This window comes from Macaca nemestrina, chromosome 12 (assembly GCF_043159975.1).
Source record: "Macaca nemestrina isolate mMacNem1 chromosome 12, mMacNem.hap1, whole genome shotgun sequence".
Lineage (NCBI taxonomy): Eukaryota > Metazoa > Chordata > Mammalia > Primates > Cercopithecidae > Macaca > Macaca nemestrina.
The window spans coordinates 32,431,966-32,706,794 of NC_092136.1; the positions used below are offsets into that span (position 1 = coordinate 32,431,966).

General features: G+C 39.8%; 4 protein-coding genes and 1 long non-coding RNA gene across 14 annotated transcripts in view; 2 read left to right on the forward strand and 3 right to left on the reverse strand.

Moving 5' to 3' along the window:
- Nucleotides 1-734: 734 nt before the first annotated feature.
- On the reverse strand, nt 735-18,178 carry LOC105471520 (DEP domain containing 7). 5 transcript variants are annotated; one of them, XM_071074897.1, is made up of 10 exons: nt 18,030-18,163; nt 11,262-11,424; nt 8,112-8,502; nt 6,501-6,628; nt 5,526-5,715; nt 2,735-2,946; nt 1,856-1,998; nt 1,540-1,665; nt 1,366-1,444; nt 735-1,055 (listed from the first exon to the last, which is right to left on the reverse strand). In XM_071074897.1, exons 2-10 carry the CDS (start codon nt 11,338-11,340, stop codon nt 862-864), a joined length of 1,542 nt encoding a protein of 513 aa, XP_070930998.1. In that variant the 5' UTR covers nt 11,341-11,424; nt 18,030-18,163; the 3' UTR covers nt 735-861. The 5 variants fall into 5 exon arrangements, with proteins under 5 accessions (XP_070930998.1, XP_011722312.2, XP_011722314.2 ...); XM_011724010.3 differs by lacking the exon at nt 18,030-18,163 and adding an exon at nt 17,473-17,600; XM_011724012.2 differs by lacking the exon at nt 11,262-11,424 and having other exon boundaries at nt 18,030-18,178.
- LOC105471519 (uncharacterized) lies at nt 18,176-63,643 on the forward strand. 2 transcript variants are annotated; one of them, XR_011610702.1, is made up of 4 exons: nt 18,176-18,438; nt 24,606-24,756; nt 27,271-27,362; nt 63,091-63,643. It is a non-coding gene; the product is annotated as an uncharacterized lncRNA (long non-coding RNA). The 2 variants fall into 2 exon arrangements; XR_981190.3 differs by lacking the exon at nt 18,176-18,438 and adding an exon at nt 18,463-18,771.
- A 6,536-nt stretch (nt 63,644-70,179) lies between these two features.
- On the reverse strand, nt 70,180-152,287 carry LOC105471518 (glutamine and serine rich 1). The gene is made up of 13 exons (XM_071074896.1): nt 151,928-152,287; nt 114,903-115,015; nt 114,054-114,215; nt 106,448-110,137; nt 93,214-93,536; nt 91,677-91,793; nt 90,955-91,088; nt 89,025-89,242; nt 80,728-80,865; nt 78,006-78,103; nt 73,616-73,768; nt 71,844-71,939; nt 70,180-70,844 (listed from the first exon to the last, which is right to left on the reverse strand). Exons 1-13 carry the CDS (start codon nt 152,128-152,130, stop codon nt 70,704-70,706), a joined length of 5,586 nt encoding a protein of 1,861 aa, XP_070930997.1. The 5' UTR covers nt 152,131-152,287; the 3' UTR covers nt 70,180-70,703.
- Nucleotides 152,288-170,137: 17,850 nt separating this feature from the next.
- Nucleotides 170,138-274,829, forward strand: part of LOC105471513 (coiled-coil domain containing 73) — a 265,590-nt gene continuing 160,898 nt past the window's right edge. For 2 of the 5 annotated variants that reach the window (XM_071074899.1, XM_071074901.1), the window contains exons 1-3: nt 170,138-170,241; nt 184,987-185,061; nt 185,264-185,398. The gene's annotated coding sequence lies outside the window, so the exon portion shown is untranslated. Of the gene's footprint in view, nt 170,242-184,986; nt 185,062-185,263; nt 185,399-267,767; nt 268,016-274,829 lie in introns of those variants that run through there. The other 3 variants (XM_011724001.2, XM_011724005.2, XM_071074900.1) reach the window with 2 other exon arrangements.
- Nucleotides 189,000-215,799, reverse strand: LOC105471517 (proline rich and Gla domain 4). Its single transcript, XM_011724007.2, has 6 exons — nt 215,623-215,799; nt 215,170-215,294; nt 207,935-208,098; nt 205,595-205,643; nt 204,319-204,451; nt 189,000-193,741 (listed from the first exon to the last, which is right to left on the reverse strand). Exons 2-6 carry the CDS (start codon nt 215,270-215,272, stop codon nt 193,510-193,512), a joined length of 681 nt encoding a protein of 226 aa, XP_011722309.1. The 5' UTR covers nt 215,273-215,294; nt 215,623-215,799; the 3' UTR covers nt 189,000-193,509.

A 274,829-nucleotide genomic window follows, 5' to 3' on the forward strand; every position in this document is an offset into this window, starting at 1 on the left:
GCCCGGCCCAGAACTTACAGATTTTTAAAGAGAAACTTACACACATCAACCAGGTGCAATTTATGGACATTTGAATCTCCATTTGAATAAACTGTCAAAATCATTTGAGATTATCATAAGATTTCAACACTAACTGCAAACCTGATATTAAGGAGTTGTAGGTTTATGTGAATGACAATGGTATCATGGTTGTTTTTTTAATGTCCTTTTTGTCATGCACACCAACATTTTATAGCTGAAATATGATATCTGAAATTTGCTGGGGTGAGTGAGGAATGAGTCAGGGTATAGATTAAACAAGACTGTCCATGAGTTGGCAGTTGTCACTGTTAGTTAATGGGTACAAGCAAGAGTTCGTTACTCTATTTTCTCCACTTTTATATGTTTGAAATTTTCCATAATAAGCTTTAAAAATTGTGTTTTTGGAAGCATTAGGACAGTCTGATTTCTGATTTGTCTACAACTTAAGGTAATTAGCAAATTCTTTTTATCATAGCCTAAGTTTCTATCTTGCATCTTTAGGGAGTACCTTTCAAAACACAAACCCCATTCCTATTAACATGTAATTATCGTTTTCTTTACTGTTTAATGCTTTCTTATACAAACACTGCAATGTCATAACATCTAAATATTATGTTCTATAAAGCATTGAGCACAGTAATTATAAATCAACTCACTTAAGTACTTAACAGCGATACACCATATGATTAATACTCAGCTTCTGACACACAAAGTTATACAAAAAAATTTTTATTAAGTACAGTTTCATATTTAGAGCTTCCAAGCTTACAAATGTGATTGGATATTTAGGATACATAATTTATTCTTAAAATACACAACTTATATACAGACATTAAAAACTCAGTCTCCAAAATGCTCAATAAAGATGTCTGGGTGACACTTATAGAATTGACCTAGCAATTTTTTCTTCTCTTTGGCAGAAAGTTTTGAATCCTCATCAATAGTTTTTAGTAAATTCAACAGCTCATCTTTGGTTGTCTTCTGCGTATTGTTGGAATAGTCACGTTGATCAATTCTCTGGCAATAAATATATCCTTAAAGTTTAAAAGTAAAAAGTTCAGTTAATTCCTGATATTTAACCAAAAAAATTCCTCATATTTAACCAAAAAAAATCAAGCAATATTCTTGTCTTTATGTTTTTCTTCCCCATTTTGTAATATGCACTGAAGATGGTAAGCACCGCTGACTTTCTAACCCTTGTCAAGTTGCTTAGTCTGAATTACTCTGAGAAGAATGTTTTAAATTTGGTTGAAATTAAAGTCCAACTACTTATAGCAAAATATTTTCAAAAAACACCTGAAATTTGTCTTTGCAAGATCATGAAAACAATATTTCTCAGATTACCTGCATCTCTATTTGGATCTCTTCCGTTCTGTAGGGCCATAAGCTTAACACTTACAATTTTATGTAGAGTTCCAGGAATCTTAAGAAAAAGAAGGGACATGGGACATTATCCAAATGCATTTTAATCTAGTGATCTATTACATAAGCTCAATTTAACTACTTTCACAATTTTACCTTAAAAACATCTTTCTGATGATCCATTAAAAAGAGTACCAGAAGATCTGTTTTGCCTTTGGATAAATTTTTATTGTCAACAATAGCTTTCGAGAATATCCTTTTCACAACCATTCGGTTGTCACTCTATAAAAATAAAACAAATATATCCAATAGTATATATTGAAGACACAAGTTTAATATAAAAGAGAATATTAAATATTAATAGCTATTATCCATTTCAGCATACTTGATGCTGAAGATGGAATAATCTAATACTTAATCTATAATTTATTAAGGATATTAAATACAACTAACAGTTAAACAAAAGACTTACTTCTTTCTGTAATTTAAACTCAGAAGGATTTGCTGCAACAGCCATGAAATACAGCAGTCTTCTAAATTCTTCTCTATTTTGGAAATCTAAAAGCTTTAGAAGGAGCTGGATAGCTTCTAAAGCTATTTCCGTCTTCCCATTCACTTTAGCCAAAAGAAAAAACTGCTTTTAATTGACCAAATATGACTATATTAAAGGGAACAAAACTCAAGTTATAGTTTGAGTTAAAATGTGCACTTATTCAAAATTATTTCCAAAAGCAAAAGCAAGACTAGGAATTAACAATGATGGTGGATACCATAAAGGCAGCTTGTTCTCAAATTGGCAACTAACACCCTAAGTCCCTGTCATATAATATCTTCGGGCATTAAATCTAACTCTCAGCTTTGTGGATAAAATCCCATTCTGTTTTTGATTAATTCAGTACATTTGGGAGTATACCATGTGTACAAAACTCACATATCCAATTTTACTTGAGAAAAATAGGGGGAATTTTCTGAAACCTCCAATTTGTTTCCAACAAATTATGCAGCTCATTGGTAGAGAGACAAAGCAGAGAGTCTGCCATTTTGAAGAGACTGAACGGGCAATAATGGTGGTGCTGGTAACTCTTCTAAAAGAAGAGAATTGCTGCTTTATGCTCAAGCTTCCGGTGAATGAGAGCAGCATTATGCTCCTGGGTAACCAGAAGTTTCTGCATAACTTTAGAGCTTGTTAAAGCCTCTTTCCAAATGACCTCTAGAAGTTTTTGAACAAACATACTTTCCATCCAGATCCACTCCCAGCTTGTAGTAGTACTATTTTGGTTCAGTTTGAGAACTAACTTTTTCTTGTTTCCTCCAAAAGATAAATGCTAGTATCCAATTAGATCTTACTTACCTAAGAGTTCTGCAATTCCATTATGAACGTCAGATAAGTGATTTAACAGAGGTTCCCTACTACTGTAATATCTGCTAATGGCATCAAACAGAAGTTCTTTCACTAAGTCTGTTCGGTCTGGTTGCTCAGGAAAGCTTCTGCTTATTTCCACCACCATCTGGTCTGGAAGGTATTCCAAACAGTCAATTGCTGCAGAGAGCCACTCATCTTCCCTATACGGGAGAGGGAAAGATTATTTAAAAGGCAAAGAATAACAAATATACACATGGTACCTAATTCACTAGCTATTTCATGCCATCAGGATAAATTTCTACATGAGCTTAAAAGATATGTATAGCTCTTTTTAATATGTAGCTAGATCATGTATCACATTTACAAGTTCAGTTTAATGTTTTCCCTTTATTTTTTCCTTTTTCACGAAAACAAACTCTCCACCACAATACAGAGGTGAAAAGAGCATACAAATTCAAACTCTGCTCTTGCTCTTCACATTTACAATGGAGACCCAGAAACTCCAAGTTACTTGCTCAGGCCTCAGGCAGGACTAGATCCCAGATCTGAGTTCTGGGCCAATATTTCTCCAACACAGTGTTGCTTACTTCAGAGCTCTGTATGATCTATTAGCTCTCCCTTTAGCTAGGACAGAAAAGTTTCAAACGTTTCAAAATAATTACACATCAGGCCTGGCGCGGTGGCTCACGCCTGTAATCCCAGCACTTTGGGAGGCCGAGCCAGGTGGATCACATGAGGTCAGGAGTTCGAGACGAGCCGGGCCAACATGGTGAAATCCCGTCTCTACTAAAAACGCAGAAATTAGCTGGGCATGGTGGTGTGCCCCTGTCATCCAAGACACTCGGAAGGCTGAGGTAGGAGAATTGTTTGAACCCAGAATGCAGAGGCTGCAGTGAGCCGAGATTGTGCCACTGCACTCCAGCCTGGGCAACAGAGCGAGACCTCATCTCAAAAAACAAACCAACAAAATAATCAAATATCAATTATCATCTACAGTAAAATCCTGCTGAGTAACTTCAGAAAAATGTTAATTTCAAGAAATAAAGTAGCAAACTTTTAATATTCCATTTTTTATATCTATCTATCTATCTATCTATCTATCTATCTATCTATCTATCTATTGTTAAAAAGCATTCAATCATGTCCTCTACTGCCATACTGCCATGGACTCCGGACAACTAATTCAGCCAGGTGAGGTATCTCAGGCAGGTCATTTCACCTCTCTCGACATCAGCTTCAACTTTATATGATAAGATGATCTTTAAGGTCACTTCTAACACAAATTCTGATTTTGTATATAAAAATTAATAATTATAAGGCCAGACACAGTGGCTCACGCCTGTAATCCCAGCACTTTGGGAGGCCAACGTGGGCAGATCACAAGGTCAGGAGTTCAAGACCAGCCTGGCCAGTATGGTGAAACCCCATCTCTACTAAAAATACAAAAATCAGCCAGGCGTGGTGGCGCGCACCTGTAGTTCCAGCTATTTGGAAGGCTGAGGCAGAAGAATCGCTTGAACCCAGGAGGCGGAGGTTGCAGTGAGCTGAGATCATGCCACTGCACTCCAGCCTGGGTGACAGAGGAAGACTCTATCTCAAAAAAAAAAAAAAAAAAAAAAGAATTTAGTAATTACAAAATGTTTCACGTTCCTTTAGGTTATAGAAATGTGTTTTATCTGCAGAATTCAGTAACACATATGTTGGGATTAACTTTTTCATATAAGGCTTTAAGCTGCCTTTTGGCATTCAACTGTTTATAGTATTAATAGTTCTTTGGAATGTAGAATTAGTGAAGTACTAAAAATGTAATTGTATTCCTTTCAAACATTTTCATCCCCTTAACTAGACTGGAACACTATCTGCTAAGGCAAAATAATAAAAAATTAAGCTAGAAAAATCCAATAACTTATTTTAACCTTCAATAATTTTTATAGAAGAGCCTCAAAGTTATGAGTAATGCAGAACTCTTCCTTAAGGAAAAAAAGTCTTAATTCCCTCAGCATCTAAAGTTAAGCCTTCAAACCTTAGGATTCATATTCAAGAGAGTAGTAACTGGAATGAGAGAGTTACTTTCATTGTTTTGTTTTTTCTAAGACAGAGTCTCACTCTGTCACCCAGGCTGGAATGCAGCAGCATGATCTCGGCTCACTGCAACCTCCACCTCCCAAGTTCAAGTGATTTTCCTGCCACAGCCTCCCAAGTAGCTGGGATTATGTGCCACCATCCCTGGCTAATTTTTGTATTTTTAGTAGAGTCGGGGTTTTATCATGTTGGCCAGGCTGGTCTCGAACTCCTGACCTTAAGTGATCCAACCACCTCGGCCTCCCAAAGTGCTGGGATTACAGGCGTGGGCCACCGCACCCCGCCTTATTGTATTTCTTTAATACAACTAGTTAACTAAATACATATGTAACAGACATTCTAGATACGTGATCAAAGGATCTCAAGAATCTGTCAAATCTGTTTCTACCAGGTCCCTTTGAGAAATCTTAAAGAGTTCAGACAGCTCTACATTTTAACAAAGATAAGAAGCTAAAGCATAATCCTTTTTTTCACTTAATGTACGAGTTACATGTGAAACAAAAATGAATATGAAAAATGAAACAAATCTTTTTCTAATTTTGACTAATGTCATTTTGTTCTTCACATTCTCAAATACTGGTAATATTAACAATGCATATCTGATCCTATAGAAAAAAGAATAGAACAGATTATCTTAAAACCATTCTCTCAATCTACCTACAAACACACTCAAATTATTATATGTATTTCCACATACTGAGAGTCACTATAAGCCTTGAGAATCCCTCGATCCAGATAGTTACTGCTGTTGACCATGTCGGACTGCCTCTTAGATTGAGGAACTTTAGGTACAGCCTCTTGCTGTTTCAATAAGGAGTCAAGAAGTGGAAGATCTACAAGTTGTAGTAGACGCCCAATTGTTTCTTCTTGCCACACTTCATTAATAACTACACAGGAAAAATGACAAGGTGAAAAGTAACAATAGTTACTATATGCTCACCATAATATTTTTCTAAGCAGGTCTAAGCTAGTAAAATTTGTGGCCAAAAAGAAAGAAAAAGTCAACCTTATGAAGTGCTTTCTTATAACAAAGTAAAACAATCCAAGATTTGTTTAGAGTGTAGGAGAATAGGCTTTGGACAACAGGAATTCTTTTCATTCTTTGTACTGTAAAAAGCAATCTGTCAGAGATAAGAGATCAAGTCATGTAACATGTTAATAAGGACTTTGGAAGAAAGAATGATTCATTCAAGCTAAAAACTTGTTTGAAACTATTGGCTGCAGATTATTCCACTCAGGGTTTCCACAACTGGAATGGGGGAAAGGTGGAAATTAAAGTCATTAAACTATATTCCATTGCCGCAGACAAGGAAGAACTGAAGAATTCTGTTAACGTTTTAATGTAATTTTCAACTTTTATTTGACCTAATAAAATCTTAGGAAAAGAAATATCTGAAAGCATATTTTCAATACAAATCTGCATGCAAAACATCTCAGATCTGAACCTTTGCCAGCTGATCGGACAAAAGTCAGTGTTCAAGAGTTCTAACACTGATCTATTTGTTAAAGATAATAGACTTCTGTTAAAATTTAACATAAACAGCTTTAATACATAGTGCACTCTTTCTCTGTACTTTGAATATGTAAAATCTAATAAAGGTTAACATTTAAAAATTTTAAATAACTTTGAAGTTAGTCTTCTACTTCTTACTTTGCTTCATCTTTAGCTTACCTTGTGGAGACAAGGTTGCAGAGATATTTACATGAGGGGAGTTGGCAGGCTTTAAACTCAGATTTTCCCACAGGTCCTCTAAACTGGCTGATTTGATATCAGATGACTTAAATAATGCATCTGCATACCTAAAATGAATTTATTTCAGAAATGAACATTTACTAAGCCCACAGAAATATTTTAGTATTTGAGAGCTAAGAGTTTTCTACAGAGTTATGCATTTCAGAGCAAAACCACAACAAATCCAAATTCTAAGAGTAGAATAAATTATAAAAACACCCACCTTCTTTCTCAAGCATATTCTGTTCTCCTTTGAACATTTTCTTAGATTTAAGTGATTCGATGACTAAAATCTCAGTCGCCAGTTTAAAAATGCAATCAAACATAACTGAACTTCATTATGTGTACTGGTTTTATCAGTTATCTCTTTGTGGGGCATTCTTTGGTGGAGAATTTCTCCACCAAAGAATTTCTAAATACAGATCCACAGCCCTTTACCTGCAATTCTAAAACCCAAAAAGCTTTGAAAATCAAAGGTCTATTTAGAGCTCATATAGTGACAAAACCTGTCCCGAGACTATAATAGCTTTAATTTATCCCGGTAGTATATTCTTTTGTTTACCACAGAAATATCATAATGCTTGATTACCAGATGTTGTCCCAGATGCCTCTAGGGATGTTGAACCATATATATGTACAACATAACTTTTCTAAATGCTCCAAAGTTCCAAATTCCTAAATGCATCCAGACCCAAAGATTTCAGATAAAGTGTGTGAACCTGCATCTGAAAGTGTTGACCGTGCCTTACTTTATCCTCATATTTCCTTTCTACACAAAGAGGTACATTTTATCATGTTTTAGATTGGGTTAAAACATGTAAAAATGGGCCAGGCGCAGTGGCTTATGCTTCTAATTATTCCAACACTTTAGGAGGCCAAGATGGGAAGATCACTTGAGCCCAGGAGTTTTAGACTAGCCTGGTCTCGAACCATAATGGGATTCTGTCTCCACAGAAAAAGAAAAGAAAAAGAATTAGCCAGGCATGGTGGTGTATGCCCGTAGTCCCAGCTACTGGGAGGCCAGGGTGGGAGGGTTGCTTGAGCCCAAGAGGCAGACGATGCAGTGAGCTGAGAGTTTAGCTGAGGGTAACAAAGGGGAAAAGGTAAAGTTGGCTTACTTCATGACAAATAGCTATAAGTTCATTATGCATTATCACCCACATCCATTTCAATCACTGGATTCCACAATTCTGTCTCCCCAGTTTCCCTTTAAATGATTCCTTCTTCTCTCCCACCTCAGTCTGGGTTTCTCTCTGCCTGCCTTCGCTATGTTCTCATACCAAGTGGTATGAAAACATTTTTACACTGTAACTATAACCTGAAGCAGGAAAATCAAAGTGTTGTTGACTGCTTCTGCTAAATATAAAGTATGACTAGGAGATACCCAATAAAGTTAACCAAATTTCGTCGCACTTTATCAAATTTACCCACAGACCCATATTTTAGCCACATTTACTGCTAAAAAGCTAATATAAAGCCAGTTGGCATCTCATAAAAAGGTAGACAAAATCCTGTCAATATCCCCGTGATAATCGAACATTATAGACCAACCTGGAAGGTGAACATAGTTTGTTCTCTTTGCCTAACTGACTGTCTTGGTTAGGTATTGTGGTGAATCTATAAAGGCTGCAACTACTATCTTCAAATGTAGGTTTTTTGTCTTTTCCAAAGACTTTGGTTGGAATTGCTTCAAATACTTTGTAGTCCATAAGTGCTTGACACACTCTCACCACTTTGGCCCGAGGAATATCTACATCACCAAAATACTTATTCTGAATTAGGTGAGAAAAAATGACATCCACAGCTTCTGAACCAACAAAGCAGTCATTGTGCCGTTTTAAACGGTGCCTTCGTTTTTTCACTTCCACTTGTGTTTGAAGAGTGTTTATGATGCTGCTCCATACATATGTGGCTCCAAATGGCTTCTGAGCTACACTGAAACCTAGGAGAAAAATCATAGAGAAACTGGGATTTGGTACCTTGTTCATTTGTAATAAGGTCTAAGCAATCCTTAGACAAAAATGTAGTAATTTCCAAAGTTATTGATAAGGAGCAACTATGAGGGTAGCTTATTGAAATACTGCTTTAATAGCAATTCATTAAAAAATATGGTACTTATTATATGCCAAATACTGTTCTATATGCTAAGATACAACAGTAAGCAAAATAAGATCCCTGTTCCCAGAAACTTAAGACTTTGTAGGAAGACAATCCATACGTATTAGATCAGTGCTGAGGAGAACAATAAAGCTAGATAAGATAAGGAATGCTACTTTAAATGGGATGTCAGGAAAGACCTGTGTGATAAGGTTATACCTGAGCGGAAACTCAAGTAAAACCAAGAAGCAAGCTGTGCAGACATCTGGGGAAAGAGCACATACCCTGAGGTGGGAGTGTGCTCTGGTAGGACAGGAGGGAGGTCAGCACAGCCAGAGTGGTGTGGGGAGGGAAAGAAGAACAGGAAGTTAGATCAAGGAGGGAGAGGGGCTGGCGTTTGAGACTGGGAGTTAGGAGGACACATCAAGTAGGACCTTGTGGCAGTTACCAGTTATGTACAAGAATTCTATTACATGCCTTATGTAAATTATCTAATCTTCAATAGCAACCTGTGAGGTAGGTATCGTTTCCATTTGAGAGATGGAAAACAGAGTCACAGAGGTTACATAGCACTTCCAGATATTATATTGAAAGAGGTAGTACTGGGACTTGGCTCATGTTTTATATGACTTTGAAGCACTTATGAGTCATACACACACACACACACACAGTCACGCACCACAAAACAACATTTCTGTCAACAATGTACCACATATAACAGTGGTCTTACATAATTACAATGGAGCTTAAAAATCCCTGTTTCTAGCTCTTGCTGTACCTTTTCTATGTTTAGATACACAAGTACTTATCATTGTGTTACAACTGCTTACAGCATTCAGTACAGCTCTGCATGTTTGTGGCCTAGAAGCAACAGGCTATCCCACATAGCCTAGGTGTGTAGCAGGCTATACCATCAAGGTTTGTGGAACTACACTCTATGATGTTTGCACAACAATGAAATCACCAGACAATACATTTCTCAGTACATATCCCTGTCACTACACTATGCATGACTGTGTACACACACACACACACACACACACACACACACACAAAATCACTGCAGGAATAAACTAATATTTTTAAAGCCTCCTATGATGCAGGCTTATGAGTTAAACACTTTGTATGCAGGGTAAAGTAACAATTTGGTTCCTACCCTATAGGAGCTTATGACCTATTGCAAAGACAGTACGCACAGAAGTAAAGCAAGATTTTTGCCAAACACAAAAGGAGAAAAACAAACTTTCAAAAACATCCTATATTTTTCCTCATTGTAATTGGCAGATATTTGGAAATCAATAGGAAAGAAATCAGGTCTTGGGCTTTTGAAAACCGATGGAATGGATTACAGCGAATCACCCACTTGGTGGCTGCCTGGCTCTCTCCCTTTTTTCCTTTCATAAAGAGTTCTTCTCTCCCTCCCCTTTAACGTGTTACACTTTTTAGTGATCCTCTGAAAACTCAGCAATCCTAATTTAAGCCCCATTTATGTTTAGTTTGTTACTTCCTTTATTTTTACGATATTTTGGCAGAGAGGTTGAAGTTATTACTTCCTTTAAGATACTCTAAAAAGGAAAACCATATGCATGAGTACAATGGTAAGGAAAAAAGGAAATTATAATTAAAGAAATTGCTACTTGAAATTATCTTCCTACTTTTTTAGGCAAAATAGAATGTGTAAGATGATGAAAGCATAAGATAAGCTCCTGAAGGACATTATTAAAACTCCTTTACAGCCTGCTGAAGATAGTGAAACGTCCTCTCTACTAAAAATACAAAAATTGGCCAGGCATGGTGTCAGGCACCTGTAATTCCAGCTACTCAGGAGGCTGAGACAGAATTGCTTGAAGGTGGGAGACAGAGGTTGCAGTGAGCTGAGACAGGGCCACTGCACTTCAACCTGGACAACAAAGGAAGACTCCCTCTAATAAACAAACAAACAAACAACTCCTCTTAGTGCACTAGAGCCATAAATTATAAGTGGGTCATTTGAAATTCATCTCTTATGTTGCAATAAATACAAGGAGTACACTGAACCACTACACTGATTTCACTTGTAGCATAATTCTGTAGCTACTAGCAATTTAAACATCTTTATAGTGAAAATTAATAGCATATACAAACACACAGCCCTTTATTGTTTGTTTGTATATTTCTAATACTAAAAGTAGATGGGTAATTTACTACCTACTTGCTCGTCGCCCAGGCTGGAGTGCAGTGGCGTGACCTTGGCTCACTGCAAGCTCCGCCTCCTGGATTCACGCCATTCTCCTGCCTTAGCCTCCCGAGTAGCTGGGACTACAGGTGCCCACCACCATGCCTGGCTAATTTTTTGTATTGTTTTTCAGTAGAGACGGGATTTCACCGTATTAGCCAGGATAGTCTCGATCTCCTGACCTCGTGAACCTCCCGCCTCGGCCTCACAAAGTGAGCGAGATTGTTTTTAATTGTCAAAATTGTATTTTAAATTTGAAGATATTTCACGAGCCAGTACTAAACAAAGATGGAAGGAATTGTTGCCAGTCTTCCAAATATAATGTGAGCTGTTTCAGGAACTGAATTATGGAGAACTGACTAAATAAATCAAGCTGTAATTAGACTTACTCTTGGTACAGTATTTAGTCTCTGTTGAACAGGACAAGAATAAGGAATCTGATGGAATCTCAAAGTAAGTCCACGTCATTCCTGGTATGCAGAACTCAGGAGTAGTTGTACTGTTTCCAGTCACAATGCCTAAACATTGTGAGCGACTAATATTCTTAACTTCCTAAAATACCAGAGATTATAAATAAGATTTAAATAAACAATTTCTGCTTAACTTGTCAAATCTTTATTATTAATAGCTAACATTTGAGTATTTACACTATGACAGGCTCTGTCTTCTCGCATTTAATTCTGATAAGCTTCTCTGCGAAATGATTATTAATAATCCTATTTTGAGGAAACTGAGGCTCCGTGAGTTAAACCTCCCCTCAGTTACGCAGCTAATAAATACATACTAGTTTTTCCTAGTACTTAAATATAAATATATGAAAAGTCAGCCGCCAGATAAGTCGTTTAAGCATTAACCTTTCGCTGGAAACTTGGATTAAGTGAAACAGCTTTAAGAGAGCCAAGAGATAAAACAAACTAAGAACCCTTAATCAAGCTATTTAAAAACAGTAGTCACTACTCTTAAAATAAGGCAGGATATCATAAATTCTGTAATAAATAATACCATAGTACACAGGGTAAGACAGGAAAAGGAAGACATGCAAGATTCATACTTCGATCAGACTGCCTTTTAAGAACCAATGAGACAGACTTTTGGACTAGTTATAATAAAAAGATGAAACACATAAGTCATTAACACTTAAGCTACAAGTAGGTTAGTATACAAATCGTAAATGATAAGGCTGAGTCACTTATTAATTACAGATCAATAAGACAGCTGAAGAGGGCGGTGTAGTTGGCCTCAATGAGTAGAAACGGCTAATCTTCACAGAATAATTAGAGGTAAAGAATAAATTTCCCCATATTAACTTGTGGGAAATCAGGAGGTTGTGCAGGTTGAATAACACTGTATAAAAGATTAAAGAACTGATTAGAGCAGGATAGTAGGCACCTGTGAACCACAGGCTTCCAGAGTCCTCCAGGCATGATACAATACAGCCCTCACAGGTCCCCTCTGTTCTCACTGACCATCAATTCCCAACCATTGCATCCTGGGGAATTTCCCTTCAAGCACCACCACCTACAGACCCAAACTAGCTCATGTTCATACAGATGCTTTCATACACAACGTACCCTGGACTTGACAAGTAAATGTGCCAAAACTCATACCAGGATAACCTGCTTTTTTAAATGCTGACTTCACCAGTTGAACACATATCCCCCACATACTGGTTTGAAACTTATTTATCATCATCTAAAAGCTGAAATGAATATTGGTATAGCAGATCATGGCCCAGTAAGATGACTTACTGTGATTTCTAAACAGGATTTAAGAGACCAGAAATAGACAATGAATGTTTTTTAAGTCTTGCAATCAGAATTAAGGGTTCAGCTTGTCCTCAAACCTCACTTTCATATGAGCTAAACAACCTTTTGAAATCCATCACTATCTACATCTTGATGCTTCCTTACATTTTGTCAAGCATTTTCTTTTTTTTTCTTTTTCTTTTGAGATGGTGTCTCACTCTGTCACCAGGCTGGAGTGCAGTGGCACGATCTCGGCTCACTGCAACCTCCAACTCCCTGGTTCAAGTGATTTTCCTGCCTCAGCCTCCTGAGTAGGTAAGATTACAGGCACCCACTACCACGTCCAGCTAATTTTTTTTTTTTTTTTTGTATTTTTAGTAGCGACAGGGTTTCACCATGTTGGCCAGGATGGTCTCGAACTCCTGACCTCGTGATCCACCCACCTCAGCCTCCCAAAGTGCTGGGATTACAGGTGTGAGCCACCACGCCCAGCCTGGTCAAACATTTTCTAAAAGCATCATGGGACAAATGGAATCAAAGAGTTTAGAGATCAGCTATAAAAACTCTGGATAAGAGACAATCTCTGTAAGTAGGTTTCTTCATCTACTGATAAAATAGTTGAACACAATATTTTAGGTTAGTTTCAGGTCTAAGCTGCCAGGCCAGGCACAGTGGCTCATACCTCTGATCCCAGGACTTTGGAAGGCCACCGCGGGAAGATTGCTTGAGGCCAGGAGTTCAAGATTACAGTGGGCTATGATTGCATCATTGTACTCCAGCCTGGGTGACAAAGTGAGATCCTGTCTTTAAATAAACTGATTATAGGAATGTAAAGACTGAAACTATGTTTCCTCCATTTAGATAAGGACACTGAACACCAAATATGGCAGATCCATAGGCAAGAAAGGAAGCATTTGGACAAATTTTACTGTACCAGATACAAAACCTTTTGGAAGGTTGCCTAATGAGGTTCAGAAATAATTTAATTATCTAGCCTACAACACATAGTCTTAAGCACTATATAAAACTAGGCTAGTTAACCTTCATTTTTCAAGCAGACTCATCCTTATTTGCTTGAAAACAATAGCTATTTTTCAAAAGCTGCCCTTCACATGTATTTGAACTCTACCATAAAAAATTTGCCAACAGTAAAAGTTAAACTTCAGTAATAATCATCCTCGCTTCTAAGAATTCACACTAAATAATCAAGTTACAACAATTCCTTAAAAATGTCAACAAATTACATTTACCCAAAAATTAGGGATAATCAGCATCAACCATAATCCACCTTGTCAGCAACCCCAGCCTACTGTGAAAACCTATTTAAAGGGAAAACAATTGTATAATCACTTCTAATAGTAAGATTATACTAAATCTTTAGAAGTAGATCAATATACACATTATAAAATTGGATCCCAATGTAAGGTAAACATACACACAAAATTACTAAAACACACTACCTCTTAATGAACATATAACAATTTTTTTTTCATTCTCGGTCTTTAGACTGGACTTAAAAAAAAAAAAAAAAAAAAAGGAACTGAATCCAGACAGCTGATGTTTCTCCATAAAACTTTTAAGAGATGGTGAGCTAGTGCCCGATTTCTTTCAGATTTCCTAATAGTTCACAGAGATTTAAATTATTTAATTGCCTTACAGATTGCCTCAATATAATACAATTGGTTATCAATATCTGTCAGTTGCTAATTATTGCTAACTACTAAAAAACTTATTTTTTTTCGTTTTTCTTTTCTTTTTTTTTTTTTTTTTTTGAGACAGAGGATTACTTTGTCATCCAGGCTAGAGTGCAGTGGTGTGATCTTGGCTCACCACAACCTCTGCCTCCCAGGTTCAAGCGATTCTCCTGCCTCAACCTCCCAAGTAGCTGGGATTACAGGTGTGCACCACTACACCCAGATAATTTTTGGATTTTTTTTTTTTTTTTAGCAGAAATAGGGTTTCATCGCATTGGCCAGGCTGGTCTCAAACTCCTGGCCTTGAATAATCCACCTGCCTCAACCTCCCAAAGTGCTGGCATTACAGATGTGAGCCACTACACCCCATTCATAAAAAAAAAATTTTAAAGAAAGGTTAACCCAGTGGTTCTCAATGGGTGATTATACCCCCCACAGGCCATGTCTGGAGACATTTTTGATTATCACAATGAGTGTGGGTATTGCTGGCATCTAGTGGGCAGAGGGATGCTACTAAACATCCTACAATGCACAGACAGCCCCCACAACAAAGAAAGCGTCACTAGTGCCAAGGTTAAGAAACCTTGGGTTGACTGAATACTGTTCAGACATGGAAACTTGTGCTAACACAGCAGACACAGTGCTAGGTGCTGTGACTACAAAGAATTAGACCAGTGTGGACTCTGCAGTCGCAGGGACCTGAGTTCCATTGTTGGGTCCCTCATTTACTAATAACACAATCTTGAGCAAACTGCCTAACTTTTCTGTTGCAAAACAGAGCTAACTCCACTTCTCTACTCATTGCGAGGATCATGAGATAATATTTTAATGTCTCACAAAATGCCCAGAAATTGTATCACTAAAAACAAGAGGAGGAAACTGTCATAGTCTAGAAGACTCAGTACATGACAATTCAATGTAATACAATATCTTGGATGGGATCCTGGAAGAGAACATTAAGCAAACACCAAGGGAATCTAAGTGTGGAATCTTCAGTTAATAATTATATGTATCAATATTGGTTCATTAATTATGACAAATGGACCATACTATTTAGTGAATCTATTCTAAAATTTTAAGTTTATTTTAAAAGTAGAAAGAAAAGGGAGGTATCTTTCTTCCTCTTCCTTCCCCTGAACTCAGAGGACACAGTCCCCAACCTTAGGAGTTTACCTTTTATTTACTCCTACTACCTGGATGATGTCAAGCTCTGAATAGTATTCAATCACATAAAGGCCACCAGGAGATGAGAAGACAAAATGTGACACATACCAGAGGATTTAACTTTTCATCAGAAAATAACACATCTATAAATCCTAAACCATTTAGGATTTAAGAGAATTTTAAGACAGATTTTTTCAAACGAGGTTTTAAAATATTACTCAAAGAATTGTCAAGACAACAAAGAAAAAGGACGTTTGTTGGATAGTAACCAAAATCTCATGAAAATATTAATAAATGTAAAGAGAATTGTGTTTATGGTGTTAAAACTGGACAGTTGTGACTGAGTGGAAAAATTTTCTATACTATGATCCCAACATTACAACACTTTTACTGGATATTGGTTCCAGTAGTCCAAAGTTTATTTTCCTGCTAGTTGGCATTAGAGGTGTCATGCTGAAGACTGTGATTGCCTCTGAAAAAAAGGGTGCAGGTAGGTAAGAGAAGTGTCTACCAACACAAAAAATTTAAAATATCTATGAGAATTATCAGCGAAAGCAGACATTGGTCCCTGCTTTAATTCACACAGATTAATGAGACAGCATATGGGAAGTACTTTGAGCGCCCTGGAAAAGTGATACCAGGCAAACTCAAAGAATTAGGTTACAGTATAAAGGGATAACAGGATAACAGACTACTTTCTTGTTTGTTACATTAAAAGACAAGTGTTTTTGACGTACTCGCTTAAGACTGGCATACAGATCTCATTTCTTGTACATAAATCAGGTCCCTGGTCATTACAGCCCCTTTAAGGTAAGGGAGAGTTACTAATCGGTGGAGAAACAAAAGTACGAAGCTGCCTGCCAGAGCACACAGAAAGAGAATGGCAAAGAACCAAGAACCGTGTGCTCCCACTACCTTGCTCACTGGGACTATGACAAGGCAACTAAAGGGTGAAAGAAAGGCTAACAAATGTTACCAGGTCGGGATTCCAGCGGTAGCAAGCAAAACGAATGAGAACAGCAGCCGGTCCCTTTCTGTCCACTGCAGCTGGTGTGCCGAGGGCAGCGGTTTCTTTCCTTTGACTCCTGATAACCAGCACTTCAACTCTTCCCTTTGATAGTTATCTACTTAATTTCTGAATACATACTTCCTTACACCATCTAAGAACCTGTTCACAAATGCCCAAAGCTCCAGAATTGGTATTTCAGCTATTAGAGAAAACAGGGTACCATGTTTTTATTTTAAGCAGGTGACATCTGGGAATTTCCTTCACTGAGTAAGTGGGCCCAAAAGATTTCTCAAGACTGTTCTCAATATCATTTGGTTTTAAACTCCCAAATGTCTTAGCATTTGTCTTCTCTTCACAACGTAAATCAAGGAGACATTCTCAATGTGGCCACTATGTGCTTATCTGGATCCTTTACATGAGAGCAGACTAAGGTCAATATTATGAAGTTTCTTAGAAAAGGACAAGTGAAAAATGGTCCTCTATCATAATCTGTCGTTAGCATTTTGAAGATTAAAAGGAGCATTAGTAAGTCAACCACAAGAGTGGGGCCACTGAGAAGCACCCATTTGACCCACAGGAAGGAATCACAGTTTCACTGTGATTGTTTTTACAAATGAAAGGCTTTTGTCAGAAAGGGAACCAATTCCTACAACATCCCAGACTGGAGCTCCAGAAAGGGGGTAAGTTATAACTTAACCAAAAGAAAAAAAAGCCAAGTGTTATCTGAATATCTTAACAGTTATCTGACTCACCCCTATTAACTGAGTTGTAGATCTGCTATAACCAGCATTTTAGAAGTGATATCCGATTCTGCTCATGTGTTTGAACATTTAAAGAAACCAGGATCCTAAATCAACTGCCCCCAAAAGACACGATTAAGCCAGTGGCAGAATTTGCCAACTTCTCTCCTAATTTCATGTAACTATTTTTTTAGCCAAAAACTTCTATTCACTAAAATACGGCTTATACATAGAGTGTTAATAAATACCTTTTATGCCAAATTCCTGCCAGTGGAACTCACATAAACCTCTCATCCCTCCCAGGAAGAGTCTGAGGAGACAAGCTGACTCTTGACTCCTAGCAGTCTGGAGAACAAAGTGGGCAAGGGAGGCGCTCGGCCCCTGGCCATACTGTGCAGTCAAGGTTTGCGGTTGAGACAGGGGGCAAAGAACTACACAAATTCCAGATATCACACTTGTCACCGGTAGCACCGCGGAGCATATCCCGGGGCTCCACGGCGCGTGCTTGGCACGTTAGCGGGCGCACAGACGAACGCGCGGTGAAGGTGAGAGTTTGGGTAGACAGAAAGAAGCTGGGTTGTGCGGGCGGGGTCGGCAGCCTGCAGCCCACCAGCCAGAGAGGAACCCGATCCGCCCGCTCGCCGGGGGCGTTGGCCAAGTGGTCGCAGCTGTGCGGGGCTCGCCCAGCCGGCCGTTGCCAGGCTTAGGCGGCCGAACGCCCTACGCCGCCCGCCCCGCGCCGGGACCCAGCCCGCGCACCCCAGCCGGCCCCACGCCATCCCGGGTGGCGGTCCTCGGCACCTACCGGGAGGCCTGTGCGCGGGGCTGTGAAGAGCCGAGAGATTCAGCGCAGCAGCCTTCTCCCGCACGGTGGCCATAGCCCTCGCTCCCCGGACGCCAACTCCTCCAACAGCTTCACAGCTCACTGAGCGCCCGTCTGTTAACTGGGCGGGGCGGGGCTCACTGCAGGCCCCGCCCCCGCTGCCGGTCACGTGTCACTCTGGCACCCACTGAACGTAGCCCGCGGCGCCAGAAATCCAAGTTTCCTCGGGCGCGAAGCCACGCGAGCGGTGTCCGGGGAGAGAGCGGTTCTCTGGGCCGGCACCACGCGACCCCGGCTCACACTAGCGGCGTTCGAACCGCGGCCTGCCGTAGATTAACTCGGGGACCAGGCCGGGCGCGGTGGCTCCCAGCACTTTGGGAGGTCAAGGCAGGTAGATCACCTGAGGTCAGGAATTCGAGAGCAGCTTGGCCTACATGGCGAAACCCCGTCTCTACTAAAAATATAAAAATTAGCCGGGCTTGGTGGCGGGTGCCTGTAATCCCAGCTACTCGGGAGGCCGAGGCACAAGAATCGCTTGAACCCAGGAGGCGGAGGTTGCAGTGAGTGGAGATCCACCACTGCACTCCAGCCTGGGTGACAGAGCCAGACTACGTCTCAAAAAAAAAAAAAAAAGAAAGAAAGAAAGAAAAGAAAAAGAAAAAGTCGGGGACCTGGCAAGCTGCCTAACTGCTCTGTGCTTCGGTGTCCTCACCTTGATGTGGGGGTAGGTTTAGTACCTGCTTCACTGAGATGTTTGTTTGTTTTTTAAGGAGGTTTATAGGAACCAATTCAGGTTCAGTATTTAGTTACTGCGTCTGGAACGTAAGTGCTTATAATTATGTTATAGTAGTAGTAGTAGTAATAATAGTAACAATAATAACCGAGTTTTTCATACATCCCTACCTGTACAGAACAAACAAATCCTATGTGGCCCAGGAGAGCAATGTCTAGAGGTCACAGGAGAGCAGCAGCGAATGACCCTGGGACTGGCTGCCAGGAAATCTGTGCTGCCCCCAAAGGAACTGTGGGTCGGGCGGGTAGGGACGGTTTGCTGCCTTTGGAGTGAAGGTGGGGAGAGAAAAGGAGGAAGGGCTGTTAATGGGACACGTCTTAATTACTCGGAAGTTGAAGCCAGGCCAAAGATCCAATGCTGGATACCTCTGAAAGGATGAGTGGTCTTAGAGACAATAATCCAATTGCCAGATACTTGCCCGTTTTTGGTTTTTTTTTTTCGAGTTTGGGAATTTTGCAATCATTTTCAAAACGAGTATGATGTCTTCTTAGAAGGAGGATGCTTGTGTGATTTAGGTGTAAATTAGAATGGTGTTTAAGTAGGAGTTCGTTATTTAGCTTATTGGAAAGAGCTTCTACATGGGGTTGTTTCAGAGAATACATACTAAGAAGCTGTGCCCCTAGGGACCTGGGTTTGTGGGTGGGAGGTGGGGGCCAGTTGCTGCTGCTAAGTGTTAGAAAAAGCTGGCCGGGCACACGCCTGTAGTCCCAGCACTTTGTGGGAGCTGAAGCAGGGGGATCCTTGAGGTCAGGAGTTCGAGACCAGCCTGGCCAAGATGGCGAAACCCCTAGTAAAAATACAAAAACTGGCTGGGCATGGTGGCAGGCATCTGTAATCCCAGCTACTCAGGAGGCTGAGGCAGGAGAATCGCTTGAATCCAGGAGGCGGAGGTTGCATGAGCCAAGATTGTGCCACTGCACTTCAGCCTGGGCGACAGAGTGAGACTCCATCTCAAAAAAGAAAAGAAAAAGTTGCCAACCGGTTGGCAACCTTTTTTTAATGTGACCTGTTCCCCTGATGGTGGTAAAAGCCTGCTTTACTTCTGTTTAAGGATTTTCTTTGTAGTCTCTCAATTGGCTACTACTCACAGAAAGAGGATGCATTCAGGGCTGGTTTCAGGCACCCAATATACCAATTAACTGTATCCCCTGCTGTATAACTGAATGAACACACAAGTCCACCTTCATGGCATAGGAGGGGGGAAAAGCTCATCTGTCTCAGAAGACAAATCTTGAGAAACACTAATATTTGAAAAAGCCTGGTGACCTCAGTGACCATTTTGATACTTTATATAACATTTCAAAGAGCTTTTCACCAACTTATGTGATAATTTTTTACCTCTCCTGGAATGCTGGGATGTTCTTCTCTACTCAGGTACTTTCTAGAAACCATGGGATAGGAAATGTCTACCCCGTTTCCTACTTTCTTCCCTGGACAGATTTTTCCAGGTTACTCTGATGTATTTTTTTTTCCTCTGAGCACCTGTAGCACTTATCAAATGCATTACTATTCAGCCCCTGCTTATATTGATACTCTCTAATTATTACAGCACACACATAATTGCCTAATAAAATTGGAAAATTGCCAGGCACGGTGGCTCACACCTGTAATCCCAGCACTTTGGGAGGCAGAGGTGGGCAGATCACCTGAGGTCGGGAGTTCAAGACCAGCCTGACCAACATGGATAAACCTCATCTCTACTAAAAATACAAAATTAGCCAGGCAGGGTGGCGCATGCCTGCAATCCCAGCTACTCGGGAGGCTGAGGCAGGAGAATCGCTTGAACCCGGGCAGTGGAGGTTGCAGTGAGCTGAGATCGCGCCATTGCACTCCAGCCTGGGCAACAGGAGCGAAACCCCATCTCAAAAAAATAAATAAATAAATTGAAAAATTGTCCAGGGTAGGGAGCATATTTTAACCTCTCGGACTTCTTTTAGCATCTGTGCATTGTTGGGCAAATAATAGATGCTCTGATTGTCCCCATCAAAATACAGAGCTTTAAAAAATATCAGTTTCCTACCTTTTAAAGTTTAAAGTTTAGGAACTTCTAATAGAAAAAGTTCTTTTAAAAATCCCAACTGGACGCGGTGGCTCATGCCTATAATCCCAGCACTTTGCGAAGCTGAAGCAGGTGGATCGCTTGAATCCAGGAGTTTGAGACCAGCCTGGGTAACATGGCGAAACCCCATCTCTACAAAAAAAAAATACAAAAAATTAGCCGGGCATGGTGGTGTGCGCCTGTAGTTCCAACTACTTGGGAGGCTGAGGTGGGAGGATCGCTTGAGCCCAGGGAGGTGGAGGTTGCAGTAAGCGAAGATCGTGCCACTGCACTCCAGCCTGCGTGAGAGAATGAGACCCTGTCTCAAAACAAACAAACAAACAAAACAAAAAAACCCTTTCATAACTAACAAGTATCACAATCACCCAGTTTATGACATGAAAGGAAATTTCTTTCATCCCTTTCTCATTAATCAGTGCACAGCTGCAAAGACTTTGGCCTTTTTTGTTTTCAGTGCCATAAAACTACCAGCAGCATACACCCGAGCTGTAATCTTTGCATAGTATTTTTTATTTTCACTTACACAGAATGCTTTAAAACCACTTTTATTGATTATTTCGCCAACAAGTATGTCACGTCAGTATATGTTTAGCATATGGGAAAAACTTCACTTGATCTAAGCTTGTTTATGATCAAACTTGTCTAAACCTATCAAGAGGTAGGAAGCAGAGCAGAAAGTTTATGATTCACTAGTCCTGATGCAATCCAAAATTCACCGAAAAAAAAAAAAAAAACCACCAACCCACTTCCTGTTTCTGTGGCACTGTAAAACAATGATGAGTAAAAACTCTTCCATAGTTTTATAACTTTGTTCTTAAGATGGCAATATAATATCATCCTTTCACTATTAAAACATTGGAAGTGTAATCTTTAAATTTCCATCTCAAATTTTTGCTAACTCAAATTTTAGGCTCAGGCCAGGCGCAGTGACTCATGCCTGTAATTCCAGCACTTTGGGAGGCCGAGGTGGGGTCACCTGAGGTCAGGAGTTCAAGACCAGCCTGGCCAACATGGCAAAACCCCATCTCTACTAAAAAAAACACAAAAATTAGCTGAGCGTGGTGGTGGGCGCCTGTAATCTCAGCTGTTCGGGAGGCCAAGGTAGGGAGAATTGCTTGAACCCAGGAGGCAGAGGTTGCAGTGAGTCGAGATTGTGCCACTGCACTCCAGACTGGGCGACAGAGCAAGACTGCGTCTCAAAACAAACAAACAAAATTTAGGCTCATACCCTAATCAAGGCTCACCCTACCAAAAATTGCCATAGTAGTAGACTATTTGTGTTTCGGAAACATACCCCTCATATATACACTCCCAATTTTGGTTCCAAGTGGTGGAGCAAGTGGGCACTGAAAACAGAAGGGATAAAGCCTGTTTTCTAGAAAGGATGATACATAGTGAGATTTTCCACCATCAAATAAATTTTGAGCAATAGTACATTATATGGTGGATGTATTTGGAAGGGCGAAGGAAGCCTTGATACTAGCCTTGAGGCTGACTTTTTAATTTTTATATATTTATTTATTTTTATTGAGACAGGATCTTGCTCTGTCACTCAGGTTGCAGTGCAGTGGTATGAACATGGCTCACTGCAGCCTCAACCTCCCCGGCTCTGGCTCAAGTGATCCTCCCACCTCAGCCACCTGAGTAGCTGTAGTCGCGCCTGTAGTAGTGCGCCACCATGCCCCGCTAAATTTTTAAAATTTTTTTGCAGAAAAGAGATCTCACTTTGTTGTCCAGGCTTTCAATATTAAATATACACCACACTGAAAATATTCTCTTCTGTCCCTTAAGAAAGAAGATTTTTCTTAGAGATAGTTTTCATTATTCGGTACACATTTGTTCAAATGACTGCATTTCAACAGATTTAAATCCATCTGCTCATAATTTGGAAGATATAATTTAGATTTGGATGTCCTTATAATGGCCTTTTAGAGGCGCTCAAAGACCCTGGGTCTACGAAGACTTCAGAAAAACTCTAAAAAACACATTCAAAAAGAAAGTTTTCTAATGATCGTGTGTATAGAAGCTATTAAAAACGTAGATTTCTGTCCCCCACACTGTGTTCTGATTTATTACTTCTGGGGTGGAAACCCTGAGAATCACTTGTTGTTTTCTCTTCCATTGTGATAAAATACACAAATTTACATCTTTTTGTTTCTTTTTTTGAGACAGGGTCTCATTCTATTTTCCAGGCTGGAGTGCAGTGGCGTGATCACAGTTCACTGCAGCCTCAGCCTCCCAGACTCAAGTGATCTTCCCACTTTTGCCTCCCAAATAGGTGAGACTACAGTCACGTACCACCATGCCTGGCAATTTTTTTTTACCTTCCTTTGTAGAGATGGGTTCTTGCTCCGTTGCCTAGGCTGGTCTTGAACTCCTAGGCTCAAGAGATCTTTCCCCTTGGCCTCCCAAAGTGCATGAGCCATTGTGCCTGGTCTGCATCTTTTTTTTTTTTTTTAATTAGACAGGGTCTGGTTCTGTTGCCCAGGCTAGAGTGCAGTGGTGTGATCTCAGCTCACTGCCACACCTCTGCCTCCCAGGCTCAAGTCATCCTCCCACCTCAGCCTCCCGAGTAAAATTAGCCTGACTAATTTTTGTATTTTTTATAGAGACAGGGTCTCACTTTGTTGCCCCTGCTGGTCTTGAACTCCTGAACTCAAGCAATTGTATGAGGGGTAATCACCTTGGCCTCCCAAAGTGCTGGGATTATAGGCATGAGCCATGGCGCCTGGCCCCTGCATCATTTTTTTTTTTCCCTGAGATGGAGTCTTGTTCTGTTGCCCAGGCTGGAGTGCAGTGGCACAATCTCAGCTCCCTGTAACCTCCACCTCCTGAGTTTAAGCAATTCTCCTGCTTCCGCCTCCCAAGTAGCTGGAATTACAGGCGTGCGCCACCACGGCCCAGCTAATTTTTGTATTTTTAGTGGAGACGTAGTTTCACCATATTGGCCAGTCTGGTCTTGAACCCGCCCACCTTGGCTTCCCAAAGTGCTGGGATTACAGGTGTGAGCCACCACGCCCGGCCCTGCCCCCCCTGCATCATTTTTAACTTACACTGCAGACGATTAAAATAGAGAATTTCAAAGAAGCACATTTTGAAGGATATTCCTCTTACACCTCATCAAGTTTCCTTTTACCTAATAAGGGATTTTTTTCACAGAATGTAAATTCCAAGACAGGAGGGATTTTTATCTTTTCTCTTCACTGCTATATCCTTAGTAGTTATTAGTTCAGAATCTGGTTCATAATTGGCTTGCAATAATTGTTGTGAATGCCACAACCTGTAATCCTACCACCCTGGCCTGAGTAACAGTCACCTCTTACCTGGATTACTGCAGTACCTTTTTTTTTTTTTTTTTTTTTGAGACGGAGTCTTGCTTTGTCACCCAGGCTAGAGTGCAGTGGCCGGATCTCAGCTCACTGCAAGCTCCGCCTCCCAGGTTCACGCCATTCTCCTGGCTCAGCCTCCCGCGTAGCTGGGACTACAGGCGCCCGCCACCTCGCCCGGCTAGTTTTTTGTATGTTTTAGTAGAGACGGCGTTTCACCATGTTAGCCAGGATGGTCTCGATCTCCTGACCTCGTGATCCGCCCATCTCGGCCTCCCAAAGTGCTGGGATTACAGGCTTGAGCCACCGCGCCCGGCCTACTGCAGTACCTTTCTAATTGGTCTTCTTGCTTTTTTTCCTCTTTGTGCCACCCTTTTTAGTTTCCTAACAAAGCAGCAAGAGTAGTCCTTAAAACGTAAGTCACAGAGACCATCCTGGGCCACATGGCGAAGCCCCATCTCTACAAGAAAGACAAAAATTAGCTGGGCATGTTGGTGTACGCCTGTAGTTCCGGCTGCTCAGGAGACCGAGGTGAGAGGGTCACTTGAGCCCTGGAGGTGGAGGCTGGAGTCAGCCATAATTGCCAGCCTGGGCAACAGAGTGAGAACTTGTCTCAAAAAAGCAAAACAAAACAAAAAAACAACATAAGTCAGATTATCATCTTTTTGGCTCAAAACCCAGCAAAGACTGCCTAACTCTACCCTTCCCTCATTCCTTTCCAACCACATTAGCTTCCTTGCTATCTGTTAACACATCAGGCATACATTCCTACCTTTAAGGCCTCCAGACATCTGTTCATTCTGCCTTAAATGCTGTTTCCCCCAATAACCATGGCTAACTCATATTCTTCAAATCCTGGCTCAAATGTCACCTTACCAATGACGACTTCCTTAAGAATCCTATGTAAATATTGCAACCGTGATCCCACCTCCCACAGCTATCCCTCAGCACTCCAGATACTCTATATCCTGGTCTTTTTCTTATCTTTTCCACATTTTCCACATTTCTTATCCCTTTCAATACATATACTGACTTAAAAAAAGTATCATACCTATTTTTTATTGTCTGTCCTCTCCCTCTCCCAGTATAATCTCCATGTGGTCAAGACTCATTGACATATCCCAAGCACCTAGAATAGTGCCTGGCATACAGTAGGCATGCAATGAATCTTTGATGCAATAAGGAATGCAGACGATTTTCCCTTTGCTACCAGGATTTCTTACATTGCAGAATTGTCCCACAAGTTCCATTTTGAGTTTTTTCTTTCTTTCTTGAAAGAGGAGAGGTCTGTGCAATTTTGCTTAAAAACAGGGGAAAGAGATCCTCCTTGGGTCCCCACATTATATATTATTGTGTTGTTGAGTACCTTCTCTCAGATCTTTGGCCAGAGAGCACATTGGCATAAGTTAACATGACCAGGTCTACAGTCTAATGTCCTCAGAGTTTCTTTCTTATGTTTAGTAAAATCTCTATATCAGGATCAGCTTTCCAGCTTTTCATGTGGTCCAGTTTTCACTCATACATATGGTGTTTTCAATGTCTTTCCTGTTGTAATTTCCTCCTGGGTGGGGAAACACCCTCTCACCTGTTGGCTAGTGTTTAATGTGAACATGCTTAGACTCAGGCCCTCCGCCTCCCGTGACTTTCAAAGGCCTTTTGAGTTTGGAGAGGGTGTTTCAGTTGGACTGCTCCCTAAAGTCGTGTGACCTATCCTTTCTGCCTCTCATTATTCCTCTAAGTTAGGGGTTGATAGTTAGATTCTGTCAAATCTCCTCTATTTACTTACCATACAAATATCCTGCTTTCTTTGGAAGAGAAGTTAAACATCAGATCTGGTGTCTTTCTTCACTCTGGTGTGATTCAATACTCTGCTTAGCAGACATTTTAAAATTTGGAGCATTTGGTTCACATCCTCTTTATTGATGCAGATTTTCCCCCTTTGTTTATAAATTCCTTTGGTCTTTTCAGTTGTAGTTTGACAGGGGCCAGTTATAAATTGGTGCTTGGAAATCCTGAGGTATATACTTCAATAATTCCTGGTAGGATGTGTTTGAAAGTTTTCCATCTCTTCTGCACTTAGGAATGAGCTCTCTAAGTGATTTCAGTATGCAGGTAGATTGGGGGCTGCTGGAATAGATGATCAGTGAGACTTACATGAGGGTTTAGAGGAAAGGTGACGTCTTACAGTGGTAATAACTACACCTGAGAACCCTTAAGCAGCATCCTCAATGCGTCACTGTTTAGCCGTTTTTTTTTTTTTTTTCTGGAAATTCTTTTTGATTTTTTTTTTCCCCAAAGCCTAAAGGCATTACCCAAAATATCAAGATACTGAAGACACCTGGTTATCTTCACTGCTTGTGAGATGTTTCAAATTAGACTTTTGTTCCTTGTAATTTTTTAATGTTTCAAGGGAACCATTTTTTTCTAGGATTCACTGTTTATTACTGTAATTTCATGAGATCTTTATATGGGGTCTAATCATTTATGCATTCAAAAAATATTCATTGAGGTCTTATAATGTGCCAGATACCAGAGGTGGATTCAGGTTCTGTGGAGCCTGAAACTTACTACAGATTTGTGGGCCATATTTGAGAAAAGAAGAAAGGTTGGTCTGATGGGAGTGGGTTATCAGAACTTATTAACATTAGTGTTACTAAAGTTGGTTTACAGCCCCCCACTGCTAAATTTGACTGGCTTTTAAATAATTAAAAAATTAAGCAAAAATAAGGAAGGGAAGGGAGAAAAAAAGAGGGGAAGAGGGGGAGGGGCAAGAGGGGACTATGACAACAATGACAATGACAGTGGTAGCAGTGGTGATAAAAGTACAAATTGAAAATTAGGTACAGACTTCTGTTTCTAGGAAGATGTAATAGAAATACATTTCCCCATTCCTTCTGCTAAGTACAACTAAAAACCCTAGCTACTATCTATAAAACAAACATACCTGGACTCTGAAGGATGGAGAAGAGAAGACAGACCGACTAGGGGCCTTGGGACCTGAGAATGACATGGTGATGAGTTTTCTTTTTACCTTATATCGCCCAGACAAAGCTGAAGAAGCCAGCAACCTGAAAACACCAATGGGTACAGACGGAAGAACCTGCTCGCTCTAGCCAGAGAAGTATGAGGACCTGAAGGTAAGAGGATTGTTTCTAGTCCTGGCTCTGCCATTAACAAATGGTAACTTGGTAAATAACTCTTTCTCCAGATCTCCATTGTCAGCCAGCATTATGATTGAAAGTTGGGAAAGGAAAGGAGTTGTGTTTTAAGCAAAGTTTAAGAGTTTGCTTTTTATTGCTTAACATAGAAATAATTGCATATTGTAGAACATTGAAAGAAATGTATAATGAAAAATTTCAGGGCTGGGCACGGTGGCTCACACCTGTAATGCCAGCACTTTGGGAGGCCGAGGCGGGCGAATCATGAGATCAAGAGATCAAGACCAGACTGGCCAATATGGTGAAATCCTGTCTCTACTAAAAATACAAAAATTAGCTGGGTGTGGTGGTGGTGTGCACCTGTAACCCCAGATACTCGGGAGGCTGAGGCAGGGGAATCGCTTAAACCCGGGAGGCGGAGGTTGCAGTGAGCCGAGGTTGTGCCACTGCATTCCAGCCTGGTGACAAAGCGATACTCCATCGCAAAAAAAAAAAAAAAAAAAAAAAAGAAAAGAAAAGAAAAGAAAAATTTCACTATTTAGAATATTTAGAAACAAGCATTATTAACATTTAAGGCATTGAAAAAAATTTTTAATGATGTGTTATGCAATTGAGGTCATACTGTATATAAAATTTTGCATTTGCTTTTTTTGCTTAATGCTAGAACATATTACAGGCTTTTTAATAAAACATTTTTTATAGGCTAGGCATTCTTTTATCACATAAATATACTGAAATTCACTTAACCATTTAAATAAATATATATATATATATAGATTTTTTTTTCAAAGTAACTCATATTAGCATTTTTGTGGTGTTTAAATGCCTGTTACTTTTAGTTTACATTTCTTTGGGTCATTGACCAAAATATTTGACAAGGCCTTTGAAAATTAAAAGGGTCATTTGGATGTGTGAAATCAGGCATTCTTTCTATGTTTTTAACTAAGGTCTGTAACTAACTGTCTGTAGTGGTGGGATTTTAATAAATGGCATAAATAAGACAGCCTACTAGAAGTAAGTTAAGTAAATATTAAAAGGAAACTTATAAATTGGGACTTGGACAATTTTGGATTGGAACTGCAATTTTGCTTCCTTTGTAAATCTTGTTTTCTGGCGTGTGTGTGTGTGTATGTGTGTGTGTGTGTGTTACGAGACTGTAAGTGAAGCCTTTATGTAATGTGATTCCTCATAATTAAATAAACATTTATTGGGAAGCACTTCCAGAATGACAGAGTAAGGACTTCCAAAAACTTATTTCTCCATAAAAGCAATGAGGTCACTGGCAAACATTCTCTAGTTTTTCAGAACTCTAGAAAAAACCAAAGACATTTAACAATCTGAGGAGTGCTTATTGAAGAAAAATGGCGAAATCTCAGACAGTGAGCTCTGTAGTGTTTAACTTGCCCTATTTCAATCCACTCCCCACTCCCAGCTCCATGGTAGTCTTGAAGACCAGCAGTCTTGAAACCATAATGTCTGTGAAAAGCAGCAGCCTAGCAGCCGTGGCCTGAAATGGTTATATTAGTTGGGGCAAACAAGAAGCTGGCTAAAAAAAAAAAAACTTAAAAGGAAAATCTAGGGAATGAGATGTCCATAGGAGCTTTGAAAACCTCTGTAGGGCTGGTGGCCAAGATGGAAGTAGCTGCGGTCCACAGCACTCATGGAGATGAATGAAAGGGGCAAGTGAATACAGCACCTTTCAACTGAAATATTCAGGTACTGTCACTGGGACTGATCAGGGAAACAACTCAAGCAGGGTGGGGTGACAGCCCACGTGGGAGTGACACAAAGCCAAGGGAACCCTCACCCTCAGCTGAGGGAAGTGGGAGTGATTGTGTGGCCCTGGGAAACCACGCTTCTCCCACGGATCTTTGCAACCTGTGGATCAGGAGATCCCCTCGTGAGCCCACACCACCAGGGCCTTGGGTCTGATACACAGAACTGTGTGGCATCTCAGCAGAGCAGCCACTCAGGCACACACAGAGACCCAGGAGTTTTACATACTCTGGCCCCGGGATCCCTGGCAAGGTGGCCTGTACATATCCCTAGGAAGGGAACTGAATCCATGGAACCAAGCAATGTAGTTCTGCGAGCCTCACTTTCATAACACCTCACAAGATAAGACCCACTGGCTTGAATTCCATCCAGCCAGCCACTGGCAATAGGGTAGAGCCTGCCTGAGATGGAATAGCGCCCCCCAGGGGGAGGGGCAGCTGCCATCTCTGCTGTTTGGTTGACTCAACCATTCCAGCCTGTGGGCTTTGGAGAGTCCAAACAGTCTGGATAAGCTCAGCTCAGCACAGCTGCTTTGTCAGATTGTGACCAGACTGTTTCTTTAAGCCGGACTCCAGTCCATTTCTCTTTACTGGGTGAGACCTCCCAGTAGGGCCCTCCAACCAGCCCCACACATTTTCTATGGACAGAGATCTGATCTTTCCCTGGGACAGAGTGCCTGGGGGAGGAGAGGGCCACCACCTGGGTTGTCTGGACGACTCAGCCATTCCAGCCAGGGGTTTGAAGAGTCCAAGATGATGGAGCAGAGGTGGTTCCCAGCACAACAAGGCTATCCTGTTGAAGTATGGCCAGAATGCTTCTTTAAGTGGGACCCTGATCCACTCCTTATGGGCAGGTCCTCCCAGCCAGGGCCTCCAGCCACCTCTGCCCATGTTCTACTGCCAACCAAGCTCTAATTTCTCCCTGGGACAGAGTCCCTGGAGAGCAGGGCAGGCTGCCACCTTGGCTGTTTAGGCTTATCAGCTAGTCCAGCCTATGGGCCTTGGAGAGCCCAAATCAATTGGGGACCGAAGGGATCTGCAACACAGCACAGTTGCTCTACCAAAAAGCAGCCAGTCTGCTGCTTTAAGAGGGTCCCTTATCCCATTTATCCTGACTGGGTAAGACCTCCCAACTGGGGTCTCCAGCCACCTCCTATAGGCACCTTCAGGCTGGCAACAGGTCAGCACCCCCAGGACGAAGCTTCCAGAGGAAGGGGTAGGCTGCCATCTTTGCTGTTTTGCAGTCTTCACTGGTAATACCTCCGGGTACGGGAAAAACCGAGGCAACTAGGGTCTGGGGCAGACCCCCAGCAAACCACAGCAGCCCTATGGAAGAGTGGCCAGACTGTTAAAAGAAAAACAAACAAACAGAAAACAATAACAACAACAGTACCCAAAAAAACCCCATGCAAAGGTCAGCAACCTCAAAGATTGAAGATAGATAAGTCCACAAAGATTAGAAAGAATCAATGCAAATACTCTGAAAATTAAAAAAGACAGAGTGTCCCTTTTCCTCCAAATGACCACAACACCTCTCCAGCAAGGGCTAAGAACTAGGCTGAGGCTGAGATGACTGAAATGACAAAAGAGGCTTCAGAATATGGATAAAAATGAACTTCACTGAGCTAAAGGAGCATGTTGTAACCCAACGCCAGGAAGCTAAGACTCATGATAAAACAATGGGAAGCTGACAGCCAAAATAGCCAGTTTAAAGAGGAACATAACTGACCTGACAGAGCTGAAAAAAGCACTACAAGAACTTTACAATGCAATCACAAGTATTAATAGCAGAATAGACCAAGCAGAGGAAAGAATCTGAGAGCTTGAAGACTATCTTTCTGAAATAAGACAGGCAGACAAGAATAGAGAAAAAAGAATGAAAAGGAATGAACAAAACCTCCAAGAAATATGGCATTATGTAAAGAGATCGATGGGTCTATGATGGATTGGGGTACTTGAAAGAGACAGGAAGAATGGAACAAATTTGGAAAACATACTTCAGGATATCATCCAGGAGAACTTCCCCAACCTAGCAAGACAAACCAACATTCAAATCCAGGAAATGCAGAGAACCCCAGTAAGATAAGATACTCCATAAGAAGATCATCCTCAAGACATATAATCATCAGATTCTCCAAGATCTTTTTTTTTTTTTTTTTTTTTTTTTTTTTTTTTTTTTGAGACGGAGTCTTGCTCTGTAGCCCGGGCTGGAGTACAGTGGCCGGATCTCAGCTCACTGCAAGCTCCGCCTCCCGGGTTTATGCCATTCTCCTGCCTCAGCCTCCGGAGTAGCTGGGACTACAGGCGCCGGCCACCTCGCCCGGCTAGTTTTTTGTATTTTTAGTAGAGACGGGGTTTCACGGTGTTAGCCAGGATGGTCTCGATCTCCTGACCTCGTGATCCACCCGTCTCGGCCTCCCAAAGTGCTGGGATTACAGGCTTGAGCCACCGCGCCCGGCAGATTCTCCAAGATCTAAATGAAAGAAAAACTCTTAAGGGCAGCCAGAGAGAAAGGCCAGGTCACCTACAAAGGGAAGCCTATCAGATGAACAGCAGACCTCTCAGTGAAAAGAGATTGGGGGCCAATATTCAATATTCTTAAAGAAAAGAATTTCCAACCCAGAATTTCATATCTGGCCAAACTAAGCTTCACAGGCAAAGGAGAAAATGTGCTAAATGTCCCAATCAAAAGACACAGAGTGGTTAGCTGGGCATGGTGGTGTGCGCCTGTAGTCCCAGCTACTCGGGAGGCTGCAGCAGGGGAATCACTTGAACCCAGGAGGCAGAGGTTGCAGTGAGTTGAGATCACACCACTGCACTCCAGCCTGGGTGACAGAGCGAGACTCCATATCAAAAAAAAAAAAAAAAGACACAGAGTGGCAAGCTAGATAAAGAACCAAGACCTGGCCGGGCATGGTGGCTCATGCCTATAATCCCAGCACTTTGGGACACTGAGATGGGCAGTTCATGAGGTCAGGAGATCGAGACCATCCTGGCTAACATGGTGAAACCCTGTCTCTACTAAAAATCCAAACAAAAAAAATTAGCTGGTCGTGGTAGCAGGCACCTGTAGTCCCAGCTACCTGGGAGGCTGAGGCAGGAGAATGGCATGAACCCGGGAGGCAGAGCTTGCAGTGAGCTGAGATAGCACCATTGCACTCCAGCTCTGGCAACAGAGAAAAAAAAAAAAAAAAGAACCAAGACCCGTCAGTATGCTGTCTTCAAGACACCCACCTCACATGCAAAGACATACATAGGCTCAAAATGAAGGGATGGAGGAAAATTTACCAAGCAAATGGAAAACAGAAAAAGTGGAAGTACAATCCTAGTTTCTGACAAAACAGACTCTGAATCAACAAAGGTAAAAAAAAGACAAAGAAGGGCATTACATAATGGAAAAGGGTTCAATTCAATGAAAGAGTAACTATCCTAAATATATGTGCACTTGATATAGGAGCACCCAGATTCATAAAGCAAGTTCTTAGAAACCTTCAAAGATTAGACTCATACTCAATAATAGAAGGAGACTTTAACAAAGCTGCGTGACAATATTAAACAGATGATCAAGACAGAAAATTAACAGAGATATTCAGGACCTGAACTCAGCTCTGGATCAAGTGGACCTGATAGATATCCACAGAACTCTCCACCCAAAAACAGCAGAATATACGTTCTTCTTATCGGTACATGGCACTTACTCTAAAATTGATCACATAATTGGAAGCAAAACAACCCTCAGCAAATGCAAAATAACTGAAATCATAATAGTCTCTCAGACCACCGCTCAATCAAATTGGAACTCAGGTTTAAGAAATTCACTCAAAACTACATAAGTACATGGAAATTGAACAACCTGCTCATGAATACCTTTGGGGTAAATAATGAAATTAAGGCAGAAATCAAGAAGTTCTTTGAAACTAATAAGAACAAAGAAACAATGAACCAGAATCTCTGGAACACAGCTAAAGCAGTGTTAAGAGGAAAATATATAGCACTAAATGCCCACATCAAAAAGCTAGAAAGATCTCAAGTGAACAACACAACATCACAACTAAAAGAACTAGAGGACCAAGAGCAAACAAACCCCAGAGCTAGCAGAAGACAAGAAATAACCAAGATGAGAACTGAACTGAAGGAGATAGAGACATGAAACACTCTTTGAATAATAAAAAAATCCAGGAGCTGTTTTTCTGAAGAAAGTAATAAAATAGACGCTAGCTAGACTAATAAAGAAGAAAAGAGAGGGCCAGGTGCAGTGACTCACAGGGCACGGTGACTCCCAGCACTTTGGGAGGCTGAGGTGGGCAGATCACAAGGTCGAGATCGAGACCATTCTGGCCAACATGGTGAAACCCCATCTCTAATACTTAAAGTACAAAAATTAGCTGGGCATGGTTGTGCTGGCCTCTAGTCCCAGCTACTTGGGAGGCTGAGGCAGGAGAATTGCTTGAACCCAGGAGGCGGAGGTTGCAGTGAGCCAAGATCGTGCCACTGCACTCCAGCCTGGCGACAGAGTGAGACTCCATTTCAGAAAAAAAAAGAAAAGAAAAAGAAAAGAGAGAAGATTCAAATAAACACAATCAGAAATGATGAGGGGAATATCATCACCGACCCCACAGAAATATGAACAACCATCAGAGAACATTATAAACACCTCCGTGCACATAAACTAGGAAATCTAGAAGAAATGGATAAATTCCTAGACACACCCTCCCAAGGCTGAACCACAAAGAAATTCAATCATTGAATAGACCAATAACGCGTTCTGAAGTTGAGGCAGTGAATAAGTAATCTACCAACCAAAAGAGCCCAGGACCAGATGGATTCACAGCTGAATTCTACCAGAGGCACAAAGAAGAGCTGGTACTATTTCTACTGAAACTATTCCAAAAAATTGAAAAGGAGGGACTCCTCCCTAACTCATTCTATGGGACCAGCATCATCCTGATCCCAAAACCTAGCAGAGTTGCAACAAAAAAGGAAAACTCCAGGCCAATATCCTTGATGAACATCGAAACAGAAATTCTCAACAAAATACTGGCAAACTGAATCCAGCAGCATATCAAAAAACTTATCCACCATGATCAAGTAGGCTTCATCCCCGGGATGCAAGGTTGGTTTAACATATGCAAATCAATAAATGTGATTGATCACATAGGCAGAACTAAAGACAAAAACCACAAGATTATCTTAATAGATGCAGAAAAGGCCTTCGATAAAATTCAACATCCCTTCTTGTTAAAAACTCTCAATAAACTAGGTATTGAAGAAACAGGCCTCAAAATAATAAAAGCCATATATGACAAACCCACAGTCAATATTGTACTGATTAAAACTGGTACAAGATAAGGATGCCCTCTCTCACCACTCCCTTCAATGTAGTGTTGGAAGTTCTGGTCAGAGCAATCAAGCAAGAGAAAGAAGTAAAGGATATTCAAATAGGAAGAGAGGAAGTCAAACTAATTTGTTTGCAGATGATGTGATCCTATGTCTAGAAAACCCCATCATCTCATCCCAAAAGCTTTTTAAGCTGATAAGCAACTAAAGCAGAGTCTCGGGATGCAAAATCGATACGCAAAAATTGCTAGCATTCCTATACAGTAACAATAGGCAAGCCGAGAGCCAAATCACAAATGAACTCCCATTCACAATTGTCACAAAAAGAAAAAAAATACCTAGGAATACAGCTAACAAGAGAAGTAAAGGACCTCTTCAAGGAGAGCTACAAACCACTGCTCAAATAAATCAGAGATGACACAAACAAATGGAAAAACGTTCCACACTCATAGATAGGAAGAATTAATAACATGAATATGGCCATACTGCTGAAAGCAATTTATAGATTCAATGCTATTCCCATTAAACTACCATTAACGTTGTTCACAGAATAAGGAAAAAAATATTTTAAAATTTATATGGAACCAAAAAAGAGCCCAAATAGCCAAGGAAATCCTGAGCAAAAAGAACAAAGCTGGAGGCATCACATTACCCAACTTCAAACTATACTACAGGGCTACAGTAGCCAAAACAACATGGTACTGGTACAAGAACAGATACATAGACCAATGGAACAGAATAGAGAACCCAGAAATAAGACCATGCCCCTACAACTACCTGATCTTCGACAAACCTGACAAAAACAAGCAATGAGGGGAAGATTCCCTACTTAATAAATGGTGCTGGGAGAACTAGCTAGCCATATGCAGAAAACTGAAACTTGACCCCTTCCTTACACCACATTACAAAAATCAGCTCCAGATGGATTAAGGACTTAAATGTAAAATCAAAAACTATAAAAACCTTAGAAGAAAACCTAGGCAATGCGCCATTCAGGAGATGGCATGGGCAAAGATTTCATGATGAAGATGCCAAAAGCAATTGCAACAAAAGCAAAAATTGACAAATGAAATCTAATTAAACTAAAGAGCTTCTGCACAGCAAAAGAAACCACCAACAGAGTAAACAGCCTGCAGAATGGGAGAAAGTTTTTGCAATCTATCCATCTGACAAAGGTCTAATATCCAGCATCTATAAGGAACTTAAACGAATTTACAAGGAAAAACAAACAACCCCATTAAAAAGTTGGCAAAAGACATGAACAGACACTTCTCAAAAGAGGACATACATGTATCCAACAAACATATGAAAAAAAGCTGAATATCACTACTTATTAGGGAAATGTTCATCAAAGCCATAATGAGATACCATCTCACACCAGTCAGAATGGCTACTATTAGAAAGTAAAAAGAAAAAACAACAGATGCTGGTGAGGTTGTGGAGAAAAGGAACACTTTTACACTGTTGGTGGGAGCATAAATCGGTTCAACCATTATGGAAGACAGTGTGGCGATTCCTCAAAGACCTGCAGGTAAAGATGCCATTTCACCCAGCAATTCATTACTGGGTATATACCCAAAGGACTATGAATCATTCTAATATAAAGATACGTGGATGTGTCCGTTCATTGCAGTACTATTCACAATGGCAAAGACATGAAATCAACCTAAATGCCCATCAATGAGACTGAATAAAGAAAACGTGGTACATATACACCATGGAATACTTTGCAACCAAATAAAGGAACAAGATCACGTCCTTTGAAGTGACATGGGTGGAGCTGGAAGCCTTGATCCTCAGCAAATGAACACAGGAACACAAAACCAAATACCACATTTTCATTTATAAGTGGGAGCTGAATGATGAGGACACACGGACACATGGGGGGCAAACAACACTCACTGGGGCTTGTTGGAGGGTGGGTGGTGAAAGGAGGGAGAGCATCAGGAAGAACAGCTACTGGTTGCTGGGCTTAATACCCAGGTGACGGGATGATCTTCGCACAAACCAGCACAGCACACGTTTACCTAACAAATCTGTACATCCTGTACATGTATCCCTGAACTTAAAATAAAAGTAGGACATTTAAAAAAAAAAAACCTCTGTGGCTCACGCCTGTAATCACAGCACTTTGGGGGATCAAGTGGGAGGATCGCTTGAACCCAGGAATTTGAGACAGCCTGAGTAACATGGCGGAACTCCATCTGTACTAAAAATACAAAAAATTAGCTGTAGTGGTACACACCTGTAGTCCCAGCTACCCGGGAAGCTGAGATGGGAGAATCACTTGAACCCTGGAGATCGAGGCTGCAGTGAGCCAAAGTTGCACCTACTGCACTCTAGCCTGGGCAATAGGAGTGAGACCCTGTCTCAACAACAAGAATAGCAACAACAGGAAAAACTGGAATATTCTAGAGATATAGAAGGCCATGTGCATTTGCACACTGTACACATGTCCAGAAAAAAACCTGAGAAGGTTCTAATCTCTCACCTCTGGCTGACTTGTAGGTGCTGCACAAGCAGGAAGTGAAGATGAAGGCAGAGTTATAAATTGCAAAGCATTGATAGCGTGCCCAAACACACATAGAGATCCTTGGTAAAGGGCAGAAGACTCATTGGTTCAAAGCATTTAAGGAAATGTCTGTGCAATCATTAGCTGGTCACTGAGCTAAATGAGCAGAGCCTTCAGTGGCCACACCTGGTAAATACTACAAACTTTATAGAATTATACCAGGAAAGTTACTAAACAAATAGCAGCAGCAACCAGAAAAAACACAAACTACAGCAAAACCTGGCTTGGGGTGAGTATATATCCAGATTTACCACATTATAGTGCTTAAAATATTTAATTATCAACAAAAAATTAAGACATGCAAAGAAATAAGAAAGGAAAACAAATGTACAGGATAAAAATTGTTGGTAGAAACTGACCCTGAGGAAGCCCAAAGACTTCAATTCACCCATTATAAATATATTCATGGAATTAGACAAAAAGATGTTTAAAGAATTAAAGGAATGTATGAGAATAATATCTTACATAATACGGGATATCAAGAAACAGAAATTATAAAATAGAGTTGGGGCTGGGCGCCGTGGCTCACGCCTGTAGTCCCAGCACTTTGGGAGGCCAAGGCGGGCGGATCACTTGAGGTCAGGAGTTTGAGACCAGCCTGGCCAACATGGCAAAACCCTGTCTCTACTGAAAATACAAAAAGTAGCCAGGCGTGGTGACGCGTGCCTATAATCCCAGCCACTCAGGAGGCTGCAGCATGAGAATCAGTTGAACCCAGGGGGCAGAGGCTGCAGTGAGCCGAGATCACACCACTGTACTCCAGCCTGGGCAACAGAGCAAGACTCTGTCTCAAAAAAAAAAAAAAAAAAAAAAAAAAAAGAGAGAGAGAGAGTTTAAAAGCATAATAACTCAAGTGAAAAATTCACAAGAGGGACTCAACAGCATATTTGAGCTGGAAGAAGTAAAAATCAGCATACTTGAAGATAGATTGATTGAAATTATCCAGTATGAGGAATAGAAAGAAAAAGAAAAGAAAATGAGCAGAGGCTGAGAGACTTGTGGGACATCATCAGGTATATGAAGATGCTCTCTCTCTGGGGTGGCCAGAGAGAGAGTAGAGAGCGAAAGGAGTTAAAAGAATATTTGAAGAAATAATGACTAGAATGCCATGGTCTGAATATTTTCCCCAAAATGTATGTGTTGGAAACTTAATTCCCAATGCAACAATGTTGGGAGTGGGGGCTTAATGGGAGGTATTTAGATCATGAGGTCTCTGGCCTCATGAATGGATTAATGCCGCTCTAAAAAGAGTTTGTGGGAATAGGTTTACTTTCTTTCATTCTTTTGCCATGTAAAGACACATTGTTCATATCAGCTTGCCCTCCACCTTCTTTCATGCTGAGGCATAGCAAGAAGGCTCTCAACAGCCACCAAATACAGGTACCTTGATCTTGGACTTCCCAGCCTCCAGAACTATGAGAAATAAATTTCTGTTGTTTATAAGCTACCCAGTCTGTGGTATTTTATTATAGCAGCACAAAACAAAGACAAAATTCACCACAATTTGATGAAAAATATGAATCAACACATTTTTAAAAACTCAATACTAAGCTGGTTTTGGTGATGTGTGTCTACAGTCCTAAATCCTCAGGATGCTGAGGTGGGAGAATTGCTTGAGCCCCAGAGTTTAAGACCAGCCTGGGGAACATAGCAAGATCCTGTCTCTAAAAACAAGAACAGTTGCATAAAGCAATAGTCAGTAATTATAAAACTGTGTTGATCTTGTTGCATAAAGCAATAGTCAGTAGTTTTAAAACTGTGCTGATCTGAGTTGATGGGCTTTCAACATATAAAAATAGATTTTCTGTAACAATAGCACAAAGGAAGGGGAAGGGAACAAAGTGGAACTATGTTGGATAAATGTTTTTATATATTACTTAAATGAAATTGGCATTAATCTGAACTAGGCTGTTTTAAGTTAAGATGTTAATTATCATTTACAGAGAAACCACTAAGAAAATAATTCAATAAATATATAGTTAAAAGCCCCAGGGAGTCAGGCATAGTGACTCACACCTGTTATTTCAATGCTTCTTTGGGAGGCTAAGGCAGGAGGATTGCTTGAGACCAGGTGTTTGTGACCAGTCTAAGCAACAGTTGAGACCTTATCTCTACAAAATAAAAATAAAAATAAAAAATGGCTGGACATGTTAACATGTGCCTGTAGTCCTAGCTACTTGGGAGGCTGCTAAGGGAGCAGAATCATCTGAGCCCAAGAGTTTGAGGCTGCAGTCAGCTATGATTGGGCCACTGCACTCCAGCCTGGGTGACAGATTGAGACCCTGTCTCAAAAACAAACAAAAACAAACATAAAACTCAGGGAATTAAGATGGTTCACTAGAAAATCTATTTAGCACAAAAAAGGCAATAATGGAAAATGGAAAAAGAAAAAAAGACATAAACCTTTAGAAAACAAATAGCAAAATGTCAGAAAGAAACCCCACTTTATTATAATGACATTAAACATGAATGGATTAAAAACTCTACTCAAAAGACAGAGAGTGGCAGAATGACTTTTAAAAAAGCGTGATCCAACAATATACTGTCTGCAAAAGATACAAGTTAGATTCAAAGACATGGGTAGGTTAAAAATAAATAAGCATTATCAGGCAACTAACATGTACTTAACAGTGTGCTAGGATTGAGGTGTAAAAAGAGAAATAGGACACTATTACCTGTTTTCAATTTCCATCTGGTGGGAACAGCTTAGATGTCTAAAAACAATTCCATGGTCATGCGAGAAGTGATATAATACAGGACACTCAGAATTCTTTGGGATCACAGGAGGAGTTTCTCAGACTGTCTAAGGGAAAATAGTAGTCTTCTCTATGGAGCTATGTTAAACTCGAGTGTTAAAGGATGTTTACTGGATAGAAGAGGAAGGGGAGGAGGAAGACTTCTTGGTAGGCAGAAGAAATACGGTCAATAAAAGCATCAAAGCATGCTTAAAATGGTGTGCTCAGCAAAAACAAAGAAAAAAACTTGTGTAGCTTCAGAGTTGTGTCTATAATTATAGAGATGGGAGATCTAATGGGAAACTAGGTGAGAAATATAAGATGGGCCACATCATGACTGGTCTGGTAATCAAGGAGACAAGTTTTGGTGACAGTGTGCAGATTAGTTTGGAGGATTAAGAATCTGGGGGCAAGCCAGGTGCAGTGGCTCACGCCTGTAATCCCAGCATTCTGGGAGGCCGAGGCAGGCAGATCACAAGGTCAGGAGTTCGAGACCAGCCTGGCCAATATGGTGAAACCCCGTCTCTTCTAAAAATACAAAAATTAGCTGGGCGTGGTGGCACACACCTGTAGTCTCAGCTGCTCGGGAGGCTGAGGCAGGAGAATTGCTTGAACCCAGGAGGTGGAGGTTGCAGCGAGCTGAGATCGTGCCATTGCACTCCAGCCTGGGTGACAGAGTGAGACCCTGTCTTAAACAAAAAAAAAAAAAAAAGAAGAAGAATAATCTGGGAGCAAGGAGATCAGCCAAGCATGAAAGAGACAGGTGATGAGGACTTGGTCTAAAAAGTACTATTAGTTTGTACTGAAGGGAAATCAGATGGGGGTGGGGAAGGGAAAGTTGAACAGATTTCTTCCTTCCTTTCTTCTATGCATATTTCTTCTGCACCTATTAATTGATGTGTATGGTACTCAGTAAATGTATAGGACTAGGTAGATGATTAGATGTGGTCAGAGAAGGAAAGTATCAAAAATGATTTCTATTATTTCCAGCTCAGTCAACTGTGGATAGGGAGGGTATCCTCACTTTTAAAATCAAGGTCAAAGAATTAGAGGAAATTTCCAAAGAATTTAATTTATCAATATATCAAACTCAAGAACTTTTATAACTGATGGCCATTAATTTCGGTAAAAAACACATAGTATTGACTTTACCCTCTTAATTTTTTTTTTTTTTTTTTTTTGAGACAAAGGCTCGCTCTGTCACCAGGCTGGAGAGAAACTGCATGATCATGGCTCACTGCAGCCTCAAACTCCTGGGCCCAAGCAATTCCCCCTCCTCAGCCTCTCAAGTAGCATAGACCACAGGCATGTACCAACATGCTGGGCTAATTTTTTCTATTTTTTTTTTTGTAGAGACAGGGGTCTCCCTATGTTGCCCAGGCTGGCTGTTTAACTATTTTAAGTATACAGTTCAGTAGTGTTAACTATTTTTCATTTTCTTGTGTAGCAGATCTCTAGAACCTTTTTATCTTGCAAAACTGAAAGTCTGTATCTATCCCACAACTCCTTTTTTCCCCTCTCCCAACCTCTAGGAATCACAATTCTGTTTCCATGATTTTGACTATTCTATATATCTCCTATAAGTAGAATCATACAGTATTTATCTTTATGTTACTGGCTGATTTCACTTAGCATAATGTCCTCAAGGTTCATCCAGGCTGTAATATATGGCAAGATTTCCTTGTATTTATAAGTCTGAATAATATTCCATTGTATAGATATACTGTATTTTCTTTATCTGTTCATCTGTCAACGGGCATTTAGGCATTTTTGTAATTGTGAATAATGTAATTAATATGGGTATGCAAATATCTCTAGACCCTGTTTTCATATCTGTTGGATATATACCCAGAAGTGAGATTGCTGGATCATAAGGTAATTCTATGTTTAGTTTTTTGAGAAATATCCTTACTGTTTTTCATGGTGACTGAATCATTTTACATTGCCACCAGCAATGCACAAGTGTTCCAGTTTTTCCATACTCACCAACACTTATTTTCTTTATCTTTATACAATTTTTAAAAAGTATATAGAGTCTCACTGTGTTTCCCAGGCTGGTCTCAAATTCTTGGGCTCAAGTGATCCTCCCACGTCGACCTCCCAAAATGCTGGAATTACAGACATCAGCCACCACTCCCTCCCCTCCCTTCCCCTCCCCGTCCCATCCCTTCCCTTCCTGTGGCCATCCTAATGGGTGTGAGGTGATATCTTGTGATTTTGAATTGCATTTCTTTAATGGTTGGTGATGATGAGCATTAATCCATATGCTTGTTTATATTTATATATTTTTTTCAGAGAAATGTGTGTTCAGGTGCTTTGCTCATTTTTTAAATGGGCTACTTGTTTTTTTGTTTTTGAGTTGCAGGAGTTCTTTATGTATTCTGGATATTAACCTTTTATTAGATATATAATTTGTAATTATTTTCTTTAATTCTGTAGGTTGCCTTGCATTTTGTTCTTTCCTTTGGTATGCAGAAGTTTTTAAGTTTGATGTTGTCCCATGTATCTACTTTCACTTTCATTGCCTGTGCCTTTGGTGTCATATCCAAGAAATCATTGCCAAGTACAATGTCATGAAACTTTCCTCCTATATTTTCTTCTTCTAAGAGTTTTATAAATTTAGGTCTTATATTTAGGTATTTAATCCATTTTGAGATAAAATATATAGTGTAAGGTGAGGTTCCAACTTCAGACTTTCATGGGTGGATATTGTTCTATCAGCACCATTTGTTGAAGACACTGTCCTTTCCATATAGTGTGGTTGTGACACACTTGTCAAAAATCATTTGTGCAAAAGAACAGAAGAAAAACCAGTTGACCATATACATGAAGGATTATTTCTGGCGTTCTATCCTGTTCCATTGGTCTGTGCATTTGTCTTTATGTCAGCACCACACTGTTTTAACTACTATGGCATTGTAATGTGTTTTTAAGGGAGGAGACCACCCCTCATATTGTCTTATGCCCAATTTCTTCCTCCAAAGAAAGAAGAAGTAAAAACTAAAAGGCAGAAATGGAATCCACAGACAGGTAGCGCAGCACCACACCCTGGGCCTGGTAGTTAAAAATCAATCCCTGACCTAACTGCTTGTGTTATCTATAGATTTCAGACATTGTATGGAAAATCATTGTGAAAATCCCTGTCCTGTTCTGTTCCCTTCTGATTACCGGTGCATACAGCCCCCAGTCACGTACCCACTGCTTGCTCAATCAATCACGACCCTCTCATGCAGACCCCCTTAGAGTTGTAAGCCCTTAAAAGGGACAGGAATTGCTCACTCGGGGAGCTCGGTTTTTGAGGTGCGAGTCTTGCTGACCCTCCTGGCTGAATAAAGCCCTTCCTTCCTTTTTTTTGAGACGGAGTCTCGCTCTGTCGCCCAGGCTGGGGTGCAGTGGCCGGATCTCAGCTCACTGCAAGCTCCACCTCCCGGGTTTACGCCATTCTCCTGCCTCAGCCTCCCGAGTAGCTGGGACTACAGGCGCCGCCACCGCGCCTGGCTAGTTTTTTGTATTTTTTAGTAGAGACGGGGTTTCACCGGGGTGTTAGCCAGAATGGTCTCGATCTCCTGACCTCGTGATCCGCCCATCTCGGCCTCCCAAAGTGCTAGGATTACAGGCTTGAGCCACCGTGCCCGGCCACCCTTCCTTCTTTAACTTGGTGTCTGAGGGGTTTCGTCTGCAGCTCGTCCTGCTACATTTTGAACAGACTGCAATTTTGATAGGGTCATTACTTCTGGTATTTAGCAGATGATTTAATAGAAATTCATCTGGGGTCCTACTATCATTTACAGCAGCAGTCCCCAGCCTTTTTGGCAACAGGGACCAGTTTCATGGAAGACAGTCTTTCCACGGACCAGGAGTGGGGGTGATGGTTTTGGCATGAAACTATTCCACCTCAGATCATCAGGCATTAGTTAGATTCTCATAAGGAGCATAAAATTCTAGATCCTTTGCATGCGCAGTTCACAACAGGGTTCTGCTCCTATGAGACTCTAACGCCGTGGTTGATCTGACAGGAGGTGGAGCTCAGGCAGTAATGTGAGCAATGGGGAGTGGCTGTAAATATAGATGAAGTTTCACTTGCTTGCCAGCCGCTCACCTTGTGCTGTGTGGCCTGGTTGCTAACAGGCCACAGACTGGTACCGGTTCACGGCCTGGGGATTGGGGACTCCTGATTTACAGGATATTGAACTAATATTTCTCCTCGTGTTTAGAAAAGTAAGCTAATGTCTGGGTGCAATTGCTGGTGGTTGTAATCCCAGCACTTTGGGAGGCTAAGGTGGGTAGATCACTTGAGGTCAGGAGTTTGAGACCAGCCTGGCCAACATGGTAAAATGCTGTCACTACTAAAAATACAAAATTTAGCCGGACTTGGTGGCTAATGCCTGTAATTCCAGCTACTCAGGAGGCTGAGGCAGGAGAATCACTTGAACCTGGGAGGTGGAGGTTGCAGTGAGCCAGGATCATGCCGTTGCACTCCAGGCTGGGGGACAGAGAGAGAGACTTTGTCTCAAAAACAAACAAACAAAAACCTAACTTTTTTTTTTTTTAAGATGGAGTCTCACTGTGTCACTCAGGCTGGAGTCCAGTGGCACAATCTCGGCTCACTGCAACCTCTGCTTACCAGGTTCCTGCCTCAACCTCCCAAGTAGCTGCAGTTACAGGCACGCACCACCATACCCAGCCAATTTTTATATTTTTAGTAGAGACAAGGTTTCACCATGTTGATCAGGCTGATCTCAAACTCCTGAACTCAGGTGATCCACCTACCTCAGCCTCCCAAAGCGCTGGGATTACAGGCATGAGCCACCACGCATGGCCAAAAAAAAAGCTAACTTAAAATATATTTTGAAATAATGCTTGTTGGGCAAATGTGGAGAAATAAGAACCCTCACACATTGATGGTGGGAATGTAAAATAGTGTAGTCACTTTGGAAAACAGTTTGGCAGTTCCTCAAAAAATTAAACACAGTATATGACTTAGCAATTCTAGGCCAAGTTATATATTCAAGAGAATTGAACTTGTGGGTCGACCAGAACCTGATGATACGCAATTGTTCTTAGCAGCATTATTTATAATAGCTAAAAGGTAGAAGCAACCCAGATGTTCATGAACTGATGAATGGATAAACAAAATGTGATGTATCTATACAATGGAATATTATTTAGCCAGAGAAAGAAATGAAGTACTGATACAGCTATAACATGGGTGAATTCTGAAAATATTATATTAAGTAAAAGAAACCAGACCTAAAAGACAACACGTATTATGTGATTCCATTTATCCATTCATTTATATGAAATGTCTGCAATAGACAAATCCATAAAGATAGAAAGTAGACTGGAGGGAGAGGGAAATGGGTAATAACTACTAATGGATATGGGATTTCTTTTGGGGATGATACAAACGTTCTGGAATTAGATAGTGGTGATGGTTGCATAATCTTGCTAAAAACAACTGAATTGTATGCTTTATTTTATTTTATTTTTTGAGATAGGATCTCGCTTTGTCACCCAGGCTGGGGTGCAGTGGCATGATCACAGCTCATTGCAGGCTCAACCTCCCGAACTCAAGCGATTAGCTTAGCTTCCCAAGTAACGAGACTACAGGCACAGTCCACCATGCCCAGCGAATTTTTGTATTTTTTGTAGAGGCAGAGTTTTACCATGTTGCCCAGGCTGATCTGGAACTCCTGGCCTCAGGCAATCTGCCTACCTCAGCCTCCCAAAGTGCTGAGATTACAGGCTTGAGTCACCATGCTGGGCCTGAATTGTATACTTTAAAGGTGAATTTTATGATATATGAATTATGTCTTTTTTTTTTTTTTTTTTGAGACGGAGTCTCGCTCTGTCGCCCGGGCTGGAGTGCAGTGGCCGGATCTCAGCTCACTGCAAGCTCCGCCTTCCGGGTTTACGCCATTCTCCTGCCTCAGCCTCCCGAGTAGCTGGGACTACAGGCGCCCACCATCTCGCCCGGCTAGTTTTTTGTATTTTTTTTAGTAGAGACGGGGTTTCACCGGGTTAGCCAGGATGGTCTCGATCTCCTGACCTCGTGATCCGCCCGTCTCGGCCTCCCAAAGTGCTGGAATTACAGGCTTGAGCCACCGCGCCCGGCCATGAATTATGTCTTAATAAAAAACAGTAATTTATGAGACTCTTGTCTTAAAAGCGTATCATAACAACGTATAATGAAAACTTTGAAATAGGTGGTTAGTACGGTGATGAGAGATGACTTTGGGACGTATTTTTTGCAAAATTTTGATCCTCTTTATTTTGTTAAATAAGATTATATTTATATATAATTATATTATATATTATATAATGTTTATATAATGTATGTATTATATAATGTTTATATAATGTATATATTATATAATGCATGCATAATATAATGTGTATATATAATGTATGTATTATATATTATAGATATATGATGTATGTATTATATATCATATATAATATATAATGTATATATAATGTATGTATTGTATATTATATAATTGTGTGCTTGATATATAATGTATATATACATTATATATTATATATGTAATTATGTTGTAGATTATAATATATAATGTATATAAACATACCTTGATAATTATAATATATAATGTGTAATTATAATTATATGTATATAATGTATTATATAATATATAATGCATATATACATTATATATTATATATAATTGTATATATTATATACTATATAGTATATAATTTAAATATAATATATTTATATATAATATAATATATTTATATCATATATAATATAATATAATATGTAATTAATATCTATTAATTATGTTATTATATATTATATATCATATGTTATATATTATATATAATATATAATAATATAATAAATAGATTATATTTAAATAATATAATATATATAAATTATAATTTATATAAAATTTATTTATATATAAATATTGATATTTATATAAATTTATATAACTATATATAAATAAACTATATATAAATTATTAATATATAAATATGTAATATACAATTTAAAATATAATATATATTATATATGGTATATATTTAAATTATATATTATATGATACATTATATATAATATATAATTATATAATTAATTATTATAATTAATTATTTAATACTTATTAACAATAAATTAATTATATGATTACATTATGTAATTATAATTACACATTATATATTATAATTATCAAGGTATGTTTATCAGACTAATTGTTTAGCACCTAGTAAGTGCTTCTTTCTGTTGTATCTTAGATCCCCAGTTACTAAGAGGGCCCAGGATGGTGGCCTCTTTTACCTGGAGGAAAAGACGGCCTTAGTATCCAGAATAAATAATTTACATTTCCACTGCCAGTTAATAATCCATCTTGGCATATCTTCATCTTGGTTTTTATTGCTGCATCTCAAAAGCAAAGCACCTCATACATAGTGGGTACTTGATACACTAGGTAATGAGTTATAAATATACTTTCCAGTTAGCAAAAAAATAAAATTGTTATGACTAATTTGAGAGCTAATGTGTTTATAGACAATGAAGAAATAGTAAATTGCACTGACTTAGCTAATCATCTACTTTCTTAAATAAACACATATACACAGCACTTAGGGCATAAACATTAATAGCATATATAACTATATAAACAGTGGGTGGGTTGTCAACTTGTGACTGCAAAGTTCAGAACAGGCAGTTTTCAACCCAATGACAATCTTTTTTTAAAGAAGTGGATGCAATGTAGTTAGTAAATCAGTTTTCTATAGTCTCAATGTAAAATAAAAACCTAATCATGCCAACTAATGCTTAATTTCCAATCAAAGTAAGGAGGTTCTGTTGTTTTCTGATTTTTTTTTTTTTTTTTTTTGAGACAAAGTCTTGCTCTGTTGCCCAGGCTGGAGTGCAGTGGTGTGATCTCAGCTCACTGCAACCTCCGCCTCCTGGGTCAAAGTGATCCTCATGTCTCAGCTTCCGAGTAGCTGGGATTACCAGTGTGCGCACCACCATGCCCGGATAAGTTTTGTATTTTTAATAGAGACAGGGTTTCTCCATGTTTTCCAGACTGATCTTGAACTCCTGACCAAAGGTGATCCACCTGCCTCGGCCTCCCAAAGTGTTGGCATTACAGGCATGAGCCCCTGGGCCCAGCTGTTTTCCAATTTAAAATAAAAGCAGACTCTGTTTCTATTAAGTTTAATATTTATAAATACTACATGTAACAAGAAAAAAATAGAACTGAAAAGAAGGACCAAGGGACAATAAAAAGTAAAAGAAAAAAATGTATTTTCTGCTATTTTATATATAATGCCACCAAAAACATAATATAAATTTTAATTATTCTTTTTATTACATATAGAAACTATATTATTTATATTAATTTAATTATATATGTATTAGATATTATTTTTATCACATACAGAGATGGTGCAAAGACCCTTACAGTTATATAAAATATAGACCATTTCATTTTTTACATAATAACATACATTTTAAAACCATAGCAGCTGGAGATTGAGTTTCATCATGACATTGAGTGGAGCTCCACTGGCCCACTCTTCGGTGGAACTGGCAAAAATTATTTTTATTATTTATTTATTTGAGATAGGGTCTTCCTCTGTTGCCCAGCCTGGAGTGCAGTGACACAATTGTGGCTCACTGCAGCCTCAACCTCATGGGTTCACGTGATCCTTCTGCCTCAGCCTCCTGAATAGCTGGGACCACAAGAATGTGCTACTATGCTCCAAAAATTATTTCTAAATGACAACTACTTAAAGCTTCTGGAGATAGTCCTAAGGACAAACAACAAGTAAAGAAACATCTATTCAAGAAAATGTCTGGGCCAGGCATGGTGGCTCATGCCTATAATCCCAGGACTTTGGGACGCTGAGAATCGCTTGAGCCCAGGAGTTTAACACCAGCCCGGGCAACACAGGGAGACCTTGTCTCTACAAAAAATAAAAAAATAAAAAGTTAGCCAGGCGTGGTGGTGTATGCCTGTAGTCCCAGCTATTTGTGGGACTGAGTTGGGAGGATCACTTGAGCCCAGGAAGTTGAGGCTGCAGTAAGCTGTGATCACACCACTGCACTTCAGGCTGGGCGGCGGAGTGAGACCCTGTCTTGCAAAGAAAAAGAAAAGAAAATGTCCGAAAATTGGGTGAGAAAGGTGAGAGTTTGTATTGAACTAGACTACTCCTTTCCCCCTCCTCCCAGCTCAGCAAGGCAGGGATTCTACTCCAGACTGCTGCATCCAAGAACACAGGACTCATTGCCCCACAAGCTCCTACTGGGATAACTTTATTCCTGGGAAGAGCAGATTATCAACATTTCTCATTCAGCCTCCAACTACCTGTTGTGAGGCAAAGTCCTAGGTAAGCAGGGTTGAGAGGTAGGCACTCCCTTCTTCTGCTGAGCTCCCACTCATGTAACAGAGGCTCTACTCTTGAGTGTACATATTGCAAATATTGGGTTCCCTCATCATCTTTGCTCTGGCTTGTAAAGCAGTGGTTCCATGACAGGAGAGGAAAACTTAGAGGACCCTTGCTACTTCCTCCTCCCTTCAACTAGCACCTAGCCCCTAGAGGAGGGATGTCACTCAGTGAGAAGTTTGCTATGATCCCCATACCTGATTCCAGAGCCTGGGCTCAGGCAGCTCATAAGAATGATGATTACCAATCTTTTCAGAATGGAACTGTCTTCATTTGCAACAGAGCATGGAGAAGATCAAGGCTAGGGCATTCATGAGAACAGTGCAGGTTGTGGTGAAAGGCAATTGGAAAGAGATTTAAGATACAGGCTAAACTGTGGACTGCCTAGTTTTTAGATGAGAACAAGAAGAGAGCTGGGAGAAGCCCTCTTAGGGTCAGAACAAATATCAAGCATTGAAAGTATTCCTCAGAAACTATTTCTTCAAATGAGCCTTGATTGGATTAATTTATAGAACAGTTTATGCCCCAACCCATTGTTGAAATTGATAGAGCAATTACACAGTAATTAGTGGAGTTAACACCCAGATGTAGTCAGTGGAAGAGAGGCAGAGAGACCTGCCGAAGCAGCTGTCATCGTACAGTGACTGTGGACATACCCAAAACTGCACTTCCCTGAGGAGCTGCTCCAGAGGCTCAATACTGGAGGGAAGGGCAGAGAGGACTGCACTGAAATAACCCAGCCAGTGATAAACAAATAATCCAGTAGGAATGACAGTACCCAGGGTTATAACATATATATGCATACACACACACACGTAGATACATATTTCTAACATATATATGTGTACAACACGTATATACGGCTACAGTAATATATATGTAGCTACTATACATATAGTTACAATAATATCTAAAACGTCATTTCTAATGAAAACTTTTGAAGAATGCAGAAACAACAACAACAAAAAGAATAGTATGACTCATGCCTTGAGGAAAAGCTGGCAACAGAAGTTGTCTATGAGAATGACTCAATGTCAGATTTATCAGAAGAATACTTCAAATATAGTCATCGAACTAAAGGAAGCCATGATTAAAGAAGCAAAGGAAGGTATAGTGAGAGTATTTCTTCAAATAAAGGATATTAATAAGGAGATAGAAATTATTTTGAAAGAACCAAATGGAAATTCTGAAATTGAAAAATACAATAACTGAAAAAAAAAACCTTACAAGAGGGCTCACCACGACATTTGAGCTGATAGAAGAATGAATAAGTGAACTTGAAGATAGATCAATAGTGATTATGCAGCATGAAGAAAAACAGAGAAAAAAGAATTTTAAAAAATGAAGAAAGCCTTAGAGAAATATCAGATACTATTAAACACAGCAACATACATGTAATAGAAAGGAACAAAACATATTTGAAAAAATAAGGGAGAAAGCGTCCCAAATTAATTAATGATTAATAAAATAAAATCAATTTTATTTCCCAAAATAAAAATCTTACACAACTAGGAAGCTCAGTTAACTCCAAGCAGGATAAATAAAAAGAGATCCACAGATACATCATATTAAATATGCTGAAAGTCTTAGACGAGGAGAAAATCTTGAAAGCAGCAAGAGAAAAATGACTTGTTACTTCCAAGAAAAATTCAGTAAGATTAACAGCTGAATGCTCAACAGAAACAATTGAGGCCAGAAAGTAGTGAGACAATAATATATTCAAAGTACTCAAGAAAAAAAGTCAGCTGAGAATTCTATATCTAGAAAAGCCATCTTTCAAAAATGAAGGTGAAGTACTTTCTCACATAAACAAAAGCTGAGAAAAATTGTTGCTGGCAGACTTGCCTTACAAGAAATACTAAAGGAAGTTTTTCAGGCTGACATCAAATGATCTCAGATGATAATTCAAATTCACACCCCAAAATAAACAGTACCAGTAAAAGTAATTATATAATTTAAAAAGACAGTATAAATGCATATTTCCCTTTCTTCTGTTAAATGATTTAAACAGCAATTGTGTAATATGTATATAATGTATTCTTGGGCCTATAACATACAGAAATGTAATATATATGAATTATATTTGCCATTAATAGCAAAAGGAGATATGTGTGAACAAAGCTGCACTGGGCTAAGGAAATGACTACAGATGGTAAAGTAATAATTATAATAATGTATTGTTGGTTTGTTACATTGAGATGTAACATATATGTGACAGTAATATTACAAAAGTGGGGAAAATGAGTAGAGCTATATAACAGTAACATTTCTGTATATCACTAGAATAAAGCTTGTATAAATCTGAAACTGATTATGGCAAACTCTAGTGGAATCACTAAACACAAAAACTATAGTGAAAAAATAATGAAAGAAATTTACATGCTACATTAGAAAATATTTACTTAAGGTAAAAGAAAATAACAAGGAATAAAGGAAAAAAGACATGAGATTTAGGGAAAACAAAAAAAAGGAAGAAGCAAATATATCAATAATACCATTAAATGTGAATGGATTCAACATTCCAAAAAAAGATAGAGGTGGTCAAACTGAATAAAAAATATGATCAAACTATATTCTGTCTACTAGAGACAGATTAAAAATATAAATGTAGGCCGGGCGCGGTGGCTCAAGCCTGTAATCCCAGCACTTTGGGAGGCCGAGACGGGTGGATCACGAGGTCAGGAGATCGAGACCATCCTGGTGAACACAGTGAAACCCCGTCTCTACTAAAACTACAAAAAAACTAGCCGGGCGAGGTGGCGGGCGCCTATAGTCCCAGCTACTCGGGAGGCTGAGGCAGGAGAATGGCGTGAACCCGGGAGGCGGAGCTTGCAGTGAGCTGAGATCAGGCCACTGCACTCCAGCCTGGGCGACAGAGCGAGACTCCGTCTCAAAAAAAAAAAAAAAAAAAAAAAAAAATATATATATATATATATATAAATGTATTAAAAGTAAAAAGATGGACAAATATAGAAACAGCAACTACCAGAAAGCTGGAGTAGCTATATTGCTATAAGAAAAAATAGACTTTAAATCCAAAAAATGTCAGCTGGGCATGGTGGCTCATGGCTGTAATCCCAGTGCTTTGGGAGGCCAAGGCAGGAGGATTGCTTGACGTCAGGAGTTCCAGATCAGACTGGGCAACATAGTGAAATCCTGTCTCTCAAAAAAAAAAAAAAAAAAAAGAAAGAAATTGGCCAGGTGTGGTGGTATGTGCCTGTAATCCCAGCTACTCGGGAGGCTGAGGCAGGAGAATCACTTGCACCTGGGAGGTGGAGGTTGCAGTGAGCTGAGATTGCGCCATTGCATTCCAGCCTGGGCAACAAGAGCAAAACTCTGTCTCAAAAAGAAAGAAAAAAAAACCTGACAAAAATAAAAGAAAAAATAGACAGTTCAACAACATTAGTTGGAAACTTCAATACCCACTTTCTTTTTTTTTTTTTTCAAGAGACAGGGTCTTGCTGCATTGCCCAGGCTAGAGTGCAGTGGCATGATCATAGCTCATTGCTCCCACTTTCAATAATGGATAGAACAACTAGACAGAATATCTATAAGTACATAGAGTTGGACAATACTATATCCAACTATCCTAATAGATGTTTATAGAACACTCTGTCCAACAATAGAATATATGTCTTATCAAGTCCACATGGTTCTTCAGGATATTCTAGGCCATAAAAGAAACCTGAATGCATTTAAATGGAGAGAAGTAATTTAAAGCACGTTCTGTGACCAAAATGGAATACAATTAGAAATGTATAGCAGGAAAATACTTGGTACGCTCATAAATATGTGAAATGTGAAAATTAAACAACAAACTCCTAAATAACCTATGGATCCAAGAGGAAATGAAAAGGAAAGTCAGAAAATACTCCGAGAAAATGAAAATGAAAAATGAACACACCCAAACTTTTGGGATGTTGGTAAAGCAGTGCTTAGAGGAAAAGTTATAATATAGTATTAAATACCTATACTAAAAAAGATCTCAAGTCAGGCACAGTGGCTCACACTTGTAATCCCAGCACTCTGGGAAGCCAAGGCAAGAGGATCACTTGAGGCCAAGAATTCAAGACCAACCTGGGCAACATAGCAAGACCCTGTCTCTATAGAAAAAAGTCACTGGGGCCAGGCGCTGTGGCTCACGACTATAATCCTAGCAATTTGGGACGCCAAGGTAGGCAGATCTGTTGAGGCCGGGATCTCAAGACCAGCCTGGCCAACATGGCAAAACCTTGTCTCTACTAAAAATACAAAAATTAGCTGCTCATGGTGGCACAAACCTGTAATTCCAGCTACTTGGGAGGCTGAGGCACAAGAATCGCTTGAACCTGGGATGCTGAAGTTGCAGTGAGCCAAGATTGTAGCACTGCACTCCGGCCTGGGCAATAGAGTGAGACTCTGTCTCAAAAAAAAAAAAAAAAAAAAAAAACAAAACTCCCTGGGCGTGGTGACACACACCTGTAGTCTTAGCTACTTGGGAGGCTGAGTTGGAAGTATCACTCGAGCCAGGGATTTTGAGGCTGCAGTGAGCTATGATCGAACCACTGTAACCCAGCCTGGAAGACAGAGGAAAACCTCATCTCTTAAAAAAAAACAAAACAAAATCTCAAATCTTCTACCCTAAGACACATGAAAAAGAACAGCAAAGACTGGGTGTGGTGGCTCACACTTACAATTCTAGCACTTTGGGAGGTCAATGTGGACAGATCACTTGAGCTCCAGTTTGAGACCAGCCTGGGCAACATGGCAAAACCCCATCTATATAAAAAATACAAAAATAAGCCAAGTATGGTGGCATATGCCTGTAATCCCAGGTACTTAGGAGGCTGAGGTGGGAGGTTGCAGTTAGCTGAGATCGTGCCACTGCACTCTAGCCTGGGCAACAGAGCCAGACCCTGTCTCAAAAAAAAAAAAAAAAAAAAAAAAAAAAAGAGCAGGAAATTAAATCAATAACAAGCAAAGAGAAGGAAGTAATAGATTGGAAATTAATGAAACATAACAGAATAGAAAAGCAATGGAGAAAATCAGTGAATCTAAAAGCTGGTTCCTTGGAATACCCAGGCTGTGATATTTTGTTATGGCAGCCCTAGCAAACAATGCAGATGAAATGGACAAATTTTTAGAAAGTCACAAATTATGGAAACTGACTTAAGAAGAATAGACTGAATATACATAAATATTCAATAAATCTGCATAGACCTACAACAAGCAAATATATTGAATTAGTAATGAAAAGACTACTTACAAAGACAAGTCCAGGCCCAGAGGGCTTCACTGCTGAATTATACCAAACATTTAAAGGAAAATTAATACCAGTTCCTCACAAATTTCTTCCAAAAGATAGAAGACAAAGGAATACTTCCAAACTCTTTTTTTATGAAGGCAGTTTACTCTGATAGCAAAACTAGACAAAGATGTCACAAGAAAAAAAAATACAGACTAATATCTCTTAGGAATATGAATGCAAAAATTCTAAAAACATAATAGCAAACTGAATCCAACAACATGAAAAAATTATACGTTATGATATCCCAGAAAATGCAAGGTTGATTTAACATTAAAAAAACAATTAATAGGCCAGGTGTAGTGGCTCATGCCTATAATCCCAACACTTTGGGAGGGCAAGACGAGAGGATCACTTGAGCCCAGGAGTTGGAGGTTGCAGTGAGCTATGACTGCACCACTGCACTCCAGCCTGGGTGACAGAGCAAGACCCTGTCTCTAAACAAAAACAAAAGCAAAAACCAATTAATATATCAATAAGATAAAAAACAAAAATCACACTATCATCCCAATAGATGCAGAAAAAGCATTTGACAAAATCCAATACTTTTGTAATAAAAAAAACACTCAACAAATTAGAAATAGAAGGGGGACAGGTAGTTCACGCCTGTAATCCCAACACTTTGGGAGACCGAGGTGGGAGGATCACTTCATCTCAGGAGTTTGAAGCCAGACTGGGCAACATAGGGAGACCCCTGTCTCTGCAAGTATTATGCTGGTACAAAAGTAATTGCGGGTTTTGCATTTGACAAAATGCGAAAAGCCAGTTAATATATCTAATAAAAATCTAACAACAAAAAAAAAATTTGCTGGGTGTGGTGACATACACCTGTGGTCCCAGCTACTCATGGGGCTGAGGTGGGAGAACTGCTTGAGCCAGGGAGGTTGAGGTTACAGTCAGCTGTGATCACACCCCTGCACTCAGCCTGGGTGACAAAGTGAGACACTGTCTCAGAAAAAAAAAAAAGAAGGGAACTTCCTCAACCTGATAAAGGGCATCTACAAAAAGCCCAAAACATAATGTCATACCTAATGGTGAAAGACTGGATGCTTTCCACCTAAGATCAGAAACAAGGCAAGGGTATCTGCCTTCACCACTTTACCACTGTCCTGGATGTTCTAGCTAGGTGATTAGACAAGAAGATAAAGTAAAAGGCACACAGATTGGAAAGGAAGAAGTAAACCTATTTGTATTTCCAATGACATGATCTAATATATAATATCCTAAGAAATCTTGACCAGGAGTGGTGGCTTATGCCTGTAATCTCAGCACTTTGGGAGGCTGAGGCAGGTGGATCACTTGAGGTCAGGAGTTTGAGACCAGCCTGGCCAACATGATGAGACCCCGTCTCTACTAAAAATACAAAAATTAGCTGGGCATGATGGTGCGCACTTGTAGTCCCAGCTGCTCGGGAGGCTGAGGCAGGAGAATCGCTTGAACCCAGGGGGCGGATGTTGCAGTGAGCCAAGATCACACCACTGTACTCCAGCCTGGGCAAGAGAGTAAGACTCTGTCTCAAACAGAACAAAACAAACCCTTAAAAAACTATTACAACTAAGAAGAAATTTCAGGGAGATTGCAGGGTAAAAGATCACATGGTTTATTTTTCTTGAATGAGCTTTGATAATTTCTGTTCAAGGGATTTATCAATTTCATTCAAATTGTCAAATTTACTGGCATAAAATTTATACTTTCTAATGTGGTTTAAATAGTATAAATGTCCCCATAAGCACTGCTCTAGCTACATTTGACACAGTTTGACGTTATCTTTTCATTTAAATACAGTTGAAATGTTTTCTACTTTCTTTTATTATTTTCTTCTTTGATCAGAGGTTAATTTGTTTAATTTACTAGTATTTGGGGGATTTTCCAGCTATTTGTCTTTTTTTGTTTTTTGAAACAATCTCACTCTGTGGTCCAGGCGGCAGTGCAGTGGCATGATCTCAGCTCACTGCAACCTCCACCTCCCGAGTTCAAGTGATTTTTGTGCCTCAGCCCCCTGAGTAGCTGGGATTACAGGCGCGTGCTACCATGTTCGGCTAGTTTTTGTATTTTTAGTAGAGATAGGGTTTCTCTATGTTGGCCAGGCTGGTCTCAAACTTCTGATCTCAAGTGATCCGCCCACCTCGGCCTCCCAAAGTGCTCTGATTACAGAGGTGAGCTACCACACCCAGGCATAGTTTTCTGGTATTGTATAATATAATTTAATTTTACTGTGGTCAGAGACTGAACATAGTCTTGCATGATTTGAATCCACTAAAATTTATTAAATTTTGTTTTATGACCCAGAATATGATCCATATTGGTAAAACATTCTGTGTGTACTTGAAAAGAATGTCTTCTGCTGTTGTTGGGCATAGCATATTATAAACATCAATTAGGTCAAGGTAGTTGATAGTGTTATTCAAGTCATCTAAATCCTTAATGATATTCTGCCTACTTGTTCTGTCAGTTATTGAGAGGGATATTGAAATACCCATCTATAGTTGTAGGTTTGTTATTTTCCCCTTTCTATTTATTTATTTATTTTGAGACGGAGTTTCGCTCTTATCGCCCAGGCTGGACAATGATGTGATCTCGTCTCACTGCAACCACTGCCTCCCGGGTTCAAGCAATTCTCCTGCCTCAGCCTCCCAAGTAGCTGGGATTACAGGTGTGTGCCACCATGCCTGGCTAATTTTTGTACTTTTAGTAGAGATGGGGTTTTGCCATGTTGGTCCGGCTGGTCTCAAACTTCTGACCTCAGGTGATCCGCCCGCCTCAACCTTCTAAAGTGCTGGGATTACAGGCATGAGCCACTGTGCTCGGCCATTTTCTTCTTTCATTTATATCAGTTTTTGCTTCGTGAATTTTGGAGCTCTGTTACTAAGTTTTCTTGATGCACTGGCCCCATTATCATTATGAAATGACTCTCTTTAATCCTGGTAGTAGGATTAGGATTAATGTAACACATTATCACAAATGTGGTGGCTTAAACAACAGAGATTTCTTCTCTTACAGTTCTGGAGGCTAGAGGTCTAAAATCAAGGTGTCCGCAGTGTCACACTCCCTCCAAAGGCTCTAGGGGAGAATCTTTCCTTGCCTCTCCCAGTTTCTGGTGGCTCCAGGTGTTTCTTGGCTTGTGGCTGCACAACTCTGGTCTCTGCCTGTGCCTTCACGCCACCTTCTCCTCTGCATTTCTTCTTCTCGTCTCTGTTTTATGCGGACACTTGTCATTAGAGTTAGGATCCACTTACTAGGATAATTGAGGAAGATCTCATTTCAGGATTCTTAATTATATCTGCAAAAAAACCTATTTCCAACTAAGGTCACGTTTATAAATTCTGGGGATTAGGATGTGGACATATGTTTGTGGGGGCCATCCTTCAACCCACTATGTATAGTATATATTTTTTTCATCTCTTTTAAGTATTTATATCTTCTTAGTAAAGTAGGTTTCTTGTAGGCTGCACGAAGTTTTTTAAAAATCTAATTTGACAAAGGCTGGGCACGGGGCTTATGTCTGTAATTCCAGAACTTTGGGAGGCCAAGGCAGATGGATCACCTGAGACCAGCCTGGCCAACATGGTGAAACCCCATCTCTACTAAAAATACAAAAGTTAGCCAGGTATGATGGCAGGTGCCTGTAATCCCAGCTACTCAGGAGGCTGAGGCAGGAGAAACGCTTGAACTTGGGAGGCAGAGTTTGCCGTGAGCCACAGCACTCCAGCCTGGGCGACAGAGTGAGACTCTGTCTCAAAAAAAAAAACAAAAAAAAAAACGTCTAATTTGACAATCTCTGCCTTTAGTTTTTTGTATTTAAAAGTAAACATTGTATATATTTAAGGTATACAACATGATGTTTTGATATATGTATACATTGTGGCTAAATCAAGCTATTGAACATATGCATTGTCTCAAATACCATTTTTCCTGATGAGAACACTTAAAATCTACTCTTAGCAATTTTCTTTCTTTTTCTTTTTTTTTGAGACACGGTCTCACTCTGGCTATCCAGGCTGGAGTGCTGGAGTGCTGGAGTGCTGGAGTGCTGGAGTGCAGTGGCACAACTGTGGCTCACTGTAGCCTCAACTTCCTGGGCTCAGGTGATTCTCCCACCTCAGCCTCCCAAGTAGCTGGGACTATAGGCACACACCACCATGCCTAGCTAATTTTTTGCATTTTGGTAGAGACAGGGTTTCACCATGCTGCCCAGGCTGGTCTTGAACCCCTGGACTCAAGCAATCTGCCCGCCTCAGCCTCTCGAAGTGCTGGGATTACAGGCCTAAGCCACTGTACCCGGCCTATTTTCAAGTATTTATTGTTAATAACTATAGTCACCATGATTACAATAGATCTCTTGAACTTATTCCTCCTGTTTTACTGAAATTTTATGTCCTCTGACCAAAATCTCTCCAATCCCTTCACTCCCAGCCTCTAGCAACCACCATTTTACTCTCTGCATCCAAGAGTTTAGCTTTTTCCAATTCCACTTATTAGTGAGATCATGGAGTAATTGTTTTTCTGTGCCTGGCTTATTTTACTTAACATAATGTCCTCCAGGTTTGTCTGTGTTGTCAAAAATGACAAGACTTCCTTTTTTAAGGGTAAATAACATTCCACCATGTGCATATGCCACATTTTCCTTATCCATTCATTTGTTGATGGACACCTAAGTTGATTCCATATCTTCACTATTGTGAATAATGCTGCAATGAACATAGGAATGCAGATAACTCCTCAACATACTGATTTCATTTCCTTTGGATATAATCCCAATAGTGGGATTGCTGGGTCATATGATAGTTGTATTTTTCCTTTTTTTTTCTTTTGAGACCAAGTCTCGCTCTGTCACCCAGGCTGGAGTGCAATGGTGTGGTCTCAGTTCACTGCAACCTCTGCCATCCGGGTTCAAGCGATTCTCATGCCTCAGCCTCCTGAGAAGCTGGGAATACAGGTGCACACCACCACACCTGGCTAATTTTTGTATTTTTAGTAGAGACGGGGTTTCACCATGTTGGCCAGGCTAGTCTTGAACTCCTGACCTCAAGTGATCCACCTGCCTTGGCCTCCCAAAGTGCTGGGATTACAGGTGTGTGCTACTGCGCCCGGCCTGCATTTTTAATTTTTTGAAAAACCTCCATATTGTTTTCCATAATTGCTGTACTAATTTATATTCTTACCAAGTGTATGAGGGTTCCCTTTTTTTTTTCTTTGTTTTTTTTTTTGTTTTTAAGACAGAGTTTCGCTTTTTTTGCCCAGGCTGGAGTGCAATAGCATGATCTAGGCTTACTGCCACCTCCGCCTCCCGGGTTCAAGTGATTCTCCTGCCTCAGCCTTCCGAGTAGCTGGGATTACATGTGTGGGCCACCAAGCCCAGCTAATTTTGTGTTTTTAGTAGAGACAGGGTTTCACCATGTTAGCCAGGCTGGTCTTGAACTCCTGACCTCAGGTGATCCACCCACCTCAGCTTCTCAAAGTGCTGGAATTACAGGCATGAGCCACCACACCTGACCAATGCTGATCATTTTTCTATATACCTGCTGGTCATTTGTATGTCTTCAGAGAAATGTTTACTTAGATCCTTTGTCCTTTTAAGAATTGAGTTGTTTTCTTACTACTGATTTGTTTCCCTTAAGATTACTGTCCTGTGCTGCACATTGTTCAATGTTTGAAAACAATTTTCACTTCTTTTGTCCTCACTTTTAAATGAAGCAGAAAGATATATCTGGCCCTGTTAGTCCATGATGGTTCAAAGTAGAAGTTTCCATTAGCGTTTTGGCCTTTATCCTAACAACAATAGGTAGCATTGATGGATTTCCAGTGGGACTCACATGATCAGAGTTGTTTGAAAATCAGACTGCTTTGTTGAGAATGGACTGAAGGAAAGCAGTTGGGAAGAGGGAGGCAGCAGTTCAGAGATTATTATAGTAGTCCTGGCATGAGATGATGGTGGTTTGGACCAAAAAGAAGACAGAGGAGAGAGATAGGAAAAGGTAAGATTTATTTAGGAACTGACAGAATACAATTCCCTTTGTGAAGTTCAAAGAATATTGCTCAGTGGCAAAGTCTCTACTACTGGTCTTTATTGTCTGTGCTAAAAGTTATCTGTGAACATCTGAAAATCCTACAGCAGAAGAGAAGAGTATAAATAAATGATGTTCTTGCTTCTGGATAGACTAGAGAGAATTTTAAGCCAATCAGTGATGACTGTCTGCAAGGCTTTCACCTTTTCTGTGCTGTAGCTGACACTTGTCAGTGGTTGTTATGGACTGCATGTTTGTGTACTCCTGCTATTCTTATATTGAAGCCCTAACCCCCAGTGTGATAGTATTTATTTATTTATTTATTTAGAGACTGAGTCTTGCTGTGTTGCCCAGGCTGGTATGCAGTGGTGCCATCTCGGCTGACTACAACCTCTGCCTCTTGGGTTCAAGTGATTCTCTTGCCTCTCAGCCTCTCAAGTACCTGGGACTACAGGTGCCCGCCACCACGCCCAGCTGATTTTTGTATTTTTAGTAGAGATAGGGTTTCACTATGTTGGTCAGGTTGGTCTCTTAACTTCTGACCTCAAGTGATCCTCCTGCCTCAGCCTCCCAAAGTGCTGGGATTACAGGTGTGAGCAACCCTGTCCAGCCCCAATGTGATAGTATTTAGAGATACTTTTGAGAGGTAATTAGAGTTTGTTGAGGTCATGAGGATGGGGATCTATTATGGGAATAGTTCCCTTATAAGAAGATACACCAGAGGACTTGCCATCTCTCTGCCATGTGAGGGCTGTTTGCCAGCAACTGACTCTGCCAGCCTTGATTTGGGATTTTTAGGCTCCAGAATTATGAGAAAATAAATTTCTGTTGTTTAAGCCACCCAGTCTATGGCCTGAGGAGACAAAAATAGTGAGGCTCTCAGCTATAGCAGTCACAGCGATGGCTTTTCTTTTTTTTTTTTTTTTTTTTTTTTGAGACAGGGTCTCGCTCATTCAGGCTGGAGTGCAGTGGCATGATCATAGCTCACTGCAGCCCTAATGTCTCGGACTCAAGTGATCCTCTTGCCTTAGCCTCCCAAATAGCACCATCACACCCAGCTAATTTTTAAAATTTTTAGTAGAGACAAGGTCTTGCCCTGTTACCAGACTGGTCTTGAACTCCTGGGCTCAAGCAATCTATCCACCTTGGCCTCCCAAAGTGCCGGGATTACAGGTATGAGCCACCATGCTGGCGGACTTATATTTCTCATTTGGATGGCAGAATATTTGTTCATGAACAGTACGGGCACAGTTAAAGCAAGTTTTTGTTTTGTAGTGCCTTTAAAAGGTGCTTTAATGTGTAATCTTTTTGATAGTGGATTGTTTGCAAACTCCTGTGATGATGTTAATGCATTCACGTTAGTGTCGACTATGAAAAACCCTAACTTCCTGACTTCTACTTAAGTCAAATATTATCTTATAATAAACTCAATGGAGGACTGACATTATAAAGATCTACTAAGTGACCCACAAATGGTTCTTAAGTCATTGATAAAGTCTAAGTAAACAAGGTTAATTTTAAAACTTCATTCGAAAGCCAGGTTCTTTCTGTTAGCCTGTTGCTAGTGTTTTGAATTCTGTTGCTTCACTGCTTCAAGATACCTGCTCTCTGATGATAGCCCATTCACTTCCATGGATTAAATAGAAATTCAAAATACAAATTAGGAGAATGGACTCTGGTATGTTGTGAAGTAAGCAGAGTGAGGAGACTTAGAGAGTGATATGAAAATAATTGGTACTGTAAGAGAGGTGCTTTCTCTTAAAGACAGAAAGGGAGGCTGGCTATTGGCTTACGCCTATAATCCCAGCACTTTGGGAGGCCAAGGCGGGCAGATCACGAGGTCAAGAGATCGAGACCATCCTGGCCAACATGGTGAAACCCTGTCTCTACTAAAAATACAAAAATTAGCCGGGGGTGGTGGCAGGCGCCTGTAATCCTAGCTACTCTGAAGGCTGAGACAGGAGAATCACTTGAACCCAGGAGGCGGAGATTGCAGTGAGCCGAGATTGTGCCACTGCACTCCGGCCTGGCGACAGAGCGAGACTCCCTCTGGGGAAAAAAAAAAAAAAAAAAAGAAGAAGAAAAGGAAAGCAGGGAATGTACCACTGACAACAGGGTATTTTGACCTATTTTAAGAGGCCAGCTTGAACACTTTAAACTGATTCCAAGTAAACTCTCATTTATATATTCACCCATCTATGTTACACATACCTATTAAGTACCTATGGAGTGAAATACTTTGTGCTGTTGGAGATATAAAAATGAAGACTATGTGCATACAGACCCTAAGCATTTCAAAATTGACTGGCGACACTATGTTTCTAATTAATTTTACAGTAGTGTCACAAGATGAACTAGATGGCTAAGGTGTGTGTGTATGTGTAAAATAGCTTTTAATGGTTTTGAAATAAATCTTGTAAGATAGTGAAAAATGTAGTAAGACCTTTCCATTCTTACTATTCTGCTGCTCTGATCTTCTGGTGCTGCTGAGCCTCTTTGCATTTCTGTCAACATTCCAGTCTATCTAGAATCAAAGAATACTGATAGCTTTAAAAGACTGTTTCTTACTTCACTTTCAGGATGAGAAAACGGATTCAGATTAGGTTTCGCGTGGCATGCCTGAGGATCGAGCCAGTTTAGTGGCAAAACTGGAGCAGAAACCATTCTCCTGAAAACAAACTAAGCATTATGCCTTCTTCGTCAGCCAGCTCTGTTAAGTCTTCCTAACCGCTGAGGTTCAGCTAATCATTATTGTTTCCACGAAGTCTTCCCTTACCCTCAAGTAGATGAACTCCTCCTACCAGAGTGTTTAGTTCATGAGTGCATCTCACAGAAACTTTGTTTCTTCAAGACAGTGTTGCCCAGCTTGAGTGCAGTGGTGAATCATAGCTCACTGCAACCTTGAACTTGGGCTCAAGCAATCCTCCTGCCTCAGCTTCCTGAGTGTGACACCACCTCAGGCTAAAAAAAATTTTTTTGACAGTACTTTCTTCCCCAGTTATTCTATTGGAGAATCTCAAGCCCCAGATAGAGGAATGTATGTCCCGGTCCCTGAGCTCTTTCTGCATATGAGGGTAAAATGTAAAAAATGATAGCTACTGCATTTCAGTCTTTCATAAAATATCAGCAATTTTTGTTGGTGTAGTCATTTTCTTCTGAAGTTGCAATTCTCCTAAAGTTGTGTCTTTATTACAAAATCCAATGAATACTTTCCTGTTTTTAACCTTTTTAATATTCCCTGTGACTTTTTTCATATGTCCAATTATTTGCCAAATGTTTAATGAAAATATACTATGTTCCAGACAGTGCATGAGATGATGGGGATGCAGTAGTGAGCAAAACTCGTAAATCCTATTATCAGAGGATAGGAGCCAGCAGCAAAGAAAGTCCAGCAGTCACACAACCACAACAAAGCATCAAACATGCTCTTGCTGGAAGAACCAAGGGCACTTGATCTGGTCCATTGGATTAAACCCTAATCTGGGCCGGGAACAGTGGTTCACAAGTATAATCCTAGCACTTTGGGAGGCCAAGGCAGGAAGATCTCTTAAAGCCAGGGGTTGGAGACCAGCCTGGGCAACAAAGAGAGACTCCGTCTCTAAAAAAAATTTGTAAATTAGCTGGGTGCAGTGGTGTGTGCTTGTAATCCCAGCTACTCAGGAAGCTAAGGCAGGATTGCTTGAGCCCAGGAGTTCAAGGCTGCAGTGAGCTGTGATGGTGCCACTACCCTCCAGCCTGGGTGACAGAGCTGAGACCCTATCTCAAAACAAGGGAACAAACAAACAAAAAAACCTAATCTGGTTCAGTAGAAGTGAAGTTAAAGTGAAATCTGAAGACTGAGACGTGAAGAAGACTAATTCAACAGGAGGAACAGGAAGGACTGGAGGCAAGGAAAAAACCATATACTTTAGGGAATTTAGATGCCCTCAGGCCTGGGCCACCATGGGTGGGAAGGCAGGCAGGTGAAAGGTATTCCTGGATGTGGTTTTAGAAAAGCTTTTCTACTATGCCCTTTATTTTTTAATCTATGTCTTAAATTATTTTTGTTGTTGCCTTATTCTAAATACTTTAAGGAGTAAAATTAAAAGAAAATCTATACTTTAGGTGAAAATAGTAAACTTTACCCACAGGTAAATTATACGCAAGACACAATATTTTTGTAAAGCAATATCTTGACTCCTGATTAACATCATAAAATAGATAAGGTTTAACAATAGACCAATTGGTAATGGTATCTTCCTTTAATTTGAAACCAGTCAGCTCTAAATTATTCATCCTACCTAAAGAAGAGATATATACATAACCTAAAATGATCAATAACCCAGATCATTTTTGACTTCACTTCAGAACGTGCTTTTTAATTTACACATTGGTATGCCAAATTTAGGAATTCACTTAAAGCTATGCCACAGAAAAGGAACAACCCATAGTACCAAATCTTGTAACCCATCCCATATTGAACTGAAAGCATGTTTTAGGCCAGTATCAAGACATAGTATGGCCAGGTGCAGTGGCTCATGCCTGTAATCCCAGCACTTTGGAGGCCCAGGTATGTGGATCACTGGAGTCCAGGAGTTTCAGACCAGCCTAGGCAACATGGTGAAGCCGCATCTCTACAAAAACTACAAAAATTAGCACGGCGTGGTGGTGCATGCCTGTAGTCCCAGCTACTTGAGTCTGAGGTGGGAGGATCCCTTGAGCCCAGGAGGTGGAAGCTGCAGTGAGCAGTGATCGCACCACTGAACTCCAGCCTGGGTAAGAGAGGGAGACCCCACACCACCTTAAAAAAAGGCTCAGTGGAGAGTAGTTTATATCTCTTTCTTTACACTTTTCCATATTGTTTTGAGTTTTTAAAAAACAAGCCATGAGTAGCTTTACTATTTTTCGAGTAAAAAAATATTTCTATTTGGAAAACCAAAGAGTAGAAGTAACCTTTTTCACTTCTTCCTAGAGAAGGTTCAGGTTGAGTTTATAGAGTGTGTCTGAGACAAAGTACGGTAAAACAAAACCAGACAGCAGGCCGGGCGCAATGATTCACGCCTGTAATCCCAGCACTTTGGGAGGTTGAGGCAAGGGGATCACTTGAAGCCAGAAGTTTGAGACCAGCCTGGGCAGCATGATGAAACCCTGTCTCTACCAAAAATACAAAAATTAGCCAGGCGTGGTGGCTCATACCTATAATCCCAGCTACTTGAGAGGCTGAGGCTGCAGTGAGCTGAGATGGTGCCACTGCACTCCAGACTGGGCAACAGAGCAAGGCTCTGTCACAAAAACAAAACAAAACAAAACAAAAAAACAGTAACAAAAAATTAACAGAGCAGTGTAGTATATGTGCTGTCATTCAGGTTTATATAGAGCACTCGAATAATGACTATTTTCTAAAGTATTTTGTGGAAAGTACTAAAATGAACAGCAATTTCAACAACCAATGGAGAATAAAACAGATGTTACAGAAGTAAAAAAAAATTTTTTTCACAGACTTTACTGAGATGATAAATATTTGATACAGATCACTTGTTACATTAAATATTCATTTTCTAACTGTATAAAGGCATGAAGATTCACTGCATTTACAATCCAAACTACAAGATAGCAAGCACATTGACAGTATCTTCACTTGAAATACTTAATATGCTAAAAATATTATATGAAGATTAAGGCAGAATCTAATTCAGAAAATCAACTCACTAGTCCAGTCAGGACACGTTTTTGTTTTTTTAACTTACTCAACAGAGATGACAGAAATAGCTTGATATTATCAATTACTTCTAGTTATGGACTATTTTCAGATAAAACTAGAAAGATATAAGTTAACAGATTTATACATCAATGGATTGATACCTTTTTTTTTTTTTTTTGATGGAATCTTGCTCTGTCACCAGGCAGGAGTGTAGTGGCGCGATCTTGGCTTACTGCAACCTCTGACTCCCTGGTTCAAATGATTCTCCTGCCTCAGCCTCCTGCGTAGCTGGGATTACAGGCACGCGCCACCACGCCCAGCTAATTTTTGTATTTTTAGTAAAGATGGGGTTTCACCATGTTGGCCAGAACAGTCTCGATCTCCTTGGCCTCCCTAAGTGCTGGAATTACAGGTGTGAGCCACTGTGCCCGGCAGATTTTTAACTCTTTATAGGTGGAAAAGGACTAAAAGTTATATCTTAAAACAGAAACTCTTAAATATGGTCTGCTATTGTTAGCTAAAGATGCAAAGTTCATCAAATACTAACTTAAAATAATCTGAGAAAATAATGGGTGGGCCCTATACCATTTGTAACTAATAACTGTTTAGTTTGTATGAGGAATCTGTAACATGATGATGATTTTGGCTATATGATACCTGTTTTCAATTCTTAAAAAAACAAACAACAAAAAAACCCTCAAACATTTTGATTTTCTTGTTTAAAAAAATTGTTTTCATTTTAATGATCTGAGTTAGTAACAAACAAATGTACAAAATTGTCTTTCACATTTCCATACATTGTGTTATGGACCAAAATGAAAATGCTGGACTACAAATGCAGGTTTCTTTATATCATTAACTTCAAATATTGTCACTTATAAATAAAGGTGATTTGCTAACACATGCATTTGTGAACACAGATGCCAAAAATTATACATGTAAGTTAACGCACAACCAAGAGTACACACTGTTCATTTGTGCAGTTATGCGTCAAATGCAACTGACACAGAAGCAGTTATCCTGGGATATTTTACTCTATATGAAAAGCATCTTGGAGAAATAGATTGAAATACAGTTTAAAACAAAAATTGTATTCTACAAATACAATAAAATTTGCAACTTGCACATCTGAAGCAACATTTGAGAGAGCTGCTTCAATAACCCTGCTGTTATATTGGTTTTACAGGTATATCTCCAAAGTCATGGGTTGGGATATAGCTGCTTTAAAGAAAATAAATATGTATATTAAAAGGAAAATTACACTTTAAAAATGTGAAGAAAGCTTTGAAAACAATCTTAATGCATGAGTCCATCTACATATTTTCAAGTTTTAGAAACAAAGAAATTTAGAATTTTCAAAGTAATCTGAAAACTTTCTAAGCCATTTTAAAATAAGACTTTTTCCCCCATCTTTCCAATGCTTCCTATTTGATAGTGTAATACAGAAATGGGCAGTTTCTAGTGTCAACTTACTGTGCTAATTCATAAATCATTACACATTTATGACTGAGAGGTCAAGTAAGTGGAAACTGGGTTATAATGAAAATGACAAGGGGGCCCTTCAGCAGGCACTCATCTGAACTAGTAATAAACACCAACACAAACTGATTTTTTATATTAAATTTTTTTTAGATCTCTAAAGGTAGGAAAATCCAGTCTTTCTTAAAAATACTTTCCTGGGTTGTGGCAACATGTGCTTTACCTCTTTAACTCTACCTAAAACCTAAAGTTATTTCTATATTATAAATTTCAAACTCCCTGGCAAGGAATGTAAATGCTAACCAGCTAGGTATTTATAGTCATGTGCCGCGTAACAACTTTTCAAAGAGTGACCGCATATCTGACAGTGGTCCCGTAAGATTGTAATACCATATTCTTACTGTATCTTTTCTATGTCTAGATACACAAATACCATTGTGTTACAACTGCCTACAATATTCAGTACAGCAACATGCTGTACAGGTTTACCATATAGCCTGGGTATGTTGTGGGCTGTGCCACCTAGGTTTGTGTAAGTACACTATGATGTTCACACAACGGAATTGCCTAACAATGCATTTCTCAGAATGTATCCCTGCTGTTAGGCAACACATGACTGTATTTAACTTCATAAAAAGCGATAACTCATGGATGGTTGTCATAATAACATTTCCACTTTTCTCTAAGGCCTGAGGTTGATGTCTTTGCCTATGCTCTATGGATCAAATGAGAGAAGATGATGCATCTAAACAATAGGGTCTCTTTGAGGCAGTATCATAGACTTGGCCTCCCGTATTATGAAAACCTTTGTTGTGCTAAAATGAATACAACTGCAAGCAGTTTGAGGGCAACTGCAGTGCCAAAGGAAATGAATTATTTTCTATGGGAAACATAAAATTCATCTTAAGGAAACATCTTTGTTTGCCACGAGGCATATCATGAAGAAAATGTGGCTAGTGAATTCAAACATCGACTCCAAGAGCCACCTAAATTAAGGTGGCTTTTAAAAATGTTTAAATTATCAATGATTTAGGAACATAAGCTGGAAGAGTAATATAAAGATGTATATTTATAATGCTACTTTAGGAGATGTAGTTCCCTACTCTGCATTTTGGAAATGAAAGACATCAATTCTGTCCAGAGTCAATAATATCAGAAAGAAATATGGCTGCTTCCTACTCTTCTCCACTTGGAAAATTCATTTTATGATGCTCTCACCGTTGATACTCTGTGACTCTCATATGAGTTAGGCAAAATGAATCTAATAGGTTACTTTTGTTTTCAAAATAAACCACCCAAACAGGTTTTTTAAAACTTTCAAAAATGGAACATTTAACCCTTGAGAGAAACTTCCATTACTGAGTACCTAGTCTAATGGCAAGTACAGTATTAAGGATTATTGCTTTTAATAAGATAACCATCAGAAATAAATATATAAGCTTAATTCAAATACTCATTTTTCACCCAATGCTACAATGTTTTCTTCTCAAATCAAATCACGTTACCTTCAATTCTTTGCCAGTTTACTGAGGTTTTAAGTATAAAAAGTTGGCCTGTTAACTCAAAAGCAAGACAATAGCAATATCCACATGTCTTATTTGGGCATTGAGCAGTAACACTGCTTTCTTGATAGGATTTAAGGCACTAAACGGTGGTAAAATAAACAAAAGGATGATGATTAACTTCTTTAGAATCCTAAAAAAGGAGATAGTTTAGAATGACACTAGTAAATCTTTTTCTCAAACAAATAAGGCATCCTGTTGGCAAACACAAATAAAACACAAGGTCATGTTGAACCTAATACATTCACTGTCTCAGCTAAACTACTTGAAACGCTACCTATCAAACCTAAGAAAGCTACAATAGTGTGTATAAAGGCTGGAAAGGCACCAAAAGGAGAGCTCTACAACTTCCAGTTCTAAGAGTTAAGGAAGCTGTGTTTAACACTGCAAATAGTCTAATTATCAGTTTTATTCTTCAAAATGTAAATGTAGTTAGATTTTTACCTCGACAAGTTAATCAAGTGCTAGTTTAGTAAGAAGTTTATTTTATGAATTAGAAAATTACTGCAGTGTCTAACACAGCCCTATTTATAAAGCTAAACTAATTCTAGTACTGAATGCATATTCTGGATAACACTGAAGCAAATTTGTATGAACAAAAATGGTTACCTCAAGATAGAATTCACGATAAAAATTCAACATATAACTAAATAAGATTTACTGAAAATAACAAAAGGTGTTGTAGAGATATATCAAACATAATTATAACCACAACATTTTCCTTGTGAAAAATACAACTATTAGTGAAATAAAATGTACAATTGAAAATTTTCCAAAGGAAAAAACACAGTATAAATGAAAATACTTTTCTTTGTGATAGGGAAAATAGTATGTCATTGTTTTTTTGTCACAATATAATTTGACACAAAAAGCAGTCAGAGAATTGCACCAATTCCACATCCAGTTTCCTGAACATGTTAAGAGTAAAAGGAGTCTGTAAAGCAGAACAGTTTCCAAATTTTATATTTTAAATTGATGATATTCTCATACAGGATGTCACACCACACCAGACCTCTTTACATAATGTACAATATTTCTGGTTTTGTGGCCAGATGTGAGTACAAACGTATGGTTTCTGCCACTTCTCTGTCATTCTGGTGTTTAGCCAGAGTCAGAAAAAAAAATCGTTACTTTAAGTGTTATTTCTCTAGCAATAAAGAAAAATTATACTTAGTGCATGCTTCATCATTTGTCAAAAAATGTTTCTGAAAATATAACTCAAGTTACCCAATGGTTTACAAAATAGAAAAATCATTCATTAGGGTAAAAATGTGGTGGGATTTAGGTCCATTTCCAGAAGACTAACTTCCTTCCTAAAGGCGCACCACTGTCCTTCAGCAGAGGTGGTGATGACAGGTCCGTGATGGAAGCGGCCGGCCTGCAGACCACTACTTGACATCTGATTATCTTTGACCGCCCCATATCTGCCATTTCATTAGTGCTACAGAAAGATGGGATTTTTGTGGAAAAGTTAGGAACATTTCTGCTGTACATGATTTAGAAGTTCTCCAAATTTTTCAAAGAGGTCCTCCACCCATTTTACATTTTTCATACAAAGTTGAACAATTTCCTCCTGTCCTAAATCTTCATTTTTTTTCTGCACGGAAGAAATCTAAAAAAAGAAAATTGCCAAATTAGCTTATACTTATCACGTCATACTTAAGTTCAACTACAAGTACTGGTATTTAATTTTTTTCTTCATTCTATCCATGGAGAATTATTATTTCAGATAAATTTGGGTGAGATCTAATTCTCTCATCTTTGGCTCCAAGGGGGCAGAAAGGAAGGCTAGAAAACATACTTCAAACTTCCTCCATTTCTTCCAATTACGTTAAAAGCCAAATGACAAATTTTGGAGTCGATTCTGCATTTTAAAGCATTGTAAAAGTAGTCAACCTATTTTGCATCACCATCTTTGCTTTGTCTTTTGCTATATAAAGGTTAGATTTATGAGCATCTTTCCATACCAGACTACTGTCAAACACATTAGATATAGCCTTGGACCAACTTAACCCTTTTTAATTAACAGAAGTGATAGTGCTGGTTAAATAGGTAGTATTGTCTACAACCATTTAACCTGTCTGTGGAAATTAATGCTTATATCCCATCCATGAGGTAATATTTTGTCATGTATAATTTCTGAACAACTGAAAAGCTACAATTAAATTTTAACTTTTAGTTTTTCATGCCAAGGCACAAAACCCCATTTCTCTGCAATTAAGTGGGATAAGGCCTTTCTAAATAATAAGTAAAGCAGCGAGATGTCAAAGCAGTGACTGAAGTGAATTAAAGCAGATCATCATACACTGTGAGAGAACAAAACGCAATAAAACATCATTTATTATGGCGATGTAAAGCAAGCATCGACAGCTTTAAAACATTACCAATTATAGCTGCTACAAGAGGTGGTGAGGCTAGGGTAAATCTGAGCACAAAACATAGCAGAGAGACTCAGAACAATAAATCGAATCATTATTTATAGAACACATAGGCAAAATATATACACACAGGTGTTTCACAATTCTCTTTAAAACATTCCAAAATACCATAGCTAGAGTCTCCTTAATGTTCTGAAAAACATTTCTTTTTTAAATAAATGAGAAGAAATTACCTCATCCTTACATATCAGATAAACATGATATTTATAATGATGGAGTGAATGATACAAAGAATACAACTGTATTTTCTCTGGATCGACAGCAAACTCCTATAAAAAGAAAAAAGTTTATAGATATATTTCATGGAGTATCTGAGCTAAGAACACTTTGAGGAAAATACTGGATCAAAAGTCTCAATGGCAATGTCGAAAATGACATATATGGGTAGGTATTCAGTTGTGTTAATATGGAGAGACTTATTCAAAATAAGAATTTAAATTATATTTTAAAATCTTATTCTTTATCCTGAATATAAATATGCATTATTGAAAAAACTTAAGCATTATAGGAAAATTTAAATAATAAACATATGAGATGATTTATAAAATAAAAGCTCCCTATAATCTCCTTCTTCAGAGCTAAACAAAGCTGATGGCATGTTATATATTTTTTAATGTTTTTCCCCTAGGTATAACATGTATGTTAATAACACTAATTCTGTATTGAGAAGGGAATCACACTATACATATTGTCCAGCAACTTTTCTTTCTTCCAACTTGTTTTTTGACCTAACTAAAAATTGGTTATCTTTTCATTTAGTACATATAGCTGTCCCTATATGAGGGTGAGGACTTTTAACCAGTTTTCACTGTTGTATCTTTAGTACTTAGAACTGTACTTGGCATGCTATAGGCACTCAAAAAAATTTTTTTGAAAGAATGAACAAATCTATCTCTTTATAAAAAGCACGTAGTATGACATTAGGTGGCTCTTCATTTATCTAACTTCACACTGGTGGTACATAATTGGATTGCTCTTACAAACAATTCTACAATGAGCAAAGGTATGTATTTTTATGCATTTCTGAATCTGTTTCTACAGAATACTTTTTTTTTTTTTTTTTTTTGAGACAGTGTCTCATTCTGTCACCCAGGCTGGAGTGCAGGGATGTGATCACAGCTCACTGCAGTCTCAATTCCCTGAGCTCAAGCGATCTTCCCACTCAGCTTCTCAAGTAGCTAGGACTACAGGTTCACGGCACCATGCCTGGCTAATTTTTTTTTCTCCCCGCAGGGTACATGGTGTCTTGCTTTGTTGCCAAGGCTGGTCTTGAACACCTGGACTCAAGTGATCCTCCTGCCTCAGCCTCCCAAAGTGCTGGGATTATAGGCTTGAGCCATTGTGCTTAGCCCTGAATACATTTTTGCTGTGAAGCTGATATGTTGCCAAACTGTTTTCTGAAAAGGTTATAACAATTTATACTATGTTTAAAGATGAGCAAATTCCAATTTTAATGACTTTGCAGATATGAAATAAACATTTCATCTTTTTATGGAATGTGTTGTGCACACTCACTTATCTATGTGCATGCATACCCAATTAAAAATATACCTATAATACAGGTAATGCATATGTTAATGAGTTCGAATTGGCCATCTCACAATGTATACACATTTCAAAACATAACATTTTGTACATAATATATGCAATTAAGAAAATAAAAAACTACCTACGAATATATCAACACGAACGTGAGATAATTTATTCCATATTAGTCAATTTAAGAAATTTGTGAGCACATATTATATGCCTGATACTGTGCTATAGAAAAAAAATAAACAACCATGCATCCCTCTTCCTTAGGCCAGTGCTGCTTATACCTACCTGAAAAACCTTCACACTTAATGACAACATAGTAAAATATTTGCTTGTTTCAATGTTTTAAGTAGGAATTATAGTAACAATTGGAAAAGGTACAGTTGCATTAATAATCAATTACACTTACTTGTGCAGATTTAGCGGTTGTTTTAGAGGTCCTTAGAGTTTTCTTATTATAAGCTTTGCCATTCATTTTGATTTTAGAAATAGCAGTTCCTCCACTCTTTGCTTTAGAGTCTCGAGTAATTATTGTTAGTTCAGGAAAACTTTCCAAAGCATTCTGGAAAACAATGAAGTAAAATAACTGACACCAGAAGAAAACTAACCTAAACTACTTCTAGCTATCTAAAATTTAGAAGTGTGTGTGCACACAAACACCTATCTGCAGAGAGATGTGTGGGTACTGATGGGATGTGGTAAATATATACACATATGCATACATATACATACACAGGCTGGGGTTTAAACATGGTCACAAGTTCTTTGCAGCTCTTCCTATTGGATATGTAATCTATTTCCCCATCCCTTGAATCTGAGCCAACTCTATGACCTGCTTATTTAAGCAACAGCACACCACACTGGGAATCCTAGTAATGTCTAATTTCTAGTAATGTCTCTGGCTTCAAGGCAGGAGAAAGAGACACATATGTTTTAGTAAAGCCCTACCACTTAAACCACTGCTCGCCCCGTGAAATGTGGCTGGACCTTGCTACAAAGAAGTCATCTGCCTCTGGTGAAGATGAGGACAGAGGAGAAGCAGCACTGTAGTGCTTCCCTGACTTCACTCTTCTCTTGCTTATTTTGAATGCGAGACAAGTACCTGTAAGATAAGATCCTAAAACAGAGTATGATGGGTTTTTTGGCAGTGGTCATGTGGTAAAACCAATTCCACTCCATCCTTTAAAAGGCACTGGTGGCCAGGCAAGGTGGCCCATGTCTGTAATCCCAGCACTCTGGGAGGCCAAGGTGGGCAAATAACTTGAGGCCAAGAGTTCGAGACCAGCCTGACCAACATGGCAAAACCTTGTCTCTACTAAAAATACAAAAATTAGCTGGGTGTGGTGGTGCACACCTGTAATCCCAACTACTCAGGAGGCTGAGGTAAGAGAATCACTTGAACTTGGGAGGCAGAGGTTGCAATGAGCCAATATCACGTCACTGCACTCCAGTCAGGGTGACAGAGAGAGACTCTGTCTCTAAATAAATAAATAAATAAGCCACTGGCCTATTTATGCCCTCACCTACTTGGCAAATCATCCTGCCTGACTGAAAAGCTACAAACAATAACTGAATGATACTTGTAGTGACATTTAACTAGTTCAATTATGACTTTATAAAAATTAAATCAAGCTCCTACCATCATTTATTATTTTGACACTAAAAATGTTGACGTTCTCCTATAATATTTATGATTTAGAATGCAGTCCTCATTCGATAAGCACGTTTTATGAACAGTTACAACCTTTAAGGCCACTCTTCTCCAAACTCATCTATTGTTTCCAAGCACCTGGTATTGGGGCCCTGAAAATGGTACCTTTTTAAAAACAGGCAACCTAAATTTTTCTTAGTATAAGTGTATTAAGGAACTCAATTTCATTTGATAGAAACAATAACACTTTTGGCATTTTCTACCAGAGTGAGCTACCATCACGTTCTAGCTTTGTTCCTTTCTCAGATTATTTGTGCTCTTATCATGTACTCTGGTGTTTTCCATTTAAAACATGCACCTTGACAATTTTTGGATCCAGAATTACTATTTGCAACAAATAGAATTTAAAGTCTAAACATTCTAAATTTGGAATCAACACACACTAAGTCAGTGGAGATGAAAGAAAAAAATTTAAATCTTTCCAATGACCACAAGATGCCTAAGATGATCCGAAGTACGCAGATTTCAGAAAAAGGCAGAACATCATTACCTTGAAAAGGCTTCAGGACTCCTAACATCACGAAGATCAACATAGGAAAGCACACTAATTATTTCTAAAGAACAGAAAAACCTTTCTTCATCTACTATTTGTAATATTTTACTTCAAATCATTATAACTCTTAATATTATGTAATTTGGCTTTGAAATGCAAATTGCTAAGGCTGGGCATGGATTACACCTGTAATCCCAGCACTTTAGGAGGCAGAGGCGGGCAGATCACTTGAAGCCCGGAGTTCAAGACCAGCCTGGCCAACACGGTGAAACCCCATCTCTACTAAGAATACAAAAATTGCTGGGCGCAGTGGCTCACGCCTGTAATCCCAGCACTTTGGGAGGCCGAGGCGGGCGGATCACAAGGTCAGGAGATCGAGACCACGGTGAAACCCTGTCTCTACTAAAAATACAAAAAATTAGCCAGGCGTGGTGGCGGGCGCCTGTAGTCCCAGCTACTCGGGAGGCTGAGGCAGGAGAATGGTGGGAACCCAGGAGGCGGAGCTTGCAGTGAGCGGAGATCGTGCCACTGCACTCCAGCCTGGGCGACAGAGCGAGACTCCGCCTCAAAAAAAAAAAAAAAAAAAAAAGAATACAAAAATTAGCCAGGTGTGGTGGTGGGCGCCTATAATCCCAGCCACTCTGGAGACTGAGGCAGGAGAGGAGGAGGTTACAGTGGGCGGAGATAGCGCCACTGCACTTCAGCCTGGGAGAGAGTGAGACTCTGTCTCAAAAAAAAAAAAAAAGAAAGAAAAAGAAATGCAAATTGCTTTATATGACAATTATCAAAATTAATAACTAATAACAGAATTAGAAATCTTGTTAAAGAACTGGTTTGACGTTTCTACAGTGATTAGCCAAACCTGGTAATTTTTAAAATTTAGTAAATCTTTAGAAAACACCTATCTAAAAATGTTCCCTTGTTCCACAAAATATAGTATTTCACAAAAGAATATTTCATTTATTTGAAGGCAGCAGTTAAGTAGGAAACACTGGGCTAGAGCCGAGTGCCATGGCTCATGCCTATAATCCCAGCACTTTGGGAGGCCGAAGCAGGTGGATCACTTGAAGTCAGGAGTTCGAGACCAGCCTGACTAACATCGTGAAATCCCATCTCTACTGAAAACACAAAAATTAGCCGGATGTCGTGGGGCATGCTTGTGGTCCCAGCTACATCCAGTCTGAGTAGGAGAGGCTGAGGCAGGAGAATCTCTAGAACTCAGGAGGTGGAGATGGTAGTGAGCTGAGATCACGCCACTGGACTCCAGCCTCGGCAAAAGAACAAGACTCCATCTCAAAAACAAAAACAAAAAAACACAAACTGGACTATGAGTCAGGAGACCAAATTCTTAGTACTGGATTTCTTACTAGCTTCTAACTTTTTTTCCTGCTGCGAGTACACGGCAGTGAAGAATACATGACTACTATGATAGTTTAGTGTCATTTAGTTTTAAACACAATCTAATAGCCTCAGTTTTCACCTAATTGAAATGAAGTCAATATTCACTTTTACATGGAGTTCACATAAATAGGGATGTGGACAAGTTATTCAAATGTATAATATTGTTACCATCAATTAAAAAATGTTCCCCAAAGTAGATATAACCAAATGATTCTCAATGTGATATTATACTTTGAATAAGAAAGGCTAGGGAGTAATCACTCTGTGATTCTCTCCCATGTGCACGTTAATAAATTTGCGTGCCTCTTCTCCAATTGAAATAAAAAGCTCGGCCAGGTGCAGTGGCTTACGCCTGTAATCCCAACACTTTGGGAGGCCAAGGTGGGGGGATCATCTGAGGTCAGGAGTTCAAGACCAGACTGGCCAGCATGGTGAAATCCTGTCTCTACTAAAAATATCAAAATTGGTCGGGTGTAGTGGTGGGCACTTGTAATCCCAGCTACTCAGGAGGCTGAGGCACAAGAACCGCTTCAACTCAGGAGGCAGAGGTTGCAGCAAGCCAAGGTTGTGCCACTGCAATGCAGCCTGGGTACCAGAGCGAGACTCCGTCTCAAAAAAAAAAAAAAAAAAAAGCTAGAAATTTTTAAATTACTAAGTAGCTTCTATGATAAATTATCTGAGTTTAGATTAGCTCTTTTCTATATTTCTGATAACACCAAAACCAACTTATATTGCCAAGATATATTAACAGATAGAATTATATACATTTCCTACCCTTATAAAAATCAATGTTTCCTCTGATATTGAATAAATGAGGCACGTAAGGGGAATTTTGACAGCTGTGCTAAGGAAAAGCTAATTTTAATTACAGACAAAACGTAAAAATTTTGAAATGTTAAAAGAAAAAATTAGAATACAGTAGTTTAAAGGAAATACTTTCGGAGACATCTGGAAATTATTTTATAGAAGATACAAAATAGATAACTATAAATGCCTAAAAAATAAATTTAAGTGGAGAAAAGCAAATGATTAACACTAAAAAAGACAAACTAAATAGACTTACAATGAATAAAAACCAAATTTTTGTTAGGTGAAAAATTTTGTAAGTGAATGATTTTCATAAATTTCCTTTCTATTATACTGAAGACTATGATTGCCATTGAGTTTTGCTAATAAGTCATCAGAAGGAAATACCTTGAATGATTGATCCAAATGAAGATTCGAAAGAAGTCTCTTTCGGTTATCATTTAGCATGCCATCTATTTTTTTCATATGAGGTAAAAGTAGCTCATCTGAAACAACATTATAATTTAACAGGATAAACTATCAATAAATACTTAATAAAAATTCCAACTTTTTCTCAAAACATGTATTAAAATACACTAAATTCATTGGCATATGTAAAATATTGATTGCAAAAAACTGGACATGAAGCTTTCTGAACAAAGGTTAACTTGAAAAGTAGGTTTATAATAGCAAGTGAGAAAGAGGCAGCTCAGTATGATGATGGGATGAGCACTATATGAGGATCCAAAGTCCTACGTTTTAGCTGAACTAGAACTGCTGGATAAACTAGAACTGGCTTTTAACTGAATAGAACTGATATGTGGCAGCTATGTGACCAATGGGCAAGCTGCCTAATTTCTTCAGACCTCATTTACCCTCTGAACAATCTGAACAATCGTAGTATTACAAAATACAAACTGATCTAACAAAACACTGAGTATGACCAAGGGATATTAAGTCACTTTAATTTGAAGCAAAGAAAAAGTAGGGGAAGAAAAATGATCAAAACCCAGTACGAAAAATATGAATCAAAATAGTTATTTTAGAAAAAGAGGGGAGAGTAAAATTATGACAAAGATTCCTATTCAAAGCTTTTGGCTTTCAATGTCAACACTCTGAACTTTAAGTTCCATTAAGAAAAGCACTTTTAGAATATAATTAGTTTTGGTGTAGCATTAAACATTTTAGATTATTAGACTCTTAATTTATCAGCATAGTAATTTATTATATTTTATAATACTAACTGCTTCTAATAACCTTTCTGGAAAAAAAAAAATCCCCAGAATCCAGGTCACAAGTTTCACAGCTAAGTAAAATGATTGTTTATATAGTCTTTCTGTTAGTGATTAAATCTGTTCTAATACTGTATTTACATTCTACAAAAACAAGTTTTAAACACTTGTGATTTAAAAATAATAACCTTAAAAATTTTTCTCCCCTTGTATTAGAGAAAAATCAGAAAACACTGATAAGCAATTTTTAAAAATCTTTCAAAATACGACTACACAGAAATGACTACCACAAAGAGAAGCATATTTTATGATGCAAGGAATATAACATTTAATAGCAAAAATGCTGACCTGGGATTAACTGAGTTCTAATCATGGTTCTTCAACCTCTAACTTGTTATCTAACTTTAATCTCTTTTGAACTTTACTTTACAAAATAAATGTTTTAGACTAGTTAATATCTAAAGTCCCTTCCAGCTCCACATTACTCGAAAATGACTGATATATAGGTTACTGTCTCTGATTACGTGGTAAGAAGAACTGGACCAGAAATTAGAAGACTTTTTATTTTAATCCTTTCTCTGCCACTTTCCAGTTTGTGGGCCCTTAAGCAAGTCACTTAACCTCTCTGAACCTGTCTTAATCCACAAAATGGCTAAGTTGTTTTAAGGTTAAACTAGAATATGTGCCTAAGTATGTGAACATAATAAAACAGTATATAGTCATGCACTGCATAATGACATTTTTGGCAATGACAGACCACATATACAGTGGTGGTTCCATAAGACTATAATGCCATATTCTTCCTGTACCTTTTATTTTCCTCTTTAACAACAACTTTTAAAAAATTTCAATAGCTTTAGGGGTACAGGTGGTTTTGGTTTCATGGATGAGCTGTATAGTGGTGAAGTCTGAGATTTCAGTGCATCCATCACCCAAGTAGTGTACATTGTACCCCATAGGTAGTTTTTCATCCCTTACCCCTTTCTCACCCTCTCCCCGTCTGAGTCTCCAATGTCCATTATACCACACTGCCTTTGTGTACCCATAGCTTAGCTCTCACTTATAAGTGAGAACATGTGATACTTGGTTCTCCATTCCTGAGTTACTTCAGTTAGAATAATGACCTCCAGTTCCACCCAAGTTGCTGCAAAAGACATTATTTCACTCTTTTTTATGGCTGAATAGAATTCACTATATTTTCTTTATCCACTCATCGGCTGATGGTCACTTTCCATATCTTTACAGTTGTGAACTGTGCTGCAATAAACATACGTGTGCATGTGTCTCTTTGGTATGATTTATTTTCCTTTATGTAGATACTCAGTAGTGGGACTGCTGGTGAGAATGTAAATTAGTACAACTGCTATGGAAAACAGTATGGAGATTTCTCAAATAACTAAAAGGAATAATATTAATTGGTATAACCCAGTGCATTTACTGGTTTAATACTAATTGATCAGAAAATAATTGTTATGATGTATCTTTTACTAAATATACAAGTATATGATTTTAATCTTTATGCCACTTTTATCTGGTTCATCTTTTCAATTATTGGAAAATAAAATATACTGACATACAGACCTTCCATGTAATACCAAAACTTAGTAAACTATTTATGAAGATGATTAGATTCTAGAGTTGGAAGAAACTGGTTAGTAGCTATACAATTTTCCCACAAGTAGAAAGCAATAAAAGTTCAAATATTCAGAGAATGCATGAAAAGATATGACCATTTTATAGAATTAAGATGCTATGTATTTAACTGACAATTTATAGGTATATATTACACAAGCCACCTATAAACATGTAACTACATATAAACATATAACTAACGGACAAGATTTCTTTTTTTAATTCCAGGAATTACTACCAAGAAAGTACTGCTTAGAAGACTGTACCATTGCTCTTCTCTAAGGCTTGCATTGTGTCAGGGTCCAAGGCAATGCTAACAAGCAATTCCATGTAGCTCTTAAAGGTTTCCTTCATTGCTCTTGTGTTCAAAAAGCGAGTGACAAAGGGAGCGGGAGGATCAAATTCTGGGAGGGAGAAAGGGTTAAATATTAAATTTTCCTTCCTGACAATTTAAAAAACACTTTTCTCTATAACGAGACTCTAGAAGCAGATTGCAGATACAATTTCTTCAAATTCAAGACTTCTCACCTTACCTTTAAAAGGTCTGGGATTCTCAAAGCTGGTTTGCACATCACAATGACTGCAGAGCTTTGTTAACAATAGAACAAAAAGCCAGACTGCTGGACTTCCTAAAACAGAATCTTTGGTAGTGGTGGTGGTCGTGGTAGTGGTGACGAAGCTTAAGTATTATGCTCTTAAAAAGCTTCCTAGGTGATTCTTTTGTGGGGTGTGTGTGTGTGTGTGTGTGTGTGTGTGTGTGTGTGTGTGTGTAAGACAGAGTTTTGCTCTTGTTGCCCAGGCTGGAGTGCAATGGCGTGATCTTGGCTCACTGCAACCTCCGCCTCCCAGGTTCAAGCAATTCTTCCACCTCAACCTCCGGAGTAGCTGGGATTATAGGTACACAGCACCATGCCTGGCTAATTTTTTTGTATTTTTAGTAGAGACGGGGTTTCACCATGTTGACCAGGCTGGTCTTAAACTCCTGACCTCAGGTGATCCGCCCGCCTCAGCCTCCCAGTGTTGGGATTACACACGTGAGCCACCATGCCTGGCCCTTCCTAGGTGATTCTGAAGCCCAACACCAGAAAAAGTAGACTGGGTAAGAAACTATTTGTCTTCCGCTGGATCCCACCACAGACATCTGGTGCCAGGTGGTGCTACTCTAGTCTTGATGGTTTCTCTATGTTTAGTAGTAAAGAAATCGTATGACATCCAATGTATGAGTAATACATAGATTTCCATTTTATTCCTACACATAAATTGCTATAAAATTCTTGCCTAGGATGTATTAAAATTTTTAGAAGTATGCCAGGTGCAGTAGCACATGCCTGTAATCCCAACACTTTGGGAGGCCAAGGTGGGAGGACTGCTTGAGCCCAGGAGTTCAAGACCAGCTAGGGCAACATAGTGGGACATCGTTTCAATTTAAAAAATAATAAATTAGCCACGTGTGGTGGCATGTACCAGTATTCCCAGCTATTCAAGAGGCTGAGGCAAGAGGACTGCTTGAGTCTAGGAGGTTGAGACTGCAGAAAGCTGTGATTGCACCACTGCACTCAAGCCTGGGAAACAGAGTAAAGACCCTGTCTCATAAAGAAAAAGAAAAAAAGAAAAAAATCGTTTTAATGTAAACGCAGCCTGTGCACAGAGGAAATTTCATTCAAATCCAATGGGAAGAACTAGGAGATTAACTTGTTGGGTGCGCTGGTGCACACCTGTAGTCCCAGCTACTTGGAAGGCTGAGGTGGGAGGATTGTTTGAGCCCGGGAGTTCAAGACCAGCCTGGTCAATATAGCAAGACTCCATCTAAAAAAAAAGTTTGTTTCAATTTTGACTTTTTGTATTCAAATATATAATCAAGTCACACCCTTAAATAGCAGGTTTAAAAATATTTTTAATGTGGGTATATAGTGTGCATATATGTGTATGTGTGTGTGTGTATATATATATACATATATATTTTTTTTCTTCTTAGAGATGGGGTTTCACTGTGTTGTCCAGGCTGGTCTTGAACTCTCAGTCTCAAGTGATCCTTCTGTCTCAGCCTCTGAAAGTGCTGAGATTAGCTGTAAGCCACCGTGCCTTGCCTATAGTAGGTGTATGTATTTTAAACAGCAGTTCTTAAAGTACAGTCCATGGACCCCAGGGGGGACCCCAAAACCCTTTCAGTGGTCTCTGATACCAAAACTGTATTCATGATAATATTAAGATATTATGAACTTTCTTCACTGCATTGCCATTTGCAAAACCAATATTGGGTAAAATTGATGGTGCCTTACTTACCACAAATGAAGGCAATGACAACAAACTCTACTAGTAGTAATATACTTTGCATGACTTTGTCATGTCACTACCATGTATTCGGAGGGGGAAAAAGTCAGTTTCACTTAGGAACAGTCCTAGGGGCTGGGCATGGTGGCTCACACCTATAATACCAGCACTTTGGGAGGCCAAAGCGGGAAGATTGCTTGAGGTCAGGAGTTCAAGGCCACCCCAGGCAATCTAGCGAGATACCATCTCTACAAAAAAATTTTTAAGTTAGCTAGGTGTGGTGGCATGCACCTGTAGTACTAGCTGCTTGGCAGCCTGAGGTAGGAGGATTGTTTGAGCCCAGGAGTTCGAGGCTGCAGTGAGCTAAAAAGGTACCACTCCTCTCCTGTGACAGAATAAGACCCCATCTCTTAATTAACAACCAGAGAAGTCTTAGGGCCAGGTGCGGTGACTCATGCCTGTAATCCCAGCACTCTGGAAGGCTGAAGCAGGACAATGGCTTGAGGCCAGGAGTTTTAAGACTAGCCTGGGCAACAGAGTGAGACCCAGTCTCTACAAAAAACTTTAAAATTAGCTGGGTGTGGTGGTGTATACCTGTAGTCCTAGCTACTTGGGGGACTGAGGTGAGAAGATTGCTTGTGCCAGAAGTTTGAGGTTACAGTGAATTATGATTGCACCATGCGCTCCAGCCTGGGTGACAGAGTGAGACCTGTCTCTAAAAATACAAAATTAAAAAAGAGCCTGGGCAAGGCCAGATGCGGTGGCTCACGCATGTAATCCCAGCATTTTGGGGGGCCGAGGCAGGTGGATCACGAGGTCAAGCATTCAAGACCAGCCTGGCCAACATAGAGAAACCCTGTCTCTACTAAGAATACAAAAAATTAGCCAGGCGTGATGGCGGGCGCCTGTAGTCCCAGCTACTCAGGAGGCTGAGGCAGGAGAATCGCTTGAACCTGGGAGGTGGTGCAGTGAGCCAAGATCGCACCCCTGCACTCCAGCTTGGATGATAGTGCGAGACTCCATCTCAAAGAAACAAACAAAATACAAACACAAACAAAAAGAGCCTAGGCAACATGGAAAAACCTCGTCTCTACTAAAAAATACAAAAAAATAGCCAGCTATGGTGGCACACATGCGCCTGTAGTCCCAGATACCCAGGAGGCTGAGGTGGGAGGATCACCTGAGCCTGGGAGATTGACGTTGCAGTGAGCCGTGATTGCACCACTGCACTCCAGCCTGGGTAAGAGTGAGACCTTGTCTCAAAAAAAGATAACATAAAAAATAATAGTCCTTGATGAAGGAGTAAAAATTACTACTTTTATGAAATTTCTACTCTTGAATAGATGTCTTTTAATATTCTGTGTGATGAAATAGCAGGTACACATAAAGCCCTTCTGTGTAAGTATAATGGGTATGACCAGGAGGAGCACCCATACAGTTGTGTGAGTTACAAGATGAACTAGCTATTCTTTCCCCCAACAAAACACCATTTTTATTTGAAAGAATGACTGACAGGTACACTATGGCTATCCAGACTTGGGTATTTGGCAGACATTTTCTTAAAAGTAAATTAAGAGAATCTGTTCATTCAAGGAAAACAACTGACAGTATTTGCTGCCAATGATAAAATTTGAGATTTCAAGTGAAAATTAGAATTCTGGACATCTTCTATCCCTACTGTGAGTTTGAGAGCTTCCCAATTAAGACTTCATTAATGAGATCATTCGTAGAATTGATGAGTGCTATTTTTTTATAGTGTAAAATGAAATATCTGACCTTAAGAGCAAGAACCATAAAACTCTTAGTAGAAAATGTAGGAGTAAATCTTTATGTCCTTGGATTTGGCAATGGATTCTATGTGAACAAAAGCTGAGCAACAAAAGAAAAAATAAGTAAATTGGGCTTCATCTAAATTTAAAACTTTTGTGCATCAAAGGACATTATCAAGAAAGTAAAAAAGACAACCTACGAAATGGGAGGAAACATTTTCAAATTATATATCTGATTAACGGTTTAATATCCAAAATATATTTAAAAACTCCTACAACTTAACAACAAAAAGACAAATAACCCAGTTTAAAAATGGGCAATGGATCTGAATAGACATTTCTCCAAAGAAGATACATGAATGGCCAATAAGGACATGGAAAAAATGCTCAACATCATTAGTCACTAGAAAAATTCAAATTGAAACCACAATGAGATACCACTTCACACTTGCTAGGATGACTTTTAAAAAATGCACACACATACAGAAAACAAGTGTTAGCAAAAGATGTGGAAAAACTGGAACCATCATGCTTTCCTGGTGGGAATATAAAATGGTGTAACCATGTGGAAAACAGTTTGGTGGTTCCTCTAAAGGCTAAACACAGGATTATATGTGACAACAATAACAATTCTGCTTCAGGTATATGCCTCCAAAATTGAAAATCGGAACTTAGATACTTGTATGCCAATGTTTATTACACCAATTATTCAGTTAGCCAAAAGGAAGAAATAAACCAAATGTCCATCAATAAAACGTGGTATAAACATACAATGGAATATTATTTAGCCATAAAAAGTAATGAAGTTCTAATATATGCTTTTACATGGATGAACCTTGAAAATATTCTGCTAAGTGAAAGAAAGCCAGACACAAACGGAAAAATATTATATAATTCCACTTATATGAGACATTTAGAATGGACAAAATCAATATACAAAAAATAGATTAGAGGTTACCAGTAGCTGGAGGAAAAAGAGAGTAAGTAGTTGTTGCTTAATGGTTACAGTTTCTGTTTGGGATGATAAAAGTTTTGGAAATAGAGGTGAGGGTTATACAACAGTTTGAATATAAATAATGCTAATAAATTGTACACTTAAAAATGGTTAAAAAGGCAAATTTATATTTAACCAGTGTTTTAAAGTGTGAAATAAAATATTGGAAAATCTATATCACCAAGCTAACTAGTATTTTCACATGACCAATTAACAATGTTATAAATCCATGCATGGATGAGAGATATATAAAAGTTAAGACAAACCAATAGATTTTAATGTAATAGCATGAAAACTCAAGAAACTACTACTTGTCAGTATCAGGAGCATCTATAAGTATCTGAGAAGGCAACTGAAATCCTCCTCCTTTTCTTAACTACATACAGAAGGAATATTTCAATTGCTTTCTCAGTTAAGTATGGATATTCTTGATACTTTAGCCAAAATAACATATAATAATGAACTGAATGTAGAAGCAGATATGTACTCATCTCACTAAATACTGTTAATTTTGTTTTAAAAAACACACCTCACATTAATAAGTAATGGGTTCATTTTAAATAAATATTTTAAAACTTTGAATTGGTATTTAGTAAATATCAATAGATTTAGCACACATAAACCAAAGTATCTAGAATCCTCAGTGTGTTCGAAGACTTCATTGGAGTCCTGAAACAATGAAAATCACCAGCCTATGAATATATGTTTATCATCAATATTTGACTTCTTAAGAGAACTAAATCCATTCGTTAGCCTGAGAATGTAAAACAAGGAACAAAAAAGGCACTAAAAGTGTTTGCTTAACTATTAGTGACACCTAGTGGTCACTCAAATTACCAAGGGAAGAAAATGTTATCTTGTCATTTGAAGAAACTATAATTGAGAGCAAATTCAGAACCAAACATTTTGATTCTAAGCAGTAGGCAAGACTGCTAACTGCAAAAATTATGTATAATGCCTTCTATGCATATTCAAGGCATTGAATTTCCTTATTTTCTGATGTATATATATATATTTTTTTCTTTATTTTATTTTTTTTTTTGAGATGGAGTTTCGCTCTAGTTGCCCAAGGCTGGAGTGCAATAGCGCAAACTTGGCTCACTGCAACCTCCACCTCCTGGGTTCAAATGATTCTCCTGCCTCAGCCTCACGAGTAGCTGGGATTACAGGTGCCTGCCACCACACCTGGCTAATTTTTTGTATTTTTAGTAGAGACAAGGTTTCACCGTGTTGGCCAGTCTGGTCTCAAACTCCTGACATCAGGCGATCCACCCTCCTTGGCCTCCCAATGTGCTGGGATTACAGGCATCAGCCACCGCGCCCAGCCTGATGTATATATTTCTAAACAACCATTTACAAATAGCTTTATTTTTTTATTATTTTTTTTTAAGAGATGGAGTCTCACTATGTTGTCTGTCTAGGTTGGTCTTAAACTCCTGGGATCAAGTAATCCTTTCTCCTGAGCCTCCCAAGTAGCTAGGAGTACAGATGTGCACCACTGCACTTGCCCACAAATAGCATTTAAAAACAGTACATTTAGACTGGGCACAGTGGCTTATACCTATAATCCCAGCACTTTGGGAGGCCAAAGTGGGAGGATTGCTTGAGCCCAGGAATTTGAGATCAGCCTGGGCAACATAGTGAGACCCTGTGTCTACAATGATAAAAATTTAAAAATTAGCTGGGTGTGGTGGTGCCCACCTGTAGTCCCAGCTGCTTGGGAGGCTAAGGTGGGAAGATCACTTGAGCCTGGGAGGTTGAGGCTACAGTGAGTCATGACAGAACCACTGTAGTCTAGCCTAGACAATGGAGTAGACCTTGACTCAAAAAATAAAAAAATAAAAAACAAAAACAGTAAATTTAAAGTAGACTTCAGCACTGAAGAATTTTTTAAATTATGGTTCTATTTCTAATCAGATAATTTCTAAGATAATCTCTCAAGCAATGATACTTGTAATGTCAGAAACCATCTTGGACATCAACTTCAACCATAGCCCCAACAACTAATTCACCATTCAAGTTCTGCCAAGATTACATCCTGAATTTCTCAAAACTGTCCCCTCATCTCCATCCTTGCTGCCACTATTTAGGTGCAGACTCAATTTATGCCTGAATTATGTCCTGTAATTCAAATTCAGTTTCACCATATTGTTTCCCCTTTATAAATCCCTCTAAGGACTCTCATTTGTTTACAAGATCCCAAGCTTCTTAGCTTTATTATGGCATATAAGGTCTTTCATCATCCCTTACTCTTTTCTTATATTCAATTTTATGTTCTAGAAAAACAGGGGCCAGCAACCTTTTTCTGTAAAGGGCTATAGGTAAATATTTTAGGTTTTGTCATATGGTCTCTGTAGAACTACTCAAATCTGCCACTGTAGTGGGAAAGCAACTGTATGGAAATACGCAAATGAATGTATGCAGCTGTGTTCCAATAAAACTATAAAAACAGGCTGAGGGTCAGATTCAGTCTGCAAGCCATTTGGCAACCTCTGTACTAGACTACTGAACCACTTGAAATTTCTTACATATATCACACACCATGATTTGTGTGCTGGTATAATCTTATATATTACAACTATCTCCATTTTAATTTCTAATATAGTAAATATCAATAGATATACCTACATAAATGCATTTTAGGATCTTCAGTAATTTTTAAGAATGTAAAATGGTTCTAAGGTCAAGAAGTTTGATAACAGATTATTTCAACCTTTCCATTTTATAAAAAAAGAAAAAACTAAGAGGATATCCTACCTTCGTCACAGGTACATGATTAGCTAGTGGCAGATATACAGTAGTAAGCATTTATTAAATAATGTAGTGGTATATGTTATTAAATATATTACTATATTATAATTTGAGTTCCTCTTTCCTAGGCTTAATTATTCTTTTCTTCTAGCATAAACTTAGACTCAAATGTTTAGAACTAGGCGGGACGTAGAGGCTCATGCCCGTAATCCCAGCACTTTGGGAGGTTAAGGCAGAAGGACTGCTTAAGCCCAGGAGTTTGAGACCGTCCTGAGTGACAAAGCAAGAGCCCATCTCTTAAAAAAAACATTAGCTGGGCTTGGTGGTGCACACCTGTAGTCCCAGCTACTTTGGAAGCTGAGGTAGGAGAGTCACTTGAGCCCAGGTGTTCGACGCTGCAGTGAGCTAGGATCATGCCATTGCACTTCAGCCTGGGTGACAGAATGAAACCTTGTCTCAAAAAAAAAAAGTTTAGAAGTAGGTGATTCTTAGTAATCATCTGATCTAACCTCCATCTTATCCAGAGTTGAGATAACTGGCATTACTAAGGTAAGTTCTGCCTTTTCTATTTACAAGGCTGCATGTGTGGGTCAACTGTGCTTCAGTTGGTATGTTCAGGGAATGTGAACTTACTTTCATAAAAACCTAAGCAGAATTTATTAGGTAGATAAATTCCCTGGAAAATACATACATTTTGGTAATTGTCAGCATCACCACTCCTCGCCACTCATGTAGATAATCTAAAGTTATCAGGATAGCCATTTCACGGAAAACTCACCCTCATCATCACTACTACTAGTATGGATCTCAGGAGATGAGTCAGATTGGGATGATGAAAATTCTTCTTTCCATTTTTTCCGTTTCTTTGGTGGTGGCTCAGCCTTTACTTTTAGCTGTTTAACTTTGGGTTTCACAGAAGGGGTTTTTGTAGTTGTAGTTTTTGATGCTGGAGGATCAGAAGCTTTACTACTACTACTTGGCTTAGCTTGAACAGTTCTGCAATGTTATAAACAAACTTCATTAACACACTGAAATCTTGTTAAACTAAAATAAAATAGAAAAATACAAAAGAATCACAGGAGAAGATTATCTAATTACCCTCACCAATACCTCCAAAATATACAGTCCAAGTCCTATACCTCTCAATGGTGATTCCCATAAAATTTTCTTAAAATACATTCTTTTCATCAGTAGCATTCAATATTCAGTTACTAAGGGACTTTTAGTTCAGTCCTTATTTCTACTTCCTCATTCCCCTCCTTTATTTATGGACTTATTTCCCAGAGACTATGAGGCTGTACAACAGATGATCAGTGGGCTTAGGAAGGTAATGAATGATATAACCATAATTGCCACATCTACCTCTGACCCTAAGAAACTCTCACAGTCTCTGGTGGTGTCAGGTTTTGATGTAGAAACCCAAATGTGGCCAGGACCGGTGGCTCATGCCTGTAATCCTAGCACTTTGGGAGGCCGAGGCGGGTGGATCACCTGAGGTCGGGAGTTCGAGACCAGCCTGGCCAACATAGTGAAACCCCATCTCTACTAAAAATACAAAAATCGGCTGGGAGTGGTGGCATGCGCCTGTAGTCTCAACTACTTGGGAGGCTGAGGCAGGAGAATCGCTTGAACCTGGGAGGTGGGGGTTGCAGTGAGCCAAGATCACGCCACGGCACTCAAGCCTGGGCAACAAGAGCAAAACTCCGTCGAAGGGGAGGGGAGGGGAGGGGCCCAAATGCATCTGTCCTAGAGTCCCTCAAGATTTGCTCTATGCCATCGGGGTACGGTGGTTCACGTCTGTAATTCCAGCACTTTGGGAGGCTGAGGCAGGCAAAGTGCTTGAGCCCAAGAGTTCAAGACCAACCTGAGCAACATGGTAAAATCCCATTCCTACAAAAATTAGCTGGGCACAGTGGTGCGCACCTGTAGTCCCAGCTACTTGGGAGGTTGAGGCAGGAGGATCACCTGAGCCTGGGAGGTCAAGGCTGCAGTGCTGTGATCACACTGCAGCCTTAGTGACAGGGTGAGACCCTGTCTCAAATAAAAAAGATTTGCTCTCTGCCAGGTCTGAAGATTTGAGTGGATAAAATTCCATCATAAAAATAAGGTAAGCTGCTTCCAGTAGGTGGGAATGTTAATGAAACTGGACCTACTTGGCACTAGATTAAGAATATCTAGGGTCATACCTGCTTTCTCATATAGACCACAGGGTCAAGTCAGTTATCTTCCAGATTCATGCTCCAGACAACCCAGAGTCACATTAATACACAATCATAATTCTACTGTGTACACTTGTCCAGTAATGTAGAGTTCTCATAGTTTTTTTCTCAAAAATTATTTTAAATTTAATTTATTTGTTATTTACATTTTATAGATGAAAAAGGGAGGATCAGGGAAGTTGTCTTCTTTAGGTCACATAAAGCTGGACTCAAACTTTTTGCTTCTACAATTTTTTTTCACAATACTAGGGTGACACCAAAAGGACTCAGGGAAAAGAAAAGGGCACCCACCCACCACAGAAAGCCATGAGCTTTGCAGTGCCCATCTCATGCCTTCAAAAGAATCACTTATTTCATCAGGCTCTGAAATTTTTTGACTTGTGTATAATAAAAAAAAATCTCTTTAATTGATATGCTCCTTTGTACATTGGTATCATTAATAATACACCAATATATATGCACAAATATATCACCTAAGAAAACACATACCTGATAGCTTGTGAAGGTTTATTTCTTGGCTTTTTAGAACACACTCTGACATATTCCTTCTTGTTTGCATTTTCAATGAACTTCACATATATTCTTTTGTATTTACTCTTTGCATCTCCAAAATATCCAAGATACTGAGCAAAGAAATACTTTGAGTTACATAATTGTTCAATCTACATATAAATGCTACTTTGTTGGTTTGATTGACTATCACATAGCCAACCTTCAAGTTTTTAAAATGCAGCTCTGGCCGGGCTAATTTTACCCTCTAAAAAACTGATCCCAGGCTCATTATTGATTTCATATGTACAAGCCCATATGTACAAGCAATCTCATTAGGCATAGTCGTACTTCCAGTTACATAAGTATGACAGAATAACTTCCATCAGTCTTCTGGTATATCAGGATATTTGACTAGTAGAATAATCAATATAAAGGAGCCTCTGAGTTCATCTGAACTCTTCATAGGCTAACATTAATCCCTTTCCTTTATTAAAAAAAAAAGTTAAATAGTACAAGGTCATTTAATTTTAAATAGCTGATATTTAACAAATGACTTTATTTTTATATTAGACTATCAAAGAGCATCAATATTCTAGTTCAAATTATATGCTATTTTATATCAAAAATATTCAATATAAAATACTTCTAAATTTAAATCATTCTGTTTTTTTCAGGACCATTGTCAAAATAAGGCTAATATAAACATGCATTTTACTTACACTATTTGTAGCAGCAAATTCTCTTTGACCATCTCGAATTTCAGGAACAAATTTCTGTAATAAAGCTTTTTGTACTTTCCAAATAGCTGGAGGTTCTTTTCCTGTTTTTAAAGCCTCCTGTAATAACCAGAATTAATGATACTTTATAAAACACAGCAACGTATTTTAGATCTTAGAATGTCAGAGATGAAAAGAATCTGAAAGGCCTACCCTAGCTCAACCTTTTATCTTACCTCGCTATCTGATATTCTGCAATAATGCTTATAAGCTGATTAGGTTATTCAGTGTCTGCTTAAATTATTCCAGAAATAGGGAGTTCATTAACACACAAAGTAGCCCATTACCCATTTGTGCAGCTTAAACTACTGGAAAGTTTTCTTCTAATGACACTGTCCTATGTTACATATGCAATTTTATAACCATGTATATATACGTATCTTAAAAGACCCTAAACAAACACGTTAAAATATTAAAAGTAGTTAATTGTGAATAATGAGAATATAGAATGTTATATTCTTCACTGCACTTTTTTTCTTTTTTCTTTTTTTTTTTTTTGAGACGGAGTCTCTCTCTGTCGCCCAGGCTAGAGTCTCGCTGTGTTGCCCAGTGGCGTGATTTCAGCTCACTGCAAGCTCCGCCTCCCGGGTTCACGCCATTCTCCTGCCTCAGCCTCCCGAGTAGCTGGGACTACAGGCACCCGCACCACACTTGGCTAATTTTTTGTATTTTTAGTAGAGACAGGGTTTCACTGTGTTAGCCAGGATGGTCTCGATCTCCTGACCTCATGATCCGCCTGCCTTGGCCTCCCAAAGTGTTAGGATTACAGGAGTGAGCCACCGTGCCCAGCCTTCACTGCACTTTTTAATGTCATTCCAATATTTTTTAAAAAGGCAAAAGTGGCTGGATGCAGTGGCTCATACCTGTAATCCCAGCACTTTGGGAGGCCAAGATGGGAGGACTGTTTGAGGCCAAAAGTTTGAGACCAGCCTGGTCAACATAGCAAGATCCCATCTCTATTTAAAAAAATACATAAAAAGGCAAAAGCAAAGCAAGCAAACAGAAACCCCAAAATATGTTATTTTAAACACAGCTACAACTTTCTTACATAAAATTATTACATTCTTTTCATGGTTATACAACTTGAAATTATGAAATTAAATTTAATTCTACTTTTATGTGATAGTCCTCTGTTATTTTTGTTTAAACTTTTAAATTATATAAATAATGATTTTCTCCAAACTACTAATAATGAGTTGGGAACCTTGAAAAAAGTCAACATTTTTAAACTACTGTAATTACTAATACTGAAATGCAACTGACTACATTTGTACAGATATACATACAACTAAGTTAAAGTTAAAATTATCTTCAATGATATCTGACATCTACTCTTAATATTTTGATTTTATCAAACACTTATAACAGGATAAAACTTTCTATAATTCAAAGTAGATGCATGCTATTAAAGTCATAATGAAGGCTATCACAGGCACACCGGCTAAACTATGACCTTTACACTGGTGAACACTGACATCACCTTAAAAGTCTCTATGTCTTCTATCTTTACCACAAATTCGTCACGCTCTCTGTATTGGCCTTCTCCTCCGCTTTCTGTGTTCTCCTCATCTGTACAACCTTCTATGGCAACAGTGTCCTGTCCTTTTGCAAACTGGTCTGAAGGAAGACCATCAAGTTCAATGGGCTTTGAGGATTCCGAAGAGCTTATATTTTCCAGAGTATTTACTGCATATGAAGTAGAGTGGAGAGGTTCTTGCTTAACTGCACCCACAGTGGTGGAGGAAGTAGTAGCCGTACCAGTAGTATTGGCAGTTGGGCTAGTAGTTGCCACCTGTAAGGCTTCTGAAACGAAACCAAGCAAATGGAAATCAGTATTACAAATATTTAAACACTTACTTGTTTTGTGTAAAACTTAAACAGCTTAAAAAGAAAGACTTGATTATTTTGTAATAAAATTGGTTGAAACAAAACCACAGGAAGAAATTAGACAATAGATGTTAATTTCCAAGAATCAAAGATGTGAGAATTGAGTCTGAATGACAAGTAGACTGCAAACCTGCAACTATCTACCTACCCTCCTGCTGCCAATTCCATGTAAGTAGAGCAAAACTATTTTTTTTTTTTTTTTTTTTTTGAGACGGAGTCTCGCTCTGTCGCCGGGGCTGGAGCGCAGTGGCCGGATCTCAGCTCACTGCAAGCTCCGCCTCCCGGGTTTACGCCATTCTCCTGCCTCAGCCTCCTGTGTAGCTGGGACTACAGGCGCCCGCCACCTCGCCCGGCTAGTTTTTTGTATTTTTTTAGTAGAGACGGGGTTTCACCGTGTTCGCCAGGATGGTCTCGATCTCCTGACCTCGTGATCCGCCCGTCTCGGCCTCCCAAAGTGCTGGGATTACAGGCTTGAGCCACCGCGCCCGGCCGAGCAAAACTATTTTTAAAAGAGGCTGGGTGTAGTGACTCACATCTGTAGTCCCAGCCCTATTAAAAAAAACAAAAAAATTAGCCGAGCATAGTGTTGTGTGCCTGTAGTCTCAGCTAATCAGGAGGATGAGATGCAAAAATTGCTTGGGCCCAGGAGTTTGAGGGTTACAGTGAGCTATGATGGTGCCACTGCACTCCAGTGTGGGTGACAGAACAAGACCCTACCTAAAAAAATAAAATAAAGACATGAAAGTGATAAAAGATAAGGAAGGGTCGGCCAGCCAAAACTGTGACTCTTCATAGAAGATGAAAAACCAAATACATGTGGGGAAAAAAACCCAAAACATTCTGAAACAGCACTAGAGGCTATCAAAATTAAAATGATTATAAAGTAGTACTATGAAAAACTGTATGCCAACAAATTAAATAAGTTAGATGAAATGAACAAATTCCTAGAAAGACACAAACTACTAACAAAGATTGGGGCCGGGCGCGGTGGCTCATGCCTGTAATCCCACCATTTTAGAGGCCAAAGCGGGCGGATCACGAGGTCAGGAGTTGGAGACCAGCCTGACCAACATGGTGAAACCCTGTCTCTAATAAAAATACAAAAATTAGCCAGCCATGGTGGTGTGTGCCTGTAATCCCAGCAACTCAGGAGGGTGAGGCAGGAGAATTGCTTGAACCCGGGAGGCGGAGGTTGCAGTGAGCCAAGATTGTGCCACTGCACTCCAGCCTGGGCAACAGAGACTCTGTCTCAAGAAAAAAAAAAAAAAAAAAGACTCGGGAAGAAATAGAAAATCTCAACACCCCAATACAAAGTAAAGAAAATAAAAGTAATTTCAAAACATCCCACAAAGAAAAGCGCAGGCCCATATGGCTTCACTGGATGATTCTATCAATAATTAAAGAAGATATCAATCTTTTATAAACTCTAAACAATAGGAGGAAACACTTCCCAACTCATTCTGTGAAGCTAGTATTATGCCAATACCAAAACCTGACAAAAACAGCATGAGAAAACTATAGACTAATATCCCTTAGTATATAAATACAAAAACCCACAATGAAATACTAGCAAATCCACCAACATACAAAAAGAATCATACAATGTGACCACATGGGATTTATCTTAGGAATGCAAAGTTAGTTTAACACCTGAAAATCAATGTAATACACTATGTTAATAGAAAACAGCATAGGAGCACAGGATCATCTCAATAGGTGAAGAAAAAGCATCTGACAAAATGTAATGCCCTTTTATGATAAAAAACATTCAACTACCTGGGAACTTCCTCAACTTTTGAGTACATTTAGAAAAAAATCAGTAACTAACATCATACTTAGTGGTTAAAACTGTAAACTTTCTCCCTAAGAAAGATATCTGAAGAAGCAAAGCTATATTTGCAGATTACATGATCCTGTATATAGAAAATCCCAAGGCCTGGGGGCAGTGGCTCACTCCTGTAATCCCAGCACTTTGGGAGGCCGTGGTGGGCGGATCACCTGAGGTCAGGAGTTCGAGACCAGCCTGGCCAACATGGTGAAATCCCGTCTCTACTAAGAATACAAAACAATTAGCCAGGCATGGTGGCACACACCTGCAATCCCAGCAACTTGAGAGGCTGAGGCAGGAGAACTGCTTGAACCTGGGAGGCAGAGGTTGCAGTGAGCCAAGATCTCACCACTACACTCCATCCTGGGCAACAAGAGCGAGAACTCCATCTCAAAAAAGAAAAAAAAAAAAATCCCAAGGAATATACTGAAAAACTATCAGAACTAAAAAATGAGTTCAGCAAGATTGTAGGGTATAAGACCAATATATAAAAATCAAATGTATTTCTATACATTTGCAGTAAACAACCCAAAAATAAAATTAAGAACACAATTCCATTTATAACAGCATCAAAAGTAACATTTAGGAATAAATTTAACAAAAGAACTGCAAAACTTACATTGTAAAAACTATAAAAACACTGTTCAAAGAAATTATAGAAGATCTATATAACTGGAAAAACATCCCATGTTCATGGATGAGAAGACACAACACTGTTAAGACGGCAATGTTCCCCAAACTGATCTATGGAATCAACCCACTTCCTATAAAAATCTGAGCTTCATTTTTTACAAAAATTGACAAATTGTTCCTAAATTCATATGGAAATGAAAGGGACCCAGAATAGCCAAAACGATCTTGAAAAAACAAAGTTAGAAGACTGACATTTCTCAATTTCAAAACTTACTATAAAGCTATAGAAATACAGACTGTGAAACTGACACGGACATACATAGGTACAGATCAATGGAATAGAATGAAAGTTCAGAAATAAACTCCTATACTTATGAGCAAATGATTTTCAAAAAAGGTGCCAGAACCATTCAATAGAGAAAGAATAGTTAACCATCCTACTATGATGGTTATAATTAAAAATACAGACATTAACAAATGTTACCAAGAAAGTGGAATGAATGGAGTCCTTATACATCACTGATGAAAATGTAAAATGGTACAACCACATTGGAAAATAGTTTGGCCATTCCTCTATTAAGCATGCAGATATATGATTGAGGAATTCCACTTCTGGATGTGTACCCTAGAGATAATAAACATCCATACAAACCTTTGTACATTAATGTTTACAGATTTATTCACAAGAGCCAAAAACTCTATCAATGGATAATTGGATATACAAAATGTGATATATCCATATTAGGGAATAAAAAGGAATTAGATACTGAAACATGCTACAACATAGATAAACCCTGAAAACATTATGCTAAATGAAAGAAGCCAGTTACAGAAGGTCACATATTATAGGATTCCCTTTACACGAAACATCCCAAATAGGCAAATCTACAGAGAGAGAAAGATTTGTGGTTGCCTATAGCTGGGTGTGGGTATGGGAATGGACTCCTTAATGGATACAGGGTTTCTTTTTGAAAGATGGAAATGCTGCACAAGTCTATGAACCACTGAATTGTATACTTTAAATGGGTGGATGTTATTGTGTATGAATTATAATTCAATAAAACTTAAAAAATACTTCAAATACCAGAGCTGATAGAGGAACTCTGGGCTGAGGAACAAATATAAAGAACATGTAGCATTCCAGTGTTAAGTCTGAATAATACTGATGAACTAAAATAATCACATATACAACAGTAAGTAAATAAAAATGGGAAGGCCAGGCCAGGCACAGTGGCTCATGCCTGTAATCCCAGCACTTTGGGAGGCTGAGGCAGGCAGATCACTTGAGGTCAGGCATTCAAGACCAGCCTGGCCAGCATGGTAAAACACCATGTCTACTAAAATACAAAAATTAGCCAGGCATAATGGCAGATGCCTGTAATCTCAGCTACTCGGGAGGCTGAGGCAGGAGAATCGCTTGAACCTGGGAGGCGGAGGTTGCAGTGAGCCGAGATTGCACAACTGCACTCCAGTCTGGGTGACAGGGCAAGACTCCCTCTCAAAAAAAGAAAAAAAAAGGGAAGGCCAGTGATCCCTTTAACTGTACTGAGCTATAGGCAGAAGGGGTGTTTGACCACAGGGTAAAATGCAAAAGCTGTACTCTGAAGAAAGTGAATTCTACTTGCCTAGAATGGTGGAGGAGCTGAGAGAAAACCAAAGCAGGGCCTGAGGCAAAGCCAGACTTCCAATACAGAAAAAATGGAAATGCAGACTGGCAGGGGAAATCCATGAACTAAAGTGCTTGACAAACAGAGTAAAGACCTCCTTATTGCTACCAGCCAGCCTACCTGTTCCTGTCCCAAATTAAAGCTATCCTCATACATTTACACATTTCCCACTCAAGGGAAAAGGCCTGTTGAGGAAATACAGATGAATATTCTAATCATGTTAGGAGCCCATATTATTTTATCCTAACATATTTCTATAATGCTATAGTTACACTGTCATACTTTTCTGTCACAAAAATATGTGTGTAAATGGAAACTGATTTGTAACTGAAGGCTCAAAATATTACACATTTCTAACATTATACAATTGTATAGTTGATCCATATTAATATCTTTTCACATTTTAGACAAGTATTAAATGTAAAAATCATGCTTCTGTTGGACATGGCACTTAAAATTATTCATACATGGATCCATGGATAGTACTTATTGAGATAAATTTTACAACCAATTTTATTTGTCCTTCACTTTTATTGATATAAGAACTGAGAAACCATGTTCATATAAATAATGGACAAATTAAGGAATAAAAGTGACTTTGTTATAGCAAGGTCACTGACTTCTGCAAATACTTTCTAAGTTATATGGCAAAACAAATCACATAGCTATCTGTGAACAAAAACAGAGATGCTGCAGCAGACTCTGAGATAAGGTAATACTAAAGGTATTTTAGTATTTAGTTTGCTTTAATCAGATGCAAAATAATCCCAAGGAGAAGCTATGAGGTATAAGAATGAATGAAGGGTAAACTGGGAAATGTATAAGTAAATGTAAACAAATGACTATTTAAAAGACTATTAATGATGATAGAATTAAATATGTGTAACAATAACATTTATGTCAGGAGGGGATTACATAGAGTTCCACTGTTCAAAAATCTGTATTATTCAGAAAAAGGAAGATACTGACAGATTTGGAGAAGCTAAAAGTGCATGTTGTAATTTCTATTGTAACCAGGAAAAGAACAAATATTTCACCAAAATAATCAGGGGGTGGGCAGCTAGATAAAGGTATGAATAAAGCAAGACTGACCACATAATGATTATTGAAATGGATGATGCCCCCAGAATTGGGTTTCATTATGCCAATCTCTGTGCTTTTGTATATGTTTGAAAATTTCTATGAAAAAAGCAAAAAAAATTTTTTTTAAAAAGAATGTATAACTTCTAGTAGAGGGAAAGTTCATCAATACTTTATTTATATGCCCTTTATAGGAAGTTTTAAAACACACCAAACAATAGTCTTTTCTTTTTTTAAGAGATAGCATCTATCTCTGTCACCCAGGCTGGAGTGCAGTGGTGTGATTCCAGCTCACTGCAGCCTCAAACTCCTGGGCTAATACGATACTCCTGCCTCAGGCTCCCCATTAGCTAGGAAGACAGGCACATGCCAACATGCCCAGCTGTTTTTTTGTTTTTTTGTAGAGATAGCATCTCACTATGTTTCCCAAGCTAAAAAATACAGTCTTTAGAGATGCATACATACATGGTAAAATTATATTAAGAAAAGTAAGGAAGTGATTACCATCCAAGTCAGTTAGTGATTTGCTCTAGAGATTAACAGTGGGTTTAATACTCAATTAATTTTGATACTTTCTTGCTTTCCAATGAATGAACACTATAAATCTGCTTCTTCACACCAAACTCTAGCCACATCCTATTAGTTTCAGTATATAATGCTCCACTGTCCATTCCAATTAGTTTGTCATTCCAGTTTTGGTTTCCTTTTTAAGCCAAGAGTTATTTAGAAGGGTGAGTTTTTCTTTGTTCCTTTCTTTTTTCTTTCTAGAAATGGCTGCACTGTACCCAGGGAATATAGCTTGAATAATGTCTGCATTTTCAAATCTGTGGAAGTTTTGTTTTGTATTTTTCTTTATGCATGTTTAATTTTCATATATGGGTTGTATTTCACAAGAAAAAATATCCCAAAAGAAAACATAGATATGGAAACTATACTAAAAAATGCTAATAACAAAATTAGTATGACAAAATTAAAAACAGAAATCATTAAGTGGGAAAAAGAAAGATTATGATAAAAGGAAATTTAACTGTAGTAAAATTTTATGCACTGAATTACATGGGTTCAAAATATCAAGTAAACAGTATTAGAAAAATAATATAACATAATGGGAAACTTTAACACACCTTTCTCAGGAATCAACAGATCAAGCAATCTAAAAACAAATAAGGGTAGAGAGGAGTTTTAAAACCTTTTATTACTATGAAATTTTAGACTACACAAAAGTAGAGAATACAAACCCTACTACAACCCAGCTGTAACAAGCACAAACATTTTGGTTCATATGTAAACATTTTCTTAAATAACCTAATATCATTTATTAAATAAAAAAGATATAAAGGATTTGAACACTATTAATAAAATCTATTAATACTTAGTATTTATAAAAATTGGACTATCTATAAAAATGGACCATTGACCAAGCTACTAACAACATTTCCATAAATTTCAAAATGTGAACATATTCCCTGAACACAATACAAAAGAGTCAAATTAATAATTAAAACAAAAACTACTAGAAAACAGACAAAGAACCCCTGACCATTCTTCATAACTCCTGGGCTAAAAATGAAATCAAAACTGAAATAATAAACCAGTTTGAAAAGAAAGTGAGACCATTATAAACCGAAACCGTTAGATATGGTCAAAGTATGGTGCAAAGAAGAAAACTTACAGCTTAAATGCCATTAGACAGAAAATACAAAAATAAACTAAGGATTAAACTCAAGAAGCTAGAAAGAGATTATCAAATTATACCCAAGGAATACAGGGCAAAAGAATTAAGATAAAAACAGACCTTTAGAAAAAGAGTAAAAAATAACAGGAGCAAAAAAATAAAAATAATTTGGCTCTTTAAAAAAAACCATTTATTAGGCAAAACCTTTCACTGACAAGGAAAAAATGCAAATAATTATTTAGAGGAAGAAAGAGGGTATAATAACTACAGAGGCAGAGGAGACTAAAACTTAGGGATTACTATGGATAACTTTACAACCACAGAGTTTACAATCTAAATGAATGATTTTTCCTAGAAAATGTAACTTTCTTAAATTGACCTAGACAGACCAAGCAACCTCAAGAAAAACTGGAAAGATGGTTAATTAGATCTATTCTTAGAAAGTTTTATCAAATCCCTATTATGTATGATAAACTTTCAAAGCTTAGATGAACAGAAAAATTTTCCCAGTTTAATTTGTAAGATCAACATAATCCTGAATACAAAAGTGAGTCAGATTAAGACAGAAAATACTGTAAGCTAATCTCACTTATGAATCTAAGTGTAAAACTCTCAAATAAAATACTAGCAAGTTAAATCTTTCAACAGATTAAAATCATCTGTCATGACCAAGCAGGGATCATGATAGTCCCTAAGCAAAACTATACAACTCCAAAGCAATGAAACTTCACAAAAAAACTCTCTTTCTGGCATGAGGAATGGGTAAAGAAGCCTTGTGCAAGGCTAACAGTAAGGGGAAAATCTATTTCTTTTTTCTCTTTTTCACTCCCAACTCTGTCCAGAGAGGGGCCCAAGTCAAAGAGCTGAAATGCAGTAATAAGGAACCAGAAATCTAAAACCCTAACAGAAATCTTGTCTTTTTGGCAAAAGGAAGCTAGAAACAAGGCCCCTAAGGCATTAAGAGAATAGGAAGAATCCCTGTTCCTTCATTTCTCTCACTGCATTGCCCCAAGGGCAGTCCCAGTTGCAGAGAATTATGTCTAAGCATGGGCAGATAAATCTCAAAAAAAAAAAAAAAAAAAAAAAAAAAACCCCAAAAACAATCCCAGCCTTCTAGGCAAATGACTAGGAAAGGGGACTCTGGGATCTGGGCAGTGTGGGGAAAATCCCAGGGAAAAGGGAGCTGGGGAATGGGATCCTCTCATTCTATGTATGGACCCACACAAATCAGAGTTTCATACCTAGGATGCACAAGTGTAAGACAGACCAAAACTAGCAAAAGAAAGCCTTTGAGATCTGAACTACAACACAGTCTACCACACACCCAAGTTCCAGGCTAACTGCTGAAACAGACCTATAGCAGCAAAGCAAAAGTCTTGAAAACAGAACTGATACTGGAAACACCATTCACACAAAGTAAGACAGAACTTATGGTCTGACCACCTGCTAAAACAGAACAAAATAAATCAATATGCTCCAGAGGATGTTAATAGAACCTAGAGTTTTATAATACAGCACTCAAAATGTCCAAGATACAATCCAAAATTACACAATATACAAAGACCCAGAATATCCCATAATGCCAAATAAATTTCAGAGACAAAGAACTAAAACAGACTTTAAAACAAAATTAAAACCCAAATTTTAAGTTTATTTTATTTTATTTATTTTATTTTTGAGACAGAGTCTTGCTCTGTCGCCCAGGCTGGAGTGCAGTGGCGCAATCTCGCCCTCACTGCAAGCTCTGCCTCCCGGGTTCACGCCATTCTCCTGCCTCAGCCTCCCGAGTAGCTGGGACCACAGGTGCCTGCCACCATGCCCGGCTAATTTTTTGTATTTTTAGTAGAGACGGGGTTTCACTGCGTTAGCTAGGATGGTCTCGATCTCCTGACCTCGTGATCCGCCCACCTTGGCCTCCCAAAATGCTGGGATTACAGGCGTGAGCCACCGTGCCTGGCCCCAAATTTTAAGTTTTAAAAGATCTTCAAGAAGCCCAGAAAACTGACAGTGGTATTACACATTTTTTTTTTAAGCTTTCAACACATTTCAGCCAAGTCCATTTTATCCAGAGATGCAAACAAAACTGAAGGGAAACACCAATTTTGGTTTCATTACATTGTTGAGATCTGGGTGCCTGTCACTTGTGTCCTTAACAGTTTGTTCTGCATACCCATGGCTTCCCTAAGAAGTCGGGGCTGAGTGCTGTTCGTCAGCTTTGCCTTCATTTTGAAAAAATGTACCAGTCACTTTGAGTGAAATCAAGTTGTAACTAGACTGTATAACTCTAACATTCTGCTTCCACTGACTTGATAATAGTAAATTACTTGATACAGGTTCAGAAACATTTTAGTAATGCAAAAACTAGTTTTATACTGAACTTTAATTCAATCTGAAAGGAGTAAGGAATGGTGAAAACAGCACCCATCCCTCGTTTCAGGATTCAAAACTAGGGGTGGGTTTTTATATTCCACTGGTCTTTTTAATGCAAATACAGAATTCAGAGTGTTAGACAACTGTGCACCATCTTGCCTAAAAGAGCCCAGGATTTAGTTTATGTTGTTGATACAAGATACAGTTCCATTAGTTTTTTCTTTTTTTCTTAATCAAACTCCTATAATGAAAGTAAATATGTAAATTTCTTACTTTATAGATAATTATTTTATCACAAACTTAACTAGAAAACTTTATTATTTTAGAGCAAGGAATATGCCCTTTAGGCATCTGAATAATTTAAAGTCAAAAATAATTTAAAAGTCAAAAAACAGGAGGAAACAGCTGCAACTTAAGACATCTTCATATGCTTAGAATGGCTACAGCAGTCCACAAAAAAACTAACAGCAAGCCTATGTTACAAAAATATTACAAGTATTTGGAAACTGGCATCAGTGGAAGACATACTCACTTTTAAGTTATTTACCATGGAACTGTGAAATGTGGAGTACCACAGGCTCATCGTATCTCTGTGACTTCATTTTTAACTGTTTGGGACTGTACAACCTATGTGCAAAACGCAGAATTCTACTCACAAAATTAAAACCCAAACCTGGCTACTTTAACTCACGGTCACCTCAATGTTCTACTTTTCTTTTACATAGCCTCACTCATTATTCGAGTACCTGCTACATTTCAGGTCTTTCAAATACAAAGATGAATACAGTATAATAACTACAATTAATGACTCAGATTGTACATTACGTTCTTTATGTCCCTGAGTCCTTTCAAAAACCCGAGAGGTTACTATATACTGACTATATCTATATATACTGACTGTATCACCATGTCCTATTTTACAGATGAGGAACATGCCCTAAAGTCACAGAGCTATGATTCTAGAAGTTGAACCCAAGGTGATTTAACTCTAAAGCCTAAATTCTCAACCATAACCCTGCACTAGCTTGAAGGAATTCACTTTCTAATGAAATATGCAAATATAAATGAACACATTAAAACACAAAAGTAAATGCTTTCATTGACATTTAAGGGCTGTGGGAATTGAAAGGATAGGAGCACTAATTCTGTCTGGAAAAATGTCTACAACATGACTTTGAAAATAGTCTTTAAAGATCAGCAAGTATCTTCTAGACTAAAAACTGGCGAAGAGAGTAGTCTACACAGAGAAAAATGTGTTCAAAGGTTCACAACTGTGGAAGGGGGACAGACATCCAAGAAACAATGAAAAATTCAATTGTCACAGAAGAGGGACGGTGGAAAGAAGAGTAAAACACGGAAAAATGAATTTTTACATATAATCTTTATTTTTCCCATGAAGCATAGAGGTATTTTGAAACAGAAGTAACAATCAGCTTTCCTTTTTCATAAAGATGAATCTGTTGATAATGTGGAAGATGGACTGGCATACAGACTGGTGAGAAAAAATTCTAGGCCAGGCACAGTGGTTCATGCCTATAATCCCAGCACTTTGGGAGGCCAAGGCGGGAGGACTGCTTGAGGCCAGGAGTTCAAGACCAGCCTGGGCAACATAGCAAGATCCCATCTTTACAAGAGATTTTTTTAAAAATTAGCCAGGCTTGGTGGCATGTGCCTGTAGTCCCAGTTGCTCAGGAGGCTGAGGAAGGAAGATTGCCTGGGCCCAGGAGTTTGAGGCTTCAGTGAGCCAATATCACACCACTGTACTCCAGCCTGGGTGACAGAGCAAGACTCTGTCTCTTAAAATAATAAAAAAAGAAAAAATGTTTGTAATGAGTAGTCAGTTACAGTAGTCCACGTGACAAATGATAGCTTTTTTCAGATGAGGCAACAGGGATGGTGATAAGAGAACTTCGAAGACATAATAGTAAGGATTGGGTTGACAGTGATGATTTTAACTAAAAATGAGATAACATATGTCTGGAAGAAACTAGTTTTAGACTCATGTTTTAGAACCGAGATTACAAAAGGTTTATTCTGGGAATGTAAGAGGGAATAGAATAGTGATTGCAAAGCACTCTGAATTGGGGGAGACGTTATAAAACCGTACTAGGATTAGACACATCCATGGTAGTAATGTCTTTGAATCTAAGACTGACTTTCTATCATGTTAATTTCCCTGTGTAATGAAATGAGAATTCTTTAGAAATGTATTATCAGATATTTATGCTAACAGATTATTTGGATACCAGTTGTCACGTAACACTTTAGAAGTTAAAGGTAGTTGGCCGGGCGCGGTGGCTCAAGCCTGTAATCCCAGCACTTTGGGAGGCCGAGACGGGCGGATCACGAGGTCGGGAGATCGAGACCATCCTGGCTAACACGGTGAAACCCCGTCTCTACTAAAGGATGCAAAAAACTAGCCGGGCGCAGTGGCGGGCGCCTGTGGTCCCAGCTACTTGGGAGGCTGAGGCAGGAGAATGGCGTGAACCCGGGAGGCGGAGCTTGCAGTGAGCTGAGATCCGGCCACTGCACTCCAGCCTGGGTGGCAGAGCGAGACTCCGTCTCAAAAAAAAAAAAAAAAAAAAAGAAGTTAAAGGTAGTCAAGTCCAGAGAGAAGCTGGGAAGTATGTTACAAAACAAAGTTTAAGTCTTCAAGCACCACCCTATTTATCCTAAAGAGCTGAGAAAGAATGTGGGCTCTAGAACCAGACAAACCTGGGTTCAGATTCCAGCTCTGTCACTTACTAGGGGTATGGGCCCACATAATTCATTTATTCTCAGTTATATCATCTGTATATTGGAGATAACAATGTGTATCTCACAACATTGCTACTAGTTCCTGGCACAGAGGTGGCAGTTGTATTATTGTTACAAATAAATTTTTCCTTGGCATGTTTCTTACAATAGAAAATTCCATACTTACTGCCAATTGTTTATATAAAGTCAATGCTTCTTAAAATATTTCCTCTAAAGCTCCCTTAGCCACAGAGTCAAGTGAAACACATACCCAAAGATTTGGGTATATAATCTGGAGCCAGCACAAAATTTTTAAATTTTATCTTAATTATTATACGCATGCTGCATATAACCATATTTAATGGTTCAGATTTTAACTCTGTAACATCCCTGTTGTCTCATCTGAAAAAAGCTATCATTTGTCACTTGGACTACTGCAACATATTTAAACATAACCATATTTAATACTAAAATGTTAATCTTCAGATAAAATTGGCAAACTAAGAAAATGTATCAGGTTTATACTACAGCAATACCCACGATACAGTGCCTCAATTACCTCACAATGTCTCAGATTAGAGAAATCTGGATGGCACACTGTACAGATTATGCTGCCTTTGGCAAAAAGCCAAGAAAAATCAGAACTACTTAACCTAAAACCCAGACCTTTCCTATAGGCAAGAAAATTTTTTTTAAAAAGTCCTTAAGATACCTACCTATACATTTTGTCCTGAAAATATACTTGCAGACCTGCTTTAAGTGAAAAAAGCTTAAAATGTGAGCTATAGCCCGAAAAAGAAGAAAGTAATAATTATGAATCTAAATTTTAAAACTTTACCTGTTTTCTTCTTTTTATCAGAAGTAGCATCCAAAGTAGTTAAGGGAGTAGAGATGCTTTTATAAGCATCTTGACTACATCCAGGATCATCTTCATCAGAAGAAAATGAAGATAAATGTTCCAAGTTTTTAAGTTCATTATCAACTTTATCTGATGGACTGTTACCGCCAGTTTCAGACACTGAAGGTGTGGGTGTTGTAGATGAAGGCTTGGGAAGTGGTGGGGGACAAAATGTACGAACCATCTGGGTCCCTGGCCGTCTAGTCCTGTTAGGCATTCGTACAGCAAGAGTGGAAAACTGCTGCTTGGGCCCAGATTTCAGGAAATCTAAGAAAGACGCAATAAATCCTGTTTTGACTTCTGGTTGTTTCTCCTCCACCTCTTTGATCTTCTGTCTCATTTTTTCTTGATGCTGATAACCATCATGGCAGCTTTCTGAGGAAGGAGGAGTATATGGTAAGTATATATCTGTTCCCCTTGGATTCTGGCGTTTGCCTTGGGCAGGTCTTTTCAGCTGTTTCTGATTACTATTGTCTTCCTCTTTAACTTGCCCTTTTCCTTTAGTTCTTTTCTTTTGAAGGTTAAAATGCATTAAATCTTGGTTTTCTTCTTCAATCTTGACACTGACTGCATCCCCAGATTGGGCCATGGCCAACAGTGCAAGTGCACTCCTAGCTGGGTTCATTGACACACCACTGTCCTCACCCCCTAAGGTAAATTCACTCTCTGATGTAGCACTCTCTCCACTTATACTTCTACTACTAGAAACAAACTCTTGGTTTCTGTTATTATTTAATGTACTATCAACAGGAATTTCACTGTCTTCTTCAGATTCAAGATTGGTAGCAGACTGTTTCTTGAATGGGCCAGAACTTTGCTCCTGGACTTCATGACTTGGTCCAACCGCTGCTGAAGTTACTTTAGTTGGTATATTTTGACCAGGTGTTTCAATGTGCTGTTGATCAAGAGTCATTTTTGTCTGAAGGGCAGGTACTGGTGAAAGGTTCACAGTAACCTGATTTCCATTTAAGGAAGTATCATTTATATTCTGTGGCTTTCCTACTGTAGCTGTCATAGAGTTAAAATCTGAAGTCACATGCCTGACATCTAACGACTGCTGAAAATGAGATTTAGAATCACCATCTTCAACAGCCTGCATGGTTTCATTTGAAGTTGACTTGGAAAATTCAGAAGGTGTAACTCCACAAGCTGCTGCTGTAGCTGCTAAGATATCATCTACATTTGATAAAATATTTCTTTCATCACTAAGAAGCACTGCCTCTGGGAAACACATCGATCCAAGAGAAACAAACTGATTCTTTGAGTCATGTTGATTTGTTTCACTAAAATGGCCCTTTGTTGTTAGATGTTGTTGTAACGGTTTTGAAGACTCAGAGAGGTCCATTTTCATAACTTCAGAATTTTGAGGATGGAGTTGCTGCTGAGAATGATCGCCATTGCTTTGAATAACATGACCTTCCATCTGAAGGAAAGGATGTACTATTTGTTGAGGGCTTTGAACACGCTGTGCTTGTAAAGATGCCTTTACTTGACCTAAACCTGCCTGCAGTATTGACTGCTGAAGAATCTGTAAATCACAGGCAGAATCTAAAAGGACCTGTGTATTAGGAAGAGATGCCTGATGGCCATGCCCTAAAGCATGATTTGGAATTTGAATCTGAGATGAAGCATTAATTATTTGATTGTGCTGTTCCTGGACCTTGGATTCATGCACCTTAAGTACAAGAGGATGCTGCTGCTTTAAGTCTTTAGTATTCAACCTTATTTGTGGAGTCTGTATTAAATTAGTTGCATTCTTAAGATCAAGGGTAGCTGCATTACTGACTTGGCCAATTTGTTGGTTAAGCTGTGTCACTGAACTAACAACGCTTTCTTCTTTCTTTGACGCTTGTAGAGCAACCCCAATAACTTGATCTTCAAGACGGGAATTACTTCTGATTACACTCTGAGAATATCTGTCATCTGCCTTTGACACCTTATAAGTTGATTCTTGAGCATTAATTTCCCCATCAGATAGCCTTTGGGTTGACGACTCAAGAGATGCTTGTGGCTGCAATACCTGTAACTCTTGCATTGGAAAACCATCTTCTTGCTTTGAAGATGTATACACATCTGAGTCAAGCTTTCTTTCAGCATAAGACTTTGGGTCAGGGGAAGTTATGTTATTTTGTAATGTCTGACAATGAGTAGAGGATGCAAAAGATGATGACTGGACACCAGGCAAAAACTTCTGGGAGTGGGGAGATGATGACTCTTGAGTCTGAACATTTTGAGAAGAATGCATAGAAATATAATTCTGGGTCGGGCTAGAGTCTGGCAAATTCTGAGCCCGAGAGGCAGAAGAATAAGAAAGAGAAGGGGCTGTTAATGTTAGGGACTCCCCTGAAGCATAGCTTTCTGAAGGACTAACAACTGACAAAACTTGTGATTGAGATGAATAGCTAACCTGTGTCTGGCTAACTGGTGATAAACCCTGAGAATGACCAGATGAGTAACTTTGAGACTGACTGACTGAAGACAGATCTCTTGTTTGAGCAGGGTAATTCTCATTTGTAACTGAAGACAATACCTCTTGCTGATTAGATGAGTAACTAAGCGTCTGATTTTCAGGAGTTATAGTCTGAGATGACCCAGAAAAAGTCAATGTTTTATACAAGGGTGGCAATTTTTCAACCTTGCTGGACCTATAAACCTGTGAATGAACAATAGATGGCACATTATGTGGCTGTACTAAACCATAATTTTGGGACTGACTGACTGATAAAAGGCTTGGTAGCTGCGCAGTAGAATAAATTTGTGCTTGGCCCGATATTACAGAACTCTGGTTATGTAAAGGTTTGGAATAGCTTAGTGTTTGCACAGGAGGAATTATACTTTGAGGTTTAGGGGTCTTGGTTGATGTTAGTGGTTGTTCTGTAGAACAGCTTTTTACTTTTGTAGTAGAAGGAGGATACCCTGATGATGGAATTGCAGATGAGTAAGACTGAGCAAGTTCCACTGAGACCTGGGAGGTCTTCTGTTGTAATCCTCCATTGCTCACCTGAGTGGAATCTCCAATTGGGCTACAGGATAAAGACTGCCTGGTTGTTTCCTGAAAATTAACTACACTTGAATTTGATAGATAACTATGTAAGGAGTGCTGTGAACCAGTCAGTTGTGCCTGAATTGACTGGGTACCTGAAGGCCGCTGATGGTGTTTGATAACACTACATTCTCGAAGAAGAGCTCTTTCAATGGAAGCAGTAGAACTAGTAAAGAGAGTTGAACTGTAGGCTTGAGGAGTCTGCTGGGCTCCCCCAAGTGCTGAAGGCAACAAACTAAATTGAGGTTGTAAAAGATGGGGTGCAGACTCTTGAGCTGAGCGGTATGTTGAAGACTGAGGTGGTATGCTGTTACTTAATACAGAACTGCCCAGGCGCTCAAATGCCAAAGCAGTTGGAACAGTTCCCTGGGAAGTCTTGATTTGTAGCAAAGGGTCATGATGACTTAAAATTCCATTTGATGTAGTGTTAAAAGTTGAATCCTGAAGCACCAAAGGTGAAGTGGTAGCAAAGTTTCTATTGCTGAAGGTGGTGGGATGTTGATAAGCAGAGAGAGATGGTGGAAGTGTTCCAGTGCTTGGCAAAGGTCCAGTAGCAAACAGCTCAGTTGCTGCTGAAGAATGCATGCCTATAAAGAAAAGGCACAAAGATTTTTATGTAATTATGATAACAATTACTTTAATATATGTTTTCATAGTAGTGACTTACATAACCCATTAAAATGTCTTAAGACTGAAAAACTTGACCAGTAAGTTCTACATGTAAATTTTGAAATTACATTTCAAAATAGCTAGCTTCCCACTCCCATCCTCTTTTTTTTTCTTAAGAGACAAGGTCTTCACGGTGAAACCCCATCTCTACTAAAATATACAAAAACTAGCCAGGCGAGGTGGCAGGCGCCTGTAGTCCCAGTTACTCGGGAGGCTGAGGCAAGAGAATGGCATAAACCCGGGAGGCGGAGCTTGCAGTGAGCTGAGATCTGGCCACTGCACTCCAGCCTGGGCGACAGAGCGAGACTCCGTCTCAAAAAAAAAAGAAAAAAAAGAGACAAGGTCTTACTCTGTTGCCCAGGCTAGAGCGCAGTGTTGTGATCATAGCTCACTGCAGCCGCAGTGTCCCAAGTAGCTGAGACTACAGGTCATGCCCCCAAACCTGGCTAATTTTTAAATTTTGTAGAGATATGAGGTCTTGCAATGTTGCTCAGGCTATCTTGAACTCCTGGGCACAAGTGATCCTCCTATCTTGGTCTCCCAAAGTGATGGGATTATAGGTGCAAGCCACCACGCCTGGGTTAGCTAGCTTTCATAGAGCAAAAATGAAGTTACAATGATATCAGCAATTCATATCTGTAATTGTTATATAAGAGAATTTATATGCAGTTTGATAAGGTCATAGGAAAATGAAGAAATCAGTAAAAATGTACTTATCTCTAGTGATTAATTTATCCCAAAGTCCCAATGCAAAATACCACTGGACAAACTAAAATGTACATAACATTAAAATGGAAAAAAAAACACTAACTTGCCTACATCTAACATGATAAATAAATATAAAAAACCAGTCAGTGAACTGCAGTTTCTCTTACCACAATATATTCACTTTAAAAATCTCTTGCATTTCAAGCTTTGACTTCCTATGAACAACTTCCCAATCACAACAGATGCATGTTTATCATGAAAAGTTGATCAGAAATTAATAAAGTACTGTCAGAAAGAGACTGTTAACATTTCAGGACAGCATTTTAGCCACATATAGCAAAAGTAAAAATGGGTACACCCTTGTGATCTGAAAGTTCTATAGAAATTTATTCCATAGAAATAAGTGCATACAAAAAATATTTGTACCAGATGTTCATTATAATTACTGTTTACAGTAAGTAGAAACAACAAAAAGTCCATAAACAAGGGATCAAATAATTATAGCATATCATAATAATAATACTATTGCCATAAACATTGATGAAGGTGGATGTATATGTTTTGACATAGAAGGATATCCAATAAAAATAAATAAACTGTTAATTCCTTTTTGAAAAGTTAGAAACTATCACTTTCCACTTTATATACCTTTTTACTATTTAAATGTTTTATGTGAACTTCCATTAAATTTTTTTTTTCATTTTTGGAAAAATGGGGAAAACAATTCTCTGGCTCTTTGAAAAATATTTTCCTACTTTCCATTAAATATCCAAAAAGAATTACTACTACAAAGATAGAAAATATCTAGTGGCACTTGAAAGAATAAATAACACTTAGAAATGTTTAAAATAATACACTGAAACTGACAGGAACTAGAGTAGTCTTTTGAGATAATATAGTTCAACTCCTTTGTTCTAGCAATTAGGAAACGGGGGTTGACTGGTGATGTAACTTGCTGAGGGTCAAGTGATATTCATGAAACTCCAACCAACTGACTCTACTGCTCTTTAGCAGAGAACTCCTATTGTTCTTTTGTGTGTGCTGGGGTGGGGGGGGGGGGGGCGTTAAAACATAATAAGTAAACAGCAATAAAGAACTGACATTTAAGTAAATGTAAAGTTACAAATAATGGATTCAGTTTTAATGGTTATTATGAGGTAAGTGTTTTATGTCACATATATCAAATCATATTTAAAGAACCAATTGTAATTACATGGTGACTGACACTATCACAGTTATGCCTAGAATGAGGAAGAGGCTAGTTAGAAAGGACAGAGAATATTTGGGGCTTAAAGTGGTGGTAAGGAACTTCTATTTCTTGAAATCCTTCTATCCAGTAGAGTGATAAAAGATCTTTCTTACTTGACTTACTTGCATGATTTATTAGATTAATGTAGAAGGGAGTCACAGAGGCTAGCAAATTCACCACAGTATGCCCACAGAAGCTATTTTGAAATGCATCTAATGCTCATATTATAATCTCAAACATGTCAAAAGAAGATGTTCCTTATCCTAACACACTAATACCTTCTTCCAACTAATGGTATATTTATATGTTGTGTATGTTTTTGTCTCAATTTCATTTTTATTTCCCATTTAGAGTACATTAGTTTAGGTCCAGTTTAATGTGCTCAAAAATCCATTAAATTTCTTTTAAATGTCCATATGATAGTAATATCAGTCGTGCTCTGAAAAAATAAAAATAAAAAAACTTCTACCTACTAACCTGAGAGTCCAAGCCCTTCTGAATGCAATTCAATTATAGGATCAGATACAAATGAATTGTTCAATGCAATTTAACAAATAATTGTAAAAATGAATTGTTAAAAATTGAATCCTAGGCCGGGCGTTTTTGGGAGGCCAAGACAGGCAGATCACGTGAGGTCAGGAGTTTGAGACCAGCCTGGCCAATGTGGTGAAACCCCATCTCTACTAAAAACATAAAAATTAGCTGGGCATGGTGGTGCATGCCTGTAATCCCAGCTACTCGGGCAGCTGAGGCACAAGAATCACTTGAACCCAGGACGCAGAGGTTGCAGTGAGCCAAGATTGTGCCACTGCACCCCAGCCTGGACGACAGAGTGAGACTGTGTCTCAAAAAACAAAACAAAACAAAATTGAAACCTAAAAAGCCAAAAAAACTTTAAAAACAAACTACACAAGAGTAAAAACACTTCACAGAAATATTAACAGATTTTCTTTTGTTTTAAAATTCCTTCAACTCTCAAGTTTCAGCACTAATATATAGATAGGAAAATCTAACTAATATACTAATAGGAAAATACATGAAATATAAAATTATTTCAGGCAGTAAAAATAAAGCTGTGTTTTAAAATATTTTATTTCACCAAATCATTAATTATCTCCTTAGAAGCAGGAAAAAAAATGTCACTAAGGTATACTGAGAAACTTCTATTAGTGGAATTTACATGAGAATGTTAAAATACTATTTCCTATAGCTATCCCTTAAAAACATATTCTCAAATACACTATGACATTTCTTCTTTAAGACAACAAAACTCAAAAAAAACTCCAAAAAAAAATTCCTGTCATACCACAAAAAACAGAAATATATAGATATAACTTTTGATGAGAAACGGTTGAAAAGTAAAATAAGAAAAATGAAATAGAAAAGCACATTATAGACCTTGTAATTATTGCTGGAAAATGGGCACATCATAATATCAACTTGTAATGGCTCTTATTAATGATTTAATCTATCCAATTAAGGATAACTTTATATAACACTAACAATGAAATGAGTCCCAAGAATTTTTTTACTATACCACCTATCCATTTTGAAGTCACTAAAATAAATTTTAATATTTGCTTGTTTCAAGTAGACAAGTAATTGCTAGATATAAACCTTATATCAGACCTTCTTTAATCATTATCTACCCCTCAATGTCAACTTATTAGTTTTTGTCGAATGCTAAAACGAAATTTCTGCCAGTAATAAATTCTTGAATTTTATTCACCTGAAAATTTTGAAAAATTCCAGGTCTTAGAGTTCAGTGGAAAATCAATATTGTAACAAAACTCCCAGCTACAATGACAAGGCCATCAAATGTATATTTTTCATCAGCATTTTTATAGGACTTAAAAATTCTAAAAACAGAGAATCACCTGTCTGCCAGGATGGAGCCCTGAACTGTGGTAAGAGAGTAGTTCCTGAAGCAGCAGCCTGAGCAGTTCGGGATTCAGCAGTAGACAGAAAATTCATCACTGAAGACTCTTTAGTGTTACTGCTGGCACTGTTCACACTAGTATCAAATATTCCAGAAAGACCTACATTTGAAGATAAAATATATCCCAAAGTAAAAAAAAAATATGTACTTGTATAAAATTATATTCCTGACTCTATTTTAAAATTTCTGAAAATTGAGGCCAAAACATTCTACAACCCCAAATAGTTTTATTTTGATAGTAAACATATCAATTGGACCAAGCATATTTATAATTTAAAATCTCCAAAGATACATGAAAAAATATCTTTTAATTTACTAATTATATAAATATTCCCTGTTGGTAAAAACCAAAGCTTTGGCCGGGTGCGGCAGGTCACACCTGTAATCCCAGCACTTCTGGAGGCCGAGGTGGAAGGATCACAAGGTCAGGAGTTTGAGACCAGCCTGGCCAATATGGTGAAACTCCATCTCTACTAAAAAGTACAAAAATTAGCCGGGCATGGTGGCAGGCGCCTGTAGTCCCAGCGACTCGGGAGGCTGAAGCAGGAGAATCACTTGAACCCCGGAGGTGGAGGTTGCAGTAAGCCAAGATCACGCCATTGCACTCCAGCCCGGCCAACAGAGCAGTGTCAAAAATAAAAACAAAAAACAAGCTTATACTCTCATTTCATTTCCCATGGCATGAGTATGTCCTACACATTCAGAACCCAACACATGAAAATTGGTTTTCCTTCTTATTCACTAAATGTACCCAGACTCATAGTATATTTCACAAGAGAATTGTTACCAGTAGGTTGAGGTGTGGGAGCATATCCAGGAAGCTGATGAGAGGCTGCAAAACTCTGTCTCTGAAGGAGATCTGTTTCAGAGTGTGAGGGATGTCCTTCTTCATAGCTTAAACTAGAAGACATTAAAAATCAGTGAACAAAATATACAGTCCAAACCATTTGATAAAAAAAACTTCTAGAAGAGCAACTATAAAAGTAGTAGAAACCTTTGACCAACTTCTTGACCTATAGATTAGTGGATCAAACACAGTCTGACGATACTATCACAATGGAGAAAATATATTTAAGATGCATTAGGAGAAAAATAATACACAGTATTTTATTTAATTCAACTACCTCAAACAAGAGTCTTTTTACTGGGAGAGGTAATGTGGTACAGCAGAAAAAGCAATATCCTGGACAACAGAGAGCTGAATTCATTGTATAGGCTCTACTTCTGGCTTACAGTGTAATTTAAATAAGTGACTCAATTATTGTTGGACGAATTTCATCTGTATAAAAAAAGGACCAGATGAAATAACCTCCATAACCCAATTATAGTATTCTATGGAATAACAGATAATTCAAAAAAAGAATTAATACTATTTCCCAATAACTCACTGAGAAAACTTCAAGCTCAAACATTATCAGAGTAGTCCAAAACAAGATTTTTTACCCCCTCCCCTTGGAAAGGAAAGATTATGTTTTTGAGTATTTTAAACCCATAGAAAAAATCGAAACTTCAATGAACACCCATATACCTGTCCCTTAAGATTCAACAACTATTAAGATTTTGTAACATCATTTATTTTTGTGTATACACACACACACACTTTTCTTTTTTTTTGCTAAACAACTTGAAAATAACTTGGGAGATATCATCAGGTACATCTCATAGGAACAAGGACATTCTTATATAACCAGATATCACTATTAAACACATTTAGCATTAATTCAATAATCATATAATATATAGGTCATATTCCAGTTTCCCCCATTGTTGCCAAACATCTAGAAGTTTTAAGCTCTTTTTAACTAGGATTCAATCAAAATTCAGTGATTTCATTTGGTTATTTCTCTTAGTATCAGTGCCTTCACCCATCCCCTAATCCCTAATCCCTTGAACTTTTGAAGAATCCAGGGCAACTAAATTATAAGATGTCCCAAATTCTGGATTTGTCTTAAGAGACAGGGTCTCTGTCGCCCAGGCTAGAGTGCAGCAGCAGGATCATAGCTCATTGTAGCCTCCAACTCCTGGGCTCAAGCAATCCTCCTGCCTCAGCCTCCCAAGTAGCTGGGACTACAGGTATGAGCCACCACACCTGGCCTGTTGTGTACTTCTTATTGCATCACATGAGAAGGCACACGATGTCAGTTTGTCTCATTACTGATGATTCTGAGCTTGAAGTGGTTAAGGTAATGTGTCCTTACTAACGTCTGCAACACAGCCTGGTGTGGTGGCTCATGCCTGTAATCCCAGCACTTTGGGAGGGTGAGGCAGGTGGATCACTTGAGGTCAGCAGTTCGAGACTAGCCTGGCCAACATGGAAGAACCCCATCTTTACTAAAAATACAAAAATTAGCTGGGTATGCTAGCATAGGTCTCTAATTCCAGCTACTCTGGAGGTTGAGGCACGAGAATCGCTTGAACCCAGGAGGCAGAGGTTGCAGTGAGCTGAGATTGCACCATTGTACTCCAGCCTGGGTGACAGAACAAGACTCTGTCTCCAAGAAAAAAAAAAAGTGAAGTATCAACATTCCAGTAGTTTTACATCCGTCAATACTTGATCTTTTCAGTCTTCTTAATTTTAGCCATTCTAGGTGGGTTCACCCCATTGTGGCTTAATTTGCATTTCTCTGATAACATACGAGGAGGTGCATCTTTCTGTATGTTTGTAAGGCTATTCTTTTAGCTTCTCTTGTGAAGTTTATTCAAATCTTCAGCCCTTTTTAAAGATCTAAGTTGTCATCAATTTCATTACTGGGTATACATCCAAAAGGAAACAAGTCATTCTACCAAACAGACATTTACTCGCATGTTCATTGCAGCATTTTCACAATAGCAAAGACATGGAGTCAACCCAGATGCCATCAGCAGTTGACTGGATAAAGAAAATGTGGTACACAAACATCTTAGAATACCACACAACCATTAAAAAGAACAAAATCATGTCCTTTGAAGCAATATGGATGCTGCTGGAGGCTATAATCCTAATCAAATTAATGCAGGCACAGAAAACCAAATACCACATGTTCTCACTAATAAGTGGGAGCTAAATATTGGGTACTCGGACAGAAAGATGGCGATAATAGAAACTGGGGGCTACTAGAGGAGGGAAGAAGTGGGGTAAGGACTGGAAATCAAACTGTCAGCTACTATGCTGAGTACCCAAGTAACAGGATCATTTGTATTACAAACTTCAGCATCATACTGTAACAAACCTGCACATGTACCTCCTGAATCTAAAAAAAAAACCAAACCTGGGTTGTTTCCCTTCTTATTGGGTTTTAAGAGTTCTTTACATATCCTGGATCAAAATTCATTGTCAAATATATGTATTGGGAGTATTTTCTCCCAGTCTATTGGCTTGCCTTTTCATTCTCTTTCATTTTCCAGTGTCTTTATTTCTTTATTCCTTTTTTTTTTCCTTCTCTTTTTTTGAGACAGGGTCTCACTCCAGTCGCCCAACCTGGAGTGCAGTGGCATGATCATGGCTCACTGCAGCCTCAACTTCCTAGGCTCAGGTGATTCTCTCCTCAGTCTCCTGAGTAGCTGGGACTATAGGCATGCGCCACCACCACCGGCTAACTTTTTGTAGAGACAAGGCTTGTCCACGTTGCCCAGGCTGTTCTGGAACTCCTGGACTAAAGCAAGCAATCTACCCACCTTGGACTCCCAAAGTGCTGGGATTACAGGTGTGAGCCAGCACATCTGGCCTCCAGTGTCTTTAAATAATGAGGTTTTAATTTTTGCTCAATGTGAATTATCAAGATATTTTGTTTTATAGTTTGTGCTTTTGGTGTCCTAAGAAATCTTCACCAACCCAAAGTCATATAATATACTCTCTTATGTTTTATAAGTTTTAATGTTTTTGCTTTTATGTTTAGGTCTGTGACTCATTTTGAGATTTTTTTGTGGGTATGGTGTGAGGTAAAGTTCAAGATTCAAATTTTTCATATTTTCACTTTTTAAAAATTAGGTATAATTTGCATGGGTAGAATTCACCTTTTCTGGGGCTTTTTTTTTTCTTGCTCTGTCACCAGACTGGAGTGCAGTGGTGTGATCTCAGTTCACTGCAACCTCCACTTCCCGGGTTCAAGCGATTCCCCTGCCTCAGCCTCCCAAGTAGCTGGGACTACAGGCACCCACATCACACCCGGCTAATTTTTTGTATTTTAGTAGAGACGGGGTTTCACCATGTTGGCCAGGATGGTCTTGATCTCCTGATCTCGTAATCCACCCGCCTCGGCCTCCCAAAGTGCTGGGATTACAGGCGTGAGCCACCGTGCCTGGTCTTTTTTTATTGAGACAAGAGTCTCACTCTGTCGCCCAGGCTGGAGCGTAGTGGTGCGATCTCGGCTCACCACAACCTCCACCTCCTAGGTTTAAGCAATTCTCCTGCCCCAGCCTCCTGAGGAGCTGGGATTACAGGCACGCACCACTGCGCCAGGCTAATTTTTTTGTATTTTTAGTAGAGACAGGGTTTTGCCATGTTGGCCAGGGTAGTCTTGAACTCCCGACCTCAGGTGATCTGCCCACCTCAGCCTCCCAAAGCGCTGGGATTATAGGAGTGAGCCACTGCGCCTGGCCCTCTAGTGTGTGTTCTGATACCTGCATAAACAAACCACAAAAACCAAGGGAGAGAACACCTCCATCACCACAAAGATTCCCCGTCTCTCTGCAGTAAGCCCATCCTACCACCAAGTCCCCAGATCTGTTTTCTGCTTCTGTGATTTTGCCTTTTCCAAAATGTCACATAAATGGAATCATTTAATATGTAGTCTTTGTGTCTCACTTTTCACTTAGTGTAACACCTCTGAGATTCATCTATGTGTTATTTCTATCAGTGATTCATTCCTTTTTATTGCTGAGCAGTATTCCATTGCATGGATGCACCAAAGGTTGGTTTTTTTTGTTTGTTTTTGTTTTTCTTTGAGACGGAGTCTCTCTCTGTCACCCAGGCTGGAGTGCAGTGATGCAATCTTGGCTCACTGCAAGCTCCGCCTCCCAGGTTCCTGCCATTCTCCTGCCTCAGCCTCCCGAGTAGCTGGGACTACAGGCGCCTGCCACCACGCCCGGCTAATTTTTTGTATTTTTAGTAGAGACCGGGTTTCACCATGTTAGCCAGGATGGTCTTGATCTCCTGACCTCATGATCCGCCCGCCTCAGCCTCCCAAAGTGTGGGATTACAGGCGTGAGCCACCACGCCTGGCCGGTTGGTTTGTTTTCTAAAACCTTCTCACCAGTTGAGAGACATCTGGGGCAATCATGAATATAGGTGCTATACCCATGTGCATTAAGTTTTTGTGTGAACGTAAGTTTTAATTTCACTTGAGTAGGGAGATGACTGAGTTATACAGTAATGTATGTTTAACTCAGATAAACTGTATGTTTTCCAGAGTGGTTATAACATATTACATTTCCACCACTAATGTATGTCTAGTAACTGCATCCATGTGGGCCCTAGGTATTGTTAGTTTGTAAGTTGTTACTTTAAAAAAAGAAAAAAATTAGGCTGGGTGTGGTGGCTCACAATCCCAGCACTTTGGGAGGCTGAGGTTGGGTGGATTGCTTGAAGTCAGGAGTTCAAGACCAGCCTGGCCAACATTGCAAAACCCCATCTCTACTAAAAATCCAAAAATTAGCTAGGCATGGTGGCATAGATCTGTAATTCCAGCTACTCAGGAGGCTGAGGCATGAAAACCAATTGAACCTGGGAAGCCAGAGGTTGCAATGAGCCGAAATCATACCACTGCACTGCAGCCTGGGCGACAGAGTGAGACTCTGGCTGGAAAAAAAAAAAAAAAAAAAAAAAAGCCATTCTAATTGATGTGCAATAAATATCTCACCATCTGCCATGTAGAAATCTTTAGTAAAAGTACTACTGAAATATTCTGCCCATTTTTATTGGGTTGTTTTCTATTATTGCGTTTTGAGAGTTGCTTATATATTCTGGAGCAAATTATTGGCCAGTTATGTTTTGCAAATATTTTCTCCCACCCAGTAGCTTTCATTCTTGTAACAGTATCTTTAGAAGGGCAAAAGCTCTTAATTTTGATCAGTTTTTAATTTACCTACTGTACTTTTGGTGCTGTACCTAAGAAATCTTTGTCTAAGTTTAAGACCTCAAAGATTTTCTGTTGTGTTTTCTTCTGGAAGTTTTATACTATCAACTTTTCCATTCAGGGCTATAATCCATTCGGAGTTAATTTTTTATATGTGGTGTAAAGTGTTGATACTCATTTTAAAAATTTCAATGTGCAATGGTTCCAACACTATATATGGAAAAGATTATTCTTTACCTATTGAATTGTCTTGGCACCTCTGTCAAAAATCAATAAACCATATATTTGGGTTTCTATTTCTTGACTATAGTATTATACTGACCAATGTCTGTTCATATAAATCAATCCACAAATAACTATATTTTTATACAATTGTATTTATAGTGTCTTCAATTCAATAACACAAATCTTCCAAATTTGTTCTTTTTCCAAAACTGTTTTGCTGTGCTAGGTATTTCCACATACATTTGAGTTAGCTTGTCAATTTCTATGACAACAAAAAAACTGCATTGAATCTAAACACCAATTTGGGAAAAACTATACCATCTTAAAAGTACTGAATCTTTTCAGCCATGAATACAGTATAGCTGCTTCTGGTCTTTAATTTCTCTCAACAATCTTTTGTAGTGTTTAGTGTATAATTCTTACATGTACTTTGTTAAATTTATCCCTAAGTATCTTTTGCTATTCTGTTCTAAATATTTTTGTAAAAAAACAAACTTGGAATACAATTTTCATACCACAAAGGTCACCCTTTTAAAGTATGCTAATCAGTGGTTTTTAGAATATTCAGACTTGTGCAACTGTCACCACAATGTAATTTTAGAATATTTTAATCACCCCCTAAATAAACATGTATCCATGAGCACTTGGTCCTATTTCCCTCCTCTTCTCAGCCTCTGGCAATCACTGATCTACCTTCTGTCTCTATGGATTTGCCTATTCAAAACAGTTCATAAAAACTGAATCATACTACATGTGGCCTTTTATAACTGGCTTCTTTCACTAAATATGTTTTCAAGGTTCACCTTGTTACAACATGGATATATCAGTACCTCATTCCTTTTTAGGGCTGAATATTCTGTTGTATGAATATACCACATTTTGTTTATCCATTCATCAGCTGATGGACATTTGGGTTGTTTCTACTTTGGGGCTATCATGACAATGCTATGAATATTCATGTACAAGTTTTTGCATAGATGTATGTTTTTAATTTCTCTTGGGTATATATATCCAGGAATGAATTTGCTGGGTCAAATGAAAACTTCATGTTTAACATTTTGAGAAATGGCCAAACTGTTTTCCAAAGTGGCTGTACCATTTTACATTCCCACCAGCAAAGTGTAAGTTATAATTTCTCAACATTCTCACTAATATTTATTATCTATATTTCTCATTATCTATAATAGACATCCTAACAGGTGTGGAGTGGTTCTGATTTGCATTTACCTCATGATAACTAATAATGTAGAGCATCTGTGCATGTGCTTATTGACCACTTGCATCTTCTTTGGACAAGGTTCTATTCACATGCTTTGCTCATATTTTAACTGGGTTATCTTTTTATTATTAAAGTACAAGAGTTCTTTAAATATGCTGCATACAAGTCCCTGAAAAATCTATTATTTTAAACATTGTTTTCCATTCATTGGTTATCTTTTCACTTTCTGATGGTACCAGGTACAGCACAAAAGTTTTTATTTTGAAGTCCAATTTATTTTTTCCTTTTCACTCATGCTTTTGATAGCATATCTAAGGAATAACTTGCAATCCAAGGTCATGAAGATTTATGCCCATGTTTTCTCTTTTTAGTTTTAGCTTTTACATTTAGGATGACTGATCCATTTCAAATTAATTATTTTATATGGTGAGGTAGGAGTCCAGCTTCATTCTTTTGCTACTCAAAGCGCAATGTAGAAATCCCTTAATACAAAAACCCAAATGCCCAACTGTTATTTTCAAAATACTCTTACAATTTTATATGCTTTTAAAATGATCATAGCAATCATTCTCTATATTAAAACAGGCTACATGTGTATTTCCTTACTCTGGTGGACAGAGCCCAGAAGCAATGACACTCCAGCAGCAAAGAACATACCCAGTACCCAGATGGGTTTCTCACACCATTCTCCAAGAAAAAGGAATCGAGGCTCCTTGGAGAAATGGCTGATTCTAGTACTGGGGCAGGAAATATACAAGATGAGTCTGGAGCATCTTGTAGTACCAGAAAGTAAGAAAGTGCTAAAAAGAAAGGGGGCAGAAAAGAAGGGAGAAAAAAAGACATTTATGTCAAAGGAACACACAAGCTAATTGAAAGAGTTCCCAATGACCAAAGCAGGAACATTTTGAGCAACAAAATAGTACTGGATTGTAACCCAAAGTATAAAATATATATCCATGGGTCCATACTGATAATTAAATGATTGAATAAATAGAGAGGAAGAGACAAATTTCCCTTGAGGAATTCCCAATTAATTTATGTAGATTTTCTATCCTAAAGGAGGGAGACCATTACTCCCCACGCAGGTGTGGACTGCACACAATGATGACTTTCCAAAGAGTATAGTACTGAAAGGTGGAAAAAAAAAGAGTAACTTTACAATGTAGAAACCTGATGAGAATCGACCAGGTGATAAAGGCCTATATCATTAGTGATAAATCACATTGATAGTATGTACCACTGACATGATGTGATGAAAGTGACACTTTGCCCCCGTGGTCTCCCTCCTCAAAACCGGTAACACCAGTCTAAACACGAAAAGAAAAAACATTAGGCAAATTCCAAAAGAGGGGTGTCCTACAAAATACTTGCCCAGTACTTCTGAAAACTGTGATGGTTATCAAAAGCAAAGTAAAAAGAAGTTGAGGCCGGAGGAGTACTTGATAGCAGACTGAGCAACACAGCGATACTCAGTCTCTAAAAAACTTAAAAATTTGCCAGGCATAGTGGTGCTTGCCTGTAGTCCCAGCTACACATTTTGGCCCAGGAGTTCATAGGTGATCATGCCACTTAACTCTAGCCTGGATGAAAGAGCAAGACTCTGTCTCCAAAAAAAAAAAAAAAAAACCTGCAACAACAAAAACAAACTAAGCTGGAGAAACTGTTATAGGTAAGAGGAGACAGAAAAAGACATTAAGTAAATCTATGGAAATCTGAATAAACTATAGGTGTCAGTTAATAATAATGTATTAATATTGGTTCATTAATTGTAAGAAATGTCCCTACCAATATAAGATGGCAATAATAGGGAAAACTGGGGGGGGAGGGGCGTGTATGGGAACTCTATAATATGTTCCTGATTTTTCTGTAAATCTAAAGCAGTTTCCAAAAATGAAGTCTACATTTAAAAAAATGTAAGCCATGCTAAACCTAAACACAACTTCCTAAGAGTTAGAATAATTATTGATCTAATTTATAAATATCAGGGTTTTCCGGACGAAGAGGGTGTTCCTTACAAATCTTTGCTAACTCCAGTCACTTCTTGAACAGGCAAGGAATTATTACACCTAAGTGGTTTCCTTGCCTCTGCTCTTGCCCCTCCTTCCCCTCCTCCTCAGCCTGAGTCATTCTCTTAAAAAGGTAAAATCAAATCACGAAAAACTTTCCAACGGCTTCCCACCTCACAAGTAAGAGCCACAACTTCTTACAAAGTTCTCAAGGCACTACATGATCTAGTTGCTGCTCCCTTACACTTCTGATTTTAGCTCCTATTTTTTACTCCAGCCACACAGGTCTCTTGCCTCATCCCTCAAACTCACTCCTCATTTCCCCTTAGGTCTCTGCTTAAATTTCACCTCACTCAAGATTTCCCTGACTACTTCATATAAAACAACATCCTTACTCTGTCCTCTCTCTCCACATGCCCTAACCCTCTTTATTTTTCTCCATGCATTAATACTCAACATACTATATATAGTGTGCTAGTTTGCCCAGTATGCACTGAAAGGTAAACTCCTTCAGGACAGAGCCTTTGCTTTATTCACTGGTACATCCCAAGCACCCAGAATAGTATGTGGTACACAGTAGGTACTCATAAATAATTACAACCCATGTACAGTTTTGGAAGAGAAATCACCTTCAAGTTAGAGCTGAATCATCTCTCAAACTTTTACTGAGTGCCTACTTGACTAGGCAGGCATTCTGCTAAGGACTAGGGACTCAGAAATGAAAGATTAAGCCAGTAGGTCAGTCCATGCTAATTAAAAACTGAATTATCTGAGACTTAATATTATTAATTTTAGGCATTATATCAGGATTTCATATAAGGCCAAAACCTACTTGAGCTACCATCTAATGATGTTAATTATTGAAGCACAAATCAAGAGAGCTCTACATCATAAGTCACAAAGAGCAATACAGAGAAATGGTGGGGTTTTTTTTTTTTTTTTTTGGAGACAGAGTCTTACACTGTCACCCAGGCTGGAGTGCAGTGGCACGATCTCAGCTCACTGCAACCTCCGCCTCTGGGGTTCAAGTGATTCTCCTGCCTCAGTCTCCCAAGTAGGTGGGACTATAGGCCTGTGCCACCACATCCAGTTAATTTTTGTATTTTTAGTGGAGATGGGGTTTCACCATGTTGGCTAGGCTGGTCTTGAACTCCTGACCTCAAGTGATTCGTCCGCCTCAGCCTCCCAAAGTGCTGGGATTACAGACATGAGCCGCCACGCCTGGCCATAAAATAGGGTTTTTTGGTATCTTATGTGCAATGGGATAAAGATTACATTTGACATAAAATTAGCTGTGAATAAAGCAATAGTAGTTAACTGAATTAAGAAAATATTAATAAAATCTCATGCCTCCCTCAAACAGTTAAACATCATTACCACATGGCCCAGCAACTCTACTCCTAGGTATATACCCATGAGAATGGAAACATGTTCACACAAAAACTTGTACATAAATGTTCATAGCAACATTATTCATAATAGTCAAAAGGTGGAAACAATCCAAATGTGCAAAAACTAATAAATGAATAAACAAAATGTGATGTATCAAACACTGGAATATTTTTCACCCACGAAGAGGCATGAAATACTGATACAGGCTACAACCTGGAGGAATCAGAAAGAACTATGCTAAATGAAAGAAGCCAAACACAAAAGACCACATATAATTCCATTTAGAGTTATGCCTGGCCGGGCATGGTGGCTCACACCAGTAATCCCAGCACTTTGGGAGGCCAAGGTGGTAGATCACCTGAGGTCAAGAGTTTGAGACCAACCTGGCCAGCATGGCAAAACCCCGTCTCTACTAAAAATACAAAAATTAGCCAGGCATGATGGCATGTGCCAGCTCCTCAGGAGGCTGAGGCAGGAGAATTGCTTGAACCCGGGAGGCGGAGGTTGCAGTGAGCAGAGATCACGCCACTGTACTCCAGCCTGGGCAACAGAGCGAGACTCTGAGACTCCATCTCAAAAAAAAAAAAAAAAAAGCGTCAAGCCCAACATAACAATGTTTCAATCAATAGACTATATGTACAACTTATAATACCTTATTTTTACTGTGCCTTTTCTATGTTTAGGTGTGTTTAGATACACAAATACTTACCATTGTATTACAACTGCCTAGAGTATTCAGTGCAGTAAGATGCTGTACAGGTTTGTAGCCTAGGATTGACAGACTATACCATATAGCCTAGGTGTGTAGTAGGCTACACCATCTAGGTTTGTGTAAGTATACCCTAAGATGTTTGCACAGTCATATAACTGCCTAACGACACATTTTTCTGAACATACCCCTTTTGTCAAGTGATGCATGGCTATATATGAAATGTCCCAAATAAGCAAATTCATGGAGACAGATTACTGTATTTGCTAAGGACTGGTGAGAGGGGAAACTAGAAAAGGCTGCTACTGGGTATGTGTTTATTTATTAGGTAATGAAAATGTTCTAGAAATTAGATAATAGTGATGGCTGTACAACCTTGTGAATATTCTAAAAATTATGGCATTGTATGCTTTAAAATGGTCACTTATCCATGTAAATTATATCAATAAAAATTATATTCATCTGGCCGAGTGCAGTGGCTCATGCCTGTAATCCCAGCATTGTGGGAGGCTGAGGCAGGTGGATCATCTGAGGTCGGGAGTTGGAGACCAGCCTGACCAACATAGAGAAACCCTGTCTCTACTGAAAATACAAAATTAGCCAGGTGTGGTGGCGCATGCCTGTAATCCCAGCTACTGAGGAGGCTGAGGCAGGAGAACTGCTTGAACCTGGGAGGTAGAGATCATGCCACTGCACTCCAGCCTAGGCAACAAGAGTGAAACTCCATCTCAAAAAAAAAAATTATATTCATCCAACCTTAGTGATCATTTTTAATTTTTCATGAACTATGCAACACTACCAAATAAGAAGGTGGTTTCTAGATAAGCCTTGCTGTCATGCATGTGTTCAATCTCTTATGGTTGGCCCATCTCCATATCCCACATAATAATGTTTTTTAAAAATCTGTATGCTTTATGGTTTTAAAATCCATTTCAGAAGGTATTAATCCCAGGAATAATAACCTGATAGTCACTGGTCTGTTGAGATTGCTTATTTTTTAAACAAAAGCCAGAATTTCTTTTTTGTAATCCTAAAAGGAAAAAGCATGCCTCAAAACATGGTCTTGATTTCTAATTCCCACGTTTGGACCAGTACAGACTCTTCTTTGAATATATGTACGTTTATGTAAGATAGGACCTATGGTGGCCCAGCATAGCCCTTCTTAATCCCCAAGCCCTGGGTAGTCATGGTAGGGAGAGAATAGTAAACTTTTACCATCACCTTACATACTCCAAGTATTACCTCAGCTAAAGCCTAGAGAAGAATGAACCAAATGAACGAAGTTTCAATCTTCATATTCCCAGCCTAGCATAAAACAAATCTTCCATCTCCTCCCCACACACTCATGAATAAGGTATGAAATTGAGGACAAGGAAGGTTAGAATTTTGCAAAGGGAAGTATCATCTTCTTTCAGTCACTGTCACATTTTTAAAAAATTTATAATTTCCTCAAAAAACCAAAACAGGCCAGGTGCAGTGGCTCACACCTATAATCCCAGCACTTTGGGAGGCCAAGGCTGGAGGACTGTTTGAGTCCAGTAATTCAAGATCAGCCTGGGCAACATAGTGAGACTCCATCTCTACAAAAAATAATTAGCTGGGCATAGTGGCACCTGTGGTCCCAGCTACTCAGGGGGCTAGGGTGGGAGGATGGCTTGAGCTCAGCAGGTCAAGGCTACAGGTAGCTGTGATCGGGCTGCTGCACTTCAGCTTGGGCAACAGAGTGAGACTATCTCAAAAACAAAAACAACAACAAAAAACTAAAACAAACCAGCAAAGATTAGTTATCTGGTTATCACTTTCTATACTGTTTAAGTGTGAACATTTTTTAGTCAACTTCACTATAACAAAGAAAATTAATTTCTAAAGCAGATATAGCCAAGGCAAAAAAATTCATCTAAAATGTCCACTCATGCAGTGAAGACAGTATATGACTGTAAGATAAAATGCTTTTAAATATGTGCTCTTATGGTTCATATCCAGATATGAATAACATATAAACCTACTCCTTGATGCGTAAGAAATAAAACACATTCCAGGTTTAAAAATCAATTAGCAAATGTTTCATAAAATACGTTAAATCTGAGAAAACAAACCAGTACTTGCACACAAGTAATAAGTTACTTAAACACTGAATAAATGATTTTGCCTTAAGGAGTCATATCACTTTGTCCTTTTTGTGTTAAATAATTTGGTCACTAATGCCTAGAATGTAATAAAAATAGAATTCTCTTCAAGCTTTGAAAATATTGTTACAGTTTTAGGTATATCAGCTTTTCACAGGTGAGAAAGATAAATATTCTGGATTGGAAGTTAGGAGCCCCAAATTCCAGTCCTGCTTCTGCAAATAAATGCTACAAGACTTTGAGCAAAATACATACTCTTGTAGAATACTTGTTTTCCTACTTATAAAGCCTAATGTTCTTTGTAGTTCTAATATTCTCAGTTAATATTTTTACTTCATTTAGCACACAGTATTCTTTGGTATAAAATCTGAACAGAAATAAACACTAAGTCCACTGAATTAAGTCTGCACGGAACTCTAGCATATACCTATCCCATTCATACCTAAATGCCAAATATTTTTAAATCTTTATTTTGTTTTAGTTAATCCAGTTTGGTAAGTTAAAAGTAAAAACATGTAGCCTAAGAATAATCAGCTCTTATTAAGAAATTATTGGCCGGGCGCGGTGGCTCAAGCCTGTAATCCCAGCACTTTGGGAGGCCGAGACGGGCGGATCACGAGGTCAGGAGATCGAGACCATCCTGGCTAACACGGTGAAACCCCGTCTCTATTAAGAAATACAAAAAACTAGCCGGGCGAGGTGGCGGGCGCCTGTAGTCCCAGCTACTCGGGAGGCTGAGGCCGGAGAATGGTGTAAACCCGGGAGGCGGAGCTTGCAGTGAGCTGAGATCCAGCCACTGCACTCCAGCCTGGGTGACAGAGCGAGACTCCATCTCAAAAAAAAAAAAAAAAAAAAAAGAAATTATTTATCATGAATTTTAAAAAATAAACTAGGGAACTTTGAAACAACTGTGTAACAGCTGTATAAAAGCACAGCTCTGCAAACAAAGCTACAGGATTCAAATCCAGTTCTATATAAATTCTGTGACTTAGAGGCTAGCCACACAGATAATTAGTTAGATTTAACCAAGTCTCCGTTTCCTCAACAGTAAAATATGGGTAATAGTAACACCTACTTTCATCAAGTTGTTGTGAGAATAAACAATAAAGCATATATGGTCAGCAGCAACTAGCACAGTCCAGCAACTGGCACATAATGAATGCTGAATCAATGCTATTATTATTGCATCTAAAGGTGAGGTCTGCATTTATACAAATGACATTTATTGACTGCCAAGTGTTATGCTAGGGACTAGAGAAATAAAACAGCATAAGTAAATAAACATAACACAATCTGGGAAGACTTCCTCTAGGACATGACAACTGAGTATTAAAAGGAAGAGGAGAGGCCGGGCGCAGTGGCTCATGCCTGTAATCCCAGCGCTTTGGGAGGCTGAGGTGGGCAGATCACAAGGTCAGGAGATTGAAACCATCCTGGCTAACATGGTGAAACCCCGTCTCTACTAAAAAAAATTCAAAAACTTAGCTGGGCGTGGTGGCGGGCCCCTGTAGTCCCAGCTACTCAGGAGGCTGAGGCAGGAGAATGCTGTGAACCCGGGAGGCGGAGCTTGCAGTGAGCTGAGATGGAGCCACTGCACTCCAGCCTGGGGGATAAAGCGAGACTTCATCTCAAAACAAAACAAAACAAAGGAAGAGGAGAAATTATCCAAGGAAAGAAAAAGAAGGTTTCAAGGAGACAAAATCACATATACGAAGACCTAGAAATATTCCTAACATGGCACATTAGAACTGTAGTAATTCAGCATGGTTGTATTGGAGAATAGGGATATGAGGTAGACGGGAATCAAACAATGGAATATTATATACCAAAATAAGGATCTCACATTTTATCTTCAAGGGAATCAAGAGCATCTCAAGAATTTTAGTAAGAGTTAAATTTATACTTTTTTGAGACAGGGTCTTGCTCTGTTGTCCAGGCTGGAGTGCAGTGGTGTGATCATAACTCATCCTAGGTGTGACCTTCCAGGCTCAAGCAATTCTCCCACATCAGCCTCCTGAGTAGCTGGGACCAAAGACGTGTGACACCATGCCTTGCCAGTTTTTTAAACATCTTTTTACAGAGACAAGGTCTCCCTGTGTTGCCCAGGCTGGTCTTGAACTCCTGGGCTCAAGCAATTCTTCCAGCTCCACTTCCTAACGTGCTGGGATTACAGGCATGGGAAACCTTGCCTGGCCTAAAGAATGGTTTGTAACCAGGCATGCTCATCAGCATCATCTGGTTAGTTTTTTCAAACTATATACATCCAGATCTCCCTTTCAGAAATTATTGATTAGTAGTTCTGACATGTGACATAGGACCCTATAAGTTCACTCTAAAAAGTTCAAAAGAATCACTATCTTAGTCTGATAAATACTGTGCAGAACAGAGCAAACCTTAAAGAGAGAAGGCCAAGATCCTATTGCAGAAATTATGAGGGCAAAACAGTGGCAATAGTTAGATACTTAGGAATTCTTAAAAAACACAATTGAGAAGACTTGCACGGAAGAAAGAGGAATCATGAATGACAGTGAGCCACCCATAAGGCTGAACAAACAGACGGTTTCAATTTTGAAAGCACTGAGTTTGGGGTGTTAAAAAGAGACATACTGTGAGAAATAATTGAAAGAGAGGTAATGAATATTCCTACTTCGGACTCAGAAGAGAAATCTGAGCTGGAAATAAAAAATTGGGGATCATTACAAATTGAGTGTTTTTTGAAGTCATGGAAGTGAATGAAAATGTCCAAAAGTGAGTCACATCAGAAGTGGGCTAAGGACAGAAATTATAGGGACACTGCTTTACACATATGACCAATAATATTAATTTCCTGCTTCTCAAGGATGTTATTTATCTGCAACTCAAAATTCTTTGCAACTCAACTGAAGTACCACTCTTCCCTCTTCCACTTAAGATATCACAGAAATAGATGAGTAATAATACTAATATAGGGTGTATTAGTCCATTTTCACACTGCTATAAAGAATGACCTGAAACTAGGTAATTTATAAAGAAAAGAGGTTTAATCGACTTACAGTTCAGCATGACTGGAGAGGCCTCAGGAAACTTACAATCATGGCAGAAGGTGAAGGGGAAGCCAGGCATGTCTTCACAAGGTGGCAGGAGAGAGAGTGAGCGCAAGGGAAACTGCCACTTTTAAATTGTCAGATGTCATGAGAACTCCTTTACTATCGTGAGAACAGCATGGTGGAAACCCCACGAGCCAGTCACCTTCCATGAGGTCTCCCTTGACACATGGGGATTACAATTTGAGATGAGATTGGGGGGTGGGACACAGATCCAAACCATACCATTCTGCCCCTGGCCCCTCCCAAATCTCATGCCCTTTTCACATTTCAAAACTAATCACGCCTTCCCAACAGTCCCCCAAAGTTTTAACTCATTGCAGCATTAATGCAAAAGTCCAAGACTAAAGTCTCATCTGAGACAAGGTAAGTCCCTTCTGACTACGAGCCTGTAAAATCAAAGCTAGTTAGTTACTTCCAAGACACAATGGGGGTACAGGCATTAGGTAAATGCTTCCATTCCAAATGGGAGAAATGAGCCAAAACAAAGGGGCCAGGGCCCCTATGCAGGTTCAAAACCCAATAGGGCAGTCATTAAATAGGGAAGCTCCAAAATCTCCTTTGACTCCATGTCTCACATCCAGGGCACAATGATGCAAGGGGTGGGCTCCTACAGCCTTGGGCAGCTTCACCCCTGTGGCTCTGTGGCGTACAGCCACTGCAGCTTTCACAGGTTGGCATCAAGTGCCTGTGGCTTCCCCAAGTGTGTGGTGCAAGCTTTCAGAAGATCTACCTTTCTGGGGTCTAGAGGACGGTTACCCTCTTCTCACAGCTCCACTAGGCAGTGTCCCAGTAGGGACTCTGTGTCACGGCTCCAACCTTACATTTCCCTTCTGCACAACCTTGGCACAGGTTCTATGAGAGCTCTGCTCCTGCAGCAGACTTCTGCCTGAACATCCAGGCATTTCCATACATCCTCTGAAATCTAGCTGGAGGTTCCCAAACCTCAACTCTTGTCTTCTGAACACTCTCAGGCCCAACGACACATGGAAGCTGCCAGTGCTTGGGCTTGCACCCTCTGAAGCAATGGCCTGAGCCGTACCTTGGTTTCTTTTAGTCATGGTTGGCGCTGGAGCAACTGGGACACAGGGTGCTGTGTCCTGAGGCTGAACAGGGCAGCAGACTGGTCCCACAAAACCATTTTTTCCTCCTAGGCCTCCAGGCTTGTGATGGGAGGGGCTGCCGTGAAGATCTCTGAAAAGGCCTGGAGACATTTTCCTCCATTGTCTTGGCTATTAACATTCAGCTCCTCACTACTCATGCAAATTTGTGTAGCTTGCTTGAATTTCTCCTTAGAAAATGGGTTTTTCTTTTCTGCCACAGTCAGGCTGCAAATTTTCCAAACTTTTATGCTCTGCTTCCCTTTAAATAAAAGTTCCAGTTTCAGATAATCTCTTTGTGAATGCAATGACTGAACACCTTTAGGATCAGCCAGGTCACATCTTGAATGTTTCGCTGCTTAGAAATTTCTTCCGCCAGATACCCTAAATCATCGCTCTCAAGTTCAAAGTTCTAGAGATCTCTAGGTCAGGGCAAAATGCTGCCAGTCTCTTTGCTAAAGTATAGCAATAGTGACCTTGGCTCCAGTTCCCAGTAAGTTTCTCATCTCCCTCTGAGACCACCTCAGCCTGGACTTCATTGTCCATATCACTATCAACATTTTGGTCAAAACCATTCAACAAGTCTCTAGGAAGTTCCAAACTTTCCCACATCTTCCTGTCTTCTTCTGAGCCCTCCAAACTGTTCCAACATCTACCCGGTACCCAATTCCAAAGTCACTTCCACATTTTCAGGTTATCTTTATAGCAGTGCCCTACTCCCGGTATCAACTGTCTGTGTTGGTCCATTTTCACACTGCTATAAAGAACGACCTGAGACTGGGTAATTTGTAAAGGAGAGGTTTAACTGACTCACAGTTCAACATAGCTGAAGAGGCCTCAGGAAACTTACAATCATGGCAGAAGGGGAAGGGGAAGCAAGGCATGTCTTCACAAGGCAGCAGCAGAGAAAGAGCAAGTACAGTGGAAACTGCCACTTTTAAACCATCAGATCCCAGGAGAACTCTCTCACTACCATGAGAACAGTATGGGAGAACCCCACCCCCATAGGCCAGTCACCTCCTACCGGGTCCCTCCCTCGACACATGGGGATTACAATTTGAGATGAGATTTGGGTGGGGACACAGAGCCAAACCATATCATAGGGATCAATTCTATCTTATTTAAAGACAACGAGTAATCATTCATAACTTGGTACTTTTTAATTTTTTTATTTCTTCTAAAAAATAATGGGATACATGTGCAGAACGTACACGCTTGTTACATAGGTATACATATGCCATAGTGGTTTGCTGCACCTACTGACCCATCCTCTAAGTTCCCTCCCCTCTTTCCCCACCCCCTGCAACAGGCCCTGGTGTGTGTTGTTCCCTTCCCTGTGTCCGTGTTATAACTTGGTCCTTTTAAACTCAATTACCTGAGATGCAGATTTAAGGGACAGGGAGAGGAAGAGGAAACCATAAGAAAGTTTAACTAAAAACTTGAGAGGAAAACCAGGAATGTCTCCAAAAATTAAAGGAACTTAAGTTTCAAGAAAGGAGGACTAACTGCTGCAATAAGGTTAGACAGAGAAACTGTTTGAGGAGACAATAATAATAAATCAAGCATAGCTATGACACACATATTACATATACATTACCTGTACAATTATTACATTGTACTATCTCCTCCCACAACCCCTTGCACTACGAAGTTCTGTGGACCAGAAGGCTAGGACCAAAACAGAAAAAGCCAACTGGAACAAGAAAGCAGTTATAACAGTGGCATGAGGGAGGTAGGAAAAGGCAGGGAACAAGAAGAAGAAAGTGCCTGTAAATCCTAATTTATGGCCTAGATCTAAAATGTCCATTCTGAGTTTTACTCTATTTACCTTTGATCTTAAAGTTTTTGTTTAAAATTTCTCATTATATTGGCAGTGTAGCTGCAGAACATTTCTACCATATCCATTTCAACATGCTCAATGTTATTTTCAAGGGAAAATTTCACCTTAAGTCTATATGTCTTTACAGAGTATATGCATGCAAAAGGCATGAGTGAAAGGTATACACAATGACAAAGTTCCTGCCATCATGACCTGTTGTTAACTATGGGGGATTAAACAGTATACAAGTGTCCAGCCAATTTTACAAAACAGAATAAAACAAATATATGGCAGAGCAGGGTAAATTAATTTATTCAACAGATACTAGATGTTATGTACCAGGCAATAAGCAAGGCACTGGGGATATAATAAAAGACAGGATAAGTCTTTGAAGAGCTTACAGTTTAGTTGTGAGGCAAGGTGGTAAATAAAAGGAAACCAACTAATAAAACAATTATAAACTCTATCAAATGAATAAAGAAGAAAAAAGTCTAAATACAGACGTTATGGGAGAAAGAGGACACAGTGATCAGCAATGCCTCCTGAAGAAGGGATCTTAAGCAAGCCCTGCCCCAAACCAAAGGAAGAGAAATAACAGTTAGGAAAAGGCCTGAATTGGGAAGAGTCTGGAACACAGAGAAGCTGAAAGAACACCAGCATATTGTGAGTGTACTAAGGGAAGTGGGTGAGCAGTAGGAGATCCGTGGAAAGGTAGTAGTTAAGGGTCAGACATGGAAAGCCTTGTAGGCACAACCAGTCTGGATTTCATTCCAACTGCAATGGAAAACCAAAGGATTTTTAAGCATGGGAGTGTCTAAATTACATTTTTAAAACATAGCTACCCGCTACACAACTTACCTTAGTTTCCAAACTAAAATCAATACCAAGGGAATCCTAAAATCAAAATACACCTTATAATGTCATGACCACACCCCCCCATATACACATGACTACCCAAGTAGCTCCAAGTTTCAAGAGAAATTGCTTTTAAAATAAATGTTAAAGGATCTAGAGGTTAGGACAGGTGCAGTGGCTCACACCTGTAATCCCAGAACTTTGGGAGGCCGAGGTGGGTGGATCACCTGAGGTCAGGAGTTCAAGACCAGCCTGACCAACCTCATCTCTACTAAAAATACAAAAAAACTGGCCAGGCATGGTGGTGTGTGTCTGTAGTCCCAGCTACTTGGGATGCTGAGGCAGGAGAACTGCTTGAACCCGGGGGGCGGAGGTTGCAGTGAGCCAAGACTGTGTCACTGCCCTCCAGCCTGGGCCACAAGAACAAAACTCTGACTCAAAAAAAAGGACCTAGAGTTTAATGAACTTGGCTACCAACTGCTGAATAATCTCACATCGTCTTTTAGTTTAAAAAAAAAATCAGTGAAAACATCAAATCGATAAAGCTGTTGATAAAAGATACTTCCCTTCCTTGAACCCAATTTTAGAGAAAATAGAGGTAGAAGAGACAGATGAGTCAAACATGCTAAACTTTTCAAGAAATGAATGAGCAATAATAAAAAAGACAATCACAAGTGTGGCACAGACATGGGGAAATTGGAACATCCACGTATTTCTTTTCATTTTTTGAGATGGAGTCTTGCTCTGCTGCCCAGGCTGGAGTGCAGTGGCACAATCTCAGCTCACTTCAACCTCCACTTCCTGGGTTCAAGTGATTCCCCTGCCTCAGCCTCCCAAGTAGCTGGGACTACAGGCGTGTACCACCACGCCCAGCTAATTCTTATACTTTTTGTAGAGATGAGGTTTCGCTCTGTTGGCCAGGTTGGTCTTGAACTTCTGACCTCACGTGATCCACCCATCTCAGACTCCCAAAGTGCTGGGATTACAGGCGTGAGACACTGCGCCTGGCCCATATATTTCTGATGGGAATATAAAATGGTACAGCCAATTTAGGAGAGAGAAATTAGGCAATTCCTTAAAATGTTAAACATAAATTTGCAACAGTTCCACTCCCAGATACCTACCCAGGAAACATGTTCATACAAAGTCTTACATGCAAATATCCACAGCAGCATTATTTGCAATAAGCAAAAAGTAGAAACAACCCAAATGTCCATCAAAAGAGTTCAGATAAACAAAATGTGCTGTGTCTATGCAGTGAAATATTATTCGGCCATATACATCATTAATGATCTTTACCAAAAATCCTATTTTATTTTGTACAAATGATACACTCAACTTGGTTAAGCAGAAGATGTTTGTTTTCACTAAGCAAGGTCAAATTAGTAGTATGGAATTTCCTATCTAGTGGGGTGGCAGAGTATGTTAAAAAACTTATATATCAGTTCCAAACAGTATTCACAACAAAAAGAGACAGATGTTGGCATTTGTAACACATGCGCAAGAAAAATACTGGCAAAGTCAAGGCAGCTAAGAATTTCTGTCTGCTGTTTCACAGGGAAATAATGAAATGTGATGGTGATATGGCATATGCTTGGCTATATCCATGATAACAGCCACCAAGGCCTGGATTGGACAACTCCAAAATTGCATTTCATCATCTTCCTTTTCTATTTCTGTCATCATTTGCATTATCAATCTTTCTTCTGAACAAAGATAAGATTTTTAGGTCCCAAGTTTTCCCCATTTCCAATATTTCAATATTTTTTTGTAATGCTTTTCTTTTCTTTTGAGAAAGTGTCTCATTTTGCTGCCCAGGCTGCAGTAAAGTGGTGATCATGGTTCACTGGAGCCTTGACTTCCTGGGCTCAAGTGATTCTCCTGCCTCAGGTGCATGCCACCATGCTCAGCTAATTATATATTTTTTGTAGAGACGAGGGTCTCCCTATGTTGCCCAAGCTGGTCTCAAACTCCTGGGCTCAAGAGATCCATGCCTGCCTTGGCCTCCCAAAGTGCTGGGACTACAGGCGTGAGCCACCATGCCCAGCCTATGCTTTTCTTTTAAAAGAAATACATCCATCAAAGCAAATTATTTTGTGTTTGCATGTACTAACTACCTGTAAATACCAGGCATGTTTATTTAAGAGATAGACAAAAGTGGTTATATGAGCCTTGCCTGGATGGTTGTCTCTTATTTTGGCTACAAAGGAATGAATAAAAATGAACTAACATATAGCTGGTTACTTCTCAACACGTAACACAGTTCATATTTCCATGATTCAAATGTATGGGTGCTATGAAATGTTTTTTTCAGCTTTTTCAATGTATCCTTTTGTTTGTGGCTTAGTCTTTCATTTACCAAATTAAATTTTCTCCCTTGTTTGAGAAACTTGTAGAGCCAATTTTTCACTACATCACGATTTTATGTATTATTATTAACATAGTCTATGATTTCTGGCATTAGATAAAGGAAATCTGTCTAAAAATATATTTATCACAATTCACATCTGGATATGAACTAGATTTACAGACAAACGTTTACACATCTTTGGTTTAATACAAGAATTTAATAACATTTTAGGGTAGAAAAGAATATTTTCAGGTGAACCAAAATCCAAAATTGCATTATTCATTTTATACTCAATGTGCTGTTCTTTCCTTACAAACTTTTAGAAAAGTAATCTGAAATCATCTAGAAGCTTAAAAAGTTTGATGCTTCTGTTTTCCTAAGAAAATTCCACAAATTTGTAAGCCAAAGACTTAATAATAAAACCGGTAGTATTTTATCCTGTTGTAACTGTACTATACTACTTATACTATTTCAATTGTACTATAATATTAGAAGACTGACTTCAAGTACTAAAACCAATAAAATATGTACAGATTGCCTTAAAATATCCTACCTATTGTAGTTATGTCAAAAAAAATTTAATTCTGGCTGGGCGCAGTGGCTCACGCCTGTAATCCCAGCACTTTGGGGGATCGAGGCGGGCGGATCATGAGGTCAGGAGATCGAGACCATCCTGGCTAACATGGTGAAACCCTGTCTCTACTAAAAAATACAACAAAAATCAGCCGGGCGTGGTGGTGTGCGCCTGTAGTCCCAACTACTCAGGAGGCTGAGGCAGGAGAATGGCATGAACCCGGGAGATGGAGCTTATAGTGAGCTGAGATCGTGCCATTGCACTCCAGCCTGGGCGACAGAGCAACACTCCGTCTCCAAAAAAAAAAAAAAAAAAAAATTAAGTATTTATCTTTCAGAGTTCTCTTTCATACTACGGTTGAAAGAGGTACATAGCCTGAAATTTGCTTTGAAATGATACAGGGGAGTAGGGAGAGAAAGTATGTAGGGATATACATGAAAGACCCACCATGTGCTAAAATTGTTGAAGGTGGGTAATGGATACTCAGGGGTTCATTATACTTTTCTCTCTAAATTTGTTTGGTTTGAAATTTTCTATAAAAGTGTTGTTGGCCAGGTGCAGTGGCTCATGTTGATAATCCCAGCACTTTGGAAGGGTCAGGCAGGAGGGTCACTTAAGCCCAGAAGTTTGAGACTACCCTGAGAAAATAGCAAGACCCCATCTCTACAATGAACAAAAACAAAAACAAACCCGAATTTAGCCAGGCATGGTGGCACACACCTGTAGTCCTAGCTAGTTGGGAGGCTGAGATGGGAGGATCGCTTGAGCCCAGAAGCTTCAGGTTGCAGTGAGCCACTGCACTCTAGCCTAGATGACAGGATAAGACCCTGTCTCTTAAAAAACGGAGTTTTGCTCTTGTTGCCCTGGCTGGAGTGCAGTGGTGCGATCTCGGCTCACTGCAACCTCTGCCTCCCAGGTTCGAGTGATTCTCCTGCCTCAGCCTCCCAAGTACCTGGGATTACAGGCATGCGCCACCACACCTGGCTAATTTTGTATTTTTAGTAGAGACAGGGTTTCACCATATTAGTCAGGCTGGTCTTGAACTCCTGACCTCAGGTGATCCACCTACCTCAACCTCCCAAAGTGCTGGGATTACAGGTGAGCCACCGTGCCCAGCCCCAATTTTTTTTAACTTTAAAAAAAAAAAAAACCCTAAAAACTAAAAAATAGTCTTTTTTATAGTAGAGAAAATCAACTTGAAGGTGGCTAATTCTTGTTCTGCACTATGAATTCACAACAAAGGTTAAAGAAAGAAATTATAATGAATTTTAGAGACGTATATATTTTAATACAAGTTATGCACTAAAAAAGATTTTATAACATATTAATCAAATGTCATAACACACAAGTTTACTATCTTTTAAATTTCCCCTAATAAGCATATCTATTAAGAGCAAATAGTAGACATACTGTGAAGTATGCTTGATATCTATGAGGATGGTGCTAACATGACCTTCTTAAAAGGCAGCCCAGTAGATCAAGGTTAATTAGCTGGTATACTAGATTAGCTTTTTAAAGCAAGTTTGGAATCTTCAACTCCTATGCCTTATTAAAACACAACTTAGGGCTGGGCGCGGTGGCTCATACCTGTAATCCCCGCACTTTGGGAGGCCGAGGCTGGCGGATCACGAGGTCAAGAGTTCTAGACCAGCCTGACCAACATAGTGAAACCCCGTCTCTACTGAAAATACAAAAGTTAGCTGGGTGTAGTGGCGTGCACCTGTAATCCCAGCTACTTGGGAGGCTGGGGCAGGAGAATCGCTTGAACCTGGGAGGCGGAGGTTGCAGTGAGCCGATATGGCACCACTGCATTCCAGCCTGGGCGACAGGGCGAGACTCCGTCTCAAAAAAAAAAACAACAAAAAAACAAACAAACAAAAAAAAAACACAACTTAGGAGTCTTAGAAACAATTTTAATCATTACCATGTTAGAGGATCAGATTTGAGTCAAAAACCTGCTGTTTAAAAAAAAGTAATACAAAGGTATTAACAAATAGCAAAAGACCATCTCTAAGTTTTGGGTTTCTTGAGGAGTTGGAGTTTTCCACATAGGCACAGTTCTACTTAATTCCCATCCTTCCAAATGGTTCACACTTTTACTCTGGCCTCATTCCACCAGTGCCTTGTGGCTCTGGCCAAATCAAACTCTGACTTGAAGTAGTTTAATGTCTGTTTAAGTGAAAATAGTACCAGCTGCTTTACCAGAGTAGTGTTCATCTTGCAGTTTTGCTCAATATGAGAAATGTTTTAAAATGTTAAGCCATCTGATCTAAGCAGATCCAAGCAAAAGTATTTTAGCTTATCCACATATTTGTGTTTGCTTCACTGGGTCAGACAAATCTGGTCTCAAGTTACTTAAACAGGATCAGTGATCACACAGTAATGAGAATGATGGCATTAGGCCATATGAAAATTTCATTATTTTACGTTTAGTTACACCCCATAAATGCCTACATGCCTAGCAACATAGGAGAAGCTACATGGTAAGGATCCCTAAAGAGTCTTTAACTTAGAGAGGCCAAATTTAAACTCTGAAATATTAGACAAGTAAAAGCAGAATATTCCCCATTAAACATATTCTTTATTAAATCAATATTCACTTAACAGTTATTATATGCCAGGCAAGTGGGGGGAAACACAGCTGAAGTTCTACTGTCAAAAAACACCCAAGCTAAAGGACAGAGACTACAATAAACAAGAACAGAGAAGTATTTATATCAAGGATTGATAAACGTTATGAAGAAACCTTAAGCAGGGTTGACGGTGATGGGGGTGCATACCATTCTTTTGAGGGTACTAAGGAGAGGCCACTGATCAACATGAGGAACTTATGCAGATTATCTCAGGAAAAAGTGGTCCTGGCACAGGAAAAAGCACAAAGGCCGTAGATAAGAGCATTCCTAACACCATTCAAGGAACAGTGAAAAAACAGTGTGTTTCATTCAAAGATAAAAGAGAAGATGGTTCTGCAAAAAAAAAAAAAAAAAAAAAAAAGCAAAACGAGTGGATATACTGAAACCAGGCCCACATCCTCTCATTTACCTCTTCATATTATACAACATCCATACACATATTCATATTCACTGCTAGCACATTAAGAAATGCTTACTACTGGCTGGGCGCGGTGGCTCACACCTGTAATCCCAGCACTTTGGGAGGCCAAGGTGGGTGGATCACAAGGTCAGGAGTTAGAGACCAGCCTGGCCAGCATGGTGAAACCTCGTCTCTACTAAAAACACAAAAATTAGCCGAGTGTGGTGGTGCATGCCTGTAATCCCAACTACACAGGAGGCCAAGGCAAGAGAATCACTTGAACCTGGGAGTTGGAGGTTGCAGTGAACTGAGATCGCACCACTGCACTCCAGCCTGGGTGACATAGCAAGACTCTGTTTCCCACCCCCACCCCCCCCAAAAAAAGAAAAAAAGAAATGCTTACTCTTGCCTTGACTGCAGAAAGGCCTAGACTGGAAAGCCCCGGCTAGATTGGCCTGAGTCAATGTAAGGAAACTGTGTTAGTAGCAGCCTAGTAACAGAAAGTCACCTAGCATGTGGCTGAAATTAAACCACCAGAAGCAGCAACAGGGATAAACATTAAACAAAGAAATAAGATTTCCTGTAAGCAAGTTAACCCAAGGAACAGGTAATTTTTTTACAAAACTTGTAGTCTCATTTCAACTAGGGGCAAAAGAAACTTATTGGGGCCGGGCATGGTGGCTCATCCCCGTAATCCCAGCACTTTGGGAGGCCGAGGCGGGTGGATCACTTGAGGTCAGGAGTTCCAGAGCAGCCTGCCCAACACAGTGAAACACCATCTCTACTAAAAATACAAAAATTAGCTGGGTGTGGTGGTGGGCATCTGTAATCCCGACTACTCAGGAGGCTGAGGCAGGAGAATTGCCTGATCCCAGGGGTGGAGGTTGCAGTTGCAGTGGACTGAGATCGCGCCACTGCACTCCAGCCTGGGCGACACAGCAAGACTGTATCTCACAAACAAACAAATAAAAAACTTACTGAAGCACTCTGTTTCCCAATGTAACATTTTTTCTTCTCATTTCAAAAGTTAGCACTTTCAAGTCATTGTTCAAATATCATTTCAATGAGCCTCCCCAGTCCACCTTGTTTGTAAATCAGAAACGCCTCCCCCATCCACATTCCATTCTTCCTTATTCTGCTTTTCTTTTTCTGGTATCACCTCCCAACATACTAGATAATGTACAGTTTTGTTCATTTTTTAATCAACTGTCTCACCCCATTCGCCTCAGGAACTTGATTTTGTTCTCACATGTATCCCAAGCCCCCAGAACAGTGTCTAGAATATGAGAGGTGCTTCAGGTCAGTTAAAATCTCTGAACTACCCATCCCTATGACAACTATTCAATTTGGTATAAGCCCATGTCCCCACGTTTTCTCCAAAAACTTTTAGCAAAAGTACGCTCTGGGAAAATGATTCTAATTTTTTTAAAAATGGAAAATATAACCTCCCAGCATCAATGTTAAATCACAAAGACCCAACATCCTTCTTCAAAGTATTCTATCATTAAACCTCTTTCTGACTTCATTTGCCAATTCTATTTAATCCCATACCCTCAACTTCCCAAAAGGATTTTTCCCTGAAAGCTTATGATTAATAGCACAGTTTCTGAAGTTACACCTCCTGGGTTCAAATCTTGCCTCTGCCACTTACTAGCAGTGATGTTGGACAAATTAATAAATCTCTCTTTGCTTGAGTTTCCTTGTCTATAAAATGGGCTAACAATAGTACCTATATTCTAGAATTATTGTGAGAAGTTAAATGAAATAACACTATAAAATTATTAGGCCAGTGCTCAGCACATAGTAGGCATGTAATAGACACTATCACCTACAACGGCAAAGGCTCAGTTCTCAGACTTTCATTCTTCACCCCCAAAGGCCTTATCTCTGAGATTCCACTATTGTCTCTATACAAATGTCCAGTCAGACTCCTAAACTCAGCTCTCTGGTCTTGTCAGCTAAGGACAAATACTGTAGGGAAAACAGAAGTGTTAGAACAAAGGAAACCTGGTGGGACTTTAGATCTGTTGGTCAAGGAAGGTCTTTGTAAAGAGACAATATTTAAGGAGAGATAAGAATGTCAAGAAGCCAACACTGACGAGATCCAGATCAGTGGTTCTCAAAATCTCCTCACTGGATGAGCAGCATAAGAATTACCTACGAACTTGTTAGAAATGCAAATTCTTAAGCTCCACCTAAGACCTATGGATTCAGAAACTGGAGTTGGGCCCAGCAACCTATGTTTCAACAAGCTCTCCAGGTGGTTCTGAAGTACCACTGAGCTACAGTAAGATCCTGCCAGGGAAGGGAACTGCCAGGCTTGTTCTTGCCTCGGGACATTTGCACTTGCTGCTTCCTCAGATCACAGGGAAGTGCACTTCCTCCAGGAGAAAATTTTCTCAATTATTTGCTTGCCCACCTCCTTCACCCAAGAATGTAAACTCCACAAGAACAGAGATTTTGTGTGGGTTTTTTTGTCGTTTTTTTGAGACAGGTCTCACTCCCTTTGCCCACACGGAAGTGCAGTGGCACGATCATGGCTGACTGTAGCCTCCACCTCCCAGGCTCGAGCCTCAGCCTCCTGAGTAGCTCCTCCTCCCACCTCAGCCTCCTGAGTAGCTGGGACCACAGGCGCATGCCACCACGCCAGGCTAATTTTTGTATTTTTGTAGAGACGGGGTTTCACCATGTTGCCCAGGCTGGTCTCAAACTCCTGAGCTCAAGCCATCAGCCCATCTTGGCATCCCAAAGTGCGGGATTATGGGCACAAGTCACCACACCTGGCCACTCCCTATCCTTTAGAGTGGAGAGACTAAACTCCATGATCTGTCATGAGAAGCCCTCTACAATCTAGTACCAATGCTCTATGACACAGTGTTACTCCGCTGAGCTCCCCAATGAATCACACCTTCGTGTAGTTTCCCTCCCATGACGATTCTGTAATGGACCAGGAACTGCTTTGACCAACACACTTGCAGAAGTGATGCTATGCCAGTTCAAGGCCCAGTCTATAACTGGCCTAGCAGATTCCATTTCCTCCCTCTTGGAACACTTGTTCTTGGAAGTTCCTTCTTTGTACTAATCCCTTATTCCACTATGCAACATTAGCAATAATTCAGATCAGTTTGTATGCAATCTACCTGACAAATGCTACCATGATCCCCCTTGAACTCAATATAATTTTCCCACTAAGTCCCTGAAGTATTTTTGTACCTCTTGAAAAGGAATAGTCTGACAAGTATTAATAGCATAGTTATTTCATTCATTCATTGCATGTTTAATGACACAATGCATTAGACATTGTTCTAAGTCCTGACAATAAAGTTAATAATCTATATGCTATTCTATATGCTAGACATCACTCTAAATACTTTTCTAAGTTTTCCCATTTAATCTTCAAGAATTCGAAAAGTGTCATTTTACATAAGGAAACTGAGGCACAGAGAGGTTAAGAAACTTGTCTAAGATCATACTGCAAGTGGCGGAGTCAAAATATAAATTCAAACATTCTGACTCCAGAGCTTATGTTATCAACTACTATACTAACCTGCCTTGTACAGATGTGAACAAGACAAAGAAGTTCCTGTTCTCATGGAACATGCATTCTATCAGTGATGGTTAGTGGTATCGGGAAAGGGTGGTAATAAATGATACATATAAATCAACAAAATTACTCCAGAGAGTGAGAATGCTCTGAGGAAGTAAAATTATCATGTGTTAGTGATGTGCAGTTACTTTAGACATGGCAGTCAGAGAAAGCCTTTCTGAGAAGGTAACATGTGGGAAAAGACCTAACTATCAGCAAAAGCAGAAGCAGCAAAGCAAAGACCTGGAAAGAAAACTTCAGTTAAAGAGAACAGCTAGTGCAAAAGTCCTAAGACAGAAATAATCTTAGCATGTTTCAGGAACAGAAGTAAAGCCAGTATGGCTGAAGGATGGTGGTGGGAGGGGAATGACACGAAGTTGGATAAATTAGCTGAGGCTTAGATCATGCAGGGCTTTGTAGGCCACGATAAGTCATTGGATTTTTCTTTCTTTTTTCTTTTCTTTTTTTTTTTTTTAAGAAGGAGTCTTGCTCGGTCACCCAGGCTGGAGTGCAGAGGCGCCATCTTGGCTCACTGCAATCTCCGCCACCTGGGTTCAAGCTAGTCTCCTGCCTCAGTCTCCCGAGTAGCTGGGACTACAGGCGCCTGCCATCATGCCCAGCTGATTTTTGTATTTTTAGTAGAGACAGCGTTTCACCATGTTGGCCAGGCTGGTTTCAAACTCCCGGCCTCAAGTGATCTGCCTGCCTCAGTCTCCCAAAGTGCTGGGATTACAGGTATGAGTCACCACACCCGACCAAGTCATTGGATGTTACTGATTAACACTGGAAGGTTCTAAGCAGGGTAATGACATTACCTGACTTATACTTTTGAAAAGTTAATTCTGGCTGTTGCATACTTAATAAATTATAGAAGGCCTAAAAGGAAGCAAGAAAAGCAACAGGAGGCAACTGCAATAATCCATGCAGGAAATTACAGATATGGAGACTGAACCAACAGGATTTGCTGAGGGACTCGATATGGGAAGGAATGAAATGAATCATGGATGGCTCTAACCTTCTGGACATAAGTAATGGAGTAAATGGTGATAATAATTACTGAGGTGGGGAAGGCTAGAGGAGGCCCAGGTTGACAGGGTGACAATCATGTTTTGGACGTGTCATTTTGGAAACACCTATTCAATATTCAAATAAAGATGTCAGATGCTAGATATGAATCCAGAGATATAAATTTGAAAGTCATCTCATATATACGGCAACTACACCTAGGGTCAGTGGAGAGAGAAGAAAAAAGGACAGAACTCCAAGTTTCTGAGCACTTCAACATTTAGAAGCCAAGCAGAGAGGAAGCAAGTGCATTGCCCTGTCACCCTCCAGATCACAAGTTCTTTAAGAGGCAAGACAGTGTTTTCTTCATTTTTGTGGCACCCTGCAGAACTTAGCTGAGAAACAGAAACTCAGAGACAGTCACTACATTTTAATGAGTGATTGCATGCTTGTCACTTGATTTCTCAAGCTTTCACTGCAGAAATATAGTAACTCAAGGAAATACAGGCAACACTGCCTTAACAATTGTAGGTACTCAAATATTTGTTTAATGAATGAAAGAAAGCTGTGTTTTGGTAGACATATTTTACTACTCATTGTTCCAGAGAACATAGCAAGGAAAGGAAGAAACAAGAGTAGCCCATATCCCCACGCTGCTAACCAAGGATAATCACAAACTTACCCTTCATCTTGGTCCCAATTACAGGGTAGAGGGCGAATGGCAGTAGAGGCTGCAGCAGGAAGAAAGCGGCTTCTAATTCCCACACTGAAGCAGAGTTCTGGCTTTCATGATATAAGCATGTATTAAGCACCAACTATATACCATGGATTAAAGTAAATACTAAGTACTACAAATATAACAGCAAAACAGATAGGGTTCCTCAAATAACCTCCATTCTGAAGAAGACACATATTACATAGACAATACATAGGTATATTTCTAAGAATATGAAAGTAAAATAAAATATTCTGTGAAAACATACACCATTGCACAAAGCAACAAGGAGTGAGGGTTGAAAATACTGCAGGTTTCTCACATGAGATACCTTAAGAAGTCAGGGTGTGAGGTGGGGATAGGGTGAGAGTTATCTAGGTGAAGGTAAAGACGATGAATGAAAATTTTAAGGTAAGAAGGAATTTAGGATGATTCAAAGAATTTAATATGGGCCAGTGCTAGGCATGGTGGCTCACTCCTGGGAGGCTAAGGCAGGAAGACTGCTTGAGGCCAGGAATTCCAGACCAGCCTGGTCAACATAGCAAGACCTCATCTCTAGAAAAAATTTTAAAATTAGCCAGGTGTGGTGGCACATGCCTGTAGTCCCAGCTACTTGGGAGGATCACTTGAGCCCAGGTGGTCGAGGCTACAGTAAGCTGTGTTCATACCACTCTACTCCAACCTAGGCGGCAGAGTTAGACCGTGTCTCAAGAATAAAAAAGAAAATAAATTAAAAAAAAATAGGTCAGTAAATGCAGAGCCATACAGAGCACAATACAGTGTGTGTGTGTGTGTGTGTGTCTGTGTGTGTGACACAGAGAGAGAGAGAGACAGGTTCTCCCTCTGTCGCTCAAGCTGAAGTGCAGTGGCACCATCACAGCTCAATGCAACTTCCACCTCCCAGGCTCAAGCGATCCTCCCGCCTTAGCCTCCAGAGTAGCTGGGACCACAGGCGCAAGCCACCATGCTTGGCTAATTTTTTCTATTTATTTTTTTGTAGAGCTAGGGTTTCATCACATCTCATAGGCTGGTCTCAAACACCTGGACTCAAGCAATACTCCCACCTCAGCCTCCCAAAGTGCTGGGATTACAGGCGTGAGACACCACTCCTGACCATATTAAGGATATTTAAAAACGTGACCTTAATATGTAGGAGTAGCCATAGAAAGGCTTTAAGCAAAGGACCAAGAGCAAACTTGTAGATGTGTGTTTTTAAAAATCACTCTGGATGGTTTAAGAATGAATTGAAGGGAGGAAAGAAAAGGTCCAAGATGACTAAATTAGGAAGCTACAGCAGTTGTCCAAGTGAAAAATAATGGTGGCTTGGATCAGCTGGAGCAGTGGATACAAAAGAGTTTCAAGACATTAGATTCAAAAGCAGTAGGTTTTAGTGACTAAGCACACAACTCCCACCATCTGGCCTGGGCAACTAGGTGGACAGAGGTATGACTTAATGACTTACTGAGATGGGCCTCACTAGAGAAGCAGAGGTGTGATGGGTTGGGAAAGCGTATCATTAAGCTCAAGTAAAAGGTCAAAGAGGTAGCTGGTTATGTGATCAGGTTCTCAGAAGAGTCTGAGGACCTCAGAAGAGTCTGCTCAAACATGGGCATCTCCACTGAGTTAGTATTTAAAAGCATGGACATGGATGTGAGTCCTCAGGAGAAAGCAAGGAATGAACAAAAAATTTACCAATCCCAAGCCCTGAGGAAACAGTAACACGCAGAGATTAGACAGAAGAGGAGTAAACACCAGTGAAGAACAGGAAAAAGCAGTGGGCCAGAAAAGTAGGAGGAAAACCAGGCAAGTGCAGTGCTATGGAAGTGAAAAGGAATATATTTCAACTAGGAAATGGTCAACAGTGACAAAGAACACTGAAATAAGGATATTAATGATGCTTAGGTTTCCAGGACAGCTCACAGAAGCTCTTTTCACATATAGGTGGATTACAGCATTCCACCATCTTACAATAAAGCAGTGTAGTTACACTGGCCATCACGCAGGCTCCAGATCCACAATGCCCAGTTTTCAATCACAGCTCCACTATTTACTAGCTATGTAGCTGTAGGTATAAATTACTTCATGTCTCTATCCCTCAGTTTCCTCATCCATAAAAGTATGGTAAAAAGAATGCCTACCTCAAAGGATTTTTATAATGAATTTTGATAAATGAATGTGTGTATGTATATGTGACTTAAAACAGCTAGAACAAATTAGTTGCTCATGAGGTAAATGACAGCTACTATTACTTACAACATGGTTTCCATGGGAAAAAACTTTCTGAACTCTAACAGTGGAAGTTTGTCTGAAATAACCTTTCATTAACTTGAGATTGTTCTTACTCCTTACAAATTATGATCTTTAAGGCCTTTTTCCAAAAACCTTGAGGAAAACTCTAGATTTGAAATGTATCAAACAAATGTCCATCATATAGAAACTGACAGGTTTTAGAAGAGCTAATCATTACTTTGGTTTTTCAGAGGAGTATTTATCATACTCATTATACATCCTACTAAAAAAAAATTGCATTAGGAATTCTAAAAATCGGTGCCAAAAATCATTTCAAGTTAGAAATGTGAAAAACAGGCCGGGCACAGTGGCTTACACCTAATCCCAGCACTTTAGGGGGCCAAAATGGCTGGATCACCTGAGGTCAGGAGTTCGAGACCAGCCTGGCCAAGGTAGTGAAACTCCATCTCCACTAAAAATACAAAAATTACCATCCTGGCCAATGTGGTGAAACCCCAACTCTACTAAAAATACAAAAATTAGCCAGGCGTGGTGGCAGGCACCTGTAATCCCAGCTACTCAGGAGGCTGAAGCAGAAGAATTGCTTGAACCCAGGAGGCAGAGGCTGCAGTGAGCTGAGATCACGCCAATGCACTCCAGCCTGGGCAACAAGAGTGAAATTCCATCGCAAAAATAAATAAATAAATAAATAATAAATAAAACTGTTTAAATGCAAAATATTTCCATTCCCTTTCTGGTGCATATTCAAATACAAACACATCGATTATCACCATAAAACAGCCCGCCTCTTCCTGTTGGGAACAAGATAAAGTATCAAGTACAGAGTGGGGCAGTGGACCTGCAGACTCCTGATGACCTTCTTACTTCCCAAGCCACGCAAACGTATTTACAACATCCAAAACTGCACCCCAAAAGATATTTCCAACTGCGTGGTGTTCAGCAAAGGACATGTTTGTTCATTTAGTTCCTAAAACTAACTGAAAAGAGCACAAATAAATGAAGATTTATATGGCCAGTCCTTATTCCTGCACTTTCCAAGTACCTAGCAAGTACTCTGAGAAATATTCACAAATCTCTCTGTAAGCCCTATTTAAGGTAAAATGCTCGAGTTTCCCACTCTATTTTTCAACTGTTAGTACCATAAAACTACCTAATAACTAACAGAGCTGTTGTATTCAAAAAAAGTATTGTTTCAAACTCATGAAAAGCTCTTTATCATGTACTTTCCCATAAACTGATGAAAATGATGTATTTCAAGACCAAGAAGGCATAAAGTAGGATGTTAGATCCCTGTCAGCAACAACTGAATGTCATTACCATCTGTCAGCTTCTGAATAGGTTACAGGAAACAAGGTGTCAGACAGGCTAATTCTTTACGGATAAGCATCCATATTACATCATCACAACTAGTACTCATTTGCACCTTCAGAAGAAACTGCCACAAAGGGGAACAAAAACATTCAACTGATACGTGCATTATAAAAAAGCTTTTTAAAATGCTATAAAAATATAAATAAGCTTCTGAAATGTAGAATATTTAGACTTACAGGGCGTATTTCAGATTTGCTATTGTTGATATAACTGAAATCAAAGAGGAATATTTGCACAGTTTGAGGAATAAAATGAGGTATAATTCAGAAGTGTGTGTAACTCTGTACAGATGGCCTGATCCCAATACAAGATGTTAACAAAGCAGGTTGGCGGGGGAGGGGGGTAAACCTGCATTTTCTATGCTGTATTTTAGCTGATTCCCGCCCCCCTTATTTTTTAAAACAGCAGGGGGAGAGGGCATGGGGGGTAACATTTAAGATTCAATAACTTCCAGTAAAAAGAAAATAAATCTCCTTTACATTATGTATGCCAAGTGAATCTACTCACTGTTTTCAAGTGTGTTTGGGAAGTCATTCCGTGTTACTCTGATAAATAAATTTGGAAAATATGACAAGTAGATTTTAGTTTCTTGCCTCAAAAGTATTCTACCAACAGAAGTAACTAGGTAGTATTTCAGTTTCATTTACCTGATAAAATATTTTTCATTTAAAACATAAAAAATGTGGCACAAATACCTATCATGCTGTTCAATGATGAGAAAGTAATTTTAATTTGTAAATTATCCTAGTCAATGCAAAAAGCTACTTGAAAAAGGATAGTCAAATTACCATCAAAAAGAAATAACGGGTGAAGTGCCAACCGTCTTTCATAAAACTCCTTAAAATGGCTTACTTGTATGTAACACAAAATTATGGCTATTTCTGAAAGGTTTCAGCATTTAATTACTTAGCTCCAAACTGGCACATCACATTATTTTTGTTAACTCCCACGTCTTTCAAACAAAGGGCCTAAAATTTTCTGAGAAAGCTTATATCCCTATTCTTGAAGCAAATTTTTCTCATTCTTTCACAATCATCCCAATGGACAATCTAAGACAAAGACCAGCTACTCTTCACACTTATATGCTCAATCATGAACGTGGAACTTTCATAAAAACAAAGAAGATAACCTGGAACACGGTAATGTATAAACTTAAAACAAAAGTTCACTTCTGTCGTGAAAAATAATGAAGAAATCTGATGAGATCATAAAGCCACGAAGCTTCCTGTTGGTAGCTGAGGATGAAGTCATTAGCAACCCAGGATTCCCTGGTCCATGTAATCAGAAGCTGCACCTACCAGATTCTGTATTGTTCGGGAGAGGTGGCTTTAAAACACCCCGCTCACCAATCCTCCAAACCAGACCACGCCTTCCAGTTATCATTCAAATGGGACCGTTTCACAGTGTGGCACTACTATACTACACATTTCCCGCGAGCTTAAATATCAAGTAGGAGTCAACATTTTAGATTCCCTTGGTCATGCTGCAGGAAAGATGAACTCTTGAACCTCGCGCTACATAATGCACCCGGACTTTAGAGGTCGAGATGGAGAAGCATGCTTTGGTTCTTCAACCTTTATGGCCTTCACTACCCCCACCCCAACCCTCGCCCCATTTCTTCCCAACTCTCCGTCACCCCGAAGCACAGAAAGATTCCTTACTTCCTGCTGTTGTTAAAAGGGGAGGAAACCAAAGAGCAACTTCGAACGAGTGGAAGAGAAATCGCCTAAATCTTGGCCACCAGCGCAAACATATGTCACCCGGCCCTGGAGCCGCGTTCGCGCCCTGCCGGGCCCCCTCTTCTGCCCTGCGCCCCGGGGGTTCTCCCGTAGCCCAGCCCTCCTGGGTCCCCCAGTGTCTCCGGGACGCGGCTCCGCGACTCCTCCTCTCCCGCCTCCGCAACCCTCACACGCCGGGGTCCCCAAGACTGCATTGTCGGCCACCCAGGTTCCAATACAATGGATCGCCACTGCCCCAAACTCTCCGGCGCCCCCTTCGGACCCCCGGCGCCAATCTTGGGTCTCCCAGATCCCGAGTTCAGCCACGAGCCCAAACTTCACCATGTGAGAGCCCAGGACCCGAGAGGTGACTGAGCCCCACGACTCCCGCCCAGCTCTCCCTTCACCCGCCGTCCCCAGGCACGAATCCTGCACCGGGTGCCCCCACCCATCCGCGACCACCCCGTAGGAGTCATCAGCCGCCTCCCCCGAGCTGGGCGAGGGCGAGCGGAGGGCTCCCCGCCCGGCCCAGACCTCTGGGCGGCGCTGCAACCGAGCGAAGGCCCCAAACGCATCCCCGGCCTTTCCTGGTCCACCGCGACCCCGCCGCCCACCCTCCCTACCTGGCCTTGAGGCTGGGGCTGCTGCCGCTGCTACAGCTGCCGCTGCTGCAGCTGCTGCTGGCGGCGGCGGCGGCGGCTCGGGGTTCGTAGGCCCAGGCTGGGGCGGGGGGCTGCGCCGCGGCACTGGCGGGGGCGGGGGCGGCGGGGGGCGCGGGCGGCGGCGGCGGCTCGGTGAAGCCCGAGGTCGCGTAGTTCCTGTCCATCGTGGGGGTGGCGTAGGGAGGGCGGGCAGCAGCGGGGGATCCTCCAGGGCTCCGTGTGAGGGGGGCGGGCAGGGAGAGGGGGCGGGGGAGGAAGAGGAGGCGGCGGCGGCGGAGGGAGCTGCCTCCTCACATGGCTCCGGCGAGCAGGCGGGAGAAGGGCGCGCTGTCGAGTCTGGGGCGCAAAGACCCGGGCCGCGGCGGGCGGCGAGACCCCAGCTGGGCGTCAGGGAAGCGGAGGCACCCGCGGCCGGGACTCGCGGCGACGGCGGCGGCGGCGGCGGCGGCGGCCGCTGCGCCCCATGTTGGTGGATTTCCCAGGATGCACCTCCCGCCCCCCTCCGCCCCGCGGCCTCGCCCCGCCTCCCCTCTGAGCCCCGCGCTTGCCGCTCGCGGGGCGGGCGGGCGGCCGCGAGGCGTCCGCCGCTGCCGGACGCTTCGCGAGGGACAGCTGAGGCCGAGGAGGCGCAGGCCCGGCCGACTTCAGGGACTCCGAGAGGCGCCCGCCGGCCGGAGCCCGCGAACCGCACACTTCCCGCTCTTCGCAGCCCCGAAGGGAGGTGTCCGCACTCGCCGCGTCCCGCGGGGGAAGAGACCGCGCCTGGCTATCGCCCCGCGCGGGGGAGGGGAAGTGGAGCGGAACCCAGCGTAGGGCGCTGCGCAGGGGTAGCCGGGTCAATGCTTTGCTTGGAGCTCACTATTTGACTCTTCGGGTTATTTTGAGGGACTCCAGTACTCAGTTCTCTGATCGCGATTTCTTTCTCTGCGCCCCAATCCAGAAACAGCTGAGCGGGCTCTTTTACAGTTCCGCTTACTCCCTCCCCAAAGCTTGCTGAGCTAGAGGAGCCTTTTCCTGCTGTTAGGGGAGATTTATATTCAAAAAGATTCAAATTCAAACGTATTATTTTCCAATCCTTGCTGAAAGGGCCTTTCCCAAGGGCTCTTATTAACTGTCCCCACCCCCACCTTGAGGATTTTTCTCACTCTGGGTTTCAGAATCTTCTATCCGAAGATAGACAACCACCTCTTCATTGATTAATCCAACTGCCATCTGGATGACTTTAATTACAATAAATTTAAACTCACTATGCACTCTGATGTTGAGGGGTTTTGTTTGAGATTTGGAACTTAAGCAGGACTCTCTCTCCAAACATTTCCTATCTGATTTCCAAGCTGTTTGGTGTGCGGTAATTTAATGACTATTTGCGGTTCTTCTGTTGCATAGCAGACTTGTATTTCTTGTAATAACACATGAGTAGTGAAACTAGGGAATCGTACAAATCATCGTTTGGCCCTAGAGCCATAAATTTAAAGGTTAAAATAACAGTAAAGTTTCGATTTAATGACCACCTCCTTTTAAAAATCAATATTGGTTTAACACCTATTATGTGCTTAGCACAGAAATCTATCCCTCAAGATAAGCCTAACGTAAAGGTTTAAGCAAATCAGACAGCCGTAGTGAAAGACCTAATAAACTTGATACATTATCTCTGATGACCATTGAAAAAGTTTAAACTTTTATAATATCTGGTGTTGGATCTGCTATGCCTTGCGAGATTAATTTTGTTCTGGAAGATCCTGTTTTCCTCCTGGCGCCTACATCCTTTTGTTCCTATTCATTCCTTTTTGCAAGTCTTTCTGCACCTGTGATGCTTGGAGCCTGGTCCCCGGGTGGGTAAGCAAGGAAGTGAGTAGTCGTTATTTACAAATGAATTCAAACGTGTAGGCACAGCGACTTTGCCAATTTTATGTTAATTACAAAATGCATTTACCGAGGATATCTTTGAAAAGTGGTTTTTCTTGGAAAAGGAATTTGCCAACTAATCTGAGTTCCTGCAGAGAAGTACCGTAATTCTTCATTACATTTATTTTTCTTCCTGCAAACTGGAAATGTGGGATCTAAATTAAAAAGTTTTCACAACTAGCTATTATATTTATAAGTACTTTTGTGAGCGCTAAAGTTCTGTCTCTGTGAAAAGTATAGGAAATGGAGTGGCATGCTATAAATGTTTTATGTCACTTAGTTTGAGATACCCACAACTGGCACTCAGAGTGAGTTAGGCAGGCAATACCAAACAAGTGGCAATAAAACCTTTATAGTCCCTCACACCATTATGTAGTTTGTTTATGTCACATAAATCAGAGAAAGATATTAAGGAAAAATTCTAGTGAGTATTTTTAGTAATATTACTCTGTCACCATATGTTCCTTTGCCATTTAAATGAAATTTCCTTAGTTCACTCTAAATCAGTACAATTATATTTATTTTCAAATGTTACATGTCTACAAATAACATGATTACATTTTTTATTATACTATTTTTAATTGACAAATAATTGCATACATTTATGGGGTACAATGTGATGCTTTGATATATGTAAATAAATCTTTAAAAAATTTGTGCAGTTGATGATACTATCTGAAGAATGTCTTTCCTACTGAAAATACACTTCCAGCTCTGTGAACGTTTCGGGATCTCTCAAATGATTCATAACCAAACTGCTTCAAGTCTGATCTAGGTAGTGTCAAACTCTAGAATGAGCATTGTTGGTCTCCCGTTTTTTGATTGTTTGTTTGTTTGTTTGTTTGTTTGTTGAGATAGTCTCGCTCTGTCGCTCAGGCTTGAGTGCAGTGGTGTGATCTCGGCTCACTGCAACCTCTGCCTCCCGGATTAAAGCGATTCTCCTGCCTCAGCCTCCAGCCTCCAGCCGTGGTCTCGTTTTAAATAAAAATGTTCATTTTATTCTTTGCCCGGATCCTACTCATCCTTCAAGATCCAAATAAAGTATTACATCTATCATGACATTATGCAAACTGCCTTAGGCAAAATCAATTACTTCCTTTTCATTTGTCCTCTGGTGCTTTATTCCAATTTCTATTACGTTTAACACTATCCTATTGCATTACAATTAGTTGGGTGTCTGCCTCTTTTCCTCATAAATTACTTCCTCATAAAGGTCTTAGGTTCCATAAAGACAGGGGTTGTATTAAATTTACTCTCATATTTGCAGCATTTAGTATTATGCTTGACACTATATTAGGCTCTAAATGCATATTTATTGAATGAATAAATATGCATGCTACTTAAAAAATGCCCATTCAGAAGTTCCAATTAGTAATTTACATATTCCTTTCCTTCCCCCCACCCCAAAAAAAAGACACTATTTCTATCTCAATTCTAAAATCGGACAAGATTTGAAAATCAAAGGCAGTTTGGTTGTAAGATGAATTGGAGTAAATCCTACACTTAAGAAGGAATCTTCAGCACTTTGGAAGGCTGAGGTGGGAGGATTGCTTGAAGCCAGGAGCTCAAGACCAGCCTTGGACACCATAGCAAGACCCTGTCTCAAAAAAACAACGAAAAAAGCTCTTTCCTTCTTCCTCACCTCCATCTCCCACTTCCTTCTGAGTTTATTGTTTAGAATTAGTCATGCCTTAGAATATGCCCATGAACAATCCCCCCACATTTTCCACCCTAACTCCCATCCCATTAGAAAATCAATACGTATTTCACAGGGCATGGTGACTCATGCCTGTAATCCCAGCACTTTGGGAGGCTGAGGCAGGCGGATCATCTGAGGTCAGGAGTTTGAGACTAGCCTGGCCAACATGGTGAAACCCCGTCTGTGCTAAAATACACAAAAATTTGCTGGGGGTGGTGGCGTGTGCCTGTATTCCCAGCTACTCAGGAGGCTGAGGCAGGAGAATCTCTTGAACCCAAGAGGCAGAGGTTAAAGTGAGCTGAGATAGGCCGGGCGCGGTGGCTCAAGCCTGTAATCCCAGCACTTTGGGAGGCCGAGACGGGCGGATCATGAGGTCAGGAGATCGAGACCATCCTGGCTAACACGGTGAAACCCCGTCTCTACTAAAAAAATACAAAAAACTAGCCGGGCGAGTTGGCGGGCACCTGTAGTCCGAGCTACTTGGGAGGCTGAGGCAGGAGAATGGCGTGAACCCGGGAGGCGGAGCTTGCAGTGAGCTGAGATCCGGCCACTGCGCTCCAGCCTGGGCGACAGAGCGAGACTCCATCTCAAAAAAAATAAAAATAAAAATAAAAAAGTGAGCTGAGATAGCGCCAGTGCACTCCAGCCTGGGTGACAACAGCAAAATTCTGTCTCAAAAAAAGAAAACAAAAAAAAGAAAAGAAAAAGACTGTAGTTCTATTGAGTACATAGTTCATTGCCTTCTTTTTGTAGTTGAGGAAACTGAGGCCTGGCATTGAGTGACTTGCTTTATAAGGTGATGGAGGGAATCCGTTGGGGCGAGACCCAGGAAACCCTGTCTTCACTGAGGTGGCCTTGTTCATTAGCTTGTTGGGAAATGCAGAATTTGGGGTTGCCTAACTGGAAATGTAGTCAGTTAAGTCCACACACTCCTATGTTACAAATAGACCTACCATCAAGAAGAAAGATCCAAGAAGGTCAAGTTTGCAGTTTCACTGAGAATACAAGGAATATGTGTGTGAGAAGTGATTTGAACAGGGAAAGAAGATACGGTTTAAAATTTTTCCCTTCTCTTCTGTCATTGAGGGAAACTGTAAGCCCTGTCTTTGCCAGAGCAGCCCTAGTTTCCATCTCTTAGGTCAACATCATAAATTAAATTAAAACATCAGAAATGAAGTAAAAATTAGCCAGGCATGGTGGTGCACCTGTAGTCCTAGCTACTCCAAAGGCTGAGGTGGGAGGATCACTTGAACCCAGAATTTTGAGGTTATCATAAGGAATGATCATGCCACTATGCTCCAGCCTGGGCAACAGAGCAAGACTCTGTCTCTAAAGAAAAATTCAAATAAAAAAAGTTAAAAAGAAACAAAGTCCCACTATAATTTCCTCTGTCTCTGAGGCTTGACCCTATCAGTCATCTTTGACTCTGCTGTTTATTGCCTGCCATACCCCTCTACGGAGACAGCAACGGAATCAGGAAAGCTGCTGTTTAATCCTGCTTCTCTGGAAGCTGCAGCCTCACTAGGGGGTGTCCCTGAAAGAGCTTCAAGAAACATACTTGATCATCAATTATGTGTGCAGAGGTAGTTTTCTGAGCTATGGATATGGAGGGACTTTGGGGCACTGATGAATGGTTTCGTTGATCAAGGGCCTGCAATAAGCAAGGTTGAATGATTAGAAACCAGGAGATCTGGGAAAGGAGTACAATTTAAGTATAAACTGGAAAGACAGGACTGTGGCCTTATCATGAAGTCTTCCACTGAGAGGATATTTTATCTCCCTAAATAGATTACAGGAGATTTAAACCTATTCTGTAGATGAGAGTGATTCTCATAAGAATAACCGATACATATTGACCATGTATGTCTTAGGTCCTGTGCTAAGGGCTTGATGTGGAATTGTCACAATCCTCATAAGATCCTTAAGATGTGGGTATGGATTATTATTAATCCTGTCTTACGGGAAATTGAAGCTTAGTGAAATTAAGGAACTTTCCCAACATTGTACAAGCTAATATAAGACGGTGATGCAGGCAGGGCCTGGTGGCTCACGCGTGTAGTCCCAGCACTTGGGGAGGCCCAGGTGGGCGGATTGATTGAGCCTGTGAGTTCGAGATCAGCCAAGGTAACCTTGGCGAAACCCTGTCTCTACAAAAAATACAAAAGTAGCTGGGTGTGCTGATGCATGCCTGTATACCAGCTACTTGGGAGGCTGCAGCAGAAGGATTACCTGAGCCTGGGAGGCAGAGGTTACAGTGAGCTGTGATCTTGCCATTGCACTCCTGCCCGGGCAAGAGTGAGACTGTCTTAAAAAAAAAAAAAAAGAAGACAATGATGCAGCTGTTTGACTTCAAACCAAATAAGCTTGGTTAAGGAGTTACCGCCAGATTTCTTCTCTAAAGAGTTACTACATTTTACTTTGTGATCAATAAGTATTTTGTGGATACTCGAATATTGTGTAAATTCCTGAGGCCGGTGCAGTGGTTTACGCCTGTAACCCCAGCACTTTGGGAGGCCAAGGCGGGTGGATCACCTGAGGTCAGCAGTTCAAGACCACCCTGGCCAACATAGTGAAACCCCATCTCTACTAAAAATACAAAAATTAGCTGGGCATGGTAGCAGGCACCTGTAATCCCAACTACTCAGGAGGCTGAAGCAGGAGAATTGCTTGAACCCGGGAGGCGGAGGTTGCAGTGAGCTGAGATCACGCCATTGCACTCTAGCCTGGGCAATAAGAGTGAGACTTCATCTAAAAAAAAAACAAAAACAAAAATTCCCAAGGCATCATTCTTTCACCTCTGCTTTTAGCATATGTATTAGTGAAACAAGAGTGTTCCCTAATCTCCCTGGCAGGATGTGTGACAGGGGTGTGGTTTGCCTATTTGGTTGCCACCACTGCTCAAACCCCTGAGGGGAGGCGGAGCACACGGACAGGCAGGCACAGGAGCACAAGGGGTGTGTGTTACCGTGTGCCCTTTTAGCCTTGCCGTCTGCAGACAGCTTGAGTGTTAGCCAGCTCAGCGGACCCTCTGCCTTTTTGCAAGAGCAGAGGGCCAGTGTGACAGCTTTCTGTATCCTGAGCTCTTGTCTAGCATCCCGTAAGAATCAGGTCACACACAGGCTTGAAGGATGAATGTGGGGTTTGTTTTTTTTTGAGACGGAGTCTCGCTCTGCCGCCCAGGCTGGAGTGCAGTGGTCGGATCTCAGCTCACTGCAAGCTCCGCCTCCTGGGTTTACGCCATTCTCCTGCCTCAGCCTCCCAAGTAGCTGGGACTACAGGCGCTAGTTTTTTGTATTTTTTTTTAGTAGAGACGGGGTTTCACTGTGTTAGCCAGGATGGTCTTGATCTCCTGACCTCGTGATCCGCCCGTCTCCACCTCCCAAAGTGCTGGGATTACAGGCTTGAGCCACCGCGCCCTGCCGAATGAGGGGTTTTATTGAGTAGCGGAGGTAGCTGTCAGTGGGATGGATGGGGAGCTGTAAGGGAGGATGGAGTGAGAAGATGATCCCCTAGAGTTTAGCCTTCCAGTGGCCAAACTCCTCTCTGACTGCCCTCAGCCGAACTCCTCTTGGTATTCAGACGTTCCTCCTCTTCTCTCTTTCCCTGCTGTGCCGTGCCACCGCTCATCTGCTTGTCTCCTCATCTGCTTGTCTGCTCGTCTGCTTCTGGAGCCTGAGGTTCCAGGTTTATATGGGTAAAAGATAGGGGGCATGGTGGGCCAAAAGGCAATGTTTTGGGCATGAAAATAGGAATGCCTGTCTCCATTTAAGGCCATGATCTCCAGGCTTGAAGTTGGGGCCTTTGCCAGGGAACCACCCTCTTCTACCCAGAATTTCCCAATCTCCCTGTCTCCTGTTCATATCATTAGTTTCCTATGACTGCTGCAACAAATGACCCCAAACTACATGACAATAGAAATTCATTATCTCATAGTTCCAAAGCCTAGAAGTCTGAAATCAAGGCATTGGCAGGGTCACGCTTCCTCTGGAGGCTCTGCTATACACGTACAGAGGACCAACTGTAGTGATTTTTCTAACTTCATCATTCCTTCTACAATCATTAGTTATCATTCTCCAAGAATGATTGTTCCTTATCCGTGTTAAAAAGAAAAGTCTCAGACAAATTAAATTTAATAGAGTTTAATTGAGCAAAAAATGACTTGGATTGGGCAGCCCCAGACCAGAATAGGTTCAGAGAGGCTCCAGCACAGCTGTGTGGTGGTGGAAGATTGACAGACAGAAAAAGGAAGGTGATATACAGAAAATGGAAGTGAGTATTGATATCATTTGGCTCTACGTCCTCACACAAATCCCATGTTGCATTGTAATTCCCAGTGTTGGGAGAGGGACCTGGTGGTAGGTGATTGGATCATGGGGGCGGGTTTCCCCCTTGTTGTTCTCGTGATTGTGAGTGAGTTTTCCCGAGATCTGGTTGTTTAAAAGTGTGTAGCACTTCGCCCTTTGCTCTCTCTCTCTCATGCTGCCATGTGAAGAATTGCTTGTTTCCCCTTTGCCTTCTCCCACGATTGTAAGTTTCCTAAGGCCTCTCCCAGCTTTGCCTCCTTTACAGCCTGCAAGTCAATTAAACCTCTTTTCTTGATAAATTACCCAGTCTCAGGTAGTTCTTTATAGCAGTGTGAGAACAGACTAATACAAGTATACAAACATCTGATTGATTACAGCTCAGTGTTTGCCTTATTTGAACATGGTTTGAACAGTTGGCCACCCTTGGTTGGCTAAAACTCAGTTACTGGCACAAGAATAGGTACAATCTATTTGCACATCCTGTTAGGTTGTAGTTCACCATGTACGGAGAAACTTTTAGGCTGACGTTAAAATATGTAAGGCAGCAGCTTTAGGCTAAGCTTAATTTAACATTCCTTGTTTATTCATATCAATGTGTACTCATGGATTTTTATTTTATTCAGCAGATTTGTAAAGGATTAACTTAGCAGGTGTGGGTTGTTCAAACCCTGTACATCGCAAAGAAAGGTTTGGCCCTTGCCTAGTTTCAAGGCTCTTAATAGAGAGTACTTTTGTTTAGTTAAGGCCTTGAGCCACACCAGATCATTCATGCTAACAATGCAATTTATAGTGGGCGCTTTGGGCCACATAATATCAGCTTGACCTCTGGAGGGACTGGAGAGTTCAGGTCAGCCATAGAAGCAATTACTATGACTATGCAAATGACCCCCAGTAAAAACCCTGGACACCAAGGCTTAGTTGGGCTTCTGATTGAAAATACTTCACGTGTGTTGTCACATAGTATTAATGTCTGCACAGCTCCACTAAAAGGGGACACTGGAAGCCTGCATCTGGTCTCTTTTGGACTCTGCACTATGTGCCTTTTCCTATTGTTGATTTTAATTTGCATCCTTTTACCGTAATGTGTCATAACCATGAGTATAACAATGTGTCTGAGTTCTTTGAGTTCTTGTAGCAAATCATTGAAATTGAAGGTGGTCTTAGGGGTTCCCAACCATAGGATTATAATCCATTACCACATTTGTTTATTTTGATGTTCAAATAGTCCCAGATTTGGACCATCATCCAAACATATAAGTACTTTAGTATACTTTCTCACAATAGGGAGTGTACTTTCTCACAGTAGGGAGCCAGGAGAACATTTTAAGCAGGAGGGTGATTTGATCAACGCTATGGAAAACATTCTCTTGCCCTTCCTAATGTCCCACTGTAGTCTACATCTTCAGCCTGGTTGGAACTGGTATGCCAACAAGACAAGTATAGACCCTTCATAGATTTACACACACATACTACACACACACACACACACACACACACACAAAGAAAATTAAAAAAAACCATTTTATTACCTAGTACAGTCTCATTGTACACCTGTTGTCCCAGTTGTTTGAAAACACAGCTTGAGGCAAATATTTTTCAGAGGGTTTGTCTCCAGAGGACTGAGCCCCAAACTAAGGGTTGTAGAGCATATATTCTCAAGCCTCAGCTTCTCTTTGCTACAGCCTGGCCGAAGATACCAAAGCACACTCTGCCTTCTGCACAGCTGGTTATATCCTCCCCCTTTCCTTAGGTACTTCTCTGTTCCCTTTATTGCAAAGCCCCAGATATGGTGGTGATAAAGGAAGTTTGTTGGGAGAGATCTAGACTTCACTTAAGTATCATGCAAGTTAATTTTTTTTTTTGAGACAGAGTCTTGCTCTGTTGCCCAGGCTGGTGCAGTGGCATGATCTCGGCTCACTGCAACCTCCACCTCCCAGGTTCAAGCAATTCTCATGCCTCAGCCTCCTGAGTAGCTGGGATTATAGGTATGCACTACCACACCTGGCTAATTTTTGTATTTTTAGTAAACACTAGATTTCACCATGTTGACCAGGCTGCATGTTAATTTTAGTATATGTATACTAACTGATATAGTTTGGCTATAGGTCCCCACCCAAATCTCGTGTGGAATTTTATTCCCCATGTGTCAGGGGAGGGACTTAGTGGGAGGTGATTGAATCATGGGGGTGGATTTCCCCCATGCTGTTCTCATGATAGTGAGTGAGTTCTCATGAGATCTGATGGTTTAAAAGCGTGGCACTTCCCCACTTGCTCTCTCTCTCTCTCCTGCTGCCATGTGAGACGTGCCTTGCTTCCCATTCCCCTTCTGCCATGATTGTAACTTTCCTGAGGCCTCCTAACCTCTCTCTTTTTTTTTTTTTTAGATGGAGTCTCTCCCAGGCTGGAGTGCAGTGGCGCGATCTCAGCTCACTGCCACCTCTGCCTCCTGGGTTCAAGCGATTCTCCTGCCTCAGCCTCCTGAGTAGCTGGGATTACAGGTGTGTGCCACCACACACAGCTAATTTTTTGTATTTTTATTAGAGACAGGGTTTCACTAGGGTCAGGCTGGTCTCAAACTCCCGACCTCATGATCTGCCCACCTCGGCCTCCGAAAGTGCTAGGATTACATGCATGAGTCACCGCACCCAGTCAGCTCTTTTCTTTATAAATTACTCAATCTCAGGTAGTTCTTTATAGCTTTGTGAAAACAGACTAATACACTAGCTAAACATATCATTGCTTGATATCAGGTTAAATTTTGTCACAGGGATTTTTCTGTTTCTTAAGATTCAAAAAGGTAGACTCAAGCTTTTGTGGAAGTCCAAAAGCCTCTCCCAAATATCTACAAATTCTGGAGGGGCTTACAGTCTCTTGTCCAATACGTCTTCAACTTTCTGCTTCCATGAGTGCTTTCTCTGTTCAGTGGAAAAATTGAAATTCAGCCTCTTCATAGTCCTCCCTCCACCAAAATACACGCACACAGAACATTTATGAAATTAACAAAGTGAACACTGGACTATTCATTACACCTGTTTAGTGTTATTGCACCATCAGTCTATTTATGTATACTCATTTTGCTCCCGCTCATGGAATATGGCTGCTTGCTCACAACTTTAAACACTCAGAGGAACATTGCTCATGGCATGTTGTAACAGACCCCTTGAATGCCCACATCACATCCCCTGGCTCAATTCTGAGACAGTTCTAAACCTACTTCACACTCACAGCATCTTTCCTCAAGATCCTGCCATGTGTCTTTCTATATTCTGCTTTTTCTTTTCTTTTCCTTTTTCCCTTTCTCCATTTTTTTTATTTTTTTGAGACAGTGTATCACCTGTTGCCCAGGCTGGAGTGCAGCAGCTCAGTCAAAGCTCACTGCAGCCTTACCCTCCTGGGCTTGAAGGATCCTCCTACCTCAGACTCCTGAGTAGCTGTGACTCCAGGCACACGCCACCATGCCTGGCTATTTTTTTTTTCTGTAGAAACAGGGATCTCCCTATCTTGCCCAGGCTGCTCTCTAACTCCTGCGCTCAAGTGATCCTCCTGCCTTTGCTTCCTAAAGTTCTGGGATTACAAGCATGAGCCATGGTGTCCAGCCTTTTTTTTTTTTTTTTTTTTTTTTAAGAGACAAGGTCACACTCTGCTGTCCAGGTTGGAGTGCAGTGATCATAGCTCACTGCAGCCTTGAACTCCTGGGCTCAAGTGATCCTCCTGTCTCAGCATGTGGAGTAAATGGGACTACAGGTGTGCATCACCACACTTGGCTAATTTATTTTAATATTATTATTTTTGGTAGAGACAGGGTCTCGTTTATTTGCCCAGGCTGGTCTGGAACTCCTGGCCTTAAGCAATTTGCCATCCTCAGCCTCCCAAAGGCCTGAGCCACTGTACCTGGCCTTTATTTATTTATTTATTTTATTATTATTATTATTGAGACAGAGTCTCGCTCTGTCACCAGGCTGGAGTGCAGTGGCGCAATCTTAGCTCACTGCAACCTCTGCCTCCCAGATTCAAGCGATTCCTCTGCCTCAGCCTCCTTAGTAGCTGGGACTACAGGTGCACGCCACCACGCCCAGCTAATTTTTTGTATTTTAGTAGAGATGGGGTTTCACCATGTTGGCCAGGCTGGTCTCAATCTCCTGACCTCGTGATCTGCCCACCTTGGCCTCCCAAAGTGCTGGGATTACAGGCATGAACCACCTGGCCCATTTTTTAATTTTTTTTTAAGAAACAGTGGTCTGGGCACAGTGGCTCACCCCTGTAATCCCAGCATTTTGGGAGGCCAAGGTGGGCAGATCACATGAGGTCAGGAGTTTGAGACCAGCCTGGCCAACATGGTGAAACTCCATGTCTACTAAAAATACAAAAATTAGCCAGGTGTCATGGCAAACGCCTGTAATCCCAGCTACTTGGGAGGCTGAGGTAGGAGAATCGCTTGAACCCAGGAGGCAGAGGTTGCAGTGAGCAGAGACTGCACACCACTGCACTCCAGGCTGGGCAACAGAGCGAGACTCTGCCTCAAAAAAATAAAACAATAAAAAAAATAAACAGAAATAAGGAAGGAAGGAAGGAAAAAAAGAAGGAAAGAAAGAGGAAGAAAGGAAGAAAGAGGAAGGGTGGGTGTCGGCCGGGTGCAGTGGCTCATGCCTGTAATCCCAGCACTTTGGGAAGCCGAGGTGGGTGGATCACCTGAGGTTGGGAGTTTGAGACCAGCCTGGCCAACGTGGTAAAACCCCATCTCTACTAAAACCACAAAAATTAGCCGGGCATGGTGGCGCATGCCTGTGAGTCCCAACTACTTGGGAGGCTGAGGTAGGAGAATCACTTGAACCCAGGAGGTGGAGGTTGCAGTGAGCCAAGACTGTGCCATAGCACCCCAGCCTGGGCGAGAGAGTGAGAAAGAAAGAAAGAAAGAGAGAGAGAGAGAGAGAGAGAGAGAGGAGGGAAGGGTGGGAGGGAAGGGAGGGAAGGAAAGAAGGAAGGAAAAGAAAAAGAGGGAAAGAAAAGAAACAGTGTCTTGCTTTGTCACCAGGCTGGAATGCAGTGGCACAATCACAGCTCACTGCAACCTCAGTCCTCCCACCTCAGTTTCCAGAATAGGTGCATGCCACCCCGCACCAGGTTAATTAATTATTTGGTAAAGATGGCTCCCATTTTTTTCCCCAGGCTGGTGTCAAACTTTCTGGCCTCAAGAGAGCCTCTAATGTGCTGGGATTACAGGTGTGAGCCAGGGCACCCAGCCTGCTGCTTTGTTTTTTTTTTTTTTTAACACCACTGAGCTCTCCTTTAACACCACTGAGTGCATCTCCTTCCCAACACACCCCACAAAGCAAAATAAATCCTCAATTAATAGAGGAAGTCAATGGGTAACTGCGGCAATCTCCCAGCTTCCAGGTGGGCTGTTCTAGGAGGCATTCTGCACCCTTCTCTAGGAGGCAACCTACACCTCTAGGAGGCTCATAGAAGTGAGTGCTTGTTGCCTACAGCAGCCACTTTAATAATATACCCCTGGCTTGTCCATTTTCACTGTCTCTCTCCCTGTTCTGTCATCCTTGCTTCCTTCCAAATAAGCTACCTGCACCTAAATCCTTGTCTTGGGATCTGCTTTTGGGGAAACATTGCTTGTATTACTGTTTGATATATAATTTTAGTTTTTGTATTTTAACTTTTTATGGATGTCCTTTCGTAAGGGGCTTGCCCTCAAGTCTAATTACTCATTGGGTCTTCTTCTGTCAGCTGTGAGTTGAATAAAGAGACAAGGCAAAGTAATGTTGCTAAAAGTGCTCAAAGCTTCATCCTAAAAGAATACTCAAGAGGTCAGAACTAGGACAATATTAAAGAAGCTATCAACATAGAGGGTGAAATAAGTGAACTTGGTCTTTTTTGTTCTTTCCTTTTTTGAGACAGGGTCTCACTCTGTCACCCAGTCTGGAGTGCAGTGGTGCCCTCACACTTCACTACAGCCTCAACCTCCTGGGCCCACACAATCTTCCCACGTCAGCCTCCCAAGTAGCTGGGACACAAGCATGTGCCACCACGCCCAGCGAATTGTTTTATTTTTGTAGAGACAGAGCCTCCCTATGTTACCCATGCTGGTCTCAAACTCCCAGGCTCAAGTGATGCGCCTAACTTGGCCTCCCAAGGTGCTAGGATTACAGGTGTGAGTCACTGCACCAGGACCATCTTTTTTTTTTAAACATTGCAATCCTTCTAAACAAAAACTTATATGCTACTTCAGTATACAAAAGTGGTGGCGGGTGCCTGTAGTCCCAGCTTCTAGGGAGGCTAAAGCAGGAGAATGGCGTGAACCCAGGAGGCGGCGGAGCTTGCAGTGAATGGAGATCACGCCACTGCACTCCAGCCTGGGCGACAGAGCGAGACTCCGTCTCAAAACAAAAAAAAAGTGGAATCCTGAGGCGTATGCGTCCTCTCTCTTGCTCCTCAACCACAGCTCCCAAGGCACCTGATAGAACTCTGAAGCCCCTAGGCAAACAGTTTGAAAACTATTGTGCTAGACAAGCAGCTACAGCCTAGCGGGAGAGCAAAGGAGGACACAGATGTGAGAGTTGCTAGGCCGGGCGTGGTGGCCAGGCGTGGTGGCTCACGCTGTAATCCCAGCACTTTGGGAAGCTGAGGCAGGCGGATCACCTGAGGTCAGGAGTTTGAGACCAGCCTGACCAACATGGAGAAACCACAACTCTACTAAAAATACAAAAACTTAGCTGGGCATGGTGGTGGCACATGCCTGCTGTCCCAGCTACTCGGGAGGCTGAGGCAGGAGAATCTCTTGAACCCAGGAGGCAGAGGCTGCAGTGAGCCAAGATCGGGCCATTGCACTCCAGCCTGAGCAACGGAGCGAGATTCTGTCTAAAAAAAAAAGAAAAAAAAGAAGAAAATAAGGTTGCAACACCCACATTTGTGTCGTTTGCCTTACGTTTTTGAGAAGCTTAGAATCATAATTGGGGACCAGGCTTGGTGGCTAACTCCTGTAATCCCAGCACTTTGGGAGGCTGAGGCCGGCAGATTGCTTGAGTCCAGGAGTTTGAGAACAGGGTGTGTGACATGGCAAAACCCCATCTCTACAAAAATACCCCCAAATAAATATAAAAGTTAGCCAAACATGGTGGCACTTGCCCATAGCCCAGCTACTTGGGAGGCTGAGGCGGGAGGATTACATGAGCCCAAGAGGCAGAGGTTGCAGTGAGCTGAGATCACACCACTGCACTCCAGCCTGGGCAACAAAATAAGACCCTGTCTCCAAAAAACAGAAAAACAAAAAAACATAACCATAATTGGTCCATTTTTTCTCTACAGTTAGTGCTAGATAGTGCTAATGTTACATATAAGTCCCTTTGCCTCAAGCCCTACACCAGACATCCTCTTGACCTGAGCATCTTCACCTTCTGTGCCATCTTATTTAGAGTGACAACACTCTGCCACGTTTTCAGACCCTTATCTATCAAAGTCAATAAAGTTCCGTGGTTCTTCTCCGGCTATCACATTTAAGTTCCTCAACAAATGAATAAACAAACAAGCAAAACCTGAGGCCAAGAGAAATTCTAGTTGAAGAACTTAACTTAATGGGAAAAAGTAAGTTAGAGGGGCTGAGATTATGAAAGTTCCCGTGAATGTCCTCATAAAATAAATAAAAACTAAAGATATGCTCTTTGGATAGACAGAATAGCATAGTGGATAAGGGCAAAGACTCGGGAGCCAGGCTGCCTTGATTCAAATATTGCTTCTGCTAACTACAAACTGTGTGATCCTGGTAAAGCTACTTAACCTTTCTATGCCTCAGTTTCCTTCTTTGTAAAAGTGGGTAAAAATATCTGCCTCAGAGGGATGTTGAAAGAATTAAATAACTTAAAATATGCTTAGAGCAGTGTGTGGCACATAGTTTCTTACGTTTTTTCTTTTTAACTATTTATTTTGATATAAAGAAGGTTAAAGAATAGTACAAAGAACTCCCTTGTATCCGTTATTAACATTCCCTAAATATCAACATTTATATTAGCTATCAATCGCTCTCTGTCTTACCATTCTATTCAACATTGTACCGGAGATCTAGCCAGAGCAATAAGGGGAGAAAAATAAATAAAGTATATATAGGACAAAAATTAAACAGTAAAACCCTTTTTATTTGTGAATGTCATAAAAATCTGAAGGAATCTACATTTGAAAGGTAGAACTGATTGTCTTCGTTCATTTTGTGCTGCTATAACAGAATATCTAAGGCTGAGTAATTTAAAATAAACAGAAATTTATTTGGGTCATGGTTCTGGAGACTGGGAAGTCCAAGATTGAGGGGCTGGCATCTTGTAAAGGCCTTCTTGCTGCATCATCTCAGGGCAGAAGGCAAAAAGACAACAGAGAGAGAGAAAGGAGAGAGAGAGAGAGAGAGAGAGAAAGAGAGAGAGAGAGAGAGAAGGGGTTCAAACTTGAATCTGCCCTTTTTTTTTTTTTTTTTTTGAGATGGAGTCTCGCTGTCTCGCCCAGGCTGGAGTGCAGTGGCCAGATCTCAGCTCACTGCAAGCTCCGCCTCCCGGGTTTATGCCATTCTCCTGCCTCAGCCTCCGGAGTAGCTGGGACTATAGGCGCCCGCCACTACGCCTGGCTAGTTTTTTGTATTTTTTTTTTAGTAGAGACGGGGTTTCACCGTGTTAGCCAGGATGGTCTCGATCTCCTGACCTCGTGATCCGCCTATCTCGGTCTCCCAAAGTGCTGGGATCACAGGCTTGAGCCACCGCGCCCAGCCTGAATCTGCCCTTTTATAACAAATCCATTCCTGAAATAATGAAGTTGCTCCTGTGATGATGGCCTTAATCCATTCATAGAGTTGGAGCTTCATGGCCTAATCACCTCTCATTAGGCTCCACTTCTCAATAATGTTACATTGAGGATTAAGTTTCCAACATATGCTTTTTGGAGAATACATTAAAAACATAGTATTCTATCCTTGTCCCCTCAAATTCACATCCTTCTCACATGAAAAATATATTCATTTCATCCTAATAACACCACGTCTTAAATCATTCCTGCACCAATTCAAAAGTCCAAAGTGCAGTGTCTCATCTACATTAGATATGGGAGAGACTCATGGCACAATTCATTCTGAGGCAAACTTCTTCCAGCCTTGAGCCTGTGAAATCAAACAAGTTCCACTATGAGATGTCCTAACGGGGACTCTGGTGCCTCCAGGATACTCTCTGCTGTGGCTCTGACCCTACACCACATTTCTGCCTGGGCCCCCAGGCTGTCCGAGATATTCCTTGAAATCTAGGTGAAGGCCCATAGCTTGCACCCTCTTGGCATCTGCAGAGTTGGCACCATGTGAATACTGCCAAGATTTAGAGCTTGCGCCCTCTGGAGCAGCAGCACATGCTGCACCTGGCCACACTTGAGCCAGGGCTGGGGTGGCCAAGGAGTGCTGTGCAGGGAGCAGAGACTTGAGGGAATGCAGGTAGTAAATGCTGATCACCTGCTGGTGCTTCTCTGGAAAGCTCACCCTCAATACCCTGCTCTCGCTTGTGATGGGAGGGGCAGCCTCATCCTCTCATTGTCTTGATTGATAGCACCTGACTCATTTCCAGCCCTACTAATCTCTTTAGTAAACAGTTGCTTTGCCACACCTTTGGTTTGCTCTCCTAAACATGGCTTTTCACTCTTTACATGGCCAGAATGGACATTTTCCAAGTCTTTCTATTCTGCTTCCCTTTTAAGTGATAATCACTATCTTTAAATCATGTGTGTCCTCTCTAAATTTACCACATATAGTTAAGAGAAGCCACGCAGCTTCATGATGCTTTACTTCTTAGATTTTACTTCAGCCAGATATCCTAGTTCATGGTTCTTAAGTTCTGTCTTCCATAAAGCCCTTGGGCACAGACACAATTCAGCTAACTTCTTTGCCACTTTATAATAAGGATGACCCTTTTTCCAGTTTCCAGTACCTTGTTCCTCATTTTCATCTGAGACTCATCAGAATAGTCTTCACGGTCCACATTTCCACCAACATTCTGGTCACGACCCTTTAAGTAATCTCTAAGCAATTTCAGACTTTCCTAACAGCTATTTTCTTCTTCTGAGCCTTAATGCTCTGTACAGTTTTTTTTTTTTCCCTAGGCTTCTCCTCCAAATTCTTCAGCCTCTACCCATTACCCACTTTCAAAGTCACTTCCACATTTTCAGGTATTTGTTATAACAATACCCCACTTCTCCGGTACCAATTTTCTATTTTTGTTCTTTTGTGCTACTGTAACAGGATGCCCAAGAACAGAAGTTTATTTGGCTCATGGTTCTGGTGGCTGGGAAGTCCAAGACTGAGAGGCTGGCAAGGGACTTCTTGCTGTGTGATCTCATGGCAGAAGGTAAGAGGGCAAGAAAGAGAAAAGGGCACTGAACTCACCCTTTTACAATGAACCCACTTCTACAATAATGAACTCACTTCCACGATAACATCACTAATCTATGTATGAGGGTGGAGCCCTCGTGGCCTAATTGCCTGTCATTAGGCCTTAGCTGCCAACACTGCTGCGTCGGGGATTAAGTTTTCAATACATGCTTTTGGGGGAATACATGCAAACCATAGCATTAAAAGTTGAATTTAGCAAGATCGTAGGATACAACGTCAATAACCAAATATTAATTGTATTTTTATATACTAACAATAAGCAATTGGAAAATAATTTTTTTTAATCGAGGTATAATTCTTGTACCATAAAACTCACCATTTAAAATTATACAATACAGTGGGGTTTTTTTGTTTTTTTTTTTTGAGACGGAGTCTCCTTCTATTGCCCAGGCTGGAGTGCAGTGGCACAATCTAGGCTCACTGCAACCTCCGCCTCCTGGGTTCAAGCAATTCTCCTGCCTCAGCCTCCCGAGTAGCTGGGACTACAGGCACGCCCCATCACGCCGGGCTAGTTTTTTCGTATTTTTAGTAGAGACGGGGTTTCACCATGTTGGCCAGGCTGGTCTCGAACTCCTGACCTCGGCCTCCCAAAGTGCTGGGATTACAGGCATGAGCCATCGTGCCCATCCAGTGGTTTTTAATATGTACATAAAATTGTGTAACCATCACCAGTATCTAATTCTAGAGCATTTACATCATCCTAAAAAGAAACCTCTTATCTATTGGCACTTGTTCGTCATTTACCCCTCCCCACAGTTCCTGTCAATGACTAATCTACTTTCTGTTTTTATGGATTTGCTTATTCTGACATTTCATAAAAATGGAATCACCCAATATATGTGGGCTTTTGTGTCTGGCTTCTTTCACTTACTGAAATGCTTTCAAGGTTCACCAATGTTGTGGCATGTGTCAGCACTTCATTCCTTTTTATAACTGAATAACATCCCCTTGTATGTATATACTACTTTTTGTTTATTCACTCATAGGTTGATGAACATTTGGGTGTTTCCACTTTTTGGTTATTATGCATAATGCTGCTATAAACATTTGTGTGCAAGTTTTTATGTGAACATACGTTTTCAGTTCTCTTGGAAACATAATTGGAATTCTCTTGGAAAGAAAGTTGGAAAATTAAATTTTAAAGATGTCATCTGGAACAGTATAAAAAGACATTAAGTACTTAAGGATGAATTTAACAAAATATACGTAACACCTATATACTGAAACCTATAAACATTGCTGAGACAAATTTAAAAGATTTTAATACATGAGAAAACATACTATGGGCTGGGCACAGTGGCTCACACCTGTAATCCCAGGATTTTGGGAGGCTGAGGCAGGCAGATCATTTGAGGTCAGGAGTTCGAGACCAGCCTGGCCAACATGGTGAAACCCTGTCTCTACAAAAAGTACAAAAATTATCTGGGCATGGTGGCATGCACTTGTAATTCCAGCTGCTCAGGAGGCTGAGGTAGGAGAATCACTTGAACCTGGGAAGCAGAGGTCGCAGTGAGCTGAGATCGCACCACTGCACTCAGCTTGGGCGACAGAGCAAGACTTTGTCTAAAAAAAAAAGAAAATACTATGGATTGTTTAATTCAACACATGTAAGATTTTCTATAAATTAAATGCAATTCTAGTCAAATTTTCAGCAGTCTTTTGATTTAGAAATTGACTGGCTAATTCCAAAATGTATGCAAATGTTAAATGTATTAAATAGCCAAAAAATTTTGGGGAAAGAATGAAGTTTCAGAACTTAGACTACTTCTTTTGAAGACTTATGACAAGGCTACAGTCATCAAGATAATGTGATGCTGATATAAGGATAAACAATGATGAGTGAAACAGAACCCCATACGTGTGATCAATTGATTTTCAGCAAAGGGACCACGATAATTCAGTGGAGAAAGGACAGCCTTTTAAAGATGTGTTTCTTTTTTTTTTTTTTGAGACGGAGTCTTGCTCTGTCGCCTGGGCTGGAGTGCAGTGGCCAGATCTCAGCTCACTGCAAGCTCTGCCTCCCGGGTTCAGTCCATTCTCCTGCCTCAGCCTCCCGAGTAGCTGGGACTACAGGCGCCTGCCACCTCGCCCGGCTAGTTTTTTGTATTTTTTAGTAGAGGTGGGGTTTCACCGTGTTAGCCAGGATGGTCTCGATCTCCTGACCTCGTGATCCGCCCGTCTTGGCCTCCCGAAGTGCTGGGATTACAGGCTTGAGCCACTGCGCCTGGCCTAAAGATGTGTTTCTAAAAGAACTACATAGTTGCAAGGAAGAAAATACACTTCAGTACCTACCTGATAAACATAAAAATTAGACTTACATGTAAAAGCTGAAGTTATAAAGTGACTAGAAGAAAACATTAAAAAAAATCTTCTGGCTGGGTGCGGTGTCCCAATATCTGTAATCCCAGCACTTTGGGAGGCTGAAGCTGGCAGATTGCCTGGGCTCAGGAGTTCATGAACAGCCTGGGCAACACAGTGAAACCCTGTCTCTACTAAAATACAAAAAAAAAAAATAGCCGGGAGTGGTGGCGTGTGCCTGTAGTCCCAGCTATTCGGGAGGCTAAGGCAGGAGAATTGCTTGAACCCGGGAGGCGGAGGTTGTAGTGAGCCGAGATCATGCCATGGCATTCCAGCCTGGGCGACAGAGTGAGACTCCGTCTCAAAAAAACAAATAAACAAACAAAAATCCTCACAACCTTGAGTACACAATGATTTCTTAAACATGAGTTCACCATGTTATTGGTTTTGCTGGCTATCCAAATAAATCTGGCTTTTCCTCCCACCAACCCTCATTTCTCGTGTCTGGTTTTTGAGCAGCAAGCAGCCAAACATAGGTTCAGTTACAAAATTTGGCACCCAACGTGGGGCTGTGTGCACTCTGGTGGTCTAGCCTGCCTGGTTTCCATGGATGGAGCAATTGGCGGCAGCAGTGCACCAGGGGTTACCTGTTCATGTTATCGGGCAGAGCAACAACCGCTTATGAGTGCCAGTTGCTGCTCATGGCTAGCTGCCCCTGTGGCTGGGATTCCAGGGGTGTCCTAGCAGCAACTGAGAAATCTTTTGTTTTTGGGACCTTCTCTTCTGTCCTCTTCATGGAATCAGCAGCCTGTAACACTTTGGTGGTGCAAGAAGTCGTATCCAAGGGAGTTGATGGGCCCCAAGACTGGGTAAGTCAAACCAGGCACACACTGGAAATCCTTTGTCTATGCTATTTGAGCTTTTGTGTCATTTGGACCTAGCATGGGTTGCCTGTGTACCATTTGGTGTAAGATAAGATTCTTAAAGACAATTCTCCAGTGTCCCTTTTCAGGAATGAGTTTGGGAGTGCTCCATTTGTTTTGGTTTCTATGTGTTTATTAGTTTTTAAATTATTATTATTATTATTTATTTATTTATTTATTTTTGAGACGGAGTCTTGCTCTGTCACCCAGGCTGGAGTGCAGTGGCACAATCTTGGCTCACTGCAACCTCCATTCCCTGGGTTCAAGCAATTCTCCTGTCTCAGCTTCCCGAGTAGCTGAGATTACAGGCAGGAGCTATCACACCCAGCAAATTTTTGTATTTTTGGTAAAGATGGTGTTTCACCATGTTGGCCAGGCTGGTCTTGAACTCTTGACCTCAGGTGATCCACCTGCCTCAGCCTCCCAAAGTGCTAGGATTACAAGCATGAGCCACCGGGCCTGGCTTAATTATTATTTTTAAATTTTATTTTATTTTTATTTTTGGAGATGGACTCTCGCTCCGTTGCCCAGCCTGGAGTGCAGTGGGGCGATCTCAGCTCACTGCAACCTCCACCTCCTGGGTTCAAGCGATTCTCCTGCCTCAGCCTCCTGAGTAGCTGGGATTACAGGTGCGCACCACCACGCCTGGCTAATTTTCGTATTTTTAGTAGAGATGGGGTTTCACCATGTTGGTCAGGCTGGTCTCGATCTCCTGACCGCATGATCTGCCTGCCTCAGACTCCCAAAGTGCTGGGATTACAGGCGTAAGCCACTGCGCCTGGCCTTAATTATTATTTTTTAAAAGAATTTCAGGCCTGGCACAGTGTGGCTCACACCTGTAATCCCAGCACTTTGAGAGGCCAAGGCAGGCAGATCACCCGAGGTCAGGAGTTTGAGACCAGCCTGGCCAACATGGTGAAATCCCGTCTCTACTAAAAATACAAAAATTAGCCGGGTGTGGTGGCTCGCACCTGTAATCCCAGCTACTCCAGAGGTTGAGGCAGGAGAATTGCTCGAACCCAGAAGGCAGAAGTTGCAGTGAGCCGAGAACGCGCCATTGCACTCCAGCCTTGGCAACAACAGTGAAACTCCGTCTGGAAAACAAAACAAACAAACAAACAAAAAAAAAGAATTTCAGTTAGTTTATCTTGAGACATAGCTTACCTTAAAATTATATTAAAACAAACTTTAATTTTGAGCCATAAATTGATGGATTATTTTATCACAAGTAGTTCTTTATTTCTACTCACATTATTTTATTTTATTTTTATTTTATTTTATTTTTTACTCTTTTTTTCACTTTTAGGTTCAGAGGTACATGTGAAGGCTTGTTATATAGGTACACTTGTGTCATGGGGGTTTGTTGTACAGATTATTTCATCACCCAGGTATTAAGCCTAGTACCCAATAGTTATTTTTTCTGCTTCTCTTTCCTCCCACCCTCCACCCTCAAGTAGACCCTAGTGTCTGTTGTTCCCTTCTTTGTGCTCATGAGTTATTTAGCTTCCACTTATAAGTGAGAACATGTGGGATTTGGTTTTCTGTTCCTGCATTAGTATGCTAAGGATAGTAACCTCCAGCTCTATCCATGTTCCTGAAAAAGACACAATCTTGTTCTTTTTCATGACTGCATAGTGTTCCATGGTGTATAGGTACCACATTTTCTTTACCCAGTCTATCATTGATGGGCATTTAGGTTGATTCCATGTCTTTACTATTGTGGATAGTGCTGCAATGAACATTCACATGCATGTGTCTTTGTGTTAGAATGATTTATATTCCTCTGGGTGTATATACCCAGTAATGAGATTGCTGGGTCGAATAGTAGTTCTGTTTTTAGTTCTTTGAGGAATCGCCATACTGCTTTCCACAATGGTTGATCTAATTCACATTTTTACCAACAGTGTATAAGTGTTCCCTTTCCTTTGCAACCTCACCAGCATCTGTTATTTTTTGACTTTTTAATAATAGCCATTTTGACTGTGCAAGATGGTATCTCATTGTGGTTTTGATTTGCATTTCTCTAATGTTCAGTGATACTGTTTTTTTTTTTTTATATGCTTGTTGGCCACATGTGTCTTTTGAAAAGTATCTGTTCATGTCCTTTGCCCACTTTTAATGGGATTGTTTTTCTCTTTTTTTTTTTTTTTTTTTGAGATGAAGTCTTGCTCTGTCACCCAGACTGGAGTGCAGTGGTATAATCTCACCTCACTGCAACCTCTGCCTTCCAGGTTCAAGCTATTCTTCCACCTCAGCCTCCCGAGTAGCAGGGACTACAGGTGCATGCCACTGTGCCCAGCTACTTTTTGTATTTTTAGTAGAGACAGCGTTCCACCATATTGGCCAGACTGGTCTCGAACTCCTGACCTCGTGATCTCTCCGCCTTGGCCTTCCAAAGTGCTGGGATCACAAGCATGAGCCACCGTGCTCGGCCTGATTGTTTTTCTATTATAGATTTAAGTTCCTTATAGATGCTGGATATTAGACCTTTGTCAGATGCATAGTTTGCAGATATTTTCTCCCATTCTGTAGGTCGTCTGTTTACTCCTTTGATAGTTTCTTTTGCTGTGCAGAAGCTCTTAAATTTAATTAGATCCCATTTGTCAACTTTTGGTTTTGTTGTGATTGCTTTTGGTGTCTTTGTCATGAACTCTTTTCCCATTCCTATGTCCAGGATGGTATCACCTAGGTTGCCTTCCAGGATTTTTATAGTTTTGGGTTTTACATTTAAGTCTTTAATCCATCTTGAGTTGACTTTTGTGTATGGTGTAAGGAAGGAGTCCAGCTTCAAACTTCAGCATATGGCTAACCAGTTATCCTAGCACCATTTATTGAATAGAGAATCTTTTCCCATTTCTTGTTTTTGTCAGCTTTGTCAAAGACCTTATGGTCATAAGTGTGCAGCCTTGCTTCTGAGCTCTCTATTCTGTTCCCTGGGTCTATGTGTCTGTTTTTGTACCAGTACCATGCTGTTTTGCTTACTGTAGCCCTGTAGTATAGGTTGAAGTTGAGTAATGTGATGCCTCCAGCTTTGTTGTTTTTGCTTAGGATTTTTTTTTCTGTATGAATTTTTAAATAGTTTTTTCTAATTATGTGAATAATGTCATTGGTAATTTGATAGGAACAGCATTGAATCTGTAAATTGCTTTGGGGAGTATGGCCATTTTCATGATATTGAATCTTCCTATCCATGAGCATGGGATGTTTTCCATTTGTTTGTGTCTTCTTCGATTTCTTTTGAGCCATGTTTTGTAATTCTCATTGTACAGATCATTCACCTCCTTGGCTAGCTGTATTCCTATGTATTTTATTCATTTTGTGGCAATTGTGAATGGGATTGCCTTCCTCATTTGGCTCTCAGCTTGGCTGTTGTTGGTATATAGGAATGCCAGTGATTTTTATATGTTGATTTTGTATCCTGAAACTTTGCTGAAGTTGTTTGTTTATCAGCTGAAGGAGCTTTAGGGCTGAGACTATGGGGCTTTCTGCTTATAGAATCATTATCTGCAAACAGGGGTAGTTTAACTTCCTCTTTTCCTACTAGGATGCCCTTTATTTCTTTCTCTTCCCTGATTGCTCTGGCTAGGACTTTCAATACTATGTTGAATAGAAGTAGTAAGAGAGAGGAATCCTTGTCTTGTGCCAGTTTTCAAGGGGAATACTTCCAGCTTTTGCCCATTCGGTATAATATCAGCTGTGGGTTTGTCATAGATGGCTTTTATTATTTTGAGGTATGTTCCTTCAATACCTAGTTCATTGAGCGTTTTTTAACATGATGGATGTTGAATGTTATCAAAAGCCTTTTCTATATCTATCGAGATAATCATGTGGTTTTTTACTTTAGTTCTGTTTATGTGCTAAATCACATTTACTGATTGGTGTATGTTGAACCAAATTTGCATCCTGAGGATGAAGCCTACTAGATCATGATAGATTAGCTTTTTGATGTGCTGCTGGATTTGGCTTGCGAGAATTTTGTTGAGGATTTTTGAATCCATGTTCATCAAGGATATTGGCCTGAAATTTTCTTATTTACGTGTTTCTCTGCCAGGTTTTGGTATCAGAATCATGCTGGCCACATAGAAAGAGTTGGGGAGGAGTCCTTCCCTTTCAATTTTTTGGAATAGTTTTAGTAGGAGTGGTACCAGCTCTTCTTTATACATCTGGTAGAATTTGGCTGCAAATCCGTCTAGTCCTGGGCTTTTTTTGGTTGGTATTCCTGATTCAATGTAGGAGCTTGCTATTGGTCTGTTCGGGGGATCAATTTCTTCCTGTTTCAGTCTTGGGAGGGTGTATATATCCAGGAATTTATCCATCTCTTCTAGGTTTTCTAGTTTGTGTGCACATAAGTGTTCATAGTAGTTCCTGATGATTATTTTAATTTCTGTGGGATCAATGGTAACATCTTCTTCATCATTTCTTTCTTTCTTTTTTTTTTTTTTTTTTTAATTTGAGACGGAGTCTCACTCTGTTGCCCAGGCTGGAGTGCAGTAGCACCGTGTCGGCTCACTGCAACCTCCATCTCCTGGGTCCAAGCAATTCTCCTGCCTCAGCCTCCTGAGTAGCTGGGATTACAGGTGCCTACCACCATGCCCAGCTAGTTTTTATATTTTTAGTAGAGATGGGGTTTCACCATGTTGGCCAGGCTGGTCTCAAACTCCTGACCTCAGGTGATCCACCCACCTCGGCCTCCCAAAGTGCTGGGATTACAGGCATGATCCACCGTGCCCAGCCTTTTTTTTTTTTTTTTTTTTGAGACCAAGTCTTGCTCTGTTGCCCAGGCTGGAGTGTAATGGCGTGATCTCGGCTCACTGCAACGTCCGCCTCCCAGGTTCAAGCAATTCTCTGCTTCAGCCTCCCAAGTAGCCAGGATTACAGGTCCCCGCCACCAGGCCTGGCTATTTTTTTTTTTTTGTATTTTTAGTAGAGACAGGGTTTCACCATCTTGGACAGGCTGGTCTTGAACTCCTGATCTTGTGATCCACCCACCTCGGCTTCCCAAAGCGCTAGGATTACAGGCCTGAGCCACCATGCCCAGCCCCCTTCATCATTTCTAATTGTGTTTATTTGGATCTTCTCTCTTCTTTTTAAAAATTATTTAAAAACAGAAAAGTTCAAAGGCATGCTAGATTTTTCTGGGACTCCAGCTGGTTATACATTATGGCTCATTTTTGTGCACATTTTAAACTGATAGGCAAATTATGGCAAGAAAATTCTGAGTTCAAATGGTTAACCTGCAACTATAGAATTAAGTAGAGTCTTTTAAATTTCTCTATTTCTCTCTTTTCTGTCTCCTTTGGGTTTTTGGGTTTTTGTTTGTTTGTGTGTTTGTTTTGAGATGGGGTCTTTCTCTGGTGCCCAGGCTGGAGTGCAGTGTCACCGTCTCAGCTCACTACACCCTTGACCTCCTGGGCTCAAGCGATCTTCCTACCTCGGCCTCCTGAGTAGCTGGGACTACCGGCATGTGCCACCATGCCTGGCGAATTTTTGCTTTTTTTCTGTAGCAGTTTCACCCTATTGCCCAGGCTGGCTTCACATTCCTGAGCTCAAGCAATCTACCTGCCTTAGCCTCCCAAAGTGCTAGGATTACAGGCATAAGCCACTGTGCCTGGCTGTTTTCCTGGCTACTTTGAATCTGCTGTTATTAAGTTACTGCTATTGAGATAAAGCTCACTAATTCAAGGATACCTGGAAATTTTGTTTTTCTTATACAGTTCAGCCAGTTCTAGCTAAAATGTAAACATTGGAAACTCATTTGAAGCTGAAGGAAAAAATGGTAAGAGAGGTTTTAAAAATAAACTGCCAGAAAGAATAAATAAAAAATACAAAAAAAGATAAAATAAATAATAAATACAAAATATGAAAAAAAATAAACTGCCACGAAAATGACTTTTCCCAAAAATTTGGCCTACAGCCTTCATTGAATTACCAATTGAGGCAAACAAAGTTTAACCACGTGAACGGGTTCCAATTTTGTCAGAAATAATTTGGATCTAGCCATCTTTTGTAAACTGGTTAGTTTGTCTTTCTATCTCATGGCTAGATTACCAAGGTAAAAGCTATAGGATCTTTATACGTGTGTGTATATATATGTTTAGGCGTGTTTGTATCTTGTACATGTATTATGATATAAGTTGTGTCTACATGGTACCGAAATGGATTATAAATAAAAGAGCACTGATAAATTAAGTAAGTCCAAATGTTTTTCATGTTCATATGACTTAAGTAAATTTTTAATAAATAAGCTGGTTTTAAAATTATTGGTAAGATAAAAATGTCTTCAGAATTGTCAACATACACTTTTATCTGAGTTTATTGACCAAACAGTTTTGTATTTGTCTCTGCTAGATATATTAAGATGTCAGGGTTTGACACAAAGATTATAAGAGTATAAACCAAGTCAAAATGAGAATAATCTTTGTGTGTGTGTGTGTGTGTATGTTTTGATACATAAGACTATTTTAGGATTGGTGGTTCAATGAAAACACCTGAATCTTCTGAGTTATTAGCAACTTGCTCATGTGTTTCACTTTAAGATTTTTACCTAGGTGAATACTTGATGTTCACAGATTTTAAAAATGGTTAATAGGAAAATAACTTTAAATAATGAGTAGCTTTGGCTGGGCGCAGTGGCTCACGCCTGTAATCCCAGCACTTTGGGAGGCCGAGGCGGGCGGATCACGAGATCAGGAAATCGAGACCATCCTGGCTAACACGGTGAAACCCCGTCTCTACTAAAAACACAGAAAATTGGCTGGGCGAGGTGGCGGGCGCCTGTAGTCCCGGCTACTCGGGAGGCTGAGGCAGGAGAATGGCGTGAACCTGGGAGGCGGAGCTTGCAGTGAGCCAAGATTGCGCCACTGCACCCCAGCCTGGGGGAGAGAGCGAGACTCCGTCTCAAAAAAAAAAAAAAAAAAATAATAATAATAATAATGACTAGCTTTTTTGTGATAGCTCAGTTTTTAGAAATAAAATAATCTAGATAAACTGTTAAAAATGAAAAAATTGATACATGTAAATGTAACAAGTGCTTGTAGGTGAACTTTTTATGTAATTTAATGTCTCAAAATTATTTTAAATTAAATAACAAATGCTCATTGGATGTCTGGTTCACTACCAACTAAGAAAGTTTTGTGGTATAGGGTAACATGTTTCTAAAAATTGTGGCATAGTTTCATCTATAAAATGCTATTATCTGATAAACAGTTCAGGATTTCTTGCTTCCTAGATTTTCATTAAAATTTAAGGTTACTGGCCGGGCGCGGTGGCTCAAGCCTGTAATCCCAGCACTTTGGGAGGCCGAGACGGGTGGATCACTAGGTCAGGAGATCGAGACCATCCTGGCTAACACGGTGAAACCCCGTCTCTACTAAAAAATACAAAAAAACTAGCCGGGCGAGGTGGCGGGCGCCTGTAGTCCCAGCTACTCAGGAGGCTGAGACAGGAGAATGGCGTGAACCCGGGAGGCGGAGCTTGCAGTGAGCTGAGATCCGGCCACTACACTCCAGCCTGGGCGACAGAGCGAGACTCCGTCTCAAAAAAAAAAAAAAAAAAAAAAAAAAATTTAAGGTTACTAAAAATAAAAATTCTAGTTAATACATAATTTTGTAAGTTATGTTCTAATGGAGAAAAAATTCTATATAATTTAGAGCTTATTTAAAAGTTATTTATGAAGGAAGGTAGAAAGGAACCAGTAAGAGAGGAAAGTATAAGAAAAGTTATGAATTAACAAAAATTTTGTTTTTGGCTGGACATGGTGGCTCACACCTGTAATCTCAGCACTTTGGGAGACCAAGGCAGGCAGATCATTGAGGCCAGAAGTTCAAGACAAGCCTGGCCAAAATGGTGAAACCCTGTCTCTACTGAAAATACAAAAATTAGCCATGTATGGTGGTGCTGTACTCCCAGCTACTCAGGAAGATGAGGCACGAGAATCACTTGAACCTGGGAGGTGGAGGTTTCAGTGAGCCGAGACTGTGTCACTGCACTCCAGCCTGGGTGACAGAGTAAGACTCTATCTCAAAAAAAAAAAAAAAATTTTTTTTTTGGTAGAAAAGATTATAAAGAAAAAAAGATTGTATGTAAAAAAGGATTCTGTATGGCACATTTTTGTCTTAAAGTAATATGATTATTTAAAAAAGAAAAAAATGTAGGACAAATCAGAGTGTCCAAGCAAGTCATGGGTGTTGTGTATGAGTTGTGATAAGGTTTGTGAAGGGGGATTCACAAGAGGAATTTTGTATGTAATTAAGTTGACTACAATTTAAAAAGAATTATTCATAATAGTCCTTGTAATATTGGTCCTCTATATTAAAACCAGTATTAATTTGATCTTAGTGAATTTTTTTTTTTTTTTTTAAGACGGAGCTTTGCTCTTGTTGCCCAGGCTGGAGTGCAATGGCGCAATCTCGGCTCACTGCAACCTCTGCCTCCAAGGTTCAAGCGATTCTCCTGCCTCAGCCTCCTGAGTAGCTGGGATTACAAGCACCTGCTACCAAGCCCAGCTAATTTTTTGTATTTTTAGTAGAGACGGCGTTTCACTATGTTGGCCAGGCTGGTCTCGAAGTCTTGACCTCAGGTGATGCACCTGCCTCAGCCTCCCAAAGTGCTGGGATTACAGGCGAGAGTCACCAGGCCTGGCCGATCTTAGTGAAATTATAAGACATTTTGATTTTTAATTCTGAAACCTATTTCTTTTGAAAACTTCTCAGATTCTTATCTTAGAAGTTCAGCTTTTGTTGTGTCTCAGTGCTTTCAGCTTATTCTCCTCTTGAGAAGGCCTGAAATGAGAAATCTCTCCTTCTGCTTTTTCATCAGCTTCTGTAACTTTTTTCCTCTGGTTCTAACTGTTGTTGTGGCCTAATGCTGAAAAGTGGTATCTTGAAGGTCTAAAACAGCAATGCTTGATTCTGTACTCTTGACTTTTCTTGATATGTCTAAATTTTTAAATGTAATTAGGAAACTTCTCATGCAATTACTGAGAGTCATGTATTCCCTTGCTATGCTATACTCATAACTTTGAAAACACTCTTCCTGTGTCTGATTAAGTTCAGGTACTTTATTCTTCAGGTTTGATTTCTAGGTTATCTAAATGAGCTTCTCATAAGGAGAAGCAATCACACGGCAGATGGTTTTTCTTTGCCTTTCTGGCAAATGGCTTAAGAAACAAGATTTTGCATTTTATTATGATAATTCCTGGCCTGGCACAGTGGCTTATGCCTGTAATCCCAGCACTTTGGGAGGTCAGTGTGGGCAGATCACTTGAGGTCAGGAGTTCGAGACCAGCCTGGACAACATGGCAAAATCCCGTCTCTACTAATAATATAAAAATTAGCCAGGTGTGGTAGCACGTACCTATAGTCTCAGCTACTTGGGAGGCTGAGGCAGGAAAATCCTTTGAACCTGGGAGGTGGAGGTTGCAGTGAGCTGGGATAGTGCCACTGCACTCCAGCCTGAGCAACAGAGCAAGACTCTGCCTCAAAAAAATAAAAATAAAATTAAAAAGATAATTCCTATATTGTCTGTATTAATTTTTTGCTTCCTTAGGAAACTTGAGCTTTAAAAGAGATAAGGCCAATCACAGTGGTTCATGCCTGTAATTCCAACACTTTGGGAGGCCAAGGCAGGCAGATCGCTAGAGCTTAGGAGTTTGAGACTAGCCTGGGCAACATGGTGAAACCCTGTCTCTACAAAAAAATATTAAAAAATAGCTGAGTGTGGTGGTGCACGCCTGTGGTCCCAGCTACTCAGGGGAGGCTGAGGTGGGAGGCTTGAGACTGGGGGCAGAATTTGCAGTGAGCCGAGATTGTGCCACTGCATACCAGCCTGGGCAAGAGTGAGACCCTATCTCAAAAAAATAAAAATAAATAAAAGGGTTAAAATTTGTACCTTCATGTCACTTTTTTATTGCTCTTAAAGTATTTTGACTGTCATTCTTGGTTAAATGAATAACTATTCTGTTTTTATCAAATATTTTGAGGATTTTTACCTCTTTGACAAATGTCCTCAAAATCAAATAAACAGTGCTAATTCTTTCAACATGTAAAGCTTTTAGATAAGTCAATTTTGTAACCTTGCCTTTTGGTTTTTGGTTTTTGGCTCTTATGTTACTTAAAAGGGTGTTAAGGGTTAAGTGTCTACTCACCTCCATTCCCACCTGGTTTAGAATGATTAATTGGCTATAAGTTTTTTACTCTAAGTCCCTTGGCCATAGGGATCCCACCAAAGGACATGATGGACCTGGGACAGGTAGCCACACCATCCTGGCAACAACATGGGACAAAATAAAAGTTTAGCCATTGATGCTGCCTCTGGCATATCTTGATCAAAAAACAGAAATTTAAACTAAAAAATAAAGTCCTAAGCACCCCACCAATCAAATGGATCCCCCTTGACCAAGTGAACCCCCAAGAAAAAAACTAAAAAAAAAAAAAACATAGTTCCCAGCCATGAGAGGACAGGAGGTCAGACACACCTTATTATACCCCTTTCCTTTTGTGGTTTAGACACAGCAACTGACCAGAGTTAACATTAAAACATAACAAACTCTTTGTGGCAATAAGATACCAAAGTATAAATAAGACCTAAGGCCATGCCAGGCAAGAGTTAAGTCTCCACTCCAAGGAAAACATGGGTCGTATGTTACATATATGTTTGTACAATATGTATGTGTCAGGACCACCTTCATAAATATTTATAGTTCCTTCTGTAACCTGCTAAATATGTATATTTTGCCAACCTGTCATCATATCCCCACAGGAGCCCTGGCTACAATTGACAGTGAGGAATAGGTGTATTAACTTATGAATATGGGGGCCACATATTCTATAGCTAATACCTATCTATGCCCTGATTCACAGAAGACTCTGATGGTTATGAAAATGTCAGGGAAAACTTTGACGTGCTCCTTCCTTTAACCTTTAGATTGTCATCTTGGAGACCATGATCAATGGGAAAAACTGAAAAAAAATGAACCAAACTCGAAATAAATAATTTAGCAATTGCCAAATATGTTAAGACTCTAGGCACTATACTGAATTCTATTCATGAGTTTGCTTCTAGCAGGATCACTTATCCCACAAACATGGCCCTACATCCTTCTCAACTGGGAGATCAGGTCCTCCTAAAAACCTGAAAGGAACAAGGACCTGAACGTCAGCTTGCTACCAAGTTAAATGGTTTCATTTCACAGTTGCCCCACATCAGCCCTGTTCAACAGGGAGTAGCCAGATGAGAGACAACATCCCATTGTCCCTAATTCCACAAGATTGTGGAATGAACCTTTGACAGTGGAGAATTGTTAACAGTGAAATAGCAAAGAACTAACATAACTAAGTCAATTTTTGTTTAAGTGGCCTTTCCCCATTCCAGCTAATTTTAGAGCACTGAAATAATATGCAAAAACATAATCATGTAATTTTTACAACTAAGTCTGGGATTAAAGGGTAACTATCAAAACAACTAACTATGTTTTGTTAAAGATTTACAGGAGTGCCTTGTGAACTGACCAAGGACAAAGAAGTTTCCAACATCCTCTGACCCTCGCTGGTGCCCAGGTATCTGCAGTCCTTGCTCACCTTTTGATCCCAACCTCCTCCTCTTTGCTTTATTCCCCTCCCATAAAAACTTTCCAGCCAACCTTGAAAATTTAAGATGGTGCTTTAGCACACTAGTTCACCATCTTGTCAGTTTTGCTGGTTTTCTGAATGAACGTGGTTTCCTCCCATCAACCCTTGTCTCTTGTGTCTGGCTTTTCAGCAGCAAGCAGTTGAAGCTGGGTTCAGTTACAGTTATGCCGAAAGTGGAATAGAAAGGAAATGGAAAATAGTGGATCAGTCCAGGAAGTACAATATTCAGCCAATATGAATCACAGAAAAAGCAGAGAAAACAAAGGTAAGGAAACTAGCAAAAAACTACACAAGAATATTTCCTGGAATTGGAAGGCACGGATCTCTAGAGTAAAGGGAGGCATTGGGTGCCATGAACAATAAATGAAAACTTATCCCAAGCCTCAGAATCATAATTTTTTTTTTGAGTCAGGGTCTCACTCCGTCATCCAGGCTTGAATGTAATGGTGCAATCTTGGCTTACTGCAACCTCTGCCTCCCAGGCTCAGTTGACCCTTCTGCCTCAGCCTCCCGAGTAGCTGGGACCACAGGCAGGCACCATCACGCCTGGCTAATTTTTTTTTGTATTTTTGGTAGAGATGTTGTTTCACTGTGTTTCCCAGGCTGATTTTGAACTTCGAGCTCAAGAGATCCGCCTGCCTTGGCCTCCCAAAGTGCTGGGATTACAGGCATGAGCCATCGCACCCAGCTTTCTTTTTCTTTTCTTTCTTTCTTTTTTTTTTTTTTTTTTTTGAGACACTGTCTTGCTCTCTTGCTCATTCTGGAGTGTAGCGACCCAATCACGATTCACTGCAGCCTCAACCTCCCAGGCTCAAGCGATCCTCCCACCTCAGCCTCCAGAGTAGTATGGAGTTTGTACCACCGAGCTAATTAAAAAAATTTTTTTTTGTAGAGACAGGATCTCACTATGTTGCCTAGGCTGGTCTCAAACTCATGGGCTCAAGCCTACCTAAAGAGTTGGAATTAGAAGCATGAGGCACCATGCCTGGACAGAATCATGAATTTGAGATCACCAGGGACGAAAATATTTGAAAAGTTCCAGTGGGATAAAGGGCCATGTGCAAAGTCATGAAATCAGAATATTGTTAGAATTCTTTTGCAATCAAACGCTAGAAGATATTAGAGGAATATCTGCAAAATGCCAAAGGAAATGATTATTAACCTAGAACACGATATACAGCCATATTATAAATCAAATGTGGGGTAAAGAAGACATTCAGGGATATGTTAGGACTGTGGGTTTGATCAGATCTTCTTCAGCTCCTTTCCATCTAGGTGAATCTGCCTTGGTCAGCTAAGGAGTAGGACCAGTTTCCCAAGCTGCTCTCAGTTTATTGTCTCTGATATAAGCACTTTAATCAGTTTATGGCTATTTAATGCTAAGAATTGTAGAAAAATGAACAGGTAAAATGAGTAAATAGTGAGATGTCACAAAGTTTTCAAGAAACATTAAGATATTAGCATTAGGTGTTATATATTTATGTCACTTTACAGTTGAAAGACTATTTATTTATTTATTTATTTATTTTTTGAGACAAGATCTTGCTTTGTCACCCAGGCTGGAGTGCGGTGGCCCAATCTCGGCTCACTGCAACCTCTGCCTCTCAGGTTCAAGTGATTCTCCTACCTCAGCCTCCCAAGTAGCTGGGATCACAGGCTTAAGCCACCATGCCCGGCTAATTTTTGTATTTTTAGTAGAGATGGAATTTCACCATGTTGGCCAGGTTGGTCTCCAACTCCTGACCTCAGGTCATTCAACCACTTCAGCCTCCCAAAGTGCTGGGATTACAGGCATGAGCCACCACGCCTGGCCTGAAAGACTTTTTAAATATGCTTATATGAAAGAAAAGACCATATGGAAGGCACATGAAGGCCTAGAAACAGGCACATGATAGGGCCTTTGGTGGACAGAACCTAAAGTGATTCTCAGGGCTTGCTCACTTCTGGTATTTACTCCTTTGTAGAATCTTCTCCCGATGAGTTAATAAAACCCATGGCTTGTTTCTAACTAATAGAAGGTGATGAGATGTCACTCTTGAAGATGTCATATTATATAAGGCTTCATTTTGCAGCAGGCACATTCTAGAGGTCTCTTTGCCGGCTTGACAGAGTGAGGGCCATGCGGAGGAAGCTGATGTGGCAAGGAACTACAGGTAGCTTCTAGGAACCGCAGGCTGCTTTTGGAGCTATGGTTGCCTTACTGTGTCCTGCCCATAAAGGGTTTCAGTCTTACAGATGCATCAGCATGAATTCTGCTAATAACTCAAGAGAGTTTTCACAGTGGAGGTTTCTATAGCAAAGCCTCCGGATGAAAACACCTTGACTCCAACCCTGGCCGACACCTTGATTCCGACCCTGTCAAAACTTAAGTAGAGGACTCTGCTAAGCTGTGCCTGGACTCTGACTGATAGAAACTGTGGGATGTGTGTTGTTTGAAGCTACTAATTTGTGGTATTTTGTTATGAAGCAATAGAAAACTAGTATAGTGTTCAATACATGCTAACTCGCATTGCCTAGAAAGACAAATACCGTATGATCTTACTTATATGTGGAATCTAAAAGAGTCATACTCCTAGAGCCTGTAAACCCAGAGACTCCAGAGGCTGAGCTGGGCAGATCACGTGAGCCCAGGAGTTTGAGGCTGCAGTGAGCTTCAGTAAGCGATGACTGCGGCACTGCACTCCAGCCTGGGCAACAGAGCGAGACCTTGTCTCTAAAAAAGAATTCAAAAGTCTTTTTTGTTCCATTGTCTGGATGTGCCACAGTTTATTTATCCATTCACCTACTTAAGAACATCTTGGTTGCTTCCAAGTTTTGGCAATTACGAACAAAACTGCTTACAAACACCTGTGTGCAGGTTTTTGTGTGGGCATGAGTTTCCAACTCTATTGGGTAAATAGTAAGGAGCATGATTGCTGGATGATATGGTGAGAATATGTTTAATTTTGTAAGAAACTACCACTGTCTTCCAAAGTGGCTATACCGTTTTGCATTCCCACCAGCAATGAACAAGAGTTCCTGTTGTTCCACATCCTCCCCAACAGGATGTTTTGTGGTGTTCGTGTTTTAGATTTGGGGCATACTAATAGGTGTGTAGTGACATCTCACTGTTGCTTTCATTTGTAATCCCCTATCATGTCAAACATCATTTCATATGCTTTCTTGCCATCTGCATCTGTTCTTCGGTGAAATGTCTTAGTCTTTTGCCCATTTTTAAATTGGCTCACTTGTTTTCTTGTTGTCGAGTTGTAAGAGGTCTTTGTTTACTTTTGGACACATTTTATCATACATGTCTTTGCAAATATCTTATCACAAATGAGAAGACTGGGAGAAGTCTTCTCATTCTCTTGATAAAAGTAATTTTAAGGAGTATAAATATTAACATTTATGTCAACTCATTTAGATCCAAAAAAATTTAAGGTAGTCTAAATGTTTAACATTAAGTAATACTGAATAATAATCAATGTTCACTTACGTGTATGATACTTTGTATTACTTCTTTTAAGCTGGAAGTCTTGCTGTATCACTCATAATTTAGTATAACATTACTACTGATTTTTTTCAATTATGTATAGATATAGCTCAAAAAATAACTTTAGTATTAAGGAGTAATATATTTGCCTCAAACAATATATTAAATATTAAAATTTTGTTAAAGAAAATACCACGTTCACAACTGCAACTAAATTGTCTAAATAGAATGCTAGCCCCATTGGGTGAAAGATATACATCGACATCATGCCATAAATATTGTCTGGAAAACACACAATGTGTTGTTCAGATTTAATTAATATAATATATTTCATTGTATGTCATTATATGAGGAAGAATGCTTAAATGAAACAAGCAATAAATATTCACTTGGTATAAAGTTTATTTAAAATAAAAACATAATAAAGTTTTAGGAAAAATATGAATTTAAAAAATTGGTTGCTTTTTCAGATCACAAAAATACTGATACACGTGTATTGAAATACCTTAAACTGTTGAAGTGTTAGAGAAACATTTTTCAAAAAACAAAAAAAGTTGGAGGAGACACACAATATAAAAGAATGAAGGTACTGATATATGTCACACTTGTTTTAAAATGACCACACAGGCAGAACCTACACAAGAATTAAATTCTTTAAAAATACAGAAATGCTAGAGATTCCCCTAATAGTGTTAATGGCATACATAACATTCCAAATCAAATAACTAACAAAAATTTAATTCACATTCAGTTAAAACAAAAACAATATGAGTAATGTGAAATTGAGTTTTTGTTAAGCACTGACAAACCTTTTAGCATTAAAAAGTCTCCTGTACATCTAGGAAGAGTATACACACATGAATTATCTGAGAAGTAGAAAACTATGGATTAGAATTTTAGAGGCGGGCTTGAAACCTAAGACATGGAAGAACTGTTGCTCTGCAGTTTTTAATTGTTCTGAGAGTTTTCTCTATGTATTCGCTCAGAGGGCATTAAAAGATGCAAAACTTGGGGCCGGGCACGGTGGCTCATGCCTGTAATCCCAGCCCTTAGGGAGGCCGAGGCAGGCGGATCAACTGAGGTCAGGAGTTTGAGACCAGCCTGGCCAACATGGCAAAACCCTGTCTCCACTGAAAATACAAACATTTGCAAGGTGTGGTGGCAGGTGCCTGTAATCCCACCTACTCAGGAGCCTGAGGCAGGAGAATGGCTTGAACCTGGGAGGCGGAGGTTACAGTGAGCCATGATCACTCCACTGCACTCCAGCCTGGGGGACAGAGCGAGACTTCTGGAAAAAAAAAAAAAGATGCAAAACTTTGACACAGCAGGCCGGTGTGGTGGCTCATGTCTGTAATTCCAGCACTTTGAGAGGCCGAGGTGGGCGGATTGCTTGAGCTCAGGAGTTGGAGACCACCATGGGCAACATGGTGAAATCCTGTCTCTACAAAAAACACAAAAATTAGCCAGGTGTATTGAGGCGCACTGGTAGTCCCAGCTACTCAGGGGGCTGAGGTGGGAGGATCGCGGGAGCCCCGAGGTTCAGGTTGCAGTGAGTTGTGATTGTACCACTGCACTCCAGCCTGGGTGGCACGGCAAGACCTTGTCGCAAAAACTTAAAAATAAAAATATTTTGACATAGCCAAAGTTTGCGCTCTCTAACTTTTTTTCATTATCAAAAGAGAATATTCTATATAGAATTGTCTGTCCTACCGAAGGCATAACCTTGTAAATGTGTATTTGTCTTTTTCAATCCAGTTCTCCTTTTATATCCACATTTTACTAATTTCTTAATTGTCATAAAGTGGAAAACTGATCTAATTATATATAAAACCTCGTGTCAAAATAGATTTAATGATTAACACTAATCAATTGCTGGAAGACAAAACACAAACAAAACAGATAAACCAAACAAAACAACAAATCTACCACCAAACTTACAACAGAAATAGCAAATGGTGAAAGCAACAGAAATATATGTGACTGATACAATGTTGAGATACTTTCCTTTAATCATTACAAGCATTTGTCAATAATAATTCTATCATATTTTACTTTTTATATTTAAAGTATCATGATCTCCACATTGGATGCTTTATAAATATCACAATCTTAATGATGAATTCTAGACTCAATCAAGTTAGAGCAACTGCTTTACACAAAATGATAGCAGTAGACAAATCCAGGCAGCTGCTTGGGTGGGTGGCGTTGTCACAGGTTCTGAAGCTAGCTTGCAGTTAGAATTTTGGGAGTCAATAGAAGTAAATGAATTCATGGAATATTTCAAATTATGATTCAGTAAAAGATGCATACATATCTTATAATTCTATTCATCATAAATGTGTTTCATATGTATATGAGAATACATCTAAATATATGTAACATGTACATATATAAATGTACGTATATATGAGAAATGCTTGTAAATTTCTGTCCCAAACTTAGAATTACGTACAAGATCCCTGAATTTCATAATTTGAGGCAGTGTAATTTTATACACATGACATGGGACTAGAAAAGTGTGCTCACTCATTCTAAACCCAGTTGTCACCAACCTGCTAGATTTTGGGCAAGCTATTCTTCCATGCCTTAGTGTGATTATAGCAAAGTAGAATTTGCCTGTAGCCCTTTAAAGAGGATTAAAATAAGTGCAAAGTGCGAAGTCACATGAGCAAAAGTGCTTATGTAAAGCCAAGACACAACAAATAGCAAGATTTTTATACGCAACCTGGGTAACTTTTAAAAGCAAGTTAGATTTCCTAATTAAATGTAAATGTTGCTAGATGATTTACTTGCAACACACAACAAAGAGACTGAGAATCTAAAAGGATAAAGTCTTTGGCAGTCTGTAATGATTAAGGACTTACTTTTATCTGCCTTAAAATGATGCATCTTAAAAGAGAGACATACACTCACACATGCACTGTAATCTGATTTATACTTTCTAAACTTTTAATTTGGTAGGTGTTATCAAACATGTGGGTTTGCAGTCTCACTCTTGTAAAAATTATAAAACAAAATAAATAATGATCATTTATAAATGATCCTAAATGATAAGAAAATGTAATGCCTGGAAAAAAAATAAAGCACAGAAATTTCTATTCCATTTTCCAGGAGTATGTTATTTCTTGAGCTCCTGGAAGAGGAAACAAACTCACATATACCTACATACCCACCCAGATAAATTTGTGTGCACATACTCCAGAAATTCATAGCTTATATGCTGCTACATTCTTAAGGAAAAACTGGTTATACATATGATTTAGAAGAAGAGGCAAAGAATGGGTTTAAATGATTATGGTGTTTTCCTTTTGTGTTCAGACATATTAAGAGATGCAAAAGGTTTCTGGTAACATTAATCAATATTATTTTAAGAGGAGAAAAGCAAATTACTTTTTCCAGATTCTCAAACTATTATTTATGAAGTTTAACAAGTTTCAAAATAATCATATGTAGTTATATAGGGAGATAATTTTGCAACAAAGATGGGAGTATTTACTAATCAGTAACAGGGGCAACTTCATTAAGTTCTAGTGTCTCCTAGATTTGAGGTCTGTTTGTTTATTTGATAGCATAACAACCCTTGCAAATCCTTTTCATTGCAACCCTGTATCCTCTGAAGAACTAACTTCATAGCAAATAGTATTTTTTAGAACAAGAAAACTACTGACCCCACTATCTATAATAAAACATGTCTGACAGCAAGAGTTAAGAATTAAACCCTGCAAAATATGATGACTGCTATGCAATAATTTAACATATAAAACCAAGTGATTATATTAAGGTCACAGATTTATACTGAAATGTCAAATTCTGTGAAGTATTTCTAACCCCCCGCCAAAAAAAATCCTAAGAAAGAGTCCAATATATTTTTGGATAATTTTTTTTTTTTTTTTTTTTTTTTTTGAGACGGAGTCTTGCTCTGTCACCCAGGCTGGAGTGCAATGGTGCAATCTCGCCTCACTGCAACTTCCACCTCCCGAGTTCAAGCGATTCTCCCACCTCAGCCTCCCCAGTAGCTAGGATTACAGGCACCTACCATCATGTCCGGCTAATTTTTTTTGTATTTTTGTAGAGACGGGGTTTCACCATGTTGGCCAGGCTGGTCTCAAACTCCTGACCTCAGGTGATCCACCCACCTCTGCCTCCCAAATTGCTGGGATTACAGGCGTGAGCCACCGCACCCAGCCTGACTTTGGATAATCTTAATGGTTGGACATTCTTGCTTTTTTAATATTCAACACAAGAAATCTACAACCTTTATCTGTACAAAGGATCCACAGAGTTCACTAATTCTACCTATGCTCTTTATAACAAAGATTTTTTTGAACTATTAAAAAAAATTACAAAAAAGTGCTTTCTTCTTAACTGCAAGGATATAGAGTCAAAAAATCTCTTGTCAAGCTGATAATGGTCAAATTCAGGTCCAAGATGCAGACAGAACTTCTGTGGTATAGTACATGGACTTATTCTTCCTCTATTCCTCGCAGTTTGTCATAAAAAGTTGGCTAGTCATGTCTTTTTTGGTTTAGGGAGAACAAACCATTCAAATAACATGAATTTCTCCTCCTTCTTCTTTTTTTTATTATTATTTTTTTAATTTTTGAGATGGAGTCTTGCTCTGTCGCCCAGGTTGGAGTGCAGTGGCGTGATCTCAGCTCACTGCAACCTCTCCGCCTCCCAGGTTCGAGCAATTCTCCTGCCTCAGCTTCCCAAGTAGCTGGGACTACAGGCATGCCCCACCATGCCTAGCTAATTTTTGAATTGTTAGTAGAGAACAGTTTTCACCATGTTGACCAGGCTGATCTTGAACTCCTGGCCTCCCAAAGTACTGGGATTACAGGCATGAGCTACTGTGCCCGGCCTATCAAATAACACAAATTTCTTATACCAAGATGGCAAGGTAGTCAGTGAGATGGGAGAGACATAGATTTTTTAAATACCCTAAATCCTTTTGTGTACCCAGGATATGGAGGTGGTGGTGAAACACTGTGTTTTCGGGTCAGTGCCACTGCCTGTTCATAAGAAGGTAATCCTGCGTCCTCCACAGAAGGCGGCAATGGAGACAAGGCAGCCTCCTCATGTCTTCTGAAAATGATGGAGGGAGTGTGCCTCCCCCTTTCATAGACGGCTGACGAGCTAAGCAGAGAGACAACGTTTAGGTCTAGGAAAGGTAGCATTTTTAGGTTGAGATGATGATATTTAAAAATCCAACTGACTATCTTAATAAACATTAAACACAATGTGTTAACACAGCAGTTTTATTTTACCCCCAGACTCTGAAAGTCTTGGTACAGTGGAAAGACCAAGAGCTTTGAAGTCAGACATGGGTTTGAAATCTGATCCTGTCATTTCCCAGCTATGTGACCAAAGGCAAGTTACCAACCTCAATTTTCTCCTCTCTCAAATGGGGCTAATAACAGCTGTCTCCACAGAGTTGGTTTGTGTGGATTGAGCAAGATGCATGGAAAGCTTCTAGCAGTGTCTGGTGCACTAGAATAAGGACTCAAAACAAGTGAATTTCCTTTTCTCTTACTCCTGGATTAAAACTTTTTGAAAGTAGGATGTGAAACCAAAACCAAATTCAGGCTTTGTTGAAAGGTGGCACAGTTCCAGACCAAGGAAATAGATGTCACAGAGGTAATCACAACAGGTTGATGCCTGTCCCTCTCCTCCGTTCCCTCCTGCAGTCCTGCTGCCTGGCCAATCCTTCCTAAGCAGTACTTTCTTCATGTCATTCTTCTCAGAAGCCAAACCCTCAGCGTACTTCCGGCTGAGTCAAGTTCTAAGTCCCGTGCCTTCTCTTCAAAGCCTCTTTTATTGCAGCTGCACCTTATTTTTTACAGCTCTCTGCCCTACCAAGGCAGCTTCTTTACACTCCCCTGTATGGGCGGTAAGTTCTCAGCCCTTCTCTGTGCTTTCACTGGTATCATTCCCTTTCTCGAAATATCTTTTTCTCCCCTCTACTCTAATCTAAGCCTAACACTTAAAAAAATATATATGGATTGAGCATGCATCTTTATATATATATATGGATTTCCATGCATCTTGCTCAAGTCTCACCATTTTCACTAAACCGTGTCAGCCAGTGAAATGCAACATGGGTCTGGGGTCTTAAACCTATGGTTTTCCTTTCTCACTTGTGAAGTACAAATTATGATTTAGACATTAATAAATCGATCTATTTAGGCTGTTTATAAAGTATCTATATATACATTAACCTCCTATAGTTATGGCTAATGAAATAATTAAGATGCATAGGGGATGAATAAGCCATTCTCCATGATGTGCTTATTTCACATTGCAGGCCTGTATTAAAACATCTCATGTACCCCATAAATACATATACCTACTATGTACTCCAAAAAAAAGGAAGAAGGGAAAAAATGCATAGATAACCCCTAACTTCTAGTCAATATTTATAATATTCTTCCCATCAAGAAACAGTTTAGCAGGCCCAAAATACTGCCAACTTTTTCAAATTAAATCAGTCAATATGTCTCTTAGAGCACCATTTTTCCTTTTGAGGTAATAATGAGATCTGATTTGGAGGGAAAGAGAGAGAAAAATTGCAGAGAAAGAAGAAAAGCAAAAGGTCTGTGTAAATCCAGGAACTGGATAATCGGCCCTTCAATAGTTGAGAGGTGACTGAGAGGATCACAAGTTTACTTAGAGGGCTCAACACAATTCCTCCTCTGTCAGAAGTCTGGAATGTATTCATGGTAGGCAGTCACTTGCCACATTCATTACCTCATGACGAAAAGTTCTATTTGTTGGCTTACAGGATAAAGGAGGAGACAGATATTTCATCTGAATGAATAAATTTTTCCATGTTGACTTTCAAAATTTAATGTATGGAAACAATGTGATAATTACATCAGTCATTAAATATCTACACAGTGTTTTCTAACACGTCACAATCTCACGTGACTGAAATCAGAAAGTATGCACTAATATCATCTCCAACTGGCAACATCCTATGATGCCTGTTTCCCTCCACAAAATATAGGAACTAAGAAATGAAAAGGTCTTGTTTTTAATTTCTTAGCTTATTATTATTGTTTTTTTTGCGACTGAATTTCACTCCTGTTGCCCAGGCTGGAGTGCAATGGCATGATCTCAGCTCACTGCAACCTCCACCTCTCGGGTTCAAGTGATTCTCCTGCCTCAGCCTCCTGAATAGATGGGATTACAGGTGCTCGCCACCACACCTGGCTAATTTTTGTTTTTTGTTTTTTGGTTTTTTTTTTATTAGAGACGGGTTTTCACCATGTTGGCCAGGCTAGTTTTGAACTCCTGACCTCAGGTGATCCACCCGTTTCGGCCTCGCTCAAAACTCGTGTTGAAACTTAATCCTCTATGCAACAGTATTAGGAGGTGGGGCCTTTTGGGAGGCTTTTAGGTCACGAGGGTCCTGCCCTCATAAATGGATTAATGTTGCTGTAAGAAAGGGTTGCAGGAGTAGTGCCCTCTCTTTCTTCTGCTCTTCTGCCATGTGAGGAACAATGTTCCTCCCCTCTAGAGGATACGGTGTTCAAGGCACCATCTTGGAAGCAGAGACTGGGTCCTTATAAGACATACAGCCTACTGGTTCGTTGATCTTAGACTTCCCAGCCTCCAGAACTATGAGAGATAAATTTCTGTTCCTTATAAATTACCCAGCCTCAAGTATTCTGCTATAGCAGCACAAATAGACTAAGATATTCCTATCCTCCCAGCCCAAGGTAATCTCTAATCTACTTTTTGTCTCTATGAATTTGCCTATCCTAGATATTGCCTATCCTAGGCATTACATATAAGTGGAATCATACAATAGTTGTTCTTTTGTGTCTGGCTTCTTTCACTTGGTATCATGTTTTCAAGGTTCATCCATATTGTAGCACACATCAGAACTTCATTCTTTTTTATGGCTGAATATTCCACTGCATGGATATACCACATTTTGATGGACACTTGGGCTATTGCCATTAACCCTTTTGTATATTTGAATAATACTACTATGGACATTGGTGTACAAGTATCTGTTTGAGTTCCTGTTTTCAATGCTTTTGAATACAAATCTAGAAGTGAAATTGCTGGGTCATATAGTAATTCTACATTTAACTTTCTGAGGAACTGTCAAACTGATTTCCACAGTGGCTATACCGTTTTACATTCCTACTGGCAATGTGCATATGAGGTTTCAATTTCTCCATATCCTCGCCAATACTTGTTATTTTAAAAATTATTATGCCAACTATTCTGGAATAGCTGGAATTACAGGTGCATGCCACTGCAGCTGACTCTCACTGTGGTTTTGATTTAATTTTCCTTTCCTTAATGTCTAACAATGTTGAACACCTTTCAAGTGCTTGTTGGCTATTCATATATTTTAAGAGAAATGTCCATTAAAGTCCTTCATTAAAAAAATGTGGGTTATTAGTCTCTTTGTTGTTTTATCCTTTCTTGAGCTATCTTTAAAATATAAGCTATTTTGGCCAGGTGCAGTGGCTCACACCTGTAATCCCAGCACTTTGGGAAGCTGAGGCAGGTGGATAACCTAAGGTTAGGAGTTCAAGAGTGGCCTGAACCAACATGGTAAAACCCCGTCTCTACTAAAAATATAAAATCAGCCAGGCATGGTGGTGCATGCCTGTAATCCCAGCTACTTGGGAGGCTGAGGCAGGAGAATTGCTTGAACCCAGGAGGCGGAGGTTGCAGTGAGCGGAGATCGCGCCATTGCACTCCAGCATGAGCAACAAGAGTGAAACTGTCTCAAAAAAATAAATAAAATATGAACCATTTTGTCCTGTCAAATCCAAATTTTGTTTTCTTTCTCCCAGCTTCCATATATATTTCTTCAGCACAGAAGCTTAGGTTCAAGTCATATTCTTCCAACACTCCCAAGTTCTTTTTTTTTTTTTTAATTTATTTTTTTTGAGACGGAGTCTCACTCTGTCGCCAGGCTGGAGTGCAGTGGCGTGATCTCGGCTCACTGTAACCTCTGCCTCCCGAGTTCAAGCAATTCTCTTGCCTCAGCGTCCCGAGTAGCTGGGACTATAGGCATGTGCCACCATGCCCAGCTAATTTTTGTATTTTTAGTAGAGACGGGGTTTCACTGTGTTGGCCAGGATGGTCTCAATCTCTTGACCTTGTGATTCGCCCACCTCGGCCTCCCAAAGTGCTGGGATTACAGGTGTGAGCCACCGTGTGCGGCCCCAAGTTCTTTCTAATCAGGCATCAAGTTCTTCAGCTTCTTTTTCCTTGAAGACAGGTCCAAACTCATGACCTCACATCTGAATTACCACACCAACATCCTTGTTGGTTTTCCTCTGTCTTCCAGTTTCTCCCAGCTCTAGTACACATTACTTAAGAAAACCAGAGTATAAGACCCATGGGGGCAGGCACTATGCTTGTTTTACTCACCACTGTGTTCCTAGAACCTAGCATATTATCACATTTTCCAAAACCTTCCCCAAAGGCTATTTTTCCTTTTAATCCTCTGCTTAAGTGGTCCACCTCGTGTCTGGCAACTCAAATGTAAATTCATGGCTGCCATTCCAATGATCCAACAATTTCCCCAGTCACTCACTACTCTTTATCGCAGCTCTTAAATCTCTGGTCAAGGGCTTGGCCCCATGGCTCATGCCTGTAATCCTAGCACTTTGAGAGGCAGAGGCAGGAACGCTGCCTGAGGCCAGGAGTTCCAGATCAGCCTGGGCAACATAGTGAGATCCTGTCTCTATAATTATTATTATTATAATTATTATTTTTATTATGAAGACAGGGTCTCTCTCCCAGTGTCCAGGCTGGAGTGTAATGGCATGATCACGACTCACAGTAGCTTCCACTTCCTGGGCTCAGGTGCTCCTCCCACCTAAGCCCGCCTAGTAGTTGGGTATAAAGGCACGCACTACCACACCTGACTAATTTTTGTTTTGTATTTTTAGTAGAGACGGGGTTTTGCCATGTTGCCCAGGCTGATCTCAAACTCATGGGCTCAAGCGATTTTCCTGCCTCAGTCTCCCAAAGCTGGGACTACAGGCACGAGCCACTGTGCCTGGCCTTGGCCTACAATTATTTTTTAAAAAAATCTTTGGTCAAGACTATTTTGCTTATCATCTCCTATATGAGCCTTGGTAGTACCCACTCCTGTGGGTCCGCTTTCTTGAAACACCCCTTCCTAGTTAATTCCTCTAAAACCCATGTCTGCCAAAGTGACTAGTTATATCCCACACTTGTGGTATGCCTGCTTGACATTCCTAGCCATTTATAAGAAGAGTGTTCTCTATCTTACAAGTTTATATCCAAGTTGCTTTTTTGTTATGTAGTTGTGTCACTCAAATGGTAATCTCTCCATGTAATCTCCTTTATGTGCCATAATACACTATACAAATAGTGAGAGTATTAAAGAGAAGGTAGTGTGAAAGTGGTGTACAGTATATGGTTAGCAACAGCAGGTGATGTGGAAGACGGTTATAAATACAGCTTAGGGAGATTTTTTTCTTTTTGGTTTTTTTTTTTTTTTTACAAGATCATAAAGGCCAGGTAAGCTAGGGAGATTTCATATGCCAAATAAAATTTTTGTAGATCTACCAAATTTGAAGAAAACTTATTTGCAATATAATACTTTCTGATTACCTATATTACCTTCTGATAACATGTTTTAATTTTATATGAACACTGGAGAATCTGCAGTTCATTCCCAGTCCAGACATATTTTTAAAGAAATACAAACATTGGATGGGAATACATAAACATTCCAGTGAAAGCTTTTAGAAAAATCTTAGTTTGCAAATTCATAATAATAATAGCTGGGCCTGGCGTGGTGACTCATGTCTGTAATCCCAGCACTTTGGGAGGCCAAGGCAGGAGGATTATTTGAGGTCAGGAGTTCAAGTCCAGTCTGGCCAACATGATGAAACCTCGTCTCTACTAAAAATACAAAAATTAGCTGGGTGTGGTGGCAGGTGCCTGTAATCACAGCTACTTGGGAGGTTGAGACAGAAGAATAGCTTGAACCCAGGAGGCAGAGGTTGCAGTGAGCCAAGATCACACCACTGTACTCCAGCCTGGGTGACAGAGCTAGACTCCATCTCATAATAATAATAATAATAATAATAATAATAGCTAACATTTATTGAGTACTTGCTACTCTTGCTACCAAGCACTCTCTTAAGTACTCTTTGTATATCACATCATTTAAATCCCATAAGTCCCTTATGAGATACATACTGTTATTATCTGAGCTACCATATTGCACAAAACCAGAAGGTACCGCTCATACTATAGCCCATGTGAATGACAACTCTCTGGAACTATGTAACGTGGTGGCTCAGATTATTACCTTCAGTTTACTCACAGAGAAACTGAGGCAGAGTATAAGTTTAAGTAACATATCCAAAGTCAAATGGTTAGTTAGTGGCGTATCAGGGTTTTGAATCCAGGCAGTCTGGCTCCAGAGCTCACACAGTGAACCACTATACCATATCTATTTCTAGGACAGGGAGAATACACCTTGGTGGTCTCTCCCAGAAACAGGAGCTAGGCTAGGACTAACGTATTTTAGAAAGGAATCACATCTTACTATATTTTAGAATTTTAAAAAACTTCATCAAACATAAATGAAATGCTGCAATAAAACATTTTGAAGAGACTCTATTAATGGTTGAGAATTACTGTGCTAGATAAACCAGTCAAAAATAGACTAATACTGTATGATTCCACTTATATGAGGTGTTATTGTAGTAAAATTCAGAGACAAAAAGTAAAATAGTGGTTGCTAGAGCCTAGGGAGAGGGGAGAATGGGAAACAGTTTGTTCACTGGGCACAGAACTTCACTGTTGCAAAATTAAAAAAAAAAAAAATAGAAAAACAGGAGATTGGTTACACAACAGTGAATCTACTTAACACTACTGAACTGTATACTTAAAAATGGTTAAGATGGTAAATTTTATGTTACATATATTTTACTATTTTTAAAAAATGTACTGCACTGGAAATATATTTAAACTACATTGTTCAGTGCCAAAGGCAAGTTGCAAAGGAGGACATGTAACAAACATTTCTTTTTAAAACATAAAATATGTTATTAGGTTGGTGCAAAAGCAATTGACATTACTTTAAATGGCAAAAACTGCAATTGCTTTTGCACCAACTGAATAGTAAATGCATAGGAAAAAATCTGGAGTTTTACATACCAAATTCATAATGGTAGTAATTTTTGAAAAGTAGGATTATGAGGACTTTCATTTTTTATATTATATTTTTCTATAACATTTGAATTTTAAAATAATGCATGTATTACTTTTGTAGGCAAAAAACAGGATAAAATCTTTTTAAAGACCTTAGCCTCCATAATCAGCACATTTTCAGATGCTCTTATCACAATGGAAATGATTTTTTAAGCAATTAATACTAGATGAAATGAAACAACCACTTTAAACTTTCTTCTGGCTAGGCGTGGTGGCCCATGCCTGTAATCCCAAAACTTTGGGAGGCTGAAGCAGATGGATTACTTGAAGCCAGGAGTTGGAGACTAGCCTGGTCAACATGATGAAACCCCGTCCTACTAAAAATACACAAATTAGCTGGGTGTGGTGCCACACGTCTGTAATCCCAGCTACTCAGGAGGTTGAAGCAGGGGAATTGCTTGAACCTGGGAGGCAGAGGTTGCAGTGAGTCAAGATCACGCCATTGCACTCCAGCCTGGGCAGCAGAGCAAGACTCTGTCTCAAAATAATAATAATAATAATAATAATAATGATAATGATACTAAACTTTCTTCAAGAGAAAATATTTTTATTAAATTTTAGAGGAAAATGTATCTTTTATATTTACTAATTTCATTTACATGTGTATATATGTAAAAGTTTCTTTTTAGTTTTTAATTAATTAATTAATTTTTTGAGACAGAGTTTCACTCTTGCTGCCTAGGCTAGAGTGCAATGGCTTGATCTTGGCTCACCAGAACCTCCACTTCCCGGGTTTAAGCGATTCTCCTGCCTCAACCTCCCGGGTAGCTGGGATTACAGGCATGGGCCACCATGCCCAGCTAATTTTGTAGTTTTAGTAGAGACGGGGTTTCTGCATGTTGGTCAGCATGGTCTTGAACTCCCGACCTCAGGTGATCCGCCCAGCTTGGCCTCCCAAAGTGCTGGGATTACAGGTGTGAGCCACTGCATCCGGCCAAGCTTCTTTTTAATAAATAACTTTAAAAACTCTAATTCTGAGAATATAATCAAGGGCAAAAAATTTATTCTCATCTTTGGCAAAATAAAAAAATATTAAGGAACTTTAAGAGGAATCACAGTCTATTCCCTTCATTCCTCTTTTAGATGAGGAAAGATCTTTAAAAAATCAATGAATTTGCTTCAAGCTCCATAAGTAGTGGCAAAATTAATATGAGAGTTTTTGCCTCCAAATTCTGAATTTGGTGCCCTTCCTATACATGTCATTTTATTTTCAATTTATATCTGATACGAAACAATGAAGAAAAACCTTAAACCAATTAAACAGTTATGATTAAAGTCTTCTAGTTTCTTATAGGCCATTTTTATATTGTATTTAGACTTGAATAGTTGCACAATCCTCTCTTAAAATGGACAAAAACTCTATATATTTAACTAAATTAAACATAATTTTTGATGCCATGTTGTAATTAGCTTCTGTTTTTTACTGTGACTGCCACAAGAATTTTAGAACCACTACAGAATGAAGTATTTTGAAAAGATCTTCACATAAATTCGGAATATTTAACATTGGTTCATTACTATTATCTAATATGTAGCTATATCCAAATTTTCTCCTAAATTTTCCTTTTTTCTGTTTTTTTTTTTTTTTTTTTTTGAGACGGAGTCTCGCTGTGTCTCCCAGGCTGGAGTGCAGTGGCGTGATCTCGGCTCACTGCAAGCTCCGCCTCCTGGGTTCACGCCATTCTCCCGCCTCAGCCTCCCAAGTAGCTGAGACTACAGGCGCCCGCCACCACGCCCGGCTAGTTTTTTGTATTTTTAGTAGAGACGGGGTTTCACCATGTTAGCCAGGATAGTCTCGATCTCCTGACCTCGTGATCCACCCGCCTCGGCCTCCCAAAGTGCTGGGATTACAGGCTTGAGCCACCGCGCCCGGCCTCCTTTTTTCTGTTTTTTGTTTTTTGTTGCCCAGGCTAGAGTACAGTGGTGCAATTATGGCTCACTCCAGCCTTGACTTCCCAGGTTCAAATGATCCTCCCACCTCAGCCCCACAAGGGGATGGGACTACAGGCTCAGGCCACCGTGCCCAGCTAATTTTTAAATTTTTTTTTTTATAGAGATAGGAGTCTCAATATGTGGCCCAGGCTGGTTTTGAGTCTTGAACTCCTGGCCTCAAGCGATCCTCTCACTTTGGCTTCCCAAAGTGCTGGGATTATAGGTGTGAGCCACCATGCTGGGCAAATTTTCCTTTTTAGCAATTTATTTTTTTGGTCTAGGATTCAGACCAGGATCACACATTGCATTAATTGTCATGTCATTTACTTTAATTTGGAACAGTTAGTTCTTTAGCCTGTCTGTGTCTTTTATGACACTGACATTTTTCTGAACAATACAGGTCAATTGTTATGTAAAATTTAAATTTTAGTTGATATGAATTGAAAACTATTATTAATTTAGAAGACAAAGAGTCTTCTAATATATATGATAAACAATACTTTCCATTCTTTTGGAGGGATACAAAAACACTGCCCATTTTGCTGAAAAGATAAGTAAAATGATCGTTACCATAAAAAAAAGTACACATGATCGCCACCTTGAGCTTGTTCATAGAATTTGAAAGTGTGAATAGGGATAAATAAGTATCAATTTCTAATAGCCTGTTTAGCATCTGCTGCTTTTTTTTCTTTCTTTTTTTTTTTTTTAAATAAGATTGTTTCTACACCTACTCAGCCATACTTAAATGGGAAGATAATCAGTACTTTTTATTTCAATAAGGATGCTGAGCTTCTATTATGCAACCAATTATGGCCTTTATGAATCTTTTTGAAGCTTTATCAATGTGCTGTGATCCTCAATTGGTAACCATTTCATTTTATTAACTTCAATTTAAAGTGTTAATAAAAATAGTTGAATTTAAAAGCCAGTTACACTGTTTCTGTTTGGGTAGCCATGTGGATCTGTTAACTCTGTGGCTCAGAGTCAACTACAGGACTTATTGCCTCTGGAAATAATGTGAGGACCCTGGTATCTGCCTCTTGCTTAAGAAGGAAATACTGAAAAATGAAGCTGACATATGTGAAACTTCTTGTATTCTTTCAAAGGACCTTAGAAATAGCATCATTAGGTACTTTATGTAAAGGTTAAATTAGGACACCAAACAATTGTCACAGACTAGAGAGGCTGGGAAGACATGACAGCTAAATGCAATGTGGTACCTTGACTGGATCCTGCAACAGAAAGAAAACACCAGTGGGAAAACTGCTGAAATCAAAGTCTGGAGTTTAGTTATATAGTCATGAACCAATGTCATTTTCTTAGTTTTGATAAACCTACTATGGTAATATAAGATATTAACAATGTGGGAAATTGGGTGATGGATATATGGGAATTCTCTGTACTAATCTTTGCAACTTCCCTATACATCTAAAATTCTTCCAAAATAAAAGGCTTATTTAAGAAAATAGGCAGCCATTTGCTTGACCCATTGTTAAAATAATAATATAGAATGTCTAGTAATGAATTAAATAATTTTACTTAGTACTTACTGTGGATGTTGTAGCCTATTACACTTAGTGATACAAAGATAGTAGCCAAGTAATCCAAAAATAACCAAAAATACTCCAGCAGCAATCAATCCAGTCAGAAGGCCCATAACGTCAATTTTCTCTCTGTTGCCATCTTAAAATAAATAATTAAAATAACATAAATATAACCACTATATAGCATCACCTGTGATTTCAACAAATTTAATCCTGGGTCTAAACACATTATACAGCATCTAATCATTGATGTTGACTTCCTTCAATTCTTTGTGCTAGAGAATCTACCTGAAAAAAATTTAAATGTCACTTCTAAAAGCCCTAGTTATGGTTATTCATTTATTTATTAAAATATAAATATATTTTTTTATTTTAAATATGTTTATTTAAATATTTAAAATATACTATTTATGTTTTAATAATATTTAAAATGTACTATTTATGTTTTAATAATATTTAAAAGTTACTATTTATATTTTAATAATATTTAAAAGGTACTATTTATATTTTAATAATATTTAAAAGGTACTATTTATATTTTAATAATATTTAAAAGTACTATTTTATTTTAATAATATTCAAAATGTATTTAAGTTTATGTATTTAAAAATTATTTATTTAAAATATTTAAAATATCCATTTATTAAATGAATAATATTCAGCATTAAGTGGGATAAACATATTCGCTGCTCAACTAGACATACTTCAGTATTAACCACTGAGATAATATTTATTAAGCAACTCAGGGTAGCTATGCAGTATAACCTGCCATGGAGGAGGCCCTACCTAAGAGGAATGAAAGAATAGCTGAAAAAAAAAAACACCTGACTAAAATGCAGCTAAAGATGATCAATACAGATGAGATAAAGGATCTCCCCCCTCTACAAGTTACTTAATTCCATCCAACAATCTTAATTTATCTAGCATAAATGTTCCATCTGCCTTTAATGGTAAAAAAGAAAAAAAGTTAAAATAGCTTACATCTTGAAACGAATAGAATCTATTTTTATTCTCTGCAAGTCTTGACTTAGCTGAGCTGTTTAAAACAGCTTTAAGCCCATTGTCTCATTTCCCTAGTATCTCACCAAACTTGATTTTCAGTGTGTAAATAGATGAATCTGTCCTTTTCTGTCTGAGATAGCCCAGTGTATAGTTGAGAAATATCCTTGGGTTTATAAGGTATGTATGTTGAGCAACAACCAAACTCAAACAATAAAACTAAAATGTATTACAATAGAGAGAGGGTGAGAAAAGCATTAAATTTGATCAATTCTTGTTTTACCTGATTTTGTGGTTGGTCCTTTAGCTGAATATTTCTGCCAAAATGCGATCTAAAAAAAAGGTAAAATTCCCAAGTTTATTCAATATCTTTATTATCATATTTCATTTGGTCCTAGTGACCTAGACTAGGGGTAGTAAGCTCTTGGCATGTACCATAGGTAGGAGACCAGTTCATTCAAGCTGGAGGGTGTGACTCACTCTAATTAAAGCATTACCACCCACAACTGCCTCTGCCATCTAATTGTCAAGGGATTACTGCCAGTCCCAGCTCTTTACTACTTTGCCTGCTATTTTCCCTTCACCTGACTGAAGCCCCCACTAAGGCACTGGAGGAAATTATTGCATTAGAGAGTAGGTGAAAGTACCAAAGGTAGAAGTTGACGCCGTGGGCCCACTATCAGGTTTGAAAAGGAGACTGAAGTTTTCTATGGGAGGTAAGCCCTCAGTTTGTCTCTGGAGATTTTTTTTTTTTTTTTCTTTTCATACAGATTGCTCTGTTGCCCAAGCTGGAGTGCAGTGGTATGATCATGGCTCACTGCAGCCTTGACCTTCCAGGCTCAAGCAATCCTCCCACCTCAGCCTCCTGAGTAGCTGGAACTACAGGCGCATGCCACCACGCCCAGGTAATTTTTTCTTTTTTGTGGAGATGGGGTTTCATTATGAAGCCCAGGCTGGTGTCGAACAAGCATGAGCCACTGTGCCCTTCTGGGAGAGCTTATTGAAAGGTATTTATTGATTTGGGACGACATTGTTGAGACAATTTTAAGTTTAGTGCTACTTGAGAGAATACAAATGAATTTTAAGGAACTATGATAAAATTATAAAAGGTTTGTGGAAAACAGAATAAAATTCCAACAGGCACAACTACACAGTATGTGCTTCGGTTTCCTCCTTAATAGAAACAGCAAATACTTGTAGGGAATGGGAGGGTGGGCACAATTATGGAAAAGTCAACTAGGTTCCATTACCACCTGCATCTGAAGGATGCCTAGGGAGGTTCTTATTAACCAAAAAGTAAAATAGGACTCTTAAGAAAGGGAAAAAGGAGCTAGGGTTATGAAATCTACAAAAGTAAAGAATTTAGGGCCAGGCATGGTGGCTCATGCCTGTAATCCTAGCACTTTGTTAGGCCGATGGGGACGGATTGCCTGAGCTCAGGTGTTTGAGACCAGCCTGGGCAACATGGTGAAACCCTGTCTCTACTAAAATACAAAAAATTAGCCAGGCGTGGTGGCATGTGCCTGTAGTCCCAGCTGTTTGGGAGGCTGAGGCAGGAGAATGGCTTGAACCTGGGAGGTGGAGGTTGCAGTGAGCCAAGATTGCTCCACTGCACTCCAGCCTGGGAGACAGAGCGAGACTCCATCTCCAAATCATCATCATCATCATCATCATCATCATCTCAGTTACTTAACATTTTTCAAGGCTATGCCAGATTATCACAGGAACAATGCTATCTGTTTTGTACCTTATCAAGATGAACAGAATTTAGTTATATTCTAAGAAAGAACTTTAAAAAATATTTCCCTTAAATTACACTGGTAGACGAAATAATACAAGGGCTATATATTTTGTATCCTCAGTGCCAAGGAGAATACCTGGCACATAGCAGACTTCCAGTAAATACCTCAAATACAAATATGGGTCATCAAAAAAGTAAGGTCACCGATAGGACAAATTACTCAGTCATAAATGATTGAAGCTTGAGTTAGAGCACTAACCACAAAATCTTGGAGTTAAATTCACTTTGCCCCATGATTAATTTTTTTTTTTTTTTTTTTTTTTTTTTTTTGAGATGGAGTCTCGCTCTGTCGCCCAGGCTGGAGTGCAGTGGCCGGATCTCAGCTCACTGCAAGCTCTGCCTCCCAGGTTTATGCCATTCTCCTGCCTCAGCCTCCCGAGTAGCTGGGACTACAGGCGCCTGCCACTTTGCCCAGCTAGTTTTTTGTATTTTTTTTAAGTAGAGACGGGGTTTCACCGTGTTAGCCAGGATGGTCTCGATCTCCTGACCTCGTGATCCGCCCGTCTCGGCCTCCCAAAGTGCCGGGATTACAGGCTTGAGCCACCGCACCCGGCCCCCCATAATTAATTTTAAATATAACAAACATTAAACACACAAAATCACAACAGTCAATAATTTAGTAACTAATATGAATTAGGTGTAAAGTTAATTAGGTGTAGAGCCAAGTCTAAATAGGTTAATTATCATTTTAAGGAAGTAGAAAGAGATAACAGGTACATAATCCTGATTTTGTTTAAGGCACAGCATCGCTAATAACTCAAAGTGCCACTTTCTTAGTACAATTTAACATTTGCAGCCAATTAACATAATCAGCCACATTACCGTTTTATCTTCATCCACAAAAATCTCTCTGGCTTCCTCATAATTGCAAAGTTCTTCATTGCACTCTCGTTCTACGTCACCGGGAGTGAAGAGCTCCAGATCAAATCTATTATACAGGAGGCGTCTACGTATGAAAAAGTTTGCTTCTTCTTTTGATGTAAACACTAATAAAGTAATAAAAAAGACTTAAACATTGATGGAAAATAGTCAAAAAATTCCTGTTTTAATTGTGGAAAAAAGTGAAGAGTTCTCTTGATATGGCTAAATTATACCAAACTTTTTTGTAAAGCTTTAAAATCTAACCCTCCCCCCCAAAAAAAAAAAGAAAAAGCATCAGTGAAGATCATTTCTGACAAATATGAAATACAAAATTAGCATAATTTCACTGGAGTTGGTTATGTCCAAAATTAGTAGTATAAATAAAAATTATTTAAATATCTCTTTTTCCCTCCAGATAATTATTTTTCTAATCATTGACAGGTCTATTTCTAAAGAATTGGTTCCCTATTATCTTGACTGAGGAAAATTAGTGGGGCATCATGGACAACATATTGAATTGAGAGTTAGAAGACAGATTTTTGGTTCTGATTTAGCTTAAGCTATCAGCTGTGTATTCTGAGATAAGTCACTTATATTCTTTGGGCTACCATTTCCTCATTTATAACATTGGGAATTAAATAATCACTAATATCTCTTTGTTATTAATTATTATTATTATTATTATTGAGACAGGGTCTCACTCTGTTGCCCAGGCTGGAGTGCAATGACATGATCTCAGCCCACTGCAACCTCTGCCTCCCGGGTTCAAGCGATTCTTCTGCCTCAGCCTCCCAAGTAGCTGGGACTGCAGGCACCTGCCACCACGCCCAGTTAATTTTTGAATTTTTAGTAGATATGAGGTTTCACTATTTTGGCCAGGCTGGTCTTGAACTCCTGACCTCATGTTCCACCCACCTCAGCCTCCCAAAGTGCTGGGATTACAGGTGTGAGCCACCGCACCCTGCCAAGTTCTTAAATTACAAATTAATACTTTTATATTAAAATTACTGTATTCAAGTTTACGCTAAAACATACAATTCTAAACTTCTAAATCAATAAAACTATAAGCTAATTATAAGATTCAACTAAAGACATTTAGTCCTTTCCAAAATAGTAGCTCCCTCTACTGTACACCCCAAATATGTGTCTATAATGTTTTATAAGGTTCCTTTTACATTTGACGGGGGAAGATAAACAGTAAACACTACAGGTTAAGAATAGGTTGACACAAAACCAAAGCATCCAACCATGGCAGTATTTTCAAAACCCACAAACTTTAAACTTGTTCTGGTGTCACACAAACAAAGCTTAAGAGATTTTGCTTCAGATCATATTACTGATACTGGAATTCAGAAACTGAGAACTACATCACAACGCTTAAAAGAATTTAAAAGTGCAGATACTTCTCACTGCTCACCATTTCTAAAGAAAGAATGTATTAACGTAGGCAATTGAAAGACTGTTCATGAGAGATCATGGTCTGGAAAACTCATGCTGATTTGTGAGGGACCTCAAGTTGTTTGGCCCTTTGAGGACAGTCACATTTTGTCCAAGATATTTTTCCCACAAATGAACTGTCTTTCCAAACAGGTCCGAATGTTCTAGAACTATTTTGTCTAATACGATAGCTATTAGCCACAGATGGCTATTGAGCACTTGAAATGTAGGTTGTGGCTGGGAGTGGTGCCTCACGCCTGTGATCCCAGCAGGCTGAGGCAGGTGGAGTAGATCACTTGAGCCCAGGAGTTGGAGACCAGCCTGGGCAACAAAGTGAAAACCCGTCTCTACAAAAAATACAAAACTTAGCCCAGTGTGGTGGTGCATGCCTGTAGTTCCACTACTTGGGAGGCTGAGGTGGGAGGATCACTTGAGGCCAGGAGGCAGAAGTTGCAGTGAGCTGAGATCACACCACTGCCCTCCAGCTTGGGTGACAGAGCAAGATCCTATCTCCAAATAAATAAATAAATAAATAAATAAATAAATAAATAAATAAGAAACGTGGCTTGTCTGAATTGAAATGTGCTGTAAGTGTAAAATACACATAAGGATTTCAAAGACTTAGTGTAAAAAAAAAGAATGTGAAATGTCTCCATAATGTTTTATATTGCTTATATTTTAAAATGGTGATAGTTCAGATAGATTGAACTATCTATCTGATAGTTCAGATAGATTGAACTATCTATGGTGATAGATTAAATTAAATACATTCTTAAAATTAATTTCACCTATTACTTTTTAGTTTTAAAATGTGGCTATTAGAAAAATTTAAATTAGGTAGGTAGTTCACATTATATTTTGGGGGAGCAGCACTATTCTACAGTGTCCATTTTTATGTTATAAATAACAGATATGGGCTATTCGAACCAAGTGGGAAGCTACAATGGGATAATTGGTGATCGTTGTTTTTAAAAGTATTCTAAAAGGTAGATAGAGGGGCTAGTGTGATGAAATATTTCTATTCTGTTTCCTCCTTTGTCTTTTTATAGATTTTATATTACCACTAAATGGAAATAGAATGAAAAATTTTCCAAGCCTCTGTCACCCTTCATTGGGATTCCTACAATGGTCTTCCAAGGGTCTCCTTGCTGCTCTACCGTCTGTTTTTAACATAACAGTCAAAGAGGGCCCTTTAAAAGATAAGATACACTTTGTTCCTACTTTGCTTTTTAAAAACCTTTTTTTTTTTTTTTTTTTTTTTTTTTTTGAGACGGAGTCTCACGCTGTTGCCCAGGCTGGAGTGCAGTGGCGCGATCTCGGCTCACTGCAAGCTCCGCCTCCCGGGTTCCCGCCATTCTCCTGCCTCAGCCTCCTGAGTAGCTGGGACTACAGGCGCCCGCCACCGCGCCCGGCTAATTTTTTTGTATTTTTAGTAGAGACGGGGTTTCACTGTGGTCTCGATCTCCTGACCTTGTGATCCGCCCGCCTCGGCCTCCCAAAGTGCTGGGATTACAGGCTTGAGCCACCGCGCCCGGCCTTAAAAACCTTCTAACAGCAATTCCACCTCCTGCAGAGTAAAAGCCAAAGTCATTACAATGGCTTACAAGGCCCTTCTTGGTCTGGTCCCCAAGCCCTTACCCCTCTAACCTCATCTGCCACTATCCCTCACATATTCTGTTGTAGCTATGCTGGCTTCCAACACACCTGGTTCTCTCTGGCCTTTGTACTTACTGTTTCTTCTGAACAAAACTTAATTCTTTCAGTTTGCTCTCTCACATCCTTCAGGATTTTGTTCAATGCTACCTTGAACCCCCATCCCTACCCACCCACCCCTGGCACTCCCTGTCCACACTCTGCCTTTTTCCATAGTATTCATCACCATCTGGTTTTCTATATGCTTTACATATTTGTTACCACTCTGTTCTCCTCACTAGAAGGAAAGCTCCATTAAAGCAGGGATGTTGGTTCTTGGCCTATAAGAGGTGCTCAAAAAATTACTTAGTGAATGAACAAACTCAACTTTGCTATAGCGGGAGGAAACTCTTGGACCTAAAGTCTACCAGTTGAAGCAATTCATAGGTATAGTCTGGTGTTTCTCAGCTCGGCATAGGTTTAAAGTATCAAACTATTGATGAAACAACGCATGGCCTGCCTCACTTAGCTATACTTACTTCATGAAATCTATTTTTATTTTATTTTATTTTATTTTTTTTATTTTTTATTTATTTATTTTTTTTTTTTGAGACGGAGTCTTGCTCTGTCACCCAGGCTGGAGTGCAGTGGCCGGATCTCAGCTCACTGCAAGCTCCGCCTCCCGGGTTTACGCCGTTCTCCTGCCTCAGCCTCCCGAGTAGCTGGGACTACAGGCGCCCGCCACCTCGCCCGGCTAGTTTTTTTGTATTTTTTAGTAGAGACGGGGTTTCACCGTGTTAGCCGGGATCGTCTCTCGATCTCCTGGCCTCGTGATCCGCCCGTCTCGGCCTCCCAAAGTGCTGGGATTACAGGCTTGAGCCACCGCGCCCAGCCACTTCATGAAATCTAAGTTCAGAATGGAGAATTAGATATCTGCCTCTGCATACTTCTCAAATATGTCCAGATCTTACATTTTATTGGCTAAAAAGAGCAGTGCCAAATTTCTTATGACAGTCTTCTGTTCCAGTAGGCTGAGTTATTAAAAATACACCCCCATGGAACTCAAAAGCTACTATGATAGGGGAAACAAAAAAAAGGAGAGCCACAAATATTTTTATTTTTCCTGAAATAATATTTATGCCAATATCATAAATATGATATTTATGATTAATCATATTATGATTAATACTGTATTAAATGTGCCTTCCAGGGGCTGCTGTTTGCCACTTCCCTGAGTGTGCAAGTTCTGATTCTGTCACTGACTGACCTTTAGTGCCAGATCAGATTTTTCCCTGCATCCCTTATGATCTCAGGAGAAATACTGTCTTTTGCTACTGGATTCTAAGTAAGCCTGAACTTGCTTTTAATGGAAAGGAAGTGAACTTCCCTGCCCTTGAAACACCCTTGGCTTTCAGCAAGAGCTCCTATTTTCCCCTTGACCATGGCTGGAGGATGCAATGGCCTTGGCTCTGCTTCCTTAGATTCTCTACCCTTCTTTATCTTTCCTGTCTTAGACTATCCTAAGAGGCTGTCTGTGCATTTCGCTGCTATAAATTCACCAACCCAGATATTCCATTCTCCTCCTCTCCTTTATCTCCTCGTGTTTTCTAAATAAGCTCCTTTTTAGTCATTTTAACTCCACCCTCATGCTTTATCAAAATTTAGGGCCAGGCATGGTAGCTCACGCCTGTAATCCCAGCCCTTTGGGAGGCTGAGGTGGGCGGATCACCCGAGGTCAGGAGTTCAAGACCAGCCTGGCTAACATGGTGAAACTCCGTCTCAATAAAAATACAAAATAATTAACTGGGCACAGTGGCACGCACTTGTAAATCCCAGATACTCGGGAGGCTGAGGCAGGAGAATTGATTGAATCCAGGAGGCAGAGGTTGCAGTGAGCTGTGATTGTGCCACTGCACTCCAGCCTGGGAGACAAAGTGAGACTCCATTTCCAGAAAAAAAAAAAAAAAAAAGAATTTCGCCAAAGGTCCTCTATTTCCAGTTACTCTTCATATCTCCATTTATTATAGCCCATTTGCAGATGGAAGGCATTGACTTCTCTGCCATGCAACTCTCTTGAGGTCGAGTTACTGCTACTCACTCTTTCCTCTGCTCTCAGTTCTCTGTTCTGGCTTCTGTTATACAGTTGATGGAGATCATCTGTTTAACAAACACCCTGCCTCCTGCAACCAGATGAAGATGTCCTCCAGGGCAGAGATTGCAGTCTTTCATTTCTATGTCTCCACCAACAGCATAGGGCCTGGCACTTAGCATGTGTTCATAAAGTGGTGACTGACTGAACAATCTGTCTTTTCAAACGTGTCGGATCCCTCATTCACATTTCCATAGACATCTCCAGCCCTCCACACTCAAGTATGATCTCTAAATTCCTTCCATAGCTTGTGGTGTCCTTGAGACTGTCTTTTATTTATTTATTTATTTTTATATTTTGAGATGGAGTCTCACTCTGTCGCCCAGGCTGGAGTGCAGTGGCACGATCTCAGCTCACTGCAGCCTCCGCCTCCCAGGTAGCTGAGATTATAGGTACGTGCCACCACGCAAGGCTAATTTTTGTATTTTTGGTAGAGACGGGGTTTCACTATGTTGGCCAGGCTGGTCTCGAACTCCTGATCACAGGTGATCCACCCACCTCGGCCTCCCAAAGTGCTAGGATTACAGGCATGAGCCACCATGCCGGCGACAGTGTCTCTTATACCTGTGTCATGTGAATGAATGATTGCACTTACAATCATTTTAGGGAAGAGCATCTGAGTATGGAATCTTAAAAGTGCAATCTGTCGCCCAGGCTGGAGGGCAGTGGTGTGATCTGGGCTCACTGCAAGCTCCGCCTCCTGGGTTCACCCCATTCTCCTGCCTCAGCCTCCCGAGTAGCTGGGACTACGGGTGCCAGCCACCACGCCCGGCTAATTTTTTGTATTTTTAGTAGAGACGGGGTTTCACTGTGTTAGCCAGGATGGTCTCGATCTCCTGACCTCGTGATCCACCCGCGTCGGCCTCCCAAAGTGCTGGGATTACAGGCGTGAGCCACCGCGCCCGGCCAAAAGTGCAATATTCTAAGTGGACTTACATATACGGTGCAGCTTGAGAGGGACTAAAAAGGATCTTCTTCCAAAATCTTTCCCTATCCCTCTAGCTAGCCTATCCAGTTGCTTAGAATTCTGTCATCAGAGTTTCATACTTTTGGGCTAATGGATTGTTCTATCTCAATACATACACACACACACACACACACACACACACGGCTGTATTAATCATTAATAAAGTCAGTTAGGAGTATTAGTGTAACAGATCCTTCTCAAATGAAAATGAGCTGAGAATCGGATCTGATGAGAAGGGATAAGAGACAGGAACGTGTGGGGACGTGAATCCAGTACTGGCATTGGGTGGGGAAACACCATGAATAGTCAGGGAGAAGGATGCTGAGAGCTAGAGGCTCTTTTTTTTTTTTTTTTTTTTTTTTTTTTTCTTTTCTGGTTTTACTAGGTTAGGCTTTTAAAATATAGGCAGGAAACAAACTGTTAATGATCTGAAACCTAAAAACTGTGGACTTCTAAGTTAGCAAGCCCCAAAGCTCATCTTTTCTCAACTAGCTGCTTTTATCTAGACAACTAGACCATCTGAAGTCAAAAAGGACCTCAGAGATCATTTTACGCCCCACCCCCATCACTTTTACAGATGAAGACATTCAAGCCAAACGGGATTAAGTTATCTCACCCAGGGTCTCACAACAAGTCCAGACTAGATCCTGGACTACCCCGTTCGCCTTTCCAGGAAGAACAAGTAATTACGCTTATTATAATCGCCACACAGCTTCATCTAGAGAAACGTCACTCACTGATTTTCAGAAGCTGAAATAGGTTTTCCATTCAATTAACCACAAACGAGGTCTTACATATATACTTATTAAAGGAAACTCACAGAAATCAAGTTCTACAAATTGCAGTTAAAGAACATAAAAAACCACAACTTTGCCAAATATACCACAAATTAAACTAAAGGATATTTTAGTATTTCTATGATTGATGGGGGTATGTAATTTCAAATACTCCACTTTCTCACTGAGATCTGTGCTACGCGGCTCCGGGTTCCAGGGACGTTTTCGTGCTTACCTTCTTCTCCCGCATGCTTAGAAGCCTTTGGACCTCTTGTGCAATGAGGAAACCCAAGGGTAGCTGTGGGCAGTTGGCTGAGTAGAACCAGAAATGTAAACATAGTCTGGCAACTGTCAAACAGACTAAAACAAACAAAAAACACATTAAAAAAGGCCCCTAGCTCAGCACTTTGAGTTTCTGTCGAACTGAATCACCAACCTGTTGTACTCAAAACCTAGGCACAAGAGCGCCGGCGCGCAGTTTCGGTCGCCGGGACCCAACGCACGCCCAGAAAGCAGCCCCCGAGAGCCCCTGGGACAAACGCCGCGCCCCGGGACCCTGCCGAGGGCTGATGGGGCACCTGTCGCCGCAGGCAACCCTCGGCTATGTGTTGGAATCCAACCCAGTCCGCCGAGGTGGCCCCTCCCGGTAACCCCCACTCCGCCGAGGTCCCGCCACCAAGCCTCGTACCTGTGTCCCCCTGCACATGCTCCAGCAGCCCCCGGGCCAGAGGCTCGTCTTGGGGCGATTCCTTCGGCCGCCAGGCCCTAGGTCTCCGGCGCCCTCAAATCTCGGCGACGCTCCGGGCCTGGCTCTCCGCAGGGTCTGGGTGGCCTCAGCGCTCAAACCCGGGAAGCGCCTGGGGTCCGCAGAGGGGCGCCCGGGGAACAAGCGCGGCGCGACGTCCTGCCTCGGTCCGGGGAGGCGGCCGACGGAGGAAGGGAGGAGGCGGCTACCTGGGGACACCTGGCCGCGCCCCACCTCCCGGGGGCCGGGCCTACCTGCGGCGAGCGAGCGGGCAGTGGGCCGGCGTCTCCCCGCAGCCCAGGCTGCGCTCTCAGCCGCCCCAACTTCTGCCCCAGCCCCAGGCGGGCCAGCCGCCTGCCGCCAATTCTGGCCCCGCCTTGGCGGCGCGGGTAGCTGCTTTTCGATTTGTGTCTGCACTCGGCGTTCTCAATGCTCCTAATTCAGGGAGCATTTCGGTTCTCAGTCCTAAGCAGAGCGCCCTCGGCGAGTCCAGGGCTTTTCGCTTTGGGTCCCACTGGGCCAGGAGTCCTGTGGTTACCTTAGGTCAACTGTTCTCAAAAGGGTGGTCCGGGGACGAGGACAAGATATTCATCAGACAAAATACCCTTTATGCGTGATAAGAAATGGGAATGGACTTACAAGTAATTGATTACATTGGTTCTCCAATGGTGGTCTACCAGGTCTGGGATGTCTCCAAGATCTTTTCCAGGGGTCTCTAAGAGCAAAACTATTTCCATTATAGTAACAATACATGATTTGCCATTTTCACTTTCATTCTCTCAAGAGTGTACAGTGGAAATTTCCAGGGACTATTTGACGTGAATAACGTCATCACTCTGTCTCCTAATAGAATACCTGAGTGCGCGTGCTTGTATTTTCTAGTATTTTCCATAGCAGTATGTTTAAAGTATCAGTATGTACATTTTATAGAGATTTATGTAGATTTATAGAGATTAATAAAATTCATTCTCAGTACTTCTGAACTTAATTTTTTTCTTTTCTTTTTTTCTTTTTCAGAGTAGGGAGTCTCACTTTGTTGCCCTGACCGGCTCCTTAAACTCCTGGGCTCAAGAGATCCTCCTGTCTCATCCTCCAGAATAACTGGAACTACAGGTGTCCACCAACTCTCTTGGCTACTGCTTTTGCACTTTGATTAGTTCTCTTTGTTCATATCTACTAGGATAGCTATAACCTCATTTTTCTCAAATAATTATCTTGAAATCTTGATCTTTTCCTTGAGTCTATGCATAAACATAACAAAAAGTATGCTATGTTGTCTTGATTTCAAATAATATTTTGAAAATTTCTCAGTTTTAATGTTAGATAATAAATATCATTAAATGCAATTCACATAAGTGAAAGTTCTTTTGGGTTCTCGATAATGTAAAAGAGTGTAAAAAGGTCTTGATTAAAGACTTCAAGAACTGCTGCATCAAGTAATAAATGCAGCAGGTGGACAGAGGACCTATGCCAGGTGATGGTCACAACCTTCTTTATCCAAAGAACATGCTTAACAATTCTTTGAAACACTATTTATGCTTTGGTCAAAGTGACCTGACACTTGATGGGGGCCAAGGGAAACATTTTTCCTCCTTCAATTTTTTCTTTTTTTTTCTTGAGAGAGAGTCTTGCTCTGTCACCCAGGCTGGAGTACAGTGGCACAATCTCAGCTCACTGTAACCTCCACCTCCTGGGTTCAAGCGATTCTCCTGCCTCAGCCTCCTGAGTAGCTGGGATTATGGGCGTCCACCACCATGCCTGGCTAATTTTTTGTACATTTAGGAGAGAGGGGGTTTCACCATGTTGGCCAGGCTGTTCTCAAATTCGTGACCTCAGGTGATCCGCCCACCTCGGCCTCCCAAAGTGCTGGGTTTACAGGCATGAACCACCGTTCCTGGCCTCAAATTTTGACTAATTCAATTTTTACCAAATTCTGTTTTTCTCCTCCCAAAGGATATTGTCTATTTTATTATGATTATTGATAATCAACTGAATTCTTAAGTTTTCTGCAGAAATTTTGTTTTCACTGATTCCTTCTAGGCAGTGCTTTTCCTTTTCCTTCTTCCAATCCCTCCCTCTTCACTTTCCATTTGTCTGCCTCATGGTCTAAACTATTTCTATGATGGATTCTTCCCTCCCTCTTATTCAAGCAATTGAGATCAGACTATGAAGAGGCCAGACCTGGTTTATTGTGGTTGAACACAAGAATAGGAAACATTTTCACTAGAACACCCATTTTCCTGTTTATTCATTGAGTCAAGCTACAGCACTGAGCCCTCCTGGTGGGGAGATGGACACCACAGCGTCTGTTATGGAGGAGAACTTAATCTGGCTGAGACCTGTGTCTGAGAATGTGGGCCTGTAAAATTCTCATCAAGTGCAAGAACTGACTTACTCATTTTTGCATCCTCCATAGTACCCAGGGGAGTGCTTTCTACGTCGTTCATGCTGAATACATTTTAATGGAGAGAAAGCAATTTATTTTCAGGTAAGAAAAGTACTTCATTTCCCACTACTTTGGGGAGAGGCCAATGGTCAAATGCCTCATGCTATGGAATCAGCAGTTGTGAACTTTGATGACATTCCTTGGTAGAATGAGTCCGCCCACATATCTGGATATTTGGACCAAAACAAATGAGGCCTTGTGCTTACATCAAACATCAGAGTTTATAGACAGAGAGGGAGGCAGACAGAGAAATGAAAGTCTGTTTCTCAGTAGTATATTACATCCCTGTGTGTTTCCCTGTAACATTGAGTCCTAGAGAATGTTACAGCATTTGGCAGCATGCACACAAACCTCAGTCACTATGGAGCTGCAAGATATTTTGAGGTTAGATGGCAAAGAGAGAAATGAGAAAAACCAGTAACAACAGTGCCCAAGATAGCTGATTTCTTCTATTATTTCCTTGCTGTATTCATTTTATTTTGTGCCATCTGCTATTTAAAGTTATAATATTCTTGGTCGGGCATGGTGGCTCACACCTGTAACCCCAGAACTTTGGGAGGCCTAGGCGGGCAGATCATGAGGTCAAGAGTTCGAGACCAGCCTGGCCAACATAGTGAAACCCCGTCTCTACTAAAAATACAAAAAAATTAGCTGGGCATGGTGGTGGGCACCTGTAATTCCAGCTACTCGGGAGGCTGAGGCAGGAGAATCGCTTGAACCTGGGAGGCAGAGGTTGCAGAGCGCCATTGCACTCCAGCCTGGGCAACAAGAACAAAACTCCATCTCAATAATAATAATAATAATAATAATGTTATAATATTCTTATGCCTTTCTTCCAAAGCATTTTTAGTGTTCTCACAGATAGTGTTTTTCTTATTCTGGTTACCTGTGGAGTTGGGCTAGATATTATAATTCTCATTTTACCAAGAGGGATACTGAAGCATGAAGTAAATGAATAGTCATCGGCCAAGTAGTAGCCTGGTTCTTGACTCCAGTGCCTTTTTTTTTTCTTTTTTCTTTTTGAGTTGTTATCAAGCGATAAAGGGCAGCAGGTAAAGACTTACTTAGTTTCAGAGGAAAGAAGAAAAAAATCAGAGCAATGAGATTAATGGACTTGGATTAATGTGATAATGCATCTCTGAATTTGAGCACATACCCACCCACTTACCTGTGTGAATTCAAGAATGAAATGAAAACTCACTTTACTGTGTGGGCATGAGGGTGGACTCAAGGACTGTGACAGGAGATGTTAAGGTTGCAGCCATGAAGCTCTGTAAGTAAAGTCACATCCACATCCTTAAAGACACATCGATGACTATCATTAGCCTCTTCAGGAGATGCAACTTTATTGAACTTGCTGTTTCCGTGACATTTTAGCCTTGACATTTCAACATCAATTGTTTGCTGTTTTAGTTTATCTCAGTATACTCAGCAAGTGAGAAATGAAAGACTCCTACTGTTCCAGGTTGATTATATATCTATATGCAGGTATTTTCAGATTCAACAAATCGGTAAAGGGGTTAAGAATTTTATTTTAAACATTTGCTTAAAGCCCTTTAAGGACACTTTTGAACAGAACTTTTATTTAATTCTACCATTTAAGAACAATGATTGTTAACAATGAAAAAATTAAATAAAAGAACACTGTGAGGGATCATCTGATTTCATGTCACACTGTGAGTAATAATAAGGCCTACGTGTCATGCTGAAAATATAGTAATCTTCATAGCTCTTTGAGTGCACTGGAGCTGCCCCCAGGGACCTATGACAGGGACTTGTGTCATGGCTGGCCACAGAACTGTCACTCTGTACTGATGTTGGCATTTTTACACCTATTATACACTTATCAGCCTTATTTTCTCATCATAGTCTTGCTTTCTGAGTGCCACACAATTTTTGGCCTATTTTTTTGTAAACTCATATTCAGGTAATCATGATATTCTAAGCAAAGATTATTTGGCATCAATTGCAAAACTGTACTTTCCAAACACAACATGTGAAAAAGAAGTTTAAACAAATTATGCATTTCTAGCCATGCAATTGACAGTGTTTAAGAATCATTGATTAATTCTGCATCAGAGGCCGAGCGTGGTAGCTCACGCCTGTAATCCCAGCACTTTTGGAGGCGAGGAAGGCGGATTACCTGAGGTCGGGAGTTCGAGACCATCCTGGCCAACATGGAGAAACCCTATCTCTACTAAAAATACAAAATTAGCTGGGCGTGGTGGCGCATGCCTATAATCCCAGCTACTTGGGAGACTGAGGCAGGAGAATTGCTTGAACCTGGAAGGTGGAGGTTGTGGTGAGTCGAGATGGCACCATTGCACTCCAGCCTGTGCAACAAGAATGAAACTCCATCTCAGAAAAAAAAAAAAAAAAAATCTGCATCAGAGAAAGACAATAATGAAGTGTTAATGTTGTTGGTACTGACTGAAAGACACACATTACATGGAAGTTCTATTAGGAAATATACCAACCAGGATCTGTGTATCCTCCTTTGGTGAAGGATTCTCCTTTATTATTTTATGTACTGTCCTGGCTTGACACTCTCAAATGAAGTGTGAACTGAGAGTTTTGTTTTGTTTTGCTTTTTTGGAGACAGGGTCTCACTCTATCGCCGAGGCTGGAGTGTAGTGGCAGTTTCATGGCTCACTGCAGCCTTAACCTCCTGGGCTCAAATGATCCTCCTGCCTCAGCCTTCAGAGTAGCTGGGACCTCAGGCATATGCCATCACACCTGGCTAATTTTTGTATTGTTTGTAGAGACAGGGGTTTTGCCATGTTGCTCAGGCTGGTCTGGAATTCCTGGGTTCAAGTGATCTTCCTGCCTTGACCTCCCAAAGTGCTGGGATTACAGGCATGAGCTACGGCACCAGGCTTAACTGACTTTTGAAGTATAAAATGTGGATTTTAAAGCATGGTTTCTTTTACTGATGCTTACTGATGGCTTTAGTAAAGTTTATGGATGTTCCTTACCCACCGTCGACATTTCAATCCTGACAGTCCCTTGAGAGCCAAGGAGCGAAATTTACCCATGTTTGTATTTTTGCTGCTTAGTACCTCACTTGGCTGGCATGTAGCAGGACTTCCTGATTGTTAAGTGAATGAAACAATAAATAAGTTCTAATCCTAAGTCTGCTTCTCTCTAGCTAGATGACTTTGAACAAGTCACTTCTCTGAATTCTCTCTGCCTCTTCTGAGACATTGTGAGTTTGGTCTGCATGAACTCTAAGATTCCTTCCTGTTCTAAAATTCTATTTACGTAATGTTCTAATTATTCTTTCTCACTCTGGATAGTCTTGAATTACTTGCTTTTTATATAATTTGTATGTTATATAAAAGGAAATCAGTCACATAAAAATAAAAATTTTAGAATTTATCTTAAACACAAATTATATATTTTATAAATTGCTCACTCACAATTATATAAAATGGGAAGTTAATGGGAAATCTCTATGTGACAAAAGAGATATGAAAACATTTTTAGGGGCCAGGCGCGGTGGTTCATGCCTGTAATCCTAACACTTTAGGAATCTGAATCAGGCGGATCACTTGAGGTCAGGAGTTCGAGACCAGACTGGTCAAAATGGTGAAACCCCATCTCCACTAAAAATACAAAAATTAGCTGGGCGTGGTAATGCATGCTTGTAATCCCAGCTACTCTGGAGGCTGAGGCAGGAGAATCACGTGAACCTGGGAGGTGGAGGTTGCAGTGAGCCGAGATTGTGCCACTGCACTCTAGTCTGGGCAACAGGGCTGGACTGTCTCAAAACAAAACAAAGCAAAACAAAAACAAACAAACAAAATTTTCAGATTCAACAAGAAGAGCTAACTATCCTAAATATATATGCACCCAATACAGGAGCACCCAGATTCATAAAGCAGGTCCTTAGAGACCTACAAAGAGACTTAGACTCCCACACAATAATAATGGGAGACTTTAACACCCCACTGTCAACATTAGACAGATCAACGAGTCAGAAAGTTAACAAGGATATCCAGGAATTGAACTCAACTCTGCACCAAGTGGACCTAATAGACATCTACAGAACTCTCCACCCCAAATCAACAGAATATACATTCTTCTCAGCATTGCATCACACTTATTTCAAAATTGACCACATAGTTGGAAGTAAAGCACTCCTCAGCAAATGTAAAAGAACAGAAATTATAACAAACTGTCTCTCAGACCACAGTGCAATCAAACTACAACTCAGGATTAAGAAACTCACTCAAAACTGCTCAACTACATGGAAACTGAACAACCTGCTCCTGAATGACTACTGGGTACATAACGAAATGAAGGCAGAAATAAAGATGTTCTTTAAAACCAATAAGAACAAAGATACAATGTACCGGAATCTCTGGGACACATTTAAAGTAGTGTATAGATGGAAATTTATAGCACTAAATGCCCACAAGAGAAAGCAGGAAAGATCTAAAATTGACACCCTAACATCACAATTAAAAGAACTAGAGAAGCAAGAGCAAACACATTCAAAAGCTAGCAGAAGACAAGAAATAACTAAGATCACAGCAGAACTGAAGGAGATAGAGATATAAAACACCTTCCAAAGAATCAACGAATCCAGGAACTGTTTTTTTTTTTAAAAAAGATCAACAAAATTGATAGACCACTAGCAAGACTAATAAAGAAGAAAAGAGAGAAGAACCAAATAGACACAATAAAAAATGATAAAGGGGGTATCACCACCGATCCCACAGAAATACAAACTACCATCAGAGAATACTATAAACACCTCTATGCAAATAAACTAGAAAATCTAGAAGAAATGGATAAATTATTGGACACGTACACCCTCCCAAGACTAAACCAGGAAAAAGCTGAATCCCTGAATAGACCAACAACAGGTTCTGAAATTGAGGCAATAATTTATAGCCTACCAACCAAAAAAAGTCCAGGACCAGAAGGATTCACAGCCGAATTCTACCAGAGGTACAAAGAGGAGCTGGTACCATTCCTTCTAAAACTATTCCAATCAATAGAAAAAGAGGGAATCCTCCCTAACTCATGTTATGAGGCCAACATCATCCTGATACCAAAGCCTGGCAGAGACACAACAAACAAAGAGAATTTTAGACCAATATCCCTGATGAACATCGATGCAAAAATCCTCAATAAAATACTGGCAAACTGAATCCAGCAGCACATCAAAAAACTTATCCACCATGATCAAGTGGGCTTCATCCCTGGGATGCAAGGCTGGTTCAACATGTGCAAATCAATAAACGTAAGCCATCATATAAACAGAACCAAAGACAAAAACCACATGATTATCTCAATAGATGCAGAAAATGCCTTTGACAAAATTCAACAGCCCTTCATGCTAAAAACTCAATAAATTAGGTATTGATGGGACGTATCTCAAAATAATAAGAGGTATTTATGACAAACCCACAGCCAATATCATACTGAATGGGGAAAAACTGGAAGCATTCCCTTTGAAAACTGGCACAAGACAGGGATGCCCTCTCTCACCACTCCTATTCAACATAGTGTTGGAAGTTCTGGCCAGGGCAATCAGGCAGGAGAAAGAAATAAAGGGTATTCAATTAGGAAAAGAGGAAGTCAAATTGTCCCTGTTTGCGGATGACATGATTGCATATTTAGAAAAACCCATCATCTCAGCCCAAAATCTCCTTAAGCTGATGAGCAACTTCAGCAAAGTCTCAGGATACAAAATCAATGTGCAAAAATCACAAGCATTCCTATACACCAATAACAGACAAACAGAGAGCCAAATCATGAGTGAACTCCCATTCACAATTGCTTCAAAGAGAATAAAATACCTAGGAATCTAACTTACAAGGGATGTGAAGGACCTCTTCAAGAAGAACTACAAACCACTGCTCAACAAAATAAAAGAGGACACAAACAAATGGAAGAACATTCCATGCTCATGGATAGAAAAAATCAATCTCATGAAAATGGTCTTACTGCCCAAGGTGATTTATAGATTCAGTGCCATCCCCATCAAGCTACCAATGACTTTCTTCACAGAACTGGAAAAACTACTTTAAAGTTCATGTGGAACCAAAAAAGAGCCCTCATTGGCAAAACAATCCTAAGCAAAAAGAACAAAGCTGGAGGCATCACGCTACCTGACTTCAAACTATACTACAAGGCTACAGTAACCAAAACAGCATGGTACTGGTACCAAAACAGAGATAAAGACCAATGCAACAGAACAGAGCCCTAAGAAATAATACCACCACATCTACAACCATCTGATCTTTGACAAACCTGACAAAAACAAGAAATGGGGAAAGGATTCCTATTTAATAAATGATGCTGGGAAAACTGGCTAGCCATATGTAGAAAGCTGAAACTGGATCCCTTCCTTACACCTTATACAAAAATTAATTCAAGATGGATTAAAGACCTAAATGTTAGACCTAAAACCACAAAAACCCTAGAAGAAAACCTAGGCAATACCATTCAGGACATAGGCATGGGCAAGGACTTCATGTCTAAAACACCAAAAACAATGGCAACAAAAGCCAAAATTGACAAATGGGATCTAATTAAACTGAAGAGCTTCTGCACAGCAAAAGAAACTACCATCAGAGTGAACAGGCAACCTACAGAATGGGAGAAAAGTTTTACAATCTACCCATCTGACAAAGGGCTAATATCTAGAATCTACAAAGAACTTAAACAAATTTACAAGAAAAAATCAAACAACCCCATCAAAAAGTGGGCAAAGGATAGAACAGACATTTCTCAAAAGAAGACATTCATACAGCCAACAAACACATGAAAAAATGCTCATCATCACTGGCCATCAGAGAAATGCAAATCAAAACCACAATGAGATACCATCTCACACCAGTTAGAATGGCAATCATTAAAAGATCAGGAAACAGCAGGAGCTGGAGAGGATGTGGAGAAATAGGAACGCTTTTACACTGTTGGTGGATCTGTAAACTAGTTCAACCATTGTGGAAGACAGTGTGGCAATTCCTCAAGGATCTAGAACAAGAAATACCATTTGACCCAGCCATCCCATTACTGGGCATATACCCAAAGGATTATAAATCATGCTGCTATAAAGACACATGCACACCTATGTTTATTGTGGCACTATTCACAATAGCAAAGACTTGGAACCAACTCAAATGTCCGTCAATGATAGACTGGATTAAGAAAATGTGGCACATATACACCATTGAATACTATGTAGTCATAAAAAAAGGATGAGTTCATGTCCTGTGTAGGTACATGAATGAAGCTGGAAACCATCATTCTGAGTAAACTATCGCAAGGACAGAAAACCAAACACCTTATGTTCTCACTCATAGGAGGGAACTGAACAATGAAAACACTTGGACACAGGATGGGGAACATCACACACTGGGGCCTGACGTGGGGTGGGGAGAGGGGGGAGGGATAGCATTAGGAGATATACCTAATGTAAATGACGAATTAATGGGTGCAGCACACCAACATGGCAGATGTATACATATGTAAAAAACCTGCATGTTGTGCACATGTACCCTAGAACTTAAAGTATAATAATAATAATAATAAAGAAAATATGTTAAATGGTTTGCAACATCCATAATTATAATTGTCCTGGGCAGATAATAAATACTCAGGCATTAGTTTATAAATTTAAATGTTAGAATAAAAAAGTAAACTGTTTTCCAATGGGATTGCCTCATTGCAAAGGCAACAATTTGGACTAAAATGTTTGTAAGTTGAAAACTTCTATATATTCCTGGGCATGGTATGATTTATATTCAAATTTTGTTTACTCATTTGTTTACTTTTTCCTTCGAGTTTCTAAGTTGCTGTAATTTGGGGTGGGTGTAATTTAGAAGAATTTTGTTAAATTGTGTGATGAACCTTTGCTTGAGATTTAAATAAATATACACATAAAATGTTATAAAATGGTTTAAAATACCTTCTGTTTATTATTGTAATTACTAACACTTGTAAAATAATTATAAAATAAATGCACTACTACTCTAAAAAAAAAAAAAGAAAAAAACATTTTCAGGGAGGCTGAGGTGGGAGGATCACTTGGGCCCAGGAGGTCAGGGTTGCACTGAGTTATGATTGTACCACTGCACTCCAGCTTGGGCGATAGAGCAAGATTCTGTTTTAAAAAGGTTTTTTTTTTTTTTTTTTTTTTTAGATTTACCATAATTGGCCTCTGTACGCTGATAATTTGATTTGATTTCTGTGTTATCAGGTGACATTATTGCAGAATTTTTCTGTTATCAGAACTTCTACTTTATTTCTTTCTAATTTTGCTATGTTTTTCTTGGGTTTGTATTGAATTTATACATCTTTCTTGTAGTATATCTACTATTATTTCCCTGTTTTAGCTCTGCCACTGCCTCAAATTTTTTTAAATTTTCTCTTTATCTTCAGAATTTATTTATTTATTTATTTTTGAGACAGAGTCTCACTCTGTTGTCAAGGCTGGAATGTAATGGCATGATCTTGGCTCACTGCTACCTCTACCTCCTGGGTTCAAGTGATTCTCCTGCCTTAGCCCCCCAGGTAGCTGGGATTACAGATGCCCACCACCATGCCTGGCTAATTTTTGTATTTTTAGTAGAGATGGGGTTTTGCCATGTTGGTCAGGCTGGTCTCGAATTCCTGATCTCAGGTGATCCACCCGCCTTGGCCTCCCAAAGTGCTGGGATTACAGGCATGAGGCACTATGCCCAGCCTATCTTCAATATTTTAAGATTTAGAATCTTAAAATATTGGGAATATTGATTTGTCTTTCATCCTTTTTTCTTTTTCTTTTTTTCTTTTTTAGAGACAAGGTTTCACCATGTTGGACAGGCTGGCCTCAAACACCTGGCTTCAAGTGATCCTCCCAACTTGGCCTCCCAAAGTGCTGGAATTACAGACATGAGCCACCATGCCTAGCCCTGTTTTTCATCTTTAAAGAGAACGATGCCTTTTCTTTATTTTGAGGGATGTATTGAATCTACTGTGAGATTGTTTATATAGACACAATAAATACTGAATAAATTAAATTAATTCTTAATATGGTACCAGTTTTTATCGTTATATGCTTTTCTTATTTTCTTCTATTTTTGTTTATATGTTCCTTTTTTCCTATTTCACAATTTTATGTTTCTGTCTCTTTTCCTTCCCTCTTATTTCTTCTAAGTCATTACTTCAAATTTTTTTTTTCTTATGATTCTCAACGTTTTCTTGTTTTCTTTCCGTAAGAAGTTTCTATAATTTTCTTAGGTTTAATCATATGAAATTGTCACTTATGTAAATAAAAAAACAGCCAAATATCAGCAATTTCATATGGTTCAACATAATTGCTTTCCTCAGGACCTGGCAGATGCTAAATTAATACTTACTGAATGAATTAATAAATAAATCCTCCTATTCATCATTTTTGGTCAAACTATTCCAGGACATTTATATTGCAGAGCCCAAGGGCCTAGATAGCGTTGGGCAAAAGGCTTCTTACCAACTGTGGACTCAGAAGTCTTTAGTCATAAATGATCTTCCTAAATGTGCTGATTACCTGATTCTGTTAGTCCATGTCATCAACATGCTACAGATAAACCTGATGATACATACTCTTGTGAGCAAGCATGTGGTTACCTACATCAATGTTATTCTGTATGTATTTGCATGAATGTTAGTAACATCAATTTACGGAGTATGCATCTTTTTGTGAGCATTTCTGTATACAGTTAACATCTCAAGAAGCTGAACTATGGAAAAAGAGAAAAGAAAGGTTGTTCAGACATTGTGGAAATTGAAAGGAAGGTTAAGTTTCTTAAAATACATTTCTATTTCAATCTCATTAGCAGTAAAATGACATATGTGTTATTCCCAAACCATTTACCTCTGGTATTCCCCTCCCTTCAATGGGCCTTTGAGAATTTATGCACACTGAAATAACAGCTGAGCTCTGAAGAAGAGATATATTAATTAAGGAAACATTTCGGGTTTCCTGAGTTACAAGGAAATTTAGTAAGTGAATCAGGAGGAGCACTGCAACTGAGGTTTCTGGTTTCCTTTTTTTTTTTTTTTTTTTTTGAGACGGAGTCTTGCTCTGTCACCCAGGCTGGAGTGCAGTGGCCGGATCTCAGCTCACTGCAAGCTCCGCCTCCCGGGTTCACGCCATTCTCCTGCCTCAGCCTCCCGAGTAGCTGGGACCACAGGCGCCCGCCACCTCGCCCGGCTATTTTTTTGTATTTTTTAGTAGAGACGGGGTTTCACCGTGTTAGCCGGGATCGTCTCTTGATCTCCTGACCTCGTGATCCTCCCGTCTCGGCCTCCCAAAGTGCTGGGATTACAGGCTTGAGCCACGGCGCCCGGCCGAGGTTTCTGGTTTCTATCCAATAGGATTTCCACTTTACCCCTTAGTATTTGAATTTACTTAATCATTCAGTAACTGCACTTATGATTCATACCCTATGACTTATGAAGAGATTCTTTTGTTCTCTTTCAGTCATGAAAAGGTGAAATTCAAGATCTGACTCTGACATATAGTATCACCTTTTCAGGAAATAAAAGGTATACTTTTTTCTTTCTTTTTAAAAAAGAAAATTGCAATTTTTAAATAGCAGTGCAATTTGTACCCTTGTAAGACATCCAAATAATATAGAAGTTTATTAGTAAAATAAGTAAAAGGACTTTTTAAAACTGTTAACATAAGTTTGCACAAAGCCCAAGACTTTTAAAAATGAACTCTGTAGAATCGTTTAAATACTTATGTCAGGAAATTCTGTTGTATTAAGTTAATGATTTTTTTGGACACATTTAATATTGCGAATATTTTCTTTGTATAGAGTCTGTTATAATGTATAATGTTGTAAAACTACATTTTAAAAAGTTTGTTGCCACTCTCACATCTTACTTACAAAATAAATTCCAGATGACTTTAAGAATTAAATGAAAAAATGACCCTATAAAAGAACGAGAAGAAAATATGTGTGGATAATATCTTCTCCTGGAGTGAAGAAGAAGTCTCTAATAACAAAAGCAAAAGAAAAATTATACATGTAGAGATGGATAAATTTGACCTTATCAAAATTAAACATTTTCAGACATGGTAAGACACTATTAAAGCAAATGACAAATTGGGAAAATATTTGCAACATATATGACAGATAAAGGATAGAGATCTTTACTCTTTAAAGTACTAAAACAAATCAACAAGAAAAAAGATCAGTTAAAAAACAGATATAAGACATAGATGATTCACAAAAGAAGAAATAAAAATAGCCAATTAGTAAACCTCATAAAATGTTCAGCTTCACTAGCAATCAAAATGATAAAAATTTAAATAAGTTTTTTTGTTTTGTTTTGTTTTGTTTTGTCAGTTAGATTGACAAAGAGAAAAAAATAATGACACATTCAGTGCTGGGAAGGGTATGGTGAAAAGGGCACTTTCTGCTCACTACCGGAATAACCATTTTAGAAGGCAATTTAGTAATTCACTTCAATAAGTGTGGAGACTCTGTTCTTAAACTTAAGAGATTATTGCCTCATCCATTTTCAGGAACTTAACTATTGCACTTTCGTGTTGCTGATTTATAAAGATATTTCATGATCATTCTCTAATTACATATTTAATGCCTCTTCAGTTATTTCTGTATTTTACTTATCATTTTCTACATATATCAAAAAAGTTAAGGATGAGTGTGGTGGCTCACACCTGTAATCCCACCACTTTGGGAGGCTGAGGCATGAGGATTGCTTGATACCAGGAGTTCGAGACCAACCTAGGCAACATAGTGAGACTCTCATCTCTACAAAAAAAACAGAAAAATTAGTGGGACATGGTGTCACATGCCTATAGTTCCAGCTACTTGGGAGACTGAGGTGGGAGGATTGCTTGAGCCTGGGAGATCAAGGCTGCAGTGAGTGCGCACGCCACTGCACTCCAGCCTGAGTGACAGAGTGAGACTCTGTCTCAAAAAAAGTTCCAGTTTATTCTTCGGTTTTTAAAAAATAACAAGTTGACTTCAACAAAGTGAACTGACTCCCCCTCTACTTTCAAATGACTTTTTGAAAAGTTAAGAAATACTTCTATTATTTTCCATTACAAAAGCAATATTTATATTTATTATAGAAAAATTAGGAGATAAGGAAAGAGAAGAAAAATGCCTAATTCCACTTCCTAGTTCACCACTTGCAGTACATCATTCCAGGCCTTCTCCCATCCATACACGTATGTATGTATTATACAGGTTATCAAATGAACTTCCAGAAAGGATTATAAATGTATATGTCCACCTCCATATAATGATAAATCACAAGCATTGTCCCTTTTCAAATAGTGGACATAAACATTTTAAGAAAATGGTTTAAAAATAGCCTCTTGGTTATGTGTAGTGGTTCATGCCTGTAATCCCAGCACTTTGGGAGGCTGAGGCAAGGGGATCACTTGAGCCCAGATGTTCAAGACCAGCCTGGGCAACATGACGAAACTCTGTCTCTACAAAATACAAAAATTAGTCAGGTGTGGTGGCACACACCTGTTGTCTCAGCTACTTGGGAGGCTGAGATGGGAGGATTGTTTGAGTCCAGGAGGTCAAGGATGCAGTGAACTGTGTTCCAGCCACTGCACTCCAGCCTCGGTGACAGAGTGAGACCCTATGTCAAAAAAAAAAAAAAAAAGGAACCCCTTATTTTTTAAATTAGCCTATTTTTGCACACTCATTGGCTATTTGTAGTTCTTTTTTTAAGTTCCCCATTTCTGTTTTTTGCTGAGTTGCATTTCAGCCAAGTGTAATCCCAAGATTATGAAAACTCTTGTTTTTATTTGGGCCTAGTCTATTCTTGGAATTTCTACAGAAAAATAATCATTTTATCTATGGTTTGTCCTGTATGGAAATCGTAATCATGATAATTTGAATAACAGAGGTTACTCAAATGTTTCCTCTTTGCATTTAAGACCATATTACATATCTTTTCCTGAAAAAAAAAAAAAATCACTGTCCTAATGATATCTCCTTAAGTGCTCTGGGGGACATAAGAATGAATGGTAATATAAAAAACATCTTTTAACTGAGATAAAATTTACATAACAAAATTTACCATATTAACCATTTTAAAGGGTACAACACAGGAACTTACAGTATATTTACAATGTTGTGCAACCAACACCACTATCTAATTATAGAACATTTTCATGGCCCCCAAAAGAAGCCCTGTACTCACTAAGTAGTCACTCCCCATTTCCCATTCCCCCAGCCCCTGTCAACCACTAACCTACTTTCTGTCTCTATGGATTTGCCTATTCTGGACATTTCATATAAATGGAATCATACAATATGTAGTCTTTTGTGACTGGCTTGTTTCTCTTAATATAATGTTTTCAAAGTTCATCTTTATTGTAGCATGTATCAGTACACACTCCTTTTTATGGTTAAATAATAATCCATTGTGTGGATATATGGCATTTTTTTCAACCTTCATTAGCTGATAGACATTTGGGCTGTTTCCAATTTTTGGCTATTATGAATAATGCTGCTATGAACATTCATGTACAAGTTTTTGTGTGAACCTATATTTTCCATTTTCTTGAGCATATACACCTAGGAGTGGAACTGCTGGGCCATATGGTAACTCTATGTTTATGTTTTGAGAAATATGTAACATTTTTAAGACTAAATATGTGTGTGGCACTTGGCTAAGCACTTGACTCCCATTTTCTTATAGAATTCTCACAACTTTCTGCAGTAGATCCAATTATTATGCCCATTTTACAGATGAGGGCACTATAGCTCAAAGATATTAAACAACTTGCTCAAGGGCTGACAGCTAGTTAGGACAGAGCCAGGATTTGAGCTAATGTAGTCTGGCTCTAGAATCTGAACTCTTTACTACTTTTACTGCCTTAATACACTTATGACTCAAAAGGGCAGAGGACAGCACACAAGTAACCAAACGAGGCCAAATGAAGTAGAATTGTAAGAGCCATGTAATGTACTTAGAAAATTTCATGTGGAAAGTGCAACAGAGGAGGGAGCATTTGAAGTGAACCTCAATTGCTGGGAACAAATTCAAGAAGAGAGGACCTGGAGTAAAGGCCAACTAGGTGAAAGGACTATTACAGGATTGGCAAGTTAGTTTCACCATAAGTGCCAGTTCCAGTTTATTGGTAGTGGCAGTGAGTAGCACTATGTAGAGATACTGTATGCCAGCTCAGTGGGAAAGTCTGTGATGATTAATTAACAAGATCTGCCATGGGCAGGGGAGGGGAGATCTGTAGCACTCATGATATGAATTTTCATCACTGGACTATTATGACATGGAGATGAGAAATTGTGGGTCATATTTTGGAAAGCAATGACTGTATGATTTTGACTGGATCATAGGGCATGTGTAGGGAAAGTGGAGGCTTAAATAAGATTAGCAATATGCGGTGAGGCTGTATGGCAGAGTGTTTTAAATGACAGACTGAAGAATTTGTACATGAGTCAGTAGGTAGTGAGGAGTCATGGAAAATTTTTAAACAGGAGAGTAGTGTCATAGGAGCCCTACTCTAAGAAGATTAATCTGGCAGGGGCATACAGAATGAATTGATGTAGTGAATGAGTGGAGACAAAGAGACTGTTCAAGGCAATGTTAAAAAATTTAGTGGATGATACCTGGTCAAAACAGGGGACAACCACTTTTTCCCATTAATTTGATAAAGATTAAAATGTAGGTATGAGGAAATGAATACTTAAATAGTCTACTGGTGATACATTGGTTCAGCTTTTCTGGAGGGCCATTTGGCAACACATGTAAAAAGCCTTAAAAATGATTCAGTCCTTTTAAACCAGTATTTAGCAACTTATGTTACCGAAGTAAGCCTGGATGTATGCAAAGATGTAGCTCTGAAGATGTTCATTGCATTGCCATTTTAAAAAAATAAATGTAGCTCAGATACTGGCTGTGCAGTTTCTCTTCTCGTCACCTGCTGACCTGAATCACGACTTGGCAATTACTTACATTCACCATAGAGAACTCACTATATGAAAACCACTTAGGGCTGAGCATGGTGGGTCACGCCTGTAATCCCAACACTTTGGGAGGCAGAGGCAGGCAGATTACTTGAGGTCAGGAGTTCGAGACCAACCTGGCCAACATGGTGAAACCCCATCTCTACTAAAAATACAAAAACTTAGCCAGGCTTGGTGGCAGGTGCCTGTAGTTCCAGTTACTCTGGAGGCTGAGGTAGGAGAATCACTTGAACCTGGGAGACAGAGGTTGCAGTGAGCCGGGATCGCCCCATTGCACTCCAGCCTCGGCAACAAGAGTGAAACTCGATCTCAAATAAAATAAAATAAAAAAGAAAGAAAACCATTTAGTCAGCAATGTAGAATGTACTAAAGATTACATAGGGGAGATGTAAAAGAGGCTTTAATAACATTGAAAAGTGCTCAGTACACAACTTGAAGAAGTTCCTTAGACGTGTCTTCCCTCTCCACAGCACTGAGCTGGAATCCTCTTCGCTGTGACCCTTCTCCCCACAGTACTTAGCCCTTATCCTTTTTTTCTTCTCTCTCTCACTGTACAGTTACTTTTTCCCACTTGACTTTGGGCATCAGAGTCTATTCTGAACAGGCCTCTTTTTTAAAGAAGCTGGTTTCTCTTTAGAAAAAATTATTATAAATATTTGTGGAAAATATAAAAATTACTCATGAGTTTCACAAAACACTGGGAACAGTTATATGTTAGAAGAAGAGGAGAGATTTGTTAAATACATTTTGGTACAACTTGTTACTACCTAAAACTTGTTTGGCTCTCGTGGGCAACATGAGAATCCCTAAGTAATTGTGATCATTTCCATGGTTTCAAATATGACTAATGTGTTGACAACTTTCAAATTTACATGTCTAGCACAAATCTTTCCTCTGTGTTCCAGACATATTACCTCACTTTAGGTTAATATATCTATACTTGATGTCTCATAGATACCTGGAACTTACCGCATTAAACCTAATCCTCATCTTCTTCCCTCCAGTCTTCCCAAACTCAGAAAATGGCAGTACCATCTGAAAAGTTACTAAAGTCAGAAGCTTAGTAGGCATCCTTGGTTCTTTCCTTCTTTTGCACTTCTTTCCATATCCAACTGATTAACAAGTCTGTTAGCACTGCCTCCAAAATACAGTCATCCACCTCTTTTCATACCCATTCCTCACTCCACTCCAGAAGAAGTTTCCATGCAGAAAGGATAGCATGTATAAAAGCATAGAGATCTAAAAGAGATGGATTGTCTGGGGAAACTGCAGGTGTGTAAGGTTGGTAAGTCTACGTGGTTTCAGGGAGATGAGGCTGGAAAAAATGTTCCTTAGAAAATGGGAGAAGATGGGATTCAAGAGCTAAGGTGGCAGGTTTGGGTGAGAACCTATGTAGAGATCTGGCACAAACACTTACCATCTCTTTTCCAAAATTCTAGCAAAGGAAAGATGATACCAACCAAAGGAAACATAAAACACAGTTTTAATAAGCAAAAAGAGGTAACAAACATTTTTCCTTCTGACCCAGAAGAATAGGTCTTGCTAAGTGTACATTACCAAAAGTATTACGGTTGTGAATAGGCTGGGCGCCTATTAGAAAAGCAAAATAGGCGGGCGCAGTGGCTCACGCCTGTAAATCCCAGCACTTTGGGAGGCTGAGGCAGGAGGATCACTTGAGGCTAGGAGTTTGGGGTTACAATGAGTTATGATTGTGACTCTGCACTCCAGCCTGCACAACAAAGTGAGACTCTGTCTCAAAAAAAAAAAAAAAAAGCAAAAATAATATAACCACACATGTTCACTTTTAGTTATGAGTGAATTTTTTTAATCTCAAAGGCTTTATGTTGGCAGATTTTAACGTTGGAGGAACACCCAACATATACTTGCTTTCTTTTTTCTTCTCCTTTTCTATGTTAAAAATTTAAGATATAAATCATATGCCATAAAATTCATCTTTTTACACGTACAATTCAGTGATTTTAGTATTTTCATAAGGTTGTAAAACTATCACAACTATGTAATTCCAGAACATTTCTGTCATCTTCAAAATATAACCCCCACTCATTAGCAGTCATTCACCATTCTCTCTCTCTCTCCAGAAGTCCCTATTAACTACTTTAATCACCTTTCTGTCTCTGGGGATTTGGCTATTCTGAACATTTCATGTAAATGAAATCATACAATATGTGGTCTTTTGTGATTGGCTTCTTTCACTTAGCATGGTGTTTTCAAGGTTCATCCACGCTGTAGCATGCATCGGTACTTCATTCCTTTATATGGCTAAATAATATTTTATTTTGTGGATATACTACCTCTTATCTATCCATTCATCACTGATGGACATTTGGGCTGTTTTCATTTTTTGACTGTTATGAATAATGTCATTATGGACAATTGTTTACAAGTTTTTATGTGGACGTATACTTTCATTTCTCTTGGATATATACCTACAAGGGGACTTGCTAGGTCATATGATAACTCTGTGTTTAACTTTTTATGGAACTGCCGAGCTATTTTTCCAAAGTGGCTGCACGATTTTACATTCCCATTAGCCGTGGATTCTAATTTCTCCACATCCTTGCCAACACTTGTTATTGTCTGTTTTGTGTTGTTGTTGTGGCCATCTCAGGGGCTTTCTTTCTTTTCTGCTCTCTGAAGTCCTACCTCACTTGCTGGTTGAAACCTAGTATTTCACTTTTCAGTCTCTATTTTAAATAATCTGAGGGTGATTGAAACTGGCAGGCTGCACAGTGTTTTAAGAATCCGGAAATTTCTAGCTCACCTGGAAATTTGGAAGTTCTGGTAACATCGGGAAACAATTGGTTGGAAATCAGTAGTGCCCTTCAATGTTCACCATCTTCCACTGCCTTACACCTGAGCTGCTTTTTATGTTTATCTTTTTTACCTGGCTCCATAGATAACTGAATTTGAGGCTCCTGGTTAAAGCCATCTGACATAATTGTCAATGTTGAATCTCAGGGCAATAAATAAGGTACTCTAAAAATATCTAACTAGGGAGTCAGGCATATAAACTTTATGAGGAAAATTATTAAAACTTTACTGAAAGAGATCAAAGAAGACCTAAATAAATGAACGGAAATAACATGTTCAAGGATAGGAAGATTCAATTCTCCTTAACATAATCTAAATCAGTACAATACAATCAAAATTTCAACAGAACTACTCATGGAAATTTGACAAAATAATTCTAAAATTGATTGGAAAAGTGAAAGGCTAAGAATAACCTAAGACACTCCTGAAGAAGAATATGGTTGAGGGAGAGTTGCTCTACCAGATAATCACATGATTTGCAAAGCTATAGTGATTAAGATGGTGTGATATTAGACTAATAATCAGTGGAACAGAATATAGAAGCTGGTAACAGAAACATGGACAATGTATAATTTACATATGAATAGATTTGGCATTGCAAATTATAAGTATTAAAGAATTGTTCAAGAAATCATCCTGGGGGGGGGCGGAGCAAGATGGCCGAATAGGAACAGCTCCAGTCTCCAACTCCCAGCGCGAGCGACACAGAAGACCGGTGATTTCTGCATTTTCAACTGAGGTGCTGGGTTCATCTCACTGGGGAGTGCCGGACGATGGGTGCTGGTCGGCTGCTGCGGCCCGGCCAGCGAGAGCTGGGGCAGGGCGAGGCATTGCCTCGCCTGGGAAGCGCAAGGGGGAGGGGAGTCCCTTTTCCTGGCCAGGGGAACTGAGACACACAGCCCCTGGAGAGTCGGGTGGCTCCCACCCCAATGCTGCGCTTTGAGCAGACAAGCACACCAGGAGATCGTGTCCCACACCTGGCCGGGAGGGTCCCACACCCACGGAGCCTCCCTCATTGCTAGCACAGCAGTCTGTGGTCTACCGGCAGGGCGGCAACGAGGCTGGGGGAGAGGCGCCCGCCATTGCTGAGGCTTAGGTGGGTAAACGAAGCTGCTGGGAAGCTCGAACTGGGTGGAACTCACAGCAGCTCAAGGAAACCTGCCTGTCTCTGTAGACTCCACCTCTGGGGACAGGGCAATAACAAACACAGCCGAAACCTCTGCAGACGCAAACGACTCTGTCTGACAGCTTTGAAGAGAGCAGTGGATCTCCCAACACGGAGGTTGAGATCTGAGAAGGGACAGACTCCCTGCTCAAGTGGGTCCCTGACCCCTGAGTAGCCTAACTGGGAGACATCCCCCACTAGGGGCAGTCTGACACCCCACACCTCACAGGGTGGAGTACACCCCTGAGAGGAAGCTTCCAAAGCAAGAATCAGACAGGTACACTTGCTGTTCAGAAATATTCTATCTTCTGCAGCCTCTGCTGCTGATACCCAGGCAAACAGGGTCTGGAGTGGACCTCAAGCAATCTCCAGCAGACCTACAGCTGAGGGTCCTGACTGTTAGAAGGAAAACTATCAAACAGGAAGGACACCTACACCAAAACCCCATCAGTACATCACCATCATCAAAGACCAGAGGCAGATAAAACCACAAAGATGGGGAAAAAGCAGGGCAGAAAAGCTGGAAATTCAAAAAATAAGAGCGCATCTCCCCCGGCAAAGGAGCGCAGCTCATCGCCAGCAACGGATCAAAGCTGGACGGAGAATGACTTTGACGAGATGAGAGAAGAAGGCTTCAGTCCATCAAATTTCTCAGAGCTAAAGGAGGAATTACGTACCCAGCGTAAAGAAACTAAAAATCTTGAAAAAAAAGTGGAAGAATTGATGGCTAGAGTAATTAATGCAGAGAAGGTCCTAAACGAAATGAAAGAGATGAAAACCATGACACAAGAAATACGTGACAAATGCACAAGCTTCAGTAACCGACTCGATCAACTGGAAGAAAGAGTATCTGCGATTGAGGATCAAATGAATGAAATGAAGTGAGAAGAGAAACCAAAAGAAAAAAGAAGAAAAAGAAATGAACAAAGCCTGCAAGAAGTATGGGATTATGTAAAAAGACCAAATCTATGTCTGATTGGGGTGCCTGAAAGTGAGGGGGAAAATGGAACCAAGTTGGAAAACACTCTTCAGGATATCATCCAGGAGAACTTCCTCAACCTAGTAGGGCAGGCCAACATTCAAATCCAGGAAATACAGAGAACGCCACAAAGATACTCCTTGAGAAGAGCAACTCCAAGACACATAATTGCCAGATTCACCAAAGTTGAAATGAAGGAAAAAATCTTAAGGGCAGCCAGAGAGAAAGGTCGGGTTACCCATAAAGGGAAGCCCATCAGATTAACAGCAGATCTCTCGGCAGAAACTCTCCAAGCCAGAAGAGAGTGGGGGCCAATATTCAACATTCTTAAAGAAAAGAATTTTAAACCCAGAATTTCATATCCAGCCAAACTAAGTTTCATAAGTGAAGGAGAAATACAATCCTTTACAGATAAGCAAATGCTTAGAGATTTTGTCACCACTAGGCCTGCCTTACAAGAGACCCTGAAGGAAGCACTAAACATGGAAAGGAACAACTGGTACCAGCCATTGCAAAAACATGCCAAAATGTAAAGACCATCGAGGCTAGGAAGAAACTGCATCAACTAACGAGCAAAATTACCAGTTAATATCATAATGGCAGGATCAAGTTCACACATAACAATCTTAACGTTAAATGTAAATGGACTAAATGCTCCAATTAAAAGACACAGACTGGCAAACTGGATAAAGAGTCAAGACCCATCAGTCTGCTGTATTCAGGAGACCCATCTCACACGCAGAGACATACATAGGCTCAAAATAAAGGGATGGAGGAAGATTTACCAAGCAAATTGAGAACAAAAAACAGCGGGGGTTGCAATACTAGTCTCTGATAAAACAGACTTTAAACCATCAAAGATCAAAAGAGACAAAGAAGGCCATTACATAATGGTAAAGGGATCAATTCAACAGGAAGAGCTAACTATCCTAAATATATATGCACCCAATACAGGAGCACCCAGATTCATAAAGCAAGTCCTTAGAGACTTACAAAGAGACTTAGACTCCCATACAATAATAATGGGAGACTTCAACACTCCACTGTCAACATTAGACAGATCAACGAGACAGAAAGTTAACAAGGATATCCAGGAATTGAACTCATCTCTGCAGCAAGCAGACCTAATAGACATCTATAGAACTCTCCACCCCAAATCAACAGAATATACATTCTTCTCAGCACCACATCGCACTTACTCCAAAATCGACCACGTAATTGGAAGTAAAGCACTCCTCAGCAAATGTACAAGAACAGAAATTATAACAAACTGTCTCTCAGACCACAGTGCAATCAAACTACAACTCAGGACTAAGAAACTCAATCAAAACCGCTCAACTACATGGAAACTGAACAACCTGCTCCTGAATGACTACTGGGTACATAACGAAATGAAGGCAGAAATAAAGATGTTCTTTGAAACCAATGAGAACAAAGATACAACATACCAGAATCTCTGGGACACATTTAAAGCAGTGTGTAGAGGGAAATTTATAGCACTAAATGCCCACAAGAGAAAGCAGGAAAGATCTAAAATTGACACTCTAACATCACAATTAAAAGAACTAGAGAAGCAAGAGCAAACACATTCGAAAGCTAGCAGAAGGCTAGAAATAACTAAGATCAGAGCAGAACTGAAGGAGATAGAGACACAAAAAACCCTCCAAAAAATCAATGAATCCAGGAGTTGGTTTTTTGAAAAGATCAACAAAATTGACAGACCACTAGCAAGACTAATAAAGAAGAAAAGAGAGAAGAATCAAATCGACGCAATTAAAAATGATAAAGGGGATATCACCACCGACCCCACAGAAATACAAACTACCGTCAGAAAATACTATAAACACCTCTACGCAAATAAACTGGAAAATCTAGAAGAAATGGATAATTTCCTGGACACTTACACTCTTCCAAGACTAAACCAGGAAGAAGTTGAATCCCTGAATAGACCAATAGCAGGCTCTGAAATTGAGGCAATAATTAATAGCCTACCAACCAAAAAAAGTCCAGGACCAGATGGATTCACAGCTGAATTCTACCAGAGGTACAAGGAGGAGTTGGTACCATTCCTTCTGAAACTATTCCAATCAATAGAAAAAGAGGGAATCCTCCCTAACTCATTTTATGAGGCCAACATCATCCTGATACCAAAGCCTGGCAGAGACACAACAAAAAAAGAGAATTTTAGACCAATATCCCTGATGAACATCGATGCAAAAATCCTCAATAAAATACTGGCAAACCGGATTCAGCAACACATCAAAAAGCTTATCCACCATGATCAAGTGGGCTTCATCCCTGGGATGCAAGGCTGGTTCAACATTCGCAAATCAATAAACATAATCCAGCATATAAACAGAACCAAAGACAAGAACCACATGATTATCTCAATAGATGCAGAAAAGGCTTTTGACAAAATTCAACAGCCCTTCATGCTAAAAACGCTCAATAAATTCGGTATTGATGGAACGTACCTCAAAATCATAAGAGCTATTTATGACAAACCCACAGCCAATATCATACTGAATGGGCAAAAACTGGAAACATTCCCTTTGAAAACCGGCACAAGACAGGGATGCCCTCTCTCACCACTCCTATTCAACACAGTGTTGGAAGTTCTGGCTAGGGCAATTAGGCAAGAGAAAGAAATCAAGGGTATTCAGTTAGGAAAAGAAGAAGTCAAACTGTCCCTTTTTGCAGATGACATGATTGTATATTTAGAAAACCCCATTGTCTCAGCCCAAAATCTCCTTAAGCTGATAAGCAACTTCAGCAAAGTCTCAGGATACAAAATTAATGTGCAAAAATCACAAGCATTCTTATACACCAGTAACAGACAAACAGAGAGCCAAATCAGGAATGAACTTCCATTCACAATTGCTTCAAAGAGAATAAAATACCTAGGAATCCAACTTACAAGGGATGTAAAGGACCTCTTCAAGGAGAACTACAAACCACTGCTCAGTGAAATAAAAGAGGACACAAACAAATGGAAGAACATACCATGCTCATGGATAGGAAGAATCAATATTGTGAAAATGGCCATACTGCCCAAGGTAATTTATAGATTCAATGCCATCCCCATCAAGCTACCAATGAGTTTCTTCACAGAATTGGAAAAAACTGCTTTAAAGTTCATATGGAACCAAAAAAGAGCCCGCATCTCCAAGACAATCCTAAGTCAAAAGAACAAAGCTGGAGGCATCACGCTACCTGACTTCAAACTATACTACAAGGCTACAGTAACCAAAACAGCATGGTACTGGTACCAAAAACAGAGATATAGACCAATGGAACAGAACAGAGTCCTCAGAAATAATACCACACATCTACAGCCATCTGATCTTTGACAAACCTGAGAGAAACAAGAAATGGGGAAAGGATTCCCTATTTAATAAATGGTGCTGGGAAAATTGGCTAGCCATAAGTAGAAAGCTGAAACTGGATCCTTTCCTTACTCCTTATACGAAAATTAATTCAAGATGGATTAGAGACTTAAATGTTAGACCTAATACCATAAAAATCCTAGAGGAAAACCTAGGTAGTACCATTCAGGACATAGGCATGGGCAAAGACTTCATGTCTAAAACACCAAAAGCAACGGCAGCAAAAGCCAAAATTGACAAATGGGATCTCATTAAACTAAAGAGCTTCTGCACAGCAAAAGAAACTACCATCAGAGTGAACAGGCAACCTACAGAATGGGAGAAAATTTTTGCAATCTACTCATCTGACAAAGGGCTAATATCCAGAACCTACAAAGAACTCAAACAATGGGCAAAGGATATGAACAGACATTTCTCAAAAGAAGACATTCATACAGCCAACAGACACATGAAAAAATGCTCATCATCACTGGCCATCAGAGAAATGCAAATCAAAACCACAATGAGATACCATCTCACACCAGTTAGAATGGCGATCATTAAAAAGTCAGGAAACAACAGGTGCTGGAGAGGATGTGGAGAAATAGGAACACTTTTACACTGTTGGTGGGATTGTAAACTAGTTCAACCATTATGGAAAACAGTATGGCGATTCCTCAAGGATCTAGAACTAGATGTACCATATGACCCAGCCATCCCATTACTGGGTATATACCCAAAGGATTATAAATTATGCTGCTATAAAGACACATGCACACGTATGTTTATTGCAGCACTATTCACATTAGCAAAGACTTGGAATCAACCCAAATGTCCATCAGTGACAGATTGGATTAAGAAAATGTGGCACATATACACCATGGAATACTATGCAGCCATCAAAAAGGATGAGTTTGTGTCCTTTGTAGGGACATGGATGCAGCTGGAAACCATCATTCTTAGCAAACTATCACAAGAACAGAAAACCAAACACCGCATGTTCTCACTCATAGGTGGGAACTGAACAATGAGATCACCTGGACTCAGGAAGGGGAACATCACACACAGGGGCCTATCATGGGGAGGGGGGAGGGGGGAGGGATTGCATTGGGAGTTATACCTGATGTAAATGACGAGTTGATGGGTGCAGCACACCAACATGGCACAAGTATACATATGTAACAAACCTGCACGTTATGCACATGTACCCTACAACTTAAAGTATAATAATAATAAATAAATTTAAAAAAAAAGATAAAAATGATTTTTAAAAACAAAAACAAATACAAATACAAACAAACAAACAAAAAAGAAATCATCCTGGGACAATTTGTTATCCATATGGGAAAAAATTCAGTCCTCATATGATATAAAAAAGTACATTTTAGGCTGCTTAGAGACCTCCTGTAGGCCAAAGCACAGTGACTCATACCTGTAATTCCAGCACTTTGGGAGGCCAAAGTGGGAGGACTGCTTGAGGCCAGGAGTTCAAGACCAGCCTGAGCAATATAGTGGGACTCCATCTCTATAAAAAATTAAAAAATTCATTGCATGTAGTGGTGCACCCCTGTTGTCCCAGCTACTCAGAAGGCTGAGGTGGGAGGATTGCTTGAGCTCAGGAGATTGAGGCTGCAGGAAAAAAAAGAGACTTCATGTGAAAAGCAAAACTTTAAAACATTTAGAAACAAATATACAAGAATATTTATAAATTCATATATGACATCAAGGGAAGAAGGAATTTTTAAAACACTAAAAACATGTTCTCAATGAAAAATATTGATAAATTATATTTTTTCAGCAAAGGACAAACTGAAAAAATTGAAAAGACAATTCGCAAAAAGAAAGAAATAGTTTCAAAACAGAAAATTGGCAAACAATGATGTTCAAAATATATAAAGAACTACAAATCAATAAAAAGACAAACTACCTAATTAAAATATTCAGAGGAAAATTCAGAATGGCCAATAAATATATAAAAACATGCTAAATGTTATTATTCCTTATTATTCCTTTTTTCTAAATGGGATTTTCTTTGGTGACAAAGCGATAGGTATTCGACTGTGGTTTGTTGCCTACATTCATAAGTGAAAGATTTGTTAAATTTCAGTTACATTTTTTTTTTCTTTTTCTTTTTCTTTTTTTGAGATAGGCTCTTTCTCTGTTGCCCAGGCTGGAGTGCAGTGGCACAATGTTGGCTCACTGCAAACTCCACTTGCAGGCTCAGGCAATCCTCCCACCTTAGCCTCCTGAGTAGCTGGGACTACAGGCATGCACCACCATGCCTGATTAATTTTTGTATTTTTGGTAGAGATGGAGTTTCACCATGTTGCTCAAGCTGGTCTCGAACTCTTGGCCTCAAGTGATCCTCCCACCTTGGCCTTGCAAAGTGCTAGTCGTGAGCCACCGCACCCTGCCATTCATGAGATCAATGTATTAATAAAATAAAACTACTGTTGATTAGAAGAAATGAAAAAATCTGACACTTCCAAGTATTAACAAGGACATAGGCCAATGGGAACTAAAAATCACTGCTAAGTGGAGCAAAATTGTTAAAAATATATCCAGAAAACCATTTGTCATGATTTCAAATTTGAAGATGCCCATAACTTACCACTCAGCAACTGGAGCACTCACACCTCCTTCAGTAAGAGACAGGTACAAAAATATTCTGGCAGCATTGTTTGTAATACCAAAAAAAAAAAAAAAAAAAAAAAAAAAAAAAAAAAAAGTCAACCGTTACCATCAACAGAAGAATGGAAATAGAATAGAATATATTTTGGTAGATTCATCTGATATGGTTTACATGTTTTGTCCCCTACAAATCTCTTGTTAAAATGTAATCTGCAATGCTGGAGGTAGGCCTAGTGGGAGATGTTTGGGTCATGAGGGTGGATCCCTCATGAATGGCTTGGTGCTGTCCTCATAGTAATGAGTTCTCATTCTATGTGTTCATGTGAGATCTGGTTGTTTAAAAGAGTCTAGCACCTCCTCCCTGTGTCTCCTGCTTGCTCTTGCCTCATGATATGCCGGCTGCCCCTTTGCCTTCTGACATAATTTTAAGTTTCCTGAGGCCTCACCTGAAGCCGATGCTGGTGCCATGCTGTTTGGATAGCCTGCCTAACCATGAGCCAAATAAACCTCTTTTCTTTATAAATTACCCAGTCTAAGGTATTCCTTTACGGCAATGCAAACAGACTAACACACATCTAATGGCACGCAATACAGTACTGAAAACAAATATGCTAAGGCAGTATGCATCAATGTATATAACAATTCTTAACAAATGAAATATTGAGTGAAAATGGAAGTTCAGAACATGTATGTTTATGCCAATATTATGTAAAGTTTGAAAGCATGCACAAACTAAACAATGTATTGATTAGGAATGCATGCACATGTAATAAAACTGTAAGGACAAGCAAAAAAATGATAGAAAAGAAATTACAGGAGAGTGACTAGTTAACTTCTGAGCAAGGGAGAGAAGATGTAATCAGGGAAAGATAAAGAAGAGGCTCCAATGTTATGCTTTATTTCCTTAAAAAATGGGTTGTGGGTACATCTACATGTGTGTGTATGCATCACATATACTTAAAGTAGTAAATAAAATCTCAGAAGAGGTTTTTTTTTTTTTTTTTTTTTTGAGACAGTCTTGCTCTGTCATTCTGTCCCATGTAGCTGGGATTACAGGGGCATGCCACTGTGCCACCATGCCTAGCTAATTTTTGCATTCTTAGTAGAGATGGGGTTTCACCATGTTGGCCAGGCTGGTCTCAAACTCCTGATTTCAAGTGATCCCCCCGCCTCAGCCTCCCCAAGTGCTGGGATTATAGGCGTGAGCTACTGCACCTGGCCTCAGAAGAATTTTAATGAAGAAGGATGCTGGGAGAGGAATGAGTTAACAGGGAATTGGGGCTGTGTAGGAGTATAAAATGGAGAAGGGGGGAGTTAAAGAAAGACTTGACTTAAGGGTTGTATCCAAAGTTGGCCATTTCTAAGATAGTGGCTCTATTTCTTTCCACTTGAATCCCACAAAAAGAAAATCAGGCAAAGTTACATATTTTCTCTTATTATTCTATATTAGGGGTTTCTAATCCTCAGGGCATAGAAACTAAAAGTGAAAACGATAATAAAGTAATTTATTTTTGCCCTCTTTAAAGGGCGTGCTGAATTAGAAAGAGCACTGGGTTAAGAGTCAGGAACCCAATTTACTAGTTTTGTTCTGTTTTTAATGAATTGTGTGACTTTGGGTAAATAATTTAGCCTAATTGAACCTCAGTTTTCTAAAAAGATGATTTCTAAAGCTTGGCTTTAAGTTCAGTTATTCCATGAGTTAGAGAGTCTCTCAACCAAAAAGCAAGTAGTCATGTATATTCATCATTTTAATAAAGATATATTCTATTAATTTGGAAAAGCTGAAGACAGTATTAATTTTCCTCCCACAGTCTTAATGAAGAAATAAAGAAACTAATTTTCCATTACCATTCAAGGGGCAATCCACTCCTTCACAGATTGTGAAATTAATGTAACAGATCCAACCAACTGAACAATCTATGCATCTTTCTTCCCCTCTCCAATTGCAATCCTTGGAACTGTATTTTACATTAAAAAGTTTAAGAGTTAACTAAAAATTAATACAGTTTTAAGACTGCAGCTTACATACAATATAATGAAGTTAGAGCAAAATATCTGCAGTGTCCAATATCTTTGAGTAAGTAACATTTATTATTATCTATGTCTGAAGCACAGCAGATGTTGTGATCTTTACTAATTATAATTTCCCTAATTAAAATAACTTGTACCTACGATGCATGCTTTTCCTAAGGTATTCAGGATGGTAAGCAGATATTAAATCATTTATCTTTACAACATATCAATGAAGCTAGTAGGAGCAAGTATTGTTCTTATTATTTAAAGGAGAAGATTAAAAGTCAAGGATTAGGTCATGATCACACAGTAATTCTTTTGTCATGAATATTAAGACGAGAACCAAAGAAATGTATATATTCCTCCCATCCACCTTCCTTCCTATTTAGGGGCAATTCTCTGTTGTGTTTAACTCTAGTGGGATGCAGGGTCTGCCTTCCACTACTGAAACCAAAGAGTGGTGATGTTTCTTTTCCCTGATTTGTGGCAGCAAGGGTAAGGGCACCTTATCTAGGCACCAGGATCTGGAAACTCCAACCCAGGGATTGACATACAGATGCAGAAAGAATTCAGGAATTACTTGTAATGCTCAAGACAGCAAGTCTACAGTCCAGTCCTGTGTGTGACCCCTCTCTGCCCCCTAGCGTCCTAACCAGACTCTTCCTCTATTATTGTCTGGGTTGTGGCTCTTGCTGCTCAGGCTCATTTAGCTTCTGCCATTTTCTGGATCTATTCCTCCAGCCTTCTTATTTTGTGAGCTCACAATATCCTACCAATAAATTCTCTTCTGCTTATGTTAGCCAGAGCTGATTTCAGTTGCTTGCATACAAGAACGCACGTTCCCTTAACCTTACTTCTGTTGAAGTCATCATATTTTATCCCTAAATTGTCCTGGATGCTTATAATGTTTAAGTTTTGCATTACATTTAAATGTTTCTCTACCATATTAGTTGAAGTTTAGCTGCAAAATCATAATGAGCCTGTAAATATAGCCTTTAGGAGAATGTCAAACACATATTTTTTACTGGGCCTAATTAATAAGGTTAAAATGGAATTCTATCTATTATATGATGCAAGAAAAAGCAAGATACAAGGCAGTATGTATAGAATGATTTCCATTTTATAGACCTATATGTGAATAGAAAAAAGTACTGGCAGAATAGATAATGAAAATATTAATAGGAGTAATGTCTGAGTAGTAGGATTATAAATTAGAGTTTTGTGTACTTTATTTGGCATTAAACAATTAACATATATTATTTCATAATTACGGAAAACCATAATACTTTAGAAGTTTTTTTCTTAGATAAACTTACAAAGGTAGAAAAATATTTCTTATCTTATAAAAGCAGGAAGAATAGTATTCATCGCTTGGCTTCAACAATTATCAATTCATGGCCTTTTTTTTTTTTTTTTTTGGACGGAGTCTCACTCTGTCTCCTAGGCTGCAGTACGATGGCACAATCTTGGCTCACTGCAACGTCCGCCTCCCAGGTTCAAGCAATTCTCCTGCCTTACCCTCCTGAATAGCTGAGACTACAGGCACATCCCACCACGCCTGGCTAATTTTTGTATTTTTAGTAGAGACTGGGTTTCACCATGTTGGCCAGGCTGGTCTCGAAGTGATCTCAAGTGATCTGTTTGCCTTGGCCTCCCAAAGTGTTGGGATTACAGGCTTGAGCCACTGCGCCCGGCCCACATGGCCTATCTTGTTTTATCCAACGTGTTCCCTACTCCCCACTCATGCTAAATTATCAGCATAGAAAGACTTTTTTTTCTTATAATTGGTTATTCCTTCTTTTCTGTATATTATTTTCCCTTTTAGGAATTCTTATTCAACGACTTTTTCTTCCATTTTAATTTCTTCCATCCAAAATTATTCTCATATGTTTTTTTCCTTTATCCTTTCTTTAATTTGGTTAAATTTCTGAGTTGCCTTCTGATCTACTAATTCTGCTTCCAACTGTTGTACACATGCTTTTAATTTTGGGAATCATGGTTTAAATCCAGTCTTTTCTGTTCTCAAATTGTTTCATTTTTATAAATGTTTATTTCATTCTCATAAATGCAATTTATTATTGGATCTTATTGAGAAAAAGAATCAGAAAATTTTCTAAACTTTTCTCTAAACATGCTTTTCTAGTGAATTTATTTTAGAGGGAAACATTCTTCTGATTATTCTTGGTCAGGGCAGACAAACTAAAGTTGCCTGTTTTTGCACTAAGTTTTATTGTAATATAGCCACATCCATTCATTTACATAGTACCTGTGGCTACTTTTGCACAATTCAGGCTACAGTAGTTGCTTTCTTGCCAGAAAGCAGGACAGAGTTGTGACACAGGATATATGGCAGGGGTGTCCAATCTTTTGACTTCCCTGGGTCACACTGGAACAAGAAGAATCATTTTGGACCATACATAAAATACACTAACGCTAACAATAACTTCTGAGCTAAAAAAAAAAGTTGCAAAAAAAAACAATCCCATCATGTTGTAAGAAAGTTTATGAATTTGTGTTGGGCCACATTCAAAGCTGTCCTGGGCTGCATGCAGCCTGCAAGCCATGGGTTGGACAAGCTTTATATATGGCATGCAAAACCTAAATATTTACTATCTGGCCCTTTCCAGAAAAACTTTTTTGGCCTAATTTCTAGGTAGCTCTTACTCTTCAATTTCAGAATGTTTTCCACGGGTCTAGAGATTTTCCTTTATTTCCTTTCATTATCAGCAGGGGTTAGTGTTGCAAGTCGAAAGAGTGAGGGTTGTGATCAACTCAGTATACCACCGGAAGCTATATGAGTAAACAGCAAACTGTTTTCATAAATGTAGGATGTTGGCAAACTGACAAACTGCGTCCGCTGCCCAGAAGGAATGCTGAGGGCAGTCACGCCCAAGCGCAGTGTTTCTTGTGATTAGGTATATTTGAAGCCTGTTAGCAATAATGTGAACTTGTGATCAATCAAGCAGCTGACCAGTCGTTACCGCCTCCTCCCTGCTCTTTCTACCCAATAAATACAAAGGGCTGTAGAAGCTCAGGGTGGCTGCCCTTGCTCACTAGAAGTAGGGAGTCCTTTTCTTCCCTGAACCCCTTCTTTAAAACAAATTATTTTATCTTAAGTTTTCATTTCTGCGTTCGTCTCCTTCACTCAGTCCCGTAGTAACTGTGGCAAACCGTGGCAGCTTAGTACCAGAATCAAACAGATGCTTTTTCAAATTCTGTCTGCCTGGGGCCCATGTTAGACCTATCAGATCAGAATTCTTAACTGTGCTGGCCTTTTACCTCACATAATCCTGACTAAGAATTTCCTAACCATTTTGCCTTTAAGGCCAGCTCTGTGATTTGGACCTGGGGAGGCTAACCACCTGAAAAAAGGCTGCTTAGAAGACTTTTCTCTTGCTTCTTTCTTTCTTTCTCTCCTTTTTTTTTTTTTTTTTTTGCGACAGGTCTTGTCTGTCACCTAGGCTGCCAGGATAGAGTGCAGTGGCATGATCTCGGCTCACTGCAACCTCTGCCTCCCAGGATCAAGCAATCCTCCCTCCTCAGCCTCCCGAGTAGCTGGGATTACAAGTGTGCACCACCTCGCCTGGATAATTTTTATATTTTATGTAGAGATGGGGTTTCCATGTTGCCCAGGCAGGTCTTGAACTCCTGGGCTCAAGGGATGCCCCCCTGCCTCAGCCTCCCAAAGTGCTGGGATTATAGGGGTGAGCCACCGTGCCTGGCCAGTGACTAGCTTTTTTCTCCATGATTTTTCCTGTGTCTCCTTTGTGTCAACACAAATCAACAGGAATCTAAGTGATATTTTAAGAGGTTTGGCTTTCACAAAAATAGCTACAACCAATAATGGAAATAAACTTGGATTTTTAACCTCCTTTAACTAGTTTTCTGCTTACAGCAAAGATTATACACATATTAGGAAGTTCACATAGGGCAATGTGAGTTAAACCTATTATTATCTTGGGTCAAATTAGTTTACTACTTCATAACAAGAAAAGAGGACTTTCCAAAAATGGGTCTTAGATCCTGCAAAGGCCACAAAATGAACCACGGATTTGGAATTAGTTATAGCTTGTTTAACTTTGGGAAAAGTATTTGAAATCTTTGCGCTTTAATTATTGGCATTGTAGTTTGGATTGAGAATTTTATTTCCTTCTGGCTCTAAAATGCTTTAATGCTATACTTCAGTATAGGCCTGTCACTGGTCAGCTCCAGTTGAGTCTCCACAGAGAAGCACTTGGTGGCTCAGAGGGCTGATCGGGAGCAATGGGGAGAGGCATAAATATGTGGAAATTAACTGAAAAACAATACCATAGCTTTCCCAAGACTGCTCTAGGTCTCTCTTGCTATGTCTTGTGAAATTTTTAACTGACTTCATATGGGTATTTCAAGCCGCATTTAGCCAAAATATCAATTTGTATGGTAGATAAATCTGATCTGAAGAATGTTCTTCAGAAAATTACCTCAAGTTGGCTTTGTGTTTTATATTTTTGTTTAACTTAGACCCACATTTTGGAAACAGTTTCTTACACTTGACTCACTGAACTCTCTGAATAAAGGGGCCCAGCAAGCATTTTAGTATATTTTATAGCAGTATAAGTTTTAAGAGCTCTTTCATCCTTTTCTTACTTATGTGGAATGCTTATTAATGTCAGAGGGATTTACTATGATTGAAATAAAGGGAGTCTGTGACCTTGGAAAGTTTGTAAGCAATCTTTAGGTATATAAATGGTATTACTTGTTTATGAACATCAAATAAAAGTTCAAATAGCATTAACATGAAAAGCAGAAAATAAGATGTGGAAGATATGTCTATATCATTAATTGAAGAGAACTGAAAGGGAAATTGAATTAATTATCTGGGAAACTGCCTCATTTTTTCACTCTCAAGGCCGGGACACTATTGTTAGTAACTCACTCTATTCAGGCTGAGTAATGGAAGAGCCTTCTTTGAGATATAAGATTCTGTATGTTCGAATTAGTGTATCAATGATTGCAGAGACGGAACTACTTTCTGATGACTTTTTTTCTGTTCTCTTAAGGTGGGTTGTCTCTATACCCACTCCTTTATTCTGCAGTTTGAGTCAGGGAAAGAACAGGTAAGTGTTTAATCTATATTCTGAACTAATTTTAGAGGAAGAAGCAGGTGAAGGTTGGGCAGAGGATGAACATTCACTACATACTTTGGCATTAGTGGAGTCTCTTTTTAATCGCAATGTAAATACTCAATGAGGAATATTCCTACTTTGAATCAAAAGCATCCAAACAGAGCTTAAGTAAACCTTTGTTTTGAGGTTATAGACTAAATCTTGTTTGTTTGTTTTTACATTAGAGACTATCATAAAACAAATGGACTACAGCTTTAACCACAGTGTGAAAATAAGAAGAAGGAAGAGAATATGGAAGGCTCAGGGCAACCCATTCACTATCTCTGGGAAAAACTTGTCTTATTGCACAAAGGAATAGTTCAGTATTTGAAATAGGCAAAAGGTAGGGTCAGTTGGCTATTAATGTGAAAACTGAGCTAATTCAAATCTCCTGGTCACCCCTAGTGTTTTAAGCACTCACTTCTAGTTTGTAAAGAAAACTCTTGACTATGAAAAGTTACTAGAAATTATATCTTTGGCTGGCACCAGTGGCTCACACCTGTAATCCCAGCACTGTTGGAGGCTGAGGCAGGCAGATCACCTGAGTCCAGGAGTTCGAGACCTGCTTGGGTGAAACCCTGTATCTACTAAAAATACAAAAATTAGCGGAGTGTGGTGGTGTGCGCCTGTAGTTCCAGCTACTCAGGAGGCTGAGGCAGGAGAATCACTTGATCTTGGGAGGCAGAGGTTGCAGTGAGCTGTGATTGTGTCACTGCACCCCAGCCTGGGCAACAGAGTGAGATATTGTCTCAAAAAAAAAAAAAAAAAAGAAAAAGAAAAACGAAAAAGAAATGATGTCTTCAATTGACAAGAATACCAGGTTTAGGCTGGGTGTAGTGGCTCAAGCCTGTAATCCCAGCACTTTGGGAGGCGAGGTGGGTGGATCACTTGAGGTCGGGAGTTTGAGACTAGCCTGGTCAACATGGTGAAACCCTGTCTCTACTAAAAAAAACCAATTAGCTGGGTGCTGTGGCATACGCCTGTAGTCTCAGCTATTCAGGAGGCTAAGGCAGAAGAATTGCTTGAGCCTGGGATGGGGAGGTAGCAATGAGCTGAGATTGTGCCACTGGACTCTAGCCTGGGTGACAGAGCAAGACTCTGTCTCAAAAAAACAAAAACAAAAACAAAAACAAAACAAAACAAAAGGCGGAGCAAGATGGCCGAATAGGAACAGCTCCAGTCTCCAACTCCCAGCACGAGCCACACAGAAGACTGGTGATTTCTGCATTTTCAACTGAGGTACTGGGTTCATCTCACTGGGGAGTGCCGGACGATCGGTGCTGGTCAGCTGCTGCAGCCCGACCAGCGAGAGCTGAAGCAGGGCGAGGCATCGCCTCACCTGGGAAGCGCAAGGGGGAAGGGAATCCCTTTTCCTAGCCAGGGGAACTGAGACACACAACACCTGGAAAAGCGGGTAACTCCCACCGCAATACAGCGCTTTAAGCAAACAGGCACACCAGGAGATCATATCCCACACCTGGCCGGGAGGGTCCCACGCCCACGGAGCCTCCCTCATTGCTAGCACAGCAGTCTGTGGTCTACCGGCAAGGCAGCAGCGAGGCTGGGGGAGGGGCGCCCGCCATTGCTGAGGCTTAAGTAGGTAAACAAAGCCGCTGGGAAGCTCGAACTGGGTGGAGCTCACAGCAGCTCAAGGAAACCTGCCTGTCTCTGTAGACTCCACCTCTGGGGACAGGGCACAGTAAACAATAACAAACACAGCAGAAGCCTCTGCAGACGCAAACGACTCTGTCTGACAGCTTTGAAGAGAGCAGTGGATCTCCCAACACGGAGGTTGAGATCTGAGAAGGGACAGACTCCCTGCTCAAGTGGGTCCCTGACCCCTGAGTAGCCTAACTGGGAGACATCCCCCACTAGGGGCAGTCTGACACCCCACACCTCACAGGGTGGAGTACACCCCTGAGAGGAAGCTTCCAAAGCAAGAATCAGACAGGTACACTTGCTGTTCAGAAATATTCTATCTTCTGCAGCCTCTGCTGCTGATACCCAGGCAAACAGGGTCTGGAGTGGACCTCAAGCAATCTCCAGCAGACCTACAGCTGAGGGTCCTGACTGTTAGAAGGAAAACTATCAAACAGGAAGGACACCTACACCAAAACCCCATCAGTACATCACCATCATCAAAGACCAGAGGCAGATAAAACCACAAAGATGGGGAAAAAGCAGGGCAGAAAAGCTGGAAATTCAAAAAATAAGAGCGCATCTCCCCCGGCAAAGGAGCGCAGCTCATCGCCAGCAACGGATCAAAGCTGGACGGAGAATGACTTTGACGAGATGAGAGAAGAAGGCTTCAGTCCATCAAATTTCTCAGAGCTAAGGGAAGAATTACGTACCCAGCGTAAAGAAACTAAAAATCTTGAAAAAAAAGTGGAAGAATTGATGGCTAGAGTAATTAATGCAGAGAAGGTCCTAAACGAAATGAAAGAAATGAAAACCATGACACGAGAAATACGTGACAAATGCACAAGCTTCAGTAACCGACTCGATCAACTGGAAGAAAGAGTATCAGCGATTGAGGATCAAATGAATGAAATGAAGTGAGAAGAGAAACCAAAAGAAAAAAGAAGAAAAAGAAATGAACAAAGCCTGCAAGAAGTATGGGATTATGTAAAAAGACCAAATCTACGTCTGATTGGGGTGCCTGAAAGTGAGGGGGAAAATGGAACCAAGTTGGAAAACACTCTTCAGGATATCATCCAGGAGAACTTCCTCAACCTAGTAGGGCAGGCCAACATTCAAATCCAGGAAATACAGAGAACGCCACAAAGATACTCCTCGAGAAGAGCAACTCCAAGACACATAATTGCCAGATTCACCAAAGTTGAAATGAAGGAAAAAATCTTAAGGGCAGCCAGAGAGAAAGGTCGGGTTACCCACAAAGGGAAGCCCATCAGATTAACAGCAGATCTCTCGGCAGAAACTCTCCAAGCCAGAAGAGAGTGGGGGCCAATATTCAACATTCTTAAAGAAAAGAATTTTAAACCCAGAATTTCATATCCAGCCAAACTAAGTTTCATAAGTGAAGGAGAAATAAAATCCTTTACAGATAAGCAAATGCTTAGAGATTTTGTCACCACTAGGCCTGCCTTACAAGAGACCCTGAAGGAAGCACTAAACATGGAAAGGAACAACTGGTACCAGCCATTGCAAAAACATGCCAAAATGTAAAGACCATCAAGGCTAGGAAGAAACTGCATCAACTAACGAGCAAAATTACCAGTTAATATAATGGCAGGACCAAGTTCACACATAGCAATCTTAACGTTAAATGTAAATGGACTAAATGCTCCAATTAAAATACACAGACTGGCAAACTGGATAAAGAGTCAAGACCCATCAGTCTGCTGTATTCAGGAGACCCATCTCACACGCAGAGACATACATAGGCTCAAAATAAAGGGATGGAGGAAGATTTACCAAGCAAATGGAGAACAAAAAAAAGCGGGGGTTGCAATACTAGTCTCTGATAAAACAGACTTTAAACCATCAAAGTTCAAAAGAGACAAGGCCATTACATAATGGTAAAGGGATCAATTCAACAGGAAGAGCTAACTATCCTAAATATATATGCACCCAATACAGGAGCACCCAGATTCATAAAGCAAGTCCTTAGAGACTTACAAAGAGACTTAGACTCCCATACAATAATAATGGGAGACTTCAACACTCCACTGTCAACATTAGACAGATCAACGAGACAGAAAGTTAACAAGGATATCCAGGAATTGAACTCATCTCTGCAGCAAGCAGACCTAATAGACATCTATAGAACTCTCCACCCCAAATCAACAGAATATACATTCTTCTCAGCACCACATCGTACTTACTCCAAAATCGACCACGTAATTGGAAGTAAAGCACTCCTCAGCAAATGTACAAGAACAGAAATTATAACAAACTGTCTCTCAGACCGCAGTGCAATCAAACTACAACTCAGGACTAAGAAACTCAATCAAAACCGCTCAACTACATGGAAACTGAACAACCTGCTCCTGAATGACTACTGGGTACATAACGAAATGAAGGCAGAAATAAAGATGTTCTTTGAAACCAATGAGAACAAAGATACAACATACCAGAATCTCTGGGACACATTTAAAGCAGTGTGTAGAGGGAAATTTATAGCACTAAATGCCCACAAGAGAAAGCAGGAAAGATCTAAAATTGACACTCTAACATCACAATTAAAAGAACTAGAGAAGCAAGAGCAAACACATTCGAAAGCTAGCAGAAGGCTAGAAATAACCAAGATCAGAGCAGAACTGAAGGAGATAGAGACACAAAAAACCCTCCAAAAAATCAATGAATCCAGGAGTTGGTTTTTTGAAAAGATCAACAAAATTGACAGACCACTAGCAAGACTAATAAAGAAGAAAAGAGAGAAGAATCAAATCGATGCAATTAAAAATGATAAAGGGGATATCACCACCGACCCCACAGAAATACAAACTACCATCAGAGAATACTATAAACACCTCTACGCAAATAAACTGGAAAATCTAGAAGAAATGGATAATTTCCTGGACACTTACACTCTTCCAAGACTAAACCAGGAAGAAGTTGAATCCCTGAATAGACCAATAGCAGGCTCTGAAATTGAGGCAATAATTAATAGCCTACCAACCAAAAAAAGTCCAGGACCAGATGGATTCACAGCTGAATTCTACCAGAGGTACAAGGAGGAGTTGGTACCATTCCTTCTGAAACTATTCCAATCAATAGAAAAAGAGGGAATCCTCCCTAACTCATTTTATGAGGCCAACATCATCCTGATACCAAAGCCTGGCAGAGACATAACAAAAAAAGAGAATTTTAGACCAATATCCCTGATGAACATCGATGCAAAAATCCTCAATAAAATACTGGCAAACCGGATTCAGCAACACATCAAAAAGCTTATCCACCATGATCAAGTGGGCTTCATCCCTGGGATGCAAGGCTGGTTCAACATTCGCAAATCAATAAACATAATCCAGCATATAAACAGAACCAAAGACAAGAACCACATGATTATCTCAATAGATGCAGAAAAGGCTTTTGACAAAATTCAACAGCCCTTCATGCTAAAAACGCTCAATAAATTCGGTATTGATGGAACGTACCTCAAAATCATAAGAGCTATTTATGACAAACCCACAGCCAATATCATACTGAATGGGCAAAAACTGGAAACGTTCCCTTTGAAAACCGGCACAAGACAGGGATGCCCTCTCTCACCACTCCTATTCAACATAGTGTTGGAAGTTCTGGCTACGGCAATTAGGCAAGAGAAAGAAATCAAGGGTATTCAGTTAGGAAAAGAAGAAGTCAAACTGTCCCTGTTTGCAGATGACATGATTGTATATTTAGAAAACCCCATTGTCTCAGCCCAAAATCTCCTTAAGCTGATAAGCAACTTCAGCAAAGTCTCAGGATACAAAATTAATGTGCAAAAATCACAAGCATTCTTATACACCAGTAACAGACAAACAGAGAGCCAAATCAGGAATGAACTTCCATTCACAATTGCTTCAAAGAGAATAAAATACCTAGGAATCCAACTTACAAGGGATGTAAAGGACCTCTTCAAGGAGAACTACAAACCACTGCTCAGTGAAATAAAAGAGGACACAAACAAATGGAAGAACATACCATGCTCATGGATAGGAAGAATCAATATCGTGAAAATGGCCATACTGCCCAAGGTAATTTATAGATTCAATGCCATCCCCATCAAGCTACCAATGAGTTTCTTCACAGAATTGGAAAAAACTGCTTTAAAGTTCATATGGAACCAAAAAAGAGCCCGCATCTCCAAGACAATCCTAAGTCAAAAGAACAAAGCTGGAGGCATCACGCTACCTGACTTCAAACTATACTACAAGGCTACAGTAACCAAAACAGCATGGTACTGGTACCAAAACAGAGATATAGACCAATGGAACAGAACAGAGTCCTCAGAAATAATACCACACATCTACAGCCATCTGATCTTTGACAAACCTGAGAGAAACAAGAAATGGGGAAAGGATTCCCTATTTAATAAATGGTGCTGGGAAAATTGGCTAGCCATAAGTAGAAAGCTGAAACTGGATCCTTTCCTTACCCCTTATACGAAAATTAATTCAAGATGGATTAGAGATTTAAATGTTAGACCTAATACCATAAAAATCCTAGAGGAAAACCTAGGTAGTACCATTCAGGACATAGGCATGGGCAAAGACTTCATGTCTAAAACACCAAAAGCAACGGCAGCAAAAGCCAAAATTGACAAATGGGATCTCATTAAATTAAAGAGCTTCTGCACAGCAAAAGAAACTACCATCAGAGTGAACAGGCAACCTACAGAATGGGAGAAAATTTTTGCAATCTACACATCTGACAAAGGGCTAATATCCATAACCTACAAAGAACTCCAACAAATTTACAAGAAAAAAACAAACAACCCCATCAAAAAGTGGGCAAAGGATATGAACAGACATTTCTCAAAAGAAGACATTCATACAGCCAACAGACACATGAAAAAATGCTCATCATCACTGGCCATCAGAGAAATGCAAATCAAAACCACAATGAGATACCATCTCACACCAGTTAGAATGGCGATCATTAAAAAGTCAGGAAACAACAGGTGCTGGAGAGGATGTGGAGAAATAGGAACGCTTTTACACTGTTGGTGGGATTGTAAACTAGTTCAACCATTATGGAAAACAGTATGGCGATTCCTCAAGGATCTAGAACTAGATGTACCATATGACCCAGCCATCCCATTACTGGGTATATACCCAAAGGATTATAAATTATGCTGCTATAAAGACACATGCACACGTATGTTTATTGCAGCACTATTCACAATAGCAAAGACTTGGAAGCAACCCAAATGTCCATCAGTGACAGATTGGATTAAGAAAATGTGGCACATATACACCATGGAATACTATGCAGCCATCAAAAAGGATGAGTTTGCGTCCTTTGTAGGGACATGGATGCAGCTGGAAACCATCATTCTTAGCAAACTATCACAAGAACAGAAAACCAAACACCGCATGTTCTCACTCATAGGTGGGAACTGAACAATGAGATCACTTGGACTCAGGAAGGGGAACATCACACACAGGGGCCTATCATGGGGAGGGGGGAGGGGGGAGGGATTGCATTGGGAGTTATACCTGATGTAAATGACGAGTCGATGGGTGCAGCACACCAACATGGCACAAGTATACATATGTAACAAACCTGCACGTTATGCACATGTACCCTACAACTTAAAGTATAATAATAATAAATAAATTAAAAAACAAAACAAAACAAAACAAAACAAAAAAAACCAGGTTTAATAAATTACCCACAAAATAATTACATACTGCCCTTTTAGATCATAACTTAGTTAAAGATATCCAGACATGATTAGCAGTCTAATATTCAAATATAAAGAAAAATCTATAGCATTATGTCACATTATACTATCTAGGATAATTGATTAACGCATACTATTTCCGGCATGGCAATATAGGATAGCTGCAATTTCATGGCACTATACAAAGTTCAAGATCTAGTCAAGCTAAAGGTATAAAAATTCAATTTTATATGTTCCCTTATGGAATTGACTAAATAATTGAATCCTATGAACTAAACTGATAAGTGATTTGTTAATATTTAATAAAAGGTGCATGCTGTTTAGTACATTAGTTATTAGTGAAGACAAACTAGTATCAAAAATTATGGTAAATACTGGCCAGGTGCGGTGGCTCACGCCTGTAATACCAGCACTTTGGGAGGCCGAGGCAAGTGGATCACCTGAGGTCAGGAGTTTGAAAACAGCCTGGCCAATATGGTGAAGGCCCATGTCTACTAAAAATACAAAAATTAGCCAGATGTGGTGGCATGCATCTATAATCCCAGCTCTACAGGAGGCTGAGGCAAGAGAATCGTTTGAACCTGGGAGGAGGAGGTTGCAGTGAGCCGAGATCACGCTACTGCACTCCAAGCTGGGTGACAGAGCAAGACTCCATCTCAAAACAAAACAAAACAAACAAAAAACAAACAGAAAAACCTTCTTGGTAAATACCATGGCTCAGGTCTGTAATCCCAGCACTTTGGGAGACCCAGGCTGGCAGATCACTTGAAGCCAGGAATTTGAGACCAGGCTGGCTATCATGGTGCAACTCTGTCTCTACTAAAAATCCAAAAAAAAAAAAAAGAAAAATTAGCTGGGCATGGTGGTGCGCACCTGTGGTCTCAGCTACTTGGGAGGCTGAAGCACGAGAATTGCTTGAACCTGGGAGGCAGAGGCTTCAGTGAGCCTGAGATCATGCCACTGCACTCGAGCTGAGATCATGCCACTGCACTCCAGCCTGGGCAACAGAGCAAGACTCTGTCTCAAAAAAAAAAAAAAATTATGGTAAATAGTTTCAGAAAACAGCTTCAGATTAGAAGCTGTGATAGCCAGGTACAAGAGGTTCTCCTCCATAGCAGTAGTGGTTCACACACTTTAGTGTAATAATCACCAGGAATTGCTTGTTAGAACAATCTTTAAATTATGATGTAGGATGAGATTTTGTTAGGAAGAATTCTGTATACAGTATATGTAAGCCCATCAATTGCTTGTTGATGCTTGTAACTTGCTTTTATATTTTGGTATACAGCTTTTTCCTTGATCATCTATCACTTTACAGAAGTGTACAATCTTAGCAAAATGGTGTCATGTCATATTAACCAATATTCTCACAATTGGTGATACTAATGAAGACTCTGAGGGATGAGAAGATAATAAAATTTTTGATTCACTAAGATTAAATTATGGTTGGTGTTTTTTTATATTTTAAGAACATTTTCTTGTGTTTTTTGGTCATGCCTTCATGATACTAGTAACTTTTTATAAATAAAACTTTGAATTAATTAGACATTTCATATCGTAATAATACCAGAAAAAAAGAGAATGAGAGAACAACAAATGTTAGTGCTGTAGGCAGTCATCTATGAAGTATGACATTTGGAAGGACCTACCTGATAGAAAATATCTTTTTTATAGGCTGTTACTGTGACTGAAATTTGGCTATCAGAGATATTGATTTGCATATGATTAACAGATAATGAATTTTCACTGTGTATCTAGTGCTTTATATTCATTGTCTCAACTGACTCTCATAATAATCCAATAAAACATATAATGTTTTATCTCTGATTTAAAGATGAATAATTTAAGGTCCTCTTCTCTATGTTTTCTTCCTGGGTGATCTAACCTAGTTCCATGGTTTAAACACATTATGTTATTCACTTCCAAATTTGTATTTCTAGCTGAGACCCTTCTTTAAGCCTCAGACTCAACATTTCCAGTTGCCTTTTTGACTTTTCCATGTGGATGTCGCATAGATACCTTAAACTTGACATCTGCAAAAATAGAACCACTGATTTTTGTAGCAGATGCTATTGGTTGTCTATTTAACTCAATTTTCTCCTTCTTTGTTATTGGCAGAGTTATAATTTTTTTGTTTTTTGTTTTTGAGATGGAGTCTTGCTCTGTTGCCCAGGCTGGAGTGCAGTGGTGTGATCTCTGCTTACCACAACCTCTGCCTCCCAGGTTCAAGCGATTCTCCTGCCTCAGCCTCCCAAGTAGCTGGGCTACAAGTATGTGCCACCACAGCTGGCTAATTTCTGTATTTTTAGTAGAGATGGGGTTTCACTATGTTGGCCAGGCTGGTCTCGAACTCCTCACCTCATGATCTGCCCGCCTCGGCCTCCCAAAGTGCTGGGATTATAGGTGTGAACCACTGCACCCAGCCAGTTAAGTTTTCTATACCCCTACTCACCATGTGGATTGGGGAAGACGGCTCTGTCTCCAGCTCTAGGAGTAAATCTTGATTTATATAAGCCAGTCATGGATATCCCATTCCTTTTGACAGTGATTGGTTTAAGATAGGCATGTGAATGAGTTTGAGCCGATGAGATATGAGCAGATGTCTGCTGGGAAGTTTCTGGAAAGATTTTTCTCCCTTTTAAGTAGTCACTAGACTACTCAGCCTTCTTTTTCCTTTTCATGTTGTTGTGTATGAATGAGATGCTCAGAACTAAAAGCAATCTCACTGCCTAGGTGAGGATGGAGCCAACACTGGAGGAGGGCAAAACAAAAAGACTAAGGAATAGAGCAAATTATTTCACAAACCACATCAGGAATCCTCCATCTCTTGACTTCCTAGTATCTGAGATAATAACTTTGTTGACAACTCAATTTAAGTTGAATATTTCTGTTACTTGCAGCCAAAGGCATCCTGATAACAATTTTTGCCCCTAAAGTGTTGACTTTCCTTCTCAATTTTATTAAATGATGATACTATCTACCCAAGTGCTTAAGTAGGAACCCCAGGACTCATTACTTCACTGTTCTTCTCCTACTTCATCCAAAATCCTTGACTAGGCCTACAACTTGGAGGAGAGGAATAACAGAGAGGGAAAGAGAAGTATACTATTACTCTGAAGTTTCCATCTTAATTAACTGAAAGGATGGTGCCATCATTAACATAAGTAAAGGGGTCCAGAAGAGGAGTTAGTTGAGGGGGCCAAAAAAGATAAATTTTATAAATGTGTTGAGTTTGTTTCATTGTTTTTCATTAAATTTTGGATTAGAAACCCAAAAGAAAACCTATTCTATTAGGAAAAAAGCAAAAGTCTTATTAAGAGTATGCCTACTCCCAATTTTATAATAAGAATAACTTTTTAAAATATATAGATGAAGTCTCACTGTGTTGCCCAGGCTGAAGTGCAGTGGCTTGATCATAGCCCACTGCAACTTTGAATTCAACAATAACGTTTTTTTCTCCCATGTACATTATATCTAAAATAAGGTTAAATAAAATAAATAAATCACAAGTTCACATAAAACCTCTCCCATGGTGTATGTAGTACATCTTCTAGATAATTATTTGTAGTTGATTAATCCATCATACTAATATTGACACTTAAAATTCAATAGCTAATTGACATGTTACTATATTATATACAAAGTAAAAACTAGAGTGAAAATTCAGTACATACAACAAATTTCAGAAAGATTTCAACTACAATTTGTGGTGCTACCGATTATTATATGAAAAATTTAAAGTTATATGCTACTCTGACTATAAATATTTATGCATTAATATTTATTAAATGTATGTTATGTGCCAAGCACTGTGCTGAGGTTATAGATACAAAGATGAATATGATACATTCTCTGCCCACAAGCATGGAAAGAAATAACTATAATGAAATGTGGTAAGTGCTGTAACTATAACAAGTTATAAGCACTCACTTGTTTTTACTATAGCATTTAAGTAGGCTGCAGAAACCTATTCATTTACGTCATGTATATAAGTTATTCTTTGATGTAGATATTATCTCATGTTATTCTCCTAGGGAGTCACTGTGCTTATTCACAACCAATTCTAACTAGCTCTAGATCTAATAGTGTAGGATATGAAAACTGTGATTATAGAGAACCTAGTATGGGAGACATGTAAATGTGCTTACTCCCTTTACTACATCAAGTAAAAATGACATACTTTCACTCTGATGATTATGGTTAGGACTGGATTAAGACAGTCTGAGGCTTTAATCTATGTTAAGTGTAAAAATAATTCCAAATTGTAATACAGATTCACATTCTATTCATTAAAAAACTCACAGGTGGGGCATGGTGGTTTATGCTCAGGAGTTCGAGACTAGGCCGGGAAATACGACAAAACCCTGTCTATACAAAAAAATACAAAAAATGGGGCCAGGCATGGTGGCTAATGCCTGTAATCCAAGCACTTTGGGAGGGTGAGGTGGGCAGATCAGTTGAGGTCAGGAGTTCGAGACTAGCCTGGCCAACATATTGAAACCCCATTTCTACTAAAAATACAAAAATTAACCAAGCATGGTGGCACAGGCCTGTAATCCCAGCTACACAGGAAGCTGAGGCAGGAGAATCACTTGAACCTGGGAGGCGGAGGTTGCAGTAAGCTGAGATTGTGCCACTGTATTCCAGCCTGGGTGACAGAGTAAAACTCTGTCTCGGAAAAAAAAAAAAAAATTAGTCAGGTGTGGTGGTGCACTCCTGTGGTCCCAGCTACTTGTGGGGCTGAGGAGGGAGGATCACTTGAGACCAGGAGGTAAGTCTGCGGTGAGCCGAGATTGCACCACTGCATTCCAGCCTAAGTGACAAAATGAGACCCTGTCTCAAACCCCCACAAAACAAACAAACAAAAACCCAAAAAGCAAAAACCAAAACACAAACCCACAGACTTTGTAGTGGAAAAAAAGCATTTAATTTGCATATATGTAAAGTTACATTAGATTAACTAAGAGGGAAAAATGGGGACAGAAAAAAGGGAAAGAAGAGAGCAAGTGGTAGAAAGAGGAAGAACTTCCCATTACCTGTGCTTGGAACTAGATGCCTGATTAGCCATTGAAAATATCTTTGCTTACTCATTCATGAATTCATTTAACCAATTTATACATACTGAGTTCCTAAAAATTGTGATGACAATAATAATGAATAATAATAATAAGGTCGGGCACAGTGGTTCACGCCTGTAATCCCAGCACTTTGGGAGGTCAAGGCAGAAGGATCGCTTGAGCCCACGAGTTTGAGACTAGCCTGAGCAACACAGGGAGACCCCTGTCTCTACAAACAAACAAAATAGCTGGTCATGGTGGCGTGCGCCTGTGGTCCCAGCTACTCAGAAGACTGAAGTGGGGATCACTGGGGCCCAGAACCCCTGGGGCCCAGGAGGGTGAGGTTGCAGTTAGTGGTGATTGTGCCACTGCACTCCAGCCTGGGTGGCGAGCAAGACCTTTCTAAAATACTAATATTAATACAACAGCTCATACTTTTTGAATGCTTACTATCGGCCAAGCACAGTGCTATGCACTTTGTGCACCTTATCTGTCATATTTATATCTTAGAGGTAGGTACTACAGGTTGGGTATCCTTTCTCCAAAATGCTTTGGTGTTTCAGATTTCAGGGTTTTGGGATTTTGAAATATTTGAACATACACAATGGGATATGTCGGGTTAGAGACCCAAATTTAAACACAAAATTCATTTATGTTTCCTATGCACCTTATGCACATAGCCTGATGGTGATTTTATGCAGTATTTTTAATAACTTTGTGCATGAAACAAAGTTTTGACGGCAGTCTGTCATATCAAGTCCAGTGTGGAATTTTCCATTTGTAGCATCACGTTGGTGCTCAAAAAGTTTCAGATTTTAGAATATTTAGGATTGCATATTTTTGGATTAGGGATGATCATACTGTATCATTATTCCCATTTTACCAATGTGGATTTTGAGGCACAGAGAGGTCAAATGCCTTGCCCAATGTCCTGAGATAGTACATGGCAGAGTCAGGATTTGCACCAAGCCATTTGCTCTTAATCTCTATGCTATGTGCCATTTACTGTGCTAGCCATTGGGGATTTAAAAGTAAGTATGACAAAGTCTCTGTCCTCAAAAAGTTCACAGTCTATTAGTAGAGAGGAAGTGTATACAGACAATTGCAAGGGCGTATGATAAATACTACAATAAAGATATGTAGAGTCGAGTGATTGTACCAAGCAGGGAATGATTAGTTCTACTTAGATGGGAGTGGAGAGTTGATGAAATTTCAAAGAGAGAACCTGTGAACTGGAATTTAAAGGATGAGAAAGTGTTTTTTAGATAGGCCTAGTGACAGTAAAGAGCATCCAGGCAGAGGAAGCAGCATGTACAAAGAATCGTGAAGGGAACTGCTGGTTGTGGCAGAGTCAGGATATGCCAGGCAAGTGGAGGAAGATGTACAGAGTTCTAAACTTGTTTTTTGTTTTTTGAGACAAGGTCTCTCTCTATCACCCAGGCTGGAGTGCAGTAGCGCAATCATAGCTCACTGTAGTCTCAAATTCCTGGGCTTAAGTGATCCTTCTGCCTCAGCCTCCAAAGCAACTGGGACTATAGATGTGTGCCACCATTCCTGGCTCATATATGCAGTTTCTAACTACTGATAGAAACAGTTAGGTTTCTTTAAATGTTCACATGTACCATGACTTGAAAGTGATATCCCCAAAGTGAAAATAATGGTTAAGTCCTTTAACTTTTAAAGTTTTTAAGTTGTTACTTTTGTTTTTTTTTTTTTTTTTTTTTTTTTTTTTTTTTTTTTGAGGCTGTCTCAGTCTGTCACCCAGGCTGGAGTGCAGTGGTGCAATCTTGGCTCACTGCAACCTCTGCCTCCTGGGTTCAAGTGATTCTTATGCCTCAGCCTCCTGAGCAGCTGGGATTACACAGGCACTTGCCACCATGCCTGGCTCATTTTTGCATTTTTAGTATAGACAAGGTTTCTCTATGTTGGCCAGGCTGGTCACGAATTCCCGACCTCAAGTGATCCACTCACCTTGGCCTCCTAAAGTATTGGGATTACAGGCGTGAGCCACCACAGCTGGCTGAAAACCCTTTTATAAGGGCATCAAATCCTATTCTCCCCTCATGACTCAATCATCTCCTAAAGGCCACACCTCATAACACAGTTGCTTTGGAGATTAAGTTTCGACATGAACTGTGGACAGGACAAAAACATTCAAACCATAGCACTGATCATTAGGGAAATTGCATAGAGTTAGAAGGTCATTCAGAGGTGATTACGTTCAACTCATTAGCCTCTCTACGCCTTAGTTTTCTAATATGCAAAAAGTACATAGTAATAGGATTGTTGTGGAGACTAAGAGGAGATGATGTATGTAAAAACACTTAGCTCATTGTCTGGCACATAGTAAATTATCATAAATATTAGTTATTATTAGAGTATAGCTGTTATGGTTAGTAAGTATCAGATTGAAAGGTCATAGTCTGTTCACTCAGTCATTTGAATTTATTTGGCATTTGCATGCCAGGCATTGTGCTAGAATCTGGTAAGCTAGTGAACAAAATTTATCTGTTTTCACGAAGCTTGTGTCCTAGGATACAGTTAATAAATATACCAGATGAGATGGTGATTGTGCTATGGAGAATAAAACAAGGTGGGGTTAAAGTATGAGATGTGCATGAGTGTTACTATGGAGTAGTCAGGAATGTTCTCCCTAAAAAGGTGACATCTGGGCAAAGGCCTGGAGAAAGGGAAGGAGTAAAAAGAATTTCAGACAGATTTTTACTGGAAAACATGGTTAAAAATTTGAGGCCGGGGGGCTGGGTGTGGTGGCTCATGCCTGTAATCCCAGCACTTTGGGAGGCCGAGGCAGGTGGATCAACTGAGGTCAAGAGTTTGAGACCAGGCTGGCCAACATGGTGAAACCCTGTCTCCTAAAAATACAAAAATTAGCCAGGCGTGGAGGCAGACGCCTGTAATCCCAGTTACTCGGGAGGTTGAGGCAGGAGAATCGCTTGAACCCGGGAGGTGGAGGTTGCAGTGAGCCGAGATTGTGCCATTGCACTCCAGCCTGGGGGACAAGAAAGAGATTTTGTCTCAAAAAAAAAAAAAAAAAAAAAAAAAATTTGAGGGTAGGGAACAGTTCTTTCACATTTTGGCAGCATGCAAAAACAATGTGGGCCTGAAACATATTACATTTGTATTGAATAACTATTCAACACAACATACTGAAACATATCATTAGTTAGGTGCTTAAAATAGGTGTGATTATCAGTATAACTAGAACTACAGCCTTTTTTTCTAATATTTCACTTTAAAAATTAAGCAACTTTTTTTTTTTTTTTTTTTTTTTTGTGACAGTTTTGCTCCATTACCCAGGCTGGAGTGCAGTGGTGCCATCTCGGGTCACTGCAGCCTTGACCTCCCAGGCTCAATCCATTCTCTTGCCTCAGCCTCCCAAGTAACTGGGATTACAGCCGCACACCACCATGCCCGGCTAATTTTTGTTGGGTAGAGTTGGGGGGGTCTTACCATGTTGCCCAGGCTGGTATCAAACTCCTGACCTCAAGTAATCCTCCTGCCTCAGCCTCCCAAATTGTTGGGGTTACAGGCATGAGCCAGTGAACCCTCACACCCGGCCAATATTTACTTTTTGAATTAATAACACATTCACATGAAGCTATTCAGTGAAGTCTCCCTCCCTCTCCTGTTCTCATGCACATGCTTCCCGTTGCTCTCCACAGGTAACACTTACTCGTTTTTCTTTCATCTTTCCAAAGACTTTTTTGAAAAAACGAATATATCGGGAGGCTGAGGCGGGAGAAAGGCGTGAAAACCCGGGAGGTGGAGCTTGCAGTGAGCCAAGATCGCACCGCTGCACTCCAGCCTGGGCGACAGAGCAAGGCTCCGTCTCAAAACAAACAAACAACAACAACAACAAAACCGGAATATATAAGCCAATACATGTTATACTTAAACAAGGAAAAACATCAAATATCCAGGGATCTTTTCCGAAGCTTGTATTTAAAAAGAAAATAAAATCAATCATATTTTGCCCCAGATGCTCAAGATGACCCACCTATCTTAGGCTCATGACCTTCAAGCCGGAAGTGTCCCAGCGCGGGAAAAGGTGAACCGGAAGGGCTGACAGGCGCTAGAGGCGCGCTTCACTGAGGTAACTCGGAGCAGTCAAAAGCGTGTAGTTGGGCTGTTTAGGAAGCAGCCCTAATCTTTTCACCCTGGGTCCACTTACGGGTTTGCCCTGCACCTCCACCTGCCTAACCTACCCTTCCTTGCTCTCATTGCCAAGGGTCTGCTTTGGCCTGGAGCCTCCTGACTTTTGGGCTGTGTCTAGAATCTTCCGCGCTCCCTACCCAGGAGAAGCAGCCACCCTCAGGCCTCCATCCGGATCTCTGCTTGGGCAGGATTGAGACTGTGGGTGAGTCATGAGGGTCTTGTCTGTTCATCGTGGAGAAGCGCCTTCTGTACATGTGCCTTGCGTGGTGGTGGTTTTTGTTTTAAACCTCATGTTTGCCTTATGAATGCAATGTAGTAATGTCGATTGTTCTTGTGCAAATTTTCAAACAACTCTGACGGCTCAGAGTTGGCAACATTTGGAACTGTTATTGGTGAATCTCGAGTTTTTCCTTGGTGAACCTTACTTTGCAGAATGTTTTAAGTATAGTGCGAAAGTTCTAGTGCAGTTGCAGAAGTGTGTAAATTCCCAAGGACATTTCTCGATTTTTTTCTTCATTCTGCTGGTAATTTTGTTTCCCCCAAAGTGCCTTGCACGAGCAAATTTAAATGGAATCTCACTGGGAATGAGATGACTGCCATGCTAATACTGATAATGCTGAATTATAAATATAAATTATTTGGTCGGGGCGGTGGCTCACGCCTGTAGTCCCAGCACTTTGGGAGGCCGAGGTGGGCAGATCTCCTGAGGTCAGGAGTTTGAGACCAGCCTGGTCAACATGGCAAAGCACCGGCTCTACTAAAAATACAAAAATTAGCCAGGCGAGGTGGCGGGCACCTGTAATCCCAGCTCCTCAGGAGGTTGAGGCAGGAAAATCGCTTGAACCCGGGAGGCGGAGGTTGCAGTGAGCTGAGATCACACCACTGCACTCCAGCCTGGGCGACAGAGCGAGACTCTGTCTAAAAAATAAAATAAAATAAATTACTCATGTCATTGCTGCAATCTTCCACTTCACTTTGGTTTGAAAATAAGTGACAACCCTTAAGTCAGTTATGGGAACCTTTACGGTCACTGCACTTCTTTTAGAAAGAAAATGTGAAGATTCCACGGAGTCTTCTGTTTACATTGAGATCCTCGAACTGGTGATTATTGGTTATTTTGCTTTAGTTGTGATAAATTCCAATGGCTGTCTTTGTATTATACCTTGAAGAAAAAACCTATACTGACATACCCCAACCTGAGAATCAGCAAATACTCTGTGGGTGGAGTTTCCTCTGTAGTCCTTCACTGGTGTCTTTTCTCAGCCATTTCTTCGGTCAATTTGAGTCTTTACAACCCTCCCTGGTTTCAGGGTTGTCTTGGGGTAGTTGTTTAGTTTTGGAAAATTAGATTCCCCATTTTGCTGATTTATAAAATGTGTTAATGCAGCTTGAGAAAACGTTTTAATTTCCATACGACTTCATATCGTAGTGTCAGGAAGGAAGCGAATGACAGATTTTAAAATTCCGAGTGTCCACTAGGCGGCAGCATAGTGTTTTTAGTTTCTTTCGCTCTGGCCGTGTATCCCGTAATAACTGTACAGGTGCGGCGATAGTGTTATTCTAATAGCAATAGATATCATATGTGGAATGCTTATTACACGCCAGGGGCTGGAGATTATCTCATTTAATCCTAAGAAAACAAACCCCAAACCCTATACCGTAGGTATTCCCAGTATTCTCCTTACACAGAAAACCATGGGAAATAGATTAAATAACAATGCAAGGCTGATTACACAGCCGACAAGTGGTGGAGCTAGAATTGAAACCCAGGTGCTTAACCACCACTTCATGCTAACTAAATTAAAGTTATTGCAAGTTTGACCAAATTGTGAAGGATGCTATAAGATGAGAAGTCTGATGGTGTGTTTTCTGAAGGAGGTGAAAAGTGGGCACTGTTATTTATATAGTGTACCTCAAGACAGTTGGAGGTACACCATTTCCAAAACGCAGTATTTCCTAAATTGTGTTCTGGGGAGCACTAGTCCTGTGAGATGCTTCAATAAAAAAAGGTTTCTGTGGCCAGAAATACTCTTGGAATTCATTTAAGGGCTCTAAAATGTCCTGCGGTAAAGGAACTTGTTTAACCTAACTTTTTTGAATGTTCTTAAACTTCTCTGATTACAGCCGACATTAAGAGTCAATACTTACCTTTACTATATGAGTAAATACTTACACATGAGTCAATACTTACCTTTACCATAAGCAGTGTACACTTATGTTTTTTATTTTATTTTTTACTAGTCCAGCCTTTCCTTTAAAAAAAATTCTGGTCAAGACCCATTCTATTGATTTTTTTGACTCATGAATGAGTCACAGTCTACAGTTTTACTGCACTAGACCATGGGGTCCTCTTTTTTTGTGCTGTGCTTATTAATGGAACACACTTTGGGAAACTGTGTTAGGTCTATAGTTGAAATAAGTCATTGATGCAATGGTAAATGTCTTTGTTGATGGATTATGTTCTTTTATCAGCCCTGGTAACAGTTGAATGAGAACAGTGGTGGGGATTGTGTGTGTGTGTGTGTGTGTGTGTGTGTGTGTTTGAGACAGGATGTGGCTCTGTTGCCCAGGCTGGAGTGCAGTGGCGTAGTGTTGGCTTATTGCAACCTCCACTTCCTGGGCTCAAGTGATTCTGCCACCTCAGCCTCCTGAATAGCTGGGACTACAGGAGCACACTACCGCAAGTGTATACTTTTTGTTTTTGTGTTTTGGTAGAGATAGGATTTCACCATGTTGCTCAGTCTGGTCTTGAGCTCCTGAGCTCAAGCAATTGCACTGCCTCAGCTTCCCAAAGTGCTGGGATTGCAGGCATGAGCCACCACACCTGTCTGAGAATGGTGTTTTTTTAATTGGAAATTATTCTTTACAATCAGTTTAGGCCACTAATGAAGGAAGAACATATAACAATTTTGTAGATTAGAATTTTCCAAAGTATGTTCTTTGGAATACATGTTCCCCAGAATACTGGCTTGTCTTCTGAATTATGAAAAAAAGTGTTTCATGGTCAAGGTAAACTTGGGAAATATGGATTAAAGTTAAACAGGCTCTAACAAAGCTAATGGGACTGCTTATCTCTGAAATGGGTAGTGTATGGGATTTCCCAGATTTATTTGACTGTGGAACCTTTTTTTAGAAATGTATCTTGTGGGCCTTGTGCCCCTTAGAACATACTTTGGGAAATAATCATGTAGCTAATTAAGGCAGAAATGTTTTTGTTGTAATGCACATTTAGGTGAAAATTTTTATTGTAAATTATTCATGTCATTTTCCTAATTCATTTATTTGCTAATGTTGACATGACAGAGAAACACATCGGAAGTCATTCAGCTTTCTTAATTTCTTGATGACCTATGGAAATTTTCTGTTAGTAACAAGAAAAACCTTTATGAGATTTTCTGGCACTGATTAATTTCATATAAAACTAAAACTTATTTTCAGTTAAGTTTAATGAGCAGTATATTTGTAGCTGTGTTGGAATCAACTTTTATTAAGCTATTTGGCAATTCTTGTTTCATATTTTTAAAAAATGGAGTTTAGTTTAGTTAAAAGTTGTAAGTGTTTTATAAAATCCTTAAAGGAATTTTCCTAAGTTTTATTTATAAGGTGGCCAAAATTAGTGTTTATGTACTTGATCCAAAGGTCTCTAATATATTGCCTTAGATTGTTTGAATTTACAGTACATTTAGTAGCTTATTTTATGTTATGGTTTCATAATGATCTTTGTGGACAGAATATCCAATTCTCTCAATCTCTTCACACATATCATACAGTTAATGTTTTGTTTATTTCTAAATTTCTAAAATTTATATATATAATCTTCCCTTTGTTTCTTAAAACAAGGAACAATTTGGTAAAGATTTTAGTATGAATAGAGAATGTTTTACTCATAATAGTGTAAATATTTTAAGAAACTAAAAGTGGTTTTTGTAATTTTATGTAATTTATATCAATTTAATAAAGTGTTTATCAAGTATTCACTATGCTCTCAAGGTTTTTCCCTACTTGGAGGTTAATAAGCCTTCTTCAAACATGAAGCAGTTAATGAAAAAGTAACATTATTTATGGGCAGTATTATAAATGGATAAAATAAAGTGCAAAATTATGTGGAATAGACAATAACAGAATGGGGCAATATACACAATAAAGTGCTAACCATATGATCTGACAGTAAGTATAGTTCAGAAAAGGAGAAATTGGTGTGAATGGGATTTGTAAGAAAATCTTCACAGAGGAGATGGAATTTGATCTGATTTTAAAATATGTTTAAACAGAGAATATGTGGCAAGGCATTTGGTATAATAGAGCAGAATATGTGATGGTATTAGTTCAGCCTCCTTAACATGACATAAAAGACCCCCTAAGACTTGCCTGCTTCTCAAGCCTCATCTCATCTTCTTTCAGCCTTACCTGTTAGACTTCAATCTCCCTATGCTACTTTTAGTTCTTCATTTAAAATGATGTTTCTTCCATCTGTGCCTTTACTTATGCTGTTTTTCCCTCTAAAATACTGTTATCTAATTTTTCATTTTACTAATGTCTTGTCTTTTAAGATTTTAAGTCTCAGCCCAGAAGTCCCCTTCCTCAGGCTGACTGGCCTTCCCAAGCCACCCCTGATTTTCTCATACTGGGTGTCCATCTTCACACATGATCACATTGTATTATAATTATTTTGTATATCTGTATCTTTCTACTAGAGTTCCTTGAGAAAAAGGTGTCTGCGTTTATTTTTTGTTGAGACAGGGTCTCATTCTGTCACACAGGCTGGAGTGTATTGGTGCGATCATAGCTAGTTATAGCCTCTACCTCCCTGGCTGAAGCCATCCTCCCACCTCAGCCTCCTGAGTAGCTGAGACTACAGGTGTGCACCACCATGCCCAGGTAATTTTTCTGTTTTTTGTAGAGACGTGGGTCTCACTATGTTGTCTAGGCTGATCTCGAACTCTTGGCCTCAAGCGATCCTCCTGCCTTAGCCGCCCAAAGTGCTGGGATTACAGAACTGAGCCAACACCTCCAGCCTGGATGTCTGTATTTTAAAAAAAATCAATTACATTTTGAATATAGAAGAGACTAATAAACATTTGTTAAATGAACAAATACATCTTTCTTTGTTTCCTTTATTTACTTACATTAATATTTTCAGGATTTAAGTTTCTTCTTAGTTCTGGTATTTTGAAATTTATTTAACAAGGTCAGGTTTACACTTGATTTTATAATTGATCTCTTTGGAAACTCAGTGATTTTTGTATTTTGGCCCTTTCACCTTATCCTTCACTGTACTCACTAAGAAAGAGAGGAGTATTATTCTCTTTTTTTCCCCTAAGGCTAAGCGTTCAATCTTTATATTTCTAAAACTCCTTCCCCATTAACTGTTTTTGGAATTATAGGTAGCCTAAAATCTAGTCTCCATAGGTTAATTAGATCAGAATTTGACAGCTAGAATTGCACTAGATATTATCTTATCTAATTTGCTGTTGAAATTATGACTATTTTTGCAATGGGATAGTATGTTTAAAAATTAACAATACAAAAATTAAACTTAGTTTAGCATTCTTATTTTAGAGATAAAGTGAATAAGGCTTGGGCACCGTGACTTTGAACTCTTTGAACACTTATAGCACCCTTTTTTGTTTATCTACCATGTCTTTTATATTATGCCTGGTGTTACCATGCCTTGAGTTAAACTTATTTGTATATGTGCTTTATCAATTTTTCTAGATTTTAAATACCTGGAGATTAAGATTAACTTGGCCAAGCACAGTAGCTCATACCTGTAATCCTAGCACTTTGGGAGGCTGAGGTGGGAGGACCGCTTGAGCCCAGACTAGCCTGGGCAAACATAGTGAGACTCTCCGTCTCTACAAAAAGTACAAAAATTAGCTGGATGTTGTGGCATGTGCCTGCAGTCCCAGCTACTTGGGAGGCTGAGGTGGGAGGATCTCATGAGCTCAGGAGGTCGGAGCCACAGTGAGCTGTGATCACACCACTGCACTCCAGCCTTCATGACAGAGCGAGACCCTGTCTCAAAAAAAAAAAAAAAAAAAAGATTTGTACCATCAAATTTGTACCATCTGTAGTTCCTTAAACAGAAAGATTTATTGAATTACATCATTGTTATTCTTTATTGCCTGTATATGAGAAGTCTAATTAATTTTTTAAAATCCGTATATGGATACTCTTCCTTTATTGCTCTTCTCTAGGTCTTTCTAGCTTTGTAATATCCTTCTAAAAGTTTATCTATCACAGTTATAGGGAACACTTTGATTGTATATGCTACCTTCTTTGATTCATGGTTTTCAAGTATCCTTCTCTTGCCTTTTCCAAAGGATATGAGTGATGTATTCAATTCAGTGTAATATGCAATGCAACAAAAATTAATTTAGCTCCTACCTTTTTAAATTATTATATCTGGCAGTATGAGAATACAAATGTGTTTAAGACTTGGTCATTGGTCAAGGAATTTGCAATATAATGGATAAGGCAACTTTTGCTATTACAAGATAGAATCTGATGAGTGTAAATGTAATCAGTTCCAGCTTGGCACTTGTGCTATGTGGGACATAAAAGATCTTTCAGTTCTTTACCTTAGGAAATGTAATAGTTATAATTCTATTGGGTTTTAAAAGGTCCTGATGGAGTTAAGGAGATTCTCAATGAATCTTGTAGCAATCTAAGATCATATAATTCAAGTTTATATGTTTTTAGATCATATTTTGATTTTTCTGAATCTTTTTTACTCTACACATACACGAGCTTGTGTATTATTAATGGGTATAATTTTGCACACAAAGGTTCACTTTTTGTGACAAATGCCATCCATATTTTACATTTACATACTAAATTAATAATTACATATGAAGGAGGTAGGCTTATTGGACTAATTTGCCATTCTTTTCAAGTTATAAGAGTATTCACAAGAATAAAAGACAATATGATGAAACTAAATTATGTGATATTTAAGAAAAAAGCAACTTGAAACTTATGGTTCTTTGCCAAAATTTTTTTTGTGAAAAATATTT

Bases quoted from the DNA above. Each gene is read 5' to 3' on its own strand.
- LOC105471520 (XM_071074897.1), bottom strand. From the start codon at position 11,340: ATGACGTGGACTTACTTTGAGATTCCATCAGATTCCTTATTCTTGTCC. The intron at 1,999-2,734 runs GTAAGTAAGATC...TTTTGGCTAAAG, and splicing joins TGGAATTGCAGAACTCTTAG to TGAATGGGAAGACGGAAATA. The intron at 1,666-1,855 runs GTAAGTCTTTTG...TTATTTTTATAG, and splicing joins AGTTTAAATTACAGAAAGAA to AGTGACAACCGAATGGTTGT.
- LOC105471518 (XM_071074896.1), bottom strand. From the start codon at position 152,130: ATGGACAGGAACTACGCGACCTCGGGCTTCACCGAGCCGCCGCCGCCG. The intron at 78,104-80,727 runs GTACAGTCTTCT...ATGTTGTTTCAG, and splicing joins AGCCTTAGAGAAGAGCAATG to ATGAGCTACTTTTACCTCAT. The intron at 70,845-71,843 runs GTAATTTCTTCT...TTCTTTTTTTAG, and splicing joins ATCTGATATGTAAGGATGAG to ATTTCTTCCGTGCAGAAAAA.
- LOC105471517 (XM_011724007.2), bottom strand. From the start codon at position 215,272: ATGTTTACATTTCTGGTTCTACTCAGCCAACTGCCCACAGCTACCCTT. The intron at 208,099-215,169 runs GTAAGCACGAAA...TTACTTTATTAG, and splicing joins TAAGCATGCGGGAGAAGAAG to TGTTTACATCAAAAGAAGAA. The intron at 205,644-207,934 runs GTAATGTGGCTG...CCTTTTTTTTAG, and splicing joins TTGTGGATGAAGATAAAACG to ATCGCATTTTGGCAGAAATA.